Source organism: Lynx rufus, unplaced genomic scaffold, assembly GCF_022079265.1.
Source record: "Lynx rufus isolate CCGP_SWC_20201006 ecotype Redwood Valley unplaced genomic scaffold, mLynRuf1.p SCAF_1, whole genome shotgun sequence".
Lineage (NCBI taxonomy): Eukaryota > Metazoa > Chordata > Mammalia > Carnivora > Felidae > Lynx > Lynx rufus.
In genome coordinates, this window is record NW_025814823.1 from 142557755 (window position 1) to 142776233 (window position 218479).

The 218479-nt window shown below is 43.7% G+C and overlaps 2 protein-coding genes, 1 non-coding gene and 1 pseudogene across 5 annotated transcripts; 1 reads left to right on the forward strand and 3 right to left on the reverse strand.

Annotated features, from left to right (window-relative positions):
- Positions 1–7512: 7512 nt before the first annotated feature.
- Positions 7513–76665, reverse strand: LHFPL2 (LHFPL tetraspan subfamily member 2). 3 transcript variants are annotated; one of them, XM_047088401.1, is made up of 3 exons: positions 76360–76665; positions 33118–33758; positions 7513–11557 (listed from the first exon to the last, which is right to left on the reverse strand). In XM_047088401.1, the coding sequence occupies exons 2-3, from the start codon at positions 33545–33547 to the stop codon at positions 11301–11303; spliced, it is 687 nt and encodes a 228-aa protein (XP_046944357.1). In that variant the 5' UTR covers positions 33548–33758; positions 76360–76665; the 3' UTR covers positions 7513–11300. The 3 variants fall into 3 exon arrangements, with proteins under 3 accessions (XP_046944357.1, XP_046944349.1, XP_046944340.1); XM_047088393.1 differs by lacking the exon at positions 76360–76665 and adding an exon at positions 33992–34145; XM_047088384.1 differs by lacking the exon at positions 76360–76665 and adding an exon at positions 33923–33998.
- Positions 76666–82269: 5604 nt separating this feature from the next.
- Positions 82270–164802, reverse strand: LOC124509747 (vegetative cell wall protein gp1-like). The gene is made up of 5 exons (XM_047076408.1): positions 164500–164802; positions 163959–164361; positions 147551–147628; positions 108295–108543; positions 82270–82370 (listed from the first exon to the last, which is right to left on the reverse strand). Exons 1-5 carry the CDS (start codon positions 164800–164802, stop codon positions 82270–82272), a joined length of 1134 nt encoding a protein of 377 aa, XP_046932364.1.
- LOC124523142 (U6 spliceosomal RNA) lies at positions 149372–149475 on the reverse strand. Its single transcript, XR_006964930.1, has one exon. It is a non-coding gene; the product is annotated as a U6 spliceosomal RNA (small nuclear RNA).
- A 40126-nt stretch (positions 164803–204928) lies between the features above and the next one.
- The window catches only part of LOC124509763 (AP-2 complex subunit sigma-like), a 14194-nt pseudogene continuing 643 nt past the window's right edge, over positions 204929–218479 (forward strand).

Below are 218479 nucleotides of genomic sequence, written 5' to 3' on the forward strand. Positions count from 1 at the left end.
ATCTAAATCTTGATTTATTTTTCAGCTTATATCTTTCTGGGTTATATGGCTGATGGTGTAGTTAAAACTTTCCTGCCACTAAAACCATTTTATCTTTTCTCTAATAGGACAGAAAATAGTTAATCTTCTCCAACCTAATGATGTTTTGTATACTCAAGACAAAATTACTCTAAATATTTTCTCTACATTTAAACAGTTATACTTTGTAGAATCATAGCATGCAAATTTTATTTTTTAATTCTTATATGTAATCTTAGAATTCCTTCAACACTCATTTAGTATTTTGTAGGCCAGTGATTCTCAAGATAAATCATAGTTGTGAGTAGTTGTTACTGTTGGTAGCTTATAATACTCTTCAGCTGTTTCTTCAGCCAAAAATCACTCTTTTATCTGGTCATCACAGTAGTTCCTGCAATATTATAGTCTACACAAAAACTCAGTCCACTGGGCACACACATTCCTACTCAAAGTAGTTTTTTCTAGTTTGTTTTTTCTAGTAGTTTGTGCCTCCTACTCAAAGTAGTTTTTTCTACTAGTTTTTTCTAGTTTGAAAGTCTTATATACCTATTAGAGAACAAATAAATACACATTTCAGTAGAAATTACAGAAAATATTTATAAAGCAAAAGATAAAGTTGCTCATAATTTTATACCAATAAACATTAAAATTTGGTTTATATGTTTCTATTAATTTTTGAGGAAGACACCTTTTATCCTGAAATTAAAAAATAAGTTTTTCTTTCAACCTTCTTGGGTGGTTCAGTTGGTTAATTTACAGGTATTTTGCTTTTGATGCCTTTGCTTTTGGAGTCATATCCAAAACATCATTACCAAGGTCAGTGTCAAGGAACTTACCACCTATGTTTGTTTCTAGGGATTTTATGGTTTCAGGTCTTACATTCAGTTCTCTAATCCATTTTAAGTTAATTTTGGTGTATGGTATAAAATAATGGTCCAGTTTCATTCTTTTGCATGTGGCTGTCCAGTTTTCCCAGCACCATTTATTGAAGAGACTGTTCTTTTCCCCATTTATATTTTTTAATCCTTGGTCATAGATTAATTGATCATGTATGTGTGGGTTTATTTCTGGGCTCTTTCTTTTTATGCTAATGTTTTGATTATTATAGCTTTGTAATATAACTTGAAATCGGGGAGTGTGATGCCTCCAGTTTTGTCCTTTCTCAAGTTTTCTTTAGTTGCCCAGAGTCTTTTGTGGTTCCATACAGATTTTAGTATCATTTATTTTATTTCTGTGAAAAATGCCATTTGAATTTTGAAATGGTTTGCATTGAATCTGTAGATGGCTTTGAGTAGTATAGACATTTTAACATTATTCTTCTGTGAGCAGAGAATATCTTTCCATCTGTTTGTGTCATCTTTATTTTCTTGAATCAGTGTCTTACAGTTTTTAGTCTGTGGGTCTTTTACCTTGGTTAAATTTATTCCTAGATATTTTATTCTTTTTGATACAATTGTAGTTGGGATTATTAATTTCTCTTTCTGATAGATCATTTTTAGTGTATAGAAATACAACAGATCTTTTGTATATTAATTTCATATCCTGAAATTTTACTGAATTCATTTATTCTAACATTTTTAAAATAAAGTCTTCAAGCTCTTCTATATATAAAATCATGTCATCTACAGATAGTGGCAGTTTTATTTCTTTCTTTCCAATTTGGATGTCTTTGTTAATTTTTTACTTGCCTCCTTGCTCTTGATAAGATTTCCAATACTGTTTTGAATAAAAATGGTGAGAGTGGGCATCCTTCTTATGTTCCTGTTTCACCGCTGAGTATGATGTTAGCTCTGGGCTTGTCTATTTTCACCTTGTCCATATATCACCATTACGAAAGAGGGTATGTTCCCTCTATACTCACTCTGTGGAGAGTTTTTCTTGTAAATACATGTTGAATTTTCAAAATGCTATTTTCTGCATCTATTGAGATGATATGATTTTTATCATTCATTTTGTTAACGTAGTGTATGAAATTGATTTGCAGATGTTGAACCATCTTGCATCCCTGGAATAAATCCTACATGATCATGGTATATGGTTCTTTTAATGTATTGTGAAATTTGGTTTCCTAATATTTTTTGACACCTTTTGCATTTATGCTCATCAGGGATATTGTCCTGTAATTTTCTTTTCTTGTGGTGTCGTTAGCTGATATTGGTTAGGGTAATATTGGCCTCATAAAATGATTGGAAGCATTCTCTCCTCTTCAGTTTTTTTAGAAGACTTTGAGAATTATTGGTATTAATTCCTTGAATGTTTGGTAGAATTCACCCTTAAAGCCATCTGGTCCTAGACTTTTATTTGTTGGAGGTTTTGATTTTTGATTCAGTCCTCTTACTGGTAATCAGTCTGTTCAGGTTCTTTATTTTTTCATGATTCAGTCCTAGAAGACTGTATGTCACTAGGAATTTATCCATTTCTTCTAGGTTGTCCATTTTATTTGCATATAATTAATTATAATAGTCTCAACATCCTTCATGTTTCTGAGGTATCTTTGTAAAATCTGATTTTATTTATCTGAGCCGTCTTTTTTCTTTGATAAGTCTAGCTAAAGGTGTTAAGATTATGTTTATCTTTTCAAAGAACCAGTTCTTAGTTCCATTGATCTTTTTCTGTTGTTTTTAGTCTATTTCATTTTTATTCTCTGATCTGTTGCTTTTTTCCTTCTAATTTTGGGCTTTTTTTTCTTTTTTTAATTTCTTGCAGTGTGAAGTTAGATAGTTTGAGATTTTTCTTATTTCTTAAGGTAGGCCTGTATTGCTATGATCCCTCTTAGAACTATTTTTGCTGCATCTCATAAATTTTGGTATGTTGTGTTTGCATTTTTGTTTGAGGTATTTTTATTTCTCCTTTGATTACTTTATCGACCCACATTGGTTGTTCACAGTTGCACAGTGTTTAATCTGCACATTTTCCAGTTTTATTCTTGTAATTGGTTTCTAGTTCTGTATCATTATGGTTGGAAAAGATGCTTGATATGATTTGTTCTCTTAAATTTATTAAGAATTGTTTTTGTGACTTTACATGTGATCTGTCCTGGAGAATGTTTCATGTGCACTTGAGAAGAATGTGTTTGCTGCTGCTTTTGGATGGCATGCTCTGTTTATATTTAGTAAGTCCATCTGATCTAATATGTCATTCCAGGCCAATGTTTACTTACTGATTTTCTGTCTGGATGATCTGTTTGTTGATGTCCTACTATAATGTCCTTCTATTACCTCATTGTATTGCTTTGTCTCCCTTTTCCTTTAGGGCTGTTAATACTTGCTTTATATGTTTAGTTGCTTCTATGTTGGGTGTATAAATACTTATAAATATTATGTTGTCTTGTTGGATTGACCCTTTTATCATTATGTAATGCCCTTCTTTGTCTTTTTTACTGTCTTTATTTTAAAGTATTTTGTCTCATATAAGTATTACTATGCCAATTCTCTTTTGGTATATTTTTGTGTGGAAGATCTTATCATTTCATTTCCAATCTATATGTGCCCGTACATCTGAAGTGAATCTTTTGTAGACAGCATAAAGTTGGGTTTTGTTTTCTTTTATCCATTCAAACCACTCTGTGTCTTTTGATTAGAGAATTTAGTCCATTTACATTTAAAGTAATTATTGATAGTTACTAACTTATTGCTATTTTGTTCATTGTTTTCAGCTGCTCATATGTTATTTTTCTAAGTCCTGTTGTTCCTTTATGTTCTCATTTTCAGGTTTTTGTGTTAATAATTTATTAAGGAATCTATTCCTAAGTTTGGGGGCCTAGTCTTTTGTTCTTTCTTTCGGGCAAATTGCTGGGTCAAAACATAAGCGTTTTCTTTTTTAACTCCACCTCCAATGTGGGGCTCGAACTTAAGACTCCAAGATCAAGAGTCACATTCTCTACCAACTGAACCAGCCGGGTCCTCAAAACTTAAGCATATTTTTAAAGGCCTTTGTTGTCCATTGCCAAATTGCTCCAGAAAATTTTATCAATTTATATCCTGTCAGTATTGTATGAAACGGCCTTTTTAAAAAAAATTTTTTTTTAATGTTTTTTATTTATTCTTGAGAAAGACAGAGCACGAACGGGGGAGAGGCAGAGTGAGAGAGGGACACAGAATCAGAAGCAGGCTCCAGACTCCGAGCTGTCAGCACAGAGCCCGATGCGGGGCTTGAACTCACAAGCCATGAGATCATGACCTGAGCTGAAGTCGGATGCTTCACCGACTGAGCCACCCAGGTGCCCCTGAAATGGTGTCTTTATCCACACTCTGCCAAATTGGATGTTCTTTTCTAAAGTCTTTGCCACCAGTAGGTTTTACAGGTTTGTTCTTTTAGATTCTCATTGTCGATAGATGATGGCTCATTCAACACTAACCTGTTTGTTTTTTGGTTTTGCTAAATAGGAGTGACCATGTATCCTGAATCTACAGAGAAATCTTCCACTTCCTGAAAGCACTAAGATAAGGATAATTAGGATGGAAAAAGCATTGGTGGCCTTAGGTAGCAAATCCATTGAGGCTCTCTAGGTAAAATTAGATTGGTTTTAACAAGTTATGTTATTCTTCAAAATTTTTTCATCTAATAACTTTTATTTAGTGAGGACTTTATACCAGAGAGTATACTAAATGCTTTACATATATCACTTAATCCTCACACCAGACCTATGATGTAATTTCTATTACTGGCTGCATTTTTATAGATGAGTAGAAAATTATCTCAGTCACTCAGTGAGTGGTGGTGAAGGGGCAGCTAGACCCGTGTCTCCTCACTCCTGTTACATATGGGATCTTTGCCCCATGGTACCACTTCTTTCCAACTTTGTTCCCTTTCCATTTTTTCACAATATCCATAATTCATATCCATCCTTTAGGGCTAGGACTCTAGAAAAAAAAAATCCACAACCAAGAAAAAAATTACAGCATGTACTTTTGAAGTCTCCACATCAAGGCCTGGCTCTGTGATGTGTGGGTGAGTACCTGCTATACCATTACCAAATGGTCTTTGGCATTTGTGTTTATGTTTGGAGAAACTTTAGCTGAGGTCAAATCCTTATTAGGTTAACTATGAAGAAAACGGGCTTTTTAGCTAATAATAATAGCTGCTTATCCTGGATGAGAGGTTGTTTATAACAAAATAAGAACTATGAAACCACTATTTGTATTACTGCTGTCATATACCTAATGAACTTTTAGTGGCCATTTTCAGGATTGAGTGAATTGAGACATGTGGTGTCCTCTTCAAAGGTATGAAAAACTACCAGGTCTTTCTCTGAAAAGGGAGGAGATAGCAGTTTTTGTCAGTTGTCAGCTTACGGTCTTTTTGGAGTGGTACTTGGAAGTTATTCTGAGACTTACCTACACAGAGATGTTGGTGTTCCCCCACGGTTTGTATTGGCCTTCTTTTCACCATGTACCTTTGAGGTGAAGGAATCTACAGCTGTTTGAGAATATATAGACTTGGGTGTCAAAACTGTCTTTGAGCCTTGGCTTTGCCACTTTGTAGCTTTTTAACCTAAATTATTTAACTTAAGGTGCTTGAGTAACAACTTATCTGTAACATGAAAATAATTTTCTTTTCATTGAGTTTTGATGAATAAATGAATTATATTAAGTGCTTAAGACAGTACCTGCACAGAGAAACTGCACAGCAATTAAGAACTTTTATATTCCATCGTGTGTATTGATGACTTCCACATCTCTTTGTATAACTTGGTCTTCTCTCCATATCCTTTTCCGGACTGCACACAGGACTTCTCCACTGGCAGCCTAAGCTGAACCCTCCCACCTTTACTGTTTCTGCTCCTCTTGGATTTCTAATCTTGGCGACAGCATCACTTTTCACCCAGTGCCCAATTTAAATAGGAAGTCACTCTGGACTCTCTCTTCCTCTCTTTCCACACCCCCTCCCACTTCTGACTAGTCACCAAGCTGTCCATTTTTTTTTCCAAAACCTATCTAATTCATCTTACAGTTTTCACCATCACCTGCCTTAATTCAGGCTTTGTTCTCTTGCGGATAGGTCAAAGTGGTATCCCCCTTGGACACTTGGTTGACTGCTTGCCTATAGATGTTAGATTTTTCTGTATGTTTTACTATAAAAAACCAAAGAGCTGCACATATCTACATGTTATTTGGTTGACTTTTCCTTCCCATGTGGTTTTACTGCTTCCTCTTATTTATGCTTTTATCTACATCCTGTATTCCTCAGCAAAATGAGCAGTTTACAATTTAAAGACTTATCTTGTAGAACTCTATGTGGTGAGGAAGAAGCTGCAAGGAAGAAGATAGTAATAGGGACAGCAATTGCATGGCCCCAGCCAAATGATTAAGCAGCTGACATGGACTCTGAAATAAAGACAGTTACTGGTTCTTGCTGCTTTGAAGAGGAGGCTAAAAGTTTGCTTTGGTGTTGTTTTTATCCTTTAGTGTTGCAGAGTTGAAAAGATGGTGAATTATTGGAAATTCCTGAAAACACCCACTTAAAAATAAATGTCCAAGATAGTCATGACTGTTCTTAGGTAGTTTTAATGTTACGCAAAGACTTTAAGGAGAGCTAGGAGTAAGCTGAATGTAGTGTTCAGAGAGATCAATCATGAGAAGCTGATCCAGTAGCAGAATTGCTAGGTAAAAACTAAGGATGAAATGGGAAGCAATTATGAGGATTCTCCAGCTTCTGCTGGCATGTAAAGTCAGGGTCCTTTCTCTTTTGGATTAAAGATGTGATAGTTGAAAAAGCAACCAAAAATTTCCAATTTTGCTTGAGATATTTAGATAACTTGTTTGGAATATTTTTTCTTGAGTGATTCGAATAATTTTGTCAGCTTTTAATTTTTACTTCTATCAGAAACCTAGCAGGTTTCAGGTATGTTTAGAAGCCAAAGCATAAATGTTGTTTCAGCTGTTATGGGTCCTCAATCAGAAAAGAAATAGCCATTTTTGTTTATTCTGTCAGATAAGTGCTTCATGGGATATGGAGAGTTGAATCAGAGTTTATGAAATAGTTTGTGTCATCTTTCAATTAATAAATTAGAATTCTCCTTCTTGATAAGGCTTGTTATGGGCAGGATTACCTTCAAGAAATGTGGATGTGGAACTGTTCCACAACTGGCTTTTCATATTGGAAGAGACGGTGCCCTTCATCTGACTTTCTTCCTTGTCATTATTACACATATTTCTTTGTAAAGCCTTTGTAATACTTAGAAGCATTTTCATATTTCTTAAATTTACTATAAAATTTAAGATATTTTTTATAGTATTTGAGAGTCCCCCCCCCCATTTATATTGATGCTTCTCCAAGGAAGAAATGTGTACTTAATATTAAAGTTAAAGCTAACCTAAGGTAGGGATATATATGTTACTAGTGAATGGAATAAAGTACCTGAATATTTTTTCCTATTGTTAATATTACATCTAAATTAGGGTTTATCATAAAATTTGACTGGTAGATGTTTTCTTGAGAAACTTGTATATATCCCATTGAAACCAATAGACTTAAACTTGAAAAGAATCAGGATGAGTTTCCAAAATCTGGTTTAATTAAGATCTGGGGAGGGGAGGGCATTGTGAAATACATATGCACAGGAACCTAATCAATGCTAGACAGACAATGTATTAGTTTACAATACAATAGGATAACCACAAATTTGAAGGCTCAAATTGAGTCCATTAGCGGTAAATACAATTTTCTATTTGGCTCAAGTGGCTACTGAATATCAAGTGATGCTGAGTTCCTCCAAAGCACCTAATGAACCCCCAGCCTTGGAAGGAGTTTCACCAGAGTCTCAGAAGAAATCCCAGTCATGCCTTTAACTCTTTTGGCCCTTGGGAGTCATTGCTGCCCCAGTACAAATACAGGCCAGGGATTTCTAGTGGCCACATGTTATTGCACAGAGAGGTCTGTTCTAAGCCAGACTCTTATGGCTACAAAGGTGTGAGAGCAGCCCTTAAATAGTGGTCTAGCATTAACATGGTCTATCAAAGCGTGTTAAGAAATAGCTCCTTAGTGATTATGTACCAGCTACTAGTTATCACACTAACAGAAAAGGCAACATGGCAGCTTCACATTTCACATGAAAGACTAGCATTCACTGGGCCTGGTGCTGGCTTAATTTTCACGTAAATCTAGTGACTGTTTTAATTTAGACCCAGGAATAAATGATTCCATACCAGTCTTATCTTCACATCGGTTTGTGTAGCATTTAAATTGTTACGGGTTAATGACTAGGCCATGAAGGCAAAAAATGTTTACCTCTCCTTTGCCAAAACAGAAACAATCCCTGTTCTGACTCCTGTCCAGTTTCCAAAAAAAACAAAACATACATACACCTTTGTTATTGCACATCTTTCACACAGACTTGTGTATGTATAATATACATATATATTTTTTAAATATGCTACACATAAAAAAAGACTATGGCACTTTACATGTTTAACAAAGATCATTACACCACAGAGGTTTGAAAACTATACAAAAACCCTTACACAATGAATGTAACATTGTTGAATTAGCACACAGGTTTAAAAAAATCCACAGAATCCAAGGCAGATATTTCTGCCTTCTTGGAGTTCATTGAGAAGCCCAGCCCATCACAAAACTTTAAGCGCAGATGCAGGCAAAAATAAATAAGACTTTTCTGGTAGTAGCAATGGTCCAGGTGTATTAGACTTTGAGACTGAGGTGATGAGGTGATTGATATTAATTACCAAAGTGTGGGTCAACACATTCCTCATATTCAGTGGTTTTTAAACAGCTGTACAGTTTTGGTGTAGACTAGCATGATTTTAATGGTCCATTTCCCCCAAAGCCTAGCTAATGGACTGAAGGTTTAAAAGGCCCAACATTACTTCTTACTCTGTCTCTGCTAGAGAATTTCCATCTCTGATTACTAAGTCAGCATTTAAGTAGTTTTTAGTGGTTTGGGGTTATGTGTGTGTGCATGTGCTTTGTTTTCTGTAGCATTCAGACTGATGGAGTAGAACACTGGCCAAGTAAGGTTTACACTTGTGACTACTGTTATCAGGGTGTTCCAGATATACATCACCACCTAAGCCGAAGAGCAATCAGACAGTAAAGATGATGGACATGCTCAGAGGAGTGTCAGGGCTTAGGACTTGAAACTTGTCTGTAAGAAGGAAAGTTAGAGTATAAAATTAGTGTTAGGGAATTAGGAAATGGGTTCTCTATTTTTTACAGCAAAAAATAGAGTGAATCTTCTGATAAAAGGAATTTTTTTTTTTTTATGAAAATTACTGCTCAGGTTTAAAAAGTAGTTACTATGGGCATTGAGGCTTGGTGAGAGCATATAAATGCACAGTCAGGGACAGGAGCCCTGTCCATTGGCTGCCGTAACCTATTTCTGTGTGGTGTTCGATAGGATTGTTTCCTGAGGCTGTACCGAGGGCTGCTATGAGGATACCTATTTACCCCTTCTCTTTTCAAAAGAAGTCCTAGGACTGCATCTTGCTTATTTTGAACTTTGGTGGAACACTGGTGAACTCATTAAGGCCGGGTTCTACACCACCACCCCTCCTGCCCTTAGCTTTTGTGTGATAGGATGATTTGTGGTATAGACCAGAGGCCAGAAGGGAATAAAACTTCAGTCACTCCATTCCATCTACGTATAAAGCAGTTATTTGTTTTGCACCAAGGCATGGTTTTAGAGTCAGCCTGAAGATGATTCACTGGGGCAAGGTCGTAAAATCTGAATCAGGGTTCTATGCCTGATGGCACTTAGAATACAATACCTTACACAGAGCAGGTGCAGAGTAAATTATTTGTTAAGCTTTCAAAACAAAGCAAGCTGTCACGTGAGCAGATTCATAAGCCCAAATAGACCTATCCTTTTAATTCTTCCAGAAATCTCACAGGTCCAACTCCACTTGCTTAAATTTCTGTATCATTCTGCAGTTCTGAAGCTTGGGGCAATACCCAACTGGGTTCTTGCCACTGAGATCATTCCAAAGTAAATTTAAAGTGATGGGTAATACCATTTTTCTCAATCCATTTTATTGGCAACTTACAGAAACTAGATTAAAGTCTCCTGAATCCTTTTTAATAGTGGTGTTCCATTATTTTTGTAAACAGTTATAGGCAGGTGCTTTAGGCTTGGTTTCACTCTCATTTTTGTATTAACTTTCTACTCTGTGCATTTTTGGGTATGAAGCCTTTGATGCAAATTACCCATTGCAGTAATTTTAATGTTATTTTAGTCTGCTTTCAGGATCAATACCAGTAACTGGAGAAACTTGACTTAGATGACTAGCTCATTTTTTCCTGCAAAGAATGTCATTCAGTTGCTGCTGGGGTTGGAAATACAGCTGACTACCACATGGTTACCAGTGGGAAGAGGTCTCCCCACAAGTGCTGAGATTCTGGCAAGTTCTTCCACTGTACATCTGAATGAGCCACAGCTGGCCTAGAGATCTCTGTTCCTGGAATGAGGAAACAGGGTGAGGTTTCCTTTGGCAGTCAAAGCTCAATCCTAACCCTAAGAGAAAAACATGTGATCTCCATTGGAAGAGGAGACTGGGCCAGTACTGGTGCTAGCCTGACTGCTGGGAAGTGGAATGAGTTTGTCTTCACTAGCAGGATTTTCTTCTTTATTCTCATGATCATACAAGTCCTTATTCTTTCCTTCGTCAAATTTCTAAAATCTTGGAATTACAGTTCAATAGATCTACCTTACTCTGGAATTCAGCCTAGAATAAGTTCCATAACAGCATTCCACACTGACCTGCTCACCCCTCGGTCAGCTAATTAAGAGGCCGTGTCTTGTATGCCCTTGAGCACACATCCCTATCCCCAGTAAGTATGCAGTCTTCATTTTTAGTCTCTGAGAAAACTTGGAAGAACTAGGAGGAGACAAAAACACCAACCCCCAAACCTCATTCTGAGGCAGAGATGCTCACAGGCATGCAGCCTTGTGGCAGAAACACATCTCAAAATAGCCTGGAAATCTAGCTCACAATCTCCTCTGTTACCAGAAGAACTGCGGCCTTAATGGTTTAGATCATTATCCTTTGTTGAGCCTTGGGGAAGATGGAGTCAGACAGACTTGTCAACTTGTGTCAGGCTTCATGCAGTATTTTTATATTCCATCTCTGACATTTTGCACTGTGGTCCTCGAGTGCCATCACTTAGCTGACTGTTGCCTCTCATTGGTCCTGTTAAGGCTCAAGGCTGTGGAATGTAGGCTTTGGTAGATAAAGGCTAGTTCTTCACTTGACTCAGATGATGAAACCAGAGGGGTGCTGTTTCACAAGGTTACATAGGCAGAAAGTGGCATTTGTGTCTCTTCCAAACTAAAGGAGGCATATAAGGCTTTTCCCCTCTTCAATTTCTTCCTGTACTTTGTCACTGGAGGTTGCAATTTCTGCTTGTGCGGAGAAGACAGCACAGATGAAGGTGAGGACTGTGCCTCCGATGGCGGTGTAAAAGGCCCAGCCCAAGGAGCAGTCTCCGGGTTTGTAGGCCGATGCATAGTGTCCACAGTAGCCTATGGCCTTCTGGCAGCCCCAGCCAGCAGGGTAGAGTATCAAACCCAGAATAAGGAACAGTCCTGCAGGGCAGAAGAGAAGACAGGTGAGAACGTCCCCTGGCTTTACAGTATAAAGTGAATAACTGTACAGATAGGTTGTAATTGTTACTGATTTCCCTGCTTTGGGCGATGGCATCTGTTTTGCAATATCAAGTGTCAGGGACTATTTTACGCAACTAATCCGACCTGATCAAGAAATCTCATCCCTTTCTTAGAAATATTTTTAGCCTCTTTTATACGTACTGGAATGTGAACTCAGTAATTTCTAGAAAAGCAAATCAAACTTGTTATTTTTTCTTCCCACAAAGCTCTTATAGCACTGAGCATTTTCCTATAGGTCTAAGGCAGACATTGGCAAACTAAGGCCCACAAGTGAAATGCGGACTTGGTTCTATAAATAAAGTTTTATTGGAACATACCCTGTGACCATTCATTTTATGGACTTTGCCTGTGGCTGCTTTGGTGCTGGAACAGCAGAGTAAGTAATTTCTACAGACCCTAGGGCGAGAAAGATCTAAAATATTTATTTACTGTCTGGAATTTTGCAGGAAAAGTTTGCCAACCCCTGTTCTAAGGAAATTCACACAGAACCATGGTTAAATTGCAAGAGACCAGATCTTAACCTGAATTAAAGCCTATGAGGAGTCTTTTTGTTGGCATTCACCAACAACCGACTGCATACCCAAGTCAGAGATTTCTATACTTATATAAGCATTTAGAAACACACCGCAGGGGCTCCTGGGTGGCTCAGGTCCTGATCTTGCAGTTCGTGAGTTCGAGCCCTGCGGCAGGCTCTGTGCTGACAGCTCAGGGCCTGGAGCCTGCTTTGGATTCTGTGTCTCCCTCTCTCTGCCCCTTTCCCACTCATGCTCTGTCTCTCTCTGCCTCTCAGAAAATGAATAAACATTAAAAAAAAAAACACACTGCAAACTTAAGAATTGTTTTGTCTGAATTCTTTTAGAATGCTTTTAAATGAATTTGGCCCTGAGGAGACATTAATAAGCTCTGTTGCCACTTTGCTGACCCCACCACCCTATCATTAAATGTCCATTTTCCTGTTCCTTATGGCTTCACTGCTATGTAACTGAGAGTTCTCTTGCCAGCTCTAGGAGTTGAGGACTAAGGCAAAGCAAGTGAGACAAAGTGTAAGGAGACCATCACTTTCAGGGGTCTACCCTGTGGGAGAGAGTGAGTGCATTGCCTGTCCCCCTCTAGCCCTGGCTGCCAGTCCCACGCCAGAAGCTGCTCATAAGGAAGTCCAGAACCTGAAATGACAAAGGCAAGAGAGGGCCCCAAATCTTACCTAATGAAACTTTCTCGGTAGAAAGAATGCCGCAAGAGGATGGCTTTATTTTATGTGGCAGGAGAAAAAAAGTTTTCTCTGCAAAATGACACCTGTATAATCAAGATTGCTAATTTATATCCCCCAAAAGCTTTTTCAGATACCTTGCAGTGGCAATTCTATCCTCCTCATTTAATATTGGTTCTAAATTCTGTCTTCCTACCTTTACTGAAATTCTCTGAGTTTACCACACCAAAGCTTCCAAGTCATTACAGCAACTTTCCCACAAAAAAGAACGTGACTGAACCTGTGGTAGTATTAGGTTTGAACAAGATCAAGGGCTGCGTTTCAAACCACAGATCACAACTTTCATAGTTCTGTCTTCATCCTATGATGACATCTTCTCACCAAGCATGGCATTTCATGTCTGATTTTGGATCTGACCATCCCTGCTTCCCTAATTAATTCCATTGTTCTACTCTGGAGGCCTTAGAGGACTTTCTAGCAGGGATGGAATAGAGGGAACTGGTTCCTCTGTTCACTGTCTGAAGAAGGGTGCTTCAAAAATGAAGTCTTTCCAACCCTGCAACCCTTTATTTCTCCATAGGTCAGAGTGTTAGAAAGTAGGTAGAGAAATGCCCTCCACAGTCAGATGCGTAAGTGAAAGGAGCTAATTCCCCCAAGGATAAGGCCAGGCAGCCAGTGAAGAATGTGTTGGTACTCTAGAATATGCAAGGTCTTAGCAAAGACTCAGTAAATTAAGAGGTAGGTCAGTTAATAGTTACAAGCTCTGAGTTCAGGGTATGATAGAGGTTTGAACCCAAGCTTTTGCCATTTAAGACTGGTGCCCTTGGAAAAAAATCTCTTTTGTCTGATTATGATTCCTCACCTGTAAAACGGCTAATCCTTAACTCATAAAATAGTTGTGAATGTTAAAAGCACCTAAAAAATACTTTCCATGTCCCTAATAGTAATGGCAGTAACAAAACTGGAACAGACTAACAGCTGACAATAGGTGAAAGCCTTTGGCAGATCCCTCCTATATAAAAGCAGTTTAAAGTTCACCAGTTATGAATAAGCAAATCCGTTCAATTTTGAGGGTATATTTTGAAAGGTGTAGTAATTGGGTGGGGAGGAGGGGAGAACCCAAGCTACAACTTAATAACCTTGGAAGAATATATATACTCTCCTCCATCAGAACATACTTTACTCAGCTGGGGAGATCTAAAATTACTGAGCAAATTCTTTTGTATTTCAAAGGGCCTATGATAAAGCCTGATTAATCTCCATCTTGTTCCCTAGGAAACTTCACCCAAAGAACATGGAACTTTGGTAGTCTCCACCCACAGGTACTAAGTTACCACCCTGGAAATGGTGAGGGACCATGGCTGAGACTTCTGCAAGGATTCAGAGACTCTCTGGCATGGAGGCTCTATGGTCAAGCTCTAGGCAAGGGAGCCTAATTAGCTGCTTGTCCCTATAAAAGACCCGAGTGTTCATATTTAAATTGTGGCTCTGATTAAATATTATGTATATCATTTTATTATTGGGCTTAAGCCGCATAAGTAATGTTTTTTAATATGATCAAGACAGAAAGCATAGAGTTTGCCTTTACACATGGATGGAGTTGGTTTTAGGACATAAAAAATACCTTACTTTGGCTATTTCAGATCCTTGTGGGAAGTAGGCAGTTTCAAAATAAATAATACAGTCTTTATTTTAATATCAGATCCCTCTTCACCAAGCAGTCACAAACATTCACTCCAACACTGCTCCTTAGTGCTTCTAGCTGTTCCCCCTTTCTAATAGCTCAGCTAAGGTTGTAGAAGTGCATCAGCCCAGCTTAAAATCCTGTGGCAGCTACTGGCCAATTTGTGAATAAGGACAGCAGGGAGGCTTTTCTTAACATAGAAGGGTGCCATGCTTATGAGTTTGTCCAAAGCCTCAGCTTGAATATTTATAAGCCCACAGGGCAGTCCATGTGGGAGGGTAAAAAAAGTGGGCCCTGGTATTTCTGCAAGCCCCGGTGGGTGCCATCTGTGCTGAAACCACAGGCTGCCACCCAGGGCAGCCAGCCTAGACAAACACAAGAGGGCCTTAACCAGATTCTCAGAGGGGGGAAATGGCTACCATGTACCTTGCCATGGCTTTTGGGATCTCTCCTCTCAACACTCATCAGAGTGGTTACTAGCACAGTTAATGCCATGAAAATGCAAGACCTACATCTCATTGAAAGAAAGGAAACAGTGGGCCTTTGGGTAAGCAAAAAAAAAAAAAAAAAAGTCCCATTTTTCTTCTCTCTGGTATTTACACACAGGCTCTCTACCAAAGGAATTCCAGAAAGTTTAATGATTCAGGTGGCCCTCTCCAGTGACTGCCACGCTTAGTCCCTACCTTACAATGTCCTAACTCCACTGCTCTCAGGCCCAGTGCATCTTATGAGCAGCCTGGGCCCTAACAAGCATTCCTTAGCACTGAAACACCACTCTAACAGATTTTTTTTGCTTGTTAATAAAAGTGAGAAACAGATCCATTGGGGTTCCCCATCTCAGAGGAAAATCCAGCTTTCTCTTTCTCTCTTTGGCCTTCAAGGCCCTGTCATCCAGCTCCCTATTACCTGTTCAAACTGACCCCTGCCTGCCTTTGTAACCCTGTGCTCTCTGCTCCAGCCTCACCAGCCAGAAGGCTTTTCCACGGACATCCACCCATGCTCGGGCCTTTGCACTTGCTATTCCTCTTCCCAGCAGTGTCTTCCTTCCAGATGGCTTTTAGGCTACAGATGCCACCATGGTAGTGTGGCCTTCCATTCCAATCTATTTAAAATTCCAACCCTGTATCTCCCCCCTGTCCTTGCTTTATTTCTCCTTAGCATTTATGATTACTAACATAGAATATATTACTTTGAATCATATGAAACTTTCAATATTTGACCATCTGTGACCTACAAAAGTGGACATAAAATGTAGTTCAACCTACTATTTTACTTTGTTTCCATCTCCATCCTAGACTTTAAACTCCACGAGGGCAGGGACTTTTGTATTATGTGGTTAAGCACTATGAAGCCAGGACTCAGAATAGTGCTGGGAACATAGTTAAACCTGTAATAAAATATCTCTAAACCATGGTGCATCCCGTGACAACCATTTAAAAAAACTTGACAGATACCAGTCAATAAGAATGAAATGTGCCAGCAGGAAAGGAAATGACGACTCTTGGTTTTTGGTTTATCCTGTCACACTGTCCTGTTGCAGGTCTGTGAATCCCAGTGTTTAGAAGCAAACTTAAGCCCTGACCTTCAAAATAGGCTTAATGATACCAGCTAATGAGACAGAATTAAAGTCTTAAACAGGCACGTCAGACAACAGGCAGAAGAATATAGTAAGACCTACCAAGTCTGCTGCATATTGGGAATGGTTCTTCTGGTCCTCAATTTGGAGTATACCACCCAGGGGCACTAAGCTTGGTTGTGGGTTATAGCTAGAGACCAAATGGCAGGTGAAGTGTGCTCTGGAGTCAGTTTAACATAAGAGCCATTCCAGAAAATGGTCTGATCTTCCTCTGCCGCTATTAAAAAAGTAGTTTCTGAAGTTAGGTCAGCCCGTAGTTGTCTCTGGGGTCTATCACCTTGCCCTAAAGCATTACTGTTTGGGGAGAGGGGTGATAGAGAAAGGGACTAGGCCAGTGGGCCTTTGCTTTTCTTCTGACTGGCATATCTCCCCATGTGCCTGGTTGAGCAGTGATTGGCCCAGCTGGGAGGAAGAAAAGCAGGGAGAATGATACTGCCCAGCGACCAAAGAAAACAGCTAGCACTGAAAGAGACAGGAAGTCACTCAGAGGGCTGATAACCTCTGCCATGGCTCAACTTGTTAGAACGGTACCCGAGAAGGTACCATTTTCTACAACTTTAAAAGATATCCTCATCTCTGTACCCCATCTCCTCTCTTGCTAGCGGCCTCCCAGTTTGTTGCCCCAAGAGGATTAGAAGATGCCAGCATCTGCTCATCATGGGGTCACCTGGGTATGACTTAACTTTGGGGAAGAAAAAAAATGAAAAGAAACTGGTGGTTAGTTACTTGGACTACCCAAGATGCCACCACAGGCCGGAGACAGAGCCCTGACAAGCCCAGTGAGGCTAACCACACGGTGTCAGTTCTCTCATGATGTATCACAAGAGCTATCACAGTGCAATGCCCACCACGCCCCTCTGCTGTTTTAGTAATATCTACCCCTACCTGGATGGAGCTTTCAGATTCAACCCTGGATTCCCAGCCGTGTGATCTTGCTGCATAGGAGTTTTCAGTCTCTGTGGTCAACCTAAACATGTGGTTTGGATTTAACTCAAATAATTAAACTACATGAGCTCTAAGAGGATAGGAGCTATGTCTTATTACAGCATTTTCAGTGCCTAAAATCTAGAAGGTTCTAAAAAAAAAAACATGAATGAAATGCACCAAGAAGAGTAAAGTCCTCATCCTCTTGCTTTGTGACCTACATTCATTGACTGTGATTAGACCAACCACAGAGTTGTATATCTTATGTAATTTTTGGACTACTGCCCTGGAATCAAATAATGATAGCAAATGTACATTTTAAGGAAATCCTTTAGGTGGGAAGACAAACATCTCCATAATCCTGCCAAGCCCCCAAATTTAGAAAGATTAGGAGTTGCTGAATATAATAAATAATACTTTACTTGAGCTGAAGATGACTACCTCACGTTTTATGAGATGCCAGGAATGGGGGAGCCCAGTCTGAACCATAGCTCTTTAGTCTGTGGAGGAAGTGAAGAAAGTCTCCATGCTGTTTCAGTCTCTCCTTGGCTGTTAGAGCATCACCTCCTTCCCTCAAGATCAACCACACAATTGTCACTCTTTCACCACCAGCTGGCCAAGGGTATGGACTCAAGGTTTCTTGTCTTTTATGGGTCACCCACCATTTTTGTGGAAGAAAGCCATTTTTCCTGGGCTGAAAACATCAGAACCAAAGGCTGGCTCCTCCTCTACAGAAAAACAAGTGGGTCTTTGGGCATCACATTCCTACCTCCTCTTCAGACAGGCTTCTAGACAAAACTGCCAAGACAGGCTAGACCTTAGTTTGCAAAGCAATTTTCTAAGGACAGGAAGAAAAGAAGGCCATCTGTTACTGCTACTGTCAACCTGTAGCGAGGCCCCCAGCGAGGGACACAACAGTGAGCCTCTACTACACTGTAATCAAGAAGCTCATTCTAAAGCTATGAAATATCCTAATCTCTGGAGAGTAAGCACACAGCAGATAGTTGACAGTAGGCTTACTAGCTTTAGATAAATTTGGGTTCCAATTAGGTAAGTCACGGGGAGTGTGTGCTGAGTATATACCATATACTTGTCCTGCTGCCCGACACAGTCCAGGGGCCACAGCAGGGGTAGAGGACTGGGGTCATGTAGGGTTTCATAGGCTTTAAACGTTTTTAGGCCAGTAATCCTCAAGGAATCTGGTCACACCACACATATCACCATTCCCTGAACGAGGGACCTTATATTCCTGCTGACCCCTTGGGTAGTCATCTACCTGGAAACATCCCCTGTCCCCCAATTCAGATGTCCCCTCCATGTGAAACATGTGTCATCACTTTCTGCCAGAATGGTATTCTCTGTGTGCTTTCACTACCCTGTGCATATTCCTCTTCAGCTCTTTATCGCATTGTTATTTTTGTATATTTATTCAACAGCTATTTACTGAGTTCTCTCCTCAGTGCCAGTCATTATACTCAGCCCTCAGGATACAGCAGTACCCTGGTAGGACTCTGAGCCCCTTGAGGGCAGAAAATTTTATTTCTTAGTATACATCACAATTTTGTCTTAGCATTTACCACAAACCTGATGGGTGTGTCACAGTTAACTTTGGATAACAGAGGTCAAGAGTTCAATTTACTTCTTTGAAATAGCCACTGACTCTTCTAGGAACACAGCTGGGGACCCCTTTCAGGTCTACCCTGTGACTCAGAGGTCTGGGATGTGGACCTAGCTTAGCCTGGCTCCAGGTTTTGTGGACCCAGCTCAGTTCACCACAGCATAATGCCAGGAGGCTGCCCCTGACACCACACCCCTACACCTCATTCCCTTTCTCCAAGGCAGCCATCTCTCTAACAAGAAGCAAGGCAAGTAAGACCAGAGAATGACTGACTGGCTTCTAGTATCCCAGCCCCATTCTAGGACACCGTTCAGAGAGCATTCCAGGCTTACGGAGAACTCCAATCAACAAGTTCAAAAAGTACCGACAGTAAAGGATTAAAGCAAAACAGTCCTCCTTGCAAGAATTTTAGCTCATCTGCCATGTTGGCTTTTTCTCCTCAGCATCCTTTGCTGTTCTTCCTTAACTTTCCAATATCTTAACTCTAGAGTGCCCGGGGCTCAATCCTTTGTCCTCTTCTCTGTATTCTCCTCATTGATCACACTTGGTCCCATGGCTTTAAATACTCTAGGCTCTCATCTCCAGATGTGCATATCCAATTGTCTACCTGATCTCTACTTGGATGTCTAACAAGGTACTTGAAAATTATGTGCAAACCTAACTCTTGTCCCTCCCCACTTCACAAGCTTATCTTTGCTCTGTGGACTTCATATCTGCAAATAGGAGTTCAGTTCTTATACCTGCTCAGGCCAAAAACCTTAGCATCATTGTTGACTCTGCTCTTTCTCTCAGAGTCCACAGCTCTCTATCAGCAAGGCCTATGAGCCTGCCTTCTAACTGTTCTCTGGGCCTGGAAAGCTCCTTCTCCTGATTACCCATAGGGCTGACTCCTTTATCACCTTTTAAGTCTTTAAATCTGTTCTCCCTGAATTCTATGCTGACTAGCCTATTTCATATTAGAATCTGTCCTCTTATCATCCCAGCATACCTAACCTCTCTTACCCTGGCTACACCTTTTTTTCTTCTGTAGCATCCATCACCTTTTAATATACTAAATAATTTACTTATTTGGTTTACTGTGTCTCTGCCATCTTCAGTGTAAATTGCATGAAGAGAAAGAACTTAGGTTATTCTTTATCCCAATTGACTAGAACAATGTAAGACATATAAAAGGTGCTCAGTAAATATTTGTGGGATGGATGAAAAGACAGTGCTGTGATGCAGATGTCACATCTTAAAGAAAACTAATACAACATACTTGACAAGTTTTTTAAATGGTTGGAAGAAAAGCTTCAGTCAATAACATGGATCTCTGGTGTTGGTAATTTTGGCCAACACAACAGCCATACTTACTAATGAAACCCACACAAGGTCCAAACCACGGTACTGGCCTTTTACTTGACTGCAGGCAAGGAAAACCTCCTTTCTAGCTATAGAAAATGATGTTCTTTGGGAGAACACAAAGAAAAGGGTATTAAGCCAATTAAATGTAACAGATTTTCAGTTATCTAGCAGTTATCCTTAGTTTAGCCTCAAAACTCTGAAACTGTTTCCAACAATGGCTGGCTGCAATGAGGACAGCTAAAAAGACAGTGAAGCTGTGGCTGACTTGTGGGAACTTTCCAAGACACCAGAGGGGAGGGAATCAGTGCAGGGATAAACCTGGGGAAGTTCAGGAAAAATGGCAGGTGACAGAAGGCAGAGGGATACAAAGGTAAATGAAGGAGGTGGACCATGGCAGTTTGCAAAGAGGTAAGGGTGGTACCTAGAAGCAGCATAAGTCTGGAGAATGTAAAGACCGACAGAAGGTGCCAGAATTGAAGGCAGAGAACACAGAACTGCTCTTTAGCCCAGGAAAAGACTCCCCCCCCCCCCCCCCAGCACACACCTCATCGGCAGCCCAGAAGGCAGGGTCACATGTTAGCATCTGATGTGTGTGGTGTGCATTCCAGGAGAGGAATACCATGTTGAGTTATTTACCTCTAAGTCTGGAACCATCATGTGGTACAACAACTGATGTACAGGGTGATTTACAACAAACCTAGGGATGCTGGTTAACATTTACCTGGATGTTTAGCTGTCTCTTCTGTCTAAATTTGAATTCTTCCCCAAATCATCTTTCATGCTGACAGTCAGAAGTCATTTTGGCCGTCCTTAATGGCTATTTGTAGGTCATCAACTGTTACTAGGTGAAGACACTTCTCTTTTACAGTACCCCAAGGCAAACATACATCATGAAGAAGGCACACTGTATCAGACTGTCTCCAGTTCCCACCCAATGAATCTGTCATCAAGCTTATTCTTTTTTTTTAAACAATTTTTTTTAATGTTTATTTATTTTTGAGAGAGAGAGAGACAGAGTGTGAGCAGGGGAGGGTCACAGAATTAGGGATACAGAATCTGAAGTAGGCTCCAGGCTTTGAGTTGTCACCACAGAGCCTGATGTGGGGCTTGAACCCACGAACCATGAGATCATGACCTGAGCCGAAGTCAGACGCTCCACCAGCTGAGCCACCCAGGAGCCCCTGTCACCAAGCTATTTTTATCCCAATCATCATGGTATGAACCTGTATACTTCTCATGTGCAGGGACTGTGCGAGACATTTCTGTACTGATTGCTCTCAGTAACGATACAAGGCTTCACTAGGTTCTCTCTACTGTTTTAAGAAAGAAGAAAAGTAAGTTTGTTGTTGTTTTTAAATTTTAGAGCATTTGAGCAAGGGAGAGGGACAGAGGGAGAGAGCAAGAGAATCTTAAGGAGGCTCCACACTCAGCATGGAGCCTGACCTGTGGCTGGATCCCACGACCCTGGGATTGTGACATGGCCTGAAATCAAGACTGAGCCACCCAGGTGCCCCGAAGTGTACTTTTTATTTAACAATTTTAGCTATGAAATTTTAAGGTGCAAGTATAGGGTTAACCAACTATCTGGAAAACTATCTAGAACAAGGGTAGTAAAAAAGGGAAGTCTTAACTCTGACATAATGTGCATTTGTCCCATAAAAGAACAGTACTGGTTTTGGCTCAGATGGACTCCCATTCAATTGTAAACTTGTTAACAGCCCTAAGGAGTGTGGTCCCTTTTCCTTGGCTTCTGTGTCTCCATCCCTATCCCAAATCCACACTCAGTCCTTAAGCCATTTTCCTCTACACATGCTGTGTTCTTGACCCAACTTCACAAGTCGTTTCTTATTCCTGTTTTCTTTCTAGTCTTAACATCTTTTCCAGAACCTTTTGGAAAGGTCTTCTATGGCAAAATAGTAGATTCGAAGTAAAGATGACAAGGAGCTAAAGCTATAAACACCCTCCCCATTTTACACATTCACAACTATAACTAAAGTTGGAAGTTTATACGGATGATTAGAACTTTTTAATAGGGCAACCAGGGGCACCTGGTTGGCTCAGTCGCCTAAGGGTCTGACTTCAGCTCAGGTCATGATCTCACGGGGTCATGGGTTTGAGCCCTGCATTGGGCTCTGCGCTGCCAGTGCGGAGCCTGCTTGGGATTCTCTCTCTCTCCCTCTCTCTGCCCCTTCCCCATGTGTGCTCTCTCTCTCTCTCAAACATAAATAAACTTAAAAAAAATAATAACAGTGACAAGCATTAATGCTCATTGAGCACTATAATGTGCCAGGCACTGGTGAAGCATTTTAACTCATTTAGTCCTTCTAACAATCTTCGGAGGTTGGCACTATTATCATTTGATGGATGAGGAAACGGAAGCATGTGGGGTTAAATTAAGTAGGGTTACACAGGTAATGAGTGGTGGGGCTGGGACTCCAATCCAGGCAATATGGCTCCAGAGTCCACTCCTGAGCCCTCGTGCTAGACTACTGCTGCTGCTTCACTGCAAACCAGAGATTAGCTTCTGAAACAAAAGCCTGTGTCCAGCTGAAGAGGGGAGACTCGTATGGCTGGCTTCCTTACACCTACAAGAGGTTAGAGAGCAGATGATGAGGAACACTTATCAAGTGAGAGAACCACAGGAGTGTTGTGAGGGGGTGGTGGGGAGAGGGAGACTGCACCAAAAGGTGAGGACAGGCTGATTTGCTAACCGTACAGCAAGACAACCAAAAGGTAAAGAAGTTCCATCCACAGGACTTTCTCTTCCATTACAGTCTGAGTATCACCAACCTCCTTACTGCCATATAGATGCCACTTGGGAATGGCTGTCCCTGGCCAGAGAAGCTTCTAGAAGGAAAACCTAGTGACCAAGTGAGAACAATTTCAAGTCTGTGGTGATGTCCTCTTCTGAAGGTGTGGAACACCTGTGTGAGAAAACTGCAAGCAAAACATAAACCCCATTGGACTAGAGGGGAAAAATGTAAGCCATACAATCCATACACATTTTTGTCTTTGCTCCGAGATTCTGTGTGATTGGGGACCATCTAAAACTGCACATCCACCCAGAACAATGTCATCCACAAGAAAACATGTCCTACGTTCTTCCCAGACAGCCGATTAAACAAAACACAGCACCTAGAGCATTCTCAGCCCCCAAATTACATCCTCCTCCAGCAGGTCAGCCACTGTTTAACCATCTCACCCCCTTCAGGTGGCTTTTCTTAATCCACAGAATATGGCTGATGATCTTTGTCTCTCTTGACCTCCTCCTCCTCCATCATTGTGCCATTGTCTCTGCATCATAGGCTTAAGCTAACCATGTGTTGGTGAGAGATCTGCTTGTCTCGGTGTCTACAGGACCTGGATATTGCCCTCAATCTTAGGCATCAGGCTCTCATAAAATCTTGCTTAGCACAAGTGCAAACACCAGGATGGTGGCTCCCAGGACCCTTCTTTCCACCCAAGGAGAGTTTTGCTCCCATGCCTCCCAAGTTCCAAAGCTAACTAGCAATGGTATTCCAGCCTGCTTGACTTCTCAGATGCCAGGCCACTATCCTCAGTTCCAAAATGTCAAGTTAGCCATTCAGAGTCAGGGACATTTGAATAGTATTTATAAACAAGTAATTAAGTATTAGTTATAAGGCAAATCAAAGATTTCTGCCCAAGAACTGCCACCTTTGGTTAACCTATACCTTTGAAATCACTTTGCCCATTAACGTTTTTCAAGTTCTCAATGAAAATTTATTCAAAAGCCAAAACAGAATTTGGTTTTGGTGCTTGCCAGTTCTGAAATGATTCTTTAGTTCTCCAGGTGATGGCTCCATTAATTATTTATGCCTTGTCTGGGCGGGCAGAGGTCATGTCAGGATGGGGCTCAGTAGCACTGGTAAACACTTTACTCACTCTCAAATATCTAGAAACTTATAGCTGTGCTAGTACAGATCATAACACAGATCATGTTTTTATCAGTGAACATACATTTACTGAGGCCCATTCTGAGTAGTAGAACTAGAACTGTGAAAAAGACACAATCTACACCCTTTAACATTCTTGAAGAGTGTTGCCCACACTTGTGGACCTCACACACCAGTATAATAGCCAGAAAAGTTACTGGAAGGCCAATATTTTTATTTTGCCAATATAAGGACACTGAAAATAACCACAATCTTCTTTCCTCATCATTGCATAGAAGAAAGGATATTTTAACACAAAAACAGTGAAGGATGTAATCTGACAATGAAGGACAGTTCTATAAATTGAATACATGCAGCTCTAAGAAATCTTACTACACTGTCCTTATCTTTCTCGTTTTTGCTGTGCACCTTTTGCAGTGGAAACCTTCGCACAGAGTGGACCAGGATTCACTCAAAGGCAGTAACTGCTGGGCAAGAGGCCCATCTGAGGAGAGGGAAGGGAGGTGGAGAGGGTCCTGTGTCAGGCTGGGGACACCTTTCTAAAAAGCAAGTAATAGGTTCAAGAGTAAAGAGGCTCTTTCAAATTCTCTCTTTGGAATCCAAAATCTAAAATTGTTTTTCTGCACTGAATTTGAAAATGTCAGGAGTTTATAGACAAGCCAGACTAGGCTCAACTCTTATATTTAATAACTCTGCTTTGATAGCCAGGTCAGGAACTGGAGGTCAAAGCGTTCACGGGTAATGAAAGGGTTTTTGACTGATGACCACAGTGTCTTTGTAATGCAGATTATGTCTACATGTCATCTTCCTACAGGATTAATAACATTAGAGGTTTTTCACCAAGATTTTCTGAAGGGAAGGAGAAGAAAAGGATCAGGTGTCAATTTTTTTAAAAAGCTCTATTAAGACTCCCACCATCTTCCAGAAGGGTCTAGTACGGTACTTGTCTCCTACTAAAAACACTCCCATGGAATTATAATTAGCAAGAAAAATACTTTTCCCGGGTTGGGGGGTGGACAGCGGATGACAGAGCAACATAAAGGGAATTCTTTGGAAGACCATCAGAGCATAGTTGTCACAAAGAGGCTTTACAACCAAGGCCCCAGAGGAAGTTTCTGTTATAATTACTCAGAATTAATGACTACCAATTAAGAATTGTCTGATGCCCTTAGAATATATGGAGAAACAATCTATAAGATGCACTTTCCCTCATGTTGAACCCTCCTTGAAGTCTTTCTCAGCAATGATTCATATTTATATGCAAATTACTTCACCAGTTTCTAAAGCCTTAACTCTTAAAATGCATCCTAACAAACACAGGTAAAGAAGAATTTACTCAGATTATTCCTTCCTGTGAATTACTGATACAGTTTTACTTTCATTCTAAGTGAGAAGCTATTTTTTAAACTATTTACATGCAACTGGGAAAAGTTTATGAAATATTTTCTTGATAAATTATTCATCCAACATGCAGGATTAAGAAAGAGCTCCTGTTTGGGGCACCTGGGTGGCTCAGTCAGTTGAGCCTCTGACTCTTGCTTTAGGCTCAAGTCATAATCCCAGGGTCATGGCATCACCCCTGGCCCCGCTCTCCCTCCCTGAACATGGAGCCTGCTCGAGATACTCTCTCTCCCTCTGCCCCTCTCCCCTGCTTGCACATTCTGTCTCTCTTTAAAAAAAAAAAAAAAAAAAAGGAAAAAAAAAGTTCCTGTTTGACTATAACGAAATTACACTGATCATTCAAAATAAACTTCCAAAATAAAATGCAGTGTATAGCAGAGTAAAAGACACTTTAAAAAATGTTGAGCTATGAAATTTTTAGGATAATAAGTAAATCTCTTGCCTGCTAAAGGTCTTAGGGTCCAGATCACGTTAAATAGTTCCTACAGGGAAGCACACATCATCTTTTCAACACTAGGGCCCTGAGGTTAGCCTCAAAACTCTCAACACATAGTAACTGTGCGTTTTGTGTTAAATAAAGTTTTTAATATTGGCTTCATGTCCTATGTTTATTTGAGATTTCATTGGTACTGGGGGCTGTCTTTTAAAAAAGAGACTGATTCCTGGACATTTAATAACACTACTGGAGAGACTGTATACTGGAGAGACTGTAACTGCGCTCATAAATAATGGCTGACTATGCCATAGCACAGCATCAGACGAGATGCAGATTACTTTTCAAGTGGCAATGCAGCCTAGAAAACCATCATTGCATTAAGCTCTTAAAACAGAGTACCTGAACTGCTCATGTAAATATTCAGAGCCATACTTAATGTGATTATTTGTTAATGGAATTTGAACATACAGGATCCATGCCTCCATGATAATTTACATCTGTAATTAAGTGGTTGCCATGGCAAACGGCTTTCCACATTTTATATATGCATATCAATTGCTATATCTGAATTTTAAGAGAATTTGCAATTTTCTTCCAGACCTTCCAACTGATTTTAACTTTTTTTAATGTTTACTTATTTTTGAGAGAAACAGGAGCACGAGCAGTGGAGGGGCAGAGAGAAAGGGAGACAAAGAATCTGAAGCAGGCTCCAGGTTCTGAGCTGTCAGCACAGAGCCCAATGTGAGGCTTGAACCCACGAGCCATGAGATCATGACCTGAGCTGAAGTCGGATGTTCAACCGACTGAGCCACCCAGGTGCCCCTAGTTCCATCTCATTCTTAAGATTTCAGCTAAGATGTTGTTTTCCCTGGGAAGCCATCCCTGACTCAAAAACCTCTCAGTGTTAACAGTGCTTCAAACTTGCCTGTTTTCCCATTATGTACTCGGGCAGGATCCTATACATTCTTCAAAAACAGATCCCAGTTCCTAGATTTATTCAAATTAGGTGTCTGCTTGGTCCACTTGCTTTTAGGGAATAGTTTTGTTTTTGTTTTTGTTTTTGGTCTTTTTTTGCTTGTTTTCTGTATCTAACAATATGGTTGAGTTCTCTGTTCCCTTTACACACACACACACACACACACACACATTTTGCTTATCTAGGGTACAGTTTGTAAAACAAAGACTAATATGGCTGGGGATCAGAAACTCAAAAAACTGTAGACCTGGTCTTTGCACTTACTAGGCATCCCATAAAAGCTCCTTGAATTGAAATTTAATTCTACCCTGCTGTAGAACATTTCTGCATTCTTCAGTTTTCACCAAGGGATTACCAGAGATTGATGAATGAGTACATATGTCATAATCGATGGTTTTCTTAAATTGTTTCAGACAGAGAGCTGCTAGACCCAACCTCTGGCACTTTCTGTCTGGAGAGCCAGAATGGAGAGCCTCCTTTTGATGGCCAGAAGCTTCCAGTGCCTTGTTCTAAGAAGGAAAAGCAGGGGATGCTTCCTCTATTTTCCTCATGCCTTTTCTTTGAGGTTATTCTGAAGTTGGATAATCAGGGTCACACTACTTTCGTGGAGAAAGCCAGGTTAATTTTTCAGGTGTGAAACTACGGGACAAGGTCTCTGTGAGAGCCAGGAATCGCTTCCCCTCTCCCTATGCTTTCTAAGTCCCCGTTCTGATTTTTCTCCTCTCCAATGGCTGATCTTTTTGGCCCAGAAGTGAATGGGTAGAGCACGGGATAAGTCAGAATGGATGCTGAGATTGGGGTGAGTCATGGTTATCTTCTTGATGCTAAGGTTACTGTTCACCCTGTGAAAAATAACCGTGGGAATACCAAATCCTAGCTAATGATCATGGTCTATTTTAGATGCCTATCCATACTTGCACATCCATTCTGATTTACGACAAAGCAGTTCCACAAGCAGCAAAGGTAAAACCCTCTACTTGTCTGCTCTCACCGATTCTTCTTTTACTCCTTTCCCTTTTTTCATATCATCCTCCTTCATCCTCAGTCACTGCTCATTTCCCAGAAAGCTGAGCCTGCACCCCCCAGGTGCCGAGCCATGGTGACAGAGAGCGACTCCCATGAGCACACCCTCTATGCCAGCCCAGCGCAGGCAGAGGTCAGCCCCACAGCCATCTATCTGGTCAGACTGGTGGGGCAGCTTGCCGAGGCGATCCTCTAGGACTGAAATGGACGTAGACAGACAGAGGGCTACTGGAGTACAGAGCGTGAGGGCCGACCAGACACAAAGGAGCAAACAAGCAGATGAGGGAAGACTGAAAAGACAGCAGGCAGCCAGGCCCCGCAGCTCATGTGCTAGTCCAACCCTCACGGCGACGCCAGTGGAACGGTCCAAGCCAATGCAAGTGAGCCAAATCCTGAGCTCATTTTAATGGCTTCTGTCCCAAACCTGAGTCACTGGGGATTCCATGGACTTCCAAGAGAGCCCTCCATGCGTTTCTAAAAACAAACCGCTCGATGCTGTCATGGAAAACCTGGATCTTTGCGTTCTATGGTTTCATTATGGATTACATCCAGGTCACAACCTAAGGAAGAGAAGCTGGCAGCAACGACCCTGCCGGCTGCGTGCCCAGCCTTTGTAATCAATCCCAGAGGACGAGGGCCTGATGTGTGCTGCTGGCTCTGCCAAACAAGCCCTCACCTAGGGACACGCAGTCGGCCTGTGAGTTACTCTGTGGGGGGAGCCTGCAAGGGCACCTGCAGTCAAGGCTCCATTGCTCGAAGCGGACGCCAGAAAGGGAAGGAACTACAGACTGTGTGTGTCTGCGGGAAGAGGAGGAGAAGTTCTTGGTTTTCCTGTCAATTCAACTGCTATCTCCTGCTTAAAAAGAAAAAAGAAGAAAAAAAAAAAGCCCCAAGAACACCCGTAGTCACACCAATGCCGCAGGACTGCTCTACACGCTCTTCAGCCCTGATACAGGCAGGCTGGGAACGGGCCAGGGAGCGGCCCTATACGACACGGTCATGTTTGACTGCGAGAGAACAAGGTCAATTCTGAGGACTAAAGTAAATACCACTATTCCTTAAGATGCAGCATTTCTAGGGGGCACCTCGGTGGCTCAGTCGGTTTTAAGCGTCCGACTCTTGGTTTCGGCTCAGGTCATGATCTCACGGTTCGTGGGTTCAAGCCCCACTTCAGGCTCTGTGCTGGCAGCGCAGAGCCTGCTTGGGATTCTCTTTTTCTCCCTCTCTCTCTGCCCCCTCCACACTGTGTCTCTCTCAATCTCAAAATAAAATAAATAAATAAAAGAATACTTAAAAAAAAAAAGGCAGCATTTCTAGGAAACATAAAAAAATACTAAAACCTGCCAAGAAAGCAGACACACTTTAGTAGCCAAAGAACTACCACTTATTATTTACCATGTGCCAACTGTGCTTAAGCCTTTCTTCTCATATATTATCTAATTTCATCCACAAAACAACCCTGAGGGTTGTACTACTATTATACCCATTTTATAAGTGAGAAAAAAGGTTTAGAGAATGAGGTACATCACTAGACATTTCACAGCCACTGTAAGGGAGGTCAGGACTGACCCAGGAGCAGGTGAGGCTTGACGTCTAATCGCTGCTGGGACTGGAAAACTGAACACCAAGGGCATCTGTGCATAGGGATTTCGGAGGTGTCAGATTGGTGCCCAGCAGTAGGCTAGACCTTGAAGGCAAATCCTGTATCTGGGTTAACTTAATAGTCAATACGTGTATTTGATTGTTATTTTTAAGTAAATGAGATTTTGAGATTTCCACTGAGACAGCAAATTCTTTCACACCCACTTCTAAGTTCAAAATATCCAGATTTTGATGATTTATGTTACACTTTCTATAGGCAATGAGGCCACACAAACCTAAGGCCCGTTTATTCTTTAAAATTAGTCGTAACAAAGGAATACGCTTACAACAGCGTGTCATTTTTCTTCTAGTTATATTTTACGAAAGTGTCACTTTTGCCAAAACGAAAGTTGTAAGGACAAACACGGTGTGAGTCGATTTCCCAAGAATGCTTCTGTTGCCCTGGCAACAGCTCCTTTCTCACCGTTTGTTCCAACATCACATAGATCCAGGGCTGAGAAACGGGTTGTGGGGAGGGGAAAGACTGAGCTCACAGCTGCAACAAGTCCTTGGCTGGGGCTGGGGCTGAGAAGATGCTATCACATACTGGCTGACAGGAGAGAAAGCAAGTCAGCGGTTTCAGACATGGGGGGACAACTCTCTCAGCTGTAGATTCAAGGACCATGGCTGCCGTGGATGCCGCCTTGAACTACCTGGTAGAGACCTCCACGAGGAAGGGAAGAGCCCACTGAGCATCCATTACAGATGTGCCGCCTGCCCCGAAACATGAGGGAGTCGCCTGCTGAGTGCTTGGTCCATCTTACCCGTGATTTCTGCTCCAAGAGGGGCGCTGCCATGCTGGCAGGAGAAAACAAACTACTTCCTGTACTTCAGTTCTTAGCCTTAGATCGGTAGGCCCTGGAGAGGTAGTCTGACTATACAGGAATCCCGGCCGCTTGCCAATTCCAATTTTTAAGTAATTTCAGACTTTCTGGGGTGCTCTGTGTATGCACGGGGAACATAAGCGATAAAGATGGGGAGAAAGGTCTCTTAGAAAATCTAGACTTTGGGAATTGGACAGGTAACAAACAGACTAGCACCTCAGGTATGCTCCTACTTCCTTCTTTCAACCATCCTTCCCAGAGGCCTGACACAGCCAGAAAGAGAAAAGTCAGGAGTAGTTAACTGGAGTGTATGAATAATACCTAAGATACGTACTGGTCTTTGTGCCAAAATGAATCTTCTTGCCATCTATGTGAAATAGCAAACAAGAGCACCAAAAGATGTGTTGGACCAACCCTCATTCTTAGAGATCAAATTTGCTGGACTAACACCTTATTAAAAACTGCACGTAAACAGTAAGACTGAAAGGGTATCTACAGGTTGCTTCTGAATGAGTGTAAAAGACAGCTTGTGGTGTTACTCCCTCCCCCCCTCCAAGAGGCCCCACTCGTACTATAAATGGCCACTGATTTGCTAGAAGGCACTAAGTTTCTCAGGATGAAAAGCATTCTTAGGGATGATAAGCCAGGAGTTTTGCCTGCATACCAGTGCTTCGATAAAATTCAGAGTAAAGGTATGAATCATCAAGGAGGAGGAAGCACAACATAGTAAGGAAAATTTACGCAGAAATCCACTTCTCTGGTCAACCAGGGCGCTTAGCCAGGATTAATGAATTGTGTATGCTGCCTTCCCTTCATCTACATGTTTATTTTGGCTTTTCAAAAGCCTTTGGTAAGAGTTCTCAGCCAAAGTTTTAAGATATACATGGCATATATGCACATGTGTGCACTGCCTGAGGCACTGTGTGTCCCACGGCAGTAAAGGAGGGGCATTTCTCTGACAAGAAAAGATGAATCTGATTTAACATTTCTGGGAGGTAAAACACCAAGCTGAAGGGGATGAACTGCAGATTCCAGAAGTGAATCAAAAAGGGGATAATGAGCTTCACAGAATCAAAAATCTAAGATAAGGTCATATTTTCCAATCTCCCTATTTTTTTGTTAAATTTTTTAATGTCTATTTATTTTTGAGAGAGAAAGAGAGAGAGAAAGCATGAGAGGGAGAGGGACAGAGAGAGACAGAGACACAGAATTCGGAGCAGGCTCCCAGCTCTGAGCTGTCAGCACCGAGCCCGCCGCGGGGCTCGAACTCACAAGCTGTGAGATCATGACCTGAGCCAAGCTGGCTGCTTAACCAACTGAGCCACCCAGGCACCCTGCAATCTCCCTGATTTTGAGAAGAGGAATGCAAAAGTCCAGCAAGGTGGCACACTGATCTCAAGCAAAACTGAAAATCAGAATCCTGGTCTCCCAAATTCTGTGAGTGCGTAGGAGTGCCTGAGTCATTCGTGGTAAGGCTATTCCTCTCAGATCAAGAGATGAAGGCCTTGAGAGTATCCCCCAATGCAGGCAGATCAGGACTGGGGAGCAGGTCGTCTATTTATTTCTCTAGGCCCCTTATCTACCAACCTCCACACACACATATATATGTGGGCTCCTCTAAGATAGGAGAAACAGAAAACATGAACTTATCAGTTGTTTGGAACCTAACTGTTGTCTGATCTGCTGATTTGGAAGCCAGCCCTGCTGAGCTCAATTAGGCAGACTAGAGTTAATTCAGTTGGGGTCTGTTTCTTTACAGGCCTGGACACCAGGCTCCATGTTTCTCTTCACCATCCAAGAGTCCCACATACAAAGCTTTAGGATTTGCTGGGGGATGAGTCACCTGTGCACTTCAGTTAGGGTTGCAGGTGGATTACTGTTCTCCTGTTAGAGATCAGATTAAAAATTCTTTGGTTGTAATCGTTCAAAAAGCGATTTTTTTCTCCCTGAAAAGTCAAAGCACGACTCTGTTCCTTTAGTTCCTCGAGGATGTCTACAAACTGCCCCATCTGTGTCTACGTGTGTGTGTTTCTGCCAACCAGAACAAAGCCCTTGAGCCTACACAGACAGACTGATTGACACCCTTTCTGTTCAGGAGCCACCTTTCAAACCCTTAGGGGAAAGGCTATGAAAGTGCTAGTGGGCATTGAAGTTTTCTCGCAGCTCACAGCTGCCCCTCTGGGATCACTTTTCTTTCCACCAGTTTCTAACAGGCTCATTAGTGAGAAATTCCCTGAAAGTGGAACACTTAGTTTGTATTTTCTGATCCGAATGCAGAGAACGTTCTGTCAGGCTCCAGGAGACAGACAATTTAAACCAGAACATTATTAAACACAGAGCAGCTGATACTAATTCCTTCCCAGCCTGCAGCTTCTCCTCCTAAAGCTGAAATCATCCTGCGGTTGGGGATGGGGCTGGGCGGGTGGCAGGACCAGGCTCACTGCCTTGGAACGAACGCCCCACACTCACATTCCTTCCCAGCACAGAGCGCCTGCTGCAGGTGGGCCTCTCACACCATGTTTCCAAAAGGGGATGCACTGATGTGGAAAGCATGCTTTTAATTTAACGGGAAAAGCAAAAACCAGGAGAAGTTACTCAAACAAAATCCAACGGCTTAGAACCCAAGGAAATAAGCAATGAAGAAATACGTGAAATAAAGAACAGGGGACAGTGTAACAGGGAAACGGGAGCGATGAGGGGAGCACACGCCTGTTGCGCGGGAACACTCTTTACACAGCAAATCTGGACACAAGCCGGTCTTCAAAACGGGCAGGAAAGGAATGCGGCAGGGGGTGCGCGGCACATGCGATGCCCGGTGCCCGGGTCCCCTCCCTCTTCCCTGCACGCTTACCTGCGATTCCTTGCAGCAGCCCGCAGACGTTGAAAATACTTTTCTTCATGATGCTCTGCACACACATGGTGAAGACGGACACCAAGGCCACCGTGCAGAGAATGAAGATGCCCACGGCCAAGAAAATAGCCGTGGCCTGCCAGAAGCCACTGGCGATCTCGCCGAAGTTCTCTGCGTAGGGCCCGCACAGCGTCTCCCGCTGCACGTGCTGCACGCCCGGGTTGCGGATGCAGCGGGCATAGATGCCCAAGGTCGGGTGGTAGGGCTCCGACGAGCCTCCGCTCTGGTCGTCGGGCGCGGCGCCGCTGCGACTCTTGGCTTTTCCAATCAGCCAGTCGGCGCTCATGAAGGCGATGAGCTCTGCAAAAGCCACCACAATACTCAGGAGGGTCCAGAGCATCGAGCGACAGGTGACAATAACATGACACATATTGATGTTCCAGGCGGAAAAGTCAGGAGTCCACGGGGTGAATAATAAAAGCAGGCCGGGGGGGGGGGGGGAAGGAGGCTCAGGCGGCCGCAGAAGGAAGTCGCTGCTCCGGGCGCTCACTCCCACAGCCTGGGGCTCCCTCTGGCCGGCCTGTGGCAGCGCGGGCCGGGGCCGTCATGCTGCCATGTCAGAGCTCCGAGCGCGGCCTCACCTACAGGAGGGAAGGGAGGAGGGGGGTTAGCAGCGCCCAGGCTCCGCCCCGCGGCGGCGCCGCCAGCAGACTCGCGGGTCCCGGAGCCCCAGTGCGCTGGCCGAGAGGCTGCTCCCGCGCGGCCGCCCTTCCCCGCCCTCCCCGGCCGGTGCCGCCACCCCGACCTCCATCCTCCGACAGAACCCAGCTGTAGCCGATCCGGGGCCGGAGCCGCCGTTCGCAGCGCACTTAACTGGTTTTCTTTGTTTCCAGTCGTCCCTTCCCGTGCTCTCGCACCGCGCTGGTTCCCTTATCTCCGGGCAGCACAACTCCAGGCCAGTGCCCGTTCCCGCACCCACCCCAGGCGCACCCTTTGGCACAGGAGCTCGTGCCCGAGCTGCTGCACCCTTGGGATGTGTGGCTCCTGCTCCATCATCTCTCACTCGAAAACGTCAAACAGCAGGGAGATCCAGCAACAACTAGATGGGACTTCCAGTCAACCTTGCCAACAGACTGCCTATGTTTTTATAGAGCTTACGGGACCCTCTGCCTGCTGTCTTGGTACGAAATGAGCTAAGTTTTGACAAACTTGCACCAAAAGATTTTGGTTAAAGATAGAGAGTAGCAACACCCACTTGTATTGCTGGGAATCAAATTAGTAGCACAGACACAAGAGTATCAGCTTCATAGGTGCATGAGGATACAAAAGGAAACAATGCTCTGAAAAATTACAAAACACTGCTCCCCAAACTTATTTTTATTCATTTCTCACAGGGTGATTTCTGGACCAAAAAAACTACACTAATTAAAACTCAAGAAGAAGAAAAGAAAACCTTGAAGAGTTCATGACTTACTCATTTGGGGAAATTATTCAAAACAGAGGCATGAATGACCACTGACTAAGTGTCATTACCACTGAGTGGACTTGTTGACAACAGAAACTTGCGTATGAAGAATGTGTTCCTTGAACCGTCCCAATTCATCCCATGCGCCTCTGCCTGAGCTTTGATTCACCCCAGGTCTGCAACTCAACATGCCCATTGTTTCTGGTCTCACAAGGGCTCTTTCTGTTCCCAGGGACAAATGGCTTCATAACCAGAGGGCTTTGCTCTAACAGCTCAAATCTCTTTCAGAGGGGCCTGAACCCTGAAACAGGGGTACAGTGCTCATCGGCAGCCCCATCTGCTACCCCTTCTCCAAGGTCAGAAAGAATCGCACAGTTCACATCTGACATCTGGGTGCAAGGCTCTGTTCTGAGTGATGAGATCTTATTAACTGAGGTCACGTCAACTGCACAAGAACCACAAAGAGCCCTCTGGCATGCTGGCAGTGGGGTGGGGCCAGGAGATGTTGAAGAGGAAGGCAAGTGGGGAAAGAAGGAAGCCCAGAGTCAAAGTTTCAAAGCTTCTACACCATGCTGGTTGACAAGGTGTAGCGACAGAGAACTACTTATCTCATAAAACACAGTACATTTAAAAATCCTCAGGTCATTACAGTTACACAAGATGCTGTTTGGGGAAATTACCTAGCACAGTACTAAAAACACAGGCCATTAATGACTGTCAGTGTGTGTGTGTGTGTGTGTGTGTGTGTGTGTGTGTGTGTAACGCAGCTCTCCTGAGCGCTGGGGAAGGGAGAAGTGCGTTTCACCCCAAAAGTTTTGGAGTCCATCAGGTCTGGGTTCCAAAAACAGCCCCACCACCAACTGGCCATGTGGATGCCTAGTTCTCAGAGCTGCAGCTTTCCTCATCTACATGGAAACAGTAAAGTATCCCGCGTCACAGTATTGCTTCGAGAAACTATCAAGAATCTGTTAGACCTCAGGGTCTGGCAGAATAAACACTCACTAAATAGCAACTCCTTTCCCTTAGAAGCCTTTCCTCCAACATGGAGGACGCTGATCAGATAACAATTTAACTGCTGGAAGCGCTCTGCCCATCACAGAAACTTGGCTATTTACACACAATCAAAGATTAAGCACAGGCTATTTAGAGACGGAACAGGGAACAGGTCACTCGTGTCAGCCTCCCCGGTGGGCTTCTTGGGAGGGTCCTGGTCTTCCTACTTCCCCACTGCCTACCCTGCTGCCAAACTCAACTGTGAAATAAATTAGCATGAGGCCAGAAGCAGAATCTACTCCCACTCGTTGATCTCACCCCCACTCGACCCCAAATACCACCACAGAGAAATGCCTTTTGAGAAAAGAGTTACCAACACAAAAAAGCTTTGGGGGAGATTGTTTAGAATGAAACAATCATTGTGAATGAGAACAAGAAACAAGCCCCTGATGACTCCCAGAGGCCCCATGAGCTGCACCCACCTGCCCGCCCGCCGGGCTCACAGATGCTTTGAATCAACAGGTGGAAAGCCAGCCCATGAGGAGAAGACGAGGCTTCTACAAAGTCTTTCCATTCGATTAGACAACTAGCTCACTGATGTGCCAGCTGATCTCAATCCCTGCTCCTCTTCTGTTTAATGGGAAAATTTCAATGTGAACATAAAACCTCTATGTGTTTGTCCTCTTGCAGAGCCTCAGGACTCTGCTGCAACCTCTCAGGTGACCTGGATTGTAATGAACGTGCCAAATGTCCACTGTGCTGGTCAGCAAACTTGGCTCAGAGTCAGGCCCGCAATCAGACTGCTATTTCTGAAGAGAAAGGATGTGAAACTTTGGGAGAACAGAAAGCGGCACATTCAGGCTTAGCAAACGGTCCATGCCACATTTAGGGCGGAATTATTTAGGGAGCCATGTGCTTAAGTTCACAAAACATAGTTCTCTGTCCATCCATGCCACAACAATCCCCTATCTACTGCACCAAATTCTCACACCCGTGCCAGCGTGGCTGGAATGAGGCTTTTATTCTTCTGTTTGGAATAGGGAGATAACATGCTTTGGTCTCTCCAGCCAAGTTTGCTAATTACTACTATAAGTAGAATAGCCATGCTACGCACGGCTGACTGGCTTTCCTGTGCATCCAAGAAAAGTCCTCAGGTCGATGGCACAACAGACAGTCTGGAAAGGCATCAAGTCTGTGCTCTGTACAGCGTCCCAGTTTGGTCATGTCACATGTGCAAGGACAGGCACCTGCTGGGACAAAATCCACAGCAAAGGGGAAACAGATCCTCCTCGTAGATCTTGTTAACTGTCGGGATTCCAGCACAGAGCTCCTCAATATGCTATCCACTGCTATTCCCTGTAATCCCTGCTTCTCCAAAACTCACTTAATTGACATTCCATGTAAAAGTCTTCTCTCCATAGGCCACTAAGTACATTTCCACTCCAGGACGGCTGAGTTTACCATCATTTCCCTGATGGTCATGGATAATCTGGACGGTCCTCTGACTTTCTGAAAATGATGCTATGATTATCACAAAGGCCCACAGAGTAAAGCCTCTCAGCAAGCAATAAGAAGAAAACAAAAACAACCAAAAAGAGAATCCTGCAGAAACCTACAGTAACCTGCAGCAATATTACAGTCAGAATGTAGAGCAAGGGGAAAGTAATTAATGGTTTGGCTATGGGAGTCACATAATATATATATATATATATATATATATAGTCACATAATATATATATATTATAATATATACACACAGCCCTCATATTTATAAACTTTTTCAATTTTTTTTTTTTTTTTTTGAGAGAGCATGAGTAGGGGCAGGGAGGTGGGGACAGACAGAGGAGAGAGAGAATCCCAAGCAGGCTCTGCACTGTCAGCACAGAGCCCAATATGGGGCTCGATCTCACAAATCATGAGATCATGACGCAAGCCAAGATCAAGAGTCAGACACTTAACCAACTGAGCCACCCAGGTGCCTCAAAGCCCTCATCTTTAAAACAAGGGTGAAGTTAGTAAGCTGAGCCCAGCTGGGTTTGTACCTTCCACCACAGGGTCCTGTCTTTTGCAGCTTCCTGCTGTCAGTAAGAAGGGAAGAAGGTACGGGTGAAGCAAGATCGCCCTGGGCCGGCTGGTCAGGAAACCACAACAGAAATGAAGAAGCCGAGGGAAAGGACTTCACTGCGAGGCGCACATCACCAGAGCATGCCCCCGTTACTAGAGCAGCAAAGGCCAGGACAGAGTTTTGCTTGTTCACCTTGCTTGCTCACCCTGGTTCTCTTTTGCTACTTTATTATGGAAATCATCAAACAGAGATACAAGCTGAAAAGAACAGACTATGAACATTCAGATTCAACGGCAGTATACAGCCTCACTCTACCACTCGGCCTTTTTCTTCCTGAGCCATGTGAAAACAAGCCACAGATATCTTGACACTTGAACCCTAAATACTGTAATACACTTCCTAAAAATAAAGACATTTTCCTACAAAACCACAATAAAATTAACACACCCCAAAAAACTGACAATACCTCCCTTATATCCAAAGCCTAGTGCACACTCAAATTTCCCTATCCTGCCCCATTTTTTACAGCTGTTTTCTTAAAACCATGACTCAGTCAAGACTCATGCGCTGCATTTGGCTTTGTGTCTGTAGTTTCTTTTAGTAAAAAATAGTCCTTTCACCTCTAACCCTGTTTGCATTGTTTCCCTTGACACTGACTTTTTTTTTTTTTTGAGGATACCGGGCCATTTGTATTCTAGAATACTCAACAATGTAGATTTGTCTATATCCTCATGCTGTCATTTAAAGTTGTTCTCTATCCCCTGCTTTATAGAAACGAGGTTAAATCTAAAGGCCAGTTTAGAATCACCTTAAATATTTTGGTGAGACTTCTTTGTAGGTGATGCCGTATTTGTTATTCCTGCTATATCACATTTGGGAGGAACAATACTGAGCTATACCTCAGAATCAGAATAATTTTATACATAAATGGACATACATGAATATGTACGTGTGTGTGTGTGTGTGTGTGTGTATCTTTATACACATACATATATAGAAAGCAAGACAGACAGGGGCGCCTGGGTGGCTCAGTCACTTAGGTGTCCGACTCTTGGTGTCGGCTCAGGTCGTGATCTCGTGGTTTCATGAGTTTGAGTCCCACAGTGGGCTTCTCACTGGCGGTGCGGGGCCTGCTTGGTGTTCTCTGTCTCCCTCTCTCTCTCTGCCCTCCCCCCCCCTTTTGCTGTCTCTGTCTCTCTCAACATAATTTAAAAAATAAACTTTAAAAAAAAAGACAGACACACAACATACCCAGGGTCCTCTCTGGCCCTGACCAACCAGAATTCTGATGAGGGAGCACACAAAAGGCTGGCTGGGTGAGCTCTGTATGTTTCAAAGAGCTCCTTGGGTGAGTTCTGAAGCCACTGCTGAGAAGCCCTGTCTTAAAAAAATGCCATCCCAGCCATCCCAGAAGCTTAAAGCTCTTTACCGAAGGGATTTTACTTCTAAGAAATATTTGCTGTATTTCTTTGAAATGGAACCACATTTTATATACTACTTATGAAAACACAGAAATATCTGCAAACCTGGGGAGTAAGACACAACTCTGAAGAGCCCTTTCCAGGAGGATTGACTTGAGCCAACAGAGCCTGGGTTGGGGGCATCTTTCCTCTAACTTCAGAGCCCTCCCTCTCAAAAAGGACAGATCTGGGCTCCCTGAAGCTTCCCTCCGGCCTTGCTCTCTTCCTACCACCCCTGCCCTCAGCCAGTCTGGAGGGAGCATCAGGTGCTGGCAATGCCAGGTTGAGCAGAGGCCACTAAACTGTGAGAGTGTCTTAAGAGCTTTGTACACGGACTCAAGATCCAATCTCAGCTCTGCCACTAAATAGCTGTGTGTCCTGGGGCAGGCTATTTAGATTTAACCTCCGCCAGCCTCAGTTTCCTCATCTGCAAAAAAAGAAAGCAACATCTTCTTCCAAAGGCGGCCATGAGGATTAAAGGAGATGGCATATGGAGAATAATCAGCATATCTTCCCGTTCATTGTGCTTAACATACGTATTATCAATCATTGTCATGTGATTAAATGATAACACATCATCATATGAATCATATGATCATATGACTACATAATAAATTTACTACAGTGACCCATGTGACCCAAAGAATCAATACACTTCCGAGCAGATTGTATTTTGCTCCCATGTCACTGGTGGTTTCTCTGGCAATATGGTCTCCATCCCAGTGTCTTCTGGGAGCCTAAGAGATTAGGTGAGTAGAGTTTATGTGCTTTTGCCTTCCATAAGTTGGAAAGTCCCTCTAGGGACTGCCTCTTGGGTGGTCCCTGGACCACCTTCCACCTCCTAGAGGGAGATGTAGGCCACCTGTTTTAAAAACCCTAAGTTCCTGATCCCCACACACTGAATCAAACTTTCTGGAGGTGTTACCAGAAACTGTGTTTGTAACAACCCCCCAGGTGATTCTTTACACAGTAAAGTCTAAGACTCCATTGGGAGGAAGCCTTGCATTCAGTGAGGTCGCTGGTATCTTGGAGCTGGGGAAGGGGCCAAAGAGAAGAGGTCAGGAAGAGCCTGGCCTGGCTCATTAGGATAGAGCCAGATGACCTGTCTTTGACACAGCTCATGGCGTCACAGACATCTCTGGAACAATGATTCTACAGGGACAGAAGCTGCTTCCCCGTTCACATGTTGTCCAATGGTCCTTGCATTCACAGCGCGAATGAGCTCAAACATTCAGGACCTTCTCTTCAGAGCACAAAAGCAGCTCGCAGAATGGATGGATAGTGCCGGTACAAAAAGATCAGCACTTGGCATGACTTAAAAAAAACAGTTGGGGGCACCTGGGTGGCTCAGTCAGTTAAGTGTCCAACTTTGGCTCAGGTCATGATCTCATGGTCCATGAGTCTGAGCCCCACATCGGGCTCTGTGCTATCAGTGCAGAGCCTGCTTCGGATCCTCTGTCCCCCTGTGTCTCTGCCCCTCCCCCACTGGTTCTGTCTCTTTCTCGCTCTCGCTCTTGCTCTCAAAAATAAAATAAAATAAACTTAAAAAAAAAAAGTCAGCCACCAAAGGAGGTTTTGCAAACTCTCATTTGCCCTGGCCGCCCCCTCAAAAACACAGATTATGGAAATGTAAACATCTTGACAATATTTAAGAAGAGGGCCCAAATGCTCTAAGAATTCTATTGTTCTTGGAGTTATAGTCTCAACACGCTCAAATCCTCCAGGATATTGCCACCCTCCTTTCCTCACTACCTCCTCCAGCTCAGCTCTGACCCCACTGGGAAAAGTCACACTGTGCTTCTCAACAGGGACGATTTTGCTCCCTCCCCCTTGCAGACAGCACGTGGTAATGTCTGGAGACATTCTAAGGTGGTCACAACGTGGGGTGGGGGGGGGGGCGGGAATGTGTGCTGCTGGCATGTTGTGGGCCAAAGATGCTGCTAACCAGCCTGCGGTGCACAGGCCAGCCCCACAAAAGGGGCAATGTCAGCAGTGTTAACAGTGAGAATCCTTTTCAAGAGGCTTCCTGCATATAGAACAACGTTTACATTTGGAGGCACAACATGACACAGATTGCTAATGCCTGTAGTATTTACAAAGGTCTATTCTAATGAGTAAGCCATGTTCTACAATCTGGATGGGTAGTCACAGTATTAACTATCTTACTTAATTTTGGGCTGTTTTTCTGAATTTTGGTTTAAGGTCCATGCGAGTCTGTGTGCCCAAGATGGCAAGCTGACAGGACATGGATTCCAACTTGCCAGAGGGAACACACTCAGGGACAGTGCCCTTGACCCTGCCTCTCCTGGGGCCCTGACAGTTTGTTTGGACCACATACAAAAGCCAGCTATTGTTTTCAGTCAGCTCTGTTCTGCAAATTGCAAAATAGGGCGCCCAGGTTATTAAGAGCAGGAGGCCGTTTGCTGCTTTCTTTACCTCCCTGAAGGTCTCGGACTACCTCAGAAAACTTTCAGTTTGACCACATGGCCCTAACTTGTGTCAAATCCCCCTCATCCAGAGTCGGGCTGTCCACTCAGCCCATGCTCAGGTGGCCACTCCAAATGCCAGGAAATCTCAAGGAACTTCCCAAGAAGCCCTGGGTAGTGTTCAAACATTCCAGTTACTACCTGACCCCACCCTGGCTTCCTCTACAAGTCGCCTTCCTCTCCAGCTGGACCTCTCAGCAGCCTCCGCTGCCTGAGGGACCCCCCAGGGCAGCAAGGACCCCGCCCCTCCAAAAGCAACTGAACAAGCCCTTTTTTTTTTTCTAGGCTTGGAGCACCCAGTGATCTCTTGCTCACTGTCAAGCTTGCCCCTTAATTCCCTGCTCCTGGCCAGTCACACAGTTCCTTCTTGATGCCCGCTCTCACTCCTCTGTATCCAGTCCATCTGCTTGTCAAGCACCCATTTCTAGAGATGGACTTTTACACTTCTTCCCGGAGGCATCAGAACCCACAGGGAGCTGGTCTACTTGCCTGGTCCTATTTTCTAGGTGATCTATTCTTTAAGATTTCTGAAGTCCACCAAACTTATTTCATAACTTTTTCCTTGCACAAACCTCATCATCTAAAAAGTTTTAGAAGCCAAGTCTTTCTATACTTGTCTTCTACTCTATCAAACAGGAGGGAATGAAGAACCAATCTCATGAAGTCTGTTCTAGCTCACATCCTATAAGCCAGGGGCCATATGTTTATGCCCTGAACATACTGTGGGGTCCAAATGTTTTTGATTTGTTTCAATGGAATTAGAACTTGAATTTCAAGAGTTGCCTTTTTATGTCACTATGGTACATAATTTTAAACTGAAGGTGTTTTTCAAGATCATAATGAATTCTGTGATAACAGGCAAAATATAAGTCTTAAAGTGAGTCTCGTTAGTTTTTTCACTATCAATGAGAAAGTAGAGTGTTTTAATGGAGAAAAGTAACAAAGTTTGGAGAACAGAAAGCTCAGGAGAACTTATACATAAAAATCAAGATATATAACTTCCTTCTTCCTGAACGCCCAATGAACACGAGAGACTCCAAGTGCCCTCTGTTTAAGTGCCTCAACTCTGAGAATAAATAACCCTTAGGGAACAGGCTTCTGGCTTGTCTAAGTGGACAGCTGGACAGCTTCTCCCAGCACTGGGGAGCACAGGCATTCATTCTTATAGCAACTGCAGGCTTTCTATTCCTTTCCGTACACAGGCTGCAAGAATCACTGCTGTTCACAAGATACAATGCCATCGGCCAGGTTCCCTTCCAACAGCTTAAGAAAAACCAAACATGATAAATGGAGAGGATTATGCCATCTGTTACTTCTGAGTCTCTCACACAAACTCATAAACCAGCAGAAACCCCAAGAATCAACTAGAACAAGAGTCTCATTCTGACTAGAAGCTTCTGTGAAAGCTTTTGTGAAAGACTGTATTATTCCCTCAAACATACTGTCTCTCCTTGCAGGAGGGTTCTATTTTTCTACCCTGTAGACATCAAGCCCGACTACAGGACTGGCTTCAGCCAATGTGAGAAGTGACACGTGCCACTTCTAAGCAGAAGAGTTCATGAGCCGGTGCCTTATTCTCCAGCTCCCTTATGTCTCCCACGAGATCAAAAAGATCCCAGACAGAGGCCGCCCCATCGGCCTGGGTCCCTGACAACACGAAGTGGGGGCCCTTGATCCCTGATAAACATGCAGTGTGGGCAAAAAAACCAAACGTGTTACTGCCGGTGCTGAGACTGTAGGGTCACAGCACGACCTGACCTCTTCCAACGGCAGTGCTCCCGCTGGGATCCAAGCGCCTGCCTGTCCTGACTCTCTTTGGCACCAGGTTAAATTCTACTTCACCATCCTCTACCACACACGTGCCAAAGAACTTTCTAAGATTAAACGATGATAAATGAGAAACGTTAAAGCTTGGCAACTATCTCAGAAGTACTCACTGTACAATTCAGTGAGGTAAGCTGCTACGATACCGATCTTCCTCTCAATATATTTATCTTAGGGTTAATAAATGGAAGTACTAAGACAGAAGAAAAATTCCCTTTTGAATAAATGCAGACACTTACAAAGTGACTCAGAGGACCAGCTTGAAGAATCGCTTCCACATCAGGCGCTTCTCTGAGGTCTCTCACCCCAGAGCCCTGACTCACTTGGAGCTGCCTCAGCTTTCCCTTCCCTGCTTCTATTTCTTCCACCGTTGGGGTGGCTCCAGCCATCTTCCACTGCCTCCGGCTGGGACCACAGCTAGGAAGTCTGCTCCCTTAGCACAGGGGACCTCTGACCTTTGCCTGAGGGGAAGGCTGGGCCACAGCAGCATTTTTTTTTTAATGTTTACTTATTTTGAGAGAGAAAGAGAAAATGAATGAATGGATGAATGAATGAGTCCCAAGTAGGTTTCACGCTCAGTGCAGGAGACCCTTGCAGGACCAGCTGGTACCAGGTGTGGGCACAAAACCAAGGTGAGGGCTGCCCAGAGGCCTGTCTGCAACATGCGTCAGGGCAGGTCTTTGCAAGGAACTGGAAACCATAGGGTAGGAGTGAGTGTATCAACTGACAGAGGGGACAAGAGACCCTTGAGGGCACTGGGCGGGGCAGGACTCAGACCCTGAGCTTCTGGCTGTGGAACAAGAAGTAATGGCCACCCAGAAGGCACGACAGCCAAAGGGGAGAGAGGGCAAAGTCAGTGATGCACGAGGTGGAAGCAGTGAGCCACAGGCGACAGCCATGACCATACTTTAAATTCTTTCAGGTAATCTCTACCATGAGAATCAGAATATTCCCTCTAGGAATATGGTCACTTCAGAGATAGCAGCTGGGTGCAAACTGGTGGTTTCCAGGAGGAAGACTTTCAACAACTCATGAGAATATCTGTCACTTTAAAAATGAAGTTGTGGGGCTCCTGGGTGGCTCAGTTGGTTAAGCGTCTGACTCTTGATCTCAGGGTCATGAGTTCAAGCCCCACGCTGGGCTCTGCACTGGGTGTGAAGCCTACTTAAAAAAAAAAACAAAACAAAGCTCTTGTTTTAGTTTAGGTATTGTCTCTTTGTGAACCAAGTCTTTTTTTGTTGTTCTTAACAGCAATATGGTATCGTTTTATGAACTCAGTAAATAGTGCTAGACATAAACATTAATCTGGAAATAGTCACTGGTAGTTAAAAAACAGCAAAAAAAGTTTTCCTTTCCTTGCACCCCCACTGGCCCTGAAAATCTCACCCATCAGTGTTATTGACACAAGAAAACAGGAGAGGTTAATGTTCAAGCCGGGCCTCGGTGCCAAGGTTCCACCAGCCGCTAAGCAGGTGATGGGTGTGGGCAGAAGTGCCATAGAAACCTCATCCTAGAGGCCAAGGGGACAGGCCAGCTACATGACTCAGAGGAGAGGTTCCCACCTGCTGGTGCAACCTTCACCCAGGAACTTCCCGAAGGGCACAGGGCAGGAGCAGCTCACCACGGCAGCAAACTTCACCCAGAATCCCCTTGAAACAAGCACAGCACAAAGCTGCCAGCTGCCGTCCACTTTGCTTGCAGAGCTCTCTGTGGAGTGATGTATTTCTAAATACCCACTAAAGGTTATTATTAGTGAACTGGGCCTAAAGATGCAAGACAGCCCCTATCTTTAGAAACTAAGAGGCTAATAATGTTGGATTTACCCTGAGACGAAGACATTACTCACCCTCTTTTCAAACCTTTTATATTCTCACGGAAGTCACTTCTGTTTCTAACCAATATTGCTAAGCAGTAGAATTTTACCTTTTGTCATGTTTACTTATTTATTTTCAGAGAGAGAGAGAGAGAGAGAGAGAGAGAGAGAGAGAGAGAGAGACACCATGTGAGCAAAAGTGAGTGGGGGAGGGACAGAGAGGGAGAGAGAGAATCCCAAGCAGGCTCCATCCTCAGTGCAGAGCCCAATGTGGGGCTTGATCCCACAACCAGGATATGAACTGAGCCCAAATCAAGAGTCAGATGCTTAATGGACTGAGCCACCCAGGCGCCCCAGCGGTAGAATTTTAAAAAGGTTTTGAATGAGGTAAAGAAAAGGGCCAAAATCTGTTGTAGAGTATACTCCTATTTCTAAGGGCAACCCTGAAATGTTCAAACTCGTTTTTTTATTACTTTGCTCACATCGATACTGGCTTTTTGCAACTGAAGACACAACCTGCCGCCTACAGTCTGAGCCACCCTGTCCTGTGTGCACACACTTCCTGAATGCCAGTGGGCTCGGAGAAGGAACTGACATCAGCCTAAAGCTTTATGCACCGAACACACATGCAATAAAGAATAGAAAGTACAAGGTGGGTGTTCACAAACATGGCTCTTTCTAACTCTATGTATCAAAAATCTCCCCTCTCTAGAGCCTTCCTCCTCTTGTCCGTTTAAGACCTATGAATTATACTGTGTGATCAGGAATGTGCACACACGTACATATTTGTAACATTGGATTTTTTTAAACATCTAAAAAATCAGCAAGACAGATTTGCATACTGCCTGCACATCCAGGTCATTAAACACTATCCATTTCACTGATTTCATAGCCAGCCATCAAGCTATCCAGCATTTGTCAACGTTCCCTAATGAGAATGCCAAATTCAAAACCATAAGCAGGTTTAAACTGTCTTCATTTATTAACTAGAGGAATTCCCCAGATATTTAGAATTCAAACTGTTTTGAAAACAGATGGGCTTAAGCGTAGCTCCCAAAGGGATGCACGCTCTTCGAGGAAAAGTGTGCTCAATATACAGCTGCCAGCAGCTTCTGACAGTTGCAAAGACAGAGAAGTCCTCAAATGCAGGCAACAGCCTCGGCTTGTATTACCGAACTGGACCAGTGACGGAGGAACGTGCCCACGGCGGCGGTCCGATGAGCTTCCCGCACTGCAGCCTAGATGGAGTCAATGCAGACTCAAAGTTCAAGATGGTCAGAGAAAACCCCCTGTTTTGGAAGTCTGAACCCTTGTACTTGATCATATGATCTAGTACTTTCTTTCTGGAAACAGGGATTTATTGTTACGGTTTCTAACAATAGCAAGGCATAGTGAACAGAGATAAAGTTCAACTGGATGTCTCAGAAAAGAGAGAATGTGTCAGAGGGCCAGGCTGCTTAAAAACAAAGGGAAAAGTGCACTTCTATGAGAAGAGACGCCCCAACCCTCTGTTCCCAGCTTCTCCCCTGTAAGGGCTGATAGACAAGGTTGGCAAAGAGGAAGCCTGTCCTGGTTTACACACATCCAGTGCTGTGGGCTCCAAGCGCCACACTGGGCTCCTGCCACCCTCCTCCCCAGCACGTGCCCGCTGGAGTGTATGACTCACTGAGAACCCACATGGCTCGGTAAGAGAAAGGTGCTAGGCAAGAAAGCCTGGGGGAATCCGTGGGGGGAAAAAAAATAACTGTATCTGGCTGGGTAAGAAAATGGAGCTTCCCTGAGAAGTCGGAACATACCTCACAGAGGGCGTGAGAACAAACAGACTTCCTGACAGCACGCCATTTCCCACAGCCCCGATCACCGCCAGCCTCACGAGATGATACCCACATATGGCAGAGAAAGTTCTCTTCTTTGCATGTGAAACGCCAAGCTCTTCCATGAGCAGGGTGGCTGATAATTCTGGGTTCCAACATAAAATATGGGCTGGACAGGGCTTGGGGGAGGGTCTCTCAGGCTTCCTCACAGGATGAGGGTGGGCTCGAGAGTCAGCATCTCAAAGTTCCTACAACACAGGCTGCTCCACCCGACTAGACCACTGAGCTCCCCAGAAAGGCAGCACCAGGGGGCGATTCAGTGTGGAGTCAGCCTGCCTGGATTTGAATCCTGGTTCTGCTACTTCCTAGATGGTGACTTTGGCACAGACCTGCCTCTGTGCTTCAGTTCCTGTGTCTGTAAACTGGGGTACCAATACAACCTACCACGCAGGCTTTTTGTAAGGATCTACCAAGTTAAAATAAATAACAAGCTTAGAAGAGTGCTTGGCACTGGGTAAGTGTTCCAGGCACTGGCCTACCCTCCCTGGAACAGGCTCCAGCCTCCCCAGCCCCCGATGGGGGTTTTGCACCCAAATGGTCACTTTTGAGATTGTGCCTGAGGCATTCCTTTTGCCATTTGGATCTCCTTGTTCTTTTTTTTTTTTTTTTTTTTTTTTTTTTCAACGTTTATTTATTTTTTTGGGACAGAGAGAGACAGAGCATGAACGGGGGAGGGGCAGAGAGAGAGGGAGACACAGAATCGGAAACAGGCTCCAGGCTCCGAGCCATCAGCCCAGAGCCTGACGCGGGGCTCGAACTCACGGACCGCGAGATCGTGACCTGGCTGAAGTCGGACGCTTAACCGACTGCGCCACCCAGGCGCCCCTGGATCTCCTTGTTCTAAGGCCCACCTGGCATGTGGTGGTTTCCTTCACCTTGAAATACCAGTCTTTTCCATGTGGGAGTCCTAAGCAGGAAGGATACAAAATGGAGCTGGGTCTACATTCAATGCTGTCACCCTGGCCATGGACCAGCTCTGTGTCTTTGGACAACGAAGTTCACTTCTCTGAAGTGGGGGTGATCAAAGTATCTACCTCAAAGGCTGTCACACAGGATTACAGAACCTGTCCACGTGAAGTAAAGTTTAACTGTAAGTACTCATTAGGGGGTAGGAAGCATTACTTTTATCACCAGTCAACATTTTTTCTGCTCTCAAAAGGCTGTTTGTCTCCACACGGCTGCAAAAAATCACCTTCTCGTATCAGTAACTCTCTACAGACGGAAGTTTGTCCAATGGCAAAGTAATACGTGGGGAAAAAAGCACTTGATGGGAAGCCTGGAAAACATGGGTGCCGCTCTAAGCTCTTGCCCAACTGACATATGACCGCACAGCTCACTTTAACTGTTATGGCTTCGATGCCTCAGGCACAAAGTGACAGGGATGGGTCTGCGGATCACCACTGTCACTTCCGGTGCCAAAAGTCAGTCATTTCAAGCATAAGACCACCTCTTACTGCCTTCTCCCAGACCAGGGGCTCCCCTGGAGCAGGCGGCCCCACGTCCTACTTTTCTGGAGCGGGAGGCCTGCGGGGGAGGGCAGAGGGGAGGCCCTGCAGGTTACGAGGAATGCCAAACACAGTGGCTGAAAGGTGGCAGAAGAGGGGCGTCTGGGTGGCTCAGTCGGTTAAGCATCCAACTTCGGCTCAGGTCATAATCTCACAGTTCGTGAGTTCGAGCCCCATGCCGGGCTCTGTGCTGACACCTCAGAGCCTGGAGCCTGCTTCAGATTCTGTGTCTCCCTGTCTTCCTGCCCCTCCCATGCTTGCACTCTAAGAAATAAATAAACATTAAAAAACAAAAAGGCAGCAGAAGAGAAGGTCACATCTGATCACAGCACTGGGGTTGTGGGGTCTGGGGGTCACGCCCTTGGGCAGTGCACATGGACATTGTCCAAGGGCCATGGTTAGAGGGCTTGAGGTAGATTAGTTCCCTCTTCCCATCATCTTCTTGTTTTCTGCCTGGGGTGGGGCAACCCAGCTCTGACCTTTCATTTCCAGCTCCAGGATGTCTCTTATTCTTGGAAACAAAGCAGAGCAGTACCCCCCACTCGAGTCTTTGGGCTAACAGCTACAAATGAGGCCCCCTCCTGTCCTTGGCCTCAGAGATGAACCCTGAAATTGGAGAACCCTTCCTCAGTTCTGAAAATTCAAGGTCATAAAAAGGGCCCTTCCTTTTTTCCCCCCAAATTTTATTTATTATGAGAGAGAGAGAGCCTGAGTGTGCAAACGGGGAAGAGGCAGAGAGAGAGGAAGAGAGAATTCCAAGCAGGCTCCACACTGTCAGCACAGAGCCCAAAATAGGGCTCAATTCCACAATCAGGAGATCATGACCTGAGCCGATACTGAGTTGGAGGCCTAACCAACTGAGCCACCCAGGCACCCAAAGCCTCCTTCCTTTCTTAAATACTTTTGCTTCCTGTCCTAGACAAGTAAAATGCTTGATCATGAAGAATTTCACAGCCATATGCCAGAGGACATGATAGAATACAAAGTTTTAATCATTTTAAAGTATTTATATGTTGATTTCTTATGTGTTTTACAAAGGGTACCAGCTGATTCACAAATGCTCCTTAGTATGAATTCTCCAGATGGAGAAGCCAGCAATAAGAGATGCTCCTTTTTAAGGCATTTAGTTTCAGGCAGGAGTCAAAAGTCATATCCCTTTTATTCCAAAACATAAACCGTATGAAACTGTCCTATAAAATTAATGTTTGCTACTGTTTATTCTCTGTTCTTTGGTGAATTATTAAAGTCAGCCAGTGCAATTCTCTGCTCAGTTATAAACGGCCCCAGAAGGCTGATTTGCATCCATCCAGGGGCACTTATTTCTGATAAGTACTCTTATTAATGATCTAATAAAATGTCTTGTTTTGTTATGATCAACCAAGTGATTCAAATGATGTTTAAAAATTCAGCACTCCAACCCGACAGGCTGGCGATGAAGCTGCTGAACCCACATTAATCTAAAGTGATTTCCAATTTTCTTTGGCATTATCAGTGAGATCATGGATGGATGAAAAAAAATTGTTTTTTTGAATTTTGGTCCCAATGATGTCAAAGGCAATATCTTATCAAGGTTCAGTAAAATCGATCTGATTAGAAACCACAGACAGCAAAGGCCAGGGGGAGGCCAGGGGGGAGAGGTGCTGGTAAGACACATCATCTGGTGGTCAAACACACACATCCTAAACTGGCAGGCAGGCTCCAGGCGTGGGCAGTGAAAATAAAGCTATGTCAACAACAAGAACAACACTCACGAACGCGTCCACATTCACCCCTCTTAACTTCCTGAACTTTGTTCCAAATGCCCTTTAGCGGAGGTGGCAATTCATAAAAGCAAGGGCTGAACCCTATCAGGCATCTGTGATGAAGAAGGAATAAAAATGCCCATATGTAAGGCCAGCTACGTGCAGGTGCTAATATGCTGATAAATGAGTTGAGCACATGCACAGAAACACCTCCCACCCCGACTGAGAAAGCCAGGGCCCAGATGCTGTAAGGACACAAGGAATGAATTCCTGAGGTAATCGTAAAACTGCCCTATCCTGCAGAAACAACTCTTCTTTTTCCTGGGCCCCAGAATATCTGATTTCTTCTTTTTTCTTCTGCTCTCATCTCGTTAAACCCCACCGTTCTTTGAAAATAATGCTCATTAAATCTGTGCTAAAACCAAAGCACGTAAGGAGTCTTAGGCTGCCAGCTCCCCAAACTGACGAAGTCATAGTCAGATGCATTATTTACCTTTATCTATCACTGGGATTAGCAACCAAGCACTCAAGAGGTACAGTAAGACAGTTTCCTCTAGAAACAACCTTGTTCAAGACCTGACCGTCCAAGGCACGTAGAGCAATCCACTGGGTCACGGAGGGAGGAGAGGAGACACAAAGACGCTCACTGCCCTCAAGCGGAATCAAGAAACAGACAATAGAGACTCAGGCCACTGAGGAGCAGGAGCTGAGAACTCAGAAGGTGGGTCAGGGAGGGGGCACTACTGGAGGGGGGAGAATCTTGACTACGATAAGGTCTTACAGGAAGATAGTGACCGGGAAGTAAATCGAAGGGAGAGCTGCAGCTGGTGGAAAAGGAGGTCAGGGGGTTTTTCTGCTTCTGTTGGATAACCCAAGATGCGTGCATAAAAACACTTCTTAAAGGAAGGCTGAATGGGTGGATCCTGCCGACACCCCTTACGTTGTGAGAAAAACAGAAGTAGCTGATCACCCTCTGGGGTTTTTGGTGTATCTAAGTAGAAATGGTGGCTGAGAGGGGGAATAAGATTTAATCCTATATAATATGATGAATTCTAAACAAACTAATTAAAATTGACCCGTGTTCTAACAGACCCTCTTCCCCATTCAAATGCATTTGGTCACTGACAGAATTATTTCTGAACTTTTTATAATTATTTCAAGGAACTAGGATGAACTTTTTTTTTTTTAATTTATTTTTGAGACAGAGCACAAGTTGGGGAGGGGCAGAGAGAGAGGGAGACACAGAATCTGAAGCAGGTTCCAGGCTCTGAGCTATCAGCACAGAGCCTGACAGGGGCTAGAACCCATGAACCATGAGATCATGACCTGAGCTGAAAATGGACGCTGAACTGACTGAACCATCCAGGCGCCCCATTATGATGAACTTTAAGCGAGTCTGGGTTTCTCATCCAAATTCTATCAAGAAAGAAACTCCTAGAACACATCAGGTTTAGGCAACTTTAAGAGACAAACATGTTCTGTTTGGCATCAAGCTCATTCTGGTTTTGGAGCTAGAGGGGGGTATACCCAGCAGGTCTGCATTGCCTTCATCCACTTCTGCTCCAGAGGATGGTACCCTCTGGTCCTGAAACACTGGTGCAAGCGGGACTCGATCATTCGAAGAAGCAGCGTGCATATGACAGAGTAAGTGCATGTTTATATTTGGTTCAGGAAAAAAATAAAAGACCACATTACTGGAAGAGTTTGTAAATATCAGTGTGATTCCAAAAACAAATCTGCAACCCTTTTTGCAAGCTGTCCCTTCCTGCTCAATTCTCCAGTAGCTCCTGACCACGTGGGACATTTTCAGGAGAGGAAGGAAGGGGGCTTCAGTGGATATGACTGAGAAAAGTACAAGCTTTCCATCTTATGTAAGAAAGACAACTTAATTAGGGACAAGGGTATCCCAATTTCCTCATCAGAAAGAAAGAAAAGCGGCAGCAGTCTGCATGGTAGTGGCCATTCCTCAGAAGCCATGTACCAAATCCAGGCACCGAGGGGTAAACTGATCTCATTTCTGGGTGAAAGATCATATTCACATACCATCAGCATTAACTTACATCTGTTCCCCATGCCTGGATCTGAGGCAGGGCTGGGACACCAAAATGATGAGTCCTCGTCCTCAAAGCACACACAGGTTCGTGGGGCGACAGGTGAGTCAACAGGTGGGCACACTGATTGTCAGTAAAGATGGGGCGCCCTGTTCACCTGGAGGCAGGTAAGGCCACGGGGAACAAGTGCTCAGCACACGCCTTGCTCACATGGGCACTGTCCCATGAAGCAAAGGTGGTGCAGGCAGGAATGTGACAGGGAAAGACAGCAGGAGCCATCAAGGGAGGGGCGGGACATCTTTGGGATTTTGAACTTTGCCCAACACATTTTCAAGAATGGTCTGCAGAATGATTTCAGTCTAAAAGTGACAAAATCAGGTTTGCATTTTGGAAGATCACCTCTAGGATACCTGCAAGGGTTAGCCATGTAACAGGAAGGAGTACAAGTGCCCTGAGTATGTCTGTGTATACACTTTGCACACATGCAAGCAGAGGTACACGCAGGATCTGTGGAGAGCTGGCGATCCCCAGGACCGTTCAAAGGGGGCAGCTGAACCCTATATCTGGGAGACTGCGGCCAAGAAGCCAGGCAGAGCCTGGGCTTCAGTGACATGGCAGGGAGGGGGAACAAGGCCTTTAGGATGCTCTTGCGGTGATCCAGGTGAGAAAAGGTAAGAGTCTGAGTTACTGCCGGGGGAGGGGCAGGTTTGAGAGGGACAGTAAGACTCTGACCCTAACTGAACACGGAGGCTGTTGAGGAATCCAGGATGACTCTCCAGTTTCTGTCTAACCACCTGAATGCTTCCATCCCCTGGAGGAAATGGAAGGAAGAACAAGTGGAGGGAAATCATGTGTCTAGTTTGGGTCAGGAGGAACTTGAGATCTCTGTGGATGTGCTCCAGGCACTGGGATGTAGGAGCTCCCAGAGTAAGGAGCAGCAGGGGTTTGAATGACTCTCCAAAGGTGAGGGTATGGAATAAGAGGACAGGAGGGCCAGGGATGTGCCCTGAGGATCCGAGAAAACTGTCAGAGAAACAAGCAGCAGTCCAAGGGAGAAGAATGAGGAGACCATGTGTCCTGGAAAGTATGATGGAGAGAGATGGGAGGGAGTGGCCACTCATGTCCTACAAAACAAACATTTGATCCTAAAAAGCAGTAAAGAGATTCCTGAGCAGGAACTAAAGTGGGTCCCACTGTGGTCTGAGATACACTTCAGAATGTCACGCATTGCATTTTAGCTACATCCTCAATTTGCCAGCCCCAAGCATTTAATTAAATGAAAAAAAAAAAAAAAAAAGGGTCCCAAGGAGTAATTTATCGGAGAAGTCATTACAATAAACAGGCAGTTAGCACAAGGTCAAGATGAGGAAGAATGTGAACAATACAGTGCTGTAGATGCTGCTGGGGGGCGTGGGGAGCAGGGCTGGAGGGAAGGAAATGAGCTGGACAATGCACAGATGTCTACGTTTTCGCTGCCAGGAGTTCAGACAAACAGGAAGACCTTAAACTTCTCCAACTGGGAGCGCTCGGTTTTGCCTGATGAGCAGAGGGGCTGAGCACATGACTGGAACACAAAAACAGACGGTTGTGATTAAGGCCATTGCAGAACGTATATGCAGCCTCGTTCACACAGAAACTCCAGCCTGGCTCACCCTGCATCCAGACCATGTTCCCTCAGCCTGTGGTCCTCTTCTCCAGGCTGGTCCATAGGGTTTGGGGGTGCATGGCCTGTGAAGTCAGAAGAGCCGCACCCACTCACGGGACCAAAAAGGCCAACACACTAAATTTCACAATTTAAAAATTCCCTGCTGTTATCTCGCAGAGAACCTATGTGCACTGAGACTGTTAAGTGGGACCCAAGGAAAAATGTCTAGCATAATCATCCACGGGACTTGCCCTGTTCCAATAACCATATCACAGCAGAGGATTAGGAATTGTTAGAAATCCTTTGCACTTCACAACTTGGGAATTTTATGAAATATTTTTTTCTTCTAAACAGTTACATATTTTTCTCCCTATTGAGTACCTATGCAAACAAGGGATATTTCTTGAAGTAAGGGATGTTTCAGAACATCACTTGGAAGGGGCCCCTTACCTGTTAAACATAAATGCTCTGCTGTAACTAATAATAGGGTTTCTTAAGCTTCGTACCTTTAACATTGGGGTTGGAGAATTCTCTGTTCTGAGAGGCTGTCCTGCAAGTCAGAGGGTGTTAGCGGCATCTCCAGCCTCTTCCCACTATATGCCAGCAGCAGTCCCCCAGTTGTGACAATGAAAAATGTCTTTCGAGGGGCGCCTGGGTGGCCCAGTAAGTTGGACATCTGACTTCAGCCCAGGTCGTGATCTTACGGTTCATGAGTTCAAGCCCCGCATCAAGCTCTGTGCTGACGGCTCAGAGCCTGGAGCCTGCTGTGGATTTCTGTGTCTCCTTCTCTCTCTGCTCCTCCCCCACTCGTACTCTTTCCCTCTCCATTTAAAAAATTAAAAAAGAAAAGAAAAGAAAAATGTCTTGATACTTCCAAATGCCCTTCAGGGACAGTTTTGCTCAAAAAGGTACCCACTGTGGTTAAGGACACAGGACCTAGATTAAGGTGAGCTTCAAGCCCTGGCTGTGGGACATACTAGCAGAATAAAGTTGGGCAAGTAATAGCCTCCCTGTGCCTCAATTTCTCCAGCTATAAAATGGGGGATAATACTGCCTGCTTCATAGGGTTGAGATGAAGATTAAATGAGGATGTACATGTAAAATGCTTTGCACCGAGCCCGGCACATCCTACACATTCAGTAAACGAAAGCGAAGACAGTGGTTAAAGAAGAGTTGTAGACCTGTGACTCGGGAAGACAGGATGGAGGAGCATACTGCTCATTTGGCCACAAGGTAAGAACAAACCCCCCAGAGAGCTCATGTCTAAACAGTCTGTACAAGGGCACGTATGGCCAATATGCTAGAAACACAACCACTTATTTTTTTTTTTTTTTACGTTTATTTATTTTTGGGACAGAGAGAGACAGAGCATGAACGGGGGAGGGTCAGAGAGAGAGGGAGACACAGAATCGGAAACAGGCTCCAGGCTCCGAGCCATCAGCCCAGAGCCCGACGCGGGGCTCGAACTCACGGACCGCGAGATCGTGACCTGGCTGAAGTCGGACGCTTAACCGACTGCGCCACCCAGGCGCCCCGAAACACAACCACTTATTAATATTAACCTTGATGGAAATCAAGCTGCTTTAATCCCTTTGGGGATGAAAGGGAGGAGAAGAGAGAAAAGAAATGAAATAGAAAAATTGCTATATACCAGAGAGAAATAACCAGACACAAAGTGGAAAAGGTAAAATTCACACTTCTTAAAAACTACTTCGGCCACAAATTAGAGTAAACATGCTGAATTTGGAGACTGAGAGAAGCCTCCCTCGGCCGCTGGCACCCCAGCCCACCCCCACCACCTCCACATACACACACACACACACACACACACACACAACACAAGAGCACCTCTCCTGTTCAGCCAGTGGGGCTTGGGATTCCCTCACAGCCTGGCTTTGCATGGGAGATCAGAACACAAGCACAGAGTGAACCAGCATCCAAGCCTTCTTGGACTTGGAGAGAGACTTTATCCAGTAGCTGGAGTCTGAAAGAAGCTGTTTCAAACAGTCATCTGACTCACAGACAATGCAACACTAAACTGGAGATCTCTCCTAATTAGCCATTCAAAAACACAACCAAGCCTTTGTGAGCCAAAGCCTAGAAGTATGTGGCAAAATACCCTCTTCGGTGTCTTTTTTCTGACCTTGCTTTACATGTATCTCAATAACATGCAGTTGTCTATTATGTCACTCAAGTGCACCATATTTTTCTTTTTTCATTAAAGTAAACGAAATAACCCAGAATAGCAGGAGGTTTGTGCCCAGCATGTAAGGATGCACAGGTTAACATTCAACAAAGTGCCCACACATCTATCATCCACGCCTAAGTCTTGTCCACTCAAAACCGCAGTGGAGGCGAGTGATTTTTCACCCTGATCTCCTATTATGTTGTTGTCACTTGAATGCGCTCTAATAACCAGATGAGGAAAACAAGACAACCCTCCGTTCTTTCCTGAAGGAAGGCCATGCAGCGCCCTCTATTTGACCCCGACATCAAATCAAAGACATTACGTGACATTTACATTCCAGGGTAATTTGTGTAAGATTAAAACTTCTACAGCAGAGCTTAAAAAGCGAAAAGTTTGACATAAATAAAGTCCCCTGCACCTAGGAGAAGTCAGACACTAGAATAACAGGCAACAGATATATGGTTAACTTAAAATATCCTAAACCATTGTGACAAACTCCCAAAAGTTGAATGGTAAACTCGCTGTGTCAGAATTAATTTGGGAATCGGTTAGCCCTGCTTGAAGAACTGGATTTCCCCAGCCAACATTCTGTCAAGTCACCGTTTCCATAGTTGGTTGCTGTCAGCGTTCCATCTGAGTAACCAAATGTTCCTCTCCTGCCTTGGCTGGGAGGACTAACATGGGGCCAGACGCCTTGGAGACCGAAAAACAAACGGACCCAGTTACTATGTTTTAAACTCAGTTTTGTCTGGAAATCAGGAAGCAAGACTCAGAAGATCAAGCTTCAGGGAAGCTCTGAATGCTGATGACATTCTTTTCTCAAAAGCCCAGATGAGAAGTCATCAAGAGCTTAGAAGGGAAGAAGGCTAACAAATGGCAACGTGGACTGCCTCCCAGAAGGCCCAGTCCGCCTCCACTGCTTGGGATACTTTTCAATTCAAAAGGATCAGGAATTTGGATCAGCATCCTGCTTCGTTATTTCCACCTGACCGTCTTGTGTTTCCAAATTTTATACACCAAGTCTCTGCCTAAAAGCCGATCTAGGTAGCCACTGTACTTCTAGTGGAGCTAAGGAACGGAGGGTTTTAGATTTTACTTCATTCACACAGAAAGGAGGGGAAAATATCGTGACTTTTCAAATGTCCTTATTACAACAGTCTTTCCCATCAAAAGAAGAATGGAGAAATGTCATTCAATGGGAAAAATCAGCTATCTGTCCTCTATTCCCTCCCACCCTAGCTTTATTTATTCACATACACGATGTTTACGGAGTTCCCGGGATAAGAACATGAAGTCGGCAACACATCCAGCTGAGTCCTGGAAACAGTAAGCAATGGACGTGAGCTGGGATGATGAAGAGTAACATCCAATATCCACTAACCTCAATGTTTCCTTTCTCTTGTTTCTCAGTTCTGATAACTGTTTCTTCATTTTCTGAAACTGACAGCCACTTCGGGACTTTTCATTCGTTACAACTGATCTCTAAACCACAACCTTCTGCCTAAAACTGGATCTCTCTTTAGGACAGCTGTGCTCCCCAAAACAGAAAATCCTGAAATGTCTGAACCAAGGCACTTCACATGGGAAGTCGCCCACGGAACTGTGTCTACTGGGGGCTTTGGAGTTAAAAATACACCTATCAGACAGACTGCCCTAACAACTCTGTTTGCACACTTCCTACTTTATGCTCTCAGACGGTCCTGAGCTCTGCTTGTTGACTCACAGCCACGTTTGTGCATGTGCTGCAGAATATGCTTATGCAGCAACAGCTAACAGTGATGGTGCCTTTTACAGGCCTTACCAAGGCCCATGCTGCCCAATGGCGCTGTGCTGCGTACCACGCGTGCACTGTTGCTGAACTCCCTCACAGTTTCCAGACAGGTGCTGTTCTCTTGCTTCACAGATGAGGACACTGAGCTAAGGCCCTTTTAAGCAAATCAATAAATACAGAGCATTCCCTCCAACATCCAAGATACAGCATCCACATTCAAAAGATGCTAATAGGGGTGCCTGGGTGGCTTAGTCAGTTGAGCGTCCAACTTAGGCTCAGGTCATGATCTCGCGGTTCATGAGTTTGAGCCCCATGTCGGGCTCTGTGCTGACAGCTCAGAGCCTGGAGCCTGCTTCGGATTCTGTGTGTGTGCGTGTGTGTGTGTGTGTGTGTGTGTGTGTGTGTGCGCGTGTGTGTGTGTGTGTCCCTACCCCACTTATGCTCTCACTCTCTCTCTCTCAAAAGTAAATACACATTTTTTAAAAAGATACTAATAAATCGCAAAAACAAAGTACTTCTATTTTAACCAGTGTAACCTTAAAATAATCTGAAATACTATTTTAGAAACTTGTTCTTCAACAGGACACAAACAACCACATGTTAATTAGCAGAGCCCTGTCAAAGGCGAGCACCTTCATACCTTAAAGTTACATGTTCACCCATACCAAAAAAAAAAATTTACCCATACCAACACCTGGAATCCTATAAGAACCAAAGTACTTTTCCTGGTGATGTCATTTTACTGCCTCAGCCTTCCTGTTAAAGATTGAAAAGAACTGATAAACTATAGCACTTTCCCCTGAAGCATGAAGCTTTCACACTGCCTCTGGAAAGCATTTTGTGGTCTGCCGGCAACCGGGATTCATCCAGGATGGAGCCCAGCCATGCATCAAGGCCGGCACCGAGCTGGGTGATAAAATGCTCACAGGTTTAAACATAGAAAGCATTACACAAGAAGACAGGTGAAAGGATTTGTGAAACAGGTCACTGAATGTTTGAAATACTATATATTTGCAAGAAGGGAAACCATCTGACAGACTGAATCATGAATTTGTGCAATGCAAGAATTTATAAAAGCACCAGGGTATGAATCATAGCCACAAAATGATTTTGTAACACCCTTGTAAAAATCCACCCCATAAATGCAACAGCTCTTCCAAAAGCACTTGTCTTTCTGTTTTAGGTTTGACTCATTTAATGATTTGCAAAGATAATTTATAAAATCTACGTGAGATATGATTTCTGGAAACCAGAAGACGAAAGGGAGCAAAATAAACTAAACCCCAGTACAGCGGACTGTTTGGACGCCATTTTGTCTACACCAGAAGTATTACCAAAAAGAGAGATTATCATGTTTTTCCTTCTGATGATATACTAAGTCAAACCCTAAGATCCAATAAGCACCTTTAGTAATTGCTCAAGAGCACTCCAATTCATAGCTAAACACCATCAACAGGAACTTTTCTAAAATTACGGATACTTTTGTCATGAAATTTTAAATGGGCTTCTCTGAAATGCCATGTGATTGTTAAAAGTTACCCCCAGATTTTAAACTCTATGATCAAATTACATCATTAGGATTTAAAAAAAGCAAATTAACTGTTTTGGTTTTACGTATACAGGTGGCTTTAGTCTACTGTTTCTCCAATACTCCTTTGTGGAGAAGGCCTTAACCACTAAGGTCCACATGAAACCAACCTGAACGATAAATGGTCATTCTGAGAAGTACGTCTACACATGGAACAGAGAGTTGGAGAGTTTCATCCTGATATGATATCTTCATGAATTTCTCTCCTGATAAGGACCCATCATTTAGTGAAATCATGTGCCCAGTGTTCTAGAGAAACTGGTAAGATGTTGAGTCAGTGGTTCTGCTAAGAAGTTCCAGCTCCAGGGTTGTTGACTCTGAATCTATTGGGCCAGACATCATTAATCACTTTTACAACACAAACGCCAGACTGACCACAACACTCACACGGACTCATCCTTGGTCACCAACAGCACCTAACCCTTCTGAGAATTCCGGAGGCAGAAACAAAGATGTTACTTCTAGGTGACACCCAAAGGACCAGGGTTATTTCTGAGCAGTTCCTGTGTGATGGGAATAATGCCCCCACAGCCCCGCCTTCCAGGGGTATCCCCTCAACCCCAAGTTGACTCATTTCACAACCATCAATGGGTTAAGAACTTGAATAAGTAACAGGTAAGTTTTCCCCAACAGAAGCTTCCAGGTTCCTACCCAACATCCATCCTCCTCTCCTTCACTAGGAAAACTTACGGCCAGAACTGAGGTAAGGAAAGTAAGATACTCACCTTGAGCACAGAATTTAAGGGATGTCAAAACCCGATGAATTATGACAAATAACATCTTAATATACAATCATGTAAAAAAAATCAACATAATTTAAAACTCCACAATGAACCAAAATAAAATTTAAAAAAAATACCAGGTCAGCATTACCAATTATTCCTTTTACCTCAGGCTCAAATATAGCACTGCAGCATTGTATTAAAACACCATTTATCTTAATTACTGGGTTTTTGGTGTTCCCTTAAATTGTGCACAAAGGTAAGTGCCATACTTGCCTCACCTTACTCCTGGCCCTGAAAGAAATTCTATCCACCCTTTGCAGATAGGGTGACCAATGAGATTTAAATAGACGAGATGGGGAGAGGTTTCTGGGAAAGCTAAAGGACGTGGCTCTGTCACACACACACACACACACACACACACACACACACACACAAAAGTAACTATGTTAAGTGGGGGATGTGTTAACTAACCCAGTGGTGGGAATCCTTTCAAATCATCACATCATAACCTTAAGTTTGTTACAATTTTATTTGTCAATTATACCTCGATGAAGCTGGGCGGGGGGGGGGGGGGGGGGGGCGGGGGAGAAAACAAAACAAACAAACAAAAAAAACCTGATAAAAACAAAGGACCTGACTCAGCTTTGATACCGGCCTTTCCCCTTTGGGGAAAGTGACCTTAAAGGCTCCAATGGGGCCATCAAGAACGAAATGTCTTGCCGTGCGACAAGAAGACAATGTCATGAAGCTATCATCCTAGTCAGTCTTTCTCAGGATTCTTTATTACCTGAAAACAACACAATTCTTAGTTTGTTTCAAGCACTGTAAGTGGGTCTCAGTTAACTGATAAACACAGTTCTTAACTAGGAATACTTAAAAAAAAAAAAGGCTAATCACAGTGATAAAGCCATCACCTTCACTTAAACGGGATTGTTCTGAAGCGATACCACAAACATCTCAGATACTTCTCTTTCATCTTATTAATTAAAACCCCAATGTTTCCACCCAAATGATTCTAGTGTCAGTTTACTATCATGAAGGCACATCGCTGGTCTCCCAAGGAACCAAAGAGGCAAAGGTGAGGGAAGGGTATGGATTGGAATCAGGAGCAGGGGCTCCGGTGCCAGCCTGGCCACACTCCTACCTGCCGCGTGCTGACAAGTAGACATGTTGGCCAAGCCAATGGTGCTGAAAGAGCCCAGTTCTGGTGTGGACCGGGCAGTGTACCAAGTGACTTCAGAGGTCTTCTCCTGACCTCTCCTCTACTGGGTCTTCTTATAGCCTTACCAACGAGGTCCAGTAGACTGAAATCCTCTGCTGCCTTGGCACGTTCGGGATTGTGACCATTGGCACGGTCAACCACAGCAAACAATTAACCTAGGTTTAGCTCAGTGCAGTCACCTTTCAAAAACCAACATTTTAGAAGGCACCTTTCACATTCCGGGTATCGATCTCCCCACCAAAAAGTAACGCCTCCGTATGGAAGATGTACCAGGGAGCACTGGACATTAAGCCTTGACATATTTATTTTTTAAACAGATGAAGCTTTGTTCCATCAGGGATGGCAGTAATTTAAACCATATGAACAAACTGTTGCCTGGTGACATTCCTTAGAAGACTTGTGACATATATACGTGAGAATAAATCAGAAGAAAAATAAGTAGTTTGTAAATGTACTGCTAACACTGTGAGAGCAGGGGTGGGAGGTGTGGGGCCCCAGGGGTGGGTGGGGAGGAAGGTAAGTTAAAGCGTGTAACTTTTCAATCTCCCTGAACAAAGGAAATGGTGGGGGGAAAGCTCTCTCTGGCTAGGAGGATGTCAGTGCTGGAACTGAAGGCTCCTATTCCAAGGTCAGAGCCCCCTTTTCAGCAGAAGAAAAGAAAAGAAAGTGTCATTTACATTTCTCCCTGCTTGTATGGGTTGTTAAGTAATAAGCCCTGTGCCAAAACCTTAATCTGCAGGATCAGCTCTGAAAAGAGGAAGAGATTTCTGCCAAGCATTTATCAACACCTAAAATTGTTTCTTTTCATTCCTAGAACTGAAGCTGCTTTATTAAATTTATAAACCTGAGGTCCACTACTCCCCTCCAAACCTGCAGGCACTACCTCAGATTATATGCCATGGCTCTAAGAAAGTGGGGAAACACCACACCAAAGAGGCTGCCGAACAAAGACTGGGGGCCCCTGAGCTGCCCCCGGCCCTGTGGGGTGTGGACACCCCCACTCCAGCCGGCAGTCTGGATGGGGCGACTGACAAGTCAAAAGAGCAGTGCCCAGATGGCACCCTAGGAAGAAGAAGGGGTGCAGCTGTGGCCAGACCCCCCTGTGGTGCTAGACGCTGGTGGAGGGGGAGGAGGGAGTGGAAGAAGGGATGGGAAATGGCACGGGCCGCCAGGTTTCCAAAAGGGAGCTCTGTGAGACCTGGAATCCCTCTTAGACGAAAAGCAGAAGAAGCCCCTTGGGGCCAAAGGCTAAAAGAACAGGCAAGGGCAGCTTGGCGGGCCTGGACAGGGCAGTGTGCTGGGAGCCACAGAGAGGAACAGGAAGTCAGTGGGAGTCACACAGGTGCAGAGAGGGGAGTACTGAAGGGAGCACTAAACTGGGAGTCCAGCAAAACACTGGTCCCCTTCCAGTATGGCCCCTAACCAGCTGTGTGTCCTTGGGCAGATTGCTTTGCCCTTCCGGGGCGGGGCTCTACGGACTCCTGCATAAATGAGGCTGTTAGAAAGCAAACGGCCAAAGGACCTTCTGGACTCTAACGTCCATGACTCAGTGATTCCCTGTCCTCAAGCCTCACCCATCCCTGGTGCTGACTCACTCATGTTGTGACTGCTGGGTTTTCTTTTTTCCTGACCATCCTTTGGTTTCAAAGCAAAATAGGAACGTAAAGGCAGAGCGCCAGATGTGGGGTCAATCTTCCCTACTTCCCGCGTTACTGAACTGGCTGCAGATCCTTGGGGGAGCAGTGGCCTAAGCTTTGGTCCCCAGGGCACCACTGAAGCCCTATCAGGCCTTTGCTGTCCCTGCTTGGCTCTGGCAAAACTCCCCGTTCCTGCCAACCTGTGACGGGGGAGTTGGGGGCCGTGACGAGGCCCAGCAATTTCACTTGGACAAACACTGCCAAAATCACAAAGCCACCTCAACTTAAGCTTTTCGAATCTTGGAATATTATTTTTTGCCCGGTACTGTAAGTCCACGGCAAAACTTTAAAGCTTTAATAGCATTTTTGCTTCAAGTTGAACAAGTTTGCTGGAATGCAGGAAGAAAACCCCTCGACTTCTTAGGAATAACTGGGAAGAAACCCCATTTTCCAGTGTCCCAGGACTGCTCCCCATTACATTTCAGTTCTCTGTATCCCACAAAAGGAAATGAGGCTTCCTCTGAACCTTTGCACACACCACAGGTAAGACATAAAGGAGTGGTTCTACCAAGGAATCAGAGACAGCCCTGACTTGGAACACTACACTTAGCCTCCAAGGGCACCGGCACCCCCAGCCTTCCAATGAACTCTGACCCTGAATGAATCACTGTGGGGGAAACAGAGATCAAGATAATACTCAAAAAACCCTCTCTGCTGCAGAGATACCCCTCCCCATCTCAGTCGGCTCCTGCTTGTCTCATTGCCCCCAGGTGCCCACAAAGGGGAGAGGGCAATTGAGAAGGGTAAACATCTAGTAGGACCCCTTCCCCACCAGAGCCAAGAGCTGGTATAGCAGGGGGAGAAAAGCCATCCACAGGGGCTCCTCCCAGCCAGCCCCCTTGTCTGGGTCCCCAATCAGCCTGCGAATTCCCAGTCCCACCCACTCGCTAATGCCTTCCAAGCCCTGGAGCCCCATGTATGGGAAGTGAGGAAAGTCTAGTGCTTGCTCCCCTGCCAAGCCTGGTTGGGGCCGTCTGTGGAACTCCCATATACACTAACCACAAGCACATCATGATTCTGGCCGTGGACTCCATGACTACAGTTCCTTACCCCAGGGCGGGTCGGCTATGGGCCCTTCCACAGACCTGACCACACCATTTCCACATGACAATGGGCTGTGGATTCTGACTCAAACCGCTAACAATCTAGAATACAATCAAAATCACAAGCTGGAGCTTACTGGCCTCAGAGTTTTAATAATCACACTGGCTGATCATGCCTTTGGAAGAGACAGGCATTCTCCCTCAGAGAAGTGCAAGTCAACCAAAAGACCCATGCAAAGGGAGCTCACCGGACTTCCCTCTATGAAGATCCCCCCAGTCATGGCTTCTGGCTTCTGCAGCCAGATTTCACCACATTTCCTCAGGGGCCCGTGCCAAGAACAGACCAATGCCACAGACTGAAAATAGCCCAGGCACCCGATGTGATCACATGGGGAGTGGGGGTGGCCCAAAAGAGCATGCGGGATGAACTCCCATAGGCAGTGGGGGGTGGGGTGGGGGGCTGTCAATATTCAGGTGGAACCTGGCTAGGGCTCTGCCAACTCTTGTTACTTCTATTGTTCAGTCAGCCAGATGCCACAGCAAAAAGACGACCCTCCAGGGAAGTCTCTCAAGGAGACAGAAGAGTACGGTTTCCTCCTTGCCTCTATAAGAAACCCCGGCAGCTTACAGAGTCAGCCCAAGTTTCCCCCCCAGTATCAACCAGGGCCTATCATTCTTGTATTCTTGTTCTCCTACAGACAGGACAAGAACCCTAACTTCTCCAGGAATGGTTTTATTCCTCTGCCACCATGCAAACTACACATATGCTCGTGAAGGCTTAAAATTATCAAAATGACTTTCACTTATGGCTTTTTAAAATATATATATATACATATTTGTTTAATGTGTATTTATTTTTGAGAGAGAGAGAGACAGACACAGCATGAGCAGGGGAGGGGCGGAGAGAGAGGGAGACACAGAATCTGAAGCAGGCTCCAGGCTCTGAGCTGACAGCACAGAGCCCGACACGGGGCTCGAACTCACGAGCTGTGAGATCATGACATGAGCCGAAGTCGGACGCTCAACCGACTGAGCCACCCAGGCACTCCTCACCTTACGGCTTTCGATGTCTGGGCTGTTCTTTTGCCCTTACGATTTTGGTAAAGTTTGCTCCATTGTTTTAAAAATGTCTCCGTACACATCAACCAGCACAGGTTTGCGCTTTGCTGAATTAGTCGTTACACCTATAGTGGTCAGTTTGCCCAACCATACGCATTTGTTACCAGGACAATTATAATACGCAACACTTGCAATCTCGTTGTTATGTTAAACGTCCTCAGCACCACCAGGCAAGGGAAACATTATCAGTATGACCAGAAGCAGCTATCAAAGTACTTGCCTTTTTTTTTTTTTTTTTAAAGCTTAGGCCAAAGACAAGATGATAAAAGTGGAGTGGGGTAATTCCTCTGTCTGTGTGCCTTCACCCTTCCTCTGAGGCCTGAAGACCACAGTGGACTCTAACCCTTTACCACTCAAAGTATGTTGCGTGGAACAGCAGCATGGGCATGGCTCTGGAACTTGCGAGAAATGCAGAATCTCAGACTTCCTGAATCAGAATCTGTAGTTAACATTCGCAGCCGCAGCAAAGCATAACAAGCACTGCTCTGAGGCCTTTCTCCTCCCACCTTCACGCCCCTCTACCCATCCTCTACTTGAACATATAATTTGGCCTCAGATCTGAGACCAGCCCATGCTCCCTGGAGGTCACTGAAGCTTTTCCAAGGGGCCCAGTCACCATGGCAACCCCACTCTGCAGACATCCCACACACCTGGCTGCACCCTGCCCAGCGGGCCTCCTCCGATGACCTGTCTGGGATGGTTAGAGATGTGCAAGGCATTTTGTCCCCAAAAAATGTTTATTCATGAGGAAAAAGATCTATTTTTAGGTGTCAACGGCCAGCCCATCCTGGCTCACCCAGTCCCTCTCCTCCCACTTGTCCAATTAGAAAGATCATATTGTTTCCTGGCATACGGTTCCAAGGGCATTGAACACAGGCAGGGGACATGGAGAGGGCTCCAAGAACAGCTCTTAGTGAATGGAAACAAGATGATTTCTGCTCAAAGCAATTTCCTCAGCACCCACCCTTTCCTCCCACCATGGACCCCATGCTGACGGGACGCCAAGGCCACGTGGAAGTAACAGGACACCAACATATGCAAGACATATTTTTTTTTATCCTCTAAATACAGCAGAAAAATAGAGAGCCCATCAGTTAACTCTTTTTCTTTCAACCCACCCAAGTTGAAACCTTAATAGTCTAATCCCAATTTCCCAGATGATAGAGAGGTAAATCCAAGTTTTTCTTGTATGGAGGAGTGTGCCCAAGAAGGAAGGATGCAAAGTCAAAAGCTGCTGACTAGCTGTGTTCTCAAATTCTGACTTTTTAGGGGATCTGGAAGTGACCATCAACAGCTGATCCACCTTGATATCTGGGTGTGCTACAGGCCCAGCCAACGTGTCAGGCCATGTGCCTTTTCTTTGCTCACAGTAGGTGGCACTAATTCATCACAGTGCTTTTTGCCACTGAGCCTAGATACTGTCTTAGAATCCTTTTCTGCCGAGTCCCTATTCCTGAAGAATCCCAAAACCCACCCCAGAATTCCTCACCCAGGCTGTACATTTGAACAGGACCCCAGGTGATCTGCATGCACACGGAAGTTTGAGAAGCGCTGGCGTGGGCTCACAAAGTGAGATGTACTTGCCTGGTCTCTTGTCTTGGGGGGGTCCAAGCTCTATGTTCCTATTTCTTTTTTTTTTTTTTAATTTTGTTTTTCAACGTTTTTATTTATTTTTGGGACAGAGAGAGACAGAGCATGAACGGGGAGGGGCAGAGAGAGAGGGAGACACAGAATCGGAAACAGGCTCCAGGCTCTGAGCCATCAGCCCAGAGCCTGACGCGGGGCTCGAACTCACGGACCTCGAGATCATGACCTGGCTGAAGTCGGACGCTTAACCGACTGCGCCACCCAGGCGCCCCTCTATGTTCCTATTTCTATTCCAACTTTTTCAGAGGCTTGAAAACCTGGCAGCTTCTATACAATAGCTGACCCGTTAATTTAAAAAAAAAAAAAAAATTAGTAGCATTCAAAGATTGAAAGACAATGTAAAAATCTAGATTTCTGGCTTTTTTGGGGGGAGGAAAAGAACCCATACACCTGGCAATACTGGGCTTACATTTCCACATGACAGAGATGACTAAAGAAGTGGCCCGTCTTTTTAGAAAGGGCATAAATTTTGGGGCACCTGGATGGCTCAGTCAGTTAAGTGTCTGACTTTGGCTCAGGTCATGATCTCGCAGTCTGTGAGTTTGAGCCCCGCGTCGGGCTCTGTGCTGACAGCTCAGAGCCTGGAGCCTGCTTTGGATTCTGTGTCTCCCTCTCTCTCTGCCCCTCCCCGCTCACACTCTGTCTCTCTCTACTTCAAAAATAAACAAACATTAAAAAAAAAAAAAAAAAGGCATGAATTCCTTAGTTTACTTCAGTCTCCACTACTCCACATTGCTACAGAGCACAGCAGCCTACATTACTCCTTCCTGCTGCCTACCTGAATGTGTGACTGTGGAGGCACAGTGGAGGCTACAACGTTTCCCAAATCAGTAAGAACAGTTGCCCGTAGCGTTAACCTTCCCTTCAACCCTTCTAATTCGGAAGGTAAGCAGCCACATCTGTACTGGCACTTTCCCCATCACATCCCTGTGTGGGCAAAGGAGCCCAGCCGTGGGAGCCACGTCTTCCTATAGTCCTGTCCTGTTTGAGATCCAAGGGTCGCCTGAGGTCTGCAACCCCACACCACATAGCCTCTCCATTGCCGAGTGCCCAGCACCAAGCACACGCCGGGAAACACAGTCCTCGACAGCATGAGCCATAGGTCTGCAGCCTAGTTCAAATTCCTGGCTCTGCCACTCAGGAGCGGTGTGATGACCCTAGGCAGACCCTCTGAGCCTGTTCCCTGCTCTGCGAAATCAGGGAAAGCACTTCATCACTATTCCACTGAGTTACTGAGGGAAACAAACAAAATACTGTGTAGCGTATCTATGCACTCAATAAGGGTGGTTACTGCTATCGTTAGACACAGTTGGTGCTCAACAAACATTTGTTAAGCCATGGACCTTCCCATCATCTTTGACTATCCTACCCCCCAGAGAACCAGAGAGCTTTCAAACCCTCCATGCTGTCACCTAGGGTGGGAAAGAGGCACTGGAGTCGTCCCTGGACAGCCTGCCCCCATCAGCCTCTGAGGATGTGGGCTGCTGGGACAGAGACCTGAAGCCGCACAGCTATGCTGGGCACGGTCCTTATCCCTGCTCACAACATCCGCTCAAACCAGCCAACTTTTTACTTTTTTTTTTTTAAGTCATTAACATTTCCATATGCCTCCCTTTGAAGTTAAGATATATTTTTTAATTCCATTCCAACCCATATAAATCTCTGCCTTCTCAGATCTCTAAATGCACTGGGTTAGGACCACACATTTTAGCATCTAACACTCTCTATTTCATACAGACCCCATGACTCCTCAGAAAAAGTCTAAGTGGCCTCTAAAGGTGACTTAGCACAATGTGTGGCAAGCAGGAGGTATTTCTTAAAGTACACATATGTACATACACGTATACAACAATTCCCTTCTCAGCATAACAATAAATGTTTTTGCATTTAGTTTGCAACAGCAAAGTGCTAAGCAATGTAACAAAATACATGCCATGCCCATTAATACTCATTCCCTTGTGTGCGAAGAGACATGTTTCATGTTAACTAAACTATGAAATGGAATCCTTCCAGTTTTCTTTGGTAATGTTTGAATGTATAATAAATGAAAAGGGACTGAATTAGGTCACTGCCTTGTTTGTTTCCTTAAAAAGCGACTGGTGATGATCTCTGGGCTGCAGCATTTTATCTGCCAACGCTGCAAAATTGGCGGAAAAAACATGATATGTGTTTCCAAAAACAATGGTTTCATGCTAGTTCCTCCTTTCAGTTCTAAAGTATCCATCACTGATTTCAAGAGGCCACAGACCTTGGTCTCGGCTGTCCTTTTCAGGAACCACAACGGCCTCCCATTCACAGCCTGCAGAATGCAGTGGGCCTGGTGGTCACTAGAAGGCACTGGCTGGGAGAGAACCACAATGGTCATTTTTAGCCTCCCCAAGTAATGGGGAGGAAGTAGAGGTGTTTGGGACCATTCCCGGCATTTATCCAAGCATCCTGTTACTGCTGCCACACCACGACCAGCTGTGACTCCTAAGTGGCACATCAAAACAGCTACAAAATTCACTGTTTTAATGGCAGTCCTAGATGACAGTTCCTCCTCCATGGGGCAGACAATGGTCTCATTGAAGCGGCTCTCCGGGGTGGATGTGGAGCGATGTGTTTGTCTGAACAAACCTCACAGTCCTGCCAGGCAGCTGTCACCTTGCTATGGGGCACATGGACAGTTGTCATCTCCCCCCCACACCACTGCCCTTAGCAATAAGGAAACCTGAATGTGTCTTTGTGAGGAGGGAGTGCTGACCTCTAGCACTGCCGTGAAAGGATTCTGAGCAGAGCCTGAGGTCTCCAAGAGGGAAAATGGCAGGAACATTAGCACGAAGAATAAAGGAACAGAAAACCCCTTACCTCCCACTGAGAGGGAGTGTGTCCCTTCATTAACCGCTTGACATATCACCAGTGAGTGGCAGCCACACATACACATACACGTATACGACACCTCTATCCACCACCCCCACCTCAGCCCCGACCTGCTCTGCACACAGAGCACCCCGGCACTCGCTCTGCACACAGATGCTAACCTAGCTGCTTTGAAAATTGTCTAACGGGACTTTTCAGTTGGCTGGTGGTGAAGGTGGGGGAGAGGAAACATTTGGGGAACTGGAGGGGATGGGAAAGAGTGGGAAGGGCAGCTTCTAAGCATCTACTGACAACAAAATATGAACACACTGACTGAAGGCCCAAAGGCCTTGTGAGCGCTTCCTTTGTAGTTTCTTGCCCAAGTACCCGCAGCGCAGCCGGGAGATGTGGGCGTCCACCGAAGGATGCTACAAAGCTCTTATTGCAACTGTGATTGCTGCTTATAGAAACCATTTCTCGGGGCGCCTGTGTGGCTCAGTCGGTTAAGCGTCCGACTTCAGCTCAGGTCACGATCTCACGGTCCGTGAGTTCGAGCCCCGTGTCAGGCTCTGGGCTGACGGCTCAGAGCCTGGAACCTGCTTCCGATTCTGTGTCTCCCTCTCTCTCTGACCCTCCCCCGTTCATGCTCTGTCTCTCTCTGTCTCAAAAATAAATAAACGTTAAAAAAAAAAAAAAAAAGAAACCATTTCTCATTTACTGTTGCACAGAGAACACAGAAGCAGACTGTCACAACCCATTGGACTCCTGGCTGGCCCAGTCACAAAGGCCTCAGGAAAGGGGGGAGGGTCCCTTTCATAAACTCTCGTACTAAGGCCAGCCTGACACCTGATAAATCTGTTACTGAAACAGATCCTGGGGACCCAGTAACACTCAGCGTGGGGGGAATAAAGAATAAACCCATAAAGGAAAACTGTGCTGCAAAACCTACACAAAAGAGAACTTTCAGTTCAGACTTGCACCCCAGGAACATGGTAATAATTAAAGCAGCACCAAGTACCAGGTACCTACTTAGGTGAGGACTGTCATGAACTTGTGCCTACCTGGCCTACAAATGACAGAAGGCTTAACCACTAAGGGTAAATTAAACTAAAAGAAAAAAAAATCATCCCCATTTTTAAAATGCATTTCTACAGCAGAAATAACATTAGTATGCTCTGATTTGAATTACGACAAAGGTTCACTTTAAGGGGGAAGCCATTTGTAATTCCAGAATCCTTAAGTTACAGAAATTTAATAGCTCCGTGACCTTTGGATTTTTTTTTTTAAACCATTGTAGTTATTAAGCTTTTGTCCAACTACCTCTACATCCTTGGGAAATAAATACTCCAGCATTGTGTATGATGGCTCTGATTTGCCATCAGGAAAAGCAAAGTTAACAATCTCTACTGAGCCTCACATTACCCCAGAGCACGCTTTCTCCAGAAGGGTCCCTTGAGAGGCTCAGGTTTCTGAATGGCAAACGCTGCTGTGAGCCCAGCGGGATGATCTTTACGGAGCTGCCAAACCCACTTGCCTTTGTCCCTCTGTGGAATCTACCAGCAAAGGGAGCTTGTGAATTGCTTCCTGGGACTTTCAAGAATCACCCTGCTGGGCTCCTCTTTGCTGCGGCCCCTGTGTGTGTCCTGGGAGGTGCGGAACACAACTCAGCCTTCCCCGCTGCTCTCAGACCTCCAGTCAAGCAGGTGGCCTGCCGGTGCCCACCGCGATGTTGTTGTCTCCTTACCCCTTCACACCCCACAGGCCGACTTCCCGTGTGGCCTTCGAGGTCTAGCTCCCATGGCATCTCTTCCACGGAAGCCTTTCCCTTTAGACCACCCGCCTCCACTGAATGGGATCCAGCCTTTATCTGTACCCCTTCAATGGCACAACACTTTCTATAGCAGGGGGGGTTTCAGACAACACCTTTTCTCCCTTACTGGACAGCCCCACACACTTCTTGAGCTCCAAATCCTCACCCGACTCCCCGTCCCAAGCCAGCAGGGCTGCATGCTCAGTGCCTACTCAGTAAGCACCTAAGGGAACTTCCCCAGAGCTCTGTTTCTGCCTGTAGGGAGGGCGGCAGGGGTCCATAGACCTTGCCGGAGCAGGCGCTGGGATGGCAGTCTCCCATCCTTCCTGCTAAGGCTCTCCAGATTTCCCACCTTCCTTCGCTGCCCTTCGGACAGGGCAGCACACAGCAGGACGGTCATGGCCACAGCCCTGTCCCTAACACAATCCTATCCTCAGGCCTGGCCTTCCAGACACAAGGGGAGAAAAAGCGCCTTTCCTCAGCCAGAAAGCCATCCTCAGGTACACACAGCTGGAGGCCTGAAAGAGACAGGGAGATCTGCACGGTGCCAACAAGGATAAAATATCCGCAGCATCAGGGCAAGGCATAAAAGCCACTGCTATATGTGCACCAAGGACAGAAAAGGTGACTGCGGGAGGGGGCAGTCTGTCACAGGCTTTGATTGTGTCTTGCAATTCCAGGCCGGAACGCTAGAGGGCAGACCCAACTCCAGCGGGCCAGGTGGGCTGCAAGCACTCTCTGGCCTGGGTCTTGAGAAGACCACACGGCTGACCGATCCAGGACCAGGCTGGGGAGGCCTGAGCGCGGCTGAGGAAAATCACTGACCACTCACCAGTGCTGGGGTAGCAATGAGAGGGAGACACTTGACTTCCCAATGGAGAGTATCCTGTCCTTGGCTCTGCAGCTCCTTGGGTGGCTCTCTTCTAGACATTGTGCGATTCCCTTACTTCAAGCCCCCAGCCTGTGAGAGCCTCACTGCCCAGCCTGCTGTGGACAGCAAACTCCAGAGGGCAGGGACCATGTGTGTCTCCCCTACTCACCATCACAACCTCACACAGCATCTGGTGCACACAACAGGTGTCCAACAATGACCTGTTGAATGACACCTCAGCGGTAAAACAACTGATTTTTGGTTTGGAATCATGAGAGGTAGCACACTTTGAACACAGAGTACAAACAGCAAATGAGCCTCTCCACTCCAGGATTTATGTATTAAGGGTCAGGGTGGGCATATAAAATCTCCAAATCAAAATCGAAAGGTGCCTTCTTAGGGGACTACCATTTCTCAGAAAAAAATTACCCAGGAAAACCTCTGTTGTGATTTTTGTCATTAGGATGAATACGTATTATTTCTCTGAATCCCCAAGTCACTGATGTGTACAGATTCAGGGAGGACCCACAGTTCCGATGACAACAGCAGTTTTTTTTTTTTAATTTTTTTTTAACGTTTTTATTTATTTTTGAGACAGAGAGAGATACAGCATGAACGGGGGAGGGGCAGAGAGAGAGGGAGACACAGAATCGGAAGCAGGTTCCAGGCTCTGAGCCATCAGCCCAGAGCCCGACGCGGGGCTCGAACTCATGGACTGCGAGATCGTGACCTGAGCTGAAGTCGGACGCTTAACCGACTGAGCCACCCAGGCGCCCCGACGACAGCAGTTTTAAAGCAGCTTGTTCTCATGAGATCGGGCCACAGTGGTGAGAAAGCCCACAGCAGAAAAGTGTGCCAGTAAGTCCTAGACCATTTTCTGGCATGTACGTACACACACACACACACACACACACACACACACACACACACCAGAACATGAAAACAAAGACACAACCACTGAAGTGACTGTTCCAGCAAGCGTACAACTAACGGCCTCTTCATCTGCTTTTCAGTAACTGGGTCAGAATCTGAACTTGTCTCTCTTGCCTTCCTTTTTCTAAAAGAAAACATTCCCTGACCAAAATATGGAATTCATCTGTATTGTAATCCCAAGTGGAGAGCAGACTCATTTCCTCTTGATCTGTGTCTCACTCACGCCTACTCACTCTTGTTTCTCATGGACAATGAATGGAAACACTCCCCTGTAGGAATCTCAGCCGCCCTCTTTGAAACAGATGTTTTGGAAACCCCTGACAAGCTGCCTGTCACTGCGAGGCAGATCACACACTTTCACAGCCAGTCGGGTCCAATGCCTCTGCACACCCCGCTCCGACATGAGCTGCAAGACCTCAGATATCTGTTCCATGAGATCAGTTCTAGAACTCTGCAGGTTAGCAACTCTTCCTTCAGGTCCCCTTTCACCAACATTCCCCATCAGGAGGATACTTCTAAGGCCCTACTTCAGCAAAGTCATTGTCACGGGCTACAGAATCTAGGGTGGGGCTTCTCGGGAATGTCTCTGTAAGGATCTAGTATGGTCAAACCCTTCAATGAAAACATTACTTTCAGGAAGTGAGCCAGGCACTTGGGAAAGAAAATGAACTTTTGTAAGCCACCAGGGCACTGTTCATAAATTTCTGCTAGGCAAACAGGGCCCTCGTGGCTTTAAAGAGTTATTGCTCAATACTTCCTAAGCACCCACATAAGTTCATGTTTCTCCCTAAGGGCCTCGCTTGCTCCAGGAGAGAAATGCACTACAAGTTTTCGTCTTGCTTAAAATTGGTGTGCTGCATGGAGGCAGATCATTCGAGCCACCTGGATGTGCTGTGAAATAGTTTCTCAAACAGTTCCAGCTTTTCCAAATGCACCTATAAAAACAAAACTAAATGCCCGTTAAATTCACTCTTTAGGGGACCTACTTTGCTCCAACAGAGTCAACTGACCAGAGAGAAGTTTCAGCAGAATCGAACACACTTGCTCCAACAATCTGGTTATTGGCCACCACAAGGAGTAAGGTCATGCACGTGTGGAAGGCCTTGAATTAAGCCAAGAGCAGACCGTCCCCCCTCCAAAAGAGACACCTCCTTACCCAGCTTTTGCTGAAAGGATGAACTGGAGAAACTAAGAAATCTGAGAAAAGCACCCAGTATTTAAAAACTGAAAACTGGTGAAATGTTATTCCCCTCTGCCTTAGTAATGGGCTTTGTCAGGTCTGATTTCTACTGCACCAATAAAACTTTGCATGACTGTCTGTGAGCCATTAAATCCAGGCACAAACATACTTATGGAGCTACACACGTCTGCTTAGTATTAGTACACACTATTAGCTCCTTTTCTCTACATTCTTTTTTCTATCAAAGAGGATTATTTGCATGTAGAACTAAATTTCCACTCTCTATGGAGTAAACTTTGAATAGAACGCCCCACAGATGGAATTGTGATAAGAAAGACGTTTTCTCACACTAGGTATCCTGAGGCACTCCATTCACCAAACCCATTAGGAGGGGGAAAAATATCCCTACATGCATACACATACACACACACAAAGAGAAAGACAATATAGTAGAATATTTAAGGAGATGAACTCTACCCTAAGGAACCCATCCCCAGTTCCACCACTTTATCAGCTGTGTCACCTTGGGCAAATTCATCTCTGAGCCTCAGCTTACCCATGTGTGAAATGGGGATAACAGGACCTACATTTCCTAGCACGGATGACGCATCTTGAGGCACGGTGTCCAGCAAATGGAAAGCTCTCAATAAACGGTTGCTTTTATCACATGATTCTTGCTCACCTCAACTCCAGGACTCGCCTGTGCTTACTTAAGAACAACACAATGTGCAAGTCACCTGCACTTATGGACCAGAACTAGCCTCTTGTTCACCTTGCCACTTAGAGGTCACAGTCCACATGTTCTGTTTATACTGATGAAGGGTTCCCTGATGACATAGTAGTTACCCAGAAATATCTATTTGTTTAGTTCTTTGCCTTTGCTGCTTCCAAACGTCTGTGGATTGATCTATGTGGATCCCAGAAATGTAATCGTTATTTGCTTGGCTAAAGAGGCTTCTCTCTGTGTTTGTTTTTACTAGAAGTCAGTCCTCTGAACCTGTGGTTTGCAAACTTTCTTTCTGAGCATGGAACACTATTTATCAAACAGAATCTGACACACAACCCCAGTTGTGTATATGAAACAGATAAAAGCAGAGTCATGCTGCTGATAAAATCAGGGGTTGACAAGGGCCACCTTGCTGCCATGACCACCATCACCTCCAGGGAGCCCCTAGAATGCCCCTACATATACTGTAGCACTCTGTGGAAGACGCTCAGAAAAACATGGATCTAAACCACTCTTCTGATTTGGATCACAGGCCACGTGGCCTGAACTTGAGTCTCATTGGTGAGCTCCTGCCTTTCATCTCCTAGCTCCGTCAGGAACAACAAACTCGGAGACCCACAAAACCACGATCTCTTGCTTACTCAACGTTCCAAACATGGCCGTGGTCTGTGCAGATACACAGATTCTTATTGTCTTTGTTTTATTGACTGTACACTGAGTTACAGCAACTCCCCAGAAGAACTGCCTTAGGACTCCAGTGTGTACATGGCCGTGCCAACCAGTATGCACCGTGTCTGGTATCGTTATTACTGGGTTCTGGAGGAGCCGTGTTCCGTTTACAGTTTTTTGCACCCTTTAGCCCATGACATACAAACCAAGGTCAATCCAGTCTAGCAAGGACTCAAAAGAATGTTTGAAAAATCTTCAGTAAACATGCCACTCTCATGGTAAAATACATACCTTTAGAGTACTTATGAAGTACCACAACACGAAATGTTACAGGGACGAAAATATCAGGGAGAAATTCAGCGTAGGGGACTCAGAATGCCGAAGCAGCTGGAGAAAGTCATCACTTCAGAAAGCGCCAAGACCAGGAAGCAGGCCCCTCCTCCTCAGTTTAACTGCTGCTCAGCGGAAGCAAGACAGAGATTTAACTGTGGGAAGGCAAGAGGTAGAGGGAGACTTGCTCAGGGTGGTCTGAGGGAGACTGGCCAGGAGTGATGGGGCTGGAGCCAACCAACAAAAGATCCCAACCAATAGTGAGGGAAATATTTCCTCCACAGAAAAAGCCACTCCATCTCCCAAGGGGGCGGCTGGAAGACTCCCAGCCTGAGTCATTCGGAAACATATTTTACAAACCACTCCAGAGTATCCCGGGGGGGAATGATCAGGCCATGATGGAGGAAGAGGCTTCATGACCAAGTGGGTCTTTTCCAGCTCCAACTCCCATGATTCCCAGAACCTTCTGCTTCTTCCCAACTCACTGTGGCCAGCATGGCTATAGCATGACTGTCACAATCCTCCCATGTGAGCACGTTAAGGCCCGAGCCTAGCTACTGAGGTGGCTCTGCCTGAGGCCTCCCAGCTGCAGTAACGAGCCTCCAGTCCTGGTTACCATGTAAATCGCCCCACCTGGCCCCAGGGCACTAAAAATAAGGTGAATGTAGTACCTAGAGGACTAGAGCTACCAGGCCCGGGGGCACTCAGCAATCAGGCCTCAGTGAGGGACACCACCCGGGGCCTCTCACATTTCCACATCTCAGTGGGGCCTTCTGACATCTGTTAATCAGATTTGCTCCTAGGAGCCGGTAGTAATTAAACCTGCCGTATGGCTGGAACGCTGGCAAGGTCTCACATCCCCGCAGCTGGCCGGCGAGTGGAACAGATGGGCCGCATCCGAAGCTGTGTCTGCTTGAATCTAATCATGAGGCTGAAAGAATGAGCCCTAAGTGACCCTGGTCACCTCAGAGATAGCTGTCAGACAGGCCTCGGGAGCATGTCACTGACAGCAGGGGAGAAGGATGTAAGTCCTCTATCAGTTCCTCTAACGTTCTTCCAGAGGGAGTGTTAGCACCACCCACACTGGGTCACTCACGCCGGGCCTGGAGGCCATTTTCTGGTGCCATTAATCATGTGCCAAACACATTTTTTTCTTGTTAACTATTCACTCGGGTTTCTAGAAAATCCCTGTCCGTAAATTTCATTTGCAGCTAGGAAAGCCTCACAGAAAGTATCTGATTAGATAAACACCCACATTTTTTGTCTTGTTTCAGTTTTTACTTGGGTGCTACTGCTCACGTCACAGTATCTCTGTTAATGACTGCTGTGTAACAAAGCTTCTCAAAATTCAGTGGCTTAAAACAGTGATTTCTTATGTCCCACAATTCCACGTGTCGGCTAGGCAGCTCCCTCTGTTGGTTTTGTCCAGGCTCACTGCTCTCAGCTGGGTCAGCTAGGCTGGGACACCCACTAAGGCTTCATTCATACATCTGGTGGTTAATACTGCCTGCCGATGGGGGCAGGTCTCCTCCACATGCCTCTCTCTCATCCTCATGTGGGGTGGACTAGCTTCCTTACATGGAAGTCCCAAGGCAGAGTCCCAAAAGGGCAAAAGCAGAAGCTGCCAGACCTCTCGAGGTCTAAGCTCTGGAACTCACATAATACTTGTGCTGCATCGATCACACCAAGCGAGCCAGAAGGCCCGTCCAGGCTCAAGGAGTAGGGAAATAGGGCTGCAGTTCTGGATGAGAAGAGCAAAAAAGGATTTGTGACGGTTTCACATCTACCACATGTCCACATCTCCCCCAGTGTGTCAGAGTGACGTGAGTTCTGAGCAATGGTCACAGGCGCTCTTACACCAAAGGGGTCTCGGGACAAACGCCAAATCCTATATCCCACCTTTGAAAGGCTGCTATGCATATTAGCAGGTTAATGTCTCTGAAAAGTGACACAATAAAAATAAATCCTGTTTCATAATGAACAAGTTTTTTTTTTTTTAAGTTTTTATTTATTTTGAGGGAGACAGAGACAGCCCAAGTGGGGGACGGGCAGGGAGAGAGAGAGAATCCCAAGCAGACTCCGCACTGCCAGAGCAGAGCCCAACACGGGGCTCGAACCCACAAACTGTGAGATGGTGACCTGAGCCGAAACCAAGAGTCAGACACTTAACCGACTGAGCCACCCAGGTGCCCTTAAACAAGTAAGTTTAAAGAAGCCAAAGAAGACTACTTTCCTGTAACGCTATTTTGGAAAGCTTGACCATGAATTCTGAATTTTGGGAATAGTTCTTGTTTCGCATGCTTTGCTCTTGATGACCTGTGAAACAAGCCAGAAATGTCACATCTTCTAATATGGAAGTGGTACACAGTACCGTGAGTACTGAGTTGGGGTTATAAAACTAAAAGTCATCACAGTTATCTGTTAGGTAATTAGAGGTGAGGAAACTTCCACTCAAAATCATCTTGATTAGCCGTAGAAAACCTTCCTAAAAGTTGTATGCACAAAGGTGTGGAGGCTTTTTCTTTACTTTTTGAGCATTGATATTAGTCTTGTTTCCTACAGAATGGACATGAACATTCACTATGACTAAATTTCACAAGTTTAAAAACTCAGTGAAAACAGCATAACCAACAGCAGAGCGGGAGGCCAAAGGCTATTCTTCCACAGAAGCTGATTAACCACTAATGAACAACTCTATCTCTTATCTGCCCATTGGTCACCAACCTGTATCCTCTCATAAATTTGTACCCTCCCGTACAAGTTTCTGTTCAACTAGAAAGAAAAAGCTCATTCATCCTCAAGAGGTTCTCCACTGGCAGCTTTCAACAGTGATAATATGGAAAAAAATGATCCAGTGCTCTGGTCATGAGACCATAATGGTTCAAACAGTGAGTGAAGACTCACATGGGCCGGGCCAAGTCAAATCACGGTTTAGAGCTGCTGAGACGTGTGCGCTCAAAAGACCAGGAACAAGAGCAGTCTTCTCAAATTCAAGGACCAGACCCCCCGCACAGTCCCTGCCCGTGGAGTAGAGTACAGTGCACAGTGAAGGCACAGTGCAATGCTGGATACTACACATAAAACTGAAAAAATATCCCATTTACCTTTGTATTTTCTCTTGTATTGGGGAGAGGGACTCACAAGGAGTAGAGAGAATAATCTATGCATCTGGCTACTGGAACAGTTTCTTAGAACTGATTATTCTTACATTCATTCACTAAAGGACAGTGATTCACCCAAAGATATACAGCTGTCAGGAGTCAGTTTACTACACTGGATTCAAGACATCTCCGTCTTTCTTTCTTTGGCATTGAAAACTTTTAAGTCTTTATCTTCTGCTGTGAAATCATCGGGGAAAACATCTCCTGGAAGCCTGAATGCCGTTTCAAAGGATGGGATAAAAGTGGATCTACAGAGAAACAGGGGAATTCCATGGGAAAAAAACACCCCATGAGTGATGAAAGAGGAAGCAGAAATTCCTACGGGAGAAAGAATCGTGAGCACACTGGTCAGCCTAAGAAATAAACAAGGTGACTGGCTGAGGGAGTTCTCTACAGCACAGCCACTGGGGGGGGCCTTTTTGAGAGTGGATGAACTACATGCAATTTTGAATTTAAGCAGCAAGAGGTCAGCGCAAGGATCCGGTGAGATAGTAATGGACCAACTTCCTCTGGGATCCTAGAGATGTGTGTGGGAGTCAGTTTTAGCTCCTGCTCCCACTTCACCCTGAGAAACAGTCCCAGGACCTAGACACCATATCGAGTGGTCTTTCCCTCTACCAAGGTAGCTAGCTACTCCATTAGAACCAAAAGACAAAAATAACAACTAAAGGTATTCAGCTGCTTATCGTAATATGGGAGAAAACCCGTGGCCAGCTTACAACTGGCTTCCCTTTCTCAACCCAACTGGTTTCCCTCTCATTCTAAGAGCAGATGCGCTCCTGAAGCATGGCCAAAAGCACCACCACACTATTTCTAGGACACAACTAGAGCAGAGAAGGGAGGAAATTAGGAAAATATAAGCACAAAGATTTCTATATTCTATTATGTACAGCTAGATATTTCCAGAAATGTAGAACACTTCGGCTTGTCAGAATGATAGAAAATACATGGCAAAAAGAGGCTAAGTAGTATATATACTTGTATAATACTGATTACCTGCATGAAGATTGTTGATTTCCCCTTCGACAAGGCACTCACAGGCCATGGAGGATCACTGATCAGCCACTGAGCACAAAATGTTGGTTGCACTACCAAAAAGGCTTCATCTGTGGAACTTTGAACCCCACACAGGTTGTAAAAGCTCCATTCATCACCCTAAGTTATTTCTGTGATAGCAGGATGTTGGCTGGGAAAAAATGAAATGGACAGAAATGATTTGGTTGTAAATGCCATCTGCCTTCTGACGGTGTGGGAGAGACCGTAAAGGCAGTGGCAAGGCCCTTGGGACTTTGACCATCTGACTTCTTCTGCCTGTATTTCCAGGCTCACTGATTTCTCACTCCGTCATGTAGTGCACACAGCCCCAGCAACCACTCCCTGCTCCCTGACCACACACCATATTCCCAGCCCCCTTGCCTCTGTCCACACTCATCCCCATTTGGATGCCATTCTCTGCCTTCATCCCTTAGTGAAACCTAGTCATCTATAAGGCCCAAGTCAAATGTCACAGCTCTGGGATGCCCTCTCCGAATGGCAGAATTAGTTGTTCCTTCCTCTGTCCCCAATATAATCAGTTCATCACTGAAGCAGTGACTTCTCTGCTTGTCTTCTCATGGCTGGATTGGGAACTCTTGAAGGACAGGGACACTCTCCTACTCTTCACTGCTTCACCATCACACAATAGGTCCGAATGACTAGGTATCTGGTGGCTTCAAGATCTTATGCACTCATCCTCTAAATGACACTCAAGAACAGCGAGGATATTAGACTGTATTTTCCATTTTAAGATGTGTCCTCAAGACTGCTGTGTAACAGAGAGGAATAAAAAAATAATAGAGAAGGGCTCTTTTTAAGGTGCACTAACGGCTTGGACGCCACCTTCTTTCCTTCCCCAGGAATTTCCCAAAGTAATGTAGGTGGCTCTGTTCAGACTTGGCTGGCTACAGATTTCCGTCAGAATTTTGTTTTCTTCCAGATCTGAGTGCATGGAAAAAAAATCGTAATTTCCTTGTGGGCCTGGTTATAATTCTATAGGCTGATTAGCAATGAGCAAACTTCAGGCCTGTACAATCCAGTTGTTCCATTTGTTACTGTAATGGCTGTTCCGTGTTTGTTACTGAGGCACGATATGTCATTTTAGGATCAACACCTAGACACCTCTCCAAGACTGACTCTACAATCTCTTCCCCGTTTCAGTTTCAATGGTATCAAATTCTCATTATATTAAATTCACTTCAACATCTACCAGACACTGATGTAATTTACACTCTACTAGCAGTCTCTGTATGTGCTTTGTTTCTGACCACCTGAGACGTCCCCCTCAAGTGAACTTATCTATCAATGTTAAAAATACTAAAGCAGGGGCGCCTGGGTGGCTCAGTCAGTTGAGCATCTGACTTCGGCTCAGGTCATGATCTCATGGTCTGTGGGTTTTGAGCCCCGCGTCGGGCTCTGTGCTGACAGCTCAGAGCCTGGAGTCTGCTTCGATCCTGTGTCTCCCTCTCTCTCTGCCTCTCCCCCACTCTCACTTTGTCTCACTCTGTCTCTCAAAAATAAAAAAATGTAAAAAAAATTGAAAAAAAAATTTTTAAATACTAAAGCAGTATACTCAGTAGGCACCATCAGTGCCCCGTGTTTATCCCTCAGCTCCCTGTTCCCACACGTGCTTACAGCAAGCACCCATGATAACCACCCAAGCACAGAGCAGGCTTTAACTGCTGGCCTCAAGAGCAGTCAGCGACGGATGTGAGGTGGAGACGGCCAATCCCAGCTGGCTGGCCCCTCCGATGGTCTGGTTCTGAAGAATGCCTCCTAGAATTCACCAGAGATTCAGCCCCAGGTGCCCACAGCAGTATCTTGTTCAAGGTCATCCCTTTATTACCCTTCTTCTCCTCCCTAGTTCACATACCTATTCCCTTAATGATGCTTTCCAGGATTACCTCCCTAACAACCTTGAATCCTGTCACAGAATCTGGTCTGGGGGAAGTCAATCTAAAAAAAAAATACCAACACTGAAGCAACCTGATACCAATAAAGGAAGGCAGACCACAGGGACACCCCACCTTCAAGTGTAGTAAATATTCACAGTAAATAAAACACTGTCATGACTTATTTGTGCTGAAGAACCTTTCCGTGTCATAGTCATAATGAGCCTGACAGCCTCAGGAAGCGAAGAGAGCAATCTTAAATCTCTGGGAATTAGTGTGTTATATGTGTTCTAAAAACGGATTGGATTTCAGTGGCTGTTTCCAACTTCCATGGCATTAAATTTCCTTTTATTCTTCCCGGCACCATATTTCCAATAAGCCCTGAAAAAACACACCCCTGGGGAAGGATATTTTGCTATCTTAATAAAGTCTTTCAATCCTTAGGAGACAATTCACCATATTTCATTCTCAAAAATATTAATTTTACTCCTCCAAAGAATCTTATGAAAATATTTGTATTTCTTGCCTGAGTTCCCTGGGAGGTGAAGTTGAAAAGCTAGCTAATACAGGATAATTCCAATATTACAAAAAAACAATACATATTGCAATATGGAAATACTTAATATCCAAAGAAAAAATGTCAAGCCCTCAAATCAAAAGCCTTTTAGCTGGAAAGTAATGTCCAGGGGCTCTCATTTGACTAATATGTATTACATATTATGTGAGGCATACTTTGCTTTAAAACAAGTAAGTAGGTACAGAATTCAAGTTTCTACAAAAGGTAAATTCATGGATAAGGATTCACTTTACATTAAAAATTCACAAATATTCCATTAAAATACCATGCCTTGCAAAATACCAATTTTATTTTAGAGAAGCCTGATTAATTTTTATTTTAAATAATATATAAAATAATATTTAAAATATACATTTACCTTTTAAGACCGTATCTAATTGGAAAACCACACATTCACTGCTTCTAGGAGTCCAGCCTGGACCGGGGGCAGGAAGAACAGGGGTGCAGATGAAGCATTATGAAGGAGGCAGAACAGACAGGTCTTCATAGAACCCATGGGATGTGGGCAGTGAGGGAAAGAGGGATCTCAAGATGCTGCCCCGGTGTCTGGTTTGGTGGATGGACTAGATGTCTTTAGTAGGAGCGAGAATTCAGGCCACAGAGCCAGTCAGAGAGAAGGAATAGGGTCATTTTGGGGCATGACGTATTGTAAATGCCAGTGGGACACCAAGGGCAGATCTACCGTGAGGAGGTGGCTATATGGGCCTGCAGCCTGGAGCAGTTATTTGGTCTGGGGAGGTCTGGGGTCCATGAGTGGCAGCTGAAGTCATGGGGTGGGCTACGTAATTTGGAGAATGCAAGGAGAAGAAGGAAAGAAGTGGGGAGAGGACTTCCTGGAAACAATGATAAGGAAGAGGTAAAGGAAGTCAGCCAAGCGGTCTGAGAAGAAATGCTGGAGGGAAGCAGGTACAAATCACTTCATGGGTCAGTGAATACTCTATTATAAGCCAGCATTTTGTGTTTATTGTTATTATTTTGTCAACATGAGCTACACCACATGTACCCTGGACAGGCAGAGGGGAAGGAGAAGTACCAGGGTAGGAGGCAGGGTGATGACTGGAGTGCCCACAAGGTCTGGTGCTCACTGGCTAGAGCTGACTTTCCAGATGCTAACAGTCACAACCAAGTACTCACACGAGAACCTCCAGGTATGTTCTCTTCAACAATTCCACACCTGACTTTACCTCAAATACAGGACAATTTTGTATGCAATTAACCATACCTGAGAAGACAGTATGTGCAAAGTTATGCATCTCAATAAACCTTTCTAGGAAAATGGGTCAACATCATAAACATCACAAGTCACAAATGACAATTTCACCTGAAAAGGACATAATCACAAAAAAGAAAATACAAGCAGGTACTGTGTTCCTGAAAAACATCCAACTTCATTAGTAATAAAAATGGTAAAAATTAAAATGAGGTGCCACTCTTACTTTCTAAACTGGCAACAATGTGGGTCCTTAGGGATCCTTACAGTGGGCTTAAAACAAGCACTGTCTTTTACTGCCACTGAAAGCCCAACTTTCTGGAACACATTTTTAAAACTGAACAAATGTCTATAAAAGGACATTCAAGGTTTATATTCAAGGATTTTAAAAAACCAGAAAACCTAAATATTAAAAATAAAAGGTTACAATGATTTAAATATATACCACAGATACAATATTCAACCAGTGAAATGCTTTCTTTTAACAAGAAACTTCTAATAATACAAGGAAATGAATATAACATCATATTAAACAAAAAAGTAACTGACTGCAAAGTTGTATACAGAGTAAGCACTCAACTATGTAAAGAAAAGAACATACAAAAAGCGATGCGCCTGGGTGGCTCAGTCAGTTAAGCATCCTTGATCATGATCTCACAGTTCAAGCCCCACGGTGGGCTCTGTGCTGACGACGCGGAGCCTGCTTAGGATTCTCTCTCTGCCCCTCCCTCCACCCCTCTCTCAAAACAAAAAAATAAACTTCAAAAACAAAATGTACAAAAAGAGACACTCTTAGGAGCCTGGCCAGTAGATTGGAAGTGGTGACTTCCAAGGAGACTGATTTTTTTCTCGTGCATGTGTACACTTTCCTGTATGAACCTGGATTATTTTGATAATTGGGAGAAAACACATATACACATCTTTCGGCAATTCTAGTCCGGCAATAATAGTCAGCACATAAGGGTTGCTGCCTGGCTTCAAAAGTATACAAGGCACTAGGGAAGACTGAGGTGTGACCTTTGGGCAGCTGAAGAACTACCTTTGCTTTGAGATGTGCACATAATATAAATATGCAAGCATAAAACATACAATATCACAGCAGCGAAACAAAAATACAACTCCTGGAGGTCTGCCCAAGTGACCTTCTCTACAATTACCCTTATACCAAAATGCCTGACGGTTACCAGAATGTACGTGGTGTAGGGTGTAAATGGTCAAGAAGATGGGTACTCTGACAATAAACAATGATGGGAAGTCCATGAAAGCAGCTGACCACCATGCTAGGCCGGCTGTGTCTTGCCAGTCCACAGCTAGTCCATGAATAGGAGAAAAATGGATTGAACTTCAACTGAAACAGGGATGCAATTTGGGAATGAAGCAGGAAGAGAGAACTGTGGTGATGAGGCAACCAGAGTGGAACCAGCTCTTTCAGATTAGTCACACTAGATTTCTAAAGTGAATTCTCATATTTGCCTTCATTACATGAAAGAGATGACCTAAGCTGTGAGTTAATGACAGGAAGAGCTCATTTCCTAACACAACTTGGCCGCATATACATATTAATTTGGATCAGAATCAGGTACACTTCTAAGTTCATCTGAGCTTGCCAATTAGCTCTTAAGAGTTTTTCACAGGCTGTTCTGGGCCGGTAACAGAAGGCACAGAGACTAGGGGTCAATCCCATCTTTACAGGTTGCCTGGCACCCTAACTCTAGATATGTGATGAGTGGCTAGCCTGTGGTTCAGAGGAGGCTGGTGTCTTAAAAGACAGTATCGATGTATGACTGGCACTTCCCGTAGGCATGAGAGCACAAGGAAAGGAAATGATTACAAAAACTTTATTTTGGCTTTTGAATTAATCCAAAAGGGAATGTAGATTAAATCAATATTTAATTCAAAAGAAGCCAATTTCTGTTAGGAAATCATGATGAAATTTCAAAGAGCAGAGAGGGTGTTTATGGGGGCAGGATATCAGAACTTCACAGCTACTACTGCCTTCTTTAGTGGTCAGCAGGGGTTGCTGTGGTTTGACATGGGAAATGATAAAAATATATACAGCTATGACTTACCTACGTTAACAAGCTTCATGTAAAAGCACACATATATTTTACAGTAACAGTGAAGGAGACACCTCTAGACCATCGCAGTATATATTCATTCAGATGAGGTGAGTTCAACCCTTTCCTTTCAAGGAGAAATTTACAAAATGGATCATTAAGGTGAAAAAGCTTTCTACTTAAGGATCATGGCATTTCTTTGTGTAGCTGGAATGATAAGAGGACTACCAGTTGGAACCAAATCTACTTGATGGAGGAGCTTTTTAGAGCCTCTTTCAGACTTTAGCATTTGATCATAACAAAACTACCTGTTTGTTGATGTGAGATCCAGAACATCCTTGTGGACTTATCTCATCAGATGGAGGACCTGAATTCTCCATGGAATAATCCACCAAGACAGATGACCAGAATTCACAAGAAGATGGACGCTCTTGCCACACCAGCACCAAGAAGAGTTCCTTTCCACACAGGGAAGCATTAACCCCCCACTTCACCTAATCCCCCTCAACAGGTGACTTTTTCTACTTTTCAGAAGAAGTTAGGCCAGTACACCAGAATACTCTTCCTATCTATTCCTTGGACTTAAAGCTTATTTATGGTAACTCTCCTATCCAGAGAGCCACCCCAGCTCCTATCCAAAGCTAACCAGATAGATACCCACCCCCTGGGACTGTGCTCCATTCAGTTTAGCTGCAGCCTCGCTCACCTGACCCTCTGAAGCCTCGCTTTCCACCCTCATTGTTTCTTGCCAGTGACCCCTTCCTACCTGGTTTCCTAGCCTCTGTCCAATCTGCTAAGCTGCTGCCTTCCTAATGTTTAACCAGACTTCTCTGCTTAAAAGTACCTTTGTGGCTTCCCAAATTATAAATGGGTCAAAATGCCACAACCCCTTATAAATTGGAAGTTATACGTCAGCCCACATTCACGCCTCCATTTGCCCGACATTTATCGAGCACATAACCTATAACAGACATTAGGCTGGGCAGCCCATAATGTGCTTGAAGTAGAGATTTCTTCAGAGAATGTTACAGACCTAGCTCTATGGTCTAACCACAGACATTTACCTCCCATCCATCAACCGATATTCACCAAGCACCTACTATGCATTAGACAATGTACTGGGCACTGAAGATATAATAAAAGACTCACACCAGCCCTCAAAAGCTCACAGTCTACCAAGGAAAGCAACTTTTCACTCTGTCCTTGCTGAGAAGAATCCTCAGGACTCTCTTGTCAAACAGGCACAGGTCTAGCCAAAACTTATCAGAAAAAAGGCAAGCGGTCAACATTCACCTAACAAAAGCAGAAAAAGAACTGCTTTCATTTTCAGTCTTCAATATATCTAATTATTTTGATTTGCTTTTTTTGAAATCTTGAAAATCACAATCTTATTTCTACTTTATCATTTTCCTTTCCAGACACCATTTATTTAATTTATCCTCAGTAAAGGAAGAAAGCTATTTCATCCTCTCCTGTTAAGTGCTTCCAAACTACTGGTGGTAATGAATTCTTTTTTTTTTTTATTTTTTTTTTAATGTTTATTTATTTTTTTTTGAGACAGAGAGAGACAGAGCACGAATGGGGGAAGGGCAGAGAGAGAAGGAGACACAGAATCGGAAGCAGGCTCCAGGCTGAGCCATCAGCCCAGAGCCCGACGCGGGGCTCGAACTCACGGACCGTGAGATCGTGACCTGAGCTGAAGTCAGAGGCTTAACCGACTGAGCCACCCAGGCGCCCCGGAAATGAATTCTCTACTGTACCACAGGAACTTAAAAGTCTCAGTGTCATAACAGTTAAATTCTATGCAAGGAAAAGCCACTCTTTGGTGGCTAGAGGTTCATCATAAAATGTATAATGGCTTCTATTTAATACAGAAATATCAATCCTGCTTAATTCCTGGGTGGAACAGCATTGGAAAGTAAACCTTCTCATTCATTCACTCCGCCTGGAAAAGTATGAGGATGGCAATGTATTTGCCATGTTTATCACACAAAGGAATGTGCTGTCACAGGTCAAGTACACACAATGCAAGATTTAGACACAGAAAGTGGCTGGTGTTTGTTGACACCAACTACACAGGAGCAGAATCAGAGAGAGCTCAGGAAACCTCACCACCATCACCTTGTGAGCCAGCCATCATGATTCTGAGTCAAACACTCTTCCCCCACCTCTTAGAATACACTTAAGTGTCACCCAGGGCATGAATGAGAAGGAAACACACTGATAACCCTGCTTACATTACCTTCTCATGTTTCATACAGACACTGGTGACAACTAAGCATGTAGCCAGCAATCACGCCCTTGAAAATGTATCTCTCTATTTCTGGTGCCACAGTAAGAAGAAAATGCTCATTCATGTAGGTGGTTAAAAGTCATTTTTCTCGTGGATGACGGTTCCTAAACTGATCTCTCTTGGGCATATCAAAATGTGACCCTGGGAACATGGTACCTGCATCAAATGTCAAAGTTAACAATCATCAAAGAAGCAGAACTTTCAGCTGAAAAGCAGCGTTTGGGTTCCTATCCTGGTGGAACAGTGGTGAGTACCTCCCTTGGCACATTTCCTAAGAAAGCGAGGGGAAAGGTCTACAGCAAAGACATCAGAATTGAGACTTGGGCTGTATAACATAAGGTTCAGGCAACACATCAGAGATGTGCCTTTTCTTTTCTTTTTTTTTTCCAACTTTGAATATTTAAAAATATCCCTCTTAACTGCAGACTGTGAAAAAAACTTTAAAAGAATTAAAAAAAAAAAAACCACTTTCATACTCCTCACAACCTACTGGAAAAAACTATTTTATTTAATAAATTAGAAATTACCCTGTTCTTGGGGCACCTGGGTGGCTCAGTCTGTTAAGTATCCGACTCTTGATTTCTGCTCAGGTCACGATCTCGCAGTTCATGAGATCCAGCTCAGGGTATGGCTCTGTGTTGATAGAGCAGGGCCTGTTTAGGATTCTCTCTCCCTCTCTCTCTGTCCCTACCCCGCACTCACTCACTCTTTCTCTCTCTCTCTCTCAAAATAAATAAACATTAAAAAAAAAAAAAAGAAATTACCCTGTTCTTTCAAGAATCTTCTAGAGTATTGTTGCCCAATGGTAGTATTATGTGAGCCATGTACAGCATTTAAAAATTTTAGTAAAGGAGCACCTGGGTGGCTCAGTTGGCTGAGCATCTGACTTGAGCTCAGATCATGATCTCAGGGTTCATGAGTTCAAGCCCCATGCTGGGCTGTGGGCTGACAGCACAGAGCCTGCTTTGAATTCTCTGTATCCCTCTTTCTCTGCCACTCCCCCACTCATGCTCTCAAAAATAAATAAACATTAAATATTTTTTTAATTTTAGTAGAAACATTTAAAAAGAAGAAATTGATTTTAATAATGTATTTAATTCTACATATCCAAAACATTATCATTTCAACACATAATCAATGCAAAAAATATTAAAAATATTTTACATCCTTTTTCCTTCACACTAACACTTCAAAATCTGCTGTGTATTTTGCACTTAAAGCACATCTCAATTCAGGTACTAAGTTTTCAGCAGAAATACTTGATCTGATTAAACTATGTAACATGTACAGAAGAAAAAAAAAATCTGCATGCCCGAATTATCCCAAACGTACTTAAAACTTTTCCAACAACTTAATTAACCATCAGTTCTAAATTTTCAATGAACTAAGATGAAATAAAATAAAAAATTCCATGCCTCAGTCGCACTAGCCATAATTCAAGTGCTCAAGAGAATGGCTACCATAACAGGCAGTGCAAACCTAGAGCTTTCACTTTGCTCTTCGGTCAATTCCATCAAGAACTCCCCCAGATGGGGAAAGATTCATTCACTCGTGAACAGAAAACTGAAGAAGACTAGCACACTTCTGATGAGGGAGTCCCACACTGCAGGATAAGATCACTCTCAGTTTATTCAGGAAAAAGATGATCCTTCTTGGTCTAAATAACATAAGATGATATAAAAGGCAGCTCCTTAAGTCAAAGTTCAAACTCACAAGATTTGAAAACCATGCAAATGTTTTCAAGTCAGATTGTCCGCCTCCCTTCTTGTGTCCTGGCGAATTTATGAGCGTATTTATTGAGATTCACTGGGTGCTAGTTCCATATGCCTCACTCTACACAGAGTACATCATTTAATCTTGCAGCAATCCTGTGAGACAGGTGAGAGCCAGAGAGGGTGTTAATGACTTGTTCAAGGTCATACACCTCATTATAAGGTGTAGAGCTGGGAATCAAGCCCAGAAAGTCTGACTAGATTTTTTTTAAAGCCTGCCCGCTAGAAACCTTCTAATACCAACCAATACCCTAAATTCACACTTTTCAAATATTTCTCACAATTCTCACAGAGTAAGCAGGGCAGAACAGAGGAAGTATAACTTGCGTCTCTACCAGTGAGGCAAGGAGGTACATGGCAGAGCAGTTCCTCCATCCCGTGTCCGGAGTTCCTTCCAAGGTTCCTGATGTCAGGCAGCCAGGTGGGGGATACTTGTTGCCTGCTCTTATACCACACACAGCCTATCTTTGCCTCTCTGAATCTTCCAAACAACTCTGGGAGGAAGGGATATCCACACATAAAGAGATGGGAGATCCATCGGGTAAAGGAACATGCCTTAGGTCACATAGCCAACTGGCACCACATTTGGGGTCCCAACCTGGGTTTGTGTCCAGCAAAGATGGAGCCTCAGCCTAGGACCGCCTGATGATGAGGCTCTCCCCAGACCACAATGACTCTTTGCTCAAGAGAAACCTTTCACCAAGTGGATATAATGTGAGTAGTCACACTGCTCTGTAATTCACATGCTGTTACTTCAGGAAGGCTACTGTTATGTCTGACTTCATAAAGTTTTATGTATTTTTATGGGATGAATTCACAATTAAAAAAAAAAAAGAGACACAGAAGGTGAGTTTTATCTGGCTAAATCTTCAGAAAGGGGGATTTCAAGGGTGAACATGACTTAGCTTCTGAAGGCACTGGCAGAATGGAATTGGTTTTTCCCCAGAGCTGGATTAAACAGGCCATCCTGGCAGTGATCTAGGGCGACAACCCACAATGGGGGACTAAATCACCACTGGAATACATGGGAAATATGGAGCCACTGAACTCAGGGGTTCACATGTGACTCTCCTCATATAATGGACAAAATGACAACTGGACCTGTTTCCACTCAAATAGACAGTGCCTGGGAGGGGAAATAAACACAGTCCTCACTGGCACAGACCCATCTCTGTTGAGAACATTTCCCCTCAAAGAACTGTGTGAGTGAAAACAGGCCTCACTACCAACCCCAATATCACCTGGCTGACAGCATCTGGAAGTCTAGACCTGAACAATACATGGTAGAGTGTTATTATTAACCAAATTTTAAACAGGCTTCTGAAAAATCACATGTTCAGAAAATCACATGTAATAAATCCCTTATTTTCAACACAGAGGAAAAGATATATATTTTTATTAAAAGTCTTTATTAATAGAAAATCAGTTTCACCTATTCCCAGTAAATAAATATGGGACAGATATTTAAAGATTATCAGTTTGGTAAGGTGCCAATGATTAACCTTCACAGGACACCCACCCATCTTGGGTCAGCCCTAGCTTTCCCATGAGAACTTTGCTCAAATAATTTCATAATTCACAAGTGTTTACAGTTCCCATTAAAAAAAAAAAAAGGACAACCCAAGCTTCCTAATCTAACCCAAGCAGTAGTAACTGTTAGAACAATTCAATAACATTTGAGAAATCAACAGTTCAATTCATGGTATAAGAGCAATTTTTCCTTCCCCAGAATCTGTAACCTAAAAAAAAAAAAATCACCTTTCCACAAATGAGATGGTGTCTGTGAACGTATTCTATGGACTCCCTGCATACGGCAGACCCTCCCGGATGGGGTGTCAATGGGTCCCACATCCAAACCACATCCTGGCTCCCTTGGCATGAGCCACATCCTCAAGTTCATAACAAGGTCCTTAGAGGACCAGGTTGAATACCGTCTCCCTTTAAGAAGCAGAGGTGGATCAAGTCTTTTAAGATAATTATGTAATTGATTTTCCTGAATGCATACTGTAGGAGATTACTTAACCCCTGGTAATTATTACTAATATTTTCTGAAAGTAACTTTTATAAACCAGAATCCATAGACTTAAGCACAAGTCACCTATTAGTCAACTGTTTTCAACTTTTATTTAGGCAGTTCACCTACCAGAGCTGTCATCAAGTAAAAAAAATGGGTAACAGTGAGATTACCTTGAGAAAACCATGTGCAGTGAGTAAGGGAAGAGCTGGCTATTAAAAGCCTCTACCTCGTAGGGATGTATGTACTGTACTGAAGGAATGGGTGTTTGTGAAATTCCCAATCTCTCCATCTCTTCAAGGCTTAGCCAAATTACACAGCAGATGCTCAATAAATACTTACTGAATATATGAATGCTTTTAAGACTGATAAAGACCATTTTTAGCGCCACCTTAGCCTAGAGCATTTGGGCATAATGTGGATTAGAGAACTGTATGTTTACACAGGCTGTGTTTTTCTTTTGGAGGACTCCAAGTTACTCCAGTATGATTGAAGATGAAGAGATTCTCCAACATTACCTAGAGCATGAAATAATGCTGTCTTCCTTTTTTTTTTTTTTAATTTTTTTTTTAACGTTTATTTATTTTTGAGACAGAGACAGAGTATGAACAGGGGAGGGGCAGAGAGAGAGGGAGACACAGAATCTGAAACAGGCTCCAGGCTCTGAGCTGTCAGCACAGAGCCCGACGCGGGGCTCGAACTCACGGACTGCGAGATCATGACCTGAGCCGAAGTCGGCCGCTTAACCGACTGAGCCACCCAGGCGCCCCATGCTGTCTTCCTTTTTATTATCTAGTGGGGCAAAGACAACAGGCAGGAACACTATTACCAGAAATGGGGTATGAAAGGCAAAAACTCATTGCTACAAGGTCCGTGAACATGAATGTCTACCATGGTGCAAGCACTGTAGTTACAGATTTAGACCTACATCCACAAGGGGGGGGGGGGGGAACTTGCTGCCACAGACTAAAGAGTAGTGACAATGTGGCATTTGTGCTAAACTCAAAGGATGAGTTAAATGTAAAGGTCCAATTTCAAGAAAGAAGAAAACAATCACTGGTTGGCTTACGTGGTTTGCTTTTAAGTTTGTGGCTAACTATAGCTTAACTAAAAATAAGCACCCAAAGTCCATGATGGGAAGACAAACGTCACTATGAGTGGCCCATTCAGAAGAGTTAGTCAAGGAGGCAAAGTCCAACACCAATACCAACCAACCACTGAAGCAACTGGGCCAAATGCCTGCTGTAAGCGATGTCGGGTCTTTCCATGGAGGGACCCTGAGGGTTCCACTGGTCAGGGCAGAGGAGGAAGCGAGCAGAATTCTCCCCCAGCTACAACCAGAGTATCTCTGCTTTTGCCTCTTTTTCTTTTCTAAACTGGAACTCCACGGAAAATTGGGTTTGAAGAAAGCACTCACTGTTACAACAAACATTTTGAAAGCCACTGACCTGGCAAAAATTAATTCTGGGGATAAAAAGCAACAAAAGTTTTAAAATTCTAATGTTTATACCCATTTTCACAATTGGCTCATTAAGAGTATGTTAATGGTGATCATGGTGGGGGTCGTTTGTGCAGTGATTAAGAGATGCGTAAGTTTTCTAATTCTGTAATGTTTGAATTCTGTAGAATCAAAATGAACACTTCTCTCACCAAAAAAAAAAAAAAAAAAAAAACAGGGGGTTTGAGATACTTTATTCCAGACTACTTGTCTTTCCTATTGTTCATGGAAAACAAGTTATAACTAAATTTAATTGCTTCCCGAGGCAAAAATGAAATCCTTTGGCTTCATACATTGCTGTGTTTGTGCTAAGAAACAAGAGAAAATGTTCCATATTTAATAGTAAACACCTATTCACATAGCACCATTCTCTAGGGGAATTATATACATTGGAATAGTATTTTTTCCCCAACTTCTGTAAGATGCCTATTCCTTTACAGATGCAAATCAAGGGTTTCAAATTTTTATTAAAAAACTGTGTTTAAATGAAGAAATGAGAACAAGTAGAGGAAACGGATGATGATCTTAAGAACTTAAAAGTGAATTTCTCTTCTAATGGAGCTTCTCCCAGTTTCCGAAAAGGAGGACAGTATATTCACATCGAGAACTATGGAGCACTATTTCAATACTCTCTACTCTAACTTAGCGTAGGGAGTTTTGTCTCCAGACCGGAGAGACCCACAAACAGCAGGCTCTGGCTCACAGAGAATATTTCACATTTTCCTTTTAGCTGTTAAATATGCAAGCTGGGGGCCCTCTAGCCACCAACCTGAATGCCAAGCTGTCCACTACCAGAACAAAGGCCCTACGAGGTCCCAGGAGGAAAAGCTGAGTCCGGATATCCTTCCACACTCTAACCCTCCCTGGGACCCATGGTATACATGTGAGAGGCAGCTGGTCGAGGTTAAAAGTACAGTCTGGCCACACAGCCCCGCCTAGCTAACTGGCCCACAGAGCAACTGAACCCTGACCTTGGCCTCACCATCCCCATTCTCTAACCAAATGTGTTAACTGGCTGCAGATTCTTGAACTATGTCTCAGAGGCGTTCCCAAACTAACACGCGCGCACACACATACACACGCAAATGTACAAGTGATAGGACATAATTTTCTCTAGTGAGGAAAAATGGTTTTATTTATTAAGAGCTAACCACTTAGTAGCAAATTTGACTACAATCAACGGTAAACAAGAACCTACAATGGTTTAAATCCCTTTCTCCACAAGACTCTTCTGTGTTAGAGGGTTGGAGATGCCTCACTGAAATCTCTGGAAAACATTTTCTTGAGGCAATTCTGCTGATGCATCAATTTTGGTTCCCAAGCTTTCATCTGCATGAACTGAAGACTATTCATGCTAGAACAGGATGACTCTTCCTTCAGCCAGGCCTTCTGCTCTGGCTGTGTGCAATCCTCAGTCACCAAAATGCTACCACCTCGATGCTTTCTATGAGTAACTCAGAACTACCTAGGGCAGGAAGGACATCAGAGATGACCTAGCACAAAGCCATCATTTCACCAAAGCAGTCCAGAGATGTGAAGTGACAAAGTATTGGTGGCAGCCTGGGAACAGCAAATGAGGCCCTCCCTCCTAATCCCCGTGTTCCTGTCAGGGGATTAAAAACCAGATTCCTTAGGACCGCCCCCCCCCCAGGGTGGGGGAGGGGGTGTGTTCAGATGTGCCTCAGAAACCATGGGGCAGGAGGTGGCTGGGGGTTAATTCCCCAGAACGGCTACAGTTTCATAAGGGTTAAACACAAAATTTTATATGAAAGAAAGGGTTTCACTAGAAATAAACAAACAACTTGAAAACCACCACATGGCAGAACTAACTTCAAATAAAAGGAAAGTTAAAAGAGAGAAAGAACTAAAAACATAGGATCTTATTTTAATGAATGTGTCCTTTCTTAAACAGAACAAGGAAAGAAAACAGTACTAAAACCAAATGTTATAGCTTAGAGTTCTCTCTTTTATTTTTGCCTGCCCAAGAAAATAAAACAAACAAACAAACAAACAAAAAAAAAAAACAAAAAAGACAAAGAGAAGAAAAACAAGGGGAGATATTTTAGTTTCAAGCTCCCTGGGAAAGTCTTAAATCCATATTGCACTGACTAGACAATTTCAGGAAATAGAGTCACAAAGGACATTAACTTCCTAATTTAAATTCCTAAGCTAAATCCTTACTAAAAAAGAATTGAAAAAAGAAGAATTTTCATAAACTCTGCAAAAAAAAAATCCATATTCCGCTCTCCTGCTTTCAATGTCCTAAATAAACAAGTCCTTCTTACAGGTGTTCATAAGCCCTCAAACTGTGTCTCTTTAAGGTCAGTAGGCAGGAGGGAAACTGGTTTGTCACTATGTGGTAGGCTAGAGCTGGATACAATTTGCCGAAGGAGGAGAAAGCCCTGGGGATACTGGAAATCCAACAAGTCACCAAGAACTATGCTCGCTGTGGTTTGGCTTTCCACAAAGAATCTTTCCTTTGACTTTTTAATTTTTGTCATTCTAGACTCATACTGGATCCAGATGATTTAAAAATCTTGCTTCAGACAATCTTCTTAACTCTCTACAGTTAATAGCTTCCAATGACATTGTACCAAGCAACCTCTTTGCATTTTATAGGCATTTTAAAGCCAGCAAACTAATCATTTAGTAATGCAATAATTCTTTACAGGAAGTGTCCTCACACTAAGCACAGTTCTTTGGGGAGTTTGTTAATATGCTCAGTCAAGTCAGCTCTGCTTAAGCCAAGTATCCTCTTCAGTGCTATCCTCTGAAAAGATCCAATGTCACTTATAACTGCTCTTACTTCCTCCCTCCCACTCACTCCTCTAAGTTTCCACAGGCAACATTAGCACAATGCAAATGAGAGACACAGCCATTTCTAAGCACCAGGAGCTCAACACATTTTTAAGCTAAAAGATAAGGTGGCAAAGTACTGACTTCCCTTATGCTGTACGGATATATGAATATTAACACAAGTTGTTCTATAAACTTGGAACGCTGCAGGAGGCCATCTTGGTTAGATTCCAAGCAGCCTTACCGAAATGACCTAATTTTTATGTTCTACTTTTGAAGACCTCCAGGACAGAAATTCCACAATCTCCATTGGTAGCCTGACTTGTGGTTTAATTTCCTTCAGAGTCAAAGGGGACTGGTTCTCTCAACTTTTTTAAAAAAAGTGAAACAAGAACTAAACTCTTGTGAAAGATGTCATTTGAACCCTGAAATTCATAAATGGAACAACACAAAGGTGAACAACTGAGAATTAGGTTATAGGCTAAAGCACAGGGTGAAATGTCCCCAGGTACTAAAGCCGGTCACGCTGCTCTTTCCTGCCCAGATGAGTGCCTCCCATATGTCTGCATTCACGACTCACGTTCACAAGTTTACGAAATGATGCTACATAGCACCTGGGTGGTTCAGTTGGTTCATTGTCTGGCTCTTGATTCCGTCTCAGGTCATGATCTCACAGTCATGAGATCAAGCCCTGAATCGGGCTCTGTGCTGGTCGTGGAGCCTGCTTAAGAGTCTCTCTCCCTCTGGGGCACCTGGGTGGCTCAGTCGGTTAAGTGTCCAACTTCAGCTCAGGTCATGACTTCACGGTTCATGAGTTCGGGCCCCATCGGGCTCCTGCTAACAGCTCAGAGCCTGGAGCCTGCTTCGGGATTCTGTGTCCCCCTCCCTCTCTGCCCCTCCCCTGCTCGTGCCCTGTCTCTCTCTCTCAAAAATAAACAAACATCAAAAAAAAAAACAAAAACAAAACAGTCTCTCTCCCTCTGCCCCACTAATGCTTACACTATCTCTCTCTCAAAAAAAAAAAAAAATTTTTGTACAAAAACAAATAACTCTACAGTATGGAATTGTTGAATCACTATATTGTACACCTGAAATTAATCTAACACTGTAAGCTAGATTAAAATTTAAAAAAAGAAAAAAAAAAAAAAAAAAAGAAATGAGTACAGTTCCTGGAAGGAAACTAGCTCATGTGCAAGAAAGAAGTATTTCCTAGTCACTGGGGAAAATCTTTCCCAGGCCTTCCACACTTCCCAAATGAGAAGCAATTGTGTTTTTTGGTTTCCTTTTCCTTTTCTATTTTTCTAAGAATCCCCAAAGCAGTATCATACTCAGGTTTCCTAAAAATTTTTTTAAGGTGAACTTTCCACTGAACTACACTCCTTGAAACAAGTCTTCTGGAGATTTTACCCTCGGCCTCCTGGAATTTTTCAATGAAATTCAAAAGAGATGTTTACCTGACCCCAAATGTTATCCTAATGAAGACTCTGTTTTTAATTCCTTGAACTCTTCTCTTTCTCTTTTCTTGTCATGCCCTCTGGGAAATAAAGACACATACAGATGTTGGCTTGACCTCAACTGGCAAACACCAAGTTAATAGAGTTCTAATAGTTTCTCAAGAACTTGGACAACATCACAAAGATTAATTACGCCTCCTTCTCTGGCATGGTCCTTCATACTTCACCTTTTTAGAAGATCAATGTAAAGATATAAAATGCTAGCACTCTATCTTTGTGACAAAAACAAGATGCCAATCACTAGAAGAATAAAAGGAATATTATGGGTTTCTCAAAAGCAATGAGAGAGCAGAAAAAACAAAACAAAACAAAACCTGTGACCTACAGGGTAGGAAGGAGGAGGAGTTAAAACCATTTTCTGCCAATTAAAGAGTCCAAATGAGGCTGAGTGCGGGCTCTCTCTGGCAGGTGGCATCATAGAAATGTAAAAATTGGGCACCTACAGCTAGGGTTTAGTTGATAATTTCCTTTTCTTGCAAGAAGGAAGGTTCCCGGCATAGAGATTTGGCAATTCCATTTCCAACAGTCACATTTACCCCTGCTTAGGAGTGGCCTGGCTCATTACACATAAATACACAGCCAAGTCAGATGTATTTCAGACACTTCTTCCCCCACCTTTCCTGGCACTTACCTCTACCAACACATCAAGGGGTGAGATCGATGGCTTCATTTTACTGCCAAGTTTCTCTGAGAAGTATCTTCCAGAAATGATTTAGGTATGAGGCTTCTGACACCATTTCACTCTACTCCATCTCAAACTCTTGGTTCCCAGGAGCCTATCTGCTCCTAACTACCTGGGTTGTAATAAGGCAAAACTACGATACGATCCATCAACAACGCACCAAGTCCAGCTCTCTGCCACCTAAGGACTATAACCCAGTAGCAGGGACAGTGCCAATTCACAAATAGCTTCATTTCAAGCAGATCCTTCTAAGCAAGGTGGTATAATAGTGAACACTAACTAAAAGCCAGTGCAAACGTGGAGTTTACTTCCTCCACCTTTTTGAATCTGACTCCACAAAGGAGATGAAAATTGCCCTCATGCAAAGGAAAAAGGCCTTTGTGTGGCCTGTGAAGTGCCCTGAGTTCAGTGGTTTGCTATTTGTTACGGCCTGGTTGTTTCCCTGCACTGCGGGTCGAACCAGTGCAACCACCTGGAGCCATGGCTGGAATCTGCTCAGATTTCAGGACCAAGACAAGTATAAAGATGAAGTTACACAAACGCCCACCGTAAATGAGTAGTTTCTACTGTTAACTGGCTGGACTGATTGCTCTTTAGCATCTCATTTAATACAAATTTCATTTATATCCTGGGTCAGTATATCCAATCAAGGACTTCAATGGGGATCTCTAGGTGACGAAAAAAACCCACACAAATCACTAGAGTTTCCTCATCTACAGGAATGAGAAGCAAGATGTTGGAGAATGGTGATGGCGGAGGATATATATCTACAATGGAATACTAGCAGTAAAAGGGAATAAGTAAGCAAATAAACAAATATCTTCAACCTGTTTATTTCATCCAGCTCAACTCGGACTGGTTACTTCTTTATCCCTGGGCCACTCTGCATAAACACAAGCCCCAGAATTAAGAACAAGGAAATTTATTTTGTTCCCATTCCATTCAGAGTTTCATTGACTAAGTTTAATATTCATGGCTTAGGGGTTTTTTGCTTGTCTGTTTTTGTTTTTGTGTGATAGTGTGTTTTGAGTGATAGTTTTAAAAATGGTTTTTCTTCTAGATGCTAAATGAAGGATCTTTAGTCTTAGTTTATGTGGAAACCATCTGGCCTAAATGATGATTTGAAGCTCTCGGCAAGCAGCTGATTTCAAGGACATTGTATATGGAATAGGCAATCTAAGCTCAAGAACATCGTAGCTGGGGAGGAAAGGAGCTAACTGGTCTAGGATTTTCATAAAATTTAGATTAAAACTGACAAAGTTAGAAGAGAAGCATCCTCTAGTCTTTCAAGTTCCCCATGAGTAAGAAAAGACACAAGGATGAAAAACTTACCAAGAAACGTAAGGAAAAGAGCAAGAACATCTATTGGTAAGTACTTCCCATTACACTGAAAATGAGGGAAGTGGGGTGACCCGAGCTTTTGGGTCCTCGTGTGGGCCTGTCTCTACCAGTTTCTAGGAAATGAGATGAGATGATACTTGCCAAGTCCCAGAGAAGTGATGTGGAGGAACATAAAGTCCCTCTTTGGTTCTCCTTGGGATGAAAATATCCCATCCATATGAAGATTATGAAGATCCATAAATCTTCAAAGGATGAATTAAAAGATTAGCTCTGAACAGAGGCTATGAGTGCCATTGGCCCCAGGAAGGCATGGGGGTCAGCAGGCACTACAGGCCCAGCCATCTCCATTGCTGCATGAGGCAGAAGAATCTTCAAAGTTTAAACTGGGGTATGTGGAATGAATAGGAAACAGATGATAAAAGAAGTTCAATAGCTGTTCTCCGTGGAAACTAGCCCCCAGGAAGCTATCATGGGCGTGTGTAACATGGGAAGGTCAAGAGGGGATGTTCAGCCTGAAAACAGCCCAGCCACGCATGGGTCCACAGAGAATTTTCTGCAGTCAAAACCTTAAGAGCACTGAGAACCTTAGCAGTAACAACAATCTTCCTCCTCTTCACTATCATGCAAAGACTGAGGCCTTGCTAGGTGCCATGGAGCTACACACTTAGTATTTATTGCATGAGTGCTGACTCAAAGGGGCACATGCACCCCAATGTTTATAGCAGCACAATCAACAATAGCCAAATTATGGAAAGAGCCAAATGTGCATCGACAGACGAATGGATAAAGAAGATGTGATATATATCTACAATGGAATACTACTTGGCAATGAAAAATTAAATCTTGCCATCTGTGACAACATGGATGAAACTGGAGGGTATTATGTTAAGTGAAGTCAGTCAAAGACAGACAGATATCACATGATTTCACTCATGTGTGGAACTTGAGAAACTTAACAGATAGGGGAAGAGAAGGAAAAATAAGATAAAAACAGGGAGGCAAACCATAAGGGACTCTTAAATACAGAGAACAAACTGAGGGTTGATGGGGGTGGGAAAAACGGGTGATGGGCATTAAGAAGGGCACTTGTTGGGGCACCTGGGTGGCTCAGTCGGTTGAGTGTCGACTTCAGCTCAGGTCACAATCTCACGGTTCGTGAGTTCAAGCCCCGCGTCAGGCTCTGGGCTGATGGCTCAGACCCTGGAGCCTGCTTCCGATTCTGTGTCTCCCTCTCTCTCTGCCCCTCCCCCATTCATGCTCTGTCTCTCTCTGTCTCAAAAATAAATAAACATTAGAAAAAAAAATTAAAAAAAAAAAGAAGGGCACTTGTTGGGATGAGCATTGGGTGTTATATGTAAGTGACAGATAAATAAATAAATAAATAAATAAATAAATAAATAAATAAATAGATAAATAAATAAATAGATAAATAAGAGACAGAGAGAGCACTTATCTCCATGGAACACCCACAACAATTACATTAGACAAGCCATTAACTCTATTATATAGATGGGGACACTGGGAGTTAGGGTGGGATGGGTCAAGTACCTTGCCCAAGGTCATACAGACAACAAGTAGCACAGACCCTTCTCACACTACCTCCCAGTGGTCAAAAAGGCAAGGCAACACCAGAGCTGAAAGTGGGAGGAATGGTAAGGCCATTTTTATCCAATGCTTTTCCGTCTCTAAAGACTTGAGGAGGAAGAACAGCACCAACTCTGGAGTTCAGATTCTTGGGTTAAAACCAGCTTCACCATTTGCAGTTTGGGGATGTAAAGATCCCATGGGTGGCCAGTAACTGCCCATTTTATTCTCCTTTCCCGGGAGCAAGTTACTGCAACCTCTAAGAACTTCTGCCCTCATCTCTACCATGGAATCATCATCATGTAATCTCACTAGGCAACTGTTAAGGATTCAGTGAGATGGTTGTATGATGATAAGGCAGTACACAAAGACTAACTGCTGCTATTCCATTTGATTTTCACGTTGTCTTCTTTGCAGAAAGCACTATGCCATCTGGGTTTCCAGAAGCACGGTGTGGAGTACAGAGCAGTGGCACCCGTGTCTCACTAACACAGCAACTGAAGCCCAGCACATGGAGCCATCACACAGCCATGTTGCCCTGTCACCCATCTTCTGCTCCTTCCTCCACCCTTTATCTCAGTCACCACAAAACCTCACAGGCTCAGGCAACTGGGTCTGTAAAGAGAACTACCACTCAGCACAGTGAAGTGTCCCCACAGTGGTCCCATGCAAGGCTGGGACTCACTCCTGCTCCCCCACCCTGACAGGAGGTATACATATCAAATAAAATACCAGCATAAATTTCTGGACTTTATAGGAAAAAAAGAGTTGCTCCTAAAATTTTGTCCCACTACTCAATTTAGGGTCCTCTGTTTAGTGATACAGTATAAGCTCTGTTTTCTAGCAATTATTTGAAAAGCTCTGGAAAAGGACATTTCAGTATAACAAGAACTAGAATTTTTTTTTCATTTTTTAATGTTTATTTTGTGAGAGAGTGAGCGAGTGTGGGAGAGGGGCAGAGAGAGAGGAAGACAGAGAATCCAAAGCAGGCTCCATGTTGTCAATGCAAAGCCCAATGCAGGGCTCGAACCCACAAACCCTGAGATCATGACCAGAGCTAGAGCTGGGCGCTCAACCGACTGAGCCACCCAGGTGCCCTTAGAATTTTATTTTTATACATACCAAGACTTGGAATATTCTTTTTAATTATTTCTGCTGCCTAATAAAGGTTTAATGGATTTTTAAACTCAGTAAGCATATTTCTTTACTGGAGGTGGGAAGAAACCTAGTAGTTATTGCTTCAGAAAGAACAACTGTTAGATGACTATCACTACTCCTATCATTCCAATCTTGTCCTTCATTAGTAATACCAAAGGCATTTCTTACAGTCATTAAAGCCTTTGCCATATGAATGGTGAAAAACAGGTATGAAACAAGGCAAGTCTAAAAACTTTGCTAATGTTAAAATATCTGTTGCACAGCCAATTAAAGTTGGGTCATAGAGACTCACATTTTCCACAATCTATCTGCTGGCACTGTTGATGTCTGTTGGCAAAGAAGCTGATCAGGCCCATCTTACTAAATAGGACAACCAAAGCCTATGTTAGACACTGCACGCTAGCTGTTAGGGAAGAATTTCACTGCTTTTAAGGACCTGTGGGCAAACAATAAATGATACAAGAGGAAAAGACCACCAGGAAATGCCGACACCTCCAACCTCTGCTTTTGTCTCTGCATCCCACACCTCTTGGACACAGGGACTCGGGTCTGAATCCTAAATATCCTATACTCACATGTAAGCCATTATGAGTAGCTGTTCTTGAAATTTAATTCCACATCTGCTCCTCTGCAGCCTTTAGAAATCTTATAAATTTCTCTGACAACTGTTTGCAAAGGCCATAATCACAGGCATCTGTAACTGGATCCCCAGCTACAGGGCAAAAACACCACATAATTCCAGCAGGCTTTTGGCCCAACCTTATTTGGTTTCTTGTCTCTCTTGCTCTCTTTAAAATTGCGCTGAGCCTTCAATTTGCAGAGAGAGCTGATTAGCACTGGAAGAAGGAGGCCCAGGTCCTCTGCACCATCCCTAACACACAGACGTGAACAAATCCTCATCATCTCCCGTTTGGTTGTGGCTGCTCAGGCACGTTTAGAAAGAGGCCTCAAGACTGTGGCAGGAGACCGTGTGAGCAAACAGCAAGTGGGGTCCCTGGATCACTTTGGTTCCTCCCCGGTGGCTCCAAACTCCCAAAGGGAGGCATGAGGATGCACAATGGCTCCAAGTAGCCTAGAAAATAGATGCATTAGGACTTTTCCAACTCCTGCATTTGGGTCGCTCAGAAGCTGTGTGGCTCTGGGGCTGGATCTGCCCTTTCTAATTATAGTTGGCCACTGGCATGACATGTGGTCTTAAGCAACACAATGAACTTCCCTGTGCCTGTTATGGATTTAAAAATTTTAATAGCATCCACTTCTTAACAGGATTCGTGTACTGTTCCAATCTTGTATTCTAGAAACACTCACAAGAATCAGGTGGGACAAGTTCTCTCACCAATTTAGCCACATACTGACTCAGTAACCCTGGGCAAGCCACCTCCCCTCTTGGAAACCTCAGTTTTCTATCCCAATTTCTAGCCATCTCTGATTTTTTATGAGGAACACATGTAACAAGGTAAACAGAAGTGTTCCTCAGAGAACAAAGCATAAACATCTAGGATTATTATGTCATCCTTACGATCTTCAAAAACTCCATTCCACCGTTAAGAGCCCTAGAGCCAGACAAGCAGGGTTAACACAAGTTATTTAACTACTCTAGCCTCAATTTTCTCATCTTTAAAAAGTGGGGGTGAGGAGCACGTGGATGGCTCAGTCAGTTTAGCGTCTGACTTTGGCTCTGGTCATGATGTCACAGTTCGTGAGTTCAAGCCCGGCATCTGGCTCTCTGCTGTCAGCCCAGAGCCTACTTTGGACCCTCTGTCCCCCCTCTCTGCCCCTCTCCCACTCGTTTTCTCTCTCCTCTCTTTCTCAAAATAAATTTAAAAAAAAAATTAAAATGGGGGCGCCTGGGTGGTTCAGTTGGTTGATCGTCCGACTTCGGCTCAGGTCATGATCTCGTGGTCTGTGAGTTTGAGCACCGCGTCGGGCTCTGTGCTGACAGCTCAGAGCCTGGAGCCTGCTTCCCATTCTGTGTCTCCCTCTCTCTCTGACCCTCTCCTGCTCATGCTCTGTCTCTCTCTCTCTGTCAAAAATAAATAAACATTTAAAAAAAAATTAAAATAGTGCCTAATATTAGGCACCTTTATCCTGTAATTAACCTACTCTCATTATCCTGTAATTAACCCTTTCTTTCTTTTTTTTTTAAAGTGTGTTTATTTTTGAGAGTGAGAGAGAATGCATGAGCAAGGGAGGGGAAGAGAGAGTGTAGGGGAAAGAATCCCAAGCAGGCTCTGCATTGTCAGTGCAGAGCCCAACATAGGGCTCCCACGATTTGTGACATCATGACCTGAGCTGAAATGAAGAGTCGGGAGCTTAACCAAATGAGCCACCCAGGCGCCCCTAACCCTGCTTTCTTTCTTGTTTCATCAGGCAGCTTTCAAAGTAAATTGTCTTTTTCAAGGCATCAACTTCAGTGTGCAACGGAGAAATTAATCGTTGTTACATACACAATCTCCTATGCAACCAACACATGAGGCATATTTTATTATCCCCTTTCTGCGTGAAGCTCAGAAAGGTCGAGCAGCTACTAAGTGGCAGCCAGGATTCAAAGGCAGGCAAACAACCCAGGCTATGCTTTCCATTGCCTTGTTTCCATTAGATATGAAGTGGGAGAATAAAAAAAGTCTCCCTCAAAATGAGAAAGTCACCTAATTTATATAATCAGTGTGGTTCAAAGTCTATTGTTATGAAACAGTTTTTGATTTGGACTTAAGAGTCAAGACTCAGCTCAAAGGGCATTCTTCTTGCCTTCGCTCTCCTGTTCCTCCTTAACCTGCACCCCTGTGAGCAGTGAGAGGAGCAGGGGCCTCTGCTGCACATCCCAGCCTGTGTGGACCTGGGCACAGCTCTTGTCACCCAGCAGCACACCGGCTGGTTTGTGTCTGTCTTCCTCCAACAGACCACAGGCTGGTTCCCTGAGGCCCAGCGCCTCTTGCTGACCTCCCGTTAACCCAAGGCCCCACCGGATGCCCAGCTCAGGGCAGAGGACAGCACTGTCGGCTCAATGAATGCATGAATGCTGTCCATCTATGTTATCCTTGCTGCACTGAGGACTGATGTGACAATTAAGAGAGGTTAAAAGGGCCCAGAATCAAACCTTGCCACTGCAGAGTATGACCTGTGTAGTACAGAAGACTACATCATACAAAGAGCATTTCATAAGCCTATGTAATTAGAAAGACATCTAACTGTAAAGCATATTTATACCATTATGAAACTTGGCTTGTCATGACTACTATGAAATATTCTTGTCTCAAACACAAAGGCACATAATGTTCACACACATGGCTGGACTATAACCGGTGTCTGGTTATACTTTTTTGGGGGGAGTCGTCCAAGAAAACCCAATCAATAATAACCAAAACATGGGCAATAGGCTTAAAGGTATGTTGTAATGAAAAATTACCTTTGGATCATTATGTTTCCTACTGAAAAGTACCAGGCAAGAGAATAGATACAAACTTAGATAAAGGCATTAAGTGATTATATTAGTAAAATGAACTCCACGTTCTTTATACTATGCTTACAGCCACAAAGTCAATTGGTCTCTCCTCTTGGTTTTTTATTTTTAGTAACTATACTGAGTCCATTTTTTTCCTTCTCATTTTGTGCATTTTTTTCCACTTTATAAGTGGATCTTCCTCTTGGAAAGGTTGAGAATCAGAGAGGCATACAACTGCCTCTCGAAACTTAAGTGAAAAATTGTTGAATAATTGTTTTTAAAACCTCTAAGATGTTTCCTCATGGATTTAATAAAGATCAATGTGCTTTTGTTACAGAGAGTATTTTACATGGAATTTGTTAATATTTCATTAAACACTCATACAAAACCTAGAAATAGTTACATCTATGCTGGGACACTTAATCTTACCAAAATTAAGTAGAACAGAAGTTTATAATACCCCTAGAATGACTGTATACAAATGGATAATGCTGATTATGCCTTATGTAACCACAGTCAGTGCTAGGGAGATTTCCTATTCTCTCACGCCTTTAATTCCACTTAGAGATCTTTGACTCTTTATACCTGGGGTTCATGCTACTTCTGAGAAAATCAAACTCTTTACTAGTAAAAATTAACCAAGCTATTTCTTGGTGTGAACCTAGTAACACATTTAATTTGCTATTGTGTGGTGGAAGAGGGAAAAGAGATTTTCTATTTTTCATAAAATCTCCTCAGACGTAGTCCCTGTCCATACAGAAAGCCGTGCTACAGAAGTAAAACACCCAGGACTCATATGCGTATAAATTTATACAGGAGAATTAAGATGAGGACATAACCTTAAATGACCAGTTTATCTGTTCCCATGACCAAGCAACAAATGAAATGCAAAGAACAAGGAGAAGTAGTTGACCTACAGAGCCCTAACATTTTTCCCTCGGCAGCTTTTGAAACAGTTTATAGTTTCTTTATCTTTATTAGGACATTCTCCCTCATCACATTAATGAGTCACTAAACAAAAGGCTTACTGAAATGTTTAAATTTAGGAACAAACTCTCTGTTAGAGCTTGAGCAGAGAAGACGAGCCATACTTTGCCACTGCTTTTCAATAAAATCATCTAGAAAAAGCCAGGCAGAAGAGTTGGGATGGAAACATGGGATGACCACATGGAAAATTCAAAGTGAATCCTGAGACCAATGCGAAGAAAATATATGCCTTCCTTTCTGCCCCATCATCCTTAACATTGTCATCTCCACCTTCCTATCTTTATGCAGCTCCTTCTTTTTGACAGCTATTAAACAAGACATTCTTTTGGAATAATTTGCATTGCTAAAACCATTTGGGTTCAGCTTGTTAGCTGAGGTAACAAAAACATAACTAGGCACATTTAAAACATGGGCAGAAGATAATAAAGGGCAACACATCCATCCATCCAATTTTCTCACGGTTCCATCTGGGTGCGTGCAACTGGCCGAACATGAGGTGAATGGGGTGGATGACTGAGAGCCAGCACAGGGCCGCTGGGAAGGATGCGCTGTAGGCTACATCTGGAAAGCTTCTGAAAAGAAATGGTTCCTCTCAAATCATTTCCGGTTGGCGGTCTTTTCACAGTGGTCAAGAACACCTATTCTTGAATTAGCAAACAGTACGGTATTCTTATTAACAAGCAACACAGACCTACAGTTAGAGATCAAAGGGAAGTTAGAGAGTTCCACCCAGGGAGCTCTGCAAAGACCAGAAGGACTCACAGGTGGCACTTGGTGCCAGCAGCTCAGGAAGGACAGGGCACCACCTCCCAGAAGAAGCCTCTGAGCCTAGCGCAATCCTCTGTCTGAAAGACAGTGGTGATTCCACAGAGGAAGAGCTGACCTGCGTCTGTCTCCTGAGTGGCTGAAATTTCCCAGGGTAAACTGCATAAACCCTCCGCTCCGTGGGGGCAGCGAGTTCCACAGTTACCTACTGAACTGGCCCTTTCGGAACATCCTTCGGTTTCATTGCTTCTCATTTCTTCTACACCAAGTTCTGCCTGATCGCTCCTCATATCAGTGAAACGTCCCGGTACATATATAACTAGATAATCAGCTGAATTGCTCCTGGTGATCCAGGTTGTCGTTCTCACTGAATTAAAAAAAAAAAAAAAAATCAGAGCTGTACAGAGGTCCCTTTACCCCAACAGTCACAAGAGACTCTACTCCTGAATCCCTAAGGTCCCATCAGAACAAAACCAATGGTGATATACCCACAGTCACAGTGGCATCAGTCACAATAACCAAAAAGTAGAGGCAACTCAAGTCCCCATTAACAGATGAGTTGGGTAAACAGCATGTGGCACACACAATGGAATAATGTGAAACCTTAAAAAGGAAGGATATTCTGACACAAGCTACAATACGGATGAGCCCTGAAACATGACACTAAGTGAAACAAGCCAGCCATAAAAGAACAAGTACTGTACAATTCCTCTTACATGAGGCTCCTAGAGTAGTGATATTCACGGAGAGAGAAAGCAGAAGGGTGGCTGCCTGGAGGGGAACAGGGAATAACTATTTAATGGATACAGAATTTCAATTCTGCAAGACAAAGGAAAAAAGATCTGGAGATGGATGGTGGTGATGGATGCACAACAATGTGAATGTACTTAATGGCATTGAACTACATGCTTAAAAATGTAAACATGGGCAATTTTATGTTATGTGTGTTTTACAACAATTAACACAAAAAGCAACACAAAAACCAACAGGCCGTTTCTACATCTGGTTTTGGCAATCTGTGCACAGCCTCCGACACTGAAGCTTTCTGGGTGGCGGCAGTCACTCACCGTGGCAGCGCTGGGTCACTATCTGCACGGCGCTAAGGAGTGGGGTGGGGAGTGGGCAGGACCGCGCTCCTGGGGAGTCCTCTCCCAGGCAGCTCGACCTCTGCACCAGGAATGCCTGACTCACTTCCCTTCCCTGGAATCAGAAGGGAAACACTTCATGCCCTGAAGCGGGATGGGTAACAAGCCCTTCAGGCTCCCTGACTTAAAGAAGGGGAGAGAGAACTCGGAAAGGCCAGAGCACAGGCCCTAAGACCCCTAATGCTGTCTTTCCACCTTGTGGTTTTCTGCCTCCCCCAGGTACTTCTCCCTTCACCTTCACACTCCAGTAATATATCACTTGCATGATACAAAGCTTTTTTAAAAAAGTGCTCTACAAGGTCCTCACAGACCTGATCCGTGCCTCCAGAAGGTCGTAATTTATGATATACCCTTGTGGCCACACCAGCTGAAACATATGGACAACAGGCTGGGACACTAAATCAATGTTTGAACCGGCAATGATATATTCAAAACACATGCGGTAGAGGTGGAGGACATGCACATTTTGAGGAGAACAGGCAAGCAGACCAGAGACCGGACAGACCGGGTATGTGCAGAAGAACCTGGGAGCTACGCCCACAGCCTAGGGGATAAAAACTGGACAGTGTATGGGAGAGGCCTCACTCCTAAAGCGGCAGGTGACGCCAGTCCCGCCCTACTCCAAAGCATTCCCATAGGCAGACCCAGGGCACCTTGCTTGTTGCGGCAAGAAAGAGGAGATGGAGAAGACATCTCATGCCCATCAGTTTTCGCAATAATATACAAAAATAGCGAATACTTGCATAGTCATCATTACGAGCCATTCTTCTAACACTTCATAGATACTTATTTCAACCTCACAAACACAGGTACTGTCTTATCCACTGATGGGAAAAAAACAAGACATAAGAAGGTAAGGAACTTGCCCAAGGTCTCAGAGCTACTAAGTGTGGGAGTCAGACAGCTGTCCTTGTTCTTCACCATTATGCTATCCAGCTTCTCTGAAAGAAGGGCTATTTACGTATCAATAGACAAGTAGAGAGGCTGAAGGACATTCAGCACTATGTAGCATGACCTTGTTTTCAGGGAGAAAGGCAGTAGAGCTTTGTGTAGACACATCCTCCAAGTCAAGCTGATGTAAATAGCTTTTATAGCTCTTACTGGCTATGTGGTCATGGGCATGTTAATTAACCTCTCTGAGTATTGACTACCCACTGCATCTAATATATGCCACCTAGTAGATCTGTGAGGATTAAACGGAGTTCCTGGCACATATTCAATAGACAGAAGCTATTACGGACTCAGCTCAAAGTTTTCAAAACAAGCATGTGACAGGGGCACCTGGCTGGTTCAGTCAGTAGAGCATGAGACTCTTGATCTTGAGGTTGTGAGTTTGAGCCCCAACATGGGTGGACAGATAACTTAAAAATACAATGTAAAAAAAAAAAAAAAAAAGCATCTGACAGTCACCATCTAACAAACTAATCAAAATTCTATAAAAAAGCAATGACTTAGTCTAAACTGGCATGTAATAGTTGGTTCATAGCCACAGCCCTACAAATCTTGAACAGTTCCTTTACCATAGTGTTTGGGGAGAGAGTTGAGAATTTTTCCTAAGAGTTCCCCTGGGATATAAGAACCAAGACAGGAGAAAAAGAAAGGGCACAAATTTAAGTTAGCAAAATGTTTTACTTAAAAACATAGTATTAAAGATTTTTAAAAATGACATTTTATAATAGTCTTTGATTCTAGAAAGCCTACTTTCTAGAAAGCATAATTAGCAAACCACATATTAGAAAATGAACAGCCTCCAGTGACCTATGAAACAATATAAATTGGCTCGTCCCATCTTAAACTTCAGAGAGAAACTACCTGAGGACGTTAACCTTCTGTATGGCTGTGAGCACTGGGTTCTCGCCCTCAGAATGGAGCCAGGGGACTGGTACCTGGCTGGCCTATCCTCAGGGTGCACAGCTATCTCTCAGTGACCAGGATAGAGAGTTTCATACCCAGCCTCTTCAGAGCTCACATGCAAGAATATAAAAAGAAAAAAAAAAAGAAGTGGCAATGCCTCTATACATGCACCGGTGGACGTTTCCCAGGACTGCTTCAACCCAGGATCTGAAGTAAAACAAGTTGACAAGCCATGTGCCGACACCCCACCTCCAGTCAGGGCACAGGGATTCTCCTTCCTGGAGACAGACGTATTTTTACAACAAACTTTTCTATTTTCCTTACAGATTGCTTCAACTATAACAGCACAATCCAAACATCTGAAATAATGAGTCACCTATTGGCTTGCATCCGAAGCAGCAGGTCAAATGCAGTTTAAGCCACGTCAGTGCTTAAAAGCAACCCTAGCACAGTGAGTGGATGGATTTCTGGCACCCATAATTCGCATGCCCTTTCTCCCATGGTACCTGAAGGCTCAGTAACAAGAGGCGTGATGAGCAGTCCTGGCTGTTCAGGAGGGCATCAGGAGAGCCCATGGTGCCCCTTCCTTCCGAAACTGCCCCTCTTTAGAGGGGATTCACAACAAAGAAAAGCCAGAAGAGAAAGGGGGGTTTAAATTAACAGTAATGGTATTAAGTAGTGTCACTCTTATTTGTGGATTTAAGTCAATTTGTTCTTGATTAATAAAGTTGAGACACTGTTTTATTAGAAAAAAGGTAGCACTCTCAGTTCCCCTGCTATTCTCAACTAAACTGAAGAAACAGATTACAAGAGCTGTCATAAATTACAAGCAACTTCATATGACACCCAAATGATCCTTTTTCCCCCCTCCCTTATGATATCATTATAACATCTACCATTGAAGCTAACTAAGCACATTATTAACTGAAATTTGAATTGAAAAGAGGCACAGCTACAAGATGACTTCTCAAGAAAGTTGTAATGAGGGAGGGTTCTCATTCTAAAAGGCTGAACTTCCAAGGAACACGTAGTTCCACATCATCTCATAGGAGAGAGGCAGCCACTTGGAGGAAGACCTCTCAGAGAGACTAAATGAATGAGTGAATAAATGTCAAATAAATGAGTGAGGCATGTAGGCATGAATGAATGATTGATTGTACATTTCAATAAAGTAACTCTAGGACTGCAAAGTTCCAAGAGTACTTTGCATGAGTCTCCCAATGCCCAATTTCCCCTACACATAAATTGGTTTTACCTCTTCTAAAATATACCGGAAATGTGATAGAAGCACAGTAAAAGTGACTGGTCTTCCTTGGCCAATTCTTGTGATTCTTATCTAATCACTCCAATTCTGCTTAGGGATGAAGGTATCACGTGCCTTCCTGAAACTGTCTACTACAGCTATGTTCTGACTGTCCCAAAGTCAGGCCCCCGGAACCACAATCACTCAGAATCCAGCTAGGTTCCGGGAAGGAGAAAGGGGCCCTGAGCAGGGAAATGTTGTCCAAATCCCAACAATATCCCATCATATTCTGATGTTGATAGAATACAATTTATAAATAAACATCCAGAAAAGACCAATTTCTCCTTTTATGATAACAATGATAGTTTCATCTGCTCTTTCAAGTTTCTGCCTTCTCCCAATTAAACCACAAAAGTTGAGTGACTAAGTTGCCCATGTCCAAAGTCTGTAAATTCATATAAAAATCAAAATTCAAACATTTAAAAACAAATTCAATCTGTAAGTTTTGATTAAATAAATCACAAATATTTAACACACAAATATTTAACATATTCTTTTCATGAGCAAATTACCAAGCCCAGTTCTCAGCCCTTGTTCTATATCAGAATCACCTGTGAGACGTGAAAAAGTCACAGATGATCCCGTACCATGCCCCAGAGATCAAGTAGCATGATCCAGTTCTGCCCTCCAGAGATCAAGTAGAATGATCCACTACCATCCCCCAGATATCAAGTATGATGATTTAGGACTGCCTCCCAGAGATTAAGTATGATCATCCAGTACTACTCTCCAGAGATCAGGTGGGCTGTGGTGTAGTGGATAGGCCCCGGGCAAGGAGCCAGGCAATAACTTTCTAAGCGTGGCTTTTCACTTCCTGCGTAACCTTGGGGACAGCACATGTCTTCCATGTGCTTCCTCAATTCTAACATGGAAGCACTGTATTAAATACCAATCAGAGTATCTTCCAGCCTAACACATATAAATTTAAAATTTTTTCTCCCAATCCCAGAGTTTTTTCCCACTTTGGACACTTACAACTCTTAATACCAGACACAAGCAAGGAAAGGTGGAGACAAATGTGCCAACCACATCTCAGGGTAGATGAGCAGACTGATTCAACAGTGTGGAGGGATTTGTGTGGAAAAGTGAGGAACTGGTAGGGTAGATTAGGGAAGACCATGGACAGGAGGCTTGGAAAGTTACAAAACCCTAAGATCCCCAATCCTTCCTTCCTTTTTCCTTTTAAGAAGCGAAATTAAAGCTGGGAAGGAGACAGAAGTAAAGTAAGGGACACGACATTAGTTTAAGGCCATTCCAGGAAGATCTGCCAAATGTACATTATGTGCATTACAGGAATAAGATGATTAAAGTGAACAGCAACAAGCTCCCTGAACTCAAGGGATTAGTGATGGTTTTCACTGGCTCTCAAACTACATATGCATTAGCATCACCAGGCAAGCTTGTTAAAAAAATGCAGGTGTCTGGGTGCCGTCAACTCATCCCAAGTATAATAAATCAGAATTTCTAGCATACAGAACCTAGAAATGTTTTTGTTGTTCACCAAAATTTGACAACCACAAACTAACAACAAAAGCCAATTTTTAGATAATACAGTTAATACCGACCCCTTAAGGCAACTCTGACTTGGTTACAGAGAACAAAAACAGATTAAGACGCAGGTCCCCAGACCGTGTGCCAAGGTGCCCTGGAGAGCCAGAGGGAGCTTACAGGAAGGTGGAGGGCATTCCAATTTCTCAGAGACAACATAGTGAAGTGTTGTTCAAGTTAATTCACAGATTGCATTACATTCCTTTTGATGACATCATTCATATATTTGTGAAAAGGAGTGTGTGTGTGTTTTGCAATTCCTGTGATAAAAACCCAAGTGTCATTTGAAAATCAATATGGAGCAGGAAATGAGCATGAGATGTCTAATGTAATTCCAAGGTCTGAGAAGCTGTGCAATGTCCAACAAGTAGACACATTATCAGTAAATAATAGTGGTTATTTAAGAATGAAATAAATTTTAAAGTTTTAAGAGAAAAGTATATGTTTTTTACAAATTTATAAGTCTTACTTTTTCAAATGGAAACTCAGTTATTAGGACATAAATACTAATTGGTTTGTGCTTAACTGCTTAATAAAAACTGTCAGGTATTTCTTTTGAAAAACAATTATCAAGACACTTAGAGCACCACAAAGAGAGAAAATCTGGAAACTTCTGGGTCAAGGCAACTTTACAATGAGATTTTTTTCACCGCACAACTTAATTCACTTGCTCAAAACACATCTAACGTTGCATTCTGACAGAAAAAGCATTCTGGAGGAGTTCCAGAATAGTGCTTTCCCAAGTATTCTTAAATGAGAACAATGATAATCATGAATGTCTATCCACTGACAAGCCAGTAACTTCATGAATTATTTTCTTCCATGTTATATTTCAAATAACATTTCAAAGTAAAACGACAATAAATTATCTTGTTTTCACAGTAAGCATTATTACATTTGTGCAAAGCCTTCAAACAGGAGACAGTCCCATGAATTTCACAAAATTGGAACATACAGACCCATTGGATAATCTAAGCAGTTATGCCTAGTTTTTCAAGCAACGAGTCACAGGAAATGCTGAGCTCGCAATAACTATTGGTATTATACTACTCTCCTTTTGGCACAGCAGTACTATTTATTTTGTTATACTACACCATTCCTTTGTCCTCCCAAGTGCTATGGATATGGTTTTATTTCTTCAATTAACGCGAAATGCGTTTTGAGACTCCCATGATGTCTACAGATAAAAACTTCCCAAGAATGAAAAGCCAAGGCTAAACTCTCTTCCTAGTAGATAGAACTTCTTCATTAAGAAGAGACCATATGTCTACATACTGGCTCTACCTGCCAGTTCAAAGATACAACGAATGACAAATGTCATAGCTTACCGCCTAGCCTTGGGATCCTGTCTGCTGGTGACTTGGCATAGATAATGGCACAATGGTGAGCACTTCTTAACCCTCAAATTGAGATTTTTCAAATTATCCCCAAATTGTTAGCAGTTTCTGGAGTTCTCTTTAGAAAATGCCTGAAGGGGCACCAGGCTGGTTCAGTCGGTAGAGTGTGTGACTCTTGATCTTGGGACTGTAGGTTTGAGCCCCACATTGGGTGCAGAGATTACATAGAAATAAAATCTTAAGGGGAGCCTGGGAGGCTCAGTTGGTTGAGCATCTGACTCTTGATTTCAGCTTAGGTCATGACCCCAGGGTCACGGGATAGAGCCCCACATCAGGCTCTGTGCTGATGGTGCAGTCTGCTTAGGATTCTCTCTCTCTCAAAAGAAAAAAAAATTTTTTTTTCAATAAATCTTTAAAAAATGCCTGAAAACACATAATTTCTGAAGTGGCTGTTCAGAGTCAAGTATCTGACCAAAAGAAAATTTTATATAACTAAGCAAATCTTAATTGTGACTCTTAACGATCTTTCACTCAGATGAATAAGGAGGAAGCAATACACTCTTCAGAAAGAGAAGCTTCCTAGGGAAATGCACATCAAATAATGGGAACGTTTTCATGTGTGAAAAGTATACTGAAAGACTAACGATGATAGCATTGTACTTACTACATTCCTAAGTAGTTTTGAAAATTTCAAGGTGAGGTTTTTCACTTTAAGATGAGCCTTCCAAGTCAAAAACGTACAGAGATATTCTTGTCAAGTGAGCAGACCAGATACCAGTTCTAACAAAGCCCTGTTATTTCATGTTGCTCTCTCAGCATATGGCCCTACCAAAGTTTCACATTAAGAGTTAATCAGTAAGCTCTTCAGTGTGGAGCCGGGGCTCATGAGAAGAGAAGTTAAAATTATGACCAGGGTCAAAAGATAATTTATCTACTTTCTGAGTTTCAAAAATCAAACATAAAGCCTTCAGAGAAATAAATGACTAGTGAATGCAAGCAGACAATATACTTACCCCTCAGAGAGATGTTACTAACAAAATACTCTGAAGGTGGTAACTCAAGTAAATGTTCTGGCTGAGAGAATACTTTCCACAGCGGAAAATCAAGAGCAGACCACCAGGACAACACTCCATTTTAGTCTGTGTCTGAAATCAAGTTAGCCGTTTACAGAAAAAAAAAAAAATTGACTGAAACTCGGAAAACGCTAAAAAGTAAAAGGAAATCACACTTAAGTTTGCCCAACACTTGATGAGCAGGTTTGCCATTTGCCAGACCTCCACGTAAGAGTGACCCTGCAGGCCAGGAGGGCACTCACGTCTGAAAGATCAAGTAACAACAGACAGAGGAGCCTCAGAGGAAAAACTGTGAAGACACAATGAAGCAGAACAACTCCTACCATTTGGTCTGGTGGTGAAAGGCAAAATGAGGTGTCATCGCGGATGATAAATATTTGGACCCTTGACTTCTTTGTGAGGGTAAGGTAACAGAACAAATGCCTTTTCTGGAAGGACTGATGTGGTTTGCCTTGAGATTTATGAAGGTGAGATGATTCTACCATGTTCACAAAGCCACCATTGAGAAATGAGGTCTCAGGGCAGAAGGTCCCAAGAGTGTAGAGTCATGGAGTATTCCCTGAATTCCTCTGCCCAGAGTAAGTGCCCACTAGCCACGCAAATTATTCTTAGGTTTGTATATGAATTAATACTCATACTGAAGGATCCCTGTGAGCTAGGCAGATTTCCCAAGAAATGTTGGTTCTTCAAGAACAAACAGATAAGAACAAAACTTAACAAGAATATCAGCCATCTCTATGTAGCAAACCTATACCACCAATCAATTCAACAGCACTAGAAGGAAAAAAACAATGGGGTGCCTGGGTGGCTCAGTTGATTAAGCATCTGACTTCGGCTCAGGTCATGATCTCACGGTTCGTGGGTTCGAGCCCCACATCGGGCTCTGTGCTGACAGCTCGGAACCTGGAGCCTGCTTCTGATTCTGATTCTGTGTCTCCGTCTCTCTCTGCCCCTCTCCTGCTCATGCTGTCTCTCTCTGTTTCTCAAAAATAAATAAATATAGAAAAAAAATTTTTTTAATTCAAAAAAAATTCAAAAAAAAAAAAAGAAGGAAAAAAAAACAGAACAAAACAAAACAAACCTTCCAACCCTCACAAGCACTCCCCAGGGTCCAGGGTTGGCTGCATTCTCACCAGGCCACTTGCTAACCTGCCAGGGAAAGAAGAGAAGCTGGAGGCCTGGAGAGGGGTGTGGGGTGCTCCTTCTCTGACCTGTCAGTCTCCTCCCCGAGAGTCATTTTCCTCTGAGCCTCAGTTCATCCGGCAGATGTAGACCATCTCCTCCCTAGCTAAACACTGCTGAACAATTGTAAATGTGGCTGGACCTCAATATGAAAAAGTCAGGGAGTGAAGAAGTTTAACTCCTTAGAACCAAAAAATTAAAAACTGTTTTTAAAATATATATTAATGTTGAAAACACACACACAGACAAATACTCACACACATTTAGACTCTTCCCTAAAACCATTGATGAAATATGGTACCACATTTAAAAGAGATTCTACTGAAATTTCCAGAAAAGGAAGAGAGAGAATGACAAATCCTTGATCCCAAAATACACACATTGTTAACAGGGACGATGATGGCAATGAAGAAGGGAAATAAGAAAAAAAAAAATTAAGGCCCACATGATGTTGATGCTTCTTTGATTTCTTAAAATTAGGTGGTTGTAAGGTAGAGAGATTTCTTTTTTTTTTTTTTTTTTTTTTCAACGTTTTATTTATTTTGGGACAGAGAGAGACAGAGCATGAACGGGGGAGGGGCAGAGAGAGGGAGACACAGAATCGGAAACAGGCTCCAGGCTCTGAGCCATCAGCCCAGAGCCCGACGCGGGGCTCGAACTCACAGACCGCGAGATCGTGACCTGGCTGAAGTCGGACGCTTAACCGACTGCGCCACCCAGGCGCCCCATGGTAGAGACATTTCTATTAATGTCACAGGAAAGGAAAAGGTGCAACATTTTCTTACAATACCCAAACAACTTAAAATTTTTATACACGAGCTTCTCTAAAGGCATCTTCTGCAAGCTAAGGAAAGATAGGACTGGAAGGAACACATCCTTCTCAAATTCTGCTTTTATCATCCAAACAAAAAATATGACACCAGAAAGAAAATGATATGTTTGTTACAGAGATGGTTGATATTCTTATAAGATATGGTCCTTATTTGTTTGTTCTTAAAGAACAAACATCTGCCTGGGGCAGGGGTGCCTAAGTCACAGAAACCAATTACCAGTATCCATTCATATACAAACCCAAGAATGAGCACATTGCAAGAACTGACCCCAGGTAGAAGGCTAACCCGGAATTCAGTTGATACACCCAAGAAGCATCCTAGAGCCCAAGGACTTTGGCAACAACCTGCCAACATTACATAAACCCAACTTAGAGGCCTGCTGCCACAGCCCCAGCCCCCCAGTCAGAGCAAATCACAGGAGATGCCATGCACGGAGTACTGAGTATTAGCCAGGCCCAGGCCATGTAATGGCTTCACAGCATAGTAAAGCATTTAGCTCAACACCACCCACAACAAGGCAGGTGTTATTATGTGCACATTATAAAGCTGGAACCTGAGGCTCGGAAAAGCAACAGATGTGAACCCAGGCCTGGCTAAACTACACAGGCTGTGCTCTTAACCACTACACTAATTTATTGATTGGCCAACAGCATGCAAAGTCTCACTTGTTGGTCTCTTGCCAGTGAAAAGTTTTCAGACCTCAGAGACAATTCCTTTTCCTTGCAGCCATCTCCCCCCACTTTTTAAATTGTTTTTAATTTTTTAAAATTTTTTTTTATTTTAGAGAGAGAATGTGTGTGAGCAGGGGAGTGGGGCAGAGGGAAAGAAAATCTCAAGCAGGCTGCATGCCCAGCACAGAGCTCGATACAGGGCTCAATCCCATGACCGTGGGATCATGACTTGAGCTGAAATCAAAATCAGGGTCGATCCCACAACCCGGGGATCATGACCTGAGCCAAAATCAAGAGTTGGACCCTTAACCGACTGAGCCACCCAGACGTCCCTCCCCTTTCTTACAGCATTTCTTCAGAGGACCCTTGAATCAAAGGAGAATCAACAACACAGAACAAGAGCAACAAAAGAGGTCATACTCTTCACCAAGGATTTCTCTCTAGGGAAATATATTACCAAGAAGGACCCCAAGGTGAAGAGAGGGGGAAGCAATCTGCTTAAAGATGCTTACAGGAGGATTATTCATGCCAGTCTCAAACGGAAAAGAGTTCGAATGCCCGAATATGGGGCTAGTGGAGCACATCATGACACATAAAATGATTAATACTAAATGGGCTATTCAAAATGAGGATGTAGTTAATGCAGCTATATGGAATGTGAAATTACAATAACGCTAAATATTTTAAGTGCAATAATACGTACCCACCACTGAAAACCATAAAACAGTCCCACGGAGATACAATTTCAGAACTAAATCAGAGAATTATATAAATGAGAATTCAACTGGCTATAGTTTGTTATGGTAGTTCAAAGCTGCTGAAGAAACACAAAGTATAGAAAGTCAAAATGGAGACCAATAGGTTGCTATGTGATCAAAGAAACCTGTATTCATGCCAACATCACATGCATACTCTGATCAGAGAAATTAATTTTTTTTAAGATTTTTATTTTTAAGTAATCTCTACACCCAAGGTGGGGCTTGAATCCAGGAGATCAAGAATTGCACGCTCCACCAAATGAGCCAGCCAGACATCCGTAATTTCTTAATTTGTGTTATTAAAATACCTGTCTGCCCTATAGCTTCTTGAAAACTGGCTTTAAAATAAAGTCAACAGTATCCCTGGAGAGAAAGGAGGTATGAGGTTCTATATTAGTGCTGCTCAGGAAACAGTTCCTTTAATCCTTTTTGTTTATGCTAGTCTTTGCATTTATGAACTCTCTAAATCCCTTCTTACTTAAACCATAGCACTAAGCCTAGGATTACAGATGCAGTGAATTTTCTGATAGAATGTACTTAACTTTATGTCTGAGCAATGTGTTTACAACAGTTTTGTACTTGGGTAATTTGCTGAATGAACATCTACAAAATAATGGTGTCTGAAAATTCATCTTTTAAAATGTGTTCTATCAGAAAATATGACAGGAGGTTTCCATTACTTCCGGTAAGAAAAGGTTATCCAGCCCCACTGTAAACTGTGTATATATTAATGGGCTCTGAAGCCAGGTAACAAAAGCCATGACTTGGCTAAGGCTTAAATTATGGTTTAAACATTATTAGGAAGAGGAGTTTAATGAAAAGTGTTTCAATTAACTGTTGATTAGCTGACAAAATCAGACATTCTACAAGACAACCAGACAAGCAACGCAACTTCCAAATCTGGCAGGCATTCAGAGGAAAAAAGCACTGATACATTGCCCAGCCTCTGAAGAAGAGGACATGTGTCTTTCCAGGAAATAGATGGCACCACAGGGTCATCAGCCATTCCAGTAACTTGTTTCATGGGCCACTTCTCCATGCCACAGGCTGTCAATCCTTCCTTCTACCATCCTTCAAAATACTCACCAGGATTTTTAGGATCTTTTATATCATCATTACCACCACCATGGCCATGACGCTACCGATACTGGATAGAATTCAGACACGTCACCTTACAATACACCTAGCTCCTACAATAAGCAAAAATCACAGAAAAGGCAATGCCTTTATGATTCTGTTTTAAGGTATCAATTTTAACTAAATCATCCTTATGAACCCACTTTCTCCTTTGATCTGTCACAAATTTACCTCAGGAATCAAGACACGACAATCTGTGTAAGAGCTGCTTTTGTATTAATCAGTTCCACATCTTAGAATTCCCCAGAGTTTAATATAATGGAAAAATTCATCATTTCTGCATACTACTGTCAGCAGGCAATATTACTTACCTTACATTCACAATCTGGTTTGAGGTCCTTCCAAAGTTTTCACATTTACTATTTAGCCCTCAAAATCCCCATAAACAATGAAATCTCTTTAGGCAGTCACATGTGATAACACATTTAAAAAATTAACATCTCCAATATGAGCTCCGATAAAATAATACCAAAATTAAGCAGGTGTCACCAACAAAAATTCTGGTCTAAAATGCATAACTTAATTTAACTTCACCAATATTTACCGAATGCCTACTATACCCTGCCCTAGACAATGTGCTCCCGAGTCAGGCTTCTTAGGGGGAACAAAACTCCATAAAAAAAAAAATTTAACAACCTTATGTATGGCCCTAAACATTAAAGACAAACAAAAACAAAAACAAAGTGTGGTCCATTAAATCCAAAAGTCTGGCGACCACGGATTTAAAAAATTTTTATGGCACCTTTACTCTCCCTATGCCTAAGCAACCATCTGGTTTCAGATGAGCATCTCTGGAAGAGGCCACCAGGGACCAGGCTGTGAATTACTGCTCAGAGCTATTTAATGTACAAGACAGAAATGTATTAAATGGCAATGAAGTAGTAATTACAAAATGGTTCCCCAGTGGCTCAAAGAGTCAGTAATTAACTACCACTTAATACACACTAAGACTGTGAGTTATTAAATGACACTAAAGGAACAGTTCATTAAATGGTACCTTAGTGTCCTGAAAGAGTCATTTCCATACAACTCAGCACCAGCATGATTAGACACTGGGGAATCCCACTGTTTGCTGAAAAACAATGTTAATTGCCACACAGTACCAACTCCAGCCTGGAATCCCAGCATTTAGTTGGATGGATGAGCAAGCACTTCATTCTGTGTCCCCTCCCAGAAGTCCTTGGCACTGATTCAGGCTGTAGCCTGAGTACAGGGTGTGGCAAGATGGCAGCCTCACTGAGTCAATTATAGTCTTGTCTCCTGTACCAATCCACACCCAAAGTTGTGGTATATCTTCTCACACAGGTTTATATTTTGCTATTCTGACATGAACGAAGGATATTTAAAAGTAAGTCATGATCAGGGCACCTAGGTGGGTCATTGAGTTAATGATCCGCTGAGCTTGATTTCGGTTCAGTTCATGATCTCATGGTTCATGCGTTTGGGCCCTGCGTTGGGCTCCATGCTAGGATTCCAGAGGCTGCTTGGGGTTCTCTCAACTCTCTCTCTGTCACTCCTCTGCTCACACACACACACACACACTCTCTCTCTCTCTCTCTCTTTCTGTCTCTCAAGATAAATAAACTAACTTAAAAAAATAAAATAAAAATAAAAATAAGTCATGATCTAATTACAAATAAGATTTGCCATATTTACTCTGACAACCTCCTTTAAAATGTTTTTTTTTTGTATATCCTACTTTCTTTCCTCCTCTTGGTTCCCACCTCTCATTCCCGTTGTATCCTAAGTTAGTTTCTTTCCTAACCATTCCTTATATCCAGTCTTTTAATGATCCCAGTCTTTTAATCAAAACTGTACATGAAGAGTCTATCCCCTCTAGAAGGCTTTACCTGATGAGGAGACAAGACATTGAAAAACTCTTCCAAACTACTTTAACATCATCCCTTCAAATTCCAAATAACTTTACCAAGAAAACTAAGTTGGTGCTTTTTCTCCTAAGCTAAACTGCCTACATCTTGTTATTCCAACAGTCTCAACATACAAATCTACCTTTCGTAGATCCAGACAAAGGGAGCACATAATGAATGTTAAACATTGAATCACTCTGACCTGTAAAAGAACACACAGTACAAAAGCTTTTTAAGATGATATATGATAGCCTTATCATTAGATGAACTCAAGAAAGTGTGAAAGAAAGATAAGCAATTAACCAATGAACTGGTCAAAGTTTCAGGTGACACCAGAGGATGGACAGATGAGATCAAGGAGATAAAGTTCAAAGAGGTAGAACAACAGGTCATCAATCACATGGATCTGGGAAAACTTTCACAGACTGAAACAAATGGGGAAAACATTCTAGAAGAAACCAGAGATGGTCATGAAAGCAGTGTTTCCACAGTAGAAACGTTAGAATACTCACCTAAAGATTATACCTTCAAATAAGAATTTAAGTTATTTTTTAAGAATCCCTATCCAATTACAAAGTGGTATTTGTTACTTTTATTGTCAAAAGCTGTCTTTAACAAAGTTTTAGGAGTAATATGAAAGTACAGACCATGAAAGATTGCTCACAATAAAGACCTAAAGGGGGCAATGGTTTTAATTGCATAACCTCCAATGTGATGATTAACTATCAGAATTGCAAGAAGACACAACTGTGTAAGAGCGTAGGACAGGTGGCTCCAAATGTACCACGATGGCATACTGATTACTTTGAATTGAAGCTACTTGGGAAATAGCCAGTCAAGGACACTCAGACCCCTCCTCTGTCCCCCTGAAAGCAGGAAATGAATCTCCCTTATGAAAAGTACCCTCCCCACACTAAGAAGTAAAAAGACATTCTTATCACCAGAGATAGGAACTTTAAAGCTGAGAAAACTAGAGAATCAAACTTTGTTACTTTTTTTTACTCATCTAGTATCTCAGTCTAAATTCCACTTGGAACGTTTTATTAATTAAAGCTTCCAAACACCTGTTTTCTTTATCCTGTCAATTCCCCACCAATTTACTGTCTCTTTGTCTTAAAGGTATAAGAAGGGCCTGCCTTTGGTCACTTGCTTGGTTCTCAATTTCATTACTGGGCTTCTGGGTACACATAATAAAACTTGGATTTTTTTTTTCCTGTTAATCTGTCTCATGTAAACTTAATTCTTAGTCCAGCTAAAAGAAGCTTCTAACCTGAGGAAAATTTCTTCCTCCCATTCAACTGCATACAAGAATGATGTAGGGGAAAATACACACTGGATATACCTTTTGGTTTTTAGCCAGTGAAGCTACAAAATTAATCATTAAACCTCCCTCCATTAGTTATCCAAAGTCCACTTGCCAAGAAAAAAAAGTAGCAAAAGAGTTCGAGAAAATTAACCATTTAAAATACATTAAAAGAACAGCATTAAAGAAGTCAGCAACATGTTTTCATTCACTTAGGACAATAAAAAATGATTCAACATTTCTGTAGTTTGTCAGCCTGAGTGAAAATCCAAAATAGTTATTATATTGTGACTCGGCAGTCTAGTGAGAGAATTAGATTAGTACAAGGGTGTTTAATGAAGCATTATTCAAAACAGGGAAAATATTTCATCTTTAAGAGATTGGTCAAATAAATCACGGCACGTTCATACAATGGAATATATTTCAGATATTAAAAAGGAGGGGTCTAAATTGATTGACTTGGAAAGACTACCACAATCTACTGTGAAGAAAAAACAAAACAACGCCCTATAATACAATCTTATATATTTAAGGTTGTGAGTGTGCATATGTGCATGATGATCATAAAAAAATAAAGGGCAATAATTATGTTTTAGAAGGTAGGTACTTGGCATGATTTTCCCTTTACCTGTACTTTTACATGTTGTTTAAACTTTCCATAATTAGCATTTCTTTAAACAACAGAAGAAAAAACACACACACAACTGAAAATTTAGCTTCTTTCTTTATATTGGGGGTGGGGTCATTGATACATCTATTTTTTAAAAAACAATACTCTTCTGGAGAGAATAACAGTCATGCTTTATTTACAGGATGATAATTCACTGTCCATATATCAGAAGCTCCAGAAAGGAAATCACCTGATCCGCAGGCTGGTGAAGCACCTGCCTTGGCTAATAGTTCCCAGCACAAGTGGATTCAACTACTCAGACTGCCCCATCAGAGCTGGCAGTGACTCCCAGGGGAGGCCACTGAGGCCACTGGACCACCTGCTCATCAGCACAGGCTCACCTTCCTACTCTGGGACTTCGTGAGAGGCAGGGTAGGATGGTAGGTCCTGGTTCAGGAAATACCAGCTAGGCCCTCTGTACTCAGCCCATGGCACTGAGCAGGGAATTGCTAAATGCAACTTCACCAAGAGAGTGGGAGAAAAGACAAGACCAGATGCCTGAGGCCTGCTCCATTTTTCCAAGAGATGCAGCCAAAAGGCCACTGGGGAAGACAGTCTGGTAAGATCAGTATGCATGCCCACCAAACAGTGGCAAGACTCCACCAAGGAGCCAAGGGTTCCTTGGCTCCTCTAAACTACCAGTTAATAGGTCCAGAAGAGGCCCACTGTGGATCCAGAACTGCAGTATGAGCTGGAGGTGGGAGGACAGTACAGAGCAGGGCAAGATCACTGTGGGGTAAGGAGCTCAGCCTGGGCCTGGAATTCTGTTCCTTGTCAGTCTCTGCACCCAGACAGGGTAAGAATCGCCATGTGACCCTGGCCCGTGGTTCTTCTGGGCTTCCTTCTCAATGACTGATATACCAAAGCCTGAGGTGGTGAGGAGTTGAGCCTTGAGCCCCAGGAAGCCATGACAGAGGCTTGGGGCAAAAGCATTTCAGGCAGGGAAAATGCACACACTGAGGGCCCTGAAAAGGGCAGGAGGTCGGTGGCTGAGGACCAGAAAGACAAGTGTCAGGGCTGGAGCTGAGGAGCACAGGGACAGCTAGAGCAGGGGCTGGAGAAGTTGGCAGGAAGGCATCTTGACAAGGAATTTGGATTTTATCCCAGTGCAACAAGAGAAAGATGGAGGATTTCAAGTAGGATGCAAATGTAGTCAAATTTATAGCCTAATTTACATTTTTAAAGTTTATTTATGTTGAGAGAAAGGGAGAGAGAAAGACCACGAAGGTGGGGCAGAGAGAGAGGGAGAGAATCCCAAGCAGGCTCCATGCTGTCAGCCTGAGTCCAACACAAGGGCTCGATCCCACCAACCTCGATGCCACCAACCGAGAGACCATGACCTGATCCAAAATCAAGAGTCAAACACCTAACCCACTGAGCCACCCAGGTGCCCCTAATTTACATTCTCAATAATCCTGACAGCTGCTGTGTATCACAGATCATGTAGATCATCAAACTTTTCAAATTTTACTGAAAATCTATTGTTAAGGGGTGCCTGGGTGGCTCAGTCGGTTAAGCGGCTGACTTCGGCTCAGATCATGATCTCACAATCCGTGAGTTCGAGCCCCGCATCGGGCTCTGTGCTGACAGCTTGGAGCCTGGAGCCTGTTTCAGATTCTCTGTCTCCTTCTCTCTGACACTCCCCCATTCATGCTCTGTCTCTCTCTGTCTCAAAAATAAATAAACGTTAAAAAAAATAAAAAAAAAAAAGAAAACCTACGGTTAAAACTCAGAATGTACTAAGGCCACAAAGCACAGCCTTTTCCTAATCCATTTTCCCCACAGGTGGTACAGATAAGCTCCTAGAACGCACACTAGCACACTCTTTAAAAACCAACAGTACATTGTAAGGCGGTCCCTTCTAGGGAATGTATTTCTCTCCAAAAAAACAAAACAACAATTTCAATGTTGGGGTGTTTCTCCTCCAAAAGGCAGAACAGAAGAGAACTGTAAGACAGAAAAAATATACAGTTGACCCTTGAACAACCTGGGGGTTAGAGGTGCCGACCCCTGCACAGTTAAAAAATCCATGTATAACTTGTGAATCCCCAAAACGTGACTATTAGTAGTAGCCTACCCTTGACGAGAAGCCTCACTGACGACAGAGTCAACACATTATTTCGTGTTATATGTATTATACACTGTATTCTTACAATAAAGTAAGCTAGAGAAAAAAAGTTATGAAGAAAATCATAAGGAAAAGAGAATACATTTATAGTACTGTACTGTGTTTACTGAAAAAAAAAATCCACATATTAAGTGGACCCAGCCATTCAAAACCAGGTGGTTCAAAGGTCAACTGTATTGTTTTATAGCAAAGGGTTGTGCTTTCATAAGATGTTTTGTTTCCAATTAATGCAAAGTTAGCCGTTCATTGACCGGAGCACATCCTACTATCTCCTTACTATTCAAACTCTGATACCCTGAAAACATTTCCTCTCAGATTAAGGAGATTTTTTTTAACTAGTTCAATGATGATACGGAAATAGAGAAATCACCCCCATCTTATGCAAAGCTTTCCCCTTAAAAAGTAAAAGCAGGAAAATAGTCCCTAAAGCAAATGGTAAGTAGCAGAGTATGATTTGCACCTTTTAGAAATGGAATGCCATTGTAAAATCACTCTACAAAACTCGTGAAAGTATGACTACCATTTATCTCGAGCCTTCCATTGAGTAGTTAAAGTGCTTTACAAATATCATCCTCATAATAACCCCATAAAGAGAGGAGAGTTTGCCATAAAAGTTCATTGGGCGTGAAAACTTGGCTCAGTTATTCAACAGCTTGATCCAAAAGTAATTATTAAAATTAATTTTTAACAGCAACAAAAATAATTTGGCTGCAAGAGTAAACTAATAAGCAGTCAACTACCTATCCATGGAACATTTCATCTACACAAAGGCTGCATTCGTTGCCCCAGTACCTGGAATTACTTCTACGAAACCAGCTCCTGTAAATCGCAACAGCCCACAGGCTTGATGTGAGGGGCAGTCTTGAAAGCAGCAGTCTCCATTTCATAGTAGCACTTGGTCCTACATTTACAGCACCCTGAAGTCTCGCACCAAATGAGCTGGGGAGATGGTGATTTCCTAATGAATTAAGGCTGAGCAAAAGCACCATCCTTCATGGTGCCTGTGGGATAGACCGTTAATTGCTCAAGGACATACAGACTCATCCCAGCCTCTCCTATGCAGCAAGCTTGGCCATGTGCACACCGGCAATCCTGAGGGCCTCCTGGCAGATAAAACACCAAAAGGGAGGGGTAGCTCTGTGGAGCCAGCAGTCGTGCGCAGATGTACCCACTGGTGCAAGAAATGCTGATTGCCATAAGCCCTTTCCCAGCTTCTGAGGAGCAGAGGCCATAGGAATGAGAACAAGTCCATGGCAAGTACGACTTAGAGGCCAGGCCTCTTTTGCCAGCCTTTGACCACCATTGTGTGCTATTTCTCTCTTCAGCCATGGGCAAGCTTCCCTGATGAGAAATGAATTTGCAGCATGAAGGCAGCTGGTTCTGTAAGCTAGATTCTCTAAGATCCTGGCTCTTAAATTCAGGATTTTTTTTTTTTTTTTATGTTTGTTTATTTCTGAGACAGAGAGAGACAGAGCATGGGCGGGGGAGGGGCAGAGAGAGAGGGAGACGCAGAATCCAAAGCAGGTTCCAGGCTCTGAGCTGTCAGCACACAGCCCGACGCTGTGGGCTCAAACCCACAGACGGTGAGATCATGACCTGAGCCGAAGTCGGTCGCTCAACCGACTAAGCCACCCAGGCGCCGCTAAATTCAGGATTATCCCATGCACCCTAGACGTGACTAGAAGTCACTAGGCAAGGAAACTTCCCCAGACTCTTCACAGCATGGCATGGTGAAAAAAGGATTCACAACCCTCCTTTGCTACCTACTAATTGTGTCATTTACACAAGTGACTTATATTCACTGAGCCTCTGCCTCATCTGTAAAATGGGTCTAATACTGCACAGGGAGGTTGTGAAGTTTAAATATGCTAATGAATGTGCAATGCATTACACATTCAATGCATACAACAGATGCCAATTATTACTCTCTTCTGTTGGCATGAAGTCAACCTCCTCCTATTTTTAGTGAGTTCCATTCTTCCGTGCTTGTATCTTTCGAATTTTTTAATCCATTCAAAATGGACTACCCATATCTACTTCATACTAACAGAAAGGCCAGGGTGGTGATTTAAAACTGGGTTTAGATCAAACAGAGCTGTGGTCAGAAACCCAGCTCCACTACTTCCTGGTTGTATGATCTTGGGAAAGTTTATGGAACCTGTGATGCCGTTTCACCAGGTACATGGTGGGACATTAACATCACAGTTAATGGCTTACTGGGAACATACCTGCAGGGAGTAAACGGCTGTCTTTGTAGACAACCCTGGCCGGTATCCTCCCTGGGGCCTTGGACACCCTAAGCAAATGCCACTTAATAACAACACTTTCTCTGCTTGGTCACCGGGCACCAGATGGTAGCCCACTATCATTGCAGAGCAGACCTTAGAAATAATGCTTGCTGACTGATGTTGATTTGGGTGCCCATGCTATGTTTGTAACATTAGTGGATAACAGGGGTTAGCTCTAAGTTTCAAGAGCCTTTATGGGTAAAATATGCCTGAACAGTCCTAGCCCTGAATCTGGTCTGGTCACCCTCAATGCCCCTGGGCAGACTGGCCTGGTTTGCCTGGGCACTTGCAGTAGAATCAGGACCATTTCTAGTTGGCCCCTTAGGAACAGGATCCAACAGAGAAATGCTACTGGAACAACTGTATCCATCTTTTTTTTTTTTTTTAACTTTATTTATTTTCAGAGACCGAGAGAGAGATAAAGAGCGGGGGGGGGGGGGGGCAGAGGGAGGGAGAGGGAGAGGAAGAGAACCCCAAGCAGGCTCCGTGCTGTCAGTGCAGAGCCCAGCGTGGGGCTTGAACCCATGAACAGCAAGATCATATCCTGAGCCAAAATCAGAAGTCAGGCGCTTAACCGACTGAGCCACCCAGGTGCCCCATTATAACCATCTTCTTTGGCCAGGGAATCTATTCACATCTCCACTGGGTCTCAGGACAGTGGGAGATAGCAAGAAAGCCCCTCCTTCCCATACTCTGAGCATCTAAGCGTCTGAGTAAAGCCCACTCATTTTATAGAGAAAGAAGCTACTTCCGAAGTCCATCTCTAAAATTAGAAAAGCAGTCCTAAATCAAACTGTTGTAAGTGCTCCTCACACTGTCTGGCACACAAACTCACTGTTTTCTATTGCAAGACTCTACCCATTTTATTAAAAGTCTCTATGAAGTATTCTAAAATTATTGTTATATTTGAGTTTAAAATCTATAAATATAAAATACTTCTAGATTTATAAAAATAAAATGGGAATATCAATATAGCTCATGTTTAGAAAAAGGAAAAAAAAGACTAAAAGATTCAGACATAGGAAGAAGGTTCTTGGAACCTTATGGAATGATACTCTTTTACCAAAAGATATAATCATTGAACATACTTAAAATATGCCAAGTATTATTGTAATCTATTTGTCACAAAAACCTTTAAGGCATTATTGACCACAATTCACAGATGAAGGGACTGAAGCAAAGAAACTTTAAGTAACTTCCCAAAATCACCCAGCTGGTAAATGTTAGAGTTGGTTTCAAATCCCAGTAGTCTAACTCCAAAGCCTGGGCTTTTAACCACTCTACACTTAGTCACAGTTTACAAATCAAAGTTCAAGACTCTTTCTCCATTCCAATTTGCAGAAGACCCTATGCCTTCCATCTACAATGCGGGGAGTATTAACATTTCAGGAGTGATTCCCATGCAGGCATTTAGGATTCCCCATCCCTATTCTCTTAAAGCCTTAGGGCAGTCTAATCCCCCTCCCAGATCCAAACACCCCCGGTAAATGGAGGAGAAAGGGGGAGAGGACAGAAGGCAACCAGGCCCCAATTGAGAACCATTATACTAAACAGAAAAGGAAATCAAAAGGACATCAAGAAAATTTAAACAAGCGGGGTACCTGGGTTACTCAGTCAGCTGAGTGTCATACTTTGGCTCAGGTCATGACCTCATGGTTTATGGGTTCGAGCCCCACATCAAGCTCTGTGCTGACAGCTCAGAGCCTGGAGCCTGCTTTAGATTCTGCATCTCCCTCTCTTGTTCTACCCCTCCCCTGCTTGTGCTCTCTTACTCTCTCAAAAATAAATAAAATGAACATGGAAAAAAATTTTTAAAGGGGGCACTTTGGTGGCTCAGTCAGTTAAGCATCTGACTGTTGCTCAGGTCATGATCTTGCAGTTCATGGGTTCGAGCCCCACATCAGGATCTGTGCTGACAGCTCAGAGCTGGGAACCTGCTTTGGATTCTGTCTCCCTCTCCTTCTTCCCTCACCCCATCATGCGCTCTCTCTCTCTCTCTCTCTCTCTCTCTCAAAAAATGAATAAACATTTAAAAAAAATTTTTAATAAAAAATGAAAAATGAAATAAAAAAGAAAATTTAAACAAGAAATGCTAACAAGATAAATGAGAGACAAAGGGAAGACACACACCAAATTTCCTTCCTTTTCCTGCACTGTTCAACTGGTAATTAGACTAAAAACAATCCAAACTTTTGAAAAGTCATCAGTACTCAGCAGCTAATAGAAAATTGCTTTCTAAAAACAAATCCATATATGGTAGGCATTCTTAATCTGTTCTTTTGTAAACTCTAAGCCCAAGATTTCAAATTAACTTATGACCTGCCAGACAATCTTCAATCTACAAATATGACCTCTTGACGGGGGCATGGTGAAAAGCCCTCAACTGTGTTCAGCCTAATTTAAAAGAACTCAGACTGTCCCAGAATAAAGATTGAATTTGGATTCAAAACCTGATTGCTACAATTAGTAAGAATCTATATTCTAGGGCTCCTGGGCAGTTCAGTCAGTTGAGAGTGCGACTCTTGATTTCGGTTCAGCTCATGATCTCATGGTCATGAGACAGAGCCGGGTATCTAGCTCTGCATGTGGAGCCTGCTTGGGATTTTCTCTCCCCCTCTGCACTTCACCCCTGCTCTCGCTCTCGCTCTTTCTCGCTCACTCTCTCTCTCTCTGAAATAAAAAAAGTTACGAGGCACCTGGGTGGCTCAGTCAGTTAAGTGTCCGACTTCAGCTCAGGTCATGATCTCACGGCTTGTGACTTTAAGCCCTGCATCAGGCTCTGTGCTGGCAGCTTGGAGCCTGGAGCCTGCTTCGGATTCTGTGTCTCCCTCGCTCTCTGCCCCTCCCCCACTTACACTCTGTGTCTCTCTCTCTCTCTCAAAAATAAAGATTAAAAAAAAAAATTTTTTTTTAATGAAGTTAAAAAAAGAAAAGAACCTATATTCTGACAAGGGGACCACTCATTTGGCTTCAAAAATATAGACTGCTAAGAAGGTCAAGGTGATAGATACACAACAAATACAACACCCATACTCCTTCCTCAGGCTGCCCTCCCTTCTCTACCAATGTGGTGTCACTCTGGAATGACCAGCCAAAGGCAGCTCCCCTAGCTGACTAGAGAGAGGTTTATGTTTGCAAAGCTGGGGCTTGGATGTAGGATTTGAAGTGCCCTATGGTGCTCATGCTCCTCAGACCCGCAGCACCTACAAAAGAGTTACAGTGCCCCACCACCTACTCACCCCTCCTCTTCTTGCCCTCCTTCTTCATTCTGCCCTCTACTCCTCTCTTCCCCTTTCTTCAATCCCTGGGCAGATCCAACCCTCTCTCCCCAGGCTTCCTTTGTAACAATGGATTGCTTCTGAGGACACTTTACAAAGAAACCACAGAGCCAGAAAAGGGTTTTGCCAAGAATTCCAAAGCAGTCACATCCAGATTTCAGAAAACCATGCCAGGAGATGTTCAGCTCCCCTAATCCCTTGGTCTGTGTGCTGACATGTCCCAGAGAGAAAAGGAAAGGCTGCTACAAGGGATGCAGGATGAGGGTGACAGAAACAGCTCACCCTCAGGAAGTCCCGTTTACCCTCACAGTCCTTCACAGCCTTTGCGGAAGATAACCACAGCTCTCCTTGCAGGACCACAGCCAATAATGCCTCATATTAATTAGCCTGACCCTCCTCACTGATGTTAGCATTAACAGTGACATCCCTGGAGGTCCACACCCCCACAACCCGGACTTGTTTGCACTCTGGCACCAATCTGCAAAAAGGCAGCTTCTTCCGCCCGCCTGCCCTAACTCAGGAGAAGCCATCCCTGATGCCGACTTCCTTGAAGCACACCCTGGCTTCTGGGAGAGCTCCTGATGCAGGCCTCAAAATCTGAAGTGTCACGAGTCTCCTCTAATGTTGGTCACTGTGTTATTTCCAGGCTTTCCTAGAAGTGTAACTTCACATTTACAAGGACACTATTAGTTCTCTCATAGGATGCGTTCAAATGATTGTGTATCTCTCCTCCCTAACCAGCTAAACATAAGGGATATTCCGTTATATACCCAAGGTGTGATTTTTACAACCTATACTTTAATGCTGTTCATCTCTAGGAAAAGATACCTTTTAGAGTGCCTCCAACCCCAGGACAGGATTTAGGACTCACTGATCTAATCTTCTAAGAACTGAAAAGCTCTGCCAAAGTGTATACTTCAGGGAGGGCCCAAAGAGTCATTGGGTCTTGGGACATCAGAGCAATAATCCGGAATAAGGCACCAAATGAAGGCAAGGACTCTGACCCTAATATCCAGGTTAAACCAGAGCAACTTCACGTCTAGTTAATAGTTACTATTAAGCAATACTTATTAAAATTAAAACATCTGTTAACAATTTAGTAGACTATGCCAGAGAGGTATTAAAGTCAGTCAGCAGAATGAGGCAAAAACATGGTCATAATTCCCCTTAAAAAGTTCTTCAAGAAGACCAATAAACCATATCTCAAGAAGCTCCTAGAACAAGTTTTCAGTAGAGCACTAGATGAAATGGTTGATGTGATTTTTTTTTCTTTTCTTTTTATTTATGTTTAGTTATTTTTGAGAGAGAGTGCAAGCAGGGGAGGGGCAGAGAGAGAGGGGGACAGAAGATCCAAATCGGGCTCCACACTGACAGCAAGGAGGCCGATGCAGGGCTCAAACTCACGAACCACAATATCATGACCACAGCCGAAGTAGGACATTCACTCAACCGACTGAGCCACCCAGGAGCCCCTGATCTGTTTTTATAGGAGTCTTTTAAAACAACAACTTTTTGGGGCGCCTGGGGGGCGCAGTCGGTTAAGCGTCCGACTTCAGCCAGCTCACGATCTCGCGGTCCGTGAGTTCGAGCCCCGCGTCAGGCTCTGGGCTGATGGCTCGGAGCCTGGAGCCTGTTTCCGATTCTGTGTCTCCCTCTCTCTCTGCCCCTCCCCCGTTCATGCTCTGTCTCTCTCTGTCCCAAAAATAAATAAACGTTGAAAAAAAATTTTTTAAAAAATAAATAAATAAAATAAAAATAAAACAACAACTTTTTAGGGGTCACCTGGGTGGCTCAGTCAGTTGAGCGTTGGACTTCGGTTCTGGTCATGATCTCATGGTTCGTGAGTTCGAGCCCCGCATCGGGCCCACTGCTGTCAGCGTGGAGCCTGATTTGGATCCTCCGGCCCCCCTCTCTCTCTGCCCCTCCCCTGCTTGTGCTGTCTCTCAAAAATAAATAAACATTAAATGAGTAAGTGAATGAATAATTAATTAATTAATTAATTAATTTTTAAAAACAGTTTTTTATAGTGTCTCACATTTCATGGGCTAGGAATTTGGGCAAAAGGAACAGTTGGATGATGCTTCTGTTCCACGGGGCAAGTCAGAGGTGGCATGCAGTGGCCGGATGGGCCAGTCTACAGGATCGAGGTGGCTTCGTTCACATTTCAGTGGGAATGGATGGGAGGCTGGGTTCAGCTGAGATGGTCCACCACCATCACCTGCCACAATGGCCACAGAGCAGACTTCTTAAATGGCAGCTCATGGCTTGAAAAGCAGTCTTCCCATAAACAAGGCAGGAACTGCATGGCCTTCCACGACCTAGGGTCGGAAGTCACACGATGACAATTTTTGTCATACCCTCCCGGTCAAGTGGTGACAAACCCACTCAGATTCCAGGAGGTACGACTTGTTTTAAAATCCAGAACTTTCCCAGCCATATTGTATAACATATATTTCAAAGACTTTGAAGTAAAGGTAACTTGCACCCAGCCTTGAACATATACATTCAGAATTGCTTGTTTCAAGGGCTGAACCTGACAAAAAAGAAACAGAGTGACAGCTTTTAAAAAAAACTGGTCAAAAACAGCAGGGAAATTGGCCGATTAGAAATTGGCCATGAGCCCTACTGTTACCAAGAAATTCTGAACTGACAAGGCAAAGAGTTGTGTAACGGAACCAATCACTCTTCTTTGTACAGCTTTGGCCTTTAGAAATTTCCAGGAGATATTTCACTGGGGTTGCCTTCCCTTGAGGAGTAAGTAAATCCCTAATGCTTTCCACTCATCATCTCTTAGTCATCCCTTGCAGTTTACCCTCACTATTTTATTTTCTCTTACTCACTCATAGTCAATAAGGCAAGATGATGTGTGAGAGGACTTTGAGCCAAGATCACCTGGGTGAACAACCAAATGAAAACACCTCCTAGCACACTCAGTCCAAGGCAGTGGTTCTAGCCAAGATGGTTTGGCCCTCCCTGCCCCCATCCTAGGACAACTGGCAATGTCTAGGGGTGGGAGTTCTGACATCTAGGCACCAGAGGCCAGGGACCCTTCCTCAACATCCTACAATGCACAGCCCGGCCCCGCAACAAAGAACTATTCCACACAAAACGTCAAGAGTGCCAACCCTGCTACCGTCAGTAGCTGTGCAACCCTGCTCGAAGGCACACACTCTGAGCAGACTGTTAAGCAGACGTTAGAGTCACCATCATCTCTCCCTTCATGTTTCTGAACCACGCACATACAATAATCGACTTTCTCACAAGCGCTAGGAGTTATCTCAATTTTAAAAAGAAGTCTCCCAAGCCTGAAAATCCTAATTCTCAGGAAACCATTCTTTAATTTTTAAAAGTTACTTTTAATTTAGACGATCCAGTCATTCGGAAACACCGAAGACAGACAAGAAAACAAACATCAAAGGATTCAGTACTCAGTAACTTGCTCGGTTCTTTTGTTTCTTGAGATAATGAGCTGAAATGTTTGTGCAAGGGCAGAAGCAGACCCAGTCACAAATTAGCAGCCACTCTTTCAGTACCAGCACCTGTGCAGTACGGGAGGGTCCTGTACATCTGACATCTCCCAGCAGTGACGCAGACATGGCCTAAGCTGGCCAAACACACCCTCACCCTCAGCCACCCGCCCCTCAGACAACGCAGATACCTGCCTGCATGTCCCATGGAGTCACCATCCTCCCTGCAGTCATGCTCCCTCGCATGCCTTGCTCTGTTTGTGCCTCTCATACTCTGGTTTATACTTACAAATCAAAAGCTGTCAACCTACCAGACGGAAACCACCATTTATAAACTCTTATGTTCACCTTTAGGGAACTCCTGATGGTCATTTTTATTGGGTTTCGTCCACCACAAATGTGTAAAGCTACTTCCTATTTCAAACGTTAATTGCTATTTTCCTCTCCAAACAAGGTCTCAATGACACCGATACATGGCACATAAAACCACAAGTCCCTCAGTGAAATAAATTACACTGTTGGGTTAGTGCAAACTGCGGCACCGGACTATTAGCAGGCCAGGCCCGTTAACAGCGTGCGACGTGTTGCCACTCTCCCAGGACAAACATAAACACTTTCTGAAGAATTTTTGGCTTTGCATCCTTCTTTCCAACTAACATTTTACTCCAGGAGGCCGAATCGTAGCTGCCCCACAGAGCAGATCGCCACTGAGCAAGGGCCCTCACCCAGTAGGTATTCCTCCCAACAAACACAGACTCTCAAACAAAGCTGCCACAGGGCTCATTTAATTTCTAAATGACTATTAATTTTACCTCATGTCAAATACACACTCTAGAACTCCTTTGATCCTAAAGGCAAAGGACGCCCTGGGAAAAGCCCGTTTATGAAAGGTATCAGCCACAGAAAAAGGGTAAACACAGGCCCTGAACTGTAGGAAACTTGGTCCACAGCAGGCTTTGATATGGAAACAGCAGCACTCCCCACCCCCACCCCCCATTACACTCACTACAGGCCTCAAAATAACATCAGCTACAAAAATGCTTTAAGCACCTCAGCTGAGGGGGGCAACAATTCAAGAAGAAATTTCAGAAATCACTGGATTACTCAGGTCAACTTGCTCCCATTGTAGTAAGAGGGATGATCACCACTTACTGTGCTCTAGGTATGCCTTACAAAAGTGATCTCAGTTAATTCTCCTAACAAGTATCCCCATTTTACAGAGAAGGAAGCTAAGCCTTGAAAGAGAAGTGACTTGCCTAAGGTCTTAGAGCCTGGGTACCCAGAGCAGAGACTGAACCCACGCCTCCTTGATACTAGGCGGGGTCTTCCTTACCACAGAACCCATCTAAATACCAGAACCACTCAGTCCAGCCCTAGCCCCAGCGGCAAAATGGGGCTGGAAAGGGCTGTCTCCCAAGCATTCTCTTTCCCAAGAGCCTGATAATAATGTTTATCATTACTCTAATATTTATTAATTGGTAAAACACTTAATCAGACTGCACAATCACCAAACAAAATCCAATCCTGTATATTTAATCATTACCATTTTTAGGCTACAGAAAATGCATGGTCCTTAGGTTCAGGGTGAGCTGGGCTGATTGTGAGGTACAACTGGGCTCCAGTAAGGACCACAAAACAAGGACCAAGATATCTTTGGGACCTGGCCAGACTGGAGGAAAAACTTGGTCCTCTCATGAAGACCCTAGAGTTCAGGCATTACAGAGGCTGATTAAACTGGGGTGGAGATCAGGGATTTAATCCCGGTTGTCAGGAAAGAGCACAGCAGGGGAAGTGATCAGCTAGAGAAAACACAGAAGGAATAAATGCAAGAGAAGACAGATGGAGCACATTAAAGACTTCTCCAAATTTTACAACTCTCTGAATTGTAAAAACAAGAGCAAGATACTTGCAAAATAACCACAAACTTTGATTCTTACACTCCTATTCTCCATAAAACTATACTTACATGATTTATACCTTTTTTGGGGGGGAGCAATTAATGAGTGTATATATACTATTTCACTGCACAATAAAAAATCATGAATACGAACCAATCTTCTAACTTATTAACATTACATTTTTACAGTAAGTTGGAATCCTACGAATACACAATTCTATCACATCTGAGCATTTAATTTTATAAATATGAACAGTATTATATAAAGTCCCATTAACTTTTCTTCTGCCACTGTGGTTACAGACCCCCATAGATGGCTAGAAAAAGAAAAAGAAAAAGAAAAAGAAAAAGAAAAAGAAAAAGAAAAAGAAAAAAAAAAAAAAAAGATAAGGAGAGGGGCACCTGGGTGGCCAGTCGGGTAACCATCCAGCTTTGGCTCAGGTCATGATCTCAAGGTCTGAGTTGGAGCCCCACATCAGGCTCTGCACTGAGAGCAAGCACAGGGCCCACTTCGGATGCTTTGTCTCCTCTCTCCCTCCCGTGCTGGTTTTCTCTCTCTCTCAAAATAAATTAAAAACTGAAAGAAAGAAAGAAAGAAAGAAAGAAAGAAAGAAAGAAAGAAAGAAAGAAAGAAAGAAAGAAAGAGAAAGAAAGAAAGAAAGAAAGAAAGAAAGGATAAGGAGAACTATACAAATGAAACTATGCTACATGCAGTAAAATAAGTAAAGAGGTAAAAAGTGTGCCTTCATGAAGAAGCAATGCTAAAACACTTTTCCACTAAAAGGTCTGCTTCCTAAATTACCCTTCACAAATGCTCAAGGCTCACACCCCACCTTTGTTTATACTTGTAATAATTCTGAAGAGAGGGGCGCCTGGGTGGTTCAGTTAAGCACCTGACTCTTGATTTCCTCCACTTAGGTCATGATCTCACAGATCTGATAATGCAGAGCCTGCTTGAGATTCTCTCTTTCTTTCTCTCTCTGCCCCTCCCTCCCTCTCTCCCTCTTTCTCTCCCTCTCAAAAATAAATAAATAAACATTAAAAAAAAAAAAAAAGAATCCTGAAGAGAATAATCAGGTTTTCCCCACATGTAAATGATTTCAAGAAACTAGATATTCCCCAAAAGCTGTTTTTGTCAACACATATGCAGTCTTAAAAATTGAATTTGTTTCTAATTTGCATGGTTTTGCACACAGAAATTTTCAGTTCAAGTAAAACATTCACTGTTCACTTCCAAAGCATCATGCTAGCTCTGCACAATAGGACCAGCTCACAAATAACTACATCAGTGCCAAAGAATAGCCCCCATGGGAAGTTCAAACACCAGACTATGAGGGCACTACCAGAGAATCACTTCTCAGGGTCTGGTTTTTATACACACACACACACACAAAAGTAATGATTAATGCCACTGGACAAGATTAAGCTTGCTCTTTTTATTGAAGCTCTAATAGTCCAGCCAATGGTAATCATTCTTCTTCCCACTACAGAGACCTGGTCAGACCCACCTCTGGCCTGCAGAATGCCTGCCCACTTTGGATCAATAAGCCCTGTGATCCTTAATACGGAACAGAAGCCGCTAACCCAGCTGATTCTTTCTGTACTCATCAATCAGGGTCAGACTACAGCTTGGCTTATGACCCACCGGGAGATGGGATGTCTGCTGCATAGTTCCTGGAAAAAAGCAAGGAGACATCGTATGAAGTCAATGAAGCAGCAGAAGTCAGGTGAACTAGAGAAAGGACCAATAGGGAGGAAGAATTTCCAGAAGAAACAGGGTTCTCTCCCAGAGGTGGCACAGAAAATTCCACATGAAAGTGGTCAGTTGCCAAGGGTTCCAGAGGAAGCACACTCAACTCTGGACATTAAGGTCGTGTGGTAGAGTCCAAAGGTCAATTTAAAGAGATACATACACGTCCATCCAGGCTGGGAAGATAGGGGGATGGGTAGACAGACCAGGTTCATTGGGTAGATGAAACTCACCAAGTAGCAAACAATAACACGTCCTTACTCAATATTTGTGAATTTAAACAAAAATCTTGATCTTATAATCTCTTTGGCAACTTTTAGAAAACAAATTTTTTTTTTTTTTTTAATTAAGTAAACTCTACTCCCAATGTAGGGCTCGAACTCACAATCCTGAGATCAAGCGTGCTCTACTGACTGAGCCAGCCAGGTGCCCCCTCTTTGGCCACTCTTAATCTTGAAATAACCTCCTTTAATGATTCTAAATGTTAGAACTCCACATAATGGTAGATCTTATTTCGTGGGTTAACTGGGAAGTTAAACAAGGGAGAGAAATGAACAGCAACGCCTTGCCTCATGGGCCTGACAGCAATGGCATGGCTTACCTGGTGGGTTTCTAAGTACTAAGTACACTGCAGTGACCTCATTTACTTGCTTGAGCCCAGTGACAGAAGCCACTGCTGCAATTTTCAAAATGAGCTTGGGTGGTGACAGAGACCCCGATTTGCTGGCTAATGGGGCCTGGCAGTAGAGAGAACAGAGTCCTCCTCCCATCCCTGAAACGCTCAAGCACATCCTGACCTCCAGTCACACCACAGCGTCTCGTACACATGCACCTCCACAAATAGACTCAAAGTTCCATGAGCCCCAGGTAGTACGTCCCTCTGAAAGTGAAGGCACTGGGCCACAGAAGGAGGGGTGGCTCCCAGCTGCGGGTACTATGCGTGGGTGGAAGAACAAGTTCAGACCTGTCTGTTCCATGGCTGTGTCGATCCCCCCGGGAAACCTGCGAGGGGGAACATCACCTCTCCACAGCCCAGGCCCTGCCCAGCTCCACCAGGCACCGGTCACACACACAACAACGTGGCAGTCCTGCCTCCCCCCCACCCCTAAGCCTGAGAAGGCCTCTCTCCCCCTCAACTTCACCACCAACCTTAAGGAATCAGTTTAATCTCACCACGTCTCAATTTTTTCATCGACGTGTAATCACAATCAACTACATAAAAGTTACTTGGCACCACTTCTTACACTTTTTTCAGCCTATAAAAATACCTCAAAGATACACCTCAAACACTTCCACTGGACTAGGAGTCAGAAGTCCTATCTTCATTTATATCAGTCATTCACCCGACAAGGGCATATTAAACACCTACGACCTGCAAGGAACCAGAGTTATGAAGGTGAACAAGCATGACAGTCTGGAGTCCCTGCCCTCATGGGGTTTTGGTCAAGTTATCTGGTGCCTCTAATTGAAATCAAAGCCTTGGATAAGCTCTTTTAAGTCCCTTCCAGCTCTTCTATCCCCTCCCTCTCTGCTTTAGTGCCAAGAGGAGAATGAAGCATTCTGGAATGTTCTGCTTTCCTGAACAGATGCTATTTTTATTCCACGTACATATAGCTCAGGCTGCAGACGTGTGACTTATCTCCATTCTGCCAAGCAAAAACGACTCGTTTTCATCCCAGAGTTTCATTAGACTACGTGGAGCCCTACTCTAGAAGGCCCAGTGGCATGCACACCTCAGGCTCCTTGGCACAGGGACCCTCACTGCCCCATTTCTTCCACATGGAGGAAATCTGGTTCCTTCAGATCAAAACGACATAAAAACAGGAGCTGGGCTGCCAAGGCTTCCTCACATGTTGCCTGGATTTGTTTATTTCTTCTTCATCAACTCACATCATTTCTGACACTGCACTTCAACTTCCTGGACACAGCCACGGAGAAAAGCTTTTAAGAGGCACTGAAGTGCAGCCAACTTCTGATTAGCCGCAGTCATGAAGGAAAGGAACAGCACCCGGCCAAGGCAGGAGGACTCTTGCCTCTAAGGACCACAGGGCAAAGATTCTTGAACAGAATGTGGAGAAACATTAGTGAAACAAGTGAAATGCCCCCTACCCACCAGAAACATTCCCCTCAGCTAACATTTCAGGAAAACACTTGGCTGGAGTTTTACTTTCTGGAAGTTCCCAAGAGCCCCACATCTACCAGAAAGGGAGGGGTGTACACTTTCCATTATCAACAGACAGGGGGAAACATCAGCTCCTGAATCAATGGGGGAATCGATTTTGGTAAGAACTACACAAAAGGAATCTAGGATTAAAGGCACTTAACAGTGGTTAAGGTTAACAGAAGTGCTCTTTTGCTCAGAGCTAAGTTCACAAATATTAAGCAGAAATGTATGCAGTACAGGGAGGGAGAAACTAGAGAGAAGAAAATAAGACCACGAATGAAGATAGACGTGGGAAAAGCTGGGCCTCAGAAATAAACTATCAACAGGCAAGACTTGATGTCACTGTCCCTCCTGATCATATGCAGAGGCTTTCCAGAAGTTACTCAACGCTTTATGACTGCTTCAGATAGACAAATAGCCCTTCCCACCCTCCCTTCTTCAATCTCCCCCAATTCCCACCTCGTCTTGTCCAGCCCACCCTGGTCACTCTTCTCCCCTTCAGAAAAAAACCAGGCTGCCTTGAGGGATGGTGCCAGCTGGTGGCTGGTGTGGAGAACTATCTATTAACCACTACTTTTCTCTCCCTTCTCTTGGAAGAATCTGGATCATTCTCCTCCTCCTCTTTCCTCTGTGCCTTCAATAATAATCACAGAGAACTTAATTTGAAAGTTGAAAGTCCCCGGAGAGAGAATCCCGGCTCCCCTACTTCCCTCCTGGGGAACCTAGAACAAGTCCCAGAACCTCTGCCTTACTCCCTTCTCTGCAAACATGGATGGGAATAGCCACCTACCGAGTGAGGCTTTCGGAAGCAGCGGACGGGAACATACACTAGGAACAGAACAGGACTAAGCAAACAGAAGGCACAGCTTCCACTTTTACGCCAACTCTCCTCCATAAGATTGAACACTTTGAACACTGCTCAGCTCAAAGGAATGTCATGACCATCATGCTCCAAATAAATCACATCAACAGGTGACAGGCAAGCCTTCCTCAGAAGTAAAAGATATGATGCCAATTCTAACAGAGCTCTCGTCTGGTGGATTTCTTTATTTTCAGTGTGGATGACACACTGGCAGAGTGGTATGTTGGGACACGCATCAGCTGTCCTGAGTCACTAACTCTCATCACTTAGAGCAGGAGAAACTATGTTCCTGATCACAGTGCCCGGAATGGTGTCTGTGCCTCCCCAGGCCGTCCCCCGGTGCCAAGGAAATCCAGCTGTCAGGCCCCTGAAGGGGAAAGGTCAGCACCCACGAGGCTCTGCTCATCCCCAAATGCCATCTCACCGTGATAAAGGTCTCAAAGGGGCTAATGAAATTATCTCCTCTGCCTTTTATTCCTCAGTAACAACCACAAAATTAGATGAAATGACCCCCTGCTCCTCTAATTTAAGGCCTATTTTATTACCTTCAACCCCAATTCTCTTTTAAATGGATGTAAGTCCCTGAAGACCCACAAGCCAATGAGATTAGTAACTGACAGCCCCTTCCTCCAGGCCTGTTCTCCAGAGGGCGCTTCTCCTTCCCCCAGGGTGGGGTCACAATCAGTTCAATCTTCATGCTTCAGAGACATCCCCTTTGAACAGGATCAACTGTTTCTCCAGCCCTGCCTGGTGCTGCGCTCAAAGGAGCAGCGGGCCCCTTCTCACTCGGAGCATTAACGTCAGCTCAGCCAGTAAGGCGAAGGCAAAAAGGAGGAGGTCAGCACGGTTAATTGTCCACCAGGCTCAGATGCAGGCCCCCTCAAACCAGCACCTTGGGAGGGCTGATCACCCCCATAAAATGTGAAGTGCACTTTGAACCCAGGAACAAGGAGAATGAGAACTATTTGCCCCAGCCTGCTGGGCTTCAATGGGAGCTTCAGCTGTTTGTTTTCTTTTTCAGCTCGTAGCCATCAAGGGTAGGAGGATACTCTGCAGTCACCCCAGGCAGGGAGGCAAGCACCATGGCCTGCCCATCAGGAAAGAAAGGAGAAGAAAGATAAGCATCAGTGGAGGTGGTCTAAAGGGAGCCAAACAGGGCGGCCACCAGCTTTGAAGAAGGAACCTGAGAGAACAGGATTCCGGAAGCCTAAGAAACCGCTTAATGTAAGAAATGCTCCATAGAGAAAAGGAATCATTTAAAATGCAGAATATTTATTCTTCGTCATTAAAAGAGATGAAAGGGGAAATCTTTTCACTCTCTTTTGCCTCTTTGGAAAAGTTACTTTTATTAACTAGTTATCTGAAGGCCTCCTTCCAACTCAGGTCCATAATTGTAAAAAGATGCTAAGAAACAGGAAATAGCCATTTCTTAACTGAAAGGGGACATGAGAGTGACCAAAACAATAGTCCTTTCATAAAGCAAGGTCCAAGATATTTCATTTACAAGCAAGTTTTCCTGGAAACAAGTACTTATAAGTTATCTTTGAAATCAACAACAAGCTTCTACACTGGGTAAGACAGACCAGCCCACATATCACAGCTCAGAAGTGACCTGATCAAAGTAAAAAGTGGCTCCTAAGTGATGCACTGATTGTGCCCTGGAAATGGAAAAAAGCAAACTCTTCCCATAAACGTCAATGCCTGGGTGCAGCTTTACCATGAACCTCAAAAGCCTATTTTGGAGACTTGGCTGCTTCTTTCAGAAGAAGAAAAGATAAAGGCTTCACCTGAGAAAACCAAAGACACCCGGTGGGGTTGGGAGGGGGATGTGCCATTTACTTTTTGCATGTGTCTATAACCAGCTACAGACTGGGTTCCCAGACACTTCGGCAATAAAGGAAATGGTCAGTCAGAGACCAGCAAGCTAATGACACTGGAGTCTGAGACCAGCAGAACAGTCGCTATGCCTGCTAGTTGCCTTCGCTCTGATGGCTCCCAAATGTCTACTGTGGACACTAGGGGCCCAGGCTGGACAGTGTCTTTGGATCAAGGCCAGCGCTCCAAAACAGCCATCTTAACCACACACACACACACACACACACCCTGATACACAAATTCTACAGGTGGGGTGCTAGCGGGCTCATCTTTAGAAACAGTAACCATTCCATGAAAGAACACCACAGCGTAAGTCCAAAACACAAAGTTTGGAAGCTCTAGGAAAATCCAAGAACTGTAGCACTTCTTGGGCTAGTCCAAATGATGTGGGGTAGTCAAGATTCAACCAGAGAAGGCAGTGAAGTGTGCCTGAACGCACACCTATGTTTGAGAACCCCATATGGAGGAGGACAGCTGAATAACTTGACCTACCACATTTTTTTCTAACCAGATTAGAATTGTATTGTAAAACAGGAGTCACTCCGAGAATCACATCTCCCAGAAGCTCAATGCGTTGCCAGTTCTTACCAATCTGTAAGCACTCCTCATGCATTTGGCAGCATAAAAACTAGACACACAACAACCACCTTGCATTCGGGTTCTGCAGGAATGGTGCAAAACAGTCAATAGTCAAATTTCAAAACCTACTATAAAGCTAAAACTCCTCATATTTTAACACGTGGGCTTTTAAACTGCAATTAATTTCCTTAATTTATTTTTCAAACATGGCAGACAAACTGGCTTACATGGAGACTGGAAATTCCTGAGCAAAGCTGAAGTCCTCACTCTACCCAAGCCCTAGGAAATTTTAAGAACACGAGTAGGGTTAACTGAGAGTCACATTTCTTGTACTGCTTTGTCTTTCACTAAATTCTCCCATATGGCTGTACAACTGGGGCTCAGCACCAGGTAAAAGAAACCACAGTTATGTGATTGCTTTTACATGGATTTATTGGCCAGTACCTCTACTAGGACTGCAGAAACCAGAAGACAACTTTTTTCTCTTTGCTTTAGTGCCACACACACCCAACCAAAGCAGCTGGAAAGGCTGAACAATGAGCAGTGTTAATGTAGAACAGGATAGGAAGGCAAGAGTAAAGACTCAATACCATATTCTCCTAGATTCTCCCATTCTGGCTTCAATATTCAGTGAGCCACCACCCTGGGGGTTGCGAATCCCAACCCACAGGATGAAGCCAATCAGTGCACCTCTCAAAGAACCCAATGACCTGAGAAGTCTGGGGAGGATTGAGGTGCACTGATTTAAAAGCTTTTCATTAAAGGGGTGCCTGGATGGATCAGTTGGCTGACCATCCGACTCTTGATTTCGGCTCAGGTCATGATCCCAGGGTTATGGGATCAAGCCCCGCACTGGCCTCCACACTGACCATGGACCCTGCTTTGGATTTCTTTTCTTTTTTCTTTTCTTTTCTTTTCTTTTCTTTTCTTTTCTTTTCTTTTCTTTTCTTTTCTTTCTTTTCTTTTCTTTTCCTTCCTTCCTTCCTTCCCTTCCTTCCTTCCTTCCTTTCTTTTTCTGTCTTTCTCCCCCTCCCTGTTCTCCTTCTGCCCCTCTCCTCTACCCCTCTTTCTAAAATTAAAAAAAAAATTCTTAAGCTTTTTGTAAAATTATTTAAACCTGAACTGTGTTTTAAAACAAATGGTCAAACCACTCAGAAATATTTTCATTGCCTCCAGGTTATATATTGGGAAAGTCTGTTGACTGCTCCCTTGCTGCCTATACATTTAGACACATGTCCAGCCCTAGAGCTGACCAGGGCTCCCAGGGTCCCGGTGACAATGGTCTCTCCAAGAGCAAACTAAGAGCTGCAGGTTGTCATTTAGCACATTAGTGCTTCATGACCTACATCATTTATTACTCCATAGAAAGACAATGACACGAAAACTCCTGACTTTTTATCCCTTTCATTAGGGGGAAGAGTCTAAACTCCTACTAATTTAATATATTAGGGTAAATTCTCAATTATGCATGTTTATATGAGCAAACAGGCACAGAATTAATCCAAAAGAGCAATTTACGTATCATTTCATTGGCTTAGAAATACATTATGATTTTTTTTGTGGTTGTGCCTTAGCTGAGCTTACTAGGGGTTGTTGTTTTTTTGTTTTTTGTTTTGTTTTGTCAGACATATTTATTCATTTACTGAAAGTCTGTTTCATGCCGGAAAATATGCTAGATGGGAGACTACAGCCAAAGAACTCACAGACTAGAAGAAAAAAATGCACACAAACACTTAAGTAAAGCTCATATAGCAAGCAAGTGTGCTGTCTGAGCAGATAAGCAGTGATTGGTTGTGCTGTAAAGGTGAGGAAAAGGCTATGCTCCAAGAAGCCTCTTCCTGATGCAGTTTGATAAATAACAAAAGAAATTCGGACTGGGTCTTAAATGAAGAAAAAGAATTAAAAAAATATTGTTTAATGTTTATTTTTGAGACAGAGTATATGTGAGCAGGGGAGGGGCAGAGAGAGAGGGAGACACAGAATCTGAAGCAGGCTCCAGGCTCCGAGCTGTCAGCACAGAGCCCGACACGGGGATCAAACTCACAGACCGCGAGATCATTACCTGAGCCGAAGTTGGGCGCTCAACCGACTGAGCCACCCAAGTACCCCTAGAAAAAGAATTAAGCACGAGCTTACATGGATGGGAGAAGGGAGCCCTGCACAAAGAAAAGAATGTTGGGTGGTGAAAAGGCCAGCAACACCCAGGAGAAAGCCAGCCAAGTAAACACCTTCACCCCATAAACTCTCAACAGGGGTGGGGGACCACCTCACACCTTTCCTCATTTAAGGATTTTCTTGTTTTTGAATGAGAACTCTGGGAGTTACCAGGGTGCATCATCATGACTAGAGTTTTCCTACAACCCACCTAAGCATGAGGAGCAGGTCCCAAGAACTAACCCCTTACCTGTATGATGAGTGCGCTTTAACGAGATGCAAAAACCACAAGCCAGCTGTGAATTCAAGAGTCTGCTTCCCAGTTTACCTAAAAAACAACAGGAAAGGACCATTTTTGTTAATTTGGAATAGCCAGTCTTTTAATGCTCCCAGGAAAGGTCTGCAGACCATGCCTGGGGCTCTTGGTCTCAAAGCAGGAAGCCTGGCTAGGGGGTCAGGTTGAAGAGACCTGAATGAGAATCCCAGGGTTGTAACTCAGTGACAGGGTAACTGAACTGTAAGCCAGGTACTTAACCTACCTTTGCCTCAGTTTCCTCCCCTGCAGTATCTACCTCACAGAACCACCATGACAAGCCTGGGATCACATGAGTGATCATGTGATGGGCTTGCAGCCCCTCCACAGAGACTGAGAAATAAACAGGCAGTAATCAGGACCTTGATGCAGCCGATATGAGCCAAAGTGAGAAAACTTCGAGGTGATGTGAAGCCTTTACAGAAGCCCTAACTGGTTCCAGAGGGGTCAACGGAAGCTCACCAGAGCAAGTGATAGCTAAGCAGAGGTCTAACAAGCAGGAGATGTCAGACTAAGAGGACAAGCAAACAGCATACCAGGGAAAGCCACCAGCAAAATGGGATGCCCTGAAATGGGATGTGAGTTCATAAAAGAGTGAATTTAGTGGGGCGCCTGGGTGGCTCAGTCGGTTAAGTGCCCGACTCTTCATTTCAGCTTAGGTGATGATCTCTCGGTTCGTGAGCTTGAGGCCCACACTGGGCTCTGTGCTGACAGTGCGGAGCCTGCTTGGGATCTCTCTCTCCCTCTCTCTGCCCCTCCCTCTCTCTCTCAAAATAAATAAATAAACTTAAAGAAAAGAAAAGAAAGAGGTTAGTGACCACTGGAGTATTTCAGAGGCCAAGACGGAGGCTGGCAAGAGACAAAGCTGTAAAGGTAGAGAATCACAAAAGGCCTTGCAGCCATTTTAGGACTTTGGACTTTATCTTAAGACCAATGGCAAGCCCAGGAAGGATCTTATATAGGAAAGCAACATGGTCCAGGAAGTTTTCTGCAACACCTGAGACAAGAAGGTCTTAGAAGGAGGCAATGAGAGCCCAAATCAGCAACTCCAAATGCCACATCCCTGGTCTGTGTGGAAAGAGCCAATAGAGAAGGTTCTAGGGCCAGGGCCCCTGTGGCACTCCAATGAACCACTGCTTCTGAATTACTGGCTCTTCCAGCACCGGGCAATTCCCCACAGGTAGACACGCCATCAGGAGTGGAGTCTGCTTGTCCCAACACACCCTCCAGAAGGTCAAGGAGTGCCTAGTGTCACAGTGGTTCTCAAAGCGTAGTCCCCAGACCAGCAGTATCAGCATCAACTGTGAATGTGCTAGAAATGCAAATTCTCAGCCCACCGCAGACCTAGCAACTCAGAATCTCTGGGGATGGGAGTAATGTGTTATTAAAAGCCCTCCAGGTGATCTGGATGCTCCCTTAAGGCAGTGGCACCAAACGCGGGCAGTGCCAGGACGGGGGCTGGGGAGGGTACAGAGCACAGAGCTGGCCTGGCCTATGACCCACGATGTCCATTTTTGTTTACAAGAAAACACACAACTCCGTTGAGGCTTGGAATCCCTCCTAGCCCTGCAGACTGATGGGTAGAGAGCCCAGAACCCACCGCTGGGGTGGGGATATGGTGCTGCAGGAGAATTTTGTTTCCTCAAGACGTGCCCCATCCCCTTCTACAGCCTGCATTTGCTTCAGGGCAGGAAAATGAACTCCAGCTTCAGGCAAGTGGACACATACTTCTCTTTTTTATTCACTCATTCATCTTTTTAAAATATGGATTGCTTCACAGATGTGTGTGTCATCCTCGCACAGGGGCCGTGCTAATCTCTGTATCGTCCCAATGTTAGTTTAAGTGCTGCCAAAGTGAGCACGCACGTCTCCTTGCAGACTGTGTTTCTCCCCCCACCTAGGCACAGAATCTGACCACTCCAGAAAAAGAAATGGGCCATCCGGAAAGCTCCAAGTGGTTTTATGTGAGGGTCAAGTTTCCTTCTGGAGTGTGGAACACACTCCGTGGTTACAAAGATACCAAGGCCCAGGAGCCATAACGTAATTCAGGATGAGAATAGCTCAACTCAGCTGCCTCTCTAAGTATCTATTGTCTCCATAGAAGAAAGAAAAAATTATCCCTCCCACCCCCCAACAAAAAGGATATTTCTGTAAAGAGCAGACAAATCCTCACATTCTTATGTTTCTATAGTTCTTGTTTTGCTTAACAAAAGGGGGGGAAATGGGGTCCAAAACATAAAAACAGGGGCACCTGGAAGGCCCAGCCAGTTAAGTGTCCAACTTTAGCTCAGGTCATGATACCACAAGTTTGTGGGTTCGGGCCCTGAGTTGGGCTCTGTGCTGATACCTCAGAGCTTGCAGCCTGCTTCAGATTCCGTGTCTCCCTGCCCCGCTCACACTCTGTCTCTGTCTCTCTCTCTCAAAAATAAATAGACTTAAAAAAAAATTTTTTTTTAATAAAAACAGTATTCAGATCGGGGCACCTGGGTGGCTCAGTCGGTTGAGCATCCAACTTCAGCTCAGGTCATGATCTTACATCTCTTGAGTTCGAGCCCCACATCAGTCCCTGCGCTAACAGCCTAGACCCTGCTTCGGATTCTGTGTCTCCCTCTCTCTGCCCCTTCCCTGCTCAGGCTCTGTTGCTCTGTCTCTCTCTAAAATAAATAAACATTAAAAAAAATTAAAGGGGCGCCTGGGTGGCTCAGTCAGTTGGGCATCTGACTTCAGCTCAGGCCATCATCTCATGGTTCAGGAGTTCGAGCCCCGCATTGGGTCCTGGGCTGACAGCTCAGAGCCTGGAGCCTATTTCAGATTCTGTGTATCCCTCTCTCTCTGCCCCTCCCCCACTCATGCTCGTGCACGCTCGCTCTCTCTCTCAAAAAAAATAAACATTAAAAAAAATTTGTTTGAAAAAAAAAAAAAACCAGTGTTCAGATCAACACAGATCATAGCCATATACTGCATACCCCAACCATACTCAGCTTCCAGAGTCTGCCCCTCTTGCCAACATCACAAAGAGGGTGGCTGGGCTACAGGATCTCATAACAGGTCAAGCAAATACGTGTGGTCCAGGGGAACAAGCAATGCTGCAGAGATCCCTAGCACCTTCCCTATACTACAGCCTCCACCTGCACACCCCGGCTCTCCAGCCTCCCCACCCACTCTGTGCATGTGGAACCCACAACTGTAAAGGCTTCATACATGTCCCGCATGGTCTATGTCTCCTGCACTGCACACATAACTACCCACATTAAGGTAACGGCTCTTGGGGCACCTGGGCGGCTCAGTCAGTTGAGTGTCCAACTTCAGCTCAGGTCATGATCTCACTGTTCGCGGGTTCGAGCCCCGCATCGGTCTCTGCACTGACGGTGTGGAGCCTACTTGGGATTCTCTCTGTCTTTCCCTCTCTCTCTGCCCCTGCCCCCTCTGTTGCTGGCGTTCTCTCTCTCTCTCTCTCTCTCTCTCTCTCTGAAAAATAAATAAAATTTTAAAAATAAATAAAGATAATGACTCTTCTACAGCCTCTCTTATCAGACTGTCAGCTCCCTGGGGGGCTCAATAAGCTTGTGTTGATTAAATGACTGAACACACAGGGGCGCCTGGGTGGCGCAGTCGGTTAAGCGTCCGACTTCAGCCAGGTCACGATCTCGCGGTCTGTGAGTTCGAGCCCCGCGTCAGGCTCTGGGCTGATGGCTCAGAGCCTGTAGCCTGTTTCCGATTCTGTGTCTCCTTCTCTCTCTGCCCCTCCCCCGTTCATGCTCTGTCTCTCTCTGTCCCAAAAATAAATAAACGTTGAAAAAAAAAAAAATTAAATGACTGAACACACAGACATACAGACTCACCTAGAATAAGAATTTCAGGCCTGGATTCATCCCTTAACTGTCTCTAGCCCAAACAGGTAAAATGACTTGTCCAAAGTCACAGAGCAAGCTAATGATCACACTACAGGAGTCAGTATAGATGGTTCTCAGTGCTTTCTGACTTTCACAGGCTGTGTGTTCCCACCTTTCCTGGGTACCAGGAAACCAGTACCCCTTGAAGACAAAGGTATTTTGTTTGTAATAGGATGTATTCATTTTTTGTGTGCTTTATTTCAAGACCCTGACTAAGAGCATGAAGGAACATCTTGTGAATCTCAGAATCAGGGGCACCAAGCCCAATCTAAAGACAGAGCAGGGGCTCTAGGAGAAGCATGGGCAGGAAATGGCTGTGGGTGAGAGTGTGGGTCAGTCTTCATAAAAGTTCCCAGAGTTCTGGTCCTGAGATGTACTTCTGTGTAACTTCTCTATTAGTTCAGGCTTACTCAGACAGCGGGGGTAAGATAATCTCCCAACCCATCATTATACTTTTCTGAAAACACATTGTATCACTCAAACAAGCTTTGGCTTTGGTAAGAGGGTATCTAAGTTCAGAGCTCACCCAGGAGCTGTGAACTGTTCTTTGCAGACATGACAAGAAGGCATGCATTACAGCACACTTTCTAGGTGGCATGGAGTCTCAGAAGAATCAAGCCCTTCTCAAAACAGACTGGGAAAAAGCCCCTCAGTAGAGGAAGGGAGGTCTCTCCTACTGGCCAATTTCACCTGTTAAGTAGGCACAGAACAGCATCATTTCCTGAGCTTTGCTCTCAAAATTAAACACACTTTTTTTTTTTTTTAATTTTTTTTTTTTTCAACGTTTATTTATTTTTGGGACAGAGAGAGACAGAGCTTGAACGGGGGAGGGGCAGAGAGAGAGGGAGACACAGAATCGGAAACAGGCTCCAGGCTCCGAGCCATCAGCCCAGAGCCTGACGCGGGGCTCGAACTCACGGACCGCGAGATCGTGACCTGGCTGAAGTCGGACGCTTAACCGACTGCGCCACCCAGGCGCCCCTAAACACACTTTTTAAAGACAGCAAAATAACCCCAAGTACAACTGGGATGTTTAATCTTAATTTCCTTATGTAGATCACCTGGCTTTTCATTACAACTGGTCAAGTATATGGGAAATAGCTATATTCGATAGAAATATGCCACACACATCATCAAGGCTATTCAAGTCCCTACAACACAGTATGTGTGCGCACACGCAAAGTAAAGAGGGACTAGTTTTGCCTCGGGCGGTTCTAGGTAGCCTGGCTCCCGGTGAGCTGGCCTGTGTACCTGCTGCCTCTAGCTATCCTCTGTGGCACTGCCCTCCTTGTCCAGTGCCCACACTCCACCCCATTAAAGTCAGAGTCCCCTCTCTCATTCCCTGACCTTAGCTGCTTTTGAGAAGCATGTTATGAAATTATTCCTGTTAAGGTATAAATAAAAAATATGCTACCTGTCCTATACAGATCCTTATGTGTTGAATAAGAGTTGTTTAAAGAGAAGTGTTTGGACCAAATTTCTCTAATGATAGAATTTTAGGCAAAACAGTTAAGTGAATTCCACTTTCCTTTTTTTTTTTATTTTAATTTTTAATAGATCAAGAAGTTCATCACTCCCATTCAGCAGTTCCTAGGGGCTTTGATGCTGTCATACATGATTCCAGAAATACCAAGAATCTTCTTAATCTCAGTGACCGTCTTTAACACCAACGACAAGAATCTCTCTGCCAGATGGTGCAGGTGTACCAATCAGGAAATCACTAGTAATAAAGGCTCAAATAGCCTCAGATCTCGGGCATGAAGGCTGCTTCTAATGTGCGTTCTGATGGAAATGTAACGGTGTCCAAATCACCAGGCAAGAAACCCTTTTCCACACCCTTCCAATCTCATCACACAGACCATTTCCTACTTCATCTGTTTCACAAACTGACTTGGCCTCTTGCGTGGGGCTGAGATGGACCCTGCATCTGCAGAAAGGGGAGGTTAATGTTGATATAATGATACGGAAAGCCCAACTCCTCAACCTGTCAGTTCACCTGGATCAGAACCAAACTGGTCTGTGGAGGATGAAGGGCCCCTCCTCATCCATTTCTGGTCAGCATTTACTTAGAAAGGGGACACTCATTATCCCCAGCTGTCTGTCTAAACCAAAGTGGGAGAGGGTGTGGGAAAAGTCAGCTGCAGGACATTCCTGAGACTTCTCCGTAGAGGCCCAAAGCTTAAAGCCTAGAATTTCCAAGCATGCCCAAAAGCACTTAATAGTCAGTGTCTGTAAAACCTTCCTAAAAATAACAGCTTCACAGAACTGAGCTCTTACGCTGTTGAAAAAGGCCTCTCTGCTTCGGTTCCACCCAAGATAAGGGCCTCTGTAAGAAAAAAAGCATGTGTCAAGATAAAAATTAAAGTGATCCCACAGGGACAGAAACCAGTTCTTCACAACCAAGTACCCAAGAGGCCAAGAAAAGAACTTGTAAGGGCATCCATCCCCCAGACATGGTCAACATCACAGGCTCAGATAGATGTGTTTCTAAATTGATGTTTCTTTACACTGGTGTTTCTAGAACCAGCCTGACCATAAGAACTACCTGGAAGCTTTGTTTAAAAGCTATAGGTCCCCAGGATCTACTCCAGCCTTATAAAGTCAAAACCTCAGGGGAGAGGTCTGAGAACATCTATATATTCTAGCCAGCTAGCCCAGCAGAATATCAAGCAAGTTTCATAAAAAAATGCTCCAAATAAAGTAAGAGGTAACTTTTTACAAAACTCTGTAATTACATTAACCGAAGTTACAGGGCCTATGAGAAAATGCAGGTTTAATTAAAGAAAGGTAAAGCCTTCTTTATCTAGTTAAAATTATGGAATATACTCAACATGCAGTGAGGAAATCAATTTAACTAAAACTTAGCAAAAACAAAACCTGCCCTTTAGCTTAATCGTATCTCACCTAAGAGACCCTCCAGAACGTCCCTGCCCTAAGGACTATGGGGAAACACTGTGCAGCTGCTCCTGGTGGCCATTATGGGTCCTAAGGACAGTGACTAGGCTCAGGGCCCTTGGTCTCATCCCAATAGAGGCCAGCCCTAGGTAGCAGGCAACCAATTCTAAGTCAGACCCCACAGATGCCTCCTGGTTATCAGACTGTACAGGTTTTAGCCTCCAGCTGACTAGTCCACAGTCTTATCCACGACCCACCTTTGTGTGAGCCTGGCTACATGGAACCAGCAGCATGAGCGTGGCAGGAAGCATGCCAGAAATACAGAATCCCAGTCCCCACGTGGGCCTGCTGAATCCAAATCTACATCTTAACAAGGTCCCAGGTCATTCTTGCACACACTGAAATTTGAGTGTTTTATCCCCACCTGTGGAACACCCAGGTCATCAGCCCACCCGCTTATGCTCCAGACTCTCAGAGGCCTTCTGCCCTCACACTCTTGTCAGTCTTGGTTTGTCTTGGGACCAAACCACCATCAACAGGGTCCAATGACTAATCTGACAATCCAAAGCCTGACTTTTCAGTAGTTAGAAAGAGGCAGTAAGTACTGATCATCTCTTACATTCTGAAATAGGGAGCCCATTACCATAAATCAATAGAGACAATCCAAAGTCAAACAATACCACGGAATGCTGGCTCTTTTGGTTCCAACACAGTGTTAATGAGGGCAAGGTCACAAGCATGATTAGCTTCCGCTGTATCTTGGCACTGACTCCAACCCTCTAACCTCTGGCCGCCTACAAAGGCTGACACACCCCTGGTTACAAAGAAGACGCAGAAGAATGACATGGGGAGGTCTAACAGAGCAGTACCAGTAAATAACTCAAAGAACTTCAATGACTGATGAGCAGAATGTGTCGAGGAACACAACACGCAGCCCAGAGGGATGGCTGACATGGCAGATGACCAGGTCAGAATTCAGAATTATCTGGACAGAAACAGGAAGTCCCATGGTCAAGATTTAAAAAAAATCAAACACACATATATAAGCAAGAGGAATCTAACATGATGGCACTTCTCATTTTAAAATGTTTTAAGGGGCGCCTGGGTGGCTCAGTCGGTTAAGCGTCCGACTTCAGCTCAGGTCATGATCTCGTGGTCCGTGAGTTCGAGCCCCGCGTCGGGCTCTGGGCTGATGGCTCAGAGCCTGGAGCCTGCTTCCCATTCTGTGTCTCCCTCTCTCTCTGCCCCACCCCCGTTCATGCTCTCTCTCTGTCTCAAAAATAAATGTTAAAAAAAAATTTTTTTTTAAATAATAAATAAAAAAAATAAAATGTTTTAAAACATGCCAGTTGTGTTGACTAATACACCTGCTGAGAAAGCTAACCAATTTACTGTTAGGGTCCACCAGTCTGGTTTCCAGACCAAGGAAGTAGTGGTCGCTCTGCAGCATAGCTGATAAGACTATCCTAAACAGGCCCCCAGCCACCTGTCCACACAGATGAACACACAACCTATCACACTTTTTCATCACCACTACCAATTGTGTTCTTATAATAAAGTGTGGCCTCCTTACCGGGCTATAGCTCTTTTAGGCCCTGAGTTATAGTTTAAACATTCCACACACCAGCTTAGCTCCTTCAAAGCTGTCGTTTCTTTACTAATAGAGAAAAGAACTATAGGCCTAAGCACCATCTCGAAAAAACACATAAACAGACAGGACAACCTAAGCACACTCATTTACCGAAAGGATTCAGATCAAAAAGACCTACCATCGCCTGTTTAAGCCAGCACACTACGCTACCTAGTACAGCATAAATCCATGCAGAATTAGTAATTAGGCCAGTAAATTATGAGCTTCTAGTACAGAAGAACCTTGAAAGGACTACTATAAAAATGAGCAAATGACAGAGTAGGTATCTGTTTAGACATACTTCTATGTGGGATCATCATCTAGGAATAGACAGCCATTACAAAAATTGGATGTGATTTTAGACTGTTTTTAAAGATGTGACCCATGTTTTTTTTAAGTCTGTATTGAATACCCAAGTAATAGTCATTTATAAAGACAAAAACACTGCTTACTGGTACAGCTTGCAGTTCCCAGACTATCCATTATTTTTAATTCCAGAATATTTGGTCTCTACAAGCAAGAGGAAAAAAAAAAAAAGGAGTTGAAAATTGTTAAGAGGTTAATTTGTCCTCAATATGTATGTGCTATGCACCACTTACCTAAAGATTAAACAACCCTACTGTCCATGCAGTTACAACCATCCTTAAACAACTGGCTAACTGCCTGAAAACTGGAAAACAACATGTGAAATCCAGCCCAACTGCAGCCTGTCCCAGGAGAAGGGAAGCTTGAACCCCAGGTGCCCTTGACAGCACAGCTCAGTGTGGAAAGAAAGAAAATGCTGAACGAAAGAATCAGTAGAGGAAAAAGAGCCCCTCTAATTTTCCAGGCATGTGCAGGGGTTGCTGCTAAAGGGATATTTAAGATCTCACTGCTGGTTTGGGTTGTACTGAACACTGAAACAATTTTTAAAAAGAAAGAATCCCAACATGTCAGTATAGCACATATTTAATTCAGTACTTATCAGATTTGATTCAAGACTTCTTATCAGACAGCCATTTACACACCTAGATGTATAAGTGAAACACCTGTCAAATCACATTTACAATGTTTATAAAAACGTACAAAATATACACTAAGGAGTCGGCTTCTGTATAGTTCTGAGAGAGCTGTCCCACTCTGGCTGTGGGTCACAGCACCTAATCACGGTTGTATTCCCTAGCCTCCCAGTATGAGCAACTACAATTATAGCAAATGCGAATTTTAATTCTTTTTAAAGACAAAAACCTCCTTTACAATGGATGCACCACAGTTGTAAGGAGAGGTACGGTGTTGTGGCGAACATGTTTACATACACACACACACACACACACACACACACACAGACCCACCAACTCTTTTGCTCTGGTTTTAAAAGTAACAAGCTATTGGGGCACCTGGATGCCTCAGTTGGTTAAGCATCTGACTCATGATTTCAGCTCAGGCCATGATCTCATGGTTGTGAGATCAAGCCCCACATCAGGCTCTGCACTGGGCATGAGGCCTGCTTGAGATTCTCCATTTCCCCACACCCCTCTGCCCCTTCCCCACTCTCTCTCAAAATAAATCAATACACGTTAAAAAAAATTAATAAAAAAGTAACTGCTATTTACAGAAAATCTGAAAATATTACAGAAAACAGAAAAATAAAGAAAATAACTAGTCACTTGTAATCACCAGACCAAGGCGAACAGTTAAAATTTTAGTCTACATCCTTCGAGTCTGTCTATGGCTACCAGCTTTCCTTCCGATGGCACCCCAGTTAAGCAGGCAAGGGTGAGGGGAGATGTTCTTGGTCATTACACAGACTGACAATCATTAGTCACCCCCACTGGCCTTATCCTAGATCCACAGCCGTAAGGGGAGTAATAGCTGTGCACAAATCAAATAGCATGCCTGCAATTTAACAAGCATTCACTGGGGTCTATTTTGCACACTTTTAATTATTTCACAAATGAATGAAATTCATAGTAACAGCAATAGCCCTGGAGGGCCAGATGGTAACTTCAAAAAAAGAAGGTGGATAAGCCTCTCCTTCGTGGACATGAAAACAAAAGTTAGTTCTCACAATATAAGGTCTCATGGCACCTATGGATTCGGAGGCTTCTCCTTTGTCTTGTAGACAGCCGCCTTCTCCCTGTGTCTTCTCCCGGGAAAAGCCTGACCACCCTCTTTAAGGGGAGAAAATTAGTGCTGGGGAGAAAGGGTGTATGGAGCATTTGGAAATAAAGACCTGGGAACCCCAAATGTGTGTGGAGCTCCCTACCAGCAATCCAGGGATGGCTGCAAGTCTGTGCACTTATAGGATGAGAGATATTCAGCCCATAATCAAATATCCTTAGTTCCACAAACAGGGATGCTTTAAAAGGCCACATATTCACTGTTATAACATCCTAGCTTCATACATTAGCCTAGGCTGCAAATCCTCAATGTATTACCCGTAAGTTGCCAAAAGCCAGGAAACCTGGTGACATCATTGAACCATTCTCTGTACATACAGAAGACACAAGGAAAGAACTGCTTTTACAGCTAATGTCACCTCAGTAATTGTTAAACTTTGTTTGCAATGAACCCGCTGAAACCCTCAATATTCTTCATTCAAATACCATAATTGACTACAGAATTCAGTACTTATTATTTTAGAAACCATGTGAAGAGTTTTAAAAGCGAGTTTGGTTGTGATGTCCTAAATGGAACCACAACAATTCACCCAAGTAAACACCTCTGTAGTCTTACTCAATTTTGATGAAAGTATTTTTTAAATAGGGTCCAAAACACCACTTAATCAACAAATGTAGTATCAAATCAAAATCAGAACCTACAGGAGGAAAACTCAAATACACTGAGGCTCTTCCTTCTTAACTGGCAAATCTCAAAGTCAAAGTTGGGAACTTCTCTTGACCTAGCTGACGATATTACAGTTTAACTAAGAAAACACACAGATAACACACCTCTATGTTCAGTACTTTCTAGATGTGCACAAAACTACTTTACTTCCTCAGCAAGTAAAGGTCATCTTACATTTTCTTAAACACAACACATACCTGTGTAATAATCGGTCCAAGCTGCTATAACAAAATACCAGAGACTGGATAATTTAAACAGTATTTATTTCTCGCTGTTCTAGAGGCTGGGAGTCCAAGGTCAAGGCACTGTGAGATTTGGTTCCTGATGAGAACCCTCTTACAGGTTTGCAATGACAGCCTCCTCTCTGTGGTGGAGAGAGAGCTGATGTGCTCTGATCTCTCTTTCTCTTTGGGTAAGGACACTACTCCCACCAGGGAGGTCCAGACTCATGACCTCATCCAAATCTAATCACCTCCCAAAGACCCCACCTCCAAATACCACCATGCTGGGGTTAGGGTTTCCACATATGAACTTGGGGAAGAACATGGTCTATAACGTATGTGTGCATGTGTGTGTCTGTGTGTCTGTGTTGGGGGAGTGGTAATCAATTTCACCAGTTATACATCCTAGCTACTTAAGTATGTTCACAGCCATTCTACATATATTCCTTTCAATGATCCCAGTTCAAAGTAACATAAACAGATATCACCAGGTCTGTAAAATAACAGTGACAGACTGGTCATTTAAGGCCAAGGTCAGAGGTTTAATTATCCCAGTGAGGCCTGTTGCAAGGATAAAAGAGAAAAATTCAGTTACAAGTATACAGATCACTCCCATCCTGAGCACTGTTTAGTAAATCTCAACAATCCAGGCAACTACTTGCCACTACTATAAAAACAACTCCATCTTTCATCTCTAATCCAGACTCTCTTCCTGCCCGTGTTTTCAGCTCTCTGCTGGACATCTCTCCCTGGAAGGCTCACAGTTCTGTTCGGGATCCAACTGAACTCATTACTCCATACCATCTCCTCAAATTGAAGTTCCCCACAGTTGTTCACCTCAGTGAATGGTGCCATGACCACACCAGTCACCCTGGACTCCCTCTTGGTGTCCACAACTGAGAGAAGACCCAGGAAGGGTAAGCAGTCTCTCCCAACCTCTCCCTCTCCAAGTCCCTCAAGGATTCCCACACTAGCCTCTCAGCTCAACTTCTGTCCCCACTCTGGTCTCCTTGTCACCCAACCCACCTCATGGCCACCAAGTTCTTTCTAAAGCACTATAAAACAAGTCATTTACCTGCTGCAAATTCTCTTTCAGCCAGCTTTAGAGATGAAGTTCAGGTTCCTCAGCTCAGTACCCAACCCCAGCACCCTCAGGTACTTCCCTCTCGACCTTGCCTCCATACACACGATTACTATCAGAGCCCTACCTGCCTTATACCTTTGCCAGCCTTCTAGACTCCAAACGTGTGATTATTACTGCATCACGTATTAATGTCTTTTTAAAAGTAATAAAAAAGAAAACCAGGAACCAAGTATCCACTCTTCCTTTTCCTCCTTCAGCCACGCCTTACACAGCAAGAGAGAGTGAGGTGTCTCAAGTGCCACACCAGATTCTTCCCTGGGCACACCTGGGTTTTACAGGGTGATGACCAGAAGTGACCTTTAATTCCTTCTTTGTCTTTCTAAGGCTCAGAAATCTCACCTTTGAGAAAGAAACTCTTTGTTTTCATGGCATGTTGGCTGATGGTTCTCCTCACCCACTACCCAAATGGACACAGACTTGTATTAAGCACAGAAGAAATAGTCTCTTTCTCCCTTATCCCGAGGGAGAACCCATAAGCCCGGCTGCCCCCATCACTACCCGCAGCCAGGTCCCTTCCCTCTGAGCAGGCTGGTTTGTGGAAGGGAAGCACGCCCAGTGCTCTGCTTTCCCAGTACAGGCTGTCTGAAATCATAAAAGGAGTTTCCCGGGTTGATGGAGGTCATTTGCACATGGAGTTTGCTTCTCCAACTAGCACGCGTGCACTGGGAGGGAGGAAGCCCGCTCTTGGTTCTCGCTATGTCACCAGAGGCCAGAACAGAGCCCAGCCCATGGGACAGGCTTCATGGATATTTGCTGAATGACAGGATAAAACAGTGGGTGAATGACCAAATAGGCAGTCCTCCTAAGTTAGAAGAGCAGTATACAGTATAGTTGCCCTGCTCAAGAACTAGCGTTTTGCTAAGAACGCCTTTTGTTCACTTAGCCGTTAGATACAACCTTAATAAAAACTGGCCAGTGTATCCTTAATCCCAAAACATGCCTTAACCATTGCTTTTTGGAACAAATTCTAGAGATTGGATATTCACTCTTTATATCTTTCCAAGAGCAGTATGCATGGAGTAAAATGTTGCTTTTAGGATTCCCAAAGAGGCATGCACCTTGCCCACTGCTGGTTTGGTTTTTTTGTTTGTTTTTGTTCTCTCAAACATGGACCAGAAACCTGAGAACCTGCCATCACAGAGTCAGTGAGGCCTGCAGGTGAACACCCACACCTGTGCTCTTGCCCTCAGAGCCAAACACAGCCTGTGCTACACTCTCCAGAACTGGAGTCCCAGAGAAGGCTGACCACAATGGGCCAAAAGGATGTGGCATGTAAGTTCTAGAAAGATCCAGTGTTTATGCCTGTGGGCTGCCCGAGGCAGGGGTACAGCCTCAGCTCAGGGTCTGCCTGAGGCAGCCACAGCTTACTCTAAATCAGGTATCCATTCCAGCTCTTTGAATGGCACTGCTTTTTCCAGGGCATTTGAAATACTTGACAACCATCATTAACGTTTTCTGAGCACTTAGCAGGAGGCACCACCTAAATCCTATGCAAAAGTAATCCTAGTTAATCTTCAAGGTTAGTCTTTGACTTGCACTCTTACTGCCACCAATTTATAGATACAGAAACCAAGGCTGAGAGAAATTAAATAACTTGTCCAAGGTTCAGATAGTAAGTGGCACCTCTAGGAACTCAACAGTACCAGTCTGGGTCCTCCTGGGGTTTAGCCTCCTCCTTTGTCAATTTAAAGTTAAGAAGCTGTATACAATGTTCATTTAAAAAGACTATATACTTTTCATACATTGTTTCTCTGTCTTCTCCTTTGGAATTTTCCTTCCTGCCCTGCCTGCTCTGTGCAGTGAAATCTCTTTCTTTAATTCATCACTCTACACATCTTTGTAAGCAGGTTCCATCAATTTTGAGCCCATCTACATGCATGAACAGTACACATTACTTTTTCCAGAAGGGATCGCTTTGCTCTCATCCACAAAGAGCCTTTTTCCTAACTAAAGACAAATTACTGGTTCGTGTATCATGATTCAAATTATATTTGAGAATGTTCATTTGCAGTGTAATTATTCTTCCTAATTGGACTGCTCTAAAGACAAATGATTCTCCCTCTCCACCCCCATCATCTCCTGCAACACACCGTGTCTTCTTTCCTGGCATTTTATAAAATGTTCACCGCACCCTTTGCAAACCACAACCAGACACACTACCTGCTCTCTGTGTGACCACTTGGAAAAAATAGCATTATAACATAATGGTGGTATGACTTCAAACCCCTCAAATATTTCACCAGCATGAGATTTCTGACACAGATTAATAACAAGCCTATCACAGTATGACAGCAAAAAGAAATGGTCATCTTGGGTTTTATTTCTTTTCTCTGTCTTCAAGACATTTAATCTCCCTACTAGCATGTGCTCCCTATCTCCTAAATTTGAAAAGAAGTCGTTTTTTAAAGAACAACAGGAGGAAAGAATCAGAAACACGAAGGAAAGGGCAACGCCAAAGAAATTAGCATCAATCCTGGCTTAAACCTGGCGGGGGTGGAGCTCTCAAGCTCGAGAGGGAAGTAAAAGCAACGTGCCCATGATAAACGGTCCTTCGAACTTGGTTACTCAGGTTTAACTCTCTGGGACCGGGCTCTAACAGTTCCCTTCCCCTTCCCCCTCACACCTCTCCTCCCTGTGGCTCAAACCCACTCTGGTCCACAGGGGCTGCTTTGCGATTTCCAACAGAAGTTCTACTTTCACATGTGGGTCACCGATGTCAACCTCCACGCACGCACACAATCACAGAGAGAAAACGGGAAATACAGGAAATGGTCCGGGGCGGGGGGGGGGGGGGGGGGGAGTGAAGATGGGGGTGGGGGATAAGACTTTGTCTTCACTCTCATTTACTCCCACTGAAACGGCTCGCGGACTCCCCTGAAACTCAGGACGCTCCTGGATTAAGAGAAAAGTTGAACGGGATCGAAGAAAAACCCTTTTGCTGTTCTGAATTCAAAGAACACCAGACCACTGAATGGAAGGGAAAAGGGGGGGGGGGGCTCTGAGCCTAAAAACATCCCGAAACAAGTACACAGTCTCCTCCAGTTCTTTACCCCATCTCATGGGCTCAACCCACCCATCCCAGATGTAGTCTTCCCCACTACACGCCCACCTCCTCCAGCAGGCACCCCAAATCACTGCGCTGCCCACAAAAATGCAGCCCAGATCTGAAAAGCAGCTGACGTCTGTGGCCGGCGTGACCCACACGCCACACACCAGGCCCCACGCGGGCGACCAGGGGGCAACCAGCCAGCGACCCCCACCCCCCGAGGCGCGGTACCAGGCGCGCAGTGCCCGGCGCCGAGCTGCGCCCAAGACCCGTGCGCCCTGGGTGCCCGCGGGAACGGCCGGACGAAGGGACGAAGCCCGTCGGTGGCGGCGGGAGAGCTCGGCTCACGCCGGCTTCCCGGCAAGTCGCCGTTCCAGGCACAATTTTTCCACTTCTGCTGCCGGCAGCCGCGGCGGTGAGAGCAGAAACAGCCGATCCCTCCCATTCCCAGCCCCCGACACCCGTCCCAGTCCCGGGGACGGTCCTCTTCCCTCCCGGCGGGTTCCGGGAGCGCGGGAGCGCGGTTTCCCGCGCCAGCCGCCGCGCACACAGCCCCGGCTCCGCCGGCCGCGACGGTTCCGCCAGCGCCCGGGCTGGGTACCCCCTCGCCGGCGCCGCCCGGCCCCACCTGGCCGGGGCTGCGGGCTCTCCCTCCTGCAGCACGCGCGGGGCCCGGCGACTCCAACTCACCCGGCCCGGCTCTGCGTCTCCGGCCCCGAGCTCGCAGCCTTCCCCCGCCGGGGCTTTCCGTTACGCCTCCTCGCAGCCAGCAGCTCCGGGAGGGAGGAGGAGGCGGGAGGAGCGGGCGAGGGAGGGGAGGGGAGAGGAGAGGGTCCCCGGGTGGGGGAGGAGGCGAGGCGAGAGTGCCGAACTCGGCCGCCGCCGGCGGGGCTAGCGAGGAGGAAGGAGAGAGAGGGGCGGGGGCAGAGAAAGAAAAAAGCAGCCGAGCCTCCCTGCCCAGGACCCGGCCCCGCGCCGCAGCCCAGTCACCCTCGCCGCCCGGGTCCCGCTCTCGGGCCGGGCGTCCGGGGGGAGGGGTCGGGGCCCGGGGCTCTCCCGGCGCGGCGCGCGGGCGGGGCGGGGCGGCCGGGGGCTAGGCGGGGGCGGTGGCGGGCCGACGAGGCCCGGCCTCCGGAGGGGAGTGTCCTGCGGGGCCCGGGAGGCTGTTGGCGAAAGGGGATCCCCGGGAGGAGGGGCAGAGGCCCCGGGGCCTGGGAGCGGGTCACTGCGCCCGCCGGGTGGCGGCGGCGGCGGCGCCTCCTGGAATCCTGCGGGGGACCCCGGGGCCGCGGCGGGGAGCCTTCGGGGGGCAGTTTCGGGAAACCGTCTCAGGAGCGCCGGCAATGAGCACGGCGCAGGCTGGGAGCTGCAAAGTCGGAGTCGAGGGTGATAGGCCGGACGCCTTCCGCGGATCGCCGGCCCTGGAGTGCCCAAAGCAGTTCCCCAGGCCGGGGCGGGGAGCGGGAAAACGTCCGTCCGGTGATCCCCGGGGATCCAAAGCGGGAGGGTGGGTTGGGGCTGCCTGGACCCCCATCCTCACCTTCCTCTCCCGGAGAGGAGGCTCCAGGAATAAGTTTCTTTGCCCTGTGATTTTGTAGGTGAGGAAACTGCAAGCCGTCACAAAGAATAATTGTACATAGATAGCTTGGGTTTTGGAACATTCTCCTCTGCCCAAAATACGGTTTCAGGATGAATTCCTAAGTCACTTTAGCCGACAGTCTGAAAAGGCATCCTTGCTGGAGAGGGGACTGATTCCCCTCTGCCACCCCAGAGTGGCACCAAAAACTACAGTTAAATGGCCACGAATTAAGGTGGCAATATTTCTTGTGATTTAAACTTGGGGACGTGGCCGGGCACACCCTTCTTGTCTTTTTTTCCTGTCAGACTTGCTCCTGTCCCCAACTTCTCTGCCTCTGGTCTGGGATACCTGTATCCACCAGTCGCCTGAACTCAGACCCTACCAGTCAGTCCAGAACCTCTCTTTCAATGCCATAGCCGCTCCCACTGGATTCTGCATTTTAAGGTCTTCCCACTTGCCCTGTCCTTTCCAAGTCCAAGTCCACCTTCCTGCTTCTCGCTGTTTGGGGGCCTTAATGATCTCAGCGGCCTTGCCCCCCTTCCTTGCTCTGACCCTCTTTGCAGAGGCATCCATCTGCACATGCCCACAGGGTAATGGTTCTAGAGCACTGCTCAGGCAGGCCACTTCCTGTTTGAAAAGCTCTCCGGAGGCACTTCGCCACAGAAAATCCTGAATTTAAACCTCTTGTGTTCAAACCCGTCCACTTACCCACTCCTCAGAGCCTCACTTGCCAGCTGGGACTCCTTCCCTCCTCCCAGAAGGTTCCATACTGTATCCACTTGGGAGTTGCTGATGCTCTTGCCAGAAATGGAGTGCTCTCTTTTATCTTCTCCCACAGCTAAATCCTACTTATCTTCATTGAACTTGAAGTTTGTAGTACATTTCTTCTATAAAAGGATGTGTGTGTTCTTCCCATTTTGTGAAATCATATGCTAGAAATAACAAGGCTTATGGGGAAAATAGGGTTAGCAACAAACGAGCCCAAATCTATGTAACACTGCAACTAGAACACTAACAAAACAGTAACGGATCCAAAAAACATACTAGCAGAGTTTATGGCCATGTTAAATTCCTAATAAATATTACAGTAAATATATAGGACTTTACCTTTAAAAAAGGATGCAGGTAACTGATGAAGAGATTGGAAGGAGAGTTGTTTGAGGCTGTTGCATTAGGAAGAGAAGCACAAAACCTAAACATAAGAGGTGAATTCCCCCTTGACAATAAGCCCTCCCAAATTAGAACTCATGGCGAGACCAAAATCCGAAAGAAAGAACACAAGGTGAATGGGCATCAGCCATAGCACTGTGTATTCTCCACAACTGGTGGTCTGCTGTGTTTTTGCTTGTCGCTGCTGTTACTTGGTAGTGCAAAATAGTAAAGCGCTGGGAACAATTGCTTGTGAACCAACACAACCACCCCAGTTTATTAATATCCTTTCCCTACATATCAATCACGAATGAGTTCGTTTGTGTTACGTATATTCTCATTACAGAAACAGGCTGGTAACGGAGGAGACTGGACTTAATTCTACGTTTAGAAATTAGAATATACTTCATTCCACACATCTATCTAGCACCTTACCATGTGCCAGGAACCATTTCAGGCACAGAGGGTGCCTCAGTGAACCAAGAGAAGCACAAACATGTCCACCCTCATGGACTGTGGTGAGTACCTAAACGTGGCATCACAGGGTGGTATTACATACTTCATATGTGTGTAATTTAAATTAGTGCCTCATCTACATCTCAATCTCTCTGAAGCCTAGAGTTGAGCTTTATGTTTTTGTATCTTTCAGAACGGTTGACACAGTAAATACCTACTGGGACATGTAAATTAGGAAGTCTACGCTCATTTTATGAATTCACAGGAGAATCGCCTGAGTGATCAGAAAGTAAAGTTTTCTCAGAACTGTGTTTGTTGCGATTTGGGTTAAAATTTCCCCATATAGGATCATCTGGATCCGAAGAGTAGAAAAATGACACTTGATGAGAAGGAGAAAATTAACAATGGGAAAGGGAGGGACAACAGAGGAAAGAGATGCTACAATATACAGTTCAAGAAGAAAGTACTTCAGTTTTCTGGAAAAGTAGCTGGAGAAAGAGGGATAATAAGAGGAACTTTGAGATACTGTGAATGCTGCTTCTTTCATGTGCTCCAGCCACATGTTCAAGAAACACTTGATGGGAGAAGAGTGAGGAAGAAATTATAAGAAATTAAAGGGTACCTGAAGAGTTTGGTCAAATGACAAGGAGGCCTTAGAAGAAAATAATTATGAGCCACTAGATAGGTCACAAGGTAAAATTATAGTGGTGCCTGGCTAAAATGTTGTGATTCTGAACTTACTTGCCTGTACAAATCACTCATTTCTCTGAACATTATACTCCACCTAATGTAACTTGCATCAACAGGGCTAGGTATTTTTCATGTGCGAACATTTTGTATCCTATTCTGAGTGTGAATCTGCTTGGAATGCAAATAAAATCTGCACTTACAACAGACAGATTTGATATATTTTCATGATTGTCAGCATACTGAATATAGATTAACTTCAAATTTTCCTATTCATCTTCATAAAAACTACCCTCTCAAATCCACCTCCCCCGTGTTTTAGAGATTGATATTCCCTAAACCATGGTCTAGATACACACTCAGAAATCAATGTCTTTTGAAGATCACCTGAAAGATGAAATGATTTAAGCAGAGAATCTCTTCAAGGAAACTAGCAAAATTGCAGTTCACCAAACTGAGATCCTGTGAAAAGTCACAGTCTCTTAAAAACCATCACTATGCGTTTTTACCCATGAATCTAATCATACAAAGAAGTCATCTGAAATTCTAAGAACCCATTTTCCTTAACAAATATGGATGGAGAAAAGGCAGTTTTGAGCACAAAGACTTGAAAAGCTCTCCTGATTAAAAAGGGCTCTGGCCAATTAAAACCAGTGCTCTCATCCACATGAGACAGAGTGGTCTTTTTGGCTACAGAAATTGGCTTGGCCGAAGTATCCAATGGACTCAGCCATATCATAGTTAATTTTCTGCTTCTAACTGGCAGTTTTTAACTCAAAGGTGAACATGACGCTCGTAAATACTAAAGAAATTTCCCCATTTGTACTGAAATCTCATTACCAAGATGCTAGGCTATTTGTTGAATGAGGATAGCAAAATGTCTCCAAGTGAGAACAAATATTACAGATGCAAATCAGCTCGTAGGATTTTTCAGTAACTGCATTACAGGAGGGCAGTAGGATCAAGTCAGATATAAAGGGCCAAGAGCTCCTGATAAAGAAAATCTCAATGATTTGTAGAAAACACTTCCTTAGTTTTCACACATGTATTGAGGACACCGTCCACACAGGAGCCAAAGGAAAACATGGTTCTAAAAATACACTGTGGCTAAGTCATAAAAGAAAAGAGCACACAGAACTTTGGGCATTTGCTGTCTTCTGACAAAACTAAAAGTTGTTGGCCACTTTTGTCTTCAAACCACAGCCTCTACCTTGCAGCCTTCCTTTTTTCTGTAAGTGACACAAGGGTTTTAATTTGTCATTGACTTCTCTTAAAGAAGTGCTCTGCTTTCCTGCCTATAGTTCCAAAACTTGATTCCACATGACTAGCAAAACTCAGCTCAAGAAGGTGCTCTGTTCATTTCCTCCTATTATGTCACTGCTACCATAAACAAATCCATCTGGCCCTCATCCAATTGAGATTGCCCCTGAAGTGAGGTGGAAATTTCCATACAGTGAGAATGTTCAACTGCAATATTACTTCATACATTGCATGTAAATTCAGCAACATTCTTAGCTGCTCAATAACGTGCAACTGGTAAATTAAATTCATTCCAAATATTCACCTGCAGACATTTTCCTGGATTACAAACTTTTCTCTGAAGAGGTACAAAATACAAAGAAGCTTGGGGGATTAGCTGTCTTATGGTGTTCATGACAGGCATAAAACCACCCAATGAAAGCATGCTTTAGCCTTTTATTACAACAATGCTGTACATCTGGTCCCTGACTTGTGCTTTATCTTTTCTATTATGAATTATCTGTTGCTCTCAAAACCTCTAAGAGGTAAGATTTTACAATTAGGCTCATTAGTACCTACAATAAAATTTGGAACATTCTCAGTGTTATTCAGTAGCAATGCTGGGATGAGATTTTGAGGAAACCACTGCTGTTTTTTGCAGTGAAGAGGATGCTTGTCCCTAATTTGGACCAGACTGAAAAACCCAATCTCCAAGCTGAAAACCTTGCCTTGAAGGAAAACTTTTCCTTTCCTCTCTTTCAATTGTCTTCTGAAAACAGGAAGTGCAACATGTATATCTATAAAACTAGCAATTGCTGGATACCCTATTTTCACACAGTGCTAGAGTTAGAAGATGCATTATTTTCTATTGGTAATATAATTATTCAGTATTATTGACCATAACATGTATTCTGCCTATCTCCATATGGCCCTGGGGTTACTTGATATTAAAAACAATAGAAGGCAAGGGGTGCCTGGGCAGCTCAGTTGGTGAAGCATCCGATTCTTGGTTTCAGCTCAGGTCATGATCTCACAGTTTGTGAGTTCGAGCCCACTCACTTAGGATTCTCTCTCCCTTTCTCTCTACCCCTCCCCTGCACTCTCACTCTCTCTCTCTCTCTCCCTAAATAAATAAACTTAAAAAAAATAATAGAAGGCAATAAGTTCTCTTACCAGTCTTGACTTACCACAGTTGAGCATTAAATTTAGCTCTGGGCTTCCCAGAGCCAAGGCAAGAATGACATACAATGAATAATACAGTTCTCATGGTCTGGTAAAAGAATCAGAGTTGTTCTTCAAGTTAGACAAACTTTTTCCTGGCATTAACTTCTAAGAGGAATTGAATCATGGGAATCCTTACATAAGAGCCACTGGGCAATCTAAACATCTGGGTGCAGCATCTTCACTGAGAGAAAGCAGTAGACTCGTGCCCTGCAGAGCAGAGAGGGTAAAAAGTTCACAAGAAATGACAGAATTGTCTAGACTGTGTTTCTGTCATGGCTGAAACCGCATTATCTAAACTGAACTCTCTAGATCCTGAGACCCAAAGGATACTGTCCCTGCCCTCCATTAAAAAAAAATTAAAATTAAAATAATAATGAAAAAATGTAAAAGCTTTGTATTAAATGAATTTTGCAAAAAAAATGCCATTACTTCACTGATTTCGTAAATCTTTCTCAGTTATAAACCTTCTATTATTTCACATAGAATGCATTTGACAGCTGTGACCTGTGTTCATTTCAGAACAACCTTGGGAAGGTTTTCAATGAAAAAAGAATTAAGGACAAGGCCAACCCACACAACTAAGACTCGTTCTAGTTTTTCTTCCAACTAAATGGCATTGTGCTATGCTAATTATACAAAATAATGTTCAATCATTTTGAGTCATATAAATGAAACTAACATTAGCTGTGAAATTAAAGTGAGCCAATAAACTAGTTTTTATCGTTGAAAAATGATTTCTCTAAATATCTTGTGAAATGCTGCTTTTAGACAATGGTCTCAAAGTCGTCTATATATTAGTATAAGTATAGTATAAGTACCTCTTTAATTTTCTGGAGTGTCATGAGAAAAATGTTTGATATTAATGAATTCAAGTACCTCTACTGCCTTCAGATGCAGTTTGTGTTCACTAAGCATGCAGTAATAAAAGCTCCTTGTTATGAAAGATCATGGACTTTGGATTCCTAGGGACTGTGTATAAATACCACTTCCTTCTCCATTGGTTAAAAAAGGATCATAAGCAAGTTACTTTACTTTCACGAACTTTACTTTTCTTGCCTTTTAAATATTTAAAAAAAAATTTTTTTTTTGTTTTAAGTAGGCTCCACACCCAATATGGGGCTTGAACTCATGATCCTGAGATCAAGAGTCACATGCTCCACCCACTGAGCCAGCAAAGCACCCCTATTTTTCTTGTCTTTAAGTGAGGATAATGCTAGCTATTGCATGGAATTATTATGACTTTACATGATTGTTATTACAATGTGTGTGAAGGTTTCTACCAAAATGCCTAACATATAATAGGTGCCCAACAGATGTTTATTCCCTCCCCTTGACATCCATATTCCTGCAAAAAGAATTTTCTCCAAGTTAAAGAGGCCACTCTTCCAATTTGCCTATTACACAGTTTTCCTATACTGTTTTTTTTTTTAATGACATGAAAATCAAAACACTGTGGTACTAGTATAAGCATAGATGGCATAAAATGGAAAGTCCAGAATAAACCCACATTTATGGTCAACTGATTTTCAACAAGGGTGCCAAGACATTTCTGTGGGGAAAGAATAGTTTTTTCAACAAATGGTGCTGGGACAACTGGATATACACTTGCAAAAGAATTAATAGAACCCCTATCTCACAACATAGAAAAAGGTTGCTCAAAGTGGATTAAGACCTAAATATAAGAGTTAAAACTATAAAACTCCTAGAACACAGAGGAGTAAATCTTCATGACCTTGGGTAAGTCAGTAATTTCTTAGATATGATACCAAAATCATAATTAACAAAAGAAAAAATACATAAATTGTACTTCATAAAAACTAAAAACTTTTGTATGATAAGGGGACACCATCAAGAAAGTAGGAAAAAAAACACAGAACTGGTTAAAATATTTGCAAAACAAGTATCTGATTAGGCACCTTATCCAGAATATATAAAGAACTCTTACAAGTCAGTAATAAAAAGACAATCCAATTAAAAAATGGACAAAGGATCTGAATAGAATTTTCCCAAAGAATATATACAAATGGCCAATTAGCACCTGAAAAGATGCTCACCATCATTAGTGATCAGGAAAATGCAAACCAGGAAATGCAAAACCATACTACACGCGCCAGTGTGACTAAAATAAAGAAGCCAGGAGCAAAAGAGCACAAATTGTATGATTCCATATATAGGAAATGTCTAAAATATGCAAATCTGTAGGGAAACAGAAAATAGTTTAGTGTTGCCTAGGGCTGGGGTGGAGGTTGGGGGTAGGAGGAAGTGAGCAGTGACTACTAACGGGTATGGATTTCTTTCGGGGGCCCCAAATATGTTCATAAAATTAGATTGTGGTGATGGTTACACAGCTCTGTGAATACACACTGAAAACTACTGAACTATACACTTGAGACGAGTGAGTTTTATGGTATGTGAAATATATCTCAATTTATAAAAAGAAATTAAGAAAAAGGTGATAGGAGAAATGATTGTACTGTCAACAACCAGGAATTATTTTGGCAAACATTTGCTTACTATGTGTAAGGAGGATACAAAGATGATGAAGCATGGGCTTTATACTCAAAGAGCTTAAAATCTAGTGAATGGATACAGTTCAATGAGGATCAATGCATATTTTTTTAAGTTTATTTATTTTGAGAGAGAGAGTGGGAGAGAGAGAGAGAAACAGAATGCACAGGGGAGGGACAGAGAGAAAGAGAGAGAGAGAGTCCTAAGCAGGCTTCAGGCTGTCAGCACAGAGCCTGAGGTGGGGCTCAAACTCATGAACCCCAAGATCATGACCTGAGCTGAAACCAAGGGTTGGATGGTTAGGGGCTCCTGGGTGACTCAGTCGGTTAAGCATCCAAACATGATCTCGTATCTTGTGGGTTCAAGCCCTGTGTCAAGGTCTGTGCTGACAACTCAGAGCCTGGAGCCTGCTTCCTAGTCTGTGTCTCCCTCTCTCCCTGCCCCTTTCCTGATCACACTCTGCCTTCTTCTCTCTCTCAAAAATAAAACAAAAAATATTAAAAAATTATTTTAGGGGCGCCTGGGTGGCGCAGTCGGTTAAGCGTCCGACTTCAGCCAGGTCACGATCTCGCGGTCCGTGAGTTCGAGCCCCGCGTCAGGCTCTGGGCTGATGGCTCAGAGCCTGGAGCCTGTTTCCGATTCTGTGTCTCCCTCTCTCTTTGCCCCTCCCCCATTCATGCTCTGTCTCTCTCTGTCCCAAAAATAAATAAACGTTGAAAAAAAATTATTTTAAAAAAAAGAGTTGGACACTTAACCGATTGAGCCACACAGGCACCCCAAGATCAATGCATGTTTTGATCACCAGTGGAACCACAATTAAATAAATAACTGGAATGCATAGTGTTCATCTAATACACACTGCTGAGCACCATGCTAAGCCTGGGGATATAAAGTTTGCATGTTCTAGCCCTCTATAGGCACCCAGCCTTTTGGAGTGATAGAGAACCGTCTAGGTAAAAATGCCATGCTAAAGGTAAGAGCAGGTGCCAAAGAAGCTCATCAGTATTGAAAAACAGTTGGAGAAGGAGAAGAGCATTACAGGAGGTCTTCTGGGGGTGATGACATTGTTTTCAGGAGGGAGCAGGAGTTCATAACGTGAAAAGTAGAAGGCAATCCACTCAGATAAAGGAGACTGCATGCACAAAGGCCCTGAAGACCAGCAAGCACAAGGCTGAAGAACACACACAGAAGAAAAGCAAGAGATGAGAAGAAACTGACTGGGGAGTGGGAGTTGGGGACTCCTATGAGTCCCACTATGAAGTTTAACCCGAGGTCTCCAGGAAGCCGCTAAAAGTTTTCAATCCCAGGATGGTCCAGTCTTGTTGTAGGTTGCTCTGCCTGGAATGGAACTGGGTAAGAGGAGAGGGACTAGATGAGAACAAGACCAGAAGTGGAGAGACCACGCTTCCAGGAGAGTGGGGATGAGGACCTCTATCGGGGCTGATGGTGGGCTCACAGCACCAGCTGGGTGGTCAGTGAAGGAAAACAAGTCAAGGATGGCCTCCAGGTTTCCAGGCCGGGTGGTACATGGCGGGCTGTGTCATCCACAGAGGTAATAAACATGTCATAAGAGATGGATTCCAGTGGAGGTATGGTAAATGTGAGGTGCCCCTCATATGAGTATGTTAGAAGGTGGGGAGGAACAGTAAAGCATCCCCCAAACTGAGAAGGCACTCTGAGGCCAGAAAACAAATCAGGTGACTCTGTCCAGTTTACACAGAGTTTTAATCAGGGTAACTTACTTGTGGGGGGGGGGGGGGGCGGTAGGCAGACTGGGCAGAGGACAATCGACGGGAGCTGCATAGTTATTCTCTAAAAAGTCTGGACCTTAGTCTAGATTTTACAGAGCTAGGGGACACACATAAGGGCATTGTCGTGAGATCAGAGGGTTTGCATGTACCTAACTGACAGCTAACCTTTAATCAGATTTCGTGGCACTACCTGTGTGTCAGGAAGGGGAAAACCATCCTATCTCTAACAGATTCCCAGGAGGCCAAAATAAGCCTCCCCCCATTCCTGGCCTTAATGGGTATTTGTAAGGTATGCATGTATATTAATCTTCAGAACACGCAGCTGCAAGAGAGGTCATCAAGTAAACACAAACAAGATGGAGGGCCACAGATGGAATCAGGACTCCTACAGAGTGCAAAGTTGTCGTAGGCCACGGATAGGCAGAACTGGAGCTTCCCTCCTGGAAACATTAAAGACCAGGGTCAAATCCTTCCCTTCGCCACCAGATTGTGGAGTCAGGTCCTGTTATACCTTCCTCAGTACCCGAGTCAAGGGCAAGCCTTCAGGCACTAGAAGACACCAATTTCTCTCTCAATCACTCAGACCATACCAACAATTAGGCCTGAAAAATCTCAGCATACTAAATGCATTCTAACCAAACGAAATATTGTTAACAGGCTGTGGGAAACATTCCCTCAAGAGACTTCACCGTCCAGGTTCTGATGGAGGCTGGGAGACTCTCTAGACATTTATCCAAGTTGGGTTGAATCAAATATCATTGTCATTTATTTTGGGGACATGTGAAATGCACCAGTTGTCTAAACTGGCTTTCCTGATAGGCATCACCTTACTAATTAGTTCCACAACTTAATAACAAAAAGAAATTTCCCCTTGTTTCGAGTTGTTCTTTTGCACTTCTGCATACGACTACTTCAGGAGCCTCCATGACTTTATAAACCAGGTAAGGCCTTCACATCCAAATGGAAGTATTGATTCTCAAGTCAAAATAAAGTTTCAGCGCAACTCATAATGCATTTATTGATTGCTGATGGGATCAAAATTAACATGAAAAAATAATCAGTAAAACCATCCTAAAAATAAAGCCGCATCAGAAACAATCTCTGTGTCTTGTAATGTGGGACTCTGTCAGTGCATAGTTCCCTTAGAAACCTGAACTTTCTTTGACCTGGCAGAAAGTAGCCATTTCAGCATAGGATGAAAGACAATATGATATGCCTGTTGAAAAGTAAACAATTGTTCAAAGTGCGTTTTAACCTCAGAGCCCTCAAAAGAAAAAGCAACTACCATGTTTACGATAACACAAAAGGAATTCAGGAGAAACATTTCAAACTTAGAAAACAAATTGTTAAATCTCTCTTACCCTTTGTCTGAAACTGGCTGTGGTCCAGAAGCATAGATTCTTTCTCTCAGCCCAGCACACTTCCCAAAGCTTCTACGTTCATGACATTGTAAGTGAAGGAAATCTGCCAAAGCCTGAACGTAACAGTGCCAACAACCTGCTAACATTTTAAAAATTTTTTTAAACATTTATTTATTTTTGAGAGACAGAACATGAGTGGGGGAGGGGCAGAGAGAGAGAGACAGACAGACAGACAGACAGAATCCAAAGCAGGCTCCAGGCTCTGAGCTGTCAGTATAGAGCCCGATGTGGGACTCCGAACCCATGAACTAGGAGATCATGACCTGAGCCGAAGTCAGACGCTCAACAGACTGACCCACCCAGGCGCCCCACCTGCTAATATTTTAATGTAAGAGACTGTGCATTTATTGTGTCCTTCAAGGAACTACCTTGAGAAAATCTCTCATTTTTCAACATTGTAAAATCAAGCCATTTAATAATGTTTGTTTATATGCATAAGTTGAATTTTAATAAATTTATAGTCTTATTATACTTTTTATAACCCAAGTCTCTCAAATCTTCATGGAAATTATTAGCAATAGTATATGGCATCTTACAAAGTATAAATGGCAGCTATGGTGATTCAATTATTATCTCAGGCCATTCTAGGTAGTGGTGAATGAGAGAATTAAATGTTGGTTTCTATTTTTGTGTTTATTGTCCAAGTCCTAAGCAAGCCCAGGATTTAACTGTAGGCCATTTTTCTAATGAAGAACCTAACCAAACATTCTATGTGGCAGTTGGATGGTATGAAAATGCTTTTAGAAGATTCATTTCTAAGTTTTATTTTATTTGTATCTTGAGAGAACTTATGTTAGACTATATCTCTCATTAAGACAAACTCATGATGGAATCATTTGCTGAGTGGGGAGTTCCAGCACAAACCAAGTGTCTAATGACCCAAGTCTTACTCTTCAGTTAATATCTTGTGGCCAATTTATAGGAACCTCTCAAGCAGAAGAGTAAGTTGAACCCTTACCTCACACCATATAAAACAACTCAGAATGGATACAAGACCTAATGTAAGAGCTGAAACTATAAGACTCGTAGAAGAAAACTTGGGAGCAGATCTTCATGAACTTAGATTTGGGGATGGATTATTAACTACAGCACCCACAAGAAACAAACAAAAGATAAATCACACTTTATCAAAATTTAAAACACTTGTGCATCAGAGTACACCATGAAGAAAGTAAAAAGACAACTCACAGAAGGGGAGAAAATATTTGCAAATCATATATCTGATAAGGCTTTAGTATCCAAAACATAAAAATAATTCTTTTAACTCAGTAACAAAAAGACAACCCAAATCAAAATGGGCAAAGGATCTGAATAAACATTTCTCCAAAGAAGACATACAAATGGCCAATAAGCACATAAAAAGATATTCAACATCATTAGTCATTAGGAAAAGGCAAATCAAAACCATAAAGAGATACCACTTTACACCCACTAGGACGGTTATAATTTAAAAAAAAAAAAAAAAGAAGGAAAACAACAAGTGCTGCCAAGGATACAGAGAAATTGGAATCCTCCTACACTGCTGGCAGGAATGTAAAATGAGGCAGTTGCTTGAGAAAACAGTTTGGCAGTTTCTCAAAAAGTTAAACGTAGGGTTAAAACACGACCCAACAATTCCACTCCTATGTACCTACCTGAGAGAACTGCAAACAGGTGTCCAAACAAAAACTTGTTCAGGAATGTTTATAGCAGTTTTGCTAGTCAAAAAGTAAAAAATAAACCAAATGTCCAAGCTAAACGTGGTATATTCATATAGCATGATATTATTAAGCCAAAAAAGGAATGAAATACTGATACATGCTACAGTATAGATACACGTCAAAAACATTAGGCTAAATGAAAGAAGCCAGACACAAAAGGTCACGGAGGAGTCCAGTTATATGAGATGCCCAGAATAGGCAAATCTATAGAGACAGAAAGCAGATTAGTGGTCACTAGGGGCTTGGGGAGGGGGAAATGGTGAATGATTGCCAATGTGTATGGGATTTCTTTTTGGAGGTGATGAAAATGTCCTGAAATCAGTGGTGGTGGTGGTTGCACAACCTTGTGAATGTACTACGCAAGCCACGGGACAGTAAACTTTAAAACAGTTAAAATGCTGAGTTTTGTGTTTTGTGAATTTTATCTCAAATAAAAAAGCATATTTTCTGAAACCAAAAAGTACTGAGTGGGAAGAGTAACATTGTTTTATAATTTTGCAAATCTTTTTTTTTTTACTTATGACCTAGTAGAAAAGAGTTGGGTGCTCATACTTGCTTCTGCATTCGAACTGTTACAATGTTGTTTTGTTGAAGTAAAGGAAGAAAAGCCAGCCTCACATAGACATATAGCTGGAAGAGGAGACTTTAATGTCTTTATAGATAATAGTGGCTATTGATTCTTCTCTGATATGATGCCAAAATTCAACAGATTTTTAGAGGTTGTGATGTGGAATCTGAAAACAAATCTATCAGCTTTTCATGTTCTATTATATTAAAACCCACTGGTTTATCTTGCAAAGTAAAAAAGTAGAAGGGTAAGACGAAAGGATGGTAAGGTTTCTTTCTTTGTGTGTATATAACCCCAATTTCGATAAAGACAATGCGGAAAAGGATAAAGATAACATTCAAAGTTATTAGCGAATGATTAGCAATGGAGTTGTTCAGCTTTAAGGAACATTTTACGCTGAGTGAAAGGGAGAGATGTACTTTTAGTCCACACATGGTAAGCGCCCTTGTATATGCCAGGATTTTGGCTGGGTGGTAGGAGCAGGACTCAGGAAGGAGTTGGTAGGAAATGTACAGCATACCTCCATTTACTTCAAAAGTCTTCCCAGCCAGGCTGAGTTCAGGCTGCTTTGCCTGGACAGGGTGGTGATAGAGAGCAGACCTCACAGCCCAGCCACCAGCACCAGAATGCAGACTTCTCTGGGCAAGGCAGAGGTGCCCGTGTCACTGAGCCAGCAACACAGTAGGTGCTCAAAACTCCCTGTGGGGGTTGCCTGGGTGGTGGCTCAGTCGGTTAAGTGACCGACTTTGGCTCAGGTCATGTTCTCACGGCGCGGTTTGTGAGTTTGAGCCCCGTGTTGGGCTCTCGGCTGTCAGCATGGAGCCTGCTGGGATCCTCTGTCCTCTCTCTGCCCCTCCCCCACTCATTCTCGCTCTTTCTCTCTCTCTCAAAAATAAACATTAAAAAAAAGAAGAAAGAAAGAAATAAGAAATGTACACCAGTAGAAAGATTTTTCTTTATTGTTGCTTGGCAAACATTTTTTAACATCTTTTTTGAAAAACTGTAAGCTCATTGATTTCATCATTTTTAAATGTTTATTTGATTTGAGAGAGAGAGAGCTGGACGGGCAGAGAGAGGGAGAGAGAGAATCTCAAGCAGGCTCCACGCTGTCAGCACAGAACCCCATGAAGGGCTCAATCCCAAGAATGGTGAGATCATGACCTGAGCCGAAATCAAGAGTCAGATGTTTAACCCACTGAGCCACCCAGGCACCCCTGGTTTCATCATTTTTGTGCATCTTTTACATCACTGAGATCATACTGTAGACAGCCCTGTAGCTTTTTTTCCCCCACTTAATACCACGACCTAAGCATTTCCTCATGTTAGTAAAAATTCTGTCTGTTCCAATTTTAATCCTGTTTAAGCAAGGCCTATTTCTGTGCTTGCTGGTGACCATCCCAGAGTGCACATCCCATTAGAGAATCCCCAACGGTTTCCATACAGCTCTGTTAAGAACCCCAAATATTTCAATAATCATTTTTTTAAAAACTTTTCTTTTTTTTTAAATTTTTGAATTTTACTTAAATCCAAGTTAGTTAGCATATAGTGGAATACTGAGATCAGGAGTAGAATTTAGTGATTCATCACTTATGTAGAACACAGAATGCTCATCCCAACAAGTGTCCTCCTTAATGCCCATCACCCATTTAGCCCATCCCCCCACCCCCCTCCCGAACAGCAACCCTCAGTTTGTTCTCTGTATTTAAGAGTCTCTTATTGTTTGCCTCTCTCTGTTTTTATCTTCTTTTTCCTTCTCTTCCCCTGTGTTCATCTGTTTAAAAACCCTAATTTTCTATCATACCAATTGCCCTACATTGCTGTTTAATGATACCTTCTGCCACCAGCCTGAGAAGGCCTAGGCAGGCCAAGTAAAGGAGACCCTAGGACTCTCAGGGGAAGCAGCTAGACCACTTTTCTAGGTTCAGACCCAGCCATGGCCACATGATACTGTGATCTCAGACAAATTATTTAATCTTTTTGTACTTCAGTTTTCTCATAAGTAAAAGGAGGAAAATGATAATAATAGCTCCTGCCTCATAGGATTATTGTCAGTGGGTACATGCAGGGGCTTATAACAATGTTTGGTGGGTGGGGGTGTGGGGGAGATGGTGTTTAAAGAGACAAACTCACAGCCAGTAAATAAATAAGTCCTGGAGATCTAATGCACAGCATAGTGATTATGGGGAACAATATAATATTATAAATTTCAGTATTGCTAAAAGACTAAATCTTGGGGCGCCTGGGTGGCGCAGTCGGTTAAGCGTCCGACTTCAGCCAGGTCACGATCTCGCGGTCTGGGAGTTCGAGCCCCGCGTCGGGCTCTGGGCTGATGGCTCAGAGCCTGGAGCATGTTTCCGATTCTGTGTCTCCCTCTCTCTCTGCCCCTCCCCTGTTCATGCTCTGTCTCTCTCTGTCCCAAAAATAAATAAACGTTGAAAAAAAAATTAAAAAAAAAAAAAAAAAAGACTAAATCTTAATGGTTCCCAACACACACGCGCACACAGAGGAGATAATTACGCGACATTGATAGAAGTGTTAGCTAAGCTAACTTACACAATGTTATATGTCAATTTTATCTCAGTAAAATAAAAGAAACAATGCTTGACAGGTAATACATGTTAAGCGTTCCCATTATTATTAACTAGACTCAGACAGCCCTGGGTTGAAAGCCCTTATTTTCCACTTGCCCCCAAGTCTCAGTGTTCAACTTCTCTCTCTGCTTTGTTTTCCTGCCCTCTAAATCTGTATTCTAATACCTATATCACAGAGTTGACATTTAAATGAGCTCAGTGCAGAGCAGCTAGAGAGCTTGCTCACGGTGGGGACACAAGAAACAGGTATTATATCTCAGGCCTCTGTTACAAGTCCCCACCCCCAACACCATAGAGCAGGTGTTTAGCTGAGGAGAGAGATTTGGGGACAGTTTTCAGGGGAAGAAGAAGGCACAAGGCTGGCATTCGGTAATTTCCTTCTTACCACCCCCAGATCACTGACTGATGAGGCTTCAGGAGTCTCCACTACCCAGAGACCCACCCATCAAGGGAGAGGGATGCCCCTGGGTCAACAGACTGTTTTCTTAATTTGTTTCTAATCAAGTGTTCTGTTGGAGGACTTTTCCAGCTGTGGTAGGGTGGGAATGTTTCAATAAATGTGTTATCAGAAAGATCTAGTTCCTCTGTTTAAAAAATATCTATCACTTGTGGGATCACAGAAATGGAAGGCTTTGTGATGAAACAGGCACCCCGGCAAGTTCCCAAACAGAAGGCTCCTTTGCAGGGTTTTCTTTGGGTGACTTTTCAAAGGCTCCTGCCTGGCTGGCCGCCCCAGGCTAGTCCTCAGAATGCAGGACTCCAGCAGGAAAACACCCGGTTCTCAGCAGACACGGTCCCTGACAGTCTATCCCTCCCTTAGGCCTCCTTTACTGCAGCCTAGCACATGTGGAAGTGCCCAACTACTTAGGCAATTGGGTAAGAGAATAAAGGAATCAATTAATATGTAAGTCTGCCACTCACCTAATTCATAAGTGATGAAAACATGGCTCAAGAAGTTGATCTGTCTCTCTCTAAGCGGGCCTCCTTCCTCTGCCTCCAATCTCTCACTTCCTCTTCCAACTCCACCTTGGGAGAGTTCCTTTTCTGCATTTCACTGACTTCCAGTCCCTTAGCCACATCTGCTGTCTCTCCTCTAATACCCTCAGACCCTGGAGATTCCACCTATCTGCCTGGGCCAGAGGGTACCCTCTCTCCAGTTGAAAGCTGTCTCCTCAAGCCCTTGAGATGCAGCTTGTATGCAGTTCCTCTCCATCATCATGGACTTTCACTCTCAGAACCCTGCTCTTGGCTCACCTGGACTGAAATGAGTTCCTGTGGTCACACAGCTTAACTTTGTTTGTGGATATAAGGGGTTAGAAGACTCACTGTTGTCCCCACATCCTGCCTTGGATCCCCAGCATTGGTTTTCTTCTATCACATGCTCCCTATCTAGTTTTGGTCGTACCTGCCAAGGCAAAGGACTATGCCGGTGGCCAGAGAATAGTAGGTTGTAAGCCTTGGCTTCACTGCCAAAGAGCTTCTGATCTAACTTAGGACCAAATAAGACTACAAGCCTTAGGTGCCAGTGAGTGTACTCATAATGGCAAGCAGGAAGGACTTTCTTCCCTGGCAAGGGTCAGGGAAGGCTTCCCAGGAGAGGTGAGATTTGAATTGAACACTAATAGATTAGGCAGGCCAGTGGTTCTCAATGCAAAGAAATATATGCTCTCTGGGCTGTAGCCCCAGAGTTGTGACACACAGGTCTGGGGTTGGGTATTGTTGCTGAATAATTCTTCCTCTTCCTCCTCCTCCTCCTCCTCTTCTTCTTCTTCTTCTTCTTCTTCTTCCTCTTCTTCTTCTTCTTCTTCTTCTTCCTCTTTTTTCTTCCTCTTCTTCTTCTTCTTCTTCTTCTTCCTCTTTTTTCTTCCTCTTCTTCTCCTTCTCCTCCTCCTCTTCCTCCTCCTCCTCCTTCTTCTTCTTCTTCTTTACATTTCATGGGTGACTGACTTAGGTGATCAGTGTTGAAAATTGTCGGTTTTGGTGAGGCTGAGAGAAGTAAGGCATATCAGATAGAAGAAACAGCTAAAGAGGAAAGAGACCAAAGAGGAAAGGCAGGAAAGCACAGAGCTTTTATTTGGGGCAGGACAGGAAAGAAATAGATTCATTTGGCAGGTAGGTATTAGTGCTTGAAAGGCAGCTCAGAAGTTTAGATTCTATACTTGAAACAATGGGGAACCATTGACGGTTTTTGAGGGAGGGGTGTCTTAGGAGATACGAAAATGTTTCTACAGCAAGCAGTTGCTCTGCCTAGAATTCTCTCTCTTCTCAGACTTGAAAGAGGCACACTACTTTCCTGTGTCCTGGTCTTTTTTGCAACTGCAGGTCAAGCTAAACCTCGATGTCATGTTGAATCCTGTCCCAGGATGATTGGCAGTGAATATATGCATTGCTTTATTCCCATGCCTTCCAAAAGACAGTCATAAAAATGAGTCTGATGTTGCATTTCCCAAAATTTCAGCCAGGTGATCATGTCTATGGAGAGGTAGTTTTCACAGACATGCAGGTAAAGGTGATAGAAAATAAAGAAAGGACAATTTAAGAGATGGAACAAAGGAAGAAATGTAGGACTTGGAATGCAGAACAGGCAATCAGGATGGCAAATAAGAATTTCTTAAGGAAAATAAGGCTATGTGATTTACAGAGTAGCCGCCTTCAAAGACCCAAAGGCTATCACATGATAGAAGCACTAGGCTTGTTGTGTATATTGCTAAGTTTCCTAAGAAGTCAACGATTGGGAATGTTCAAACAGGTCATGGAGGCTAAGTTATAACATCATGGTGTTCCAGGTTCTATGAAGTGCTTAAATGTATAGAGTCAGCCATTACTCTCAGTAAACCAAGACTGTAACAACAGCACTGCTTATAATAATAACTTCTTTCATTTGTATAATGTCAGCCATTAAATTTCTTTCGAACGCTGCACAAAACCTGGCATGATTTTGGGCTGTATGAAAAAAACTGCTGATGAAAAATATATTACTTAGGGCTCCTGCCCTTCTTTAGCCTGGTGGCCCGAATGAACAAATACATTATCCAAAAGAAAATAAATGTTATACTTACAGAACATAGTCCTTTTCCCTCTAAAAATTACAAATGTCTTTTTCAAGTCCTGCCCACTATTACTGAGGATGTATGCTAGTGCTCTATTCTCTCTGGGGTAAAAAGCACCCCCTAGGAACAAGTTAGATGCTCGACTATATCCATGAGCTCTGCAAGAAATCCTGATAAATAAGACCTTTAGCAGTAAATGATATAACACAAAAATAGGAAAAGGGCAGCTTGATAGCCAGGCTACCGAAATATATGTAGAATTCTCATTAGGAGAATGCTGGGGAAAAGGTATTCACTGTACTAAGAATAAGAAAACATAGTCTTGGGGAACTTGGGTGGCTTAGTCGGTGAAGTGTCCGACTTGATTTTGGCTCAGGTCATGATCTCATGGTTCGTGGGATCGACTCATGGTTTCTAGATTCCAGCCCCACATCCAGCTCCACACTAACAGCGTTGAGCCTGCTTGGGATTCTCTCTCTCCCTCTCTCTGCCCCTTCCCTGCTCATGTGTGCTCGCTCACTCGCTCTCTCTCTCTCTCTCAAAATAAATAAATAAACTTTACGGGGAAAAAGAAAAAAATAGTCTTAACTTTAATAATGATGTCAAGAATGACCCTCAAGAGGATGTAATAAAATATTTTCTCTGAACAATACAGTTCTTTTCTTGAGATGAGTGTTAAACTGGGCCCCTATGAGCACCATGAGGGCAGGTGCGTCGTTGTCATTGTTTCTACAATTGCCATCACTGCACCCCAGGATCAAGCACAGTGCCTGGCTCATGACAGGCACTCACTGAGATTTTGATTAAAGAAAGGATGGATAGATTTGATTACCTACTGCCTAAAAGTATTGCATAGCTTATTTTTTTATTTATGAAAGCAAGGGAGTAGCCAAAAAGAAAACCACCAATCCCCCCACATAATACGCAGTTTGGCAAATAAAGAACCTTGGATCACAGAGAAGCCCTGTGAGGAGGCAATCACTGGAAATTGTGTAGACTTGGAAAAGGACCAGAAATGTTCAGGCAGATCCTAAGTTCAGCCTGTACAAGATTAGAGCAATAAACTGAGTGTATTTATCATTTAAATGAACAACAAATGGGAATGTGAGATAAGTTGACATTCAAACTCACTAAACTCTGTATTTACAGAACAAACACTTTGCAAATGGCCCCAAGGTTACAGTTCTTTTAAATTTTTCACATTATTGCTCTAAGATGTGGTGGGCCTGAAAGACCACAATGGTGTGACAATTGTGCCAAAAAGCAAGCAACGTAAAAACCCAGGAAAGGAGAACATTACCTTTTTCTCTCCCTGGTTGGAGGTTTGAGAGAACCAGTATTTTTAAAAAGATAAAAAATTGGAAAGGAAACTTTCTAAAAAGAAGGAAGGAAATTGGTAGAAAGAAAAGCATAAGTGAAAAACAGTGTAATACTTGGGAAAAGAAGAAAAAGGGTTGAGGACAAGCAAAGGAAAAGAAAACATGAGTACAAGTCAGGATTCTAGGACCTTGTGAGTATAAGAAGAGGGCCTCTGAAGCTCTATTTGCAAGGATAGTAAACACATAGCCACACAGCAGAGGTCTCTGAGAAGCCTTGAAATTTGAAGATACATAATCTCTAAGTCTGTGAAGACAACATGGGGTTTTATGTTGACATTGTGACAACAAGCCAGACTTCCTATGAATCCCTTCTTCTCTCAAGGAGAACTGTTTCCAAACAGACACAACCCAGTTATGAGTACACCTTAGAAAGCTGTGTATGGAGGGGGGGAGGCGTGGGGGACGGCAGCTGGGTGGCTCAGTCGGTTGGGCGATCTCGCAGTGAGTTTGAGCCCCACGTCGGGCTCTGTGCTGACAGCTCAGAGCCTGGAGCCTGTTTCAGTTTCTGTGTCTCTCTCTCTCTGCTCCTCTCCTGCTTGCACTCTGTCTCTCTCTGTCAAAGATAAACATTAAAAAATTAAAAAAAAAAAAAAAAAAAGAAAGCTGTGCATGGGTTACATGGTCATAGCCAACCTTGTCACCTCCACCAAAATCCTTCTTCCCATCAACTCCAGATAGCAGCCAAACTAAATGGCAGAGATGACAAGCATGGATAATAGCTTTTCCTCTGTTCCTTCCCCACCACTTCCTTTATCTCCTCAATTTTAATCTTGCCCATGAGTCCTTTTTCACCTCCGTTTCCACCATTCACAGAACATTGACTTTCACCTCAGGCAACTTATATTCCATACAGACTTACCAAACATAAGACACCAGCATCATCAGTCTCTAAAGAACCTGAAGCAGCCCAGAAAGTCCCTCCGGAAGCTCCACAAAAATCTCCGTTGGTTCCTTGCTGCATACTCCAACGTTTATCATAAATGAACACCACTGCTTTTTCTGTTATTATTTTTCTGTCTTGTTTAAATACAGGCATGTTACTTGCTAATGCTCTTCGTTCCAATTCCATCTTAGCTATCTTTTAAGTGAAATACCCTTTCTGAAAGTTGACCACGGCGCAGAGATAGGGCCTGGTGAAATGGCGCGTCGGGTCTCATCTGGCTCTTTTGCTTCAGTGGGCACCGGGAGTGTCAAGCCTGGCCCAAGATTGCCTCCCTGATCATGTGTCCAAAATACACTCCTAGCCAGAGTCTCTGTTCAAACTCTTGACGATCCAAACGGTAGAGCCCTGTTGTGGCTTTACTTCTTTCAAATGTGAAGGCTTGAACTATAAGCTCTCCATCCCTGGTGGACAGACAGGGCCAGGAGGGGAGGCAAGTTCTATAAGGAGGGGATATGAGGGGGATAAAGAGTGGCATCTTTTCTACGATTCCCTACAGTGTCCCACTCTATCATGGTCCACCTGAGTAATGAGTAAATTCTTGCTTCTCTCAACCTCAGGCTCTTAACTTTAATAATTAATGCAAGTATCCATCAAACTAGTTATGAAACAGATTCTGTGAGAATTAGCATCTCATTTTCCAGCCTCTGGTATTCTATAAAAAGACGAATTCTGGGAACACCTTTGGGATTAAGTCCTTTCAGGTTTACACAGGGCAAAGGAGCTTGATATAAGGGCAGAGCAAAGTCCTGTGCATACTGTCTTCTAGGTGTAATCACTCAGAACAGGCCTCAGGAAAACATTCAGAATGGTGAGGTTTCTATGCCCCTCTTTGAGACTTTTCTCCCACCTCCTAGCAAGTTATTATAATGACTTTAGTTTGCATAGCACTTTACAGTTTAGCAACATTTTGATATAAATTATCTCATGGACACGCCAAGACAGGCGAAGATACTAGGGATGATTCAGCTGCTATTTATACAGTAATGACTGTGTGTCAGGCCCAGTGGAGACAAGATGATCAATAATGCAGTTCCTACCTTCAAGGAGGCCAGTAGAGAACACTCACCACCAGCAAGAATTGACGACACAGCCCTAGACTATCAGGGCCCATAGAAGAGCCAATGATCCAAGAATAGAAAAGCTTTCTGCAAGAGCTGTTACCTGATCTTTAGAGAACTGGGTTAATAAAGCAACAAGAGACACAGGAAGAGTGTTCTAGATGCCCCAACCTATTCATATTTGACCACTTTAAGAGGAAATCTATGAACTCGAATAAACATCTAATGGTGGGGTTTCAGACCTTATAAGAAAGCCCAAGGAGGTACGTGGAACAGGTAATGTGTGGGGAAGTTTGGGCTCAGCTATATCATCCCCTAGTCCCTAGACTGAATGTGCCTCTTCGAGGAAGCTATACCAGCATCTAGGATGTTCCTGTAAAGTAGGCCTGTCTACAAACTATAGCCTCTTCCCCAAAGACAGACACAGAGTAACTCTCCCTAACTCTTCTCCTTAATACAAAGATACCCGCATAGATAGGTCACATATACCACGTGGAGACTGGCCCTTCTGGAAGCGACAACCAGGAAAACGATGTCAGAGCTTTTCAACCACAAAATGTAGTCTAACACATTCAAGCACCAACAAGTGTTACCATTTATTGTTTGTGGTTAGAGGTTGAGTCCAGGACAACTTTTCCTGCATCTTCACATCTCCCTGGAAAGGAAGAGATACTCTTGAGTCCCCCATATGTCCCCTCAAACAGTGGCCCAAAGGTAGCTAATACCTGAAGGCAGCAAACAAATCTCCAGAATTTTGTCCCAAGAGACCAGTCCAGCATCTCCAGGGGTTGTCGGACATTACCACCACAGTGTACCTTCGATTTTTCTCACGGTTGGACACAATAACATCATGTAAATTGTTTTGAAGAAGGATTAAACATCACTTCTGGTCATGCTGACCCTCCTTTTTAAAAATGTCTGGGATAGCAAAATGGGTGAGATAAGCGTAAAATAATTTTAAAAGATGCCATTTCTAGAAACGGCACGGAACTGCTTCCTTGTGTGGCCTGTGAGGTGGCCAGGGGTCTGCAGACTATCCTGGATCCAGGCCTAGGAAGTGACTCAGACGTGGCAAAGCAGTGATGTTGTTGGAGAAATCCTGGGGCTGGATTTGGGAATGGCACCTACTTGATGATGATATAAATTCTGGTCTTGTGCACATATTGTTTTGCAAAATCCAGGCATGAGATCATTTGGCCTGAATGTTTGCTCTGAGGGTTTCTCACAGACAAACACAGTTATCTGAATTGAGTTAGGCCAGGGGAAAGGCATTTGGGGGATTATCTGATTGTGCATGTGGACCTTTAAACGTTTCTCAGTTGGGCTTAAGACCAAAGATTTTATATTTGTTTTCTAGAGGGCCCACAGAGGAGGAGCCCACAGATTTCTAATCATGTAATATTTTCCTACTACTTTATGGAGAAGAACTGAAACACTCTCTCCAATCATGGACAAGGAGACAGAACAGCCGCCACTATTCTTTTGGGCAGCATTTATTTGATTACATGGGTGAGCGTTTCTGTTTGTTTTTTGTTTTAGACTTTTCAGAAGAAGAGTCTCTGAGAATGCCCATCATTTTACGTAGGATTTTCTATCTCAAGTCAGAGGTCGTGAATAACTGCAGTTTTAGATCAGCGACACTGCATCTTTCCAGAAGAAAACACATCACTGCACTGTTTCTGACCACTGGCATCAGAATCGTTCCCCAGGGAAACCAGTTAAAGAGAAGATTCCTGGACTCCTCTCCAGAGATCCCTACTCACCAGGTCTGGGTCAGGCCCTGGAATCTGCAGGTAGACTTGTGATCCACTGAACTTGCGAGTGCTAGATAAAGTGGTCATTTTCTCTCTCTCCCACATCCTTTGCTTGATTTTGCTCAAAGGAATGTGTGATGTAATATAAAAGTTATATGTGTAAATACAAAATGCAAAAATATAAATATAATCTTAAAACTATTTAAAAATTTAATATAGCTAAGACTAAAATGTTAGCACTCATCAGAAAGGTAGGGGATATTTGGCCTCTCAACGGTGTGGAATACCAAAAGGCAACAAAAAACCTGAGGTCTAATTGGTTATCATTTCTTGAGCAGAGAGAGAGGAACAGGTGTCCTAAAGGCAGACCTGCAGGGCAGGGGGGGAAAGGAGATGATGTCCAACAAAGGGAGGCTCGTGAAGGCAGCCAGATAGGATAGGTTTTACCTGTTCTTTCATCTGCAAAATGTTTAGAATCAACTTCTGTAATGAAGAGGCTTGCTTACGAAGGAGGACAGGTTCAGACTCAGAAAAAGAATATTCTTTATTTTTGAGAGAGAGCAAGTAGGGAGGGACAGAGAGGGGGACAGAGGATCTGAAGCAGGCTCTGCACTGACAGCAGAGAGCCCGATGTGGGGCTCAAACCCATGAACTATGAGATCATGAAACTTAACTGATGAGTCACTCAGGCACCCCAGATGCTGAATATTTTTTGTAATTTTTAAAATGTATTTTAATTTTGAGACAGAGAGAAAGAGAGAGAGAGTGAGCGCATGAGCGGGGAAGGGGCAGAGAGAGAGGGAGACATAGGATCGGAAGCAGGCTCCAGGCTCTGAGCTGCTAGCCCAGAGCCCCATGCGGGGCGCGAACTCACCAACAGAGAGATTATGACCTGAGCCCAAGTCAGCACTTAACCGACTGAGCCACTCAGGCGCCCCTGTATATTCTTAATTAAGGAGGAAGATATGAGCAAATTTTATGAAACTCTGCAAGCATAGCTAGGGAAAGAATGTGCACCTCAAAACTCAGAACACCAGCGATGGGGAATACCCACTGAAGATTGAAAAATGTTTTAGGTGTATATAAAAGCAATAATGAATAACACAATTGGCCGTAAATGTAAGGCATATTATCGCAAGAGCTAGTCTGGGTTAGAACTATCAACAAATTTAAGAAATATTAGGAAATTTAGGGATTAAAGACCTTTATCAGATTATTAAGGAAATCAGTGCTATTTCAGATGCATGCCCTAAATTTTGAGGTCGATTTCCTTGGAAGGGAAGTGAGGTATTTCAGCCATTTTCCTTGGCATCATAGATCAAAATATGATGTTATTAGAGTTTCTGTGTCCTTAGGTCTTTGGGGGTTTGTAGCTGTTACTTGCCAGTAGCCATATACCAAGACTTCACCTTCAGTTCTCTTTCTCCTGCTTACTAGCTCTGACATTGTGGGCAAGTTATTTTACCTTTCTGGTCTTTGGTCTTCTCATCTTTAAAATTAAATATAGGGGCGCCTGGGTGGCTCAGTCGGTTGAACGTCCAACTTCGGCCCAGGTCATGATCTTACAGTCTGTGAGTTCAAGTCCCGCATCGGGCTCTGTGCTGATGGCTCAGAACCTGGAGCCTGCTTCCGATTCTGTCTCTCTCTCTCTCCCTCTGCCCCTTCCCTGCTCATGCTCTGTCTCTCTCTGTCTCAAAAATAAATAAAAACATTAAGAAAAAAAAAATTTAAAAATAAAAAAAAATTAAAAAAATAAAATTAAATATAAATAAATGTAATACCTAGCTTGGAATTATCATGAGAATGAACTGTGATCCTGTATGAATGTAACTGTCCAGAGGTGGACAAGTGCTTAGTGAATGCTTTGGACTCATGGCATTTCAGGCTGGGTTCTGAGTAAACAGTATGTTCTACGTGTCTGCCCACACAAATAATTTCAGTTTATGCTGTACATATCAGCATGTCCACACTAAAAATGTATGGACAGGACACCTGGGTGCCTCAGTCAGTTGGGCATCTGACTTCAGTTCAGGTCATGATCTCACAGTCAGTGAGTTGAGCCCCGCGTAGGGCTCTGTGCTGACAGCTCAGAGCCTGGAGCCTGCTTTCGATTCTGTCTCTCTCTCTCTGTCTCTAACCCTCCCCTGCTCATGCGCTCGCTCTCTCTCTCTCTCTCTCAGAAATAAATAATAAACATTAAAAAATTTTAAAAAATAAACATACATGGAAAAGATAATGTATGAACACATTCATCCATTAGCAAATTCAAAACATAACTCATTTATTCCTGAGTTTTAAAAATTCAGGTTCATGATAAATGTTCTTTTATTTACCAGAAAAGTGACTTATTAAATAAGAAATGCTAAATGCCTACATTTGAGAATCCACCTCAACTAGATAAGCCTGAGGGTCAGCTGTGTCAACGCTGTGTCAAAGGCCGCCTTCTCTAACTCTACTTTGGAAGTAGACTTTCTTCCAAAGACAGATAAGGACCAGACCCTGCAGGTCCAGGTCCTGAGGAAAAGACATGATTGAGAAGCTTAGGCTGAGTGTCTGGCCATACTCATGCCATGGAAGGCATAATTAATTCTTTTCCATTCTGAAGACACATAGCCTCTCTGTCCCCAGATGCAACACTGTACTTTATATTCTATTCCCCCACAAGGTTCCAATGGAGAGCTAAATAACGTACATTTCTATGAAAACTTTCCCGGTGCTGTCAAAAATTCCGTTGCACAAAAAGATTTTTTCATTCAATTCATAGGGGCTCCAAAAGGATTGCAAGTAACATACTCAAACTCAAGGGTCCTCCAAGCAAGTGAAAGGAGATGTTCGGATGCACGGACAAACCATTTTCCTGCAGCTTCTGAAATACCGTGGTGAATTCAGCATGTTAACCTGCTGTAGGGTGTGAAAGGTGTCAGGTGTGTGTTCTACCCTGGAAGTACATTAGTGCTGGTTGGAGACCAACAGAGTAGTTTGGTCTCCTTGGTACCAATTTCTTACATCTTTTATTTTCGTAGCACTTGGCTGCAATCTTTCCCAGGTATCAGTTTATTCTTTCCCCTATAATGGAAGGAAAAGGACGTTTTATAAAGGATACCATGACCTGAAAGTTTCCAACTCAATCTCTGATAAAAGTTCTCTTCAGGGCACCTGGGTGGTTCAGTGAGTTGAGTGTCTGACTTCAGCTCAGACCATGATCTCCCCATTCATGAGTTCCAGCCCTGCATCAGGTTTGCTGTTGTCAGGGCAGAGCCGGCTTCGGATCTTCTGTCCCCGTTTCCCTCTGCCCCTCCCCCGCTTGCGCCCTCTCTCTCAAATAAATAAATGTTAAAAAAAAAAAAAAAGTTCTTTTCTAAAACTCTTACTGGTGGCAAATATGCCCATAACACTTTGCAGTTTACAGTGTTCGGTTTTCCTGAGCTTCACATCAAACCTATGAGAGAGGCACAGCAAGAATTCTTACCCCTGCTTTACAGATTAGGAAACTGAGGTCAGCAGGTTTAGAAAGGAGGCAAAAAGACTTGTGGGTGGTCACTCCAAATAACTACAGATACCTTTTTTCAGTGATAAAACATCCTTTCCAGTTTCCTGTGGCTTTCTTGAGTTCTAAATTATCATCCAGAAGAAACCCCAAAGAAGTAAAGTCTGTGGTATATATATTCTCATATGGTTAAACCCTACTACAGGATACTTTTCCAAAGAAGGTACTTAGGATTATGAGTACAGATGATCCTTGAACAACATGGGTTTCACCTGTGTGGGTCTGCTTATATGCAGGTTTTTTTTCAGTAAATGTACATACAGTGCTGCGAATGTATTTTCTCTTCCTTAGGATTAAAAAAAATTTTTTTTTTAATGTTTGTTTATTTTTGAGACAGAGAGAGACACAGCATGAGCAGGGAAGGGGCAGAGAGAGAGAGGAAGACACAGAATGTGAAGCAGGCTCCAGGCTCTGGGCTGTCAGCACAGAGCCCGACGCGGGGCTTGAACTCACGAACTGTGAAATCGTGACCTGAGCCGAAGTAGGACGCTTAACCGACTGAGCCATCCAGGCGCCCCTCCTTAGGATTTTAACAACATTCTTTTTGCTAGTCTATTTTATTGTAAGAATACAGCATATAGCACACATAACATACAAAATATGTGTTAACCAACTGTTTATATTATCAGCAAGGCTTCTGGTCAAGAGCAGAAGTGGTTATATTTGGGGCAGTTAAAAGTTATATGTGGATTTTTGACTGCGTGGGGCGGGTGGGGGGGGTTGTTCTGCAGACATATCTCTGTGTTGTTCAAGGGTCAAGTGTAATTTATACTAATCATTTACTACATGCCAGGTTCTGTATTAAGCACTTGATAGGTTTTATCTCAATTGATCCTCACAACATGCCTAAGCAGAGGCACCATTATGATCACCATTTCACAACTGGGAGAAATAGGCTTAGAGAGATGTAGTGACTTTTCCTGAATTACAGAAGCAATACTGTCAACTTGGTCACTCCAGCACTCCTAAACAATGCTTTATACAAAGCTAATTCTCTGTCTGTGCTGATGACACAAAATCAAGGTCAATTCAATTCAAAGATGAATAGTCATTGTGAAAAACTCCGGTACTACATTGCTGACATAAATGCGAAAGGCAGAGCCACTTTGAAAAATAGCTGGTCAATGAAAGTAAACATACACTTAGCATATAACAACCCCACTCCTAGATATTTAACCAAAAGAAATGAAAATGGGAATCTTCAGAGAAGAATTAGTCATAATAGCCCCAAACTGGAAACAACCCAAACGTCTGTTAACTGCTGAGTGGATACCTTGTGGAAGTCCACACAGTGGAATACTACTCGGCAAGAGAGAGGAAAGCCTACCGATAGATGCAGCGGTGTTGGACGTATCTCAGAAGCATTATGCTACATGAAAGAAGCCAGACACAAAAAGCTCCGTTCCGTGTGATTCCTTTTACATGGAACTTTAGAAAGCTTGAAACTATACTGACAGAAAACAAATCAGTGCTTGGGGGTTGGGGTCGTTGGGGCTGGGAAAGGCAGAAGGAATGGACTCAAAAGGGATTCAGGGAACATTTGAGGTAATGGAAATATTCTGCATCTTGATGGTTATAGCGGTCATGTGAATTTATGCATTTGCCAAAACTTATCCAACATTCTACTTTAAAAGGGTGGTTTTATTGTGTGTAAATTACACCTCAGTTTGTCTTACTTAAACGCAAATCTAGCATTAAAAATAGGCCCAGCTCTGCCCCTGCTGCTTTCCAAAATTATTTGATTATGGGCTGTTGTCACAGCAGGGTTATAGCAAGGTCATCACGGCATTTTTGTTCACTCATAAAGCAGCAACTAGCTTTCAACTCCCCTCATCCCTTCAGAAGAATACTACAACTCTCTTAATCTCTTCTTTTCTCAAATATTCTATGCATTCCCCTCAACGAAGAGCCAGGGCTACAGTTCAAAGCCAAAGCTATCTGCTGAAGACTTCTCTCTTGCTTGGAGAAGGTCAGTGTTTCTGTTCCTTGTAGGCCTTCAACTGAGTCTCACCCATTATGGAGAGAATCTACTTAAGGTGCATTGATTGATTGATTGATTTTTTAGAAAGAGAGAGTGCGAGTGGGCAAGAGAGGCCAAGGGAGAGGTGAGAATCTTTTTAAAAAAATTTTTTTTAATGTTTATTTATTTTTGACAGAGAGAGAGACAGAACATGAGAGGGGGAGGGGCAGAGAGACAGGGAGACACAGAATCGAAAGCAGGCTCCAGGCTCTGAGCTGTCAGCACAGAGCCCGACACAGGGCTCGAACTCACAGACTGCGATATCATGACCTGAGCCGAAGTCAGACGCTCAACCGACTGAGTCACCCAGGTGTCCCAAGAGGGAGAATCTTAAGCTGGTCCACAGTCACCACAGACCCCAATGCTGGACTTGATCCCATGACCCTGCAATCATGACCCAACCCGAAATCAAGAGTTGGATGCACAACCGACTGAGCCACCCATGCATCCCTTAAGTACACTGATATAAAAGTTAGTTTCATTGAAGGGACACCTGGCTGGCTCAATCAGTGGAGTGTGCAACTCTTGATCTCAGGGTTGGGAATTCAAGTCCCCCAGGGGGTGTAGAGATGACTTAAAAAATATAATCTTTAAATAAATAAATAAATGTTAATCTCATCCCAAAACACCCTCATAGAAATATCCACAACAATGGTGGACTGTGTATCTGAGCACTGTGACCCAGCCAAGATGACACAAAAAAATAACACAAACACAAAATTAATCACAGTCTTCCTTTAGCTCTGTTCCTACTCCAACTTTTAAAAGAATAAAATTTCTGGCAACGAATTCCTCAAAACAGTGTTTTCCAAATTTGGGTGATGATGATAATCCCTTGGAGAGGCTGATTAAAATTTCAGTTCCCCACCCCCTGCAGATTTTGCCTTAGGAGGTCTGGGGTGGGGTCTAGGACGCTGTGGTTTAAATAAACTCCCCAGGGATTATGATCAGGAAAATTTGGGCAATGACATTGCAAAACAAACCTACTTGTAACCAAGGTGCCGGGCTATCTGGGGGGATTTATATGGGTATTTGCTCAGTGTCAATCCTATCACTTGAAGCTGCTTTAATGGCACACAACAAAGTCTATTTCGGATCTCCTTTATTAAGCAATTAATCCTGCCCAGGACTCAGCTGAGTCTCTTCCTGAGGAAACTCCATTAGGAGTCGTGTAACATCAGGGGCTGAGGTACTAGAAGCTCCCAGCTTACCCAGACCCACCTGGGCCCTTCACAAAGGTGGGGTTGGGCCAGACCCTCAGTCATTCTCTGGGTAGCGACTCCCAGCCACACGCTAAAGAGATCTAGTGTTTGCCCTTTTATGAGGCTAAGCCAGTGGTCCTACAGTGCCATACAGGGGAAAAGAACTTAGATACTGAAGGGAGAAGTACAGTTAATACCTTTAAAACAGATATGGATCTTCTTTTTATTTATTTATTTTTTTTAAAGAAAGCTCTAGCCTGGAGTGGAAACATCAGATAAATATCTTGAAATAGCTGCAGAGAGCTCATGTGGAAGAGAGGTTGGCTTTGCCCTCTATGCTCCTGAGAGAGAAAAAATTGTCCAAGCAGGTGAAAGCTATGGAGAGGGGGGTATTATGGGCTGGACAAAAGGAAGAATGAGTAGGAAGAATGAGGACTTATAGCCAGATAGGCTCGTATGCACCTGCTGGCCCTGCTGCTCACCAGGTGTGGGATCTCGGGCAAGCAATTAATCTCTCTGAGTTTTCTGAATTGCAAAAAGGGAATAATAACACTTCCAGGGCTGTGGTGGGGATTACATGAGATGTTTGTTACACTCTCAGCAGAGAGTTGGGCCCATAATTGGCACTCAATAAGCCATAGATGATAAAAATAAGAATAGTTAAAGCTGTGAAGGGTGAAGAGGTTGCCTAAAGGAGGAGTAAATTCCCATCCCCAGAGGTGCCCAAGCCTGGTTACAAACCTTCTTTATGAGGAGTGAGGGATGACAGGGAGTGGGGGCTCTGAGCATGGTGTGAGTGGTTGGGATGGACCACTGTTGACACCTTTTCACCTTGAGCAACTTTACAGTTCGTACAACAGGTAGAGAACACAGTCTTGTGCTTGCAGAAAGATCGTTCTTTTGCTTTTAGTGAAAAAAAACATTGACTCTCTCTAGGCAGCCAACCCTTAGCCTTTGAGTTTAAGGATCCGAGGGCTTATGATTTTTTTTTTTTTTTTTTTTTTTTTTGCTGGGAAGTTATGACTTCACACCATGTTTGCTTCTATTCCACCCTTAATACCAAAGCTTGGAATATGAATCACAAAACAAAGTGATGGCAGACGACATTCCAAACTAGCAAGGAAAATAACTGGAGTCTTGACAAACATGTACAATGCATAAAGAACACGGTGTTTCATCCAGGACAATTAAGGAAACAATATTATCTAAGAGTCATGGGAGGCCGGGATGACTATTAAAAATAGAACCTGGAAGTGTGGTTTTCCCTCAATGTGTTATAAGGATGCCCAAATCTTCACAACAATTGGAATAAAGGTAGAGAGAAATGAAAACCCCTGTGTCTTTCCCCCTCTCCAACCCCGCAGGCAGCTACCTCCTTCCCCGCACTGCCTAGTCTGGAAATTAGATGTTTATTCTCTGGAAATTTGAATGTAAAGAGACCCTCATTCTGGGATATCAGCGCATTTTAGATCTTAGGAGAGGATGGGTGGGAGATGCTCTACTGAAAACAGGGAGGTTGAATAAAAATCTTTCTACTAACTGAAGAGTCCCTCAGCCCCTTTCCTTCCTGGCTTTCAAAACAGTGGTAGCCAGGATCATAGCACACAGAAGACTAGAGTCTCCCTCTTTGAAAAAAACTTAAAGGTTCCAATGAAAACTCCTGCAGATCCTGACCTTTTAGGACCCCCTCCCCATTGAAAGGCCAGCTTACCACTTGATCACCTTAAAGCACAACCTACCAGTCATACATCTTTTAATGTGCTGTATGTATGATGTGTTGCTCTTAAATTTGATCATTCAACTAGGGATCCAGATATTTGAGGAAAACCTTTAGCGTGAAGGACAGAAAATATAACATACAAGAACATGGGAGAAAATAGAACATGGAGGAAAACAAGATAATGTAGAGAGATTTAAAATTTTTCTTAAAAAAAATTTTTTTAACATTTATTTATTTTTGAGAGACAGAGCACGAGCAGGGGAGGGGCAAAGAGAGAGGGGGTACACAGAATCCGATGCAGGCTCCAGGCTCTGAGCTGTCAGCACACAGCCTGATGCGGGGCTTGAACCCACGGACCGTGAAATCATGACCTGAGCCGAAGTCAGATGCTTAACCAATGGCACCACCCAGACACCGCACCCCCCCCCCCCGCCAAATTTCTAATATCCTCAAAGAAATGGGAGAAGATACTGTGTCTATGAAACAAGAAATGGATATTACAAAGCAACAATTTGAGAATAGAAAAAATGCTTTCGGAAATTTTAGTCGTGGTAGCTGAAGTTAAGAATTCAATGGAAAGATTGGATGATAAACTGAGAATATGGCAAGCGGCCAGGGAAACAGGTGACAGAGTAAGAATAGTTACCTCTGGGAATGAGACTGGAGCAGAGGGTGGAGGGGCGCTGCTTTCCTTCACAGGTCTTGTAAGGCAATTTGACTTTAGCTCTGTGCGTGCATAAAAATATAAATGAATGTGGGGCGCCTGGCTGGCTCAGTTAGTTGAGCGTCTGTCTGACTCTTGATCTCGGCTCAGGTCATGATCTCATAGTTCAGTGAGATGGAGCCCCAAGCCTTGAGCTCTGCGCTGCCAGTATGGAGCCCGCTTGTGATTCTTTCTCCTTCTCTGTCCCTCCCCCGCTCGCATGCTCTCTCTCTCTCAAAATAAATAAATAAACATTAAAAAAAATAAATGAACAGGGGCGCCTGGTGGGCTCAGTCGGTTGAGTGTCCGACTTCAGCTCAGGTCATGATCTCACGGTTCGTGTGTTCGACCACGTTGGGCTCTGTGCCGACAGCTCGGAGACTGGATGGAGCCTGCTTCGGATCCTGTGCCTCTCTCTCTCTCTGCCCCTCCCCTGCTCACGCTCTGTCTTTGTCTCTCTCAAAAGTAAAAAAAAAAAAAAAAATTTAAATAAATGAATTTACGAAAAGAAAGAAAACGCCCAGGCAAGAAGCGGAAAGCTCATCAGTAGGCATTGGTTCCTAGAGGCAATTTGCAGAAATACCAAGGGAAGAATGGCCTGAAATTGCCCTCATCTCAGGGCTGCAAGATCCCTCCATTACGATCCTCTGGTCCTTGTGTATCGTAAGCTGGGAGTCCCTACGGGTAAGTCTGTTCTCCATTTACTTTCCCTCCCCATCAAAGTTGAAATGTCCTGGCCTGGTGCAGGCAATATTACTGATCCTGGCTGGAATTTGCGTATGGGAAGAGACGAGAAAAACAAAGAATTATTATTGACCAGCTGGCTAGGGAGATTCCAAATATGAAACAAAAGAAGGAGAGGAAACACATCAAGTTCAATGGGCTGCTTTTGTCAGAGAATATTTTCAACCTTCTGCCTGGTGGTCGGTGTCTGTGATAAAGGACAGCAAGGCAGGCTTGGGCAGAGATTAAAAAGCAGGCCATGGAGGAGGAAAGTGGCAGCAGGTCAGGATGAGGAAGAAACCCTGTGTGTTTGCTCCCTATGCTGACGAACAGCCTGCAGGAAGAAGCGTGGGTGGGTGTGTGCTCAAATAAAGCGTGGTGAAGGGGGCTAGAGGAAGGTCACATACACACAGCAGACAGGGAGAGGTGAGTGAAAGCCATCTTAAATGACAGCTCTCAGAAACAGAGATGGGGTACATGGTGATGATGCTGAACAATGGTGGGTGCTCTGATTTGGAACTTTTTTGGAACTGCTTCAGCACTCTTGAAGGATGATTCAGGGAAAACCAAAGGTGCTGTTCAGCAGTCACAGCTTTTCCTATAAAAGTTTAAAGAAAAATTTTTTTTACTTTAACTTTGTGAATTTACTTATAGGTTCATAGGAAGTTGCAAAGATAGAACAGAGAGATCCCATGTTCTGTTTACCCAGTTGCCCCTAATGGTTATGTAAATACATACAAGACCCAGAATATTCCATCACCACAAATATCTCCTTCTTACTACCTGTTTATGGCCACACCCACCACTTCTCTTCCTCCTGCCCTATTATAGTTGCACTTACCACCCTTTTCCGCCACCATCCCTAATCCTTCGCAACCACTAATATCTTCTCCATCTCTTTAATTTTGTCATTTCAAGAATGTAATACAAGTAGATTCATACAATACGTGACCTTGTGTGATGGGCTTTTTTCACTTGGCATAACGTCTTGGAGGTCCATCCAAGTTTTTGCCTGTATCAATAATTGTGCACAATAGTTTGTTCACATACCAAAGGACATATTTGTTGTTTCCAGTTTTGGGCTATTGCAAATAAAGCTGCTGTGAACACTGTGTCCAGGTTTTGTGTGCAAAAACGTTTTCATCTCTCTGGGATAAAGTCCCAGGAGTGCAATTGCTAGCTTGTATGGCATGAGTATGTTTAGTTTTGGAAGAAACTGCCACCCTATTTTCTAGAGTGACAGTAACATTTGACAATTCCACCTGCTGTGTATGAAAGATCCACTATGTCCACATCCTCACTAGCAGCTGGCATTGCATTATTTCTTTTTTGAAAGATCAGGAACATCCTGCTACCTTCCTTTTTCACCCTTTAAGTAAAAAAGGAAAAAATTCGGGATTATATATAGGTGTGTATATGTGTGTGGATGGATTTTATATAAGTTCAAAGCATACTAAGACAAACGCCTATGAACACAGCACCCAATTTAAAAACTAGAGCGTATCAAACCCAATTCCACCCTCTGCTTCCCCCACCCAGAGAGCAATCACTCTTGACGGTGTAAACCAGTTCTCTGGGGGAAAGGCTCTGACTTACAGGGCTTGTCGATTTCTGGGGAGTAAATACTCCCACATGACTGACTTCAAGCTACCAATCTGAGGTGACAGAGTGTGGAGCTGGGAAGAGATGTGCGTAATCAGCTCTTACAAGATAGTAGAAACCGGTTCCGGCACCGCTGATCCTGAACTTAGTATTTATCATCCTAGAAGGAAGTGACTCTTGAACAACGTGGGGGTTTAGGGGCACCCACCCTCACACAGTCAAAAACCCACAAATAACCTTTGACCCCTCCAAAACTTAACTACACATAGCCTACTGTTGACTGGAAGCTTTACCAAAAATGTAAACATATTTTGGTGTGATATGTATTATAAACCATATTCTTTTTTTTTTTAATTTTTTAATGTTTATTTTTGAGAGAGAGAGACAGACAGAGTGTAAACAGGGGAGGAGCAGAGAGAGAGGGAGACAGAATCAGAAGCAGCCTCCAGGCTCCGAGCTGTCCGCATAGAGCCAGACACGGGGCTTGAACTCACAAACCGTGAGATCATGACCTGAGCCGAAGTCAGATACTTAACCGACTGAGCCACCCAGGCACCCCTTTTATATGCCATGTTCTTACAATAAAGTAAGCTACAGAGAAGAGAAAGCTATTAAGAAAATCATAAGGAAGAGAAAATAGTGGTAGGCTTAATAACAGACCCCAAAGAGATCCTATCTCAGGAACCTGTGAATGTTACCTTATATGACAAAGACAGCAGATGCGGTTAAATTAAGAATTTTGAGATGGGAGATTATCTTGGATTATCCAAGTGGGCCTAAATATAATCCTTAGGAAGTGGAGGCAGAGGGAGACTTGACTACAGAAGAGGAGAAAGCAATGTGACCACGGAGGCTCAGACACCAGAGTGATGTGGCCAAGGAATGTTGGCAGCCACGAGAAGCTGGAAGATGCAGGGAGGGGATTCTTTCCTAGGAAGGAAGCACAGCCCTTCTGACACCTTGATATTGGCCCAGTGAAACTGATTTCAGACTTTAGGCCTCTAGAACTGTGAGAGAATGATTCGTGTCATTTTAAGTCACCAAGTTTGTGATGCTTTGTTACAGCAGCCACAGGAAACTAATGCACAGACACCTTGTTTTGTACATATGTGCTACTAAACTACCTACCTAAACAGTTCATTTAGCTAGATTTTGTCTTTATAAAATTGCTATGTTATTATAGCAATTAGCAATCCTTCTACATAGAAGGATTCTGGGAGCTGCTACTTTTTTTTGCTCAACATTGTTTCTAACACTCATCCATTTTGTTGCACACCATAATTCATTGAGTCTTACTGCTGGGTAATATTCCATTATGTACTTATTCTTTGTCAGTGGATTTTTGTAGGTTTCCTGTATCAGATTAAAGAAAACTGTTTTTCCCCCCAAACTAAGTTTATACCCAGATGCCATATTTCCCATGTTCTCTCACTTCAAATATTGAGTCAGATAAAAATTGTGGAAAGTGAGTTGAAATAAATGTTTTAAGATTATGGGATTCCAAATACTCCACCAAGAGTAAATGTGAGTGAAATTTCCTCATCAGGAGGGGGGGAAACCTGGGTAAGGTAAATTGGGATGAGGTGTGCACAGGGTTTCTCTTCAGCCCCCTGCAGATGCACTCAAACACCTGCTCCCCACCCCCTTACTGTGATTAGTGAGGAATCAGGGCCTCTCTGCTCAAGGAAGAGGCAGATGTGGCTAAAAGGACCACTTGAGACGCAGTGACTCATCAATGTGAGACTGACCCATTACCTGAAAATCAAGAATAAACAAGATGACCTCAAAAAGACTTCTGACTTCTAGTTAGACTCAGGACCCCTACTTCTCCTTAATATCCAGGAAGGTAAAAGGCATGAATGAATCTGAAAGAACTAAGGATGACTCAGCCTGGGATGAAATGGGTGAGTGTCCCTGAGACATTTTCTCCTTCTCCCTGCAAAGGTTTGCCCTGGACAAAATCTTGCTTGACTCGCAGGTGAGTCAGCTCACAAACCTGTGGGTCATTATCCTACCTCTTACTATTCAGCCACCTGTCTCTTCCCCCCTCACCATATTTGTGAGCTCTTTCCTAAGCTGCCATTAAAGCCATTCTCTTTCCTGAGAATCACAGAATTTATTGATGATTTCGGGGGGTTGGGGGGACATGGAAGGCGGTCTCATTTTGCACCACAGCCCAAGCAACTGAGAAATCCGTTTTTCAAATCAATGCCCTCTGAAGTTTTCACCCAAGATGGCTGAGTCATTTCCAATGTAATTTCTGCACTGCTGAGAAATGCAGGTGCATTTCTTATTTTGATATATTTCCTTTTCCTTGGAGCATCATCACTAATTCCTAAACAGTTTATATGGAGAAACAGCTCCTCACTTCTCCAGAAGCAGAGACACTCACGGGGATGACCTTAGTAAGGGAAGACACTTGGCCAGGCAGGTCAGCCTGGCAGCTTCCCGGTAGGCAAGCGGCAAGCACCTTGGGTCCTGGACAAAAGCTTCCTCTTGGCACCATCTCGAGGGCTGGGGGATAGGCTGAGCTCATCCCTTACCGTCGTCCTTCCTACATATTTACAGGCAACTGTCAACTGCTTAGCATCTAGTTCTCCAGCCTGAGAATGACTTCAGTTTTTCCTTTCACTCTTTTCCACTGCTTGTCCTTTGGCCACTAATTTCTCAAGTGCTATCTTCCAGAAACTGGGTAAAAATCTGGCCCTTATCAATTAGGGACGATCTAGTACAGTCTGTATGCAACCACCTCCTATTTATGAGTTATTCAGCAGCCTTCCTCTCCAGAGCCTGGTGAGAGATTTTACCTAGACAGAGCACATCCAGACTATATTCAGATCTTCTGATTCTCCATCCAAAGTTCTCTTTCCATTACACCGTATCCTATTTTTTAGAATTGAAATTGAAGACGTCGGTGGTTCAGTAGGAGACTCAACAGGTCACTCCTGGCTCTTGTTGTCATGATAGGCAGATGGTAACTCTGAAGGTCTTTGCCAACAGTTGGCAGTAGTCTTTATTTCCATAATCAAAGACAGAGATGATAAATTCACTTGCAAGTCCGTGTCTAATGCCTTTAGGAGCAACGCTAAGATTGGCTGTGTTGCCAAATGCTCCCGACATTCCTAGATCTATTCAAAATCAATGGTTCTTTTTGCAAAGCACCAAGGCAAACACCAAACGATCCAAAATCAATAAAAAATGATAGACAGGGAAATAGGACTGGGTAGTACAAAGGATAAAGAAATAATAAAGCCAAAGGTTATGTAGTGATTGCTTTCTAATTTGTCTTTATAAAAAGGAAAAAGAATCAAATGAAAAACTGGCAAGTTGCAGAGTGAAAATGTCAGAAACGTTTTACATTCAAAGGCTTTGCCACACACTGTCTTGCACAATGTTAGAGGAAGCAAGGTTGACATGGAGAATATTTTCACAAGTCTGAGCCAGCCAGGAAGCCAGGGAAAAATGCTCTCAAATTTGGGAAAATTACAGGCCTGCTATTTGACATTAGTTGGGGAAAAACATCAAACTTCAGAACTTATTCTGAGAACTTGAACAAGAGAAGTACTTCAAGCCCTGTGTTTGGCCCAGAGGAGGGTGGATCCCACTAGAACTTGGAAGCACTACTGGTGGAGGCCTTTAGGGATGCCCTTGCCAAAGGGGGATGGATGAGTGGGCTCACATTTATGTAAACTATCTCCTAATTGTGCCTGGAGAACAAAGAGAACCTGACTCAGGACTGGGGCCTGGGAAGAACACATGAGTTAGCTTGGAGAGCCAGATCCCCCTCTTAGGTCTGGGCCCAGCAACACAGTTAAATCTAGAAAAAACAAGCTTACTATTTTGAAAAAGAAAAGTGACGAGAGCACAATTTATTTATTTTTCTGAAAGTAAAACATGTTATCAAAATACAATAAGCCAAACTGTGTGGTACTGACACACGAATAGTCAAAAACTTCAATGAGATAGACTTGAAGGTCCATAAATAGGTCCAAATACAAACCAGTGGTAGCAGTGGTCCTAAAAAGTGGGCTCTCAGAATGGGAGTCTGGAGTTTGGTGGGGATACCCCCAGGCATGCAGTAGCATTGCAGTCACAGACTCTCACCTGTACAGGTAGAAGGTAAATGCGGGGTTATGTGACAGCTAGGACACTAAATGAAGCGGGGGTGAGAATTACAAAGACTGGGGAGCTCGTCTGATTTAAACTCTCTGGAAGCCATAAAAACCAATGATTCAGGTTAGCTAACTATCAACTGAAGGTATGACATGAAAGCTAGAAGGCCTCCAGCAGTCACAGAGTAGAATGTGCTCAATTGGTCCGGGGATCTAATTGTAACAGTGGCGAAGAAGCCAAGGAATTAATTCACAGCTTCAACAAATTTCTTGTATCAAATTCAAGGTAGAAAAAGGATAAGACCCTGAGATTTGGATGGGGATGTATGGGTGGATGAGCCTGAGAAGCAAGAATCTTTGTGTTCCTCTGAACCCTCTCTCCTTCTAGAGGAGAGAGCAAAGTACCCTTGCTGAGAGAGAGTACTGAAGCCCCACTTGATATCTATGCTCCTCAATATAGTTTCTTTTAGTGTCTTCAGAGAATAATAAAGATGAGGTCTCAGTAGCCTGAGTAGAAAACACAGATACTTCTCCAGGAATAAAAATCATAGACACCAAAGACGTTGTGAGACTTTGTTCGTATGTACCAGTAAGAGCCAAGGATCACATGAGGATGTGGATATAAAAATAAGCAGTTAGGGGAGAAGGTGGAATCATTAGCAACGGCAGATTATAAGGCTGGATGGGGGAATTAACTGATAAAGGAGCCCTCTCCCATGGTTTGGACATCACGGAAAGGATACCCAGGAATGATCCTAAGACATTGTAATAACTGTTCCTTGAATTTGGACCAAACAATGGCCACAGGAAATGAGGTAAAAATGCTGGAATTGCCTTGGCATTGTGTTGATGAAGGGGTCAGAAAGCTCAGGTCTGTGGGAATATTAGAAGAGATTTGTTGTTCAAGACCATAGAAGCCACCGATGTCCTGTATTCCTCAGGAAGGCAGAGGGAGTGTTCCCTTCACTAAGACAATGAGGATTACAGGTGAAGGAGGCACTGACATCCTAGAGAAGTTTGACGGTAGCTCTCCTTGGTAGGGACCAGGGCTGACAGTAGGAGATCCTGTCCTGGAAGTAGGCTCCCTAGTATCAATGGAAATGACAGAATGCCGAAAGAGACTAAATGGTAGTAGATAACGATCAGAACAAAGAAGGCAGAATGATCTTAATGAACAGCGAGTCCAGGGCAACAAACAGGTTGCTTTGACCAACAGAGAGGGATCTACAGCAATGGCTAATAGATCCTGGTGTTAACCAGGAGCAAGGTACATGGATAGCCTGCTAGGATATTACTTAACTTGTGAAGAATCATGAAGGGTTTGGAATCTGGCCCTAATTGCAGACTAACAAAGTAGTCTACCATATTTTCATGGATGCTGGCAGGAGACATGAGACTCTTGAGTCAGAGACAAAGAATTGTATTGCTCACAGCATACAAGCAGCATGAGCACTGGTGTCTCTTGCCCCCACACCCCACAGGGGCAATGCTGAGGGACACAGGTGAATGTCGTATGTACACCAAATGGTTTTGTGTCACAAATGAGAAACCCTGAGCTTGGGAAACTTGGATCTTTTATAAAGGGACTAAGCACATTTGCCTGACTTTTGCTCTGGAGGGAGATATCTCCCCTCTGCTGTTTGCTCCACAGGGAGCCCCTATCTCTATCTTCCAAGGCTATTTGCTATACAAACATACTTGAAAATATAATTAGGAGCAAATGGCAGTTAGTGCCTCTGCTCACAAGACATGAAGAAAAGGAGAGATCCATGGAGAATCATCTCCCAACACTTACCAAAACAATAAAAAACAAAGAAAAAACAACTTTGTAGCAAACATTTTTTGTTATAAACACTCCAAGGAAAAGATCTTTCTCTATATCATTCATGGAGACAAAGAACTGACTTTGTTGGCTATAACTCATCACTCTGTTGGGATTGCTGTCACGGAAGTTCACTCTCTCGGTGGAGTTAGCCTAACACCAGGTGAGACCAGGATGAGGGTGATATTTGCGACACTCCCTGACCCAACATCCTCTCACTAAAGAGGCAGTCTATTTCCCTACTCCTTGACTCCGGGCTTGACTCTGCGACTTACTTTGCCTAGCAGGATGTTAGCAACATCTTGCAGAGGATAGAATAGCTCCCATGATTCCAGGCTCTCTCTTGTGTTCCTCCACATGGCAGGAGCACATGCCTGGGCTAGCCTTCTGAAGGATGGGCGGGGTGTGCAGCCGAGCTGAGTCACCTCGCCAACCGACCAACAGCCAGCCAACAACACCCCAGTGGAGCTGCCTGGCTGACCACCCCGGACATGTCAGCACAACAAACGGCCACTGGTATATGTCACAGAGGTTCTGTGGTTATTTATCATGCACGATTATTGTGGTAAGAGATCAATGGTGGCACTAATACGTAGGGATAAGTAAGGAAGATATATAAAGGATGACCAAGGCAGATATATAAGGAAGACTATTCTTCTTCTCTGTGCCACAGTTGCACAGTTGGAACCTGGATGGAAGGAAGAATACAAGTAGTGGGTTTGGCAATAATAACACCACACACTCACCCCATACGTCCAAGCAAAGTGGACTAGGTGGAAACGGACCCACATCTCCCCTCCTACCTGAGGGTTGACTGTACCAACAGGAAGAAAGTACGTGGTGTGGAGCCAGGATAAAAGGGGGCCAGGAAGCAAGATGATGCCAGGTTTATTGAAGGCCATGCTAGGGAGGAAGAACCTGGCCTGAGGGTGGGCATTTTGGGGGTCATAGGCTTCTCCACACCTGGCTGAGACCCCTCAGAGGACTGATCCTATACTTATGGCTTCCTTCCCTCCTGCATGAGGGAAAATGCACACTGGTTCCTTGGATTTGCTTCTTCTGACCCTGTGGGTGAGCGTCTCATCTGGTTCTTCCTATGCCAGCAACTCAATACCCTGGAGGCAAGCCCCGTGGCAGGGGGCCTGTGGGTTTGTCCTGGCTCTTCTCCAGGACTCTCTGTTGAGACTCCATGCCTTCGGGCAGCTTTCAGCAATTAATTCAGCCCCAGACAATGGATCCTCCCCCCCCCCCCCCAATCAGGGTAGAAGATCCCTGCATGGAGTCACATGCTTGCTGGCATTCTGAGTAAAAGTACTTCACAGGGCCAGCTTTGGAGGTAGAGCATTTATTGCAGGGTGGGGCTTAGAAATTCAGCCAGGGCAGGAAATGCTGAGCTCCTGCAAAACTGCTCTGATTTGTGACTAGTGTCACACTGCAGCACAAACTGACAATGACCCCGTCTAGACCCTGCTGGACGCTGGAGGGATTGGGGCAAGTTCAGATTTTCTGTAAATTCTATGTGTATGGACCAGAGCTCAAGATAATGGTCTGTCTGGTCAGCAAAATGATAACTCAGCCTTTGGTCGTTATCCACTCAGCCTGGGGCCTAGGAGACTGTGCCTCTTCCTCTTCTAGAACCAAGACACCTGTTGGTTCATGGCAGCCCTCCTGGTAAGGACATGTCCACTAGCAGCACCAAACCTATCCCCAGCTCTGGCGGGGCATGTTCTCCCAGCTTCTAGCATCACGCCGGCAGCCATGCAGATACTCGCTTTTAAACCTTCATCATGTGGGGGGTGGGAGGGAGGGGCGGGTGGGTGATGGGTATTGAGGAGGGCACCTTTTGGGATGAGCACTGGGTGTTGTATGGAAACCAATTTGTCAATAAACTTCATATAAAAAAAAAAAAAAATAAACCTTCATCATGGCTCCCCTTGGGACCCGCTCAGAGCCCTTGGCAAAGCTCAGGAGCTCCTGCCCTGTCAAGAGTTCAGCTGGCCTTGCACTGTGTATAAACAGGAACTCTTGAGGTTCCGAGGGGCACCTTCTTCAAGCAATAAAGGCACTTAACAAGCACTGCAGTAAAAGACACTGAACCAGAAAAGTAAACTTTCACAGAGGGGCGACTGCGTTAATGGAGTTGACCGGTCATTAGTACTAACCCTCTAGCTGTAATGATTTGCACAGATGACCTTCCAAAGAAATATAAAAGCAGGCCTTCCAAAGCGGAGCAGAGCACCAGAATTTGGGGAGTGAAGCCCACAGGTAGGAAGCTCCAGGTACTTATTGAAGGGAATGAAAGAGAAAAAGAATCTCACTAAAACTCTGGGAGGAGTTGAAGGGAAATGAACTGTGGAAGGAAAAGGGAACAAAAGCAAAGAGAAGTAAGGTCATCTCTGACAGGGGAGAATGCTCGTGGAGCAGACCAGGAAGGCCAAGTGTGTATTGTTAGTAGGTGATTTCCCAGCAGCAACAGCAGCAACAGCCAACAAGCAGCACAGGGGAAAGGTAAACAGGACACTGGAGTGAACTGGAAGACGGTACAATATTAGAGGAAGTGCTCTTATTCCCATGTAAGGTTTCGGTTAGAATCTCATTTAGGCTTTATTAGCCTGAAGAAAGTTGACACATTTTCAGCCTTTCTCCCATGCTGAAAATTCCTAAAATGCCCTTTAAAAAAGTCACATCTGAAAAAAAAAAAAAAAAAGAGAGAGAGAGAGAGGTTAGAGTGGGAGAGAGCCAAAGCATAAGAGACTCTTAAAAACTGAGAACAAACTGAGGGCTGATGGGGGGGTGGGGGAGGAGGGGAGGGTGGGTGATGGGTATTGAGGAGGGCATTTTTTGGGATGAGCACTGGGTGTTGTATGGAAACCAATTTGACAAATAATTAATTTATAAATCAATCAATCAATCAATCAATCACATCTGGGGTGCTTGGGTGGCTCATCGGTTAAGCGTCTGACTTCAGCTCTGGTCGTGATCTCACCACTTGTGGGTTCTAGCCCCGTGTTGGGCTCTGTGCTGACAGTGCGGAGCCTGATTGGGATTCTGTGTCCCCCTCTTTCTCTCTGCCCCTCCCCCACTTGCTCTCTCTCTCTCTCTCTCAAAATAAATAAATATACTTAAAAAAGTCACATCCATCACACTTGCAAATGAACCACAAAAAAGAAAAAAAATACCAAAAATGGAAACAAATACCATTACGATTTCGAAAGATGGAGTTGCAATCTCTCTAATGCCAGATTTTTTATTTGATAATAAATGTAAAACTTAGGGGAAAAATAGGGGTGCCTGGGGGGCCCACTTGGTTAACCACCTGACTTCAGCTCAGGTCATGATCTCGTGGCTTTGTGAGTTCAAACCCCATATTGGGCTCTGCACTGATAGCACAGAGCCTGCTTGGGATTCTCTCTCTGACTCCCTCTTTCTCTGCCCTCCCCCATTCACGCTTTCTCTCTCTCTCTCTTTCTCAAAAATAACTAAATAGGGGCGCCTGGGTGGCTCAGTCAGTTAAGCGTCCGACTTCGGCTCAGGTCATGATTTCGCAGTCCGTGAGTTCAAGCCCTGCGTCGGGCTCTGTGCTGACAGCTCAGAGCCTGGAGCCTGTTTCAGATTCTGTGTCTCCCTCTTTCTCTGACTCTCCCCCGTTCATGCTCTGTCTTTCTCTGTCTCAAAAATAAATAAACGTTAAAAAAAAAAATCAAAAAAAAATAACTAAATAAACCTTATAAAAAAAGTTTAAAAAAAAACTTAGGGGAAAAAATATTCATTCCCTTCAGCCATAATAATAGCAAAGGCTGGTCTTATTTTTTTCACACATTTTGGAGAGAGGGCCAGTTTGGAAAGAACTAAGAGCGCAAGGAGCTCTTCTGTGGCATTTACTGCCTGCTAAGCACTATTCTCAATGGTTTACGTGGATTAGCGCTTTAAATCCTAACACCAGTTACACGTGGCAGCTACTGTTATTATTTCCTCTTTACGGATGCCGAAAGCCCAGGCACAGAGAGATTCAGTGACTCACTCAGGCTGACACAACTAGTAAATAGCGAAGCTGGGATTTGAACCCAGGTAGTCTGGTTTGACAGTCTGAACTGTCTGAACGGTGCTGCTAGCAACAAGGCTCTGGAATCACAGTTGTGTCTGACAGGAGACAATGGACTTCAAATGGATGTAGCAGTGAATTATCAGATCACAAGTGAGACTGCAGCACAGGGTGCACTTAAAGGTAATTTTAAAGGATCCCAAATATTTTATCTTCTTTTGGGGGGGGGGAGAGCGTGAGCAGGGAGGGGCAGAGGGGAGGGAGAGAAAGAGAGAGAGACAGAGAGACAGAGAGACAGAAATGCCCCCCAAGCAGTGTCCATGCTCAGCGAGGTTGGGCTTCCATCCTGTGACACTGGGATCAAGACCTGGGCCAAAATCAAGAGTCTGATGATCCACGGACTGAGCCACCCAGGCGTCCCCTGGTGTTTTATATTAAAGCCTAAAGAGTTAACCTTTCTCAGTTTAATTTTCTCTAAACCTATCTTTCTTCTGAGGTGAGACAGACCCCTGTGTATACTTCCTTCTAGAAATGAGAGTCGCCTCAGTGCGTTAGGCTTAGATCAGCTATTTCTGGAGCAACTGTGAAGTTGCTGTGAAAGAGCAAGGAGCCATCATTACAGCAGATGAAATAAGAGTTTGGAGAAGAAACCAAACTGGATCAGAAAATCACAAGTTTTGGGCAATCATTTTCATCTTTTTAATACTCCCCTCACCACCTTGATTGTGAAAGATTTATTTCAGTTCCATTAAAGAGCAATTTCCAGAACAAGGGGTCTGAGTGGCTCAGTCAGTTAAGCATCCTAATCAGGTCATGATCTTGATCTTACAGTTGGTGGGTTTGAGCCCCTCTGGCTTTGTTCTGATAGCCAGAGCCTGCTTGAGATTCTCTCTCTCCCTTCTCTCTGTCCCTCCCCCGCTTGTGCTCTCTCTCCAAATAAACTTAAAAAAATTTTTTTTTAATAGAGCAATTTCCAGACCAAAAGCTGTGGGTTGATGAACTGCCACAGAGTCAAATTTACTCCTACCCCTGTTTTGTGGAACTCCTCGGTGCCTCTGGCCTGCATGGAGATCCCATGCCATCCCCGGGCCCATCTGGAAATGCACGTTGCAAGTGAGCCAGTTTTAAAACCGGTTTACTATCAACATTTTCACCCTGTAACTTTAAACCCAGCAATGAAATAAAAAACAGCATGTTTGTATGCTTTCCACCATATTAGAAACAAAATCTGATGACCACCCAGCCCAGAGTTAAGGAAAACGAAATTCATAGTCTTGAATGCATTAAGATGCTTACTGAAAATCTTATCCCATGCATTAAATAATCACTGGTCACAAACTGTAATTCAGAGTTATTGTTTCCTTAAGACCTATAACTACAACCTAAGTTCTTTGGATGGTAATTTTGATGTGTGTGAATGTCTTTGATCAGTTTTGTAAATCCCTCCACCATCTGAAAAGCAATTTTAGTTGATGTGATTATGTGTTAAGAAGCACTGTTTAACTGCTCTTAGAAATTTTGTCCTAATGCCCTTGTCTCAGACTTCTCTAAGAGATACTTTGTAATCCTTTAGGGGAATGGATTTCTATTGGTGGTTACTTTTTTTTTTTTTTTTTTTTTTTCCCCCAAACGGTACAGATGCTAATGAAGATTTGCTGGTTACTTGTTTAAAGAAAATCATTAAGGCATTTTAAAGTGTCCTTATAGGCCTGGTACTCGGTGCTTTCTTTCATAAGCTTGGAGAGAGAGGAGACCAATGCCAATAAATAACAGATGAACAATTCTATGAAGCATATTTGCTAATATTAACAGCATTTTTCTGAATGTTGTTTATTATGTAAACTAAAGGGCTGTTGTTCTACAGTGAAAAGGAGCAGATAAGCCAATCACTATGGAAAATGGGTTTCTAAATGGTTTGTAACATAAAATGTTATTCTATTAATATGTTTTATACATTCATTATAGGAGATAATGAAAATACTAAAAAAGTTTAAAGAAAACAGTAAAATCCCTCATAATCTCACCTCCCACAGGAAAAAATATTAACATTTATCTCACTTTTCTACGCATATCCCACACATATTTTTAAAATCTGTTTTTGTGATCCAGCTTTGCTCAGGTTTTTTCCCTTTCCTCAATGATCAAGGCGTGGTGACAGGTCAAGCTGGTCCCTAAGGCTTATTCCTTCCCTGGATGAGTTCATTCCTAACAAGGTCTTCACAGCCTCATTCAGCCTCTGACAGACATACCCCGGGCAGTGACAGAAAAGCCCAGGCATTTCTGCATTTTAGCTTGGACCCAGCCTGGGCCATCTGTCCCTACATTTAGTGTGAAGAGTGAGAACTATGGCAGCCGCCTTCTTATGGTGGGAGGGTGGTCACAGTGGGAAGGGGCACTGTGGCTCTGTGCAGTTCTAGGGGATGAGGCTGGGACTGATGGGAAATGGAATGGTCTTACTTGAGAAGCATTAGGTTTTCTGCCCTCGGTTATAGTCACTTGTCAGGATGGTTGTGGGACGTAGAGGATGTGGAGCAGAGACACCTGATGACAGTGTGCTTCCCGGAGGCTCTGAGACTCCACTTGTCTCTAGGGTTGACCTAACTCTCTCCGCATCAACATCTTGAACATGGCTATAGCCACAGGGCTCACAATGGTGTGTGGTACATTGTCGGTGCTCAGTATTTGTTCGAAGAAATAAATGAATGCCTCAGTGAACCTGACTGCTGTGATTACTCCTTTGCCCTCCGTTCTGGAGACTGTGTACAAACAACTAGGCTGGAATTTTGCACAGGCTTTGATGGAAAGGATGAACTGCTGGCTTCTTAGCTCACAGAATTACCCATTCTCTGTTGTTTCTTGGGAAGACCCAGGGTCTGGGTTTTCACACAGTGGTATGTGGAATGGACTGGGAGACAGCCAATTTGGGCTTCTTCGTCTACCAAACAAAACAAACCCAAACATCTGATGTGATGGATGGAATCCCCAAATGGATGATTTCACTCACTTTTTTAAACAATGCTGTGAGACCACTGGCCTCCTGCAGGCTTTCTCTTGGTGGGGGGTGAGGGAGGAGTAGTGGGCTGCAATGGGGAGCAATTACAAGTGCGAAAGGATTAAAAAGACAGGCAATTACTTTAAACTAGCAAACACCCTTTTCAGGGATCCAATGTTACAGACAACCCAGACCAACAATACAGAGATCTAAAACTAAGTATTGCTATGTTTTTGTAACGTGGGGAACCGATGTCTTTTTTAAACCTCTGTACCAAATGACACTTTAGGACTTCATCATATTAATATTTTCTGGCCTGCTTGAGTGAATACAAACAGCAGTCCCATAAGCAGAGAGCAACTCACATACAGATTCGAAGCGAAGGCTTTAGAAATTATATACCTCAGTTAATTCTACGTTGAGGAGTGGAGAGGAAACCATCAGCCAGGAGTGAAGGTCTGTTTTTTGCTTTGTCATGTGCACGTGGGGATGCCTGGGAATCTCCACAGAGCTGTGGTCAGAGAAGCTTTCAATTTGAAAGAGTGATAAGGGATGGGTGTTTCTTAGAGGTGGCCTCGGGGTGATGCAGGTAACTGGAAATACCTTTCTCCACCCTACACAAGAATGCTGAAGGTCAACCTACTCGCCCCCTTCATTCACACCAGTGTGGTTTACAGAGACTGAACAACATGAGTGGGCACATTCTCAGGGTTTTTAGGGAACACATTGTATCTTGAGGCATTTCATCTGTAGAACCTGTTTAGGTAGGATACTGTTGGATCTTTACTCAGGGCAAATAAAAACTTCTTTGTGCTGCTTGAGAGAGAAAATATGTCCGGTGTTCCCTTCCGGAACTGGCAGTTACCACAATATACACTGGCTTTGGACCAGTTTGGACACAGGTGAGTTCAACCAGACATACAACCACCAACTAGTTGTGTAGAGATAGCACTTTCTAGACTAACATGTCAATTACCGGTATTTACTGACTAGGCAAATAATGTTATACCCCTCAGCAACACATCCAGGAGCCAGAGGGAATGTTACAGGGCAGTAATTTTGAATCTGGCTAGGAAAATAGCCCACAATAATTGGGCAGGAGGGATATACACAGCATGACTTTAGCCCTGGGACTAAATCTGATCTGCTGTCAGTCAGGAAGGAGGCTTGAGGCTTCAGTACTCTTCCTGGACTCCTTGCCTGGCCCCCAGAACTAGACCGCCATCAGTCCTGCTTAGCCTCCTCCTTCCCTAGTAACTAGACCTGCCCCAATCAGGCTGTGCCTGCCAACCTTTCCTTTTTTTTTTTTTCCTCATTATTTTTCCAAGCTGAGGGACTAAATGAAAATGTAGAGGGGCACCTGGGTGGCTCAGTTGGTTAAACATCCAACTTTTGATTTCAGCTCAGGTCATGATCTCACGCTTCATGGGTTGCAGCCCTGGACTGGACTCTACACTGACAGGGCAGAGCCTCTCTCCCTCTCTCTGCCCCTCCCACATGCTCTCTCTGCCTCAAAATAAATAAATAAATTTTAAAAAAAGTGTACAGCGATTGTCTTCGTGATCTCTCTGAGGCTGGTTAGCTCAGCCCTCCCCCTTCATTTGAGTGAGTTCTATGGAAGCTTACTTCTCCATTCTAGCAAGGCTACAATATACTAACCTCCACTGCCCCATCTTCTGCTCTCACCCTTGATAAACACTTCTCTGTCCCCCTCAAAGATTCCTAAGAAATTGTTCTTTTATAAAAGGTTTGCCAGGGTGAGGGGAGGGAGGGAGTTAGAGGTGGGGTAAGGAGGCAGGGGAGTTACATCACTCACACATAGAATTACACTTAGAAAAGTCCTCTAGGGGCGCCTGTGTGGCTCAGTGGGTTAAGCTTCTGACTTTGATTCAGGTCATGATCTTATGGTTCATGGGTTCAAGCCCTGCGTCGAGCTCTGTCCTGACAGCTCAGAGCCTGGAGCCTGCTTCAGATTCTGTGTCTTCCTCTTTCTCTCTCTGCCCCTCCTCTGCTCATGCTCTGTGCCCCTCTCTCTCAAAAATGAATAAACATTAAAAAAAAAAAAGTCCCCTAGATGTGCCTCTTTTCCCCTAAATCTCTGCCTTTGTATGCTTCTCCCTCAGCTTCAGTATCCCATCCTTCCTCTTCACCCCAAATTTCCCATCACATGCACCTCACCCCTTTGCTTATGCCAAATAATTGGCTCTTGGACTGGCAGAAGATGACTTTGGGGTCCAAAAACAAGAACTCCCCCAGACACCAGGCTCCTGGTGGAGAAAATTTTAAGTATCAGGCCATTTTTTTCTGTTTTCTCTTTTCTTCCATCACCTGCACCACCTCATCTAGCCAACCTGCACATCCCCTCCTTTGAGTCCCCATGCCAAGCCCACATCTCTGATAGTGGCAGCTTCTCTTTGTGCCACACCAATTTCTGGAATGAGCTCAAGTCCACAAATAGACACCTACTGATGCAAGTTAACACAGCCCCTCTGTTCTGACTCAAAGCTTTCGGTGACTCCCACACAGGGCCAGCTTCATGGGTGTGAAGCCTGTGTGGTGGCACAGGGTCCCATGTTTAGAAGGGCCCTGATATTGGGGCACCTGGGTGGTTCAGGGAGTTGAGATTCTGACTCTTGATTTGAGCTCAGGTCATGATCCCAGGATCATGGGATCGAGGCCTATACTGGGCTCCACACTGAATGTGGAGCCTGCTCAGGATTCTCTCCCTCTCCCTCTCTCTCTCTCTCTCTCTCTCTCTCTCTCGGTCTCTCTCTCTCCTGCCCCTCTCCCCTGCATGCACTCTCTCTCTTTCAGAAGAAGGAGGGGGGGCCTGACATGGTTTAATGCTCTGCTGTCACCATGATGAAATTCTTAATATGTATGCGCAGGGGGCCCCACATTTTTATTTTGTACTGGGCTGTGAAAATTAGGTAGCCGTTCAGCCCACACATGACCTTCACAGAAAATCTCACTTTGGGGGTGACTGTGTGGCTCAGTTGGTTAAGCAATCAACTTTGGCTGAGTCATGATCTCACGGTTCATTAGTTCGAGCCTTGCATCCGGTGAGCTTGAGCCCCACATTGGGTGAACTTGAGCCTCACTTCTGGTGAGCATGAGCCCCACTGGGATTCTCTCTCCCTATCTCTCTCCCTTTCTCTCTACCCCCCACTCACTTGCACCCTCTCTCTCTCTCTCAAAAAAAAAAAAAAAAAATCTCCCTTCCTTCAAAGCAGTTTCTCCACGAACCTTAACCTCCAGGCCAATCTGTCTTGCCCAACCTGGCCCCCACTTGCCGTGGCATGCTGTGCCTGGAGAGGGCAGTTGTGTAGATGGAGATAGTGGGGTCCCTCTTTCACTCTAAAGAAGCCATGGAAACCAGGATTCCTGGCAAAGAGTTGAGGGGGAGAAGGCACGGAGGTCTGAGGACGGAAGAAGAGCCTCTGCAAAAGTATCCACCTCGCCCACGTGTTAATTCTAGAGATTATACCAGAAGAGAGAATTCCTCTGTGGTAAAGTCCTTTCCATCTGTCTTAAAGATAAGAATTTTCCTCAGAGGGTCAACACCCCACATTATTGTTCTCTACCACGCTGTGAACAAGCTGTTGTAAGCTGATCACCGGTGGAGGTCTTGGCACAGGAAAAGATTTGAAGAGGAAATGAGGGTACTTTTGTGACTTGGAAGAGAGTGACTCACAAAGGAGCAATCTGAATGAGGCCTGACACAGTGGACACCAGGGCAGGAAAGTCAAAAGAAGGAGAACCGGGTGGAGGCAGAAAGCTGCTGAAGAAATATTTCTTCTACTTCACAAGTGTGCTGGACTCGGAGTGCCTGAGTGGCCCCAGTCGGTTGAGCCTCTGACTTCGGCTCAGGTGGTGATCTCACGGTTTGTGTGTTCGAGCCTGCATTGAGCTCTGTGCTGACCGCTTGGAGCCTGGAGCCTGCTTCAGATTCTGTATCTCCGTCTCTCTACCCTCCTCCACTTGCACTCTGCCTCTCTCTCTCGAAAATAAATAAACATTAAAAAAAAATTTTTTAAAAACCCACACACACAAATAGCAAAACACAAGTGTGCTAGATTCAGAACAAAAGCTTTCCTTCCCAGCCTCTCCTGACAGGGCTATATTAATTTCCTATGGCTGCCATTTTTTTTTTTTCCAATAACAAATTACCATAGCCTAGGTGGCTTAAATCAGCAGAAACGTATTCTCTTACAGTTCTGCAGACTAGAAGTCCGAAATCAAGGTGCTAGCAAGGTTGGTTCTTTCCAGAGGCCCTCAGGGAGAATCTGTTTCATGCCTGTCTCCTAGCTTTTGGTCACTACCTGCAATCTTTAGTTTTTCGTGGTTTGTGAATGCATCATTCCAATCCTCGCCTCCACCTACATGGCGTCCTCTCCTCTGTGTCTCTGTGTGTCAAATCTTCCCCTTTTTCTCACAGAGACACCAGTTACTAGATTAAAGGCCCAGTCTAAATGCAGGATGATTTCATCTAGAGAACCTTAACTAATCATACCTCCAAAGAGCTTATTCCCAATAGTCAACAATATGGAATTACATACTTCAAAATTACTAAGAGACTAGATCTTAAATATTCTCACCACAAAAAAAAAAATGATAGTTATGTGAGGTGATAGAGGTATTAACTAAAGCCATGGTGACAATCATATTGCAATATATAAATGTATCAAATCAACATGTTAGAACCTTAAACTTTAAGAAATAACTTACTTTCACAAAAGGTCACATTCATAGGTATAGAGGTTAGGATTTGTATACATCTTTTTGGAGCTACAATTCAATACATGACAGGGTCTTCACATTTTCAGTTTGTTTGCTTCGTATTCATGCTTTTCTTGAATTTTGAGCTTTGCTTTTTCCCTGGATAGGAATCGCAAAATCCTAAGACTGATTATTAAATAATAACAGCAAAACCTCAATAAATCCAAGAATTTTATAAGTATGGACCACAAGAGATTCTGCAGTATCTCCCAGATCCCAGGAAAATGGAGAAAGAGTAATAGCAAAATGCCTTTGATCCCTTCAGTAGGAAAGTTTCAATATGAGCCAAGTCCTAGGCTTTAAATATTGTTGTGCATTAGTCACAACATAGAAACGTGTGTTTACAGTCCTGAAACTGAAATGGAAAAGTAACAAAAATGTGCTTCTAGGAGACTTCATTAGACTTATTTGTTTGTGGGAAATCATGTAAAAGCCCAACATAATATTTGTGAATAAAACCTCTAATGACTGAATCCTATCTACTACTCCCTTCTATGCTTTTAGGAAAAAATTGCTTTTCTGCAAATTATACCAAAACACCACCACAGATGAACAATCAGAAATAATGCATGACTCCTAGTCACTAAAGAGAGATTCCATTACCCTGAGAGATCTGGCACACTAAAATTATTAAAAGAGGAAAACGATCTTATAAAAAGTTAGGGTTTTTTTCTTCTCATTAATCTTCAGCACCCTGGTTCATTTCTATTCAAGCATTGTCATGGATTGGATCAAGGCCATAGAATATTCTGCAGGTTTAAGATTGAAATTCATGCCTCCGAGTGCCAATTTTCTTTTTAGGATGCCAGGTTACCTCCCATTTCCTTCTTTTATGTGCAGAAAAATCCCAAACACCCCAGGGTGTCATCCTAATCACATTTAATGACTGG

Coding starts and splice junctions, on each gene's coding strand:
- LHFPL2 (XM_047088401.1), bottom strand. CDS start 33,547: ATGTGTCATGTTATTGTCACCTGTCGCTCGATGCTCTGGACCCTCCTG. Junction 11,558..33,117: donor GCTGCTGCAAGGAATCGCAG/GTAAGCGTGCAG, acceptor TCTGCCCTGCAG/GACTGTTCCTTATTCTGGGT.
- LOC124509747 (XM_047076408.1), bottom strand. CDS start 164,802: ATGGGGGTCCAGGCAGCCCCAACCCACCCTCCCGCTTTGGATCCCCGG. Junction 108,544..147,550: donor AAAGCGCACTCATCATACAG/GTAAGGGGTTAG, acceptor TTTTTAATTCAG/TGAGAACGACAACCTGGATC. Junction 82,371..108,294: donor CACTCAGGAGACAGACGCAG/GTCAGCTCTTCC, acceptor GGTGAATTCTAG/GAGGCATTCTTCAGAACCAG.